This window comes from Squalius cephalus (assembly GCF_949319135.1).
Source record: "Squalius cephalus genome assembly, chromosome: 5".
In the NCBI taxonomy this organism is placed as follows: domain Eukaryota; kingdom Metazoa; phylum Chordata; class Actinopteri; order Cypriniformes; family Leuciscidae; genus Squalius; species Squalius cephalus.
Window position 1 is genome coordinate 17,880,730 of NC_137126.1, and position 244,726 is coordinate 18,125,455.

Sequence of the window (244,726 nt, forward strand, 5' to 3'; positions counted from 1 at the left end):
ACTATTTTCTCAGACAATCTGGTATTATCATGATAAGCAATTATCTCTGTGGTTAAAACATTTAAACACAGCACGCTACAGGAAACGTGTTCAAAAACATCGCATCCACAACAAATATTTCTATTGATTGAATTTGAATATAAAAAATGTTGTAACTTCTCAGTAATGATTTCATGTTTAAGTGTTCTCCATTAATTTGAATGGCATATTTAATCTAAATGTTTATATCATAAGTAAAACATAGTTTATATCAGAAGTATTTTATTTATTTAAGCTGTTATTTGCATCAGTTTCACTAAACGGCCCAACGCGCTCGCTGGCGCAGACATTTAAGAAGGGATGGATATTTGCTTCAAGTGACAGGTTGGTGAGCGAAATTATATTTGTATTATCTTGTAGGCTATTTCTTTAGATTTTCTGTCTAAAAGTTATCTTCTGCAAGACACCAGTGCAGAGCTATAATGAAATAGAGTCTAAATTTTATTAAAATCAATGAATCCATCAAACTCCATCATAATCATATCATAATGATAATTCAGGTTGATGCAATTTGATTTATTGGGTGATGTAATAGGATAATTTAAAAGTTTTTCATTTTAAATAGTTATTGCTATTTGGGCCAGTTGGTGTCGCCAAAACACATACTCTTCTAAAAGAGTGCGTACGCACGGTCAAGAGCATCCTTAAGGCCTCATTATACTTCTGCGTCGGACCTACGCCGGAGCCTATACGCCGTAGGCAACGTGTTGGTTTTAATTTATACTTCTGTGTCGTTGTCCGCGTTGACGCGCACCTAGGGAGCATGTGAAACCCCGAGGGAGGGGTTCTGGCAGACCAATCACCGCGCTTGTGTCCGCGTAGAATTGACGCGTTGTTACATTTTTGGAGAGGTGCACGTCAGGGTACGCCATAGGGTACGCGCGCTACACACAGCCTACGACGTAGCTACGGCGGCAGTTCGACGCAGAAGTATAAAACAGGCTTTACGGTGCGCACTTATCTACGCCTAGTTTATTTTTTATAAATCCCGATATGTGCGTGGAAAATTGCGTACGCATATTTCTATGCCCATTTTGTGCGTACGCAACGTTTATACATCAGGCCCCTGGACTGGGCTTGCTTGTTTGTTTTTTAATAACTAAAAAATGGCAGATGTAAAGGCCTCGGGCTGAAGGAAATGCAAAGTCACAACTGTACTGTAGAGGGCGCAGCTCAAACAAACCTTTCAGCTGGCTGCCATTCTGGGTCACAGAAGAATAGGATGCAAGATCAACACTGGCCCTGGCCCAAATGACACACTTCATATGCTCTTAGGGTCTTGTGGACTTACAATGGCTGCCATGTGCATGTGTCCGTTAAATCCATGGTTGTCCCATTTGTCATGTTAGGTTTCAAAAGGGTGCTCGCGAGCGCCCCCTTTGCGGTCGATATGCGCCCTCGATGTGCACTTTTTCCACACCTGCACTGAAGCGAGCTCCACAGCATGCTTATTCCTTACTCCATGAAAGTGTGGACTCGTAAGACCGCAAGTGTTTAGGTTGCCATTTGGGACAGAGCCAGCCTCAGCAATAAAAACAAAAAGATGATGGTTATTTTTGCTCATTGGTTCATGATTAAGTTGGATCATCAAAGGTCAGCAGCAAAGACATTGGTTAATAAAGTGAGGTTAAATATACATACAAAATTTTGTGTTATTATTTCACATTAATTATTGCAGGTTTGCGTAATATTTTGAGTTTGCATTTCACTGTTTGTTATTCATTTTGAGAAACATTGAATCTGTTTTTGTGTCAGTGAGATGAGTAAATTCCTGCTCACATTTAGTCTAGAACATGGGTATAGCCAACCCTGCTCCTGGGGGGTGGTATTCCAGAAAGCAAGGTTAACTTACCTTCACAAATACTCTGAACTCTCAGTTGATTAACCTAAACCATGCTTACTCTGGGCATGTTGGTTCCAAAAACGCATCTGGGAGTAACTTCAGTCAACCCAGAGTATGTTAACGGTGAACACACAAGACTTTCTCAGCAGATCGATGAATCAACTGTTCACCATGGAAACGGACGCTAAGAAAAAGTGCTCAAAATTCCTTTTTTCTTCTGTTGTTTATCACCACCTAATTGATAGTTTTTCAGCCTTTTCATTTAATCTTTAATAACTGTGAATAAGAATTAGGCCTACATTGTTTGTTTGATGCCAATTATATAATTAAAAAAAGACATGGCTGTTTAAGTTTTTTTTTATGTTTAGAAATTTTGCTTCCACATTGCTTGAAAGGTAAGATATCACATAATGTATTTTTATTATAGAAATTCATTATAGCATAACTTTGCATCCCGAAAAAAAAAAAAAAATTTGAATGTAGATCCATGATGTCAGATGAGAATAAAATAAATATAATAAATTATAAAATATAATAAACTTTTACCACCTGCACTGAAAAGCGAGCTCTGCAGCAAACTACTTCCTTACTCCACGAAAGTGTGGATTCGTTTAGAAAATAAATTTAGAAAATAGGACTTAGAAAATAAAACAAGTTTAGAAAATGTAGAAAATAAAAAAAGCAAATAAACTTAACTAAACATACACTGTAAAATAATCCTTTAAATTTACGGTAAAAAAAGGCAGCTGTGGTTGACAGAAATTACGGTATATATATATCACAAGCACTTTTCCTCATGCTGAGAAGGAAAATACTTGAAGGTGCAGTGTCATTCGCACAAATACTAAACACCATCATGGTGACACACATGACATTAAAAAAAGCAATAAACATTAATTTAACAACATTAGATGTAACATTAAACTCTAATGTACATAACTGATTAGAAAAAAACTAAGAAGAAACAGTTATTTAAATGAAAATACAATGTGAAGTGGCATGCATGAAATTCTTCGAATGTCAAATTACGGTTTTTCACTGTAAATAATACAATGACTATCAAATGTACGATTAGATCTATTACATTTCTTCATCGTACGTAAACTTTCTGTTAACCAATTAACAGGGGTTTTTTTCTTTCACTGTTAAAATCACAAACTTTTACAGTGTAATATAAAAATAAAATAAACATTAGCTTGTTAAAATCATGCTGTATAATATAATATAATATAATATAATATAATATAATATATATTCATATACAGTTGTAATCTCAACACAACAAATGTTTCAAGTGGTTTCCCCAAATTCAACTAAAAATGCAACTTTTAATGACTTCTGCAGTCTAAGAATTATTCATCCCCTTCATGGCAAGCATCTTTAGAACTTAGCAGAACACCCTTTTGCTGTTATGACCTGCTGCAAATGAGACGCCATAACCAGACATAACCAGACATCATGGTGGAATTTGAGGTACGCTTGGGATCATTGTCCTGTTGGAAGGTCCAATGGATTTCCTGATACTTCAATGAATCCATCTTGCCTTCCACACGCTGCAGTTTTCCAGTGTCAGAGGATGCAAAGCAGCCCCAGAGCATCACCGAGCTCCACCATGCTTAACTGTAGACAGTGTGTTCTTTTCAGCATATTCTTCCTCCTCCAGACATACCACTGATCCATAGGGCCGAAAAGTTACAGTTTTGTTTCACCCCACAGAACATAATCACAAAACTTCTGTGACTTATTTATATGATTTTGAGCAAATTGGAGCTGACTTTTCTTGTGCTTTTGGGTCAGTATTTGTGTATGTCTTGGAGTTCTGGCATGCGTTTAGTACGCGCCATACTGTGCAGCTGAAACCTCAGTGCCTGTTGCCATCAAGTCTTGCTGCAGGTCTTTTGCAGTCACTCGAGGGTTTTTCTGACCCTGCCTTCTCAGAAATCTGGTTTCAGCCGTTTATAACTTTTCTGCCCTGTCCAGGTAGTGTAACCACTGTTCCTTTAACTTTGAACTTGTGAACTTTGCTTCCAACTGTGTCTCTAGGAACATTTATCTTTTTATATCCTGTTCCTTGTTTGTGAAGGATGATGATATCTTCTCTTTACTTTTTGGACAATTCTTTTGACTTAGTCATATTTCTAACATGCAGTCAAACGTGACTCAACAAACCTAGCCAGTTCAGATATTTCATGTGTTCTAGCTCAAGCACACCTGGTGCAACTAATGAAGCCCTTGATTAGTTGCATAAGGTGTGCTTGAGATAACACCTGTTTTGCAGATTTGTGCTTTTGTGAGGGATCCTACTCAAGGGGTTGAATAATTTTGAGACTGCAGAAGTCATTAAATCTACATCTAGAACTACAAAAACCATCATGTTTACACAGTGCACACAACAGCTCTGCACATTACTCCTGATTACTCTCAAATTGTGGACAAGAAAGGAGTCAGTCAACAAAATAACTTGCTTGTTACTTATTTGAAAAGGTTACTGGAAGGTAATGGATTAAATCACTTAATCAATTAACTCAATCTATTGCATCTGACTTTGCACTGACTGCTTGACACTAATTATGAATCCATTTTTTTTCAGGTAGACAGTAAATGGTGAGTAAATCTCTTTCACCAAGGATCTTGTACATTTTTCAAAGAACACAATGTTTCAACATTTTAACAGTTTTCATTGATATTGAAACTAAACAAAAAATATCCTTTTCATAGCTGTAAACAGTTATTTTAGTTGTATATACTGTCAAAAATTCTGTTAATTGTATGATGTATTTGCATGTCAATATTTGTATATCCACATGAAAAATGATTACATTCACACCAAGTGGAGGCTTCATATGTATTGAATCATTGAAAACTAGTCTATTGATGCTTGTACACAGCATTGTACAAAATTAAAAAGAAATTTCAAAAATGGAACTATATAAGCCTATATAATTATTTCAACTGTCGAACCAGGGATATGTTGGAATTCTGTCATTTTATGTTGAGTAGAAAAACGTCTGTGTTGTTAATTGGTGCATACCGTATGTTTGCTTTTTGCATATATGTTTAAGAATTGTACAACGCATTGGTCAACTAAATGTTGTTTTTAATTGTGCTTAATAAATAAATTGCCTCGCCTTTAACAATTGCAAAAATACTGTACTTACCCATGCAGAAGTGTTCCTCAGTGCCTCAGTGCAGCATCTCTGTCAGTGAATGCTTGCCAATATGTGTCTTCTGGTTCATCAATGCAACAGGCTTGATCTAATGATGGAGCAGCAGACACACATACACACAGATGGGCTGTGTCACGTAACCTGGAGAGCAGAGCACCACCCCTCCACAGCCAGGAACAATACGAGAGGACTAAGCACCACTCTGCATGTGTTCAGACACTGTGCAAAATGAATGAGGCCACAAATATAAAACTAAAACATGCAGTTTGAGAAAAATGAGAACAATTGTGTTTCAATTCCCTCATAATGGTTATTCATAAAAGGTGTCCACAAGTCTAATAGCGTTTGTTGTACACATTGGCATAAATCATTTCACACCTGTATGTGTGTTTGGTTGCATGTGGTATGATTAATTATATTGTACCATAGGCTATATTTAAAGCCGTAAAATATATATTGCTTTAAATACCAATAACTTAAAAATAATGATTTGTCACATTCACATATATGTTTTATTTCTGATATGCTTCAAAGTTGGCTTATTCAAACATACTTTTACACTTCATATTAGAGCTGGTTAAAAAAAATCACAGAAAGCAGAAAAAAACTACATTTTAAATGTTAACTTAATGAGTTTCAGTATAAACCATTACATTTACTTTTAATTTACATTAATTAACATTTACATGTTCAACTGCAATGAATTAATCTGAATCTGATCTTAAGTTTTAATGTAAACAGTCAGGTAGCAGAAACAAACATTGATTTTACAATATGGCATTTTAGAAATATACATAGAAAGTTATCAACTACCATGGGTTTCAGTCTTTGCAAATGTAAATCAACTTCATTTCTTTTATCAATTCGGCACAATCAGATGTAAATTAAAGTACAAATAGCCTGATTTCTAATCTATGCAAGAGGGTGATTTTAATTAACTGAACAAAGGCCAATTCTGTTGGCTACTGTGATATTTGCAGTGTGGAACATCAAACACACAAAGTCTGCTCTAAATCATTTCATGTTGCTACAGTAATTATCAGCGAGAAGCTATCTCTTCATGTGCAGAACAGAAACAGAATCAACAGAGAAAACATCTTTGGCAGGACCACAAGCTGTGGTGTCATTCTTTATTTACATTTTCAATCAGAAGGACTTGTCATGGACGATCTTTAATCCACATAGGCCTATGTCTGACAAATCAGCTAATAAAGATGACAAGACAGCAAATTCATCACATAATCAAGTGTTATATTTAGTCATTGTTCACAGTGTAACGCTGTGGGCTGTGTCTGGATTCCTGACACACTCAGCTCAATACAGGCCTGGTTTCACAGACAGGGCTTTGATTAAACCAGGTTTAGGCTTTAGTTCAAAGGGCATTTAAGTAGCTTTTTTTTTTTACCATGGTAAAATTTAATCAAAATCTGAAAAGTGACTTCCGGTCTGGAATGGCGTCTTTTTCTGATGACGTAGGTTTGACGGCTTGGTTTGAAAACACTTAACCACTCCCCTCAAACCGTTAGTCTGCTATGAGCGATAGATTGAGAGGAGGAGCGCTAAGTAAAACCCTGCCCTCTGTTCCGTTTCACTTGGAAATACGTCATAACACTGGAGAAAAGTCGTTTGCAGCTTCCGGTTCACGGGGACTTTAAAAAAAGCATTACTGGTGTGCATCTTGAGACAAAATATCTCACGGCAATTCGTACGAATTCTACGAGGTGGCTAATTCGTACGAATTCATACGACCTCACTCGTACGAATTCGTACGATTTTTGCTAAATCGTACATATTTTACGAATTGCCCAATTCGTATGAATTCATAATGACCTACCCCTGACCCCGCCCCTAAACCTACCCAACACGTGGGTTTAGACAAATCGTACAAATTCGTACGAGTGAGGTCGTACGAATTCGTACGAATTAGCCACTTTTTTATCACTCGTACGAATTTGTACGAATTGGTCGTGAGATAGCGTTGCAATGGCACTGACATATTTTAATATACGTCAAGTTGTGCAGAATGTGCAAAACTTGCAAAATGTGCCAGTTTCTTTCAGTTAAAAACAGCTCAAACATGCATTTTAGTCTGGGACTGGTCTGTGAAACCGGGGATAAAGTGTTTGTGTGTGCAGGTCTCTCACAAGTGAATCTCATTTATTCACCCTTGTTAAACATGATTTTATAACCAAGCTTCATGAGTATTAATAATCAAGTAAGCTATTGATTCTTTCTCAAAGTTCTGTGACATCGGCCAAATGTAAAATGTTGATATTAAAGTAAGTTAACATTAGGTAACGCATTCGTTAACATATAACATTAATAAAACAAATTTGTTCTTGCTCACAGTGCATTAATAATTGTTAACAAATACAACTTTTTTCAGATGTATGAAAGTGTTGTTTTATTTGTGTTACTTAGTGTTAACAAATGAAATCTTACTATTAACATTAATATTTACAAATCTGAATGAGCTTTCCTGATGGATTTGAATATTATATCCATCTACATGAGAAGAATCCAAATCCAAATGAGACCCGACAGAACCAGAGGAATTTCCTGTGGGAAATATAAATTAGCACTGGCATGAAGATGAGGCAAGCAGAAAGCTTGTTCTAACATGAGATGAGTCTCTGCGCTGAGACCTGAAAAACATAATTCAATATCTCAGATTGTATCATTTAAGGGCCAGTCTAAACATTTATACAGACTATAACATAGCATGGACTCAAGTGTTGGGCAGTAGGCCTAATGCGTTTTACTAACGGAAAAGTAATATAACTAGTGTAACGAATTACTGTTGCCAGGAAGTAATAAGTAAAGTAATATTACTTTTGAAATGAGTAATAAATAAAACATGTGAGTGGAGCCATACACTGCTTGTTTGTAAGCCCATATTCATGTTAACAATGCACATTATAACTATACTGCACTGATTCACTACACATATGTCAGTTGACAGCAGCAAATACAATTCATCACACAACGTGAGAAAGCTTTTCAGATTAATAGTGCCGAAGAGGTGCATCTTACCATTCTTAATCCATTCATTCCATGCATGTATCTGGTCACTATCATGATCCACAGTAGATGCTGTGTGGACATAAACTCTTTTAATAAAGTGCTGAAAAAAGTCTTTAAACAAAATATAAAATTGCATACAAACACCTACTCATGCTTTCATATTTATTATCAAAAGTCGCTCATTAGACATTATATTCTCACCATGCGAGTGATCCAGAAGCAGTTTCCTCAGTTCTCTCAGTGTCTGCGTGAGGTTTTTCAGTCTGTGATGCAGGTTCGCATTCTCCTCCCTCAGAGTGTGAATTGTATCTTGAAGCTCATATGAAAAGTTAATTCGTGGTATAAAAGACATGGTCAACAAAATAAGACCCAGATGCACTGAAAACATCCTTCATTAAATGTAGAAGCTGTTGCACACTTCTTTCAGTCAACTGATTCTTGTGTGGCCCGCACATGCATGACAAAAAGCACTATAGAGCTAATGCGGGCATTTAGAAATCAATCCAATTCTCATGCACCATTTATTTTGGTCTCAATACAAGCTGTAAGGACACACTGCTCTATATGCAAATATCTTTTTAGGTTAACTAGTGTGAAAGAAAAGTGTGAAAGCCTTTCAATGTAATGTGGTTTACTTAATGTCAGGCATAAATCTAATATTGGTTTATATTCTTTAGTAGCTTTTTTGAACAATATCCCTTACATAGGAAGACTGGGGCTATTTTTTTTTTTAATCCAAGGAATATATATATATTTTTTATTCTTCAGTTTTGTGTGTGTGTGTGTGTGTGTGTGTGTGTGTGTGTGTGTGTGTGTGTGTGTGTGTGTGTGTGTTAATATACCTCAAAACCCAAAAAAACTTTTATTGCTCAGGAGAAATCATACAGCTTATTTAGCGCACATGCTTTTGGGGGCATGTTGTCATAATTTGACCTTGCCATTCATCTGTTTAAGGCTATTTAACCCCTTAATTGTCACCGTCCCGCTAGCTGGATGCTTGGCGCTCTTTTTATTTGTCGCCTTTTTCATACCACATATTTTAGTAATCATCATTAATTAGGTAGCTATCATTTGAAAGCTTATACATAGGCCTACTCAAAATTCATCCTATGAAAACCATTTTTAAATTGGACGTTGCATTATGTAAACTGTGCTCCAAATTACAGTGTCAGGTTTCATATTACAAAATGTATTTTAACTACTTTATAATCAGAACCTTGTCTAATCTTGACACAACACATGTCATCAGAAAGGTCTGAGTCTCAAGGTTCCATGTTTTGTGAGAAGTGATATTTGGACAGACATTTATTAATTTATTACAAGAGAATGCATAAAAAATACAATGGAATGTGGGTGACACCTGGTGGATATTTTTGATACAGCGCCTTAACAAAATCTCATAGTAACTTTAATTTTTGTGATATCAACTTTTGGAAAATTTGGAACACAACTTGATTGGCTTTGATTTTATAGTAATTTTTAAGGAAAAATGAGTTTGTAAAATATGTATTTTATACATTTGATTTAGAGTAAATGTATACTTCCATAGCCCCAAAAAGACCAAACTACTATATTCCAAAGCATTCTTCAATTACAACCATAAGTTTGGATAGTACATTTTCATGTCTTCTCAAAAAGGGGGTTGACAGTTAAAAGTTGAATGGCTTTTCAGCAAAATATAAACAGCTACATATTGTGAAACGCATAATGATTCATAAGAAAGCAAATCATTAAATGTATCTGTTTGGTAATTCATAATTATAATTAATTACAACAAGTAGAACAACCCTAGGAAAACATTTGTGTAGACTTATGAAATATCTTTAGTATAAATCTTTAGCATAGTGGGCTATCTTTAGTGAAAACTAGCCCCAGTCTTTCTTACATGTTAAGTATGTAGGCCTAGTACAGTAAGTAGGCATCATAATACATACTGTGCAAATACCAGGTTTTTATGTTTTCCATCACAGTAAATGTAAATATACTTTGTTTTCTAAATATGTCCTGAATTTACATATGGCGTATGTGGGCAGCCTTTTATTTATTTATTTATTTATTTATTTATTTATTTATTTATTTATTTATTTATTTATTTATTTATTTCGTGGGCAGCATTTAGATAACGTTTTTTAACTTTTTTTTTCTTTGCAACATTGCTACCAGCAACCATAGCAACATTTCACAGAAAGAAGAGTAGGAAGTGTTTAATAATCATTTCCGGGTATGGTTCATGGTCAAATAGAATCCAACATGGCTGCTCACATGTCCAGATTGAGGGGCTGGAGCCGAGCGCAGAGGTTTGGTCTAATGTATTAGTTATTTACGCACTGTAATGAAGTGTGTCGTATGTATAGAGCCGTAGCCACATGTTTGTTCTGAATTTATAAATTAATATATATTAGGTATTCTGTCTACTTTATAAAATCGTTATAGCGGTATGTGCATGTGATAAACTTCGAAATCTCGCGTGCTTTCCCTCGCGCTTCGGTTATTAAACTGAATTGACAGCAAACATTAGCCTACAATAGCCAGTGTGGAGTTGTTGTTGTTATTATTTGTGCTCATGATTTAACTGTCTTAGTTGTCAAATGTTGAGATGCCTGCAAAAGCAAAGTACAAGTTATTACTGTCAGTATTTTCAATTCAATTCTGTTCACATTTATTTCTATAGCGCTTTTCACAATACACATCATTTCAAAGCAGCTTCACAGAAAGTGCGCGAGTCCATATTACAATTTAAAGTGTTCTGTTATCAGAGGTAACTAAGTTATGTATTTCAGAAATTTACATATACAAAATCACAGATAGCTACACATATTTTAATTTAAACAATGTAATAATTTCATTCAGAAACAATGAGCTCATTGAAGTAATGAATACTTGTTTGTTAACAAAAAGCGTTGGTGCATGTTGATTCAGAGTTTGTGTCATCTGAAGTCTTTGCAGGAGTTGGCGCCATCTCTTCATAGGTGTTGGGCATCTGAAATATATGATTATTGCTAAGTGTCTGTGTGCTGCAGGTATGGCATCGCAGTATGTAGACCGTACAGCAGTGGCAGTGCGTATCCAAACGTGTCCCTGTCCACACCGCTGCCCGGGATTCCCAAACCTGTCTTTGCTTCTGTGGACGGCCATGAGAAACACGAGACTAAAATCACCACCTTAGAAAACGGACTCAAAGTTGCATCGCAGAACAAATTTGGTCAATTCTGTACTGTTGGAAGTAAGTAAAATGTGTAGCAGATACTCTGATGTTGTTTGATTCTAATGAGCTGAACCAGATACCAAGTGTTTTTATTTCACCTGTTTGTTTTTAGTTTTAGTAAATTCAGGCTCGCGTCATGAAGCAAAATATCCCAGTGGAATTGCACACTTTTTGGAAAAGCTTTCCTTTTCTGTAAGTCTGTCAATGATTATGAGTTGGACTACTAAATAGCTTTGACGCTGTTTTGATTTTTAGTGCACAAACCAACTCATTCTTCTTTACTGTAAGTCTACAGCCCAGTTTGGAAGTAAAGATGAAATTCTCCTAACACTTGAGAAACATGGAGGCATATGTGACTGCCAAACATCCAGGTCTTGCATTTCTTTTTTTCTTTTAGTCCAAAGTGAATTGTTTTTCAATGCTGTTATGATTCTTTTCTGTTTACCTCATGCTTTATTTCTTTCTGTCATTTAAAGAGACACAACGATGTATGCGGTTTCAGCTGAGGTGAAGGGTCTAGAAACTGTGGTGAACCTTCTGTCAGATGCAGTTCTACAGCCTCGTTTATTAGGTGAGCATCTGAAAAACAACTGATTATTTGAATCTTTGAAAGGGTTAAAGAGACTCTACCAGTCAAAAGATGACTGAAAGATGTCTCTTATGATCAAAAATACAGTAAAAAACAGTAAATCGGAAAATATTATTACACATTAAAGTGCCCCTATTATTCTTTTTCAGATAATACCTTTTATGCATTGCGTAATATAGCTGTTTGTGAATGTGAAAGGTCTGTAAAGTTTTAAAGTGCATGATAAATATTGTCTCTCCCAAAAAAATAATAGATTCTGAACTGCAAAAACGAGTCGTCAGCAATTCCAGTCTCACTTCTGTAACCTACATGCCTGCAAATTTGCATAATGCGTGATTATGCAATTGTCAGAAAATGAATGATGAATTGTCAGAAAATGAACGACAATAATAATGAACTTCAGCTCCAGCCAGTGTTGCCAGATTGGACTGGTTTCAAACGCAATTTGTGTTGCGCTTTTACTTCAAACAGAACCAATATGTCTTTCTTGAAGATTTCTTGAACATAATGCAATTCTTAGCACATTCAAAACTGATTAATCCTGAATCCAAACCTCTTTTCAGCAGCTGCCAGGGACAAAGAGAGTGTAGTTTGGACGGTTTAAAAATTGCTCATGTCCTGATCAGGCCAGTGCGCACATGACGATGGACAGGAGTGGTCCCATATTCGATTTCAATTAAGTCATTCAACTGTGCTCTCAGAGTTATGTATTTATAAAGAGCCTTCGAGTCATTGCTCATCACTGCTGTAATCCACGTTTTAAGAGTTGTGCCTCTCCCCCACTCTTTACTGTAGATACACCTTACTGTATATGTATGCTACTTTGGCATAGCAATCACTTGAATATACAGCCGCTGAACTGACCCCAAACCAGCCCAAATTTTGTCCACCCGCCCAAACCAATTTTTACCTGCACAATCAAATTCAAAACCACCCAATCTGGCAACACTGTCCTGAGCTGAAGTTCAGTAATGGTAACAGACATTTCGTTTCCGACATGCGGCTGCACCGTCTGACCAATCAGAGCAGAGTAGGCTCTTGGAAAGGAAAATATTCAGAAACTATTTTCTGAATAGTTTCTATAGTTTCTGAACAAATGAATCCAGAATCCTTAAAAAAATGTATCACGGTTTCCACAAAAGTATGAAGCAGCACAACTGTTTTCAACATTAATAACTATTATTAAAAATTGAGCATCAATTATAATTGATAACTGCACCAAATCAGCATATTAGAATGATTTCTAAAGGATCAGTCGACAGTCGTGGCCTAATGGTGAGAGAGAGTCAGACTGGTGACCTGAAGGTTGCGGGTTTTATTCCTTAATCCTGGCAGGAAATGATTGAGGTGCCCTTGAGCAAGGCATTTAACCCCCAATCACTCCCTGAGTGCCACAGCAAAAATGGCTGCCCACTGCGCCGTGTGTGTGTGTGTGTGTGTGTGTGTGTGTGTGTGTTCACTACTCCTAATGTGTGTGGACTTATTTGGATGGGTTAAATGCAGAGGACAATTTCCAGGGTATGGGTTAAACACACATGGGTTGGCTTTCACATATCACTTTCATTCATCATGTGACACTGAACACTTATTCAGCTTTGGCATCACAGGAATAAATTACATCTTAAAATATGTTAAAATAGAAAAGTTCTTTTAAATTGTAATCATATTTCAGAATATTATAGGTTTTTACTGTATTTTTGTAAAAAAAAAAAAAGGGACTTCTTTCAAAAACATAAAAATTATTAGTTATTAATATATAGTTATTCCAAACTTTTGACTGGTAATGTAACTTTATGATATTTTCTTCAGATGAGGAGATTGAGATGACCAGAATGGCTGTTCGGTTTGAGTTGGAGGATCTGAACATGAGACCTGACCCGGAGCCTTTACTAACAGAAATGATTCATGCAGTATGACCACTTCTACAAATATCAATACTTTGCTGTAGATCATTGAATTGAGTTTGTACGTCTTATTTTATTGTCTCTTCAATGTTTAGGCAGCATACAGGGGCAACACCGTGGGCCTGCCTCGCTTCTGCCCTGCCAACAACGTTGAGAAGATCGACAAGAGGCTGCTTCATAAGTACCTTCAGAGCTATTACTGCCCGGAGCGCATGGTGCTGGCCGGGGTTGGGATTGAACATGAGCAGCTTGTTCAGTGTGCCAGGAAGTATCTCCTAAATGTTAAACCTGTATGGGGCGTGAGCACACCTACCAACGTCGACCTGTCAGTAGCACAATACACGGGCGGCATTGTTAAGGTGAGCACCTTTTTAAAGGCTGTGACACACCTAGCCGACGTCAAAGAACTAACAGTGACGAAAAGCCGACTGTTTTGTCACCCCGCGGTGCCTAAAAGCTGCACCTGAAGACACCAAAAGAACTTCAGGCCACTGCCAACTAGCATGTGCGTTCATAAAATTAGAACAGACTCTGTGCTATGTGCTGTTTACTTTTATCCTCATGCACTGACACTTTCACTAACCTGAACAGCCAATCAGAGCGATCTCTCTTACCGACGGCCCTGACGGAGACGCTAACATGCTGAAACCACAAAAACGAACCCATTGCCGACCGTCGGCATGGTGTGTCACGGCCCAAAGACCAGCAGAATTTGAAAGATTCCCGAATTACTTGAGCTAAGCTTTTTGTCTCATATCAGATGGAGAAGGACATGTCCGATGTGAGTTTGGGTCCGACGCCCATTCCTGAACTAACGCACATCATGATTGGGCTGGAGAGCTGCTCCTTTTTGGTTTGTTACACATTAAATCAAATCATTTCAATTTCACACTTGCTGAAATTGGTTGTGTGCTTATATAAGTCTTTCTTGTGACTGACTGATAGGAGGATGACTTCATCCCCTTTGCGGTCCTCAATATGATGATGGGAGGCGGAGGGTCCTTCTCTGCCGGAGGGCCAGGAAAAGGCATGTTCACCCGTCTCTACCTTAATGTGCTCAACAGGTGTGGCATCATCTCTTTATGCTCTGAATCTGCTGTTATATGGTGAGCCGTTTTTAGCAATCTGTTGTCGTTTGGACAGGCATCACTGGATGTACAATGCTACTTCATACCACCACAGCTATGAAGATAGTGGTCTTCTGTGTATCCATGCAAGTGCAGACCCTAGACAGGTACTGTCATTTGGTTTACGTGATAAATATTACTACAATACACCGTATTTTTTTTAAACTAATCATCTTTTTAGGTGCGAGAAATGGTGGAGATCATTACAAGGGAGTTTATTCAGATGACTGGGACAGCAGGAGAAGTAAGACCTTTTGTTAATTGTTTCTCATTCTGAATTTGTTGCAATTTTTTGCATTGCATTGTTGCAAATCTCTCACTTGTGCAGATGGAGCTAGAGAGAGCCAAGACACAACTGAAATCCATGCTCATGATGAACCTGGAGTCTCGACCCGTCATCTTTGAAGACGTAGGTCGTCAAGTACTCGCGACGGGCAAGAGGAAGCTGCCGCATGAGCTGTGTGAGCTCATCAGTAAGTGTTGATGAGACTGCAGAGTAAAGCCTAGATCAACTCTTAATTTAGCTTGTAAATGTATGTTTAATACTTAAAATACCTTTCAAAACTTTGGGGTCAGTGAAATATTATTTATTTATTTATTTAAGAAATTCAGCAAGGATGCAGTGAATTGATTAAAAGTAACAGTAAAGACATTTATAATGTTTAAAAAGATTTCCATTTCAAATGAATGAAAAGAACAGCATTTGTGAAAGAATCCTTAAAAAAAGAAATGTCTCTCGAACACCAAATCAGTATATTAGAATGATTTCTGAAGGATCATGTGACACTGAAGACTGGAGTAATGATGCTGAAAATTCAGCTTTGCCAACACAGGAATAAATTACATTTTAAATGGTTATTTAAATTATTATATTTCTTAATATTACTGTTTTGTAATATTTTTATCAAATAAATTCAGACTTGGTAATCACCAATGACTTCTTTCAAAAAAACTACTTTTGAAGGGTTGTCTGCCTTCTTGACTCAATAGATTACTTGGCTTGAATGTGTCAAACTATTCACTTGTTCTTTACTGGAGAACAATTTCTTTGTTTTAGGTAATGTTACGGCCAGTGACATCAAGAGAGTTACGGCGAAGATGCTGCGTAGTAAGCCTGCGGTAGCGGCGCTGGGAGATCTGACAGAGCTGCCCTCGTACGAGGACATTCAGGCCGCTCTCTCGAGTAAAGATGGACGTCTGCCTCGCATATACCGCCTGTTCCGATAGAGGACCGACGGCTGACAACATCTAGAGACAAATAGGAGCACTGACCCAACAAATATTATTCTTGACTGGAATTTAAGTGCAATGCTTAGAAGGACTGTCTGTGGTTGCATTTTATCTATATAGTGATTAAAAGGTGTCTTTAAAGAGATAGTTCAGCATTTACTGAACTAAAATTCTGTCATTTATTCACCTTCATGTCATTCCAAAACAGTAGACTTTCCTCTGTGGAACATAAAAGATGATAAAGGTCTCAAGTTTGCTGTCTATACAATGTGTTTGGTTCCCAACATTTTTCAAAATATCACATTTTCTGTTACGCAGAAGAAAGAGGGTCAAACAGGTTTTGAATGACATGAGAGTGAGTAAATGAGCATTTTCATTTTTGCGTGCATTTTTGCCTTTACATTTTAAATTCTGATTTGATGGCTGTTCAATTCCACACACCCCACATTGCATGATTTTGTTTTAACCCATCATGTGTTTAAAGTGAATGTGCTCATTTTTCATATTTCTATCTTATTTGGTTCAATAAGTGGACTTTCCCATGCCATTTGTTCACATGTCTGCATTGCTGTCAATAAGCTGTGCTCTTCTGTGTAAAACTGGGCAAACCAGAAAGATATTCCTCACATTGCGTAGCATTTTTTCACAAAGCTCTATAAAACTCTTCTTTTAGTTAGTGTTAGATATTAAAATATTTAATCAGAATGACAGAGACTGTGCACTTACCATAGCAGTGAAAACCGACCCATAGACGAATGGTTTAAAGCACAGGTGTCAAACTCAGTTCCTGGAGGGCCACAGCCCTACACAGTTTTGTTCCAACCCTGCTTCAACACACACACACCTGCAGTTTTCAAATAAGCCTGAAGGACTTGATTACCTGATCAGGTGTGTTTAATTAGGGTTGAAGCTAAATTCTGCAGGGCTGTGGCTGTTAATATGATCCTCCCAACCCAATCATTGTCATTATCCCTTTATGTTGGTTTGCCCTAAAATAACATATTTATTCCCTTGCACTTCTTCAGTTTACGGTTATATTTTTCCATTGCTGCTCATTGTGATGGCAATGGGTGAATCTGACATCCCTTGGAAAAAAATTAAAGTTTGATCTTTTCTATTTTTTGGCTTTCAATATTTTTTTGTCTCTGTGCATTTTGAATATTCAGCAATATGTCTCTCGGTTTGTGTTTAAATAACCTTTTTGCTGCCAAATGTGCGCTTGAAACAAAGTCATAAGAAATAACACCAAATACAAGTCAGTTTTTGTATTACTTTACATTGTAAACAAATATTTGTAATAGGCTATTATTTGGTTTTAAACAGCAGAATGTATTTGAAGTCACTGAGGCAATCATGAGCAAGATCGCAGGCACTTTCAGTACAAATAGAACTGAAATTCATGATGTGAATGCGTGACTTAGTATTACATCACAGTCACTGAGATCCATGCGCAAGCAATGCCAATACTATGGTCGTTCCCAATATCGCACTTTACATCAAGTAAGCTGAATTTTGTTGTTAGTTAACAGTTAAGGCAGTAAACTCAAGTATAGTCTGTGCCTCCTCACTTAGATTTTGCACACATTTTAACCAAAGGTCAAATTCTCAACATTGACACACCACGTTCACCTATCGATGACAATCAATGAATAAACAGCTGCTAACACCAATATTCCCTCATTTTGCTGGTAATGATGCTACAGTACAGTTTCCTTTTTAAAAGCAGTACCACTGTTAGCACATTGTTAAGAAACAGTTCAAAAGAAACCCAGAAGCCAATGAAACCAGGCCGATCAGCGACCCGGTACAGGTATGAGGTGTTTACATTATCAGTAAAAGATTAGAAGTTGAGCTAATGGTTTAACAAGGCCATGAAACACTATCAGTTGAAACCATACATAGAACAGACTGTTACAGCTTGCAAGTTAAATAGCAGAATATGAAACAATACAAAAAAACCTAATTAGGAATAATGGATGTACAGTACAGTTAACTTAATTTACTCTGGTCAGTATAATTTATAGATTTAAAAAGTCATATTTTACAGTTCCAACACTAGCTGCTAAAAGTCCAGCTGCAGTCTTTTGGTCCCTGGACTGTGCACTTCAGAGTTATCCTTTGGTCCTGAAAGTCCAGCTTTCCAAGTCAGTAGCTCAGTGTTGATCAGTTTTAGCACCCTATGGCTCTCGCACATCGGTAGATCAGGATATGGTGCAAACTGTACTGTTATTCTGGTTTTTCATGGCTGCCTCTCTCTTCTTCAACTCCCGTGTGATTCTCCTTCGGATTCCTTCTAGGTACAGGCTCCTGTCGAACTGGCCAGCGCCCAAGGGAATGCTGGGGAGGATAACAGACTGAGTTAGTGGTTTATCAAACCTGCATGAAAAATGTCTTATGACAAACACACACAGATACCATAAACAGACCTCAAAACATTCCATTAATCGATGAAAAGCTTGAGTTGACTAGATCACATGGCTTGTTTTGAAGGGAGACAATAGCCACTGCTTTTGATTGCCATTATCTTTTTTAAGGTAACTCGTAACAGCAAAATATTTAGAATGACATGAATGTGAAGAAGTCAAACTGGAGAGTCATGTAACTACTAGTTAGTGCAACCAAAAATTCGGTCATCATTTACTCAAAATATCGTTCCAAATCCATAAGACTTCTGTTTATTTTCGAAACAGAAATGCAGATTCTGAGCTTCAGTTGACCATATTAAAGGGTTAGTTCACCCAAAAATGAAAATTCTGTCAGTAATTACTCACCCTCATGTTGTTCCAACCCCGTAAGACCTTCGTTCATCTTCGGAACACAAATTAAGATATTTTTGATTAAATCTGAGAGCTGATCACTCCTCCATAGGCTTCTAAGGGACTGAAACTTGCCGGCCCAGAAAAGTTATTAAAGAGATCGTTAATGTAGTCCAAGTGACTACAGTGGCTCAATCATAAGTTTATCAAGCGACGAGAATACTTTTTGTGTGCAAAAAAACAACAAAAATAACAACTTTATTCCACTATTCATTTCCTTCTCTCTGGGCCTCGAGTTAGTTCACGTATTGTTTTAGCGCAGCGCTTCTGTGTTGTACGTCACACACATCACACACATGACCAGCGTCGGCCAATAGTGAGCCTACGTGTTTCAAAGATGAATGAAAGTCTTTGTTTGGAACAACAGGAGGGTGAATAAATGGTGACAGAATTTTCATTTTACGGGTGAATTATTTCTTTTATGATTACCACTCAATAAGTAGAAATGAGTGCAAGTGCTGCTTACTTGTCTCTACCCGGACGAAGTTTGACCTGAAACATGCCGATGACTGGCCGGTGATCTGATGTCTTAATGGACGAGCAAGATGTATACTTGATCACTTTAATGTCATCTACTTGTCTGTTTCGATAAAGAATTCGATCCTGTCAACACAAGAGGAAAAATGAACTACGGTACTAGTATAGGGTATATAGTGACATATTAGCATATAATTAGCAAAAAACTGTTTACGGTATATGAGGGTGTTCTCTGCTTTGTGGTGGAGTCATAGACGTCACAACCAATGTCATACTTGTAAGTAGGAGGAAAGTGAATAGATGCTTCCTGAAACCCTTTAAAAATGGAACCTGCAAATGCACAAAGAGATTCTTCCAGTTAAATCAGTCAAAGAACAAAATATTCCTTAAAAGGAACATAAAACCTTTATAAATTACACAGAACTGAAATTTTACATCTTTCTGCACTTGCCTTCCTTCATTTCTTTCAACAGCTGGTCATGTTGTAATAGTGGGCTCATATCTGTGCCTACACCCTGATTCAAAATGGCCTCCACCTCTGCTCTGGCTTTATTTAGGCGGAAGTTAAAATCTCCAAACCAGAAGACTTCATCAAAACGGGTTGTGACATCACCTGAGAATGAAAAATTTTTTGTTAATAAAATTCAAATAATAAAATAAATAATACACAATAAAATCTTTAAATATGACAAATGCAGTAACACTCACAGGTGGTGGAGCGGTAAGGGTTGGTATCAGGAAGGTTTCTAGGAAGAGCCAACGCTTCTATTATCTTGTTATAGTCTAAAATCCTCTCATATACTTTAGAATCTCCAGCTGAAACAAACACAAAGACTGGGTTGGGTTTATTCCTAGCTGGGCTTAAAGGGATAGTAACCCAAAAATGAAAAATCTGTCAGTAATCACTCACCCTCATGTTGTTCCAACCCCGTAAGGCTTTCGTTCATCTTCGGAACACAAATTAAGATATTTTTGATGAAATCTGAGAGCTGGCTCACTCCTCCATAGGCTTGTAAGGGATCGAAACTTGCCGGCCCAGAAAATGTATTAAAGACATTGTTAAAATAGTCCAAGTGACTACAGTGGCTCAACCACAAGTTTATCAAGCGACGAGAATACTTTTTGTGCGCAATTATTCATATACTTTTATTCAACTATTCATTTTCATCTGTGTGGGCCTTGCTTCTGTGTTGTACGTCACACGCATCACACACATGACCAGTGTTGGCTAATCGTGAGCCTACGTTCTGACGTACAACCTAGACGCGCTGCGCTGTTACACTACGTGAATGCATTCAGGCCCACACAGAAGAAAATGAATAGTGGAATAAAGTAGTTATTTTTGTTGTTTTTTGCGCACAAAAAGTATTCTCATCGCTTGATAAACTTATGGTTGAGCCACTGTAGTCACTTGGACTATTTTAACGATGTCTTTACTAACTTTTCTGGGCCGGCAAGTTTCGATCCCTTAGAAGCCTATGGAGTAGTGAGCCAGCTCTCAAATTTAATCAAAAATATCTTAATTTGTGTTCCGAAGATGAACGAAAGTCTTACAGGGTTGGAACAACATGAGGGTGAGTGATTACTGACCAAATTTTCATTTTTTGGTGAACTATCCCTTTAAACCTAATGCCATAGTCTTTATAAACATTCATTAAAACATATAGCAGGGTTGTTTGCCCTTGGGTTAAATTTCCATAAAATATTCCACTTACAGGTAAAATGGGATGTAATAAAGAGGAAGGATGTCCCAAAAAAAGTGAAGCCGATACCCACAGCTCCTTTAGTCTTAATCTGAGATATAATTCGGGTTGTGACAGTAGCATGTTCCACCTCTGTAGTGACAGGAAAAGACAAAATTTGATATATGATATAATATTATATCATATCATTCAAACATTTGAGGTCTATAAGTTTATACAAGAAATTAATACTTGTATTCAGTAAGGATACGTTAAATTAGGAAAATATTGTATTTGAATATTTGGACTCATCAAAAAGGAATAGGCTACTTGATTATTCGTTAATTTAAATTAAGTTTAATCATTTATTTTAATCATCAAGTTCGGATTTCGTGTGATTTCTCATTGTCTCATTTGACAATGTTTACACATGACATGTCGATTCATTTGATCCAAAGGTAATTCAACTGGCACAATCTTGTTTACACGCTCCACAGCGCCACTCAATGCATTTAGTTATAATAGTGAGTTTTAGTTCGCGTACTTTGGATTTATCATGGCCAGCAAAGCAACATGTAGCAAAATTCAAATAGTATGTTTATTTGTTTGAATAATTACAGTTATAAGAAAACAGTTATTTTTAAATGGTAATAATATTTCACAACATTACTGTTTTACCGTATTTTTGAACAAATAAATGCCATGGTGAACATAAGAGATTTCTTACAAAAATATGACAGACATCAAGATTCAAGACCCCAAACATTTGAATGGTACTGCATAATATACTATATCATATAAACAAATAAGAATAAAACAAGCTTTACCTGAACAAAACCATATGAGATCTCTCCTGACAAATATAGTGAGATAGAGAACTCCATGGGCTGCTGCGTACAGCATCACGTAATACGGCCCAAGAGTTTCCTGCAAGCGGATCTCCCACTCCCTCCTGTGGACAAACATGAAGAGGGTAAACATGCTGAGCATCAGGAAAAGACAAAAAAAATACAAAATAATAGCAAAATCTTACCTATCTGGACAACCTTCCTGAACTCCTATAACGTAGACGTCCTGTGCAAAGTCTGTGTCGGTTGGGAGCAGAAGATCATCTAGGTTGTATGGAAGCACCTGAGACCAAGAGTGAGAGCTTAGGCTACAGCTGCTATGCACTTCAAACTAAACAAACAAAACATGAGAAATGACATATTGTTCCACACCTTCTGTCCCTGCATGTTCCATGTGGCGACGTAGATACCGAGTCGTCTCTCTGGGAAGTAGCGGTCTAGCTCTTCTGCCCCCAGCAAGGCACCGCTACCCAAAACACTGCCCTCCAGAAAGCTCCTAAAAACACATGCAGGCACATTTTCAGAAAAACAAAAAACAAGAACAAAAACCTTGAGAAATTCTCCTTCTATCATACATCGCATAATATATTCAAATAAACTACATTATGTTGAATGGTCATGCTGCCCTTTTCCACACAATGAATCCATACAGTGACCAGGATTTACTTTTTTTAAATCTAAAAAGTAAAAAAAGTATGAGCCATCTTTTGATAATGTATATGTACTGCCCAATATTGGATAGGAAGGATAAAGGAGTCGATACGGACTGGATATTTAATTATATATGCATCACATTAATAATTTAAGACTGTTAAATGTAATCTTTAAGAAATCTCAAAATAAATATCAATTTTTCATATCGCATATTTTTATTATGTTATGCCTAAAATTTACTTGTAGCGTTGTTTGTTCAGCTTTTAAGTGTTTTACTTTTTATTTATTTAGTCAAAACAGTATACACTTTCAATATCAGCCATAACTTAAAAGTAATTATCGATAACGGCCAACTTTTGAACCCCTGGTGACAATATGATCTAACTGTGTGGAAAAGAACAGCGAGAAAATTCTTAGAAACCCACAGAAAAAATGTCCCACAGAAATGAATCACAAAAGGGTAAGTTAAATGACAATAGAATTTCATTTCTGGGTGAACCATCAATTTAATCAACAATAATATTGTCTAATAGTTAGATATTGTATTTCATGTTGTCCTTGTATAGTCGTTTCACTTTCAAGCAGAACATGAGTGAATGCGCTGATGGAGTTTGACAGTTACAGAAGGTGCTGAACAAGCATCTCACTGATCCATTAATCTCCTTTGCATTCTTCAGCACGTGATCATGTGATCTTAAAGTGGAGGATGTGCTGAGCGATAACTTCAAACAGGCTGCAGAAAAGAAGAAACGATTGAAAAGACACAAGCTTCTCACCTGTTCCTCACATCCCGGGGTCTGATGGGGTTCAGAACACTATAGGTGGACTTCATGGAATGGACAGAGGCATTGTCCGACACCATGGTGTCCGACAGCCGGCTATCGCTCAGATTCCTCTGAAGCCTCTCCGACCGCCCCCTTCTCCCCACCACACTGTAATCCAAGCAATCCCTGTCAATCCGATTAGTTGTCCTTAAGGACGCGGAGGCTGCGCTGTTATCCAGAGGAGGATATGTGCTGGTGAGCTGCAGTGGGGACAGAATAATTCTGGACGGTTTCATTCGCTCTTTATTCAGATCAAAATCCTCACGGGGGGACTCGTCGTTCTCGGAGAAGCTCCCGGTCCTTATCATAAACGGTGGTGTCTCCATGGGTGGGAGATCGAGTGGACGTCCGGATGCAAGGCCCTGGCCATTCACTGAGGCGGCGTCCTTAAGCGAATCGGTGGAAGAGCCCGTCTCACCCGGGTCCGTGAGGCTCTCCTGGCTGTTCCTCAATCTTCTCCCCCTCAGCTTCTCATCAAATGAGATGTTTTTACCCTCCATGCCCAATCCCACGGGCTTCGGAAGAGAGGGAGGTCGAGGCTGATATGGACTAAGCTTGGCGTCCTTGTTAAGCTCATCCTGAAGCAGTTTGGTCCCATCATATGGCTTCTTGATGTCTTTGAGCTCCTCCTTGTTGCTCTTCTCTTTCCTCAGGTCTACACGCAGTACATTAATATCTGTTTTACAAGCTGGTTCTCCTGACCGGAGTTCAGCGGGGTTAAACGGGACGATGCTGTCTCCATGCTCACTCATCCTATTGGCAAACTTGGTTTTAGATGTAAACAAGCCCCATGGTACTCAACTGATTACATCCTGTGGAGAATGTGAGAAATTATTATATAGATAACTTATTATTCTGTCAATTATTTCTTTTGATTTAGTGATATTCCAAATCTTGCCCAATGTGGAATTTTATATTACATGCAGGTCTATATTATGAATGAAGAATTGTGTGATAAATAAATCTAAATAATTTTATAGGGATAGTTCACCCAAAAATGAAAATTTGCTGTTAATTTACTCACCCTCACACTATGCAAGATGTTTTTTTTTCTTCTTCAGTAAAACAGTAAAGAAGATTTATAGCTGAAACTGTGGTCCTGAGTGATTCGTATAATGGAGGTTAATGGGTGCCATCACTTTGAGATTCAAAAAAACATATACAGACAAAACAAAATGAATACCCGCGGCTCCTGACGATACATTGAGGTCTTAAGAAGAGAAACGATCGTTTGGAGCGCAGGCTTCCTGTCGCATAATGAGGGGAAAGATGAGTGTGTTGTATATGGTTCATCAAAATGGTAATTGTGCTGTTCCTGGATGCCGCAACCTATATAAAAAATTAAGACCACGTTCAATTGCACAATCTCAATTGGGAAAATTGACTTTTCACAGATTCCCAACGTTTCAGCTTGCACGGACCGATCACTTCGCTTCTTAGGACCTCAATGTATCGTCAGGAGCCGCAGGTTTTAATTTTGTTTTGTCTGAATATGTTTTTTTGAATCTCAAAGTGATGGCACTCAGTGATTTCCATTATATGAATCACAGAGGACCACAGTTTCAGCTAAAAATCTTATTTACTGTTCTAATGAAGTCACCTACATCTCAGGTGGCCTGAGGGTGAGAAATTCAAGAACAAATTTTCATTTTCGGGTTTTCACAAAGGTTTTTTGTACTTTGTATGTTTAAAGAAATATGTATATTGCAAGCTATAGCTATACATTTTCATGTATAAAGTCAAGTCACCTTTATTTATATGGCGCTTTTTACAATACAGATTGTTACAAAGCAGCTTTACAGTGATAACAGGAAAATAATGTAACAAAGTTTGTTTCTAGAAGAAAATAGCATCATAGTCCAGCTTAGGTAAGTTCAGTGATAGTTAATTTTTGTTGTAAAAAAGTTATTAATTTAGTTCATAATATACATACATTATATATATATATATATATATATATATATATATATATATATATATATATATATATATAGCCGCTCTGGAGAAACCCGTGATCGTCCAGCTCAGTTCGGTTCTCATATAATGGTGTCAATGTAGGCAGATCAATAATATTGTTGAATATTTAATGTCCTCAAATATTCAAAGACCCATAGCTTTTTTCTTTTTTCAAAATTAAATAATTGTGCCTTTATTTAAAAATCCAAAATTTTCGGTGACAAAAATTCGTATACTCCTCCATTGTAAGTAGCTTTGGATAAAAGGGTCTTCTAAATGAAAATTGAATTTTCTCCACTAAATAACAGCTTTGTTGTACCCAATATTAGAGAAAACTTTTGACGTCAATAAATGTTTAATGTTTTAATAAAGTTGTTCGTTTTTAGTTGAAACAGGTGTCGTGTAAACGGTCTATAACAGCTAACGTTAACGTTAAGAGATGGTGGCAAGAGTAACGTTAAGAATGTTTTGCACTATTAACGTTACACAATCCATAAACATTTAGTTGTTGCAGCCCTACGTACGACTGTATGATAAACGACAACAGAATAATACACATTAATAATCTACTAAAATGTTTATTTAGCAAAAGAGTTCTACGTATATTAAACGGACGTCGTAAATTATAAACACAAATCGTCAGGGTACGTTAACGTTACAAATAATAACAACAACAACAGTCAGCAGCAACATAAAAACATTATTATTGGCGTCCAACTTTTAATTAATGCTTAACTAAGACTGAATGACATCAATAATGAACTGTTATGATCAGTGATTACAGCTGACTGAAAACTCTCTCCCTCACAGCGATGTAAAACTCACTGATGCCACACGATGGTCACTCACACATCTGGAAGATCGACGTAGCGTTTTATCTTTCCAAAATATGAATAATGCAATGGAATTAAATCTATATTAAAACACATTTGTGTGAGGAATAAAATGACGCATTTTGAGTATGAAACAGCTCCCCGTTACCTCCAGTTCGCTGAAGAGGCAAACTTAATGGACTTCCTTAACAACCAAAGCAACCAACAACTTCTCAAGAGGGTGTGCTGACAGTCTGCAGCAGTGTATTATGGAACAGCGCCATCGTGTGTTTATTATTCATCGAGTTGGTTTTATTTTCACAAACAACTGGCCAATTTACAAAACTATCCACTTATTATTACTCAGGAATATGGGAACCAAATGTAGTTTTAAGTAACGTTATCTAACACTGAAAATTCCATATTGATTACTGTGAAAGAGGAGTGTATGCGTTGCGTTTATAGCGGTAAATGTTATGTAGGCTAATTACACTGATCTGTGTAGACTATATCTTTATTAAAAGTCAGTGGATCATTAATATTATTTTCCCAATTGTTTCCCATTTTTCCCCCAAATTTGAACAATTGAATGGACAATAAATTACAAAGTAGTCAAAAGCATATAAACACATCCCTATAGGTTTTCGCACTGATAAGTTAATGATAATCTGCTCCCACTGTCTATGTCTGCTCCCCTCTTGTGTTTGGATTCAAATTTTTAGTCTGAAGGGTCATTCTTGTTATTAGTTTGAAAAGTAATAGACTACCAGTGAGTTAACTATTCTTGCTGTCGCTTTACCGCTATAGACATTTGATTGATTGGTGCGTTAAAGACAGCAAAATAATAGAGTTTTGATTTAGAATTATGTTTTTATTTTTATTCTGAATTTTATTAAGATCATGTAGGTCATTTACAAATATATAATTGTGCTTTGTACAGTTTAAATTAAACTGTTTATTGTGACAAAGTACCAGCACATATTGTTGCATTATTCCTGTGATGTATGGGATTACACTTTTAAGAATCTGCTGATCCGTCCTGACAGAACATCACTAAGGGGAAAACTAAGGGGAAGTACATTGTATTTAGCATTTAAGGTAAATCATCTTTTGTTTTAAATTACTTTTGGTACCCCTGCCCCGTTCTTTGAATAGTTATGCTGATTGGATTAGGACTGGTATAATGCTGGAGTCTGCATACTTCATTTGCATTAAGGTCGTCTTCCAGGTGCTTTGACTCTATCTCTAAGCAATGCCACCTAAAATGTATAAAGCTATGTACCTCAGTTAGACTTGATGACTGCAGCATGTTCTCAGTGAAGAATCCTGCTGAAAATACACAGAGTCTCCTGGTTCACTTCTGAGTTTCACACAGATGGCAAGAGCTCTACATTAAAATATTGGAATCAAATTGCAGTATCGCTGTAGTGTGACTATGATGGTGTACTTTCCAGCATGATAGCAGGTCCCTCTAAAGCAGGGCTGGGGAACATTGATCCTGGAGGGCCGCTGTCCTGCAGAGTTTAGCTCCAACCCTGAAAAAAAAACTCCCCTGATTGTAGGGTTAGGGTTAGGGTTACCCTAACCTATCCTGAAGACATTGATTAGCTTGTTCAAGTGTGTTTGATTAGAACTAAACTCTGCAGGACAGTGGCCCTCCAGGATCAGCGTTCCCCACCCCTGCTCTAAAGGGTCAATGTGTGTTCAGTTATTTTAGTCTGAGAGTTGAATTTTAACACTTTAACAAAATGTAACACTTTCGTCTTCGGATATTTTTTTTTCTCACAAATTTATGACTTGACTTGAAGAAAGACAGTAACAGCACACGCTCAGTCGATGTCTCTCTCTCTCAATAGCTCGCTGTCTGTTTAGGCTTGTTTAGTGCAAATCTACGGAGCCTATGTATAAATCACAAACACAGTCTTAAGTTAAAAAAAGAGCCAATTGACCTTTCGCCGAGCCCCGCCCCCCTTAGTTACTGTTGCTACGTCCGACAAACAAATGGTCAAACACGACCAGCGCGACAGATTGCCATGACGGGAAGAGGTATATCCGTGCGTGTCAGTGACCTTTTTTGGAGCAATACTTCCGCGATATCCTCCAGATTGAGGCAAAAAGGGTTACAGTATGCAGTGGAGGGATATATTCAAAATATAAAAATACGCAATGAAGGAGACACGACAACTATCTACGTCTCTATCGAGGCTAATGCTTAACGTTACCGGTGTTCATACACATCATTTGTGATTATGACAAAGAACAAGGAAACAAGTGTTTAAAAAGCATTGAAAGACACTTACTGTTGTGTTTTTGTGTGAAAGAAAAAACTGTCTCTGAAAATAAAAGTGCTGTCAGCAACAATTTCTTATGTGTGTTTTTTCGCATAACACTATGACTAACGTTACCGCTGCAAAACACATGAGTTAACGTTATATTCTCGATGCTGTAGTTTATTTTATCAGTCACAGTATATCATTAATCAAGCTTAATTTGACTTTTCAACTACAATCAGGCAGGGTGAACTGAAAGCTTTTACAATCTTTTAGCTAAAGTATGTGGTGCATTTTCTTCCAAAAATGATTTTCTTTCTCAAATTCATGCTTCAAGTTGACAAAGCACAATAAACGAAATCACACAATAACTGTTTAACCAGACATAGCCTTAATTTGCATCTAAATAACTTTCATTGATTGTCTTTCATAATGCACTTACCATAATATTTATTAGGGGGACAACAGATCACAAAAATCGCGGTTCAGACCATAATATTTATTAGTGGGGCAACGGATCATAAAACTCGCGGTTCAGACAATATTATGTTTTTTGAGTTACAGATAGGATAGTTTTTCAGATCAGAAAAAAAAAAAAAAAAAAAAAAAAAAACAACTTTAAGTAGCCATCGATACCACAGCCAGCAGACGTATTTATGCTTCGTAATGTTCGACACATTTAACTGGGAGTGGGGCCGTCCACACTGTTTTATCCATTGTAGGCACCGCTCACGTTGTGTTTTCGGCTTTGGGAATGGAAAGAACACAACTCCTCCAGACAATCTCTAGTGTCCGATTTACAAACAACGTGGGCGCACCGCTTCACCATCTTGCTTGGAGTCAATGCTTGTCGGACCTGCTCACATAGTAACGGTTGCTATGATGTGTGATTGGACAATGGCCGTTTTGGGGGAGGGGCCGGCGAAAGGTCAATTGGCAGTTAAATATATATTCTTCTACACTCTTGTTAATAATACCTTGTTATTATTAATTTATCTAACATTCAATACACATGTATGAAGTATAAAACAAGAAGGGCCTTATGAAAAAACATGAACATTGCGGTCGGTATTACAATATTGCGGTTATTGCGACAGCCCTATAGTGTAACTTAAAGCAATATGCTGCAGATTCAAAAGTTCAACTGAATATATAATATATAATCTATAAAAAGTATTAAGCCTTGATTCTTCCCTTACATGGTATCTTCCCGTATTATTCTCTTATTTCTTTCAGTATACTCTGTAGAAGTAAATACAAACTAAGTTAATACAGAGATACTCTGAATTCACCTTTCGAATAATAAATTCACTCTGGAAATAATCATGGAATATAAATGAATTCATTCAAATTATTTCATAAATTCACATATGATTCCCTTCACATAAATTTGAGTTTCAGTTTTCAAAATGAGTTATTTGAGTCAGTGTTTGAAGTTATATTCACAATTTTGGATATAATATAAATATAAAATGGCTGAAACCATTGAACAACTGTATTGTCATTCACTCAGTCTTTCGTCTTTGATTGAATTTCTCCAAAAGAAACAGAGAAATACAGGTGTCCTATGTGCTTTTGGTACAGTTTCCTACCGTCCAACTCTGCAACGTCTGCAAAGTCCCTATGTGGTGAAAATCAAGCTTTTAAATGTTGTTTATGTCTATGTGGTGTTTTTACTAGTTTGACTAGTAACCAAAAGTCCAAATTACAGTCTCTGCTGCACCAATTTATTTGATATAAACACTAGTGTAGAACATTGCAACTGTGTCTATTCCTCGTTTAGTGTCAGTGAGATCAAATAATAAATCTACTGCAGGATCTAGGAAAAATCGAATTGTTATTAAAACAGAAAATCTCACTATTAGTGAACAAAAACAATTTCTAAAGCTAGGTCTTCTAAACATTAGATCACTCACACCTAAGGCGGTTATTGTAAATGAAATAGTCACAGATAATAGCATCGATGTACTTTGCCTTACTGAATTTCGGACGCAGCGAAAGTCACACCTGAGCCCCTGTGCATCTCCGTTGATGAATGAACTAACATTAACAAAAATTAATAAACAATGTAACAAATGTTTTGTTCAGTTTTGTTAGTTCATGTTAAAAAGGGTTACCAATTATTTTTATAGACTCACTGAAATATTTGGACATTTAACACTTAATTTAACATGTAATTACATTAAGATTATTGTGAATAATCGGTATGCTGTACATTGCTGGAGGTTTCAGTTTCATCTAAAAATATATGCAGAAAAGTGTTATTTCATTTTTTTTATTTCATATTTCTATATTAATAATTTTACATTTAAAACACTAATTTCATAACATTATTCCTGCAACTGTAATTGCAGCGTAAATGCATATAGCCTATAATAAAAGAAATTGTGATTTCTGTCAGTAATGCACAATATATCAATTCCAGCATAATGCCAACAAAATGCCGTTTATTTATTTAAATAAATAATATGAAAGTAGTCTAATTTAAAAGTATGTATGCCTAACTACATTTTTTTATGTGTTTTTTTTTTTTTTTTTAATGAGAAGACTGACCTTTTTTTCTAACTTAAGCACCTGCGCCCCAAACATCCTGTGCACGACCCTGAAAATGTTACAATGTTTAAATGTTCACAGAAAGCAGACAGAGGCGCGTGCACTCAGTCTGGCACGTGCCGCTAATTGATACAACACAATAAACCAAAGCGCGAGCTTGAACCAGTGACCTTGTGAGGACCTCGGTCAAGCAAGCCTTCCAGAGGTCACGAAAATTGGACAGGTGATCAGAGCCCCAGACAGACCAGACATTCCTGTCTGGAGTCTATAGACGATTCCCCTATAAATACTGATCAGGGGTCATGGGTGACACACACCTGACTGAACACTGGACATGATGCAGCCCTCCTCTCTCACCGATCGCGAGAACACCCTCCCCGCAGCTGACGGGTGTTTCCTCATGTGGCGGGACTACATGGATCTCCGCAAGACTCTGTCGCAGCTGCTGGAGGAGCATCGCGAGGAAAGGCAAGCCGTGACTGCGCGTGTGACCCCCGGGGAGCGATTCCTGAGCACCGGCTCATCCAGCAGCGCCTCCAGCACTACTTTCTCCTTCTCCAGCCGGGACCACCGGCGTGACACCTGCGGCTTCTGCCTAAAAAACGGAGAGAGCGAGGAGGTGTACATGAGCCATAGACTGAAAGCCCGTGACGGACGGATCCTTTGCCCGATCCTGCGGAGTTATGTGTGTCCTTTCTGCGCGGCCACCGGAGACTGGGCGCACACGCGCCAATACTGCCCTCGGAGAAACGCTTCGAAGACGAGCAGGATGTAAACCAATGGACTCTCTCTCACACTTTCTTGTTCATGTGAAACTGAAAGTCTCTTTTGTATGTTGCATGCTGTGAAAATCTGTTCAGAAACGTTGTTTGCATATTGCTGGTTGAAAAGTGTGTTCCATGGTTCCTTTCAAAATAAAGATATTTTTCTAGTTTATCTAAACCCCGTTTTAATTCTTGTTATTGCTTTGCATTTAAATACGTTCCCCATTGTTATGGTTTGGAATTTAGTTAGACAGGTATCAGATAATAATCTGATTTTACAATTTTCAGTTTATCATCTGGTGGTGTCCTAGGGGTTGCTAAAAGCAGTTATGATAAAAACCTCCTGATTTCATCTGTCAATTTCACAAGCTAAGAGCATTTATTAATCTTTGTTAATGTTAATTTCAACATTTACTAATACTTTATTAAAATCTTGTTAACGTATTTTTAATAACTAACGTTAACAAATATTAACAAATAACACATGTATTGCTCATGGTTAGTCCATGTAAGTCAATACATTAACTATAACGTTAACTAATGAATCTTATTGTAAAGTGTTACCAAAACATTTACCAAGTATAGCTATTTGATAAAAACGTAAAACATATTTAAAGCAACACAATGGTTATTGATTATGATAAATGCGAACACATGATTGCACACTGAACAGTTAACACTTGTCTTAATGCTTAATAAACAGTCTATTCAGAATCTCATTTTTCTCATCAGTTACATCAATTATTGTAAATGAGTTCTTGAATGGTAGGGACTCGTTAGGCCTGAAATATTCACTATAAACACGATTTGGAAGATGGATTCATGATGTACTCGCTCATTATGTAACTTTTTAATCTTTGTTAAAAAAAAAAAAGGTTAGTGTACCTTTGTTATAAATGCTTTAAAGTATTGTAAGTTATAATGTCAACAAATGAAACCTTATCATAACGTGTTACTGACTTAACGAAAAAGGCAGATCTGAACATATCCATCCATAAAGGCTTGTGCTTATGTTTCCAGTTACAGCAGGGATGGTGTAAATAAGGGACACTCTCTATTTCTTGCCATTTGAGATTTGACTAAGCCATTAGAATAGCAGATAGCAAGTCGCAATGGATGCCTGCAGGCTATGGCCAAATAAACCCACCTAAAAATGCATGAATGTCTTTGCATTATAGCCTATAAACACAATATTAAAGTAGGGTTAGGGTTAGGTTATAACACAATATTAAAGTAGGGTTAGGGTTAGGTTATAACACAATATTAAAGAGGGTTAGGGTTAGGTTAGGTAACACAATATAGGGTTAGGGTTAGGTTAGGTAACCCTAACCCTAACCCTAACCCAAGTAGAATTTATTGTTAAGTTTTTTATCAATCTAAACTATCAATCAGAGGACAAAGGGCATTTAATAGATTGTGTAGTACAACAGGTTTTTCAGCTAAGTTTTGATCATGCTGTTAATTTAGAAGCCTTTTGATAATGTAGGCTTTATGGGGTTAAGTTTTCTTTTTCCCAAACTTTGAACGTGTTTGGAGATGTGTCTCTGATACTGTTTTTTCCATCTCTCCACATGGCACTGTCTGAGTGAGCACTGCCAAAGGTTACTCTCCACCATCACGATAGGTGGCGCTGTGGGGCTGTGAGGACTAATAAACTCCTTCGCTTCTCTGAGGTCAGACAACCTCGCGTTGCCAAATATAGAAAATACACGTATAAAAATGTACGCATTAATTTACTAAACTGTTCAAAACACAGACTGTTATCCCAGCTTCATCATTTCAGTTTCACATATGTCAAGTAGTTCTGGGACGGACCGAGATAAATGTTATACTTCGCCGGAGGTCACCCTGATGGTTTGCTCCGTTAGGGGGGATTTTACAGTTGAAATCTGGCAATCTTGCAATGCACGTTGACAGCAGAACGTGTGGATCCCTATTTTTCACAGTCTATGGTGGATCCATGTCGGTAAAGACCTCTGATCCACGTGAATGAATCGCAAACAAAGCGTCTTCTAATCAATTCATATGTCCTACCGATTATGCTTTTATATAAGGTGTAGTTGCTATGTTTTGGAGTCACGATTATATCCGTAATATTTACGTTCACCAGCAATCGAGATGTGTCTGATGAAAGTCGCATCGAAACTGTGTTATAGACCGGTTTGGTAAACTTTAAACTTACCATGACTCATAATGAGTAACACCACAGTTCGAGGCAAAGTCTGGACGGCTGTGACTCAAGCTTTCAAACTGCCAATGGCTCTCATAATGCGGATGATAACGAAGTTGATTAACCGAGTGTTGATGAGCACGAGCGCGCTGCCATCGCCGAAGATGATGAATGGCCAAGCGGCAGTTGACTGTAACAGAAGGAAAATGGTACGTTATCGAAGAAGTCTTTTATTTGGCATTATTATAATTATTATAGGTTGTGACAAACCGTTTTTTCTCAAAAATAGATACTAAAGTTACCAGTGTCTTATTTGTAGTTACTGTTTATTAATCCTCTCTGGTTTTTTTTTCAACACCACTAGTTTTACTGCTGTTCTTAAAGTACTTATCAGTTGGTTACAAGTACTCGTTACAAACTAGTAATTTTTTCTTTGCTAATAGTCTCTTTCCCAATAGTGACAAGTATCTACAGTAACAAATATCAATTTCTATCTACTTCAATAACCCATTTATTTAACACTAGTGTGTATTTCATTTGTTGATAGTATATGTGTGTATATATATATATATATATATATATGTGTGTATATGTATATGTATTACAAGTAGCGTTTAGTCATTTAGTATTTTTAAATTTAAATTAGGGATGAACCGATATAAAAATGTTGGCCGATACCGATAACCGCTAATTCTTTATGCTTGAAAGTCGATAACCGATATATTAGCTGATAAATCTAAATCCAAATTTTTCTATAATTTTTGAGAGCCTGATTACAAAAACAAAAGTCTCACCAGTAAAATCCATGTCCCAAACACACAATTATAATGTTCTCATGATAATTTTATGTAGCCGATATGACAGACTTGCGCTGCACATGTTACACTGAAGTGATTTCAGTCATATTTGAAGTTATTCAAAACCATCATGTTGAACAGTGCGCATCTGAAGTGTCTCAGCTGAAGGAAATAATTCATTATTTATCAGCTTTAATATATCGGCCAAATTTTCTTATCGGGCCGATAACGATAACATTAAAAATGAACATATTTCGTCTGATACTGATATGGTGGTCGATATATCGTGCATCACTAAATTAAATTAAGCTATAAAGTGGCCATTCTGACTAATTGTTCTATATGGCAAGTAAAAACGGAATTAACTAATGAGATAAGGCTTACTAATAACAGCCGAGGTGTCTATTAAATATTAAAACCTATGTACTAGTTTAATCAGGACCTTTATAAACCTATGACTGAATCACTTTGTACATTTTTTGTTGTGTTTCAGGTTGTCGGGCTGGGAAACCCTGGCATGAATGGCTCTCGACATAGTGTTGGTATGGCTGTGCTTACAACGCTATCAGAACGTTTGGGAACGCCAGACAGCTGGAGATCTGACCGACAAGTCTCAGGAGAGGTTTTTGTAACACACCTTCAAGACATCCAGTTGGTTCTTCTTCGACCCAAGTTGCTCATGAACATCAATGGTGTGAGTGTGGCAAAAGCAGGTGAGATGCATTGTATTATCCTATAAAAGAATAACTCACCTCAGGTGGATGATTACAGGAATCTTGGGCTGGGCGGTACGACAACATATATTGTGCGATCCCAAATTCGGTTCTCTTTTGCAGCTTATTGTGCTTGAATGGTCAAATACAAACTCATTTTACTGTCAAAATGCCCATCGGGTGGATTATTCACATACACGTGAACAGTTGGGTGAAAATCAGATGTGGATCGTTATATTAGATCCGAGCATGAGGTCTTAAAGTGACAGCAGCCTAATATACCTGTGTCATTAATGTTAATCAAACAACAAAAGACAAAGAGAAAATCATTCACTGCTCTTGACTGAATAACATTTGTATCTTTAAAAATAATAACCAGTTCATAATCAATTCATAGTATAAAGACTATGCAGTCTTTGATTTATTATAATATTAATAGTGTAATATAATATTACCTTTTTATTCAATGTCTTTACTATTACTTAAATAAACCTACTGTACCTGAAAAACTATACTAGGCTATATTTAATTTGTATTGTATTTGTATACTTTATTTAAACTTACTTTATTTATACTTATTTAAACTTTAAAATTACTTTATTTAAATTGAATTTGTCTAATAAATCTTTGTTCTTATTTTAAGTTATAACAAATATATTGTGATGTATTTCATTATCAAAATAAGATTTTGGTCATATCACCCACCCTTGTTTCCATCAATGAAAATCTGAATTTATTTCTTCTTTATTTTATTTTTTTGTTTTTCCAGCCAGCAAATTCTCAATTCCGCCTGAACATATTCTCTTGATTCACGATGAGCTTGACAAACCGCTTGGGAAGTTCGGCATTAAACACGGCGGAAGTGCAAGGTGAGTGAAAAATTTGTTTTGATAACATTGGTTTAAGTTTCTCTCTAATATGTTATATTGACTTCGGTTCCTTGCCACTGTTGCCTTTGGCTTGCTCAGTTGGGGATACTTAATTTAATCAATCAATCAACAATACTATTGATCAGCATTACCAAACGTGGACGTTTTACACTAGAAACAAACACTGATGTACTATTTTATTTAATACTGTGAAGCTGCTTTGATACAATCTGCATTGTGAAAAGCGCTATATAAATAAAGTTGACTTGACTTGACTTGACTTCATTGGTCACTGGATCATGTCTCTTCCTCTCAGGGGTCACAATGGTGTGAGATCATGTGTGGACTGCCTTCATACTGATGTAAGTTAGCAAATATTTCATAGAGCAAAACATTAAATATAGTGACTTGCTGTACAAGTTCATTATAACCCACGCTGATTGTGTCCGCAGGTGATGCCACGGTTGCGCATTGGTATTGGGCGACCGTCAGGCAAAACGCCTGTCGACCGTTACGTTTTGGGACGTTTTTCACAAGAGGAACAACATGTTTTAGACTCTGTCATGAAGCAGAGTGTAGATGTTCTGCTGACATTTCTCACAGACTCGCAACCCCAGACTTCTCCAGCAGAGGGAAGGAGAGCGTCACGCAATAAAGCAAGGACGCTTTCACCGCCTCAGGACACCACAGAAGAGCACAAACAGAACTGACCTGTTACAGGAGCTCAGTTTGGTTATGATGCCATGGTTAGATCCCCAGCAAAGCTAAGGACATGGAGGGCAAAACCAAAACTGACATCAGTACATATAGTAATTTTGATTACTCTGTTCTGAAGGAGTTCAGCTTTGTTAGAATTCACTGTGTCTGCCATATTTTAAAGTCCAGTAGACTTATTAGGATACAGCAGCCTGCATTACATGCTCTTTTGTAGTTTCTATAACAGGATTTTCCAAAATTGGGGTTTGCAAACCCCTAGAGGTTCCTGAGGGAACTGCGGAAGGTTCATGGCACTGAAATAGAAATGCCAATGCTGTTTTAAATAAATAAATAAAAAATTACATGTCAAAAGGTTGATTAAAACATAAGCATGAGAAAATAAACAACAGAAATTTTTGAACATGTAAAGAAGAATTCAATATATTTTTGAAAGGTTAACAGTACTTCAAATATATCAGCATGTTTATCAGATAAATAACTTTATTCATAGGTGTTGATGTGAAAGAACAGCTTGGAAACCCCTGATTTAAAACCCAGATGACACGACTTCATCGTCAAGATAATCTTAATAGTATCATTACATGTTACTGGGTGATTTTAAATGTGTTCATTTCACTGTATTGTGGCGTTTTTGCCCATTACTATGTTCAGCTATAGGTTAACAAACTTTAAACATTTCTGACATTCAGAGAACTGTGTAACTTAATAAATGTATACTGCAAAAAAGTGTTCAAATTTTTTAAATAAACATGATGTAAAAAAAAAAAAATTAGAAAGTGATGTAAAAGAAATATTTCAGATTATAGGTCACAAATAAATTATGTCATTGATCCAATTATAGTGTGCTGCAAGGGTCTGTTTCAGGTCCTCTGCTATTTCCAATATACATGCTGCCTCTTGGTAATATTATTAGAAGACTTGGAATCAGTTTCCACTGTTTAGTTTTATATTTCATCACAACCAGATGACATCTCTAAATTATCCAAGTTGACAGAGTGTGTTAAAGATAAAATTGGATGACCAGTAATTTTCTTCTATTAAATTCTGATAAGACTGAGGTATTACTTATTGGACCAAAAACCTGTACACAGAACCTATTATTATACAATTTGCATCTAGAAGGATCTACTGTTACTTCATCCTCTAGTTAAAGACCTGGGGCCGTATGTATAAAACTTCTAAGAAATGCTCTTAAGAATAGTCTTAAGCCTTGACTTAAGTGTCAGAAAATACTTAGTAAAGAGTAGGACTTTTCTAAGAGTAGGAGACTTTTATAAAGCAGCTAAAAGTAACTTTCAGTAAAGTATAAGACTGATTCTTAAGTGCTGACTGAAGTGGGACTTAAGTGCTGTGAACTAAGGACTACAATGATGTCAACCCAAAATGGCCGCCCTCAACCACTGAATCAGCCAATAGTGAAGCCTGCAAGGGTGAGGTCACTGTAGCATGACACCAATCATTTAATGTATTAAAATAAAATAATTTAATTAAGACACTGAAACTTTAATATTTAAAAAAAAAATTTTTAAATTGCTCTGCATTGTGTAAAATTATCACAAATTAGTATTGATGCTGTGGAATCCCCTGTGGAAAGGTGAGGCAAAGGAAAATTGTCAGATTCACCCTTTATTTAAATAATACGCTTACAAAAATGAACACATTTTTAATACTGTGTAGTTGTGCCTGGAGTCAAATGTTTATTTGTGATAACACAAACATTCCAATTTGTACAGACATCATTTTTAGCCAGGCTGTCATACAAAAAAATTATGAACACAAGTAGACAATAAAATATTAATATATGACTATGTTGACAATGTATGGTTTTTTTCCCTCCTGTGAGCGTTTTACTTTTCCTAAAATCTGTAGCTGTAGTTTGCCCTTTTTTGTCACTTTATATTTAACAATATTATTGATCTGCCTGCATTGAGACTATTATTTGAGAACTGAACTGGGCTGGACGATGACATCACTGTTTTTTATAAATATATAACTAATGATTTTTACAATGGAAATGAATCAACACTGAACCTACTTAAGTTGGACAATGACACTATTTTCTTCTAGTGCTGCTGTACAGCCAAAACTAACTTTGTTGCATTATTTTCCTGTAATCAATGTAAATCTGCTGTGAAACAATCTGTATTGTAAAAAGCACTGTAGAAATATAGGTGACTTGAATTGAAACAATTTTGTCAGATAAATATCTTCACCAAGTTTAGTGTTTTGTTCTTACCTCATATTTTAAAATATTTAAAATATATAATGTAATGTAAAAATTTTTACAAAAATAAAATAAAAAACCCTCTGCACATCACTTTTGAACACTACTGTATGTTTGGTGTTGTCAGTGTCACAATAGTGCTGTTTCAGACCCTGATACTGTGAAATGATAATGAGCTCAAGTCATCACCGGTGCACTGCTGCATTCTTCTAGTCGACAAAAATGTATTCTTACTTTCATTTCATTTTATTGCTATAAAATGGCTTAAAGGCTAGTTACAAAAAGAATTCCTTGATGATCAAACTTGTATCCATCATTTAACTCCAGTACATCATATTTCAGTTGAAAAGTGTGTGGCCCCCTCCTCTCTGCTACCATCTTTTTACTCTTAAGGTTAGGAGACCTCTCCAGCACTTTTAAATAATTTAGGAGCTGAGACCAAGTCTTGACACTTAGGAACCTTTATGAATCACACTTATTCTTAAGTTTAGGAATGAGAGTAAAATGATGTCATTCTTAGAATTTTTACAGACTTAAGACTAAAATTGTACTCTGAGTGGCTTTATACATACGGCCCCTGGGTGTTATTTTAGAAACTTTCAAACAGCTTTGTTCCAGCTCAGAAACATACCTTACAGAACGTTATCTGATACTGATGCAGAAAAGCTATCTATTTAGGACCTCTAGACTGGATTACTGTCATGCATTATTAGGGGGTTGTCCTGATCCTCAATAAAACTACAGTTAATCCAAAATACAGCTGCTAGAATTCTTACCAGAATAGTGTATGATCATATAACCCCAATTTTATAATTTCTACACTGGTTATCTATTAAGTTCCATATCAAGTTCCAATCAAAAGTCCACTAAATTGAGAGTGTTTTTGTATTTGGCTCCTAAACTCTAGCCTTCCTGATAATGTTTGAAGCTCAGACACTGTCCCAGTTTAAATCTAGCTTAAATACGTATCTCTTTAGCCAATGACTCACATAATACACCCTATAAGCTTGTACTCTGGTTATATCAGAAGAAATGCACATGATTATCTTTTGCTTAAATTGTTATGAACAGCAGCTACGCTAATTATTTTCCATTTGCTTTTCTGCTTCTACCTTGGGATGCCCATAAGAGTACGCCAGCTCCAGTTTGATTCCAGCCTCTTATGAAGATTTATAACACATGTGAAGAGATGAGATGACGCCAAACCCTGCGAGCACTCAAAAAAATAAGCTGTTGAACGAACTTGATTAAATTAAGGAAAACTTTTCCACGAAAATGAATTACATTTTTCCAACAAAATCTAATTTGTTGGAAATTATTTGTTGTAATCTTGTTATGAACTTAAATTCATTTGTCATTCCTGCTAGTTTTGTCAGGTTAACTACAAATAATCTTTGCTCGGTCTAAAATCACCAACATTATAATTTTAGCTGATTTGACTTTACAATTATTTCCAATGATAGATACTAGTGTTCAATTTAATTAAAACCTCTTTTTAATATTGAATATTACTTATGTAAGTCTATGAGTGAGGTTTAAAGTATAAGCTGAGTGCCCACAGCCCTAAACTAAACACAGTCGCCACTCTCCTGCATAATGGTAACCACAAAATTCAAAAACATTACAGAAAGTCCTCTAAGTTTCTAACATAACTGAATATTAAACACTAACATTAACTATAACAACATCTTTCCATTTACAGAAAAACACATAAAATAACACTTTAATCCCTAAATTCCTAATGCAGTCCCTTGCAAAGCATGCTGGGAACTACAGAGCCACTGCCCACTTAGTTGTCAACAAAAATGATTCATGTAGTTTTCACACAAATTAATTAAGTAAACTTCAGTTTTAAATATATTAGGTTGATTGAACACAATGAAATTAAGTTGTGACAAAATATTAAACAATCGTGTTACTTTTGCTTATTTTAATTAATTGGATTTAACAAGAGGCAAAAATTCATTTTTTGAGTGAGGACTTCAGATAACTCCAACTCTGAATCAACATGCACCACTGACACATTTTCTATATAATCATTATGATCACAACTTGTAGTAATTGCATTAATGGGATCATTGTTTCTGCCTAAACTATTATATGATATTAGCTATCTTACAACTGTACATTTCTGACATATGGACATCACTCAGTCACCTCTGATATTACTCTAAAATGTAATGTAGAAGCATGAATTTTTCTGTAAAGGTGCTTTGAAACTTTATGTATTGTTAAAAGGGCTATATAAATGTGAATTGAGTTGAATTGAATCATGCGACTTTATACGGGCGTTCAGATGTTCTTCCATTGAACCCCAAGATGCTCTTTGGATCATCTTAAATCATGCTGGAGAAAATGATCAGATCTGACACAAACATGTGGAGTTTAAATCATTATTAGAACAATTAGAACTGTCATTAAAGCAACATTAGAACAAAAAGTGTGCTACAATATTTTGAAACTCAATGTAAAATAATAAGAGTTTGAAAAAATGCTGTATAAAAAAGAATTCTAAAAAATAATAGAATAATTATATATAAATAATTTCATCAGGTCATATAAATACAATAAAGAAAGTTGTGAATGAATTCCATTGTTAAAATGGAGCATTTTATTGCTCTGACATGAACAAGTGTTTTGAAGGTCTAAGAGAGAATCACTTGTTTCGTCACTGAATTAACAAATGCTGAATGAACACTGAATCGACAAAACACAATCAATGCAACTCTAATATGTACAACAATGAATATTGCAGGAGCCGGTTTAATGTCTTTCTGCCAGCTCTTTGCTTGTCGGCTTTAAGTCATGAACTCGTAATTAACACCATAACTGATTAAAAAAAGAAATACGGACAGAAGGATAAAATGTTAATAATCAGTGATCTGAATCAGTGCTGTGCTGAGATTTCTGACAGATGTGGAGCGTCCATCCTAGAGGACTACAAAGAGTTCCATCAATACCACAGCATTAGAGAACTATTGAAAAATACTTCAAAGACAATATCACTTGTGGCAGATTTTCAACATTCCAGCTACATTGACAAATAGGCTTTCCCTGAGCAATCCTTTACAATGGACCATTCCCAGCTCATCTGAATGGTCAGGATTGCTTGGTCCACTCTTAGCACTAACAATAGCTAAGGTCAGAGGTTACTGGCACGGCTGGACACAGCTAATACAAAAGTGCAAATTTATTCAGGGTAATGTTCTGAGCCTCATAGGGGGTCTTCCCTGTTTTACAAAAATATTTAAAGTAATACCACCCAATACACAATGCCTAAACTATATCTCAGTAACTAAAAGTCATTAAAAGAGTATTTTCTCTAGATTTCTCAATTTCTAAATATATATTTTTTGTGAATTGTGTCTTTAAAAAAAAAAAAAAAAAAAAATCATAAATTAACACAATTTACTAATCACAAGAATATTTTTTGGCCAAAAAAGTTTTCTTTTTCATTTAAAAATGTTGTGTTAATTGTTTTACTGTTTCAATTTTGCTTTAAAGCCTAATATGCTGCTTAGTGGCAGTTTACATTGTAAATGTTTACCCTATTTACATTGTTACAACATGTGTTCAATGAACTGTATTTTTTTTTTTTTTTCTGAGCAATAACGATGTAAATGTTCAATGGCATTTTTGTAGTCAGGATTTTATGTTCCTATACAAAAAAATGGGGGAAAGTGACCCTAATAACCCTCATCTCTCCAATACGTTTTAAATTAAAGTAGAAAAAAGGCTTTAGTAACACGTTATATAAATGAAAGCATTATTATGAAGGTTCTAATTTTTACATGCAATTCATATTTGACTAGGCTATAGGCTACTTCAGTGTTTACATAAACACTGTATTATGTGCCTGTTAAAAAACACTTTACTTATGAAGTGTTAATGAACGATTCCTTTGTGGTAAAGTGCCAGGTAATCCCTTGCACGAGTAGCTTTTGAGAGATAGGAAACGTCATCGAGGACACAAAGCGTAATGGCACTGTAGACACTGTTGGATTGTAATTGCAATGGCCAAAAAATGGAGTGTTGTTTCTTTAAGAGGTTTCTGGTCCCAGCGCAGCTGCTGGTCAGTACGCCGATTGAGACAGTGGATACTCATCCCCTTTCTCACCACAATGGCCATTTATCACTCACTGGTGTGTTATTCAAATCTCGTACCAAGCGGCCACCGACCCCACTCTCGCCCTCGCCGTTTATTTAGAAAGCTGCGCAGTTGTCACGCGAGCCTCAACGCATCCTTTAGCCAGAAACGCTGCCAGTGTGTGTGGGTCGTTATTTTACAACAGTCCTCTGGACGGGAGTGATAAAAAGCTAATGTATAAATGAACTCGTGCCTTTTGACTAACATACATTGCGAGGGTCACGCGCATCGCGTCTTGAACACGCTAAAGAACTTTATTTTATTCTGCGCATTGAAGTTGGAGACTCAGCGCCGCGGAACGACACCTCTGGAGGAATTTGACGCACATCAGGAGGTTTCTCCTTTTTTTTTGCTCGTTTTTGGTCTTCCATACTTGATCAGAAACATCTCACAGGTGCAGACATGGCGAATCGCTGCCTCAGTGCCTTCTGAAGAAAGTGTATCGTGATGGTGCAGCACAGCCTGAGCCTCCTAAAGATCACCGACCGCATCGACAGAGAAGCTCCGCCAGCACATTCCTCGAGCATTTCAGAGGGAAATTTAGATTTTTGTGTGTTACAATTGGTCATTTATTTATTGCACTTGAACGAATTAATTGATAAAATCTTTGATTCGTTTGGTTAATCTGAGCCTTATTTACCCGGTAGGCTAAGACACGGTCTTATTTTGCGGTTATAATTTTAATAACCCACCCCCCCAAAAAAAGGTCTGTGGAAATATGCTATTATTTTTTTGGGTAAAATAACAACATTAGAGTCTTAAAGCAACATTACAGGCTTAAGACGGACAGTAGGATTTTGAGTGTCAATTTCGTCTCGTGCTATTGTGGCATTTCTGTAGATAACGAAAAGTGGACCGAACAAATATTAGGATGTAATTTCACTGCCAAGGAATTTGTGAAATACAGCCGATATAATGAAAGGCAGCACGCCTGAATTATGTAAAGAAAGAAAAAAAAAAAAAAAAAAACAATGTGCTTGAAGGCCTTTTTCCACTGAGGAGCAGAAAACACACGAGGACCCAAACGCATGGATCCTACAGTAAATATTCACACAGTTGTGCTGTTTGTGGAAATATGAGCTCAAGCAGTTGATTGTCCAAACGCAATTCTTGTGAAATGTCAAGCGATCAGTCGAGAATTGTGCCTGGACATCTGTTGCTGGAGGCTCCCACGCGTCTCCAATCAGCTCTGATCATCAGCTCTGTTGGGATTCATGCGTATTTTATTTTAAATAACGAAGAACTCTAACGATTATTTAAAATGCAAGTGTTGAAGAAAACAGATTAGCTGACTTTGTCTAAATGTCTAATGCCTAATTTTAATAACCAAGATTGCATTTGTTGTATTTTTCGTTATGTGTTGGTAATGTTTTGAATTAACAATAGAAAATAGTTCATCTTGAACGTAAACACTGCATGTATAAGATTTATTGTTTTATTATAGCTATGGTTTTATTTCACATCATCAGATGTTGGTTTGTTTTTATTTGATTTGGTACATTACCATAACCTAAAATAATGTAAATTCAGCACTATCAGATGTTTTTAAGTAATAGCCTGTAATAAAATAAATCCACATTTGTATATCACGAAAACAGATTTTGCCTGCATTGTTGTTTAGTAAAGCAGAACGAAAAATGTTTATCAAATGAATTTTAAGTTAAATGGTCTGTCGATTAACTTTAATAAAGCTTTCATTTGTGATATTTTTTACTCGTTTAAAATGATCTGACAGGATTTTACGATTTTGTCACATTTGAGGTGTCTGCTACAGACTTTAGGATAACAAAGAAATGGCATGTTAATCCAATAGGATTAAACAAGATTAGTTTTACACACAGGTCAGATCTTTTGATCTTTTTGAAATCAGCACGAGCAGCATTAAACGAATACATAGTTATCCATTTGCATTAGACCTTTTAATATTTTTTTTCTAGCCTACATATATTAGGTTAATTATGCTGGAATTTATTTAAAGGCGAGTTTATACGGTAGCCTAATTATTTAATGGTATCATAATTTAAATAGTTGTCTTAGATTTAAACCACATAAAAAAAAGGATTTGGTTCCATCCAACGATACAATAAAGAATTTATAAATCATAGCAATATTTTCTACTTGAATTTAAAAGTGAAATTAAAAAAAATATTATCTAAATATAATTTAAAGAATTATAATATAATTCTGTTTATAACAATTCACTTCGAAGAACCTTGGACTCTTCTGTTCATATGTGTCATAATTTAGAAGATCCTTTATTATTAGCCTATTATTATTATTAGCCTGTTTTAGCGCCATTTTAAATGTTTATTTGGCTAATTCAGGGCAAATTTTACTGTAGGCTATATTCAAAATGTGTTTATTTCAGGCATTCTACTAAAATGATTCACATTCCTCTGCTAGGCTATGTAATGCTAATATACTTTAATTTAAATGGTTACACAATTATAAACAATTTCCTCTAAAAATGAACTGCACTGGTCTTATAGAAGACTAACTCTCCATGCACTGCTGTCCGAGCTTCACGTCCCCAGCAGAATAGAGTCACTGAGCTGATATGAAAGACTAGGCTATAGGCTATGCTGTGTTAGTGGATTTTACTTATCATTGCAACTATCTCACATGGAAGCAAACGAGGCCATACATCATGTAGAGGGAAGACGTGTCACGTGACAGTGTCAGCATCTGTAAGAGTCTTAGTAAGTTAGAGGATTATCAATCATTTCATGCTTGCAAAGAGGGACAGATTTCGGACAGACATCTTCCAGAGGCCCATGTCCCCCACTGACCACACAGAGGCCAAGGGCATCCCCGGTGCCCCCTCCACCCCTCTCCCAGCATTCCCCCTCCTCTCGCCCTTTGTTCACCTGTTGTCCTGGAGACTCCATTGCCGCGGTAACCACCCTATTGTTTGATTGAGAACAGAGATGAAGAGACACAGTCCACAAGTAATCTCACAATGAATCAGCATAATATGAAGCAATGTCTTGACTTTTGAAATCGGAATGACAGAAAGTGATGGGATAGGATGAAATATCTTAAAAGTTTAGTAGGCCCTAAACGGTAGCCTACCCTAAAAAGAAATTCAGGACACACATTACCACAACTTAACAAATGCACGATTACAATTTTTATTCCGATTTATTGATTAAATTAAACCTTTTTAACTCTCTCCCCGCCATTGGCGGAATTTTCCGGCTTTCCGTGTTTTCACTGTTAGCCTACGGTAGGCTATGGGGAGCTATTTGGCATCTTCTGTAAGAGTACAGAATCTCCACATCAAAACACACGTGAAGAAGCAGAAACAAGCAGTAGCAGATGCACATTTCAAATAACGCGATTATCAACATTAAACAGCATATAAATCAAAACTGCCTAACGTTACCGAATGAAACGTCGAACCAGGACATGCAGCATTAAGGTGTGTCGATGGACTCGATCTACTCCATCTATGTTTTGATAATCGTTCTGTATCAGATCCAGACGTACAAAACACGATTTTCTCAGCTTTTTGCTCAAAATTTGGCTTTTTTTAATGAAACTTACCCACATTCAAGTGTTTGTTTGTTTAAAAGCAGATGGTCTCTTTTTTCTTTTGATAAATTGCACATTCAGAGATTCATACAACAAAATATTCTGGGCGCCATTCAACTTTTGTAAAAATGAGCAAAAATGCTGGCAGAGGCTTGCAACTTTAAAAAAAAAAAAAATGATAGAATTAGTTCTGTTGACATATAATGCTGATCATTTCATCAACTTAATATTGTGTGTATTGTGTGTATTGCCTATTGTTTTTGAAGTTGCAATAACTAGTCATGGGACCAGGGTAGCACCATCAGGGCAGGACTTAGGGGACTGGGGGCCCCTGGGCTTGAGTTTATGTTTGGGCCTATACGTACGCTACAAACATCATTATGGGGTAGCACAAATTACACAAAAATTAAAATATGCTTTGAGGTTCCAAGAACAATTAATATGCAACATGCAGTCAAATTTAGTGGTAGGCTACTATTAAATAGCCATTATAATACAATATAATTAAGGATGTGCTCTCTCGGTTGAGAAAAGATCAAGACTCTAATAATAAAGCCAAGAGAAAACAGTATTTTTAAATTCATTGTCATAGCTATCAGTCCTCTTATGTCAGATTCTTAAATTTAGTCAACAAATTCAATCAGAGTGCAAAAACACGGTTGTATGGCGATTATGACCAAATAAAAGGAAGTCGGTATCAATAAAATCCATTTTTAGATTGACACAGGCTGTTTAGACATGGCATGTATGGATTTACACAGCAAATTATAATTGTATAAATTATGTTAAGAGATTAATGTTTTACATTTTTTTAATGTAGAAATATGAAATGATTGAAAAAAAAATGAAATAAAATTATACAACTAACACTGCCAGTAGGTGGTGGCAAGTCTCCATCTTAATGAGGGAGTTGAATCCTTTATTCAACTGATTTGTTCAAAAATCCTAATTCATTTAACCTAGCAAACGACTGTATTTATGAATAGGTATAGCCTAATTGAATCATTTACTTGTCTGATTCTGTCTTTCTGATTCTCGTCTGATTCTGACTCTTGGCTTTGGGTGCTCGAGCCCCTGCCCTTTTTTCAAAATTAATCAAAAGTGCCCTTCTCAAAAAATATCAATGATAATATTGTGGTCAATAAAACAAAATGCATTTGATTATAATTAACATGACAATGTGTACAAAACTAAAGTAGCCTAAATTCACGTTTATTTTTACGTTTCTGTCAGTCTGTCTTGCCGGTGTGATAACTCACATAGGCTCGTGTTATGTAAGGGATGTAGAGCGAGCGAGGCGGTTGTTATAGCGAATACAACCCCGACAGGCTGATCAGGACCCCGACGCGAAGCCATTATCCCGCTTATTACATGGGTACCTAACAAATAAATCAATAATTTGACACAAAATATTGATTTTAAAAGGAGTTTATTTATTTAAAAACTATTGTATTGCTTCCGCTAAAGAAAATAGTCCGTTCCGTCTCTATGGTTAGAATCCTGCATCCATAGCAACGCTCTGTTTTTCATGGCAACAGTGTGTTATACTTAGCAGCGGTCTGTTATCAAGAATTATACCATGGTCTAGGTGAATACTCGATTCTGATTGGCTGCAGGGTGTCCATTAAAAAGTGATAGAGGACACCTAGTAAATAAACCGTCAGGCGTAACCAGGGAAACCAAGTTATTGTTTGTAAAAACTTTAGATTTCAATTGTAAAACTAATTAAAATATAAACTAATGTTTTAAAAATGTGTTATTTGGCAAGTGACCATGGTATAAGCGGGTTAACACTAGAACTCCCAAGGCGGTCATTTTGACCGTTTTTAAATTTTACAATGTAATAACTTTGTTAAAATAAAATAAATGTGGCTGTAGGACTCTGACTTTTCCTAAATATGTGTATATTTTATTCTGACACTGTTATTTTATTAAAATCATAAAACACACAACAGTTCTGACTATTTCTACCTAGAACTACCATAACGGTCATTTTGACCGCACGCGTTATAGATATCATAAGTCCGCTATATTGCAAGTTTCGCAGAGGAACTTCATCATACGACTGGCGAGCGAACTTCACTCCGACCACATGGAATCAAAAGCCATACAACTGGAGGAACTGCAAACAAAATAAAACCAAGGAGATGTATCAAATGTCACAACGTGTGTGGGAGCTGCACGCGAAAGGCGGTGTTTACCTGTGTGGAATGTGCGTAAGCGTCAATGATGCGGTATGTTTGCGCCGTTCAAATGGGCAGTTAACCTGATTTTGTTCGTTAATATTTTTTGTTCACTGAAACTAATCGTTCTGAAGCAGTTCGTTTTCTTGTTTAGCTAATGTTCATGTTTTTTTCTTAGCCTGTTTGTGTGTGTACATTTTCACATTCATTTGAATTAAAATTGTGTGTCCTGTTTATCATTAGGCTACCTATCATTGTAGATCCATTTATTTTTAAATTTTGTATTGATTATTGAACTTATTTACAAACAGGGCTGTACTAATTGTATGAAGCTTTGACGTTTCCTAACTTTTGTGCGTGTCTATTCACGTGGTGACTGCGGTGAAAAAAAATATTATTTTGATGCAAAATGTTCCTCAAATAGAGGCAGCACCTGTCGGGGCAATCTTTCTTTTGTGCTTGTTTTAAGGGCTATGACGACAGGAATTAAAAGCTTCATTGGAAAAGAGAAGGTTAACATGTACAATAGATATTACATGACGAAAATGACGTTCAGTACGGCCATATGAACGTCAAAGTATGAACGGTCAGAATGACCGCTATGGTCGTTCTAGTAGTTATGGAATTCCGGTAGTTCTAGTGTTAATGCCCTTCGAGGTGTCCATTGTCAGGTATTAATGGACTTCGCCGTCGTCCATTAATACCTGACAATGGACACCTCGTCGGGCATTAACCTTTACATAACAGACCGCATTCTACATTAGAATTCAACCAAGCCATGTAATAAATATATATTATTTTCCTTCACATCACTTCACTAACCTGACTAAGGGGCCATTTACATGACTTTTTATGCATTTTGGCCATTCATTTACATGACAACATCGTTTTGGGGGCCTAAAAACTTTAAAAAAGGGGATTGAAAGTGCAAGTTTTTGAAAACGATACCGTTATCTCTGTGTAAACTATAAAAACGCGAATTTGTGAAAACGGTGACGTCATGCACATGCGTATTACAAGTTCAGTCTAAAGCCACATAGTTTTTCTTTACAAAGTGACATCACCAACTAGTTGCCTGGCATGTCATGCATAATACAGCGCTTTTAATCGCTTTCGCGGATCTGTGTGAATGGGAATCGTTTTGACAACGTTGTCTACGCGAAAAACGCAAAGGAAAAACTTTTCCAGTTTTAGTTGCCTACATTGCTGTCGTGTAAACGTACCCTATGGTCTATAATAGGTCACATACATTTACGTAATAAACAAGTTACATTTAGCATGTGCTATGCTATCTGTTGAGTTTAACTGAGATAGATCAGATTAATTGGTTTCAGAGCCACCCCTCAGTTATGCCCTGGAGAAGAAAAAAAAAGAAGCTAAGTATACTTGCAGCCAGACTAATTATCAGTAGTGTGTTAATGATTAGTTAACTTGAAGTGTGCTATTTTGAAACAACTAATGTTGTACTAAGTATATTTTAGGTGTAATTAAATTGTAGTAAAGCATAACTTTAAGTGTATTTAGTAGGGGTGTAACGATACCCTCATGTCACGATTCGAAACATATCAAGATACTGAACTCACGATACAATATTATTGCGATACTCCAAGACATAAAGTAAAAGCCGGTTAACAAAAAATGTACTGTTGATTAAAATGCTAAATTTGATATTACATTGTGGGTGTAAATGAAAAGGCTTGGACTTGGTGCTGATAACCCAATGCACAGGACAATGGTAACACCAGAATAAAAATATTCATGATTCTGAAGATGAAAATACTGAATTATTTTAAACGAATTGAGCTTGAACTGTCATTGACTAAATATATTTAAAATAATGTAGGCCACTTTTTACTGGTAACATAAGACATTTGGCATTATCAGGACCCCCCCTTATACAAAATACATATTGTCACTATCCACGATACATATTGTTGCAGTTTTGTATTGCGATATATTGTGACACGATATATTGTTACACCCCTAGTATTTAGTGTACTTTTGTGTACTACATTGGACCAACTTCAAATATACTTAGTATACTTTAAGTAAACGCAAGCAAAACTAATTACATGCTTGATTAGTGATATTAAAGTGTACTTTATTTGTGTTAGAAGTACATTACAAATTCATTACGAGTGTCTTCGAAACATACAAGCAATACACCATAAGTATAATGTTAATAATGACACTACTGAGTCTCACAAATACACAAACCAAATAACCGATGCAGAAAGAGGCAAAAGTTGGTTTAGCCGAGCGTCTCAGCTGAATGCACCTCAAAAGGACTTTGCTCAGTGTGCTGATTGTTTTTCATCTCTGGGCCACACAAGGCCCGCTCCATCCTCCGTCCCACCCCTCCGCCGGCCGCTAACTCCGGCCTGACCTCATCAGCGCTGTGGCTGGGCACATTTACAAGTGAAAGACGACCAATAATGGGGTGGTTAGGGAGAAAATGAGGAGACAGAGGGGTGCTCACAGATGTTGAGGGGGGTGGGGGGGCATTGTAGCCAGGCCAGGGGGGACCGGCGGAGGGGGTGATGTCGTGCCTTTTTAGACCTGATTTGGGACAGAATGGAGAGGTGTCCGATTGAAGGGGCCAGCGGCCAGGCGAGGGCAGCCGCCTTGGAGAGCGTGTGAACGGGAGCACAGGGGTCAAGCTAAGAGCAGAGGTTTGGAGGAGGGAGGGGGTCAGTCTGCTATTATCTTGCTTTTTGTAACAGTCCAGCAACGTTTGAAAATCCTTCCTTTGACGCCACCCAAGGTGAGGGCCTTGTCGCTACACTTCCTCTTGGTATTTTGGGATGGGGCAGATGAAGTCATCAAAGTGGGTATTAGTGCTTTGTTTGCAGGTGAAATGGTAGGGAAAGCTTTAAGAGCTTATCCACTAAAATTCAACATGTTTTCAAAGGGCTTAATGTCCAGCTCACAGTCACGGTGTCGCTTTCGCGGACCTTCAACAGACCACCTAACACCTGCTAACATTTCCTGCTGAGAAACATTTAATATCCTTTGGTAAGTGGTGGGAGAAGGACTGTCAGAGGGAGCTGGGAGGCTTTGTGTCATTCGGTCTGTATTCAACGTTCACACAGCAAGGGACTAGGAATGGTCATATATGGGGTTTGGAAATATATGAAAAGCTCAATTTATACTAATGATGCTCAAAGCATTGTGAAAAATGATCTTGTGGATTAAAATGATCCAATACACAAGTTTAAAAAAAATGAAAGTTGATTTTATTGCCTTGCTTCTTCTTTTCATTTTGTATTCATGTACATGTTTCAAATAGAACTAAAATGAAAAACAAAATAACAACATGGCACATTGCTGGAAAAAGATGGATATGGTTGATCAATGAATAGAAAAGTGCATGAAGAAAATAGTTTATTCTTTAAAACATATTTACATCTCATTGCAGAGTATTCTAAATGAATGTGCAGAATAACTGTACAACGTAAACGATAATGAATAACACTGCAATTGGATATGGAGAGCATTCCACTGAATTTCAGGGCACTTCATGTTTACATCTTTTATTTTCCCTTTAGTGTTTAGAATTAAATAAAGGAACTTAATGTTGTTTTGTGTTCTAAACATTCTGTGAGTTTTATATAGTACGGAGAACAAAAAAAAAAAAAAATTAAGTAATATTTAAAATCTGGCAATTTGTCTCAAATTAATAAAAGTAGACAACATGGCTTTTAAAGACAAGAGAACAAAATTGATCTATTGACTTTTGTGCAATTTTGATATGATACCACAAAATTCTCAAGAGGCAAAATATCGTATTTTATGTTCCACTTCCACATAAAAAAATAAAGTCATACAGGTTTGGAATGAGGAATGAGGGTTAGTAAATGATGACAATTTTAAATTTTGGGTAAACTATCAAATTCAGACATCGTTATTCCATTTTCTGATTAAAGTAAATCTGTTTAAATAATAAAAGAAAGCTTTTACAAATTTAATATGATTTTTTTTTTTTAAATGGGAAAAAACAACAACAAAAGGTATTGTGGGACAAAAAACCCAGCTTCAAGTAGGCACTGCTGCCACCCTGTGGTCAGCATCAGAAATACAGCACTTAGTTTCATTGTCACCCCATGATGAAATAAATAATCACTGAAGTTTAGAGACCTCATTTGCAATGATCTCCACACTGGACATTTGTGTTTTGTAGATTGTTTCAGAGTCCCAGAGAACTCTGAAGTATAAAAGAGGTCAGCTCTGAATTTGCCTTTGTATTAAATAGCAACTGGCTTATTCTTGCTTGATTAAAAACTGCAAAAACCAGAGATGTTTCTCAAACCCTGTTCATTCTTCATCAGAACTCATCCACATGGCGGAAACATACTGAAAGAATGTCCCAAAATCATGTTGCTTCACTGTAGTTCAACCACCCAAAAAAGGCTTTGTGCTGTGAAGATCCTAAAGAGGATCCTCAAAGGAACAGGTTAACTTTAGCCGGTACCAATTTGCAGCCGGTGCTGGAGAAATATTGTCCGTCATTTGGTGTGTAAATCATGGCGCCCCCTACCGATGATGCCACATCTGCACGCTGACACTCCCCGCGCTGGCAGAGCTCCCGCTGGGCACATCGCTCCACGTGGCGCCGAAGCAAGGGAAGGAAAGGCACAAAACGAGTGATAAGCTTTTCCGTAATTATTCTGGAGTGGTAGAACCCACCTGGGAAACAAAGTTCATCCACAGATTAGATTGAAAATTGTGCAACAGGCACGTGAAGCACTGTAACTAGCAGCTATCATTAACAGGATTGAGCTGAAAGACCCACGACACTCACTGTTCTTGTTGTTGTACACGGCGTCAGCGATACTGTCCTCCAGCTCATCGGGGCGAATGTCCTCTCGATCTCTTCCTGCCTGTCGACTCTCCAACGCAAGTTTGTTAACTACCTCCTGGCCTACAGTACTGGGAAAAAAATATTGAAGATTGAAAGATGAAAGCCTGTTCATAATAAGCATATCAAATATGACTCAAGTCATTCAGACTTACCTGATAAATATATAAATCGCCTTCCGGTAGTTTGTCTGGAACAGAATATGAAAGGGGCCTAAATGCGGTTCTAGAACATCAATCACACCAGGAGGCATTTTCTCCATCTCATCGAAGATAAAGATTGAGCGAGCGCAAGCGGTGAGGTTTCTCTCGACCCAGAGTTTTAGATCTGACTGCGCACAAAGCAAGAAAAGAACAAATAAATCTGTATTCATCTCTTGACAGGATATAAATATTACAGTGTACAACAAATATCCAGAGTTGCCAAGTCTGCGGTTCTTTTAAATGGTTGCCACGGGTTAAAAGGTTTGACATATTGCAAAAATTGCAAATTGTATTTCAATATTTTGCCCATTTCTACATTTGTGTACTAGATGATGAGTTTTGTGAGGGGAGGAGACTGGTAGGAAGCCTATTGAGGTCCTTTATGAAAACAAAATGCATTTACGATTCCTATTATATAGTGAATTTCAAGTTTATTTCATTGTTTATAAACACATAACTGTAAAATATGTATTTTAGGTATTGAGTTCTGATATTTGGGATAGGGTCATTATAGCCTGGTTAAAACCAGACCATTCTCAGTAGTAACTGAGTTATGGTCTGGCAAAGCTTCATTAATAACTCATTTCCAAAGGGGCGTCACCAACGGACGTCGCTCAAATGCCTCTGGGTGCAATTGGATAGACCTAAAACCAATCAGAGCAATCGTCATTGTGTAAAGCCCGCCCCAACGTTTCTGATTGGTGCCGCGATTTCGACAGATTAGAAATGGGCTCGAATGAGCTCTTTGCCAGACTACTTGCAGAGCAAATCTAAATTTGCCGGAAGTTGTCTGGGTTTTTCCAGGCTAGGGTCAGTTTGGGATATTTTTTACTGGCCATTGGGCTAGTATTTTTACGCAAACCTGGCAACTCTGTAATGCATCAAGAAATATACACGACACGTACCCTGTATTGTTGCACCCGGTTGGCTAAAGGAAAGTGTAATGTGGGAACAAACTGATGGATGTACGGACTGCCCATAGCCGTTCCATAGATATATCGTCCAATCATAGAGCTAACCAGACTTTTTCCAGTCCCGGATGCTCCATGGAAAGACAGCACTAGTGGTCTGTCTGGGTTTTCATTCTGTAAAAAATTCATCACTGCTTCTGAGACAATGTCTTGAGCCATATGCTGACCATAAAGGTTTTTATAAAGGTCCCACTCTAAACCTGTAAAAACACAAGACACAGTTGAGGTGATTGAAGGGGTCTGTAAATAAAAGCTTTTACTCACAGCTGTTACACTGGAGCGTGAACATATGTCACAAGATCTTCATTTGACAGATATATTGAATGACATCATTACAAAGCAATTCAGTAAGGTCTGCAAAATAATATTGACTGCCGTTAAAATGAAGAGGAATGCTACTATTCATCAGAATGTCAGTCATAAAGAATGTTTCATTTTCATTTTATTGGTCCACATTTTCAATGAATTTACTGTTATATGAGAATGTCATTTGTGTTACTATTTGAAATATTTATATGGTCACACTTCCAGCTAAATTGACGTATATAATGTGTAACACTTTTAGTGTGGCTTAAAACATTTTTTTAGCAAGTTGTAAGTAAGCTAACATCAAATGGATTGTATCTCAAATGCATTTTCGCTCATCCAGTCAAGCAGTGATGTGTTTTATACACATTAAAGATGCGTGCACACTGTAAACTATGTAGCATTTTGTTTATGTTTACAGTGACATTAACTTAGCTGTCACCTACCATCACCATCCCCACCAATGGTGTATTCGGTATATTAAGAAATGGATCCCATATTTATTTTGAAAGAAATCCCCTAGTTTCCTCTGCTGAAGCTGGCAACTCTACTGAGTAGTACTACACAAGCTAACGCTAACTGTTTATATGCTGAAGAGACAGCTGTTAATATCATACACACCTTACCTTTTATGTCTGGTTTGTAGTCACATTCGCAGCTCTCGGATATTGAACAAAAAATAGACTTTATCTCGAAACCGGTACCTAAGGGAGTACAATAAATTAAGAACAGTATAAATATCATGGTGGCTATAGCCTCGGAGCACAGCTCCAAGATGAGTTGGATGGCGGAAGCGCGACTACAGTTCCACACAGACACTAGAGGGCAACAACAACTGATGTCACACATTTCCGCGAATCGGTTCTTTCGAGCAGTTCATTCAAAGGACAATTCACTGATTCTTTTACGTCATGACGTAATTGCGTCATTATGTGACCCCAAACTTCCGGCGTTTAATAATAATAATAATAATAATAATAATAATAATAATAATAATAATAATACAATTTAAAATAATAAAACTGTAAGTATTTATGCTTATACTTGTGAATTTTGTGGAAGAAAAAAAAAAATTTGCTTCCGTTTTATCACTGTATCTACGTATCTTGGAAATAATTAGAAATTTATATTGATAGAAAGCTGGGGTGTATGATAGAAATGTATGAACATTTGATGTGTTTTTTATTATCAGCATGATAACTGAATGTAAAGAACAATATATTATGCAGTTTTATTTTATTAGGAAAATATACATAATAAAAGTGGGCTCTTTAATTGCAAACCAAAATTTTCACATTGTATAAATGATTGAAATTATACATAAACATTTATGAACAAAATAAAAACAAAATGCACTGAAAACATGTAATGTTTTAAAAGCACCTAAATTTATGTAGACGAACTTCTTTCCTCTGTCCCCCTTGGTATTGCGTTTTCTTTTCAATAGGTCTAAATTTTATTAATAAAGGTATTAACTGCAATTTTACGTGTTCCAGTTCAATTTGCAGCCATGATTAATCTCATAAAAACATAATTTAGAAGCTATAAAATATCATTTGCATTTACACAATTTATTTAGGCCTACATCACCTTGCATAATTTTGCACGTTTAAAATAAAACGCTATCGAATACAAACATTTTTCGTATGTGTGATACATCAAATCGTAGCCTAAACATTTCCAATATGGAATTTCTTTTTACCATTTGAAGTGTAGGCAGCTGAGCTCACTCTTTTCGTCTCGTTACGCATCAGACATGTTCGAACGAGACGTTCTCGGCTCAGTGACTCGTGAACCGCATGGACTGATAGTTCGTGAACGAATTGTTCAGCCAAGCTTTATTAAAACAATCCATTCAAAATAACGATATTAAGAATTACTACTAGTAGGCTACCGACGAGGTCGACCAGTATAAAAGTACTAACTAAAGTTCTAATACACTGTTTGTATTGTTACACTATAGGCCTATTTTTCACATAAACAACTGTGTTCGGTGTTGCCATCATGATCATTAGCACATTAAATAAATTATCTTAACCTATTACCTATGCAAGAATTATACATTGGTCTTTATGAGTAAAATATGACTCTGAATCTGTTATATAAATTAGGCATAAGATTCACTTGACCCAAGTTTTATTTGACTATATGATGTGGCGACTGGTATCAAAGTACATACAACAATTTCAAACAAGTAGGCTGAAAATCAGATAAACAAACATTCCACTTGAATATAGTACCACAGTAAATTGAAATAACTAAATTAATTTATAAATGATGTGTTAATGAGCGTTAAATGTATACAATTAAAATCTCCAAAAAGTTTACCAACGAGTAAATATTACCCATTATTTGGTCATTGATTATATAACCAATAACAAGTGCAATTAAATACATACTTCAAAGATCAAAGCTAACAATATTAGCACAGTTAAAGTTATTTCCTCTTGAAATAATGACACATTACATAAAACAAAAGAACAAAAACCCAATAACAACCAAAATCAAATAAGTTAAAATTGCAGAATGTGTTCAGATTATGTACAGTGGCAGACATACATGCCCTCCTTATTCCTGTGTGTGTGTGTGTGTGTGTGTGGGGGGGGGGGCTGTAAATACATTCACAAAACAGTGTATACAGTATATTGTAAATAATATGTGAATAGCTATCATCCCTTCTGTCATTTTGGTGAGTGAGAAAGCTCAAGCCTGTTAGACAAAGCTGTTAGCACTTCATAAAATTTTGCATAACGTTCATCTTTAATTCTTTCCACTCCACGGCTTCCCCACAGGAGACGCATCTGAAACTCTGTGAGGAAGACCTCCCGAACATCCGCTTCCTCCTGAAACCCTGCAAATAAAAAATCAGAAACAAGCAACATTATTTGCACATGACCTTAAACACATTCACTGGGCATATTGAATTAATTAAATCACTTTTTTTTATTAATAGCATGCAAATTGTATGTTTTACAATACTTATTAACTTTGGACTTGTTCAATTACAATGTTTTTACATTAATATATGTGACTTTAAAGTCATAAGGTAGCCTACAAGAAATATAAATGCAACCATTTATTGTCTTTATAAAAGTGTAGCTAATAGCCCTAAAATTCAGAAACCATTACAAGCATTACCCTGCAGTTTGGCCTCTGCATTAGCACTGAAGATCCTGCCATTGCACGCAATCGTACGTGCGGCATTCAGATGGCTCAAGACCATGGCCACTCCAGTGTCTGCACTTTCCCATGACTCGGATTCATCAAGAGTCACAACACTCCTTTCAAGAAGAGACAGCAGGGGAAGCACATGGGGAAACGTTGTCTCTGTGGGTTCACTTATCTCTGAAAGAGAGTTTGAGGTTGTCACTGGAGGATTTGAAATGGTAAGCACAGAGAATCTTTAAAGGGCTCCTAGTATGCTTTTTCATTTGTGTGTAATGTAGCTGTTTGAACATAAAAAAGATCTGCAAGGTTACAAAGCTCAAAGTCCACTCCAAAGGGAGATCTTTTATTTAACAGAATCCACTGTCCAAGAACTACAACGAACTGCTCATTTGGACCACAGCGCGATTTTTCCGGATCTTACGAAGTCACAATGTTACCCATTTAAATATCTGTGTCCACGGCATACACACAAAAGGGGACGAGGCCTGGTTGAGCTGCATTAGAGAAGGCAGTGTTGTCATTACGTCAAAGAGACGCTGTTTTTTCCACCCCGTTTACAAAACTCATTTGTTTGACCTTCCTAAGGTTGATGAGAGTGGTTACAATTCATTTTAAACACTGTTCCTGAACATTATAACCTCAACGTTTGTCTGTGTGCTGCACATTTTACGGAGAACATCTTCCAGAGCCACAATGCAGGCTAAGCACCTGTGAAATCCATGCACCTGGAAACAAGAGGATACTCTAAACATACTCATCAGTATTACTGCGCCTCTGTGTCTGTGTGTTGCAGCGTCTAAGTTCTTTCTGAAGAACTACATTAATATTTTTTCCGCTCCGCTTCATGCCTAACAATGAGCTTAGCAACTTAGCTGATCTAAATTCACTGTAAACCATGGCTTTTTGGGGCTTATTGTTTTAATTTGTTTAAAAATGTTTAGAGAACATTCAAAAGTAACATTCCTTTAATTCCAGTCCTTGAATTAAAAATAGAATGTTCCCATAACGTTATTATCTTATTTAGTTTTCATAACTTAATGGGAACATCAGCTGAGAACATAGCTGGGTCAGTCCATGAACTTTGTGTAACAGATTATGAATGCCATTAGATGATTAGTATGTGTGAATGTATACCTTCTCCATCATTCATCATCCTCATTGAGGGTCTAAGGGTTTTCTCATAAAGAACAGCACTTTCTGTATACTTCTGACGTAAAACCGTCCATGTCTCATCCAATCGAGCAATCTGAAAAAAGCAGAAGACTGACTTATTAGAACATTATAAAAGGTCACCGTGATTTTCCAAGTAAGACCTATTTTGTTGATCCTGGAACAACATTCCTGTCTGAAAATTCAGTATTAACCCTATCCCCTAAACCTAACCCTACCCATTACATATCCCTAAAATCAGAGGGAAATTATAAGCGAATAACACTGAGGTAGAAGCACCTGGTTGTAAGCTTAAACTTGATATAAACTGTAAACTTGCCCCTCAAATCTGATTGGTTGATTGGAATGTTGTTCCAGGATCAACAAAGATGTTGATGTTGTACTTTAGGTCCATCATATTGCTTTATTATTATACATTTTTATTTATTAAGTTATTTACTTTTTTATTAATTGAAAAAAATCAATTCTTTATTGATAAACTTTCCCTCATGGTTCAAGACAAATGCTTTCATTAGTCTTCTAACCTGTGGTAATTCGAGGCATTTCATAACTGTGGCAAAACCAAACAAATTGGCCAAATTGCTCTTGAGTTCAGAGGCCAGGCAGATGAATCTCTGCAGGAGGGTGGCTCTCTCATCAGCACTGCCAGTGCAGCCCAGCAGCTCTACAGCCAACATTATGGACATGGTGTGGAACCTGAGGGGACATGGAAGAGTTATTTGGTTATTTTAATTTAATGTAGAGGCTGTCATCTCAAAGGAAGAATTTATTGGACACAGTGGGGGTAACCAACCTTTCAAGCAGATCTTGGCGGAGTTGATGTCCGTGTGGGAGGGTGAGTAGCTCCATTCCCGAACTCACCCCCATCCCTTTCATCATATCATCAGACATATTCAGAATTCGAGCAACCTGCAGAGTGAAGATGAGAAATCTTGTTAAGAGCACAGTGCAGTGCAACTATAACAAACAGGATAATATATATACAGTATATACAGTGCTATGCATAAGTTTAGACACCCATGCTAAAGTTGACTAAAAAGAGGAATAAAAAATCATCTTTTGGAAATTGGGAAAAAAGGGAACTTTATCAGGATGCATAGTATCCTGGATCCATGAAGTAACTGGCCTTTAAAAATAAATATCTGCCTGCCTCTATGGGAATTTAACATAGGGGTGTCCAAACTTATGCACCCTGTATTTTAAGGAAGAACATTTATTTATTTACGATACATTATTTATTCACAAAGAAAATTGGTGTCCTTAAAGGTTGGATTTTTCCTAATATTTTTAATTAAGGCATTAAGTTCAATTTCCAAAAGATGATTTTTTATTCCTCTTTTTAGTCAACTTTAGCATGGGTGTCTAAACTTATGCATAGCACTATATATATATATATATATATATATATATATATATATAATTATTATGGTTTTTGCTGTGGTTATATATATTAGGGCAGCATGATTTGGGGAATTTTTTTTTAAATCAAGTTTTTATTTCTGATAAAAATTGTGATTTACAATGTGAATAAAAAAACAAATAAAAAAAAACCTTTTTTAATAGAAAAAATATCATATTAAAACAATCAGAATGTCCAACAAGAACAGCAACAAGAAAAGACAATAATAATAACAATATATCAGGGATGATATATATCTGATATATTTGATATATTTATTTGGGGAAATTTTTTATACATCAAATTTATTTCTGGTAAAAATTGTGATTGTGATTTAAAATGCGATTTTTTTTTTTTAGTTCCAGTTTTACTGTGCTTATTTGTAGGGCTGTACAATTTGGCCAAAAAGTTGGTAAATATGTATGACTATCGAATAATAATAATAAACAAAAAATTGCTATTGTAATATTTCATTGTAAAATAAAAAAATTCAGTATTTCAGAAACAATAATGATAAACTAAAACACTGAATTATGAGCTGCCTGTGTGTAAATGCAGCATTGATCATCTCCATAAAAGCCATATTGCAATTTTGGTTTTATTTTGATAAATCGTGAATGTCAGTTATTTTAATCCATGAAAAGTAATCTAATCTAAAATGATTAATAGTTTATAAAATCAAACCTACCATGCAGTCAGCTTTGGTAATATACATTGCCATTGTCTTTATGTCAACTTTAAACAGGACATCCTTCACTCTTTTTAGCATGTTGGTCTCCAGAGGTTTATTTTCTGGGGACAGCAGTGGTGACTGGTACATACAAGGCCTGAAACAGGAAACTGTGTCTATGGTGAAAGGCACTAAATAATCCTCATCATACTCCTCTCTGCGATCCAAAGCCTGTATCTCATGTCTTACAAAGGGATGATTTGTAGTAACAGGGTCAGTTGGAGAAATCGCTGGGTCATTTTGTGGATGGTTCGCTTCTCTGTTGTTTTGATGGGAATGTGTCAAGGAGGACAGAAGATGTAGTGTTGGTTCCAAATAAATGAGAGTGTTTTCAGGGGGGGATGAACAAAGCCGTATTTCACTGGAATTTTGCAGAACAGGTGATGAAGGGACTACAACAAACTTCCTGTTTTCGGAGGGGCTCCGTCGCCGCCTGGCCACTAGAGGAAAAAGCAGGTGCACAGTCACAATGCTATTCTCTGATTGTCTGGTTTTACTTGATTTGATGGGAACTGAATCTTACATGTGCTCATTAATATGGGGGAAGTCGACATTACAAGGCGCTGCTCTACAGTGCCATCAAAACTCCTCACCACATCACTGTGGAATACAGTACAGGACAATCAATTATTATTAAAACAAAACCTAATCATTTACAGGATGAGATTTATGTATATCCCTTAAAGATGAAATGTGTGATATTAAAGGGATAGTTCACCCAAAAAATGAAAATGAGTTACTCACCCTCATGTTGTTCCAAATCCCTAAGACTTTCATTCATCTTCGGAAAAGAAATGAATATATTTTTAATGAAATCTGAGTGATTTATGTCCCTCCATTGACAGCTAGGCAACTACTACTTTGATGCTTCAAAAAGTTCATAAAGAAATTGTAAAACTAATTAAGCGGTTTAGTCAAAATTTCCAAAGAGTCATGATCGCTTTATACGGATAACAGATTGAAATATATGCTTTTTATTCACATATAAACAATGATCAGCGAACATTAACAGAAGCTCAACCGAACCTGCTTGACGTGCGAGAAGCTCATTGGTTCTGAAGCTCAAACGTGCTGCGTAACACAAGAACGAACCTACGTCAAGCGAACATGCTTGAGCATTCTGTTTACCAGATATAGAGCAATCGTGTCTCTTCAGAAAATCTGTAATAAACCACTCAATTAATATGGATTAGTTTTACAATCTCTTTTGAACTTCTTAAAGCGTCAAAGTGTTAGTTGCAGTCAGAGACATTCAGTCTTTTGTTCATTAAGTTTCACTGTCATGGACTTTTGGTTTGAAATTCTTAATTTCCTGTGTTCTTCGTTCATGTTTCCCTCTCTCTTTTGTTATTATGTCGCATCTGCTAGTCGTTTTAGTTCATTATCTGTGTACAGTTTTAGTTCTGCCTGAGTTGTCAGTTATTACTTGTGTTACGAGTTTGTACGAGGACGCACTGTTATTGTCACGATCACCAGTGAGAGTGGCCCGTGATTACCACTCCACCCCGGACAAGCACCACACTATCACGGACTCCATTCCCCACAATCCTTTGCCCAGACTAATCAGCCATGATTATATTCACCTGTGTGTAATTACCTTGTTTATCTCACCCTTTATAAGCCTGGTTTTTCTAATTCATTCACTGTGAAGTCTTGCCTAGTGTCACTCTGCATCACTTGAGCATTCTCCCTGGTTTCATGTCTCTTGGTTCTTGGATTTTTGCCTGTTTCTCGGATTCCGCTTTTGACTGTGTCCCCTGCCTGCCAAAATTTTTTTTTTTTTTTTTTTGACTTCCTTCCTGTGCTTGACCCTTTGCCTGTGTTTGGGTTACGATTAAGGATTGCTAAATAAAAGCTGCGTTTGGATCTCAACCTTTGTGTCTCAGAGCAGTTTGTAACAGTTCTGTCACCTGTGGATTTGTTTGATTAAATACTTTAATTTTTTTAATTCATTTTCATCTGACCTTCTTCTGTGGACTTATACACTGAGATCGTGACAGTTGCATAACTGTCAATGGAGGGCAGAAATCTCTCAGATTTCATAAAAAAATATCTTAATTTGTGTTCCAAAGATGAACGAAAGTCTTACAATTTGGAACGATGTGAGGATGAGTAAATTATGTCAGAATTTTCATTTCATTCAACTAACCCTTTCAATAGGCGTGGATATGTGTTTGACTGACCAATGGCAGATAAGGGGACTAATAGGGACTAATCATTATTTCTGCAGATCTGTTTGTTGTTGTTTAAAGGGAAAATTCTCTCATCATTTACTCACCTTCATGTTGTCCCAGATGTTTATGACTTTCTTTCTTCAGATGAACACAAAGATAATTAGAAAAATAATAATCCATCTCTGTGATAATGCAAGTATACTGGACCTCCAAATCTGAAGCTTCAATAACCACACAAAGAGAACACAACAGTAATCCATACTGTATGTACTTTTTGAAGTGAAACGATAGGTGTGTGTGTAAGAAAAATACTAGGCTAATATTTAACAATAAACTATTGCTTCTGGCCAACTGTCATATGATTGTGAAACTCACATGCTTCACCATCACTTCCCACTTGAGTCAACCCATTTGACAGTTAGCTGGAAGCATTGGTTTATAAGTCTTGCATTATCTGGACTCACAGAGAGTGAGTTTAAAAAATCTTTGTGTTCATCTGAATTAAGAAAGTTATACACATATGGGCCGGCATGAGGGTGAGTAAATGATAAGAGAATTTTCATTTTTTGGGATAAATATCCTATTAAGGCTGAGAAATGAAACACTTCACCTCAAATACAAACAATTTCTATCACACAACTCACCTCTGCGGTCTTATTAGCTCAATTTCCAAAGCCTCTGTCACAGTTATGCTCTCCCTCTTCTTTAGGCTTCCTTTCTGCCTGGTTGGTGAGTTCACTGGGCTGCTCTCCATACTTGGTAGCCCAAACATGGTTTCTAGGTATCTTAGTGGAAGTGTCCTGTAAACTGGTGAGTAAATCAATGCACCACTTTTCTTTGTCAGAGGCCTTTTATTTCCAACATAGGAATGGACCAACGTCAGCACAGAATCAAAGGTTTCCTCCTCCAGAATATACTGCGCTCGTGTAGATGCGTCATAAGATCTGATCAGAACCTTGCTGATGAGGAAATGAAGAGCATTCTGGTTCCAGCGGCAGGTTAAGACAAAGTCTCCAATGCTACTGAGGGAGTCACGGACTAGAAAGTCCCCGTTCTGTTGCACGAGAGACTCAGACACCTGTGCGAAACAAATATTAAGTCATATGGTTTATTATATCAATGTGTATTTTGAGATGAAATACTAGTCAAAGCAAGAACTTGCAAAAAATGTAAGGATATAACATATTATACTTTCTTTCTTTTTTTTTTTTTTTTTTTTACAATCTCACCTCCCAAGGTATACGACCATGGTACCAGCCATGACTTGATAAGTTACTGCTGCTCAATTTCAGCTCTTTCTCCAACTCCTGCTTTAGTTTGTCTGATGGGGAATTCAGTTGGCATGTCTCTTTAGAAAACTAAAGGAAATAAAGCAATGATGAAAAACCATAAGAATAAAGAAATCATTAGCCACTTCCTATGAAACCAATGACTCAGGTGGATCACGTCTAGAGCAGTTTTGGTCGGTTGTTAAGGTGACGTAACTGTGTTTACAGTTTGTAATAGGCCAATATATTATCGCTAATAACAGTGTGAAGTCTTACGAGCATCAACTAGCCCTATTATCCAATATATTTATGTGTATCTGGAGCAATAAAACTGATATAGGTGAACTTAAATGATGGGAAAATGTCCTGAATGTTAAATAAACATTGTGCAAAAGACAAACGACAGTAATGGTGAAAAGACTGCCTTTGTTCTAGGGGCTACAACAGAACTACCAGTGGTATAATGTGAAGCATCTCTATTTAAATGTGAGCCCATTTTCAGTTGCCCTAAAATAAACAGCAACATTTGGCACAGTTGGTTGCCTACAGTAACCCTGTTTGTCCTCAACCATTCTGAAGACATGGGCAGCAGTCCAAGCCCTTTTGTATCACCCGTCTTAATTCAATTAGAGTTCTTCTTTCAGAAGAAAGAAAGTCATACAGGTTTAAAACAACATGAGGGTGACTAAATTATGACAGAACTTTCATTTTTGGGTGGAATATCCATTTAAATGATCTGCATGACAGAAAGCCGTGCAGCCAAGTTTCCCTTAACAATGTCACAATGTCACCCTGGAATTTGTCAAAGTTAATATATTACATGTATCATGCAGTAGCCTACCTTTACATAAACACCACCATTTTCCATGGGACCCGAATGCCTGTAAATGCAGGAAAATTTTCAATTTTTTGTAATGTAACTTCACATTTGAGTATAAAGTGGCTCCAAGGCAGGAAACTGTCAGAGGAAAAACACATGCTGCTCTTTCCCATGACCACTATATCCTCTGTGTATTATGGGGATGCCGTTACACAGTTCAGAACATTAACTGTTGGACCACAGACACATCCGACAACACCCAGTAACAGCCTGCAACGTCCATTCCCAAACAAAAAGCCTCCATGCCAGACAGCCTAAATATCTTAGAGATTACAACACCAGTTCCCTCTCAAGGTTTCACAATAAAAAATGTAACGCTCTGTACGGAATGTAGCCTTATGGGTTGAAAAAACAGCACATAAAAAAAACATTCCTCAACACATGGTGTTCACAGTCAGACACATAACGTTGAAGACTTATAAATGTAACCTGAAACCTGAATTTCTTAAGCATTGTTTTTGTGTGTGTGTATATATATATATATATAGAGAGAGAGAGAGAGAGAGAGAGAGAGAGAGAGAGAGAGAGATAGAGTTGGCAAACTGCTTTGTATTTATAGTTTCTTTATGGTATATATATATATATATATACACTATAAAACAAGTCAAAATACTAATTAAGAAGTACAAATACAACATGCGATATGACAGGATGAGGATGAGCACGTACTGTGTTTTGGTGTTTTCCTCTGTGAAATCATTACGAAAATTAAACATTTTTTGCAGTAGGCCTATATGAAAACACATAGTTAAACATATCAGAAGACATTTTAACATCTTACTCCAATCATTTAATTTGTTTACATTATAAAGGAGTCCCAAAAACATCCTTTTACGAACCATAAAATCACCTCCTACCAGAAAGGGATTCTCACCAAAGTCATCCTCCTCTATACTTCTCAGACACTTCACTTGTTCTAACCTGGGTTCGACACGACAGGATGAGGATGAACACGTACTCTACGCACGCTGTCTCTCTGTTTTCTTCTGTGATCTGTTCTCGCTGTGATGTTTATAACGGAATCCCAATGGAACTGTAGGAATGTCAGACTCAAAAAGCGGAGCGCGAAAACACATTTCCAAACAGCAGTTACATAATGAGCAGACTGAGTCCCCTCCCCGGACCGAGAAACCTCTCTCCTCTCAGACACACATAAACAAGCACCATCTATCACTATAAACACAAACATTTACAGACACTGTAACTTTTACCCTATCATGATGTGACAATACACAGTGGTCACTCTGTAGACAGAATGCAAATGATACGATTATCCAAAATCAGAAGACCCGATCAGTTCAACATTTAAAATAATTTAACAACGTTTAAAATATCTCACCTCAGCGCTCAGTGAATAACTCATTGCTATATAATTTCTCATAAAAGTTTTAAAAGTAACTTCAACTGTCATTTACTACTAACAGGGTCGTGAGATTTGGTCCAGCTGAGGAAGTCCATCACTGTCACGGTATATTGACACGCAACGCGTCTATTATTCTTTGCTACAATGTTGCAGTGTCTGTCTCATGATGACGTCGTTTTTTTCTGTATCTTTCTCACCCCTCCCCCTCCAACTTGGCAACATCATACTCACAAAATGCCTGTTATTTTACGCAACAAGCTTTTGTTTAGACAGTTCAGTAAAACCAACTTGAAGTTCGCAGATGCCCATGGTGTCATTCAGGTCATTGTTTTATGAGCCAGTCTCTGACTGGCACGGCTTGCAGATAAAACACAGAAACTTTGTGGGTCAAACTATTTTTTGTGAAACATTAAAGTGAATTTAACGGTGAGGTTTTAAAAATGCCCAAAATAAATAAATAAATAAATAAATAAATAAATAAAAACGTAATACCCAAAACGGTTATAAACCTTATTTACTATGAAAATGTCAAGCCACATGCACCAACCTCAGAAATGTATAGAGATTTAAAGAATAAGGTAGGGTCATAATTTATATTAGGCGTTCATGTTTATGTTGCATTGTAATTTGCAAAACACTTTTGCTGCTGGTGGGATAGGCTACGAGTATTGTTAGGGCAGGTTTCATAGTATGCTTACACTGTAAAAAAATCACAATTTTTAATAACTAAATAATGTAAAATAACTAAAAAATATGGCAGTCCTTTACCTTTATTTTAAAATGTAGGTTACTCACAACTCTGTAAAATTAAAAACAATATCCATAAAATTATCACTTTCTGATGCAGGAAAAATAGGAAATTTTTTTTTCTTCTTCTTAAATGACACATATCTCCAAAAATAATGGAGATAATAATTCGTGAAATCACCACCAGATGGCGCAAAGAGACAGTTGGCATTATAGCGTTCACCAAAAAAAAAAACTTTGTGTTTGCTTGCAAAGATCTTTTGACTGGTTCATCTCTTATGATTGTGCCAATGTAGTTTAGAAACAGTAATAAAACACTTTGAATTAAATATAATATTTTTACAGCTGTTTGGGGATTATTTAATTGCGCCAAATTCTCTTTTTTACTTTACAGTAGGCTACCGAAAGGCTTAATACAGTATGTAGCCTAATGTCTACTTCTAATGTATTACTTTAACAGTTAAACTAATCAAAAGCAAAATAAAAATATGAGTGTCTGTGTATATTACATGATACAAATGTTGTATTTTTGACCAATTTTAAAGTTTTACTACATTTTCTTCCTGGAATCCACCTTTTTTTGTCTTGAGAAAAATGAATGCCTATCTTGTGTAGCCTACCTAATATTTATCCAAATGAGTCAATATTGAATCAAATCACAAGCACTGAACTGAATTGAAATCATATGTGTCAAGCAATAAAAAAAAGTAGCTTATCAGAAATTGTACCATGTAAACAATATAAATTGTTGTTACTAAACCTAATACAATTCTGCTTAGTTACTAAAATGTTCAAATTTTTTTACACCAATTTGATATTTAAAAATAAAATATTTAAAAAGTATATAATTATCTAACATCTGACTAATTCAAAATTAACCTCAAAACATTAAATGCTCAATGGTGGTTATATATAGGCCTATCTAGCATTACAAATTTTTTTTTTGTCATTTTTAATGATGACCACTGTAAATAAGGGCTCCCCCTCCCTACAAAAGCCAATTTAACCACTGTATATATATATATATGTGTGTGTGTGAGCAATGGTGCCAAGTGTCGCTTTGCGCCATCTGGCCATATATCCGCCATATACATACATATATATATATATAGGCCTATATATATATATATATATATATGATATGTATGTATATGACTAGCTGTAATTTTAACACATGGATTATAGCCTTTGTTATTAAAAAAGGGGAATTCTTCAACATTGCAGCATACAAGAGGGCTTAGTGCAAATTCTCAGTAATATGTAAAATAACTTGTGGGATACAACTTGTGGGGTAAAAAGTATCCCTTTTCCCGAAAAACATTGTGCATTATTGAACATCTTTTGTGCTAATTTCTGTTCAACGGTGTAAATATTAGAGCTACAATACTAATGTGTATTACACAAAATAAATATCCAATTGTGAGCAGTCGATATGAACACTTTACACAACCGCACAACAAATTGTCCTCCTCAATATGCAAAAGAATTGGTTTCAGTATTACAGGTGTTTAGGAAAGTGCTGTAGTGATTTTTATTGCAAATTACATTTAAATACTAGTACATGTTAGTAAATGTAAAATATTCTGAGGCCAACAGGTAAAAAAAAAAAAAAAAAAAAAAAAAAGGAAATAGGCTACCTAATAAAACATTGAATGAGTCCATCGGCCGAATTGGGAGTGGTACAGCTCGACTTTTAATCAGAAATGAAAGTGAAACTGTTGTTTAATATGGCCAGACCTGTTAGTATAATATTTTCAACAATTCCAGGTTTTAAAAGTAGGCTTTGCGAAAAAGCACAACATTGTGGCTAATCTCTGCGCATGACACACAACTCGAACCTCACGTCCATGGCAACAAGAAACAATTGCATTTGTTTAGGTTTTTACTTCTCAGACTGTTTAGTTTAAAGCACGTAAAAGTTCAATGCCTCCCAAAAAGAATGGAAAGGGGAGCGGAGATGGGCTATCAAATAAAAAGGAAAGTAAATTTGAACCTGTGCAGAAAAACGGCGAAGAATTAACAGAGAGTGACAAAAACTTTTTTCGGGCTCAAATACGTGATTTGGAGGAGCGACTGGAAAGGTGAGAGTTCTGGCAAGTTATCACGACCACTGACATTGCTGTTTATTTTTATTACATAAGAGTTTTTTAAAGTTTACACGACATTCAAACTACCTCGGAGATTGGAGAAAAACAACAACCCAAAAACAAAAACGCATTTGCACATTCTTGTGGCCTAACTTACAGTAAAAACCTAAAGCAATGGAGGAAACACTCACCTAATGACGAAACAGATTTGACCACTTGATTGAAGTTTCAGTACGTTTACACTTAAAGTTATAAGATTATAATCGCATCTCCAGAAATCAGTTAGTTGGCCAATTGTTTAATTCGTTTAGCTCATGTCTCTGCCTTAGAGGGAAATAAAATGGAGTAGACTTTGGTTTATAATGAATAATGTTAATAATTAACCTGACAAAATACTTCACCAAATATGTCATATCTCAACAGGAAGTACTTGCCTCATATGTGCTATTAAGAACTGTGACCTTATCTTTTTTTTCTTGCAGATACCAGCTTAAATGTGATGAATTGGAGGTTAAAGAAAAGGACTTATCCTCTAAGATTAATAATGTAGAGAAAGGGAAGAAAGACATAGTTCTCTACATGAAACGCACACTGGCTCAAAAAGAGGATGAACTGAATGATCTGGCTGAGACTTTATCAAGACACCAGCAAGCCCAAGAGGCCGAGAGAGAGTCCTTTGAGTTACAGCTGAGCATGCTTAGACATGAACTTCAGGAAAATAAGGAAAAATTCACATCTGAGAACATGACGCTTGGTACAAGCTTCTGAGCAGTCACATATTTGCATATATACAAAACAAATTTCAAATAAAATGAAAACAAATTTGTCACTAAGTGTGTGATACACTCTTAAAAATAAAGGTTCCTTATGATGGTTCCATGAAGAACTTTTAACATCCATGGAACCTTTCCATTGCGCAAAAGGTTCTTTGTATTGGGAAAAGGTTCTTCACACTAAGAAAAAAATAGAAATGTTTTTTTGGGTCTTAGCTGTACTGCTATGTGAGAGTGTGCACTCTCAGAGTGAAATGCACCTTTCTACCTATCAAGATTACCAGTGTCCATAATTAAAATATGTTTACCTTTTTGTGTCTAGCTGGTAAGCTGGCGTCTTTGGAGGACTTTTCTATGCAGAGAGAGAAGCTTATGGCTGAACGCAGGTCGTTGGAACAGCAGCTTCAAAATCAAAAAGAGGAGCATCAAGCACAAATCTATAATCTGGAGAAAAAAGCTGTACTGGACAATGACAGGTGAGCATGTTCATACTCATCGTTCAGAGTGCCTTCTTAATCAACAATAACTCCCATTTATAAATATTGTGCATTATTTGATGTCTGAAACCATCAGCATAGAACGGGAGATTGTTTCATCTTACACTCATCATCTATTTTCACTGAATGATTGCAATGTAAAGGATTACAAAGAGGCATTTGTTCAGTAAACAAGTGGATCTGTTGCTTGGTATATATGTATAGTACTGCATTCAAAAGACACTAAGGTTCTTTCAAATCCTTCAACTCACTATGTTGCAGAGATTTTTCAACTTCTCAGTTCTCACACAAAAAATAATTAAATCAATTATAAAATTAATAGTTTTAAAAATATGTGTACATTTCTGCAATAAATAGTCTTTAATAAATATTATGGTAATACTTTACAATAAGGTCCCATTAGTTAATATTAGTTTATCCATTAACAAACATTAAAGTCAGCATGAAACAGAAGTTGTAATTTAGTCTTTTCTTCCATATTGCAACACATATTTTTCTCGCACAAGAAAAAAATGTAGGCTGGGACTTGATCTTGATTGGATTGTTGGATCATTGTGGTTTGTAACTTATTGGTGTGATGTCACATGAGTGACAGGTTCCCACGCCCTCACGCCAGTAAACGCATCATCAGAGAAAAGAAATAAGTTGCTGCAAGAGGGAGGGAAAGTTATTTTAATTAAAGATTACGAGGGCATATGAATAATTAAAAAAAGATGTGTATGAATAAATCATTTATAATAAATACTGAAAAACATTAAACAGAATGACCCATTTTGATTGTATGGTGACAGGCTAAAGAAAGAAATGCTGCAACACGTTGCTGCCGTAGCGGCTGAATTCCGGCGGGTGTCAGACCAAAAGATGCCTGAGACGACAATGAGGGCCATGCAAGAGAACCTCTCTGTGACGGCACAACTTCAGCTGCTCTCAGACAAGACCCAGGAGCTGCTGAAGGAGAATGATGCTCTACGAGCAAGAGAAAGGCAACTCAAAATAGAGAATGGCATTACAGAACCGCTGCTGCATGAAATAACCAAGAAGAATGTTGCTAATCAAAAGGTTGCCAATTTAGCCAAAAAATACCCAGCTAACAGGGAATGTTCTTAGAACTTTTGGTAACGTTCTGGCAAGGTTATCTCAAAGCTATAAACAAATGTTCTTCCAGAACATTCTTTCAAAGTTATCTGTGTTTAATAATGTTCTCAAAACATACAGTACTGTGCAAAAGTCTTAGGCATGTTAATAACCACCCCCCCACACCTTTGAAGGTTAATACCCCCCCCCCCCCACACACACACACACACAATTTAATTGGAATGCTAGCAAAACATTCTTGGAACATAGTGTATTTTTTGTTAGCTGGGTACTTTCATGCATTTAAGTGATTTTTTTCTTTGCTTTTTTGAAACGTGTATTTTATATAGCCTAATGCTCGGATTGAACATAACTCTTTCTCAAGGTGGTCCATCAGTTGACAGAAAAGTGCAAGCAAATGCAGTCTGAATTTGAGAAATGTGCCAAACTTAAACTGGAGCACCAAGAGCTGCTGGACAGTCATACTGCAGTATCCACAGAGCTTGATGCTCTCAGGTAGGACTCCTGAAGTCACTTATGAGTTAAGTAAATGACTTGAAATACTCTATTACATGTATTTTAATAGTATTACCACCACTTACAGAAAGAAACATGCAACAGTTATAGAAGTGCTGAACCAAACAAAAGCTGAAGCCAAGACACACAGGAGAGAGCTTGAGGAGGAAAGGACGCTGACGGGACAGATAAAGACAGTTCTTGAAGAAGCAGCTGTAGCGCTAAAAGAGGCCTTAACAGTAAGAGTGAATGTAAAGATACATTATCATTCTGTGCTTTAGAAAAGTAAATAAACAGTAGTCTTACTCTGCTTTGGTTACAGGAGGTCCCTAAAGAGCAAGACTCGGAACTGAAGGTTATTGTGAGACGAAATCAGATGATGCAAAAGCTGCTGGCTGTGCTGGACAGTGCTGCAGCTTTAGGAAAAGGTCCTGCTCTTACTGAATTGGCTTGCAGAAGTGATCTTAAAAAAGCCTCTGACATGAAAAGGTACAAAATGTATTTTACTTCAATGACATGGAAAACATAACCATAATATAGTATGAAGAATTGATTATGGCAATGTGATTTAATGACTCTCATACTTGCTTTCAACTCCAGACCAAGTGAACTCCAACAGAAATCTACTAATCTTTCTCACTTCGAAAATGGAGACCTGGGTTTGGTCCCTCGCAAAACACACAGCACATCATCAAAGATGAGAAATCTCTCTAGGAGTGCTTATACCTCTCCACATAAGTGAATATATGTTATGGCACCATCAACAGTACAGACAGCATGTGACAATGTAATAATGTGAAATATTGTTTATATTGCAGCTGATGAATTTTGGAGGATGAGATTCATTAGTGTACGTTTAATTATTTTTTAGGAAGTTATCAGTGAAAAATGACTGACTTCATAGTCATAGATCATCACAAGCTTTTCTTTTCTTTTTTCAATAATTACAAATTTCATTGTTGTTTTCATGTCTTGCCATTAGGTGGCAGTGTTGTATTATTATATGGATAGATAAGTGAACTTGGCTTGAAATAGCAATAAAGTGTCTTTTGTAAAAGAAAAAGTCTGGTTCATCAAGTGTTATAACAAGTGTAATTTTACTTTATTTACTATCTACTAAAATAGCTTTGTATTTAAACAGGAAAAACGATTTCAAAGATTATAGTACTGATTAGTATTGCCCCCTGCTGGTGATGTCGTAAATACACCGTCTGGTTCTAAAACTATCTTTCTCCATTGACAACTTTTCAAAAATACTTTTGGGGGGTTCTGAGCCAGTCGAGCACGTTCTTTTGAGATGAATGATAGCTAATGCTGATGAATATCTTTAATGTAGGCTTTGTGTGTGTCCCTGTGGTTGGGTCAGTGAGGGCCCTACAGTCACGTTGGCTGTATCTCAAATGTTTACACAGGCCTATAAATGACTCATTGAGATTTTGAGACCTTATCAAGGGTTACTCGAAATTATGACAAACTATTAGGAAATGTGTTTCTGTTGACTTCTCAGAAAAACTCTGGCAGTAACAAAAGCAGTGTTGAGTAAGTTTAGCAGAGATAGAACTGTTGAACATCAATATTTGACGTGTTATTTAGTTATTAATTTTGTACATACGTCTGTGGTTAACATTAGGCCTACTTACCTTTACCAATACATACAGTCATTCATATTGCAAATATTTTTATTGGCTGCCGCTTTTAGTTTGTGCTTGCTGTTTAATAATTATTTGAAACAGCAAACTGGCAGCTCCAGTAGTCAAGTCACCTTCATTTATATAGTGCTTTTAACAATATACAGTACTGTGCAAAAGTCTTAGGCATGTTAATATACCCCCCCCCCCCCCCCCCCCCCCCCCCAAAAAAGTCTAATAAGACTTTTGCACAGTAGCCATACTGTAGTTTGTTTCAAAGCAGCTTTACAGTGATAATAGGAAAGTAAAGTAGCCTTAAAAGAGATTGTTTTGGCTTTACAGCAGCTCTAGAATAAAGTTATTGTCCAGTAGGCTAAGTAAAGATTTATCTTGGAAACTATAAACTTTAAATAATCATTTTAATAATAATTAAATTAATCAAGAATTTATACCTGTTTGGAAAATGGATGGATGTTTTAGCTATGGGCGACATCTTCTGGTCAGACGTGGGCGACTCTCACAGTGGATTATAGGTATTCTCTAGCGCTTGAGCACAAAGCCTTTTAATGGATGTCAATGGGGTGAGTAGTAGCCTAACTATGCTGAATAAACCACTTTTGTGAGGAAAATTAGCTTATCATTTAATGAATCAACAGCCCATCGGTTAATCTTCAACATGTTTGCTCTTAAAGGGGTCATTAATTGAGAAATCAAATTGAGCATTATTTATTTGTCTTATTTTTGTATTATTTTTGTATTATTTTTTATTTATTTATATAGCACAATAAAACAACAGTCGCTGACCATTGTGCTGTACAAACATTGAAAACAACAACAACAATATAGGCCTAAACAATATAAAAACACCAATCAAAACAATAAAATAACATACAAAGACATTTTACATACAGCGAAACAAGCTCAGAGAGACTCACATATTATGAGCCTTCTCTAAAGGTTTTACGTTTTGCTTTAAACAGAGATTCTGTTGCGATTACCCTAATAGATAACGGTTACACTTTATTTCGATAGTCCACTTTAGACATTCCACTAACTATAAGTAACTTTTCAACTACATGTCAACTAACTCTCATTAGAGTATTAGTAGGCTGTAGTAGACTGTTAGATTATGGTTAGGTGTTAGGGTTGGGGTTAGGAGAATAAGTTGACTTGTAGTTTCCAAGTTACTAATAGTCAGTAGAAAGTCTGTTGGGGTACCAACAAAATAAAGTGTTAGCAGATATTAAGCAGACAGTCTACTAATACTCTAATGAGTTGACATGTAGCTGCAAAGTTACTTATAGTTAGTAGAATGTCTAAGTGGACTATCAAAATAAAGTCTTACCTAGATAACTGTAGGCTATTCCACAATTTGGAGCAGGCTATGGCAAAAAACCTGTGGTCTCTCTTTCTTTTTAACCGTGATCTGGGAACCCTCAAACATATTCTGATTTGATGACCTTAAACATCTAGCAGATATGGTAACAGTCACAAGTTCAGATAAGAAGGTGCCAGCCCATTTAAGACCTTAAAAACAAAGAGTAAAATCTTAAACTCTAGTCTAAAACATACCAGAAACCAATGCAGAGAGAGCAAAACGGGGGTAATGTCTCATATTTACGTGTGCTAGTGAGAAGTCTTGCAGCTGCATTTCGGACTATTTACAAACGGTTCATATAGGACTGACTACCTATATAAATTGAATTGCAATAGTCTTAGACCAGTGATTTATGATATGTAATTATTCATGTACAGTCAGATGTTCATTGTCTCAAAATTGTTCATTGCTGTTTATGTGTCAGTAAATCAAACCAGTGACTAAATGGTCAACTTCACACTGTTTCTCTTAGTAGGATGAAAATAATCTGTTAATTAAACTGTGATTAAATTAAATTATTTAAAAAGCCGAGTTTATCAGTGACTGAGTTCCGGACTCTCGCTAAAACTCCCGTTATAATCGACGAATCTCTTATTTATATCGTGTTTGCACTGTTAGTTACGATGAAAGCATTCGTGAGAGTGCAGAAATAGAGTTGCAATGAGAGATCACTGCATTCATGTGATCAGCATGTCTGTGATTGGCCACAATGCTCATTACTGCAATCTTTATCTAAATAATGCTATAGATCTAAATATAATGCCATCAACACTTTTCACGATCAGTTGACCTTGACAGCTGTAATAGTAAAAATTGTTTTTTGAGAGAGCTCCACATGTAATACTTAGCTATTTCATATGCAAAGATGTTAGCCAATCACAGCAGTGGGCGTTTACATTGAAGTCAGCAGCCATGCCCCTTAAAACAGAGCGTTCAAATCAGAGGCTAAAATCAGGGTAAGAAAAATGCCTTTTATTTTTTAAATTCTGACCATTTTTGAGTGCACCTCAGGAAACATTTACAACAATAAAACAATGCAGTTCACGACCCCTTTAAACATTCCTTTTGGATTGATCTATTTGTAGTGTTTACACCTAGAAAAAACCCAGCTGTTTTATAAGAGAAGTCACAGAAAATTGCACGACAGGTCTGATTCAGTTTACGGCACTTCTCATTCATTTATATGGTATCCACAAACAATGACTGGCTGCATCCGAAATCTTAAAAATACTGCCTTCGGTGGTAAGAAGCATTCCAAGGCATCAATGCACGTCCGGATCCAATATTAGCTTCACTTCCTGTCTCCTGAGATACCTTCATCTGATGACATTTTTAAGGTGTTCCATTCGGTGACAGTTAAGCTAGAAAAAGAAAGATGGCGTCTGAAAGTTGCGATTGCTGGTCAGTTTGTGTATATGAACGTTTTTGACCAATGTTTTCCACTACATTTTTGTTTAGTTTTCACCAAAGCTCGCTCTATTTAGCTGTAGATCATTAAACTGTTAAGCTGCCTCGGAAGTCTGTCCGAAATCAGTTACGTGAGGTACCTTCATGCGCAAACACTGCCTGCAAAGTCATTGCTTGATAGGGCAGCGAGGCAACAAGTCAGCTAATAACGTCAAGGTTGTAGTGTGATTGGTTATCAAGGCACACGTGATCCTAGTTAGCCGCTATGCTTTCTCCAATGGTAGAGTCAGCCACGGACCTTCGTATCTCCCAATAATAAGACCATCTCTGGTTGAGCGTACCTCAGTTGGACAGTGGTTATTGCAGTCCATTGTGGCTTTCCCTTCAATTAGTGGCTATTTAATGCTAAATGGGGTGATTTCAGACACAGCCACACCACAGTCTAGTAAATGCGCATGGCTTCGTCAAACATGTTCCCGCCCCCATGGTCATGGAAAATACTATTAAAACTTAATTTAGGAAAAATACTTTGTATTAAAAATCTTTTTATCACCTGGCTTTCTATTAATGCTATATCGTGAATGACAACTGTCTGTGGTCTCCTAGTGGCTTAATTTGCAGCAAAACAAAAGAATGCCTTCATAATAAACTCAGACAAGCTCAGTGCCAACTCATTTTTCATCAATTTTTTTTCATGAATTGGTATGTGTGCAAAGTATTGTGAAAGATTGAAGGCATAAGGATACACTTGATGCATCCTTCAAAATGAGCCGAAAGAAGGACGCGAAGTGAAGGCTGCCCTCCAAGGATCCTTCAAATTAAGACGTCCTTTGACGGAGCTTGATGACTTGGCAGCTGAGATATGCAGACTTCCAATTGAGAAGCACCACCAACGGCGTGGTGTGTCCATTGCCCAATGAATCTACTGTAGTGTAAATCCGTTTTTTTTTTAATTGGTTCACGGTCAATCTGAACTGTCGTCATATGGTCAAGAGTGTCGTAAAGAACATTGTCAGCATGTTTTCATTATTCTTTATTTATTCAAACGGCCAAAACAACTTCAGACAGACAAATATAAGGACTGCTGTCCTCCATACTCATATTTCCGTGGTATCAATGTGATTTAATTTACACAAAACTGAAATCTTTGTTCTTTGGTTTTTTGGAGGTAATGTAAAAATATTCATTATAAGAATATCCACCTCTTTCTTTGCTCTGAAATCACAACATGCATTACAATGAGACCTCAAATTTACACATACAAAGAACAGATATTTAACAACCTCTTGTGGCAAGATAAGATGGCTCCTGACAGTTTTGATCAAGACAGAAATATTTCACAAGAATTCCATACTCTTTTTGGTCACAGATATTGAAATAATTAGCTCACCATGATGTCAAAGCTGTTGACAAACCTAATATAGTGGAATATTCTAGTGCTCTCATTTTGATCAGCAACAGCAATATTACAACTCAGGTTTGTAATTTGTACACACACCTCAACAAAGACACAAAAATCAGTAATTTTGACGCAGCAGAGCATATTTTCCATGTCAAACAATTACTTCTGCAGTCAGATAGGGCTTATTCAATTGCATATACGTACTTAATGATGGAAAGGCCTACAGCTGAGGGATATAAAGCATAATGCTTTATGACAACACCATGTCTGCTATAATAAAATAGTTCTTGTGCCTTTAAAGTTCAAATATTTGTACAAATAAGGCATAATAGGGGATTAAAAGTATTTTTGGCTGGAAAAATAGATAATTTTAACCTTCCTTTAAAAAAAAATATACAAAAATATTCCCTTTTAAGGTATAAAAGGCACTTCAGTTAAAAACAGAAATCTAACCACAGGAGTTAAATGCATGTGAATCCATTTCTTTAAAACGTACTGTCCCAAAACACCCAAAAAAATAGAGATGGGAGGTAGCTGTTTACATGTTACTTTTCAAGTCTGGATTCACCTTGACTCATATTCTGGCTATGAATGAATGCATATGTGTGTTGGTATCTGAGGCTTTTACAACAGACGCGCAGATATACACAAGTACGCATGACAATAAACCTGAATTTATGATATGAGTGACAGTAAACCTCACTAGAAAACCAAACAGAGATTCATCTTTTAAAAACAATCTGTTCATTCTCTATTGCACTTTACATAAAATATACATACACACACATGTATACCTATAGAATACAAAATAAGTACTTCATTTCAAATAAATGTTAAGCTCATTATAGCTTGTCCAAAATGGATCATGTGCGAAAAACACAACGGTGAATAAATTAAGACTTCTAACAGCATATAATAATCACCTCTACCACCTCTAACATATCCAGGCCTCGTTTTGCTCTGAAAAGACAGCATCTCTCATCTGGAGCTGCTCGCATAAGAAGTCTTGTTTCCTCCAAAGCTGCTCTCGATTCCTCTTTCCTCATGTTTAAAGGCTGAGGTCCATGCTTGAGAGGAGAGGAGAGGTACAACACAGAGGTACCAGTTTTGTTGGCCTCTAGGCTAACAGAGACTCTGTAATCCTGTTGATCAGGGTTTTTTTTGGCTTCCATTGTTGCTTTCTTTATAAAAAGCATACAGGGCCCACCTCCAGGTGGTAATGTGAGCCAGGTTTAGAGCTGGGCAAATTGTAGACCTCCACAATGGGCAGTAAGTTTGGGTCCTGTGTCCGGAAAATGAACTGTGTCTGATGCCATCGTCCATCTGTGATCTGAGAGGATAAAACATGGAAGGATCAGCTGCAATAATGAGGCATCCTAACAATGACATGTGTAAAATAGTAGTTTTTACATTGCCAAAAAGGCTGAACCCCTTAAGACGTAAAATATTTACTCGAAGGACCCCCTGAGATTTTAAGTTAATATTTAAATTATATAACAATAAAAGCTGTTTTTGGACTAATAAGGAAGTTTTCAGTTCTGAAACTTACAGGATATTCTTATAGTATGATGACCTCTTGTATGTCAAAAGCTCAAGGAAAACACACATTCGACAACATTGCTTTATTTTGACTTTAAAGTGGACTAAAATCTCTTTTTAGTGTCTCAGTCCACATTAAGAACATTATCAAATTGAATGATACTAATAATAATTGCTGTGTAATTATTAAAATGAAGACAGAAATATATTACTGTTGTAAATTACAGTTAAAAATAAATATGAGAATAATTAGAATAATGTTATATTACATTGTAAGTTACAATACAAATACTATTACAAAACATTCAAACCGTAGAGCTTTTAACATTTCAAATTCTCCAGTTTTTATGTTGGCGGAATACTGATGAAATGCTGTAAACGTTAGAAATGTACGCAATGTTGGAATTTATGCGAATGTGTAAATAAAGTAAACAATGGCACATGTTTCTTTCCCAAATGCATGTTAAAATCGCAGCACATGCAGAGAAGAGTTTGTGCATTTACTGTGAACTGAGACGCTCTGAGACACCGGATCATAAAACAGTACCGCACTCTGAAACACGCAATGCATCAGACTATATCGATTTTTAATCAAATTGCAGCCTTTGATTTGATAATCACACAAAGCTATATCGCGATTATATACTTTAATTTGAGCTTTTCATCAGCTCACAAACTCCCTGCTGTTTCCTCACAAACCCTTGTTTGGGAAACCCTGTATTACTTTATGCATACCCAGCACTCATCCTTTATCAGATCCGGCTCGATGAATCCCCCAGACTCGATTATCTGTCCGTTCCAGGCTTTAAAGTACACTGCACTAGACGAAGGAGTTTTGGAATCCCCCGCTGCCCAAACAGAGACGTTCAGGCAGTGGATGGTGATGATCTGCACAGACTCTGAGCTCAGGAGGTGGATGAAGTTCATCTGGATCAGACTCACTCCAGTCTCCAACTTAAGAAAATAAATAACAATATAATTGATAAATTAGAACAATGGAACAACATGAAGGGGAAGAAATGCTGACAGATTTTGAACCATTCTGTAGAGAAATGGACACAATGCAGAGCTTCCTGAAATAGGGCCATTTAAATTCAGCGTAATCCTGCTCATAATGTTCTACGGTTGGTTGCCGGATTTAAAGACCTTGGACACAGCGACTGGCTTGAGGCAGGTTTGACCTCCATTGGTGAAGTTACACGTCACTTCAATATTGTCAGAGGAGCAGCCCAGGTTAGGATCTATCCAATAAGTGCCTTTAGTAAAGAAAAGATACAAATTAAATGAATGAGTCCATTCCTAACCTATTCATTCCTATCATACATGACAAACTACAACTGCAAATGGCTATTAGCTATCTTAATTATTTTACATATTTGGTTGTATTAATGTAGCTAAAGCGAACGCCAATGAAATTTACAATGAATATAACGTACTCACCATCATTCAACTTCTGCTCGCATTCAAACAGATCTCTGCACATTCTGGCTGGATTCTCCTGGGTGCCCAGCGGGTTCTTGATGCTGTGGATCAGGGTGCTGAGGTAGTGGAGAGTCTTAAAGATCTCGGTCCCCTGGTCCAGCATTGGAAGGTCAGTATCCTGATACATCTGTGGAATGGAATGAAACAAAGTCAAAATGGTCTGATGTTTGCAGATTACCTGTGACTAGGGGATTTCACACTGGGCATCTATGCTGAGGTCTGAATCCGAGTACGATTGTTCCCAGTGTCCCCGGCAGCGATGGTCTGGTTTCACACTCATTTGATTCAATCGTTACCTGGCGCATTTGTGTCCATTTTTCGTCATCACTAACGTGAATGGCGCATGACAGAAAACAGAACGCGTGTCAATATGTATTTTTTTTAATCTGTGCTATTATGAGCAGCAGAGTGAACGACACTTGTGTCTACTATATGTGCGTGATGAGCTAAGCATTCATTTGCTGCTCAGATTTCACTCATCCTGCACGATTACACTGCACGCTTACTCTCGCTCGTATCCAATGTAAATCATCACTACTGTCAACCCCACATTGTATTTTGTTGAACTAATGACGTTGTCATTAAAACGCATGCGCAGGCTACTTTACTTCATGAAAAAGTTGTGAGTATGTGAGACTACAGTTTGAATTACTTCCTTTTCTTTGCACACTACATTGACATTACAGAACAGAATAGCTCTTTCGGCATTATCCTGAACATTGTATAAGCATTCATTTCATGTGTTATTGAATGGAAGCAAGGCTCTTGGGAGCTCACATAAACGTCACATCTGTCACGCTTTGGTTCACGTTCATGTTTTTATGTCTTTTATTTTGTAGTTTTCATAGTCATTGTTCCTGTTTGTCATGTATTCACTTATCCCAACATCATGTCATGTGCTTCCCTAGTCTTATGTGTATATTCCTATTGGTTCATTGACTGATTGTTCACAGGTGTTTCTTGTTAGTCATTAGTATTTGTATGTATATAGCTCTCATGTTCCCATTGTCTCTTGTCTAGTTTTGTTGGTTGTAACACGCTTTTGGTGAGTCTAGTCAGTCCAAGTTATGTTCTAAGCCAAGCCAAGCCAAGCCAAGCCAAGCCAAGCCAAGTTCTAGTCATCTTCTTGTTTTGTTTATCTGTGTTTTGTTTAATAAACTGCACTTGGGTTCTCACTGCAACTATCCTCCGTAGACTATACTTTACAACATCCTTTTGATTTTCCTGGCAAAAACGTCCAAATTCTTTCACATAAAAATCAGTCTACAGGCTTTCATAGACAAACTAGGAAATCAGGGAAGGTCTTTTTTTAAGTTTCGTTACAAGTTGTTCCTACATTGGCAATAAAAAGCAATTAATACATGAAAATTCGTACCTATAGCCCCTTTAACAGTACATGATTAGGTTAAGTGAAGATGCCACAGAACCGACAGACTTCACTGCTTTGCAGTCAAGTTAATTTGCTAAGGTCAATGATATTGCAAACTAAAACTAGGCTCTGACACAGAAGCTCTTGAAAATTTTGAACACTATTTGGCACCTACAGGAATCAAAAACATGTGAAGGAGCACCAAGAGCTTCATTTTCCTAAGAGAAAACAAAGTAGAGTACGACAATGAAGGAAGGTAAACAGTACAATGATTAAAGAAGAAAATTCTTTCCTATATTCAAACACAATATGTGGTGTATCGGCTATCATGTAAGTGTGAGTGCTTTTATGTTTAGGAGAACAAAGCAGCATTTGAAGGAAGGATAGGTACTATACTATTGTGAGACATTTTCAGGTAGCTCATAACAGCAATCTTCTTATAATGGAAGCAATAGAAACAGGAAAAAAAATGTGGTGGTGGTTGGGGTTGACTTTAGTCCTTTCTTTGAAATTGTTTTTGTTTTTCTTTGGTAATGAAAATACAGTGACCGTGAGGGGACATGTTCGGTTCACTTAGTTTTGTCGTGGCCACAACATATAAACTCGTGGGAACGTGATAATATGTAGTTGCCATGAGATATTAATTCGTGGGAACGTGATGATAAATCGTGACCATGAGATCATTTTGTTGAGGTAACGACATCATTATGTCATGGCCACGTGATGTAAAGTCGTGGCCTCGATATCATATGTTGAGGGAACGATATATTTTTCTTGTGGCCACGACTTCATATTTTGAGAGAACGACATCTATTTCTCGTAGCCACGAGTTAAATTGAGGGAACCACATCGGTCAATACTGTAACCATATACAGGAGTCGGAGATGGAGATGACTGATGAAATAACATTTTACATTGAATTAGGAATGTCATATAAAGATATAGTGCGGTCTCTGGCATTAAGACATGGGTACGTAAGTGAAAGACACCTGAAGCGCATTCTTAAGTTGAATGGGCTTTTTCGTCGGAAATTTGCTGGCTTGAATGAAATACTCGGGTCACGAATAAAGTTCCTTTTAAGGCAATAAACAAAAACAAATTATGAGAAACTTAAATGAACAAATAAAGTAAATTATGACCGGGTAAAAGGAGGAGCCCATATCGCGTGTGAAGATTCGGTTCCCACGTGTTATAAAACTGGTAGCCACGAGAAACGGATGTCGTTCCCTCAACATATTAAGTCGTGGCCACGAGAAACGGATGTTGTTCGCTCAGCATAGGATCTCGTGCCCACGAGATATTATGACGTTCCCACGACTTAATATCACGTTCCCACGAGTTTATATGTTGTGGCTACGACAAAACTAAGTGAACCGAACATGTCCCCTCCCGGTCACCGTATGAAAATGCTTATTTTTTTGTGTACATGCTTTTCTATCCGTTATGTATTATCAATTTCCCTCCCTTAATGTAACGGATTCTAGTGGTGTCTTAGTGGTTTTCTTGACAATTATTACTTTCGTTTGTAATTTCATCTGAGCAGGTGTGTTTAATTAGGCTGCTTTGGGTGAGAACCTTTTTCTTGAGACGGTGGGCCTGCCCCAATACCTACACTTGAGGTATTTTCCTGTATTTGGCCCAAGTGTTCAAGAGGGCGTATAACCTTTGATTAGCCAATGGGACACATTTACATCATAGTGTTGTAAAAACACATAAAAAAATACAGAGCTTTATTTACCCAATTTTGTTTTAAATACTTTTGTATTTAAACTTTTAAATGTCTGTTCAGTAGTCCCTATGTAACAGATGACAATTGAATTGCTTCTAATTAAGTGATAAAAGGAGTTGCAAATACAAACTGCAAAATACTCATCTCTGTACCAATAAAATGTGCAACACATAAATAAGTTATATTTAATTTCTAATTAATTTAACTTAGACTGGAAGGTTTTTTGCAAAATTTCGGGGCACACAAGTTTCTGAACATGATGAATGATGGGATATGCTTAGCCTCAAATGCTGCTCAGAAGCAGTATTAGAGATAGTGTGGATTTAGTGTGCATTAAGGGCACTGAGCTTTGGCATTTATAGTCTTCTGCTCTTACCTCCTGTCGCATACATGTACTCTCAAGTGGCCAAGACTGACAAAGATACCTTAATATATTCTAGGCATACTTACATGAGCATAAGATACACCAGGAAGCCCCTATAAACCAATGAGAGATAAAGAAACAGAAAGCACTGATTACTATGAGCTTCAGCTAAATGCAATTCAAGCATGACACATACTGTACTATTCATTTGTTTGTTAAAATGCATTAAGACTACTTACTGGAGGTCCAGGTGGTCCACGAGGACCTGGATGTCCCTAAAGGTTGGTGAAAAAAAACATTTTTATGTTGGTTAAATAGTACTACTTAATTTAAATGAATATACATGGGTAGTAACAATGAAGGGCATTGGGGAAACATACCCTTGGTCCCTGAACACCCTATTTAAAATAAAAGAAGAAACACAAAATTATTTTCAGTGGCGAACCCTTTTCAAACATGAATTCACTTGGAAATTGACTAGAAATGGTTCTCCCTACTAATCTGAATGTAGCTTGAAAGTGTTATAGGCTAAAAGTCTCATTCCACTCTCTAGTTTCACATGCTGTGAATCAGTTCATGAATATAAATGATTCAATTACCTGCAACACAAGTTCCCAGTTACAAGATTCCCAGTGTATTCAGTGAACTTGTAGAGTGAATGTTTGAGTGCACTTGGAACAATTTTGAGTTGACAATGCGACAGCCTTAGAAATGGTTTAATCCCTGGGAAGTGCACTTGAGTGGATTGAGACACACCCTTAAGGCCCCGATATACTTCAAGCGAAATTGAAGAACAAACTAGTGTGATATCATTTCGAACAAAATTAGGCCACAACTAAGCGTTTCAGGAGTTCTAAACATCTTGCCTTAGTGATCTTTCCAGAAACCTTACACTGGTAAACACCTTTGAACTACGTAATTACGTTGTGATTACATAATACGTAGCTGTGCTCTTTCATTTCTTCTGTTATGTCAGTCAAGGTCAGACACAAGAAAAATTAAATAAAAATAACCTAAAAACACACTGGAGAGCTGCTTTATATTGAAAGTGACACTGACACTGTTTTTAATACTGTAAAGCTGCTTGCTTTGCTATGAAGTGCTATAAATAAACATGACATGACTCAAATGGACTGCCAAATTGCAGAGGTCATGCAAATATATCCACATCCCTATGCTTAGATGCTTTCTTAACTGCTGTTTTCTCACTACTATCATTTGTGTTGTATGTTTAATTTGTTATTGAGAGAAAAGCGGCCAGCACATATTCATATATTAGTCTACCCAGCAGCGTGAGCGGCGTCGGAATGTTAGCTAACATTATACCGCTGCAAGAATATTTCAACTTCTTTTTACCCCTTAGCAAAGAATGAAAAAGAACTTTGCTGCAAGTATATCGGGGCCCTCAGACTCCCATCTCAGTAATGTCACTGAACGGAGATGATAAGGCAGGAAGTGAGCTTATGCCAAAATCAATGCCAGTCTAAAACAGGATTATACAGGGACCATACGTATTAGAAGTTCAGCATTTCAAAAGGATTCTTACCATTTCCCCTTTATTTCCTTTATCTCCTTGTGGTCCCTAGTAAAAAGAGGATCTTTTTAGATTATGCACCCAATTAGAAGCCACCTGTGAAACATCTTGAGTGATTCAGATCATACATACTGGGTTACCACTAGGCCCAATGATACCAACGGGTCCGATGGCTCCTTGCATCCCCTTAAAAGAAGAAACACCTACAGTAGCTGCTGATCAAGAACTCTTCATCCAACTCATTGGTGTTTTAACAACAGTTCTCACAGTGGTACTTACCATTAAACCCAGAGGACCCTTTGGGCCCTGGATACCCACAGAGCCAAGGTCTCCGGGTGGCCCCTGTAAATGACAGAAACACTTTAGAGGTCAAAACTGTTTGGCCTTAAACTGAAACAAATGTCATCACAAAGCTTTTGGTTATACTGCAAGAATAGATCTCTCAAAGCTGCTTAAAGCAGCTATTTTTCATCTTACGCTACAGTGCTTCTACAGCTGTAATGAAATGCTACAGTAGATTGCATTGTTTGCTTGAAGGCTTAGCATTTAAATGAGAAGGAAACAATTACTGCTTGCCTGATTAATTGGATTCTGACGAATCACATAAATGTGCTCTTTCTTTTCAGTTTAGACTGTTCATTAATCACAAGACTAGTCACTGGTTTTATGTAAGCATCATTAAACATTATTAAACACCTAGCAGCTTTACTTTGTGTAATAGATTTTATCTGTGGTGAAATCTACCCTTTTTTAGCCTCTGGTAAAACAGGAAATCATTTCAGATACTCAGAATAAAGAGGACATTTCCATGTGAAACAGGGTATTCAAGGAAGGGACTTGATTGGTTCTCATCTTCTCAGTTCTCGTGCATGCGTCATGGCGCTCTCGTGAACTCACATCAGAGGCCCACACAGAAGAAAATGAATAGTTGAATAAAGTCGTTATTTTTGTGTGTTTTTTTGCGCAAAAAAGTATTCTCGTCACTTGATAAACTTAAGGTTGAGCCACTGTAGTCACTTGGACTATTTTAACAATGTCTTTACTAACTTTTCTGGGCCGGCAGATGCAATTACCTAGCAGCCTATGAAGGAGTTGAGCCAGCTCTCAGATTTCATCAAAAAAAATTTCCGAAGATGAACGGGGTTGGACCAACATGAGGGTGAGTAATAACTGACAGAATATTCATTTTTGGGTGAACTAACCATTTAAAAAGGATGTGGAGGAAATGATTACATTTGGATGAAAGATTATGAAGACAAGCTTTTTTTTTATTTGTAACATGCACAGATCATTTACAATAAGACCAGCAACACATATTAAAGTAAACAGGGCAATTGTTATGAACATTTTTATTTATATGATAACAGTAGTGCAATAAGTGTGTTTACCTGTGGTCCAAACATTCCAAGAACTCCAGGAAATCCCTGTTCACCAGTATCACCCTAAAGAGAAAATCAAACAGAACAGTGTCCAAAACAGTTTGTGACAATTAGTGTTAAAGAAATGTCACTGTCATTCATTCATTAACTAATAAATAGACTGAAAACATGTATACACACTACCTTTCAAAAGTTTAGGGCCAGTAAGATTTTAATTATTATTTTAAATTAACACTTGGATGCATTAAATAGATCAAATGTGAAAGTAAAGAAAATGTTAAAATAAATGTTAAAATATTTCAATGCTGCCCTTTTGCCCCTCTTTTTCTATTCATCAAAGAATCCTGAAAGAATGTATCTCAGTTTCCACAAAAATATTAAGTAGCACAACCATTTTCAACAGTGATAATAATAAAATAATAATGTTTCTTGAGCAGCAAATCTAATATTTCATAATATTAGTTTTTGTCCTGTATTTTTTATCAAATAAATGCAGCCTAGGTGAACATTAGAGACTTATTTAAAAAAAATGTGTTGAATGGTAGGGTACAGTATATCATCTAGGCAGGTGCACTGTGTCATTGTTAAAAAGTCAAAATGCTGTAATTGTCTAGTCAGAATCAAGTAAAGAGTTGTGTAAGAGGTTACTGCCTGATTGCAGCAATTATGTTTGATTTTTAGAGGTTCATCATTTAAGCAATCTGACATCATTGATGTGTTTGTCCTATTTGCAATGGATCGATAATGGACAAGTGATACTCACAGGTTGTCCTTTGACCCCTTGGTCACCTTGTTTTCCAGGAAATCCCATTCCTCCATTAAATCCTCTTTTTCCTGGGGGACCAGTTTGGCCAGGGATGCCCCTGTCACCCTAAATCACAACATAGTGGAATGTTTAAGCTAACACTAGCATATATTGTGAAAGATGCAGATAGTAGTGACACACAAACACAAAGAGCAGGTCACTATCCATATAAGCAAGTTACCTTTGGGCCAAAAGAGCCTTGAATTCCTGGCAAACCTGGTACACCTGCATTTCCTTGAGGACCTGGTTTTCCAGGAAGACCAAACTCCCCATCACTTCCATGCTCACCCTAACGCACATAACAGAGGAGGAAAAACAAACCAAAACATCACAAACCACAAAAAGCACCTGGGCCATATAAAGTGTTACATTGAGAGCATTGAGAATTACATTCATTGTCTTACTGGCATTCCTTTAGCTCCATCTTTCCCGAGGGCTCCATCAACCCCAGGATCACCCTCAAGACCCTCACGACCAACAACTCCTCTGGGACCAGGAAGACCAACAGGACCCTGTGGAAGAATCACAACTGTTGTAGGTTTATCATGATGTCAGTGAACTCAGTTCAGAGTGTAAGAAACGTACTTACAGGGGACCCTCGATTTCCAGATTCACCACGAGGACCGTTTTTGCCTTTTGGACCCTGAATAAAATCGGTTATTCAGTTGAGATGGATATTATGGCCTGGTTTCACAATCAGGGCTTAGATTAAGCCAGGATTAGACTTTAGTTCAGTTAGGACATTTAAGTAGATTTAATAAACATGCCTTAGAAAAAAAAAACATTACTAGTGTGCATCTTGAGACAAAACAATGGCACTAACATATTTTAAGATATCTCAGTGCAAGTTGCTTTCAGTTAAAACAGCTCAAACATGCATTTTAGTCTGGGAATAATCGTAAGCATTGTGTGTGACACCGGCGGTATATGATTTAAAATAGAGGCCATGTGTGTGCATTATAGACAAAACAAAATCCACATTATGTTTGTGTTCACATGGTAAATTACTTTATTGCCTTTGGATCCTTTAGGCCCTGGAAACCCTCTTGGCCCTGCATTTCCCTGTGGTTATAGACAAGGAAAGTAAAATGAAGAAAAGTATGAAAATTTATATTTGATATAATTCGTTAACTAAAACCATAAATATTATGGTTAGGGTTAGGGTTAGGGTTAGGTTAGGGTTAGGGTTAGGGTTAGGGCTAACCCTAACCCTAACCCTAACATTTACTGAAATAAAATAAAATTATAAAAACCTTAAACATACTTTTTTTATTTCAGTTAGTTGCCATAGTTGCCAATGCTAGTTGCCAGTGGCTAGTTGCCATTTCTCATTTTCATTTAGTTTAAGTTGAAGTACTAAAATAACTAAAACTAAATAAACTAAAACTAAAAACCATTAAATAAAAAGTATACAGAGGTATTTTTTTTTTTAAAAAGACTAAATAAATTACTTTAACTATAATAAAAGTTTATTTAAAATATGAACAAAACTATAATAGCATATCAAAGATATTAAATAACACTGGTTTAAAGATGTAATTATTGGTAGATTTACTCACAGGGAGTCCAGGAGCCCCCGGGTTTCCTCTTTCTCCATGAACACCTTCATGACCCTTTAGATTTAAAAATTGAAATTCAAAAATTGACATATAAAGTATATTTAATTAGTGATCTATATATTCAAAAACATATGTGTATAAAATAAAAAGCAAAAAACTTACTGGGTATCCAGGGTCACCTGGCTCTCCCCTTTCTCCTCTGTTGCCGACAGTTCCCTGAATCCCAATGAAAACCAAACACATTGATCAGTTTAGCATCCAGAATTCTTCCAAAACAAGACATAAATGTGTAGTAAATCTAGCGGACTGACTCACGATGTCACCTGAAGGACCAGGTGGACCTTCAACCTTCCCGTCATCTCCTTGCTCTCCCTGAAAATAATAAAAATTTATTTAAGCATTCATTTCTGAATTTTTCTACCTAAAATATTGTATATAGTTGGCCATGCGCTGTGTATGTCCTAAGGTAAAACAACATCAATAAATTAGAGTTTATAAAAATCTGGAAGGTGATTTAAAAGAAGGTTATCCTCCAAAGTCCGTTTAAATTTTCGGAAAATACAATGTTGGTTTTTGTTATGCAAAAACAAAGAAATCATCTGTAGATTTCTTGGGCTTCTGAAACTAGTTTCTAGTTATAAGCAATCTTTTTAGATTTTTCTTACCTTTTCACCTTTTGGTCCTGGGGATCCCATTGGACCTTGTGGTCCTTGATGACCCTAAAGTTAACATTAAAGAAAAGAAGTGGAGTATGGAACTATTTGAGCACTCAAAGACAAGTCAACTAGCTCTAACAAGCCCTATTAACTCAGAACTTCACATGATGCAGAGCAGATGTTTTGACTTTGTACCACTTTATGCTGAGGTAAAATTAAGTTTTATAAGGCATGTCTATGTTAAATAACTCTTACTTCATATCCCACTAAACCCGGTTCTCCTTGCTGACCCATTTTTCCCGGAGCACCCTGAAAATGATAGCCATGGAATCTGAGTTAGTTTCAGATAGCAAAATCAGACATTGCATTCTTGCCAAAAAAACACACAAATATCAGCATTTTCTGTGGTATGTTGATGTAATATGAGATGTTTAAAATCAAACAATATATCTCTGGCAAGGCTTTTTCAGAGAAAAGCATTTGTAATTATTTCTCTCTTCCTCTCTTAATGCCGTTTCGGTTGACGGCATTGACGTAGCACATTAAAATATTAAAATAAAATAGATTTAGCAGAAGACAGCCCTTTGAAAACAACAAAGTATGTACCATAAATCCAGTAGTTCCTCTGCTTCCTTTTGGCCCGATGAAACCCATGGCACCTTGCTCTCCCATTGGTCCAGTCTCGCCAAGGTGACCCTGGTGACCTTTGCTGCCCTGAAATGAATTTAAGCATCACTTATTCTCTACATTTGGAAGAACACACACTGATATCTAATGATATGTACTGAAAATGTTGATGGGTAACCATGAAATGCCAACATAAAATACCTTCTCTCCAGGTTTTCCCCTCTCACCAATTTTTCCAGGTTTACCCTCAGGGCCCTGAAATTAACATGACAGAGTTGACAGACTGCAAAAATGAATAGAGTGATATCTCTGAATGAACACATTCAGTAATGACTTATGAGTTTGATCATTCAGCACAACCACAAGGATGTGCAGTTTGTCTTTGCTGTCATCCAACATCACTCAATCTTCAATAAAACTTTAAAGCATGTGGTACAGCAATATAAAGTGACCTAGAGTGAAATGATTTATACCAGTCCTGCTGAGAAACTGCTGAAACCAGCCTAAGGTGATTAACCCTAACCTAACCCTAACCCAGCCTGACCAGCTATAAGTGACCAAAACTTCTCTAAAACCTGCAAACTGAAAACAATCAAAAAATTTTTTTTAGCAGGCCTAGATTTGCTTAATTTTTTCAAATTAAGTTTTTCTCGATTGCTAACACGCTGCTATTGCTAAACTATAAACACAATCTCAAGAATACACCAACTAACAAACCTCAAACTTTCCGGTCAAAATCAAATATTTTAGTCAAAATGATATTCTCTTTTGACACACAATCTAACAAATACACAGACTATCTTCCTGCCTAGCGAACACTAGTGAGATCAATTCATAACACTGTAACAAAAACATCTTATTGGGATTCAGGAATAATTTTGCAGATCAGTGACTATTTACACTACAGTAAAGTGATCTTAGAGTAGATGAAAGCCACCAGAGAAGAAAAGTTTAAATGCCAATGAAACATAATACAGTATACTGCCAATTACAGTACAGTACTAAATAAATAAATTCAGCATCCTCTTTGGCCAAATTTAATTACAGTATACAGTACTATAGCAGTTTTGCTACTTCATGTTTATTCATGGATAAATGTGTGCTATTTGAGTTCACATTGTGACACTTGAGTTATTTATATTATGTGTTTGTTTTATGAATGAGAACATGGTTAAACCTGTGTAAAATTAGGGCATTCTTAAGTAGTTTTTCAGAAATCATTAATACAATTTGAATGTGTGTGAAAGCAGGTGAAATGTGTTGAGCGTTTTGAGAAATATTTATTTGTTTTGAGAACTGAATGAACGGTTTGGGAAATTGTAACTGGAATAACAAGCAAAATACCACAATCAATCACTTTTTTCTTACTGCTAAATATGCAAAAACAATAGCACTGTAATGCGCACATGAATATCTCAACAAAATGATCAGCTATTTCCAAATAGAAAAGAGCGAGCACCTTGATGCCTATTAAGCCAGGATCTCCAGGACGCCCTTCCGTTCCTTTAAATCCGATGGCTCCTTTTTCACCTGTTTCACCCTCCATTCCAATATCCCCCTTTTCACCCTAGAGAAAACAACACTTGTTGAGACTTAGGGTCAAAAAAATATTATCTATCCAAGCAAAGGACTAAACAATGTTTACGGACATTTTCTTAATTAAAGTGATCATGCGAAAATAAAAAAAAGTTTTGTCAGTTTTCTGACCTTAGCTCCATCAGGACCGCTCAGACCAGCCTCTCCATCAAGTCCAGGGTCACCCTAAACGAGAGCTTTGTTTGAATAAATTCACTGTGCTACTTTAAAGAGACAGATATGGACTTTCATCTGGGTAGATGCCATATTTAACTTGACACAAATGAAAACAATGCTGTGAGGGACAAACATGTAGTTTCAAGGTTGCATCTAATAAACCATCCCTTGTGAAAAACAAGTACACTTTATCCGACTTTTAAAAAGAGTACGTGTTAATTAAATAATATACCTTAAAAAAATACTTAAGTATGAACTGAATGTAAAGTTGTTGTTTTTTTACACTTAATTGCATGTTAATTGAAATTAAATGCAATATGAATTTGACCCACTAAAGTAGGACTTAATTACATATTTATATATTATTTTATAATTCTGTTGTCTTTGAAATATGGTTAAAGTGTACTGCTGTATACATATACTGACATGCATTCATGGTAAACTAAAATATAAGTGTCTTAAGTATACTTAAGTGTATAAGTGTAATTTCTATTGAAACTTCACGTATTTAAATACATTTAATTACAATAATTAATACAATAAGTACCTTACATGTGCTTTAGTATGTCAACACATCAAAATGAGTGTACAGTAAAAATTTTATTTAACATTATTACAAAGTGCACATTTTAACAGTGTACTCTCTTTAAATACATTTTTGAAGTATACTGCAAGTGCACATTCAATATAATTAAGCACAAATTACTATAATGTTTTGTGTAGGGGTTGGCTGGTTATAGCCACTCCCACTGGTTACTCAACATGTTTTGATGATCCACTCATTGCTAATAGTTTAAAGACTGTTTGTGTGAACAATGGATGTGCATTCTGAAGAAGGATGAAGTGCATTCTGATCAACATTTTTGCCCCCGGTTAAGGACTTAAGCCTAGTCCCAGACTAAAATGCATGTTTGAGCTGTTTTAACTGAAAGCAATTTGCACTGACATATCTTACATCTTTACACCTAACAACGTGAATGCCTTGGAATTTTGGTTGTTTCATAATTAAGCACACTTCTTTTTCATAAAGAATGTTTTTTATTCTGTCCATTGTAATTTTTTTGGAAATATGTATGTATTGTGTTATTAAATTTAATATGGCATCTCTCCTGAATAAAGCCATTTGCAGCTAAAATGAAGAAACCTACTCGAGGTCCAATCAAGCCTTGCTCGCCAATATTCCCAGGAGATCCAACTGCACCCTAGAAAGTGTGGAAAAAAGTTACTCCATTTTGTGACCAAGTACTGAAATTTCAATTAATTCATTCATTAATTTTATAACAATACTGGGAGATTATTGTGAAAGAAATTTCATCAGTATACGTTTTATTGTGCTTATTGAACATTTTGCATTTTCTCTATGTTTAACTTTTCTCTGCTGATAAAAAAAGAACAGTTATAACAGAACAAAGAACAGTTATTGATCTTATGGGTGTATATGACCATCGTATGTGTGCGTGACAAGAGAGCCTCTGAACAAAGTCTAAACAATGGTCCATGTATGGTTGAAAATACTTTGATTGGCCTAGAGCGATAACATTCGGGGAGTCAAGAATTATAAAAGAGAAAGGATGCCCTCCCTTCACTGCCCCACTTCTGCAGCCACTCTGTATGACTGTATTATTGCTGGCCTTTCCTTGCAAGGGAATAAATAATCTTTAAAGACAATTGGTAAATGTTTGTCTCTTATTCAGTGATATAATTGTGTTTGTCACCACATTCTCAAATAGCCCAAGATAATTAAGTATATCCAGATAGGCTTTGTATAGAACATCTGCATATGATCACAGTAACCTCACTATGGTAAATGTTGGACATGACATCATTGCACAGCGGCCACAGCACACTAATCAGCATTTGGTACCATGTATGGGAAAACGGGATTTTACCTTCTCTCCTGATTCACCTGGTAAGCCCCGCTCTCCAACCTTCCCAGGTAAACCCTGTCACGCAAACCAGGAAACTAATGAACGTTTAGCTTTCTGAATCTTGCTACAGTCTATGGTCCCTCACAGCTAACAAAACATGTGGGAATAATGGATAGGTAATTAGAAACAAAGCGAATATGTGGGACAAAATCTGTTTCTTATTGCTCGTAAAGTATTTTAATTAGCAAAGCCAAGCTAAGTGTTGTCTAATGCCACTCAAGGACATTGTAATTGTTTACAGGAACAAAAACTAATTTGGCATTGGCTAAATTTAGGCATAATGATAATTGTTTGTTTTAAAAAAAAACATAAAGAGAGTAGGGCAGAGGGTCATAATGGGAAATAGCACAGCTGGAGAAGTAAATAACAAACTGACTTAACACTGCTGGAAGTACAATATAAAAGCAACACGTTATCACACACAACTCGTCACATATTGACGCTTGGTCAGGACCCCTCTGCGTCACAAGGTCTCCCTTTAGCATAGTTTTTCCGACGCACAGGGTACTCCATTCCTTTCCGTTGTTTGCCTTATGCGTCAGATCAAGATGCATATTTCTTTGCATTTGTAAAAGTAGACATGGTTTTATAAATACTTATAAGCCACTTTTACAGTCAAACCAAAAATTATTCAGATACCAGGTATAATTTTTTATATTATTTTATTAGTGGATGAAGGACACTATAGTTAATTTATGTAAGTGAGGATAGCAGGGTGTATGAATACATTTTGGTTTGACTGCATATTGTGGAGCAACTAACCCCACTCCTACCCTAAACCTGAAGAAGGAACTGAAGGTGTGAGAATAAACACGAAACACGTGATCACTGTCATGCAGTGAATCCGGCCAATCGTGGAACAGCTGTATCGTCATCAGAGCTCGTGCAGCCACTCTTGAGAAGCTGTGCAGAATGAAACAGCCGGCTGCTCTCGAATCGCTCTTGCGGTACTTAGATGGCATACGTCACAGTCACGTAGCGTCGGCGCTGTCTCAAGTCGGACAAAATTTCTTAAAAAATTGAATTTTTATTGTAGCAAACTGCATTTTTATATTTTATACCACCCCACCCCACCCCACCCCACCCACAACCAACAACCCTACCCAGCCCCAACAAAGCAATCTCCAATCTGAACAACAAGACACCTGAAGATAAAATTTTTTAATAAAAATTAAATAAATAAATAAATGAATTACATACATGCAAACATATATACACCTACATACAAGAAAAGATACATACATAATTGAGATAATATTAGTAAAAAAAAGGCCAAATCTTTGAGCCAAAACTATTTTAGAGAAAGAATTCCTAAAGTTTTGTAACTTGGAACAAAAGTTTATCACACAAATCTGAAACATTGGGATATATTTTAGAAAGTTTTGTCTTCGAGAGATGAGCTCTATGAATAGTTTTAAATTGTAAAAAGCTAAGTCTAGCACACAAAGTGGTGGTACGTACATTGTCTAATACTCTACTCCAGTAGTCATCCTCAAACTCTAAGTCAAGTTCCTCTTCACAAGCACTGATAGTTTTTAATGTTGTGAGCATTATCCTTTGACAAGATAATTGCAATATCTTTGAGATAATCCCACCCATATGAGGATTCAGTTTAATGTAGCCTTTGTAGGCAAAGAGGGAAACAAGGAGAACAGAGAGGAGGCACAGTGCCTAATTTGAAAATAACTTAGATAGGTGAGAGGGGAGCAGATTAAATGATGAGGACAATTCAGAAAAACTTGCAAACACATTATTAATGAAAAGATCTTCAAAGCATTTCAGACCTTTCTTTTCCCAAAAAGAGAATGATTAGATGATTATTACGTATAGGAGCCATGGTTGAGTCGGACAAAATTTCTAACCGGCATGCACTGCTTCAGCATGAAGTTGAACAAGCCTAATGCCATTTTACAATCAAAACTGACGTGATTGGTCACAAGACAAACGAGAGCCAATGAAATTTTACTATCAAAGCTGACGTAACGATTCTTCGGGCGGCAATTTTTTAATCTGTGGCTGTGTATAACATCTATGGCAGAAGGTTTCTCATTGAAAACAATTGAGTACCCTGCGCGTCAAATAGTGACGCCGAAGGGTCTTGACCAAGCATCAATATGTGACAAATTGGGAGTGAGAATGTGTTAAAACACCATAAAACACATCAACACAAATCTGAAGATAATATAAAGAATCTTACCACTGCTCCAGTCTCACCCAATGGACCTAATACTCCAGGTGACCCTTGAGGACCCTATTAGGAGACAGAAGACATTAAAAAACTGCCGTTCAAAAGTTTGGGGTCAGTAAGATTTTGCATTAATTGATAAAAAATTACATTTATAATGTTACAAAAGTTTTAGATTTCAAATAAATGCCATTCTTTTTGAATTTCTATTCAAAAAGAATGGCATTTATTTGAAATCTAAAACAAAAGCATCACGGTTTCCACAAACTGCATCACGGTTTCCACAAACTGTTTTCCACAATGATAATAAGAAGAATAATTTCTTGAGCAACAAATCAGCATATTAGAATGATTTCTGAAGGATCATGTGACTCTGAAGTAATGGCTGCTGAAAATACATAAAATAAAATATATTTAAATAGAAAATGGTTATTTTAAATTCTATTACTTTACAATATTACAGTTGTTTACTGTAATTTTGATCATATAAATGCAGTCTTGGTGAGGATAAGAGATGGAAATAGATTTTCAATTGTTCTTTCTTTAACAGCCAAATAGCTTTTCAGCCATTGTTATAGCCAACTCTTGTCCAAAACTGGCTCCATTATGGTATGGAACAATCACTTATCACAAATTCCAGATGGATAAAATCAAGTTCTTTTCTAAAAAAATGTCTTGTTGAAAATCCTGTTTCACTTGAGAATAGAATACATGACGTAATCAAACCTGACATGTCATACAGCATGTGAAGGCACCATTCGTAAATTGATCTGAACAGCGAAGGGGAACATGTTCAGTTTCTTACACAAAGTTACTGTATAGCTTTAGAAGACTTGCAATTGATTGACTGTTTTATGATGCTTTTTTTGGTGTTTTGGAGCTTGACAACCCAAGTCTCAATTCATTATATGGAAAAGAGCAACCAGTACATTTTTCAGCATTTCTTCTTTTGTGTTTCACAAAAAAATAAAAATTATGACAGAATTACTCCTTTTTGCAAATGTACTTACAGGTTCTCCTAAGACGCCCTTTGCTCCAGGAGGTCCAGTTCGTCCTTGAATACCCTAGAAATGGATGAGTTTTGTGAACATTTAACAAAGTTTATGCTAATAAGGATGTCAGTTACTTCATTTACTTACTATAAATCCAGTTGGTCCTGTTTCACCAGTTTCACCAATTTTACCCTAATACACAAGAGAGAATCTCAGTGCTCCACTTAAACATTATACCGCCTGCATGACCATCTTTCCTATAAAAACATTGTCAGCAAAAGTAGATCTTCTGTGCAATGTTTTATTGGTCTTTCATGATCTGTTTTGCTTTCTGAAGACCTAAGCATCAGCTAACCTTAAACTCTGTCCAGTATGCAATGATATCAAACTGATAGTTTCAAAATAAAACAAATAAAACCTGTAATTTTACCATTTGTCCATTGAAACCTTGTTTTCCTGGTGGGCCCTCAGGACCCTGCAGAAAAGGGACAGAATCCGAAAAAACAGTCACCAACTATTTTCCATTGCAACACACTGAGAAATAAATAAAATGATCCTTTATTCTGTTTGATTAAACCAAAACCACATATTTTGGAACATTTTTGCATAATCCTTCAATGCACACTGTTTCCATCATTGAAAGGTTGATAAAAATGTTGTGCTGACGATTTAGATGTGTTTCATATGTTGTTTTGTTCTGTGGTAGGGAAAATGCAGTGCATGCCAGCATGGCGGAAGTCAGTTTCTTCATCTTGAAACAGCATAGCATCACAATGCTGCTTTCAACATGCACTATTTTACTTCGTACAGCTGTATCATGCACAGCCAGATATACTTTTTGAAGTTAACATAAAGTATGACAAACCCATGAGAATAAGATTGCTAACAATTACTAAGCCAAATGTTCCAAAATCTAGAAATTAAGTTGCCAGTGAAGATCAATATCATAATAATCATATGCAGCTTCTAATTGTGTTTATAAAGAATTGTGAAAACAAGGAAACAGTCATGCAATAATATAAAATTTGGAGTTAGTCAGTTTTTGAATTGTGCACCTCCATGTCCGTGGACCAAAAAGAAGGTGTCTAATAATAACAATAATTTAAGAATATGTTCTAATCAAACTCATCCGTGTGAGATATTACACAGTAACTAAGCTCTATAAGATCCATTGCTGAACATTTCACCTTCATTCCCATTACTCCTTTTTCTCCAACTGGTCCATCTGGTCCCCTCTCGCCCTGCATAGATTATATCGAGGTGGGAATGGCATTTAGTAGCAGACACATATGGGTGTAAGAAAATAATTAGTTGAACAGCAGAGGGCACATTTGTACAAACAAAGTTATTCTGAGATATCAGAGGTGATATACACGGCCCTGGGTCAAGGGAAGAAGTTACTATTACTATATCTAGCAGATGTACATTATGGCATTTTGTCAAAGGTTGACAAACCCATATAACAAGAAGACAACTCATTCAAAGTAATTTGTATGACTTATGGTCTTGAACGAGTCAAATCTCCGACTCACCAGGGGCAAAAACCTGAATGAATGCAGCTTTAAAGACCGCTGTGAAACATTAGCCTTTTACATCATGGAAGTTCAGTTACAGCAGCCATTATATTTCCATTGTGATGATTCATAAGCTTTATGAAAAATGTAGAGCCACAGCTGGGTGATCTCTGACTTTGAGGGATTTCTTTGTCTGGGAGGTGGAAACAGTGATCAATGGGGATATTATTATGGCTGCAACCACTGTGGCTCCTGCCGAAGAACAGACGCATGGTGCTCCTGACAGCACTGGTTTTGAGGGCCAACACAACACTGTTACCTCTGTTCTCCTGATCTGATGTCATTTAGGAAACCTTTGACCTTTCAGGGGCTAATAACAATATTTGAACTGATGGGAATCAGGCCTGGACCAAAACTTCATCATAAAATATTTACAGGGATAGTTCACCCAAAAATGAAAATTCTGTCATTCTGTTGAATCATTTACTCACCCTCATGTTGTTTCAAACCTGTATGAGTTTCTTTCTTTTGCTAAAGAAAAAAAAAAGATATTTTGAAGAATGTTGGTAACCACCAGACATTTGACGGTAGCCATTGACTTCCATAGTAAGTTTTTTTCCTACTATGAAAGTCAATGGCTACCGTCAACTGTCTGGTTGTGTTCAACAGAAGAAAGAAACTCATACTGGTTTGGAACAACTTGAAGGTGAGTAAATTATGATAACATTTTCATTTTTGGGTGAACTATCCCTTTAAGGGTATTTCTGAATCCAAATTCTAAAAGACTGCTTTTCCTAGTTTCAACGGCAATTGTAGATTTTCAACAACAAAGAAACAACAACAAAAAAACACTTTATTTTAATTTAAATAGCATACTTCGAAACAGATATACCCAAACTTAAAAAAAAAAAAAACTACTACAAAAAACGTACATAAGGGCATCACATACAGTGACCAATTAATTCTATAATCAGTATTTATCAAATTATTTTTAATTTGTCCGAGAGATGAAATGACTTTCTATTCCTCAATAAATTACATGAATATTATCCTCTGAAGAGCAGAGAGATAAATGCACATGTCTATGGGAACTAACAGCACTGAGCCTTTAGAAAATGAGGCTCAAATCCCAGCGTTCTCCATCATTGGTAATTCAGTCCATACAGCCGTTCATTTTTTGATTGTTGAAGGAGTAATGTTTCATTTGTAATGGTTAATTTGGTTTAAAAATATGTTTTTGTGATGTGAGGAAAGACTGCTATGAGTGCTGAAATTTCTGATGGGAAGCCAACAAGCTATTAGAGAGGATATTAACAGATTATGAGTATGAAATTAATTTAAGTGTGAAGCCTCAGTGAAAAAGTCCTCATGTAGGCCGTGCAGGCTATTAGATAAGTTTAGTCAATAAGCCAGTTAGCTAATAGAATAGCAGCTTTTTACAATCGATCAATTCCCGAAAAATAAAATCAACCCATCCTGCAATTTTTCTCATGAAATATCGTGTTTCATTTTAAAATACGCCAAACTACAAAGTAAAATGGGTTGCAAATGGCAACTCATTGTGACTTGAAGAGTTTTTCCACTCAATGTTCTTGTCTGCTGAGAATCATCATTAATCCGACATCATTGACATAATCCAATCATCAGGCTTGGGACTTTCCCAACTCTTAAGCAACCCAAGAGGTTCACATTACCCATAACACCCACCAGCACGACACACATCCAAAAGACTAAAATTTGACTTTCACAGTTATTGTAAATGACCAAGCTGCTCATGAGTGCTGTCACTTCTCTCCTGCTGACGCAAGTCTGTCCTCTGTTTGCCCACAACTCCTGTTTGCCCACAACTCCCGTTGCTCGCTTTGATTCGGAACAGATCCCTGTGGGTGGCGTTGACTCCTCCATTGTGATAGTATGGTTTCACATCTAAAGAATGCCTAGTCCAACTGCAGCTGGACTTATTTTTTACTTAATGTAAAGTAATACTTTCCCCAATCAGTGATAGATTTGTCTTAATGTGTTGTGGATAAAGTTGTGCGTAAAAGTGGTGTGTAATTTTATCATTTTGATTAGTTTTTAATGGGAATGTAATAAGAGCTGATGTAAAGACACCATCTGTCAAGGTCTTCTACCATGATACTGTCATTGACTGAATATTCAGGAAATAAAGCCCAATTTAGCTTCCAGCAACCACTGCATCAGCATGATGCTAAACTATCCAAAGATGACAGAACTATAAGCCAATAAAAAACTCATTACAGGCCTTGTGAACTTGAATAGCTTCCATTGAGAATCTTGAGTATACAGTACAGTGATAATTATCTAGAGAGGTTACAAAAATACATTAATGGATAAAGTTGTGAAATTAAATCTTCTGCAGATGAGCGTGGCTTGAACACTTTACTGCTTTACTTATTAAAACTGTCTAACTTTTAATTGAGCATTATGACTTTCCAAAGCACGTTTATGCACGAATCATCATTGCTGTTAATAATAACTAGTGCAAAATTAGTTTTTGTGTGTGTTTTTAGTAATTATTGGTTTGGTGTGTTTGAGTGCTCATTGTTACAATTACACAGCAAAAGTTCAGTGACATTTTTATTTGTGCATGGTAGAAAGCACACAGTGAACTCTGAGAAAACGCTATGCTTGAGCAAACAGTTTGTGAATAGGCAACTACAAATGATGCCCGTGAAAGAGACTGTGAACGCATTGAATAGGATATGTTTAGTTGGTGAATAGCATAGGCTACTATTACACAGTAGCGATAACGTTAAGCGCACCAGAATTAAATATAATATTCAGAAGTAAACAGCAGAGCTGACTTACAGATTCAGTTAATATCCACAAATGAATAAGCGCGTCGATTCAGGGAGCAGTGCAAAGTGCCCGTGCAAAATCAGTTTGTTTTTAGTAATTGTTGGTTTGGTGTATTTGAGTGCTCATTGTTACAATTACACAGCAAAAGTTCAGTGACATTTTTATTTGTGCATGGTAGAAAGCAAATACTGATACTGACATAATGACATACAATAAATGTGGAAAATTGAACTACACGATTCAGGGAGCAGGCTACACAGTGAACTCCGAGAAAACGCTACTTAAGCTCCGCTGCTTTCTTCAACCCTCTCTGTCTCTGGGCCTGGGCTGTGCTCACTCAGTGTCAGTGTGAGAGGGGGAGTGCACAGCGGCAAGAGCGGCAAAAGCCAGTGTGTGCTTCTTTTACCGATATATATTTAACAATATCTTTTGCTTTTCTAATCCAAACAACGTCAAACTTGGCACTGCACTTACTCATGCCCGTAGCAAGACACCTGTCAAGTTTGTAATCCATCAGACTAACAGTTCGAGAAATATGCAAATAACAGACACACACACACACAGACACACAGACACACTGACAGACAGACAGACGTTTCTGTAATTTATAGATAGATAGATGTCAGTTCTTACCCTTCTGCCTTTGGGTCCCCTGGTGCCGCTGAGGCCCCTAGAACCGGGAGGCCCCTAGAGAACACAGAACAGAGGACAAGAACAGAGTCCTGAATCAGGCAGCAAGAGAATGTTCCCTCAGAAAACTCAGCTAGAGCTGGCAAGAGTCTCCCTCAGGCAAACAAACATCACTTGACCCGATTACAACTGCAAGGTGAAAGCTCTGTCCTTCAAAGGCTGGTGTTTATGTTTGTACTTCGCTGCACTCTGCCCTCTTCACAGGGTCATCTGAGTGCCTCTAAAAGGCATTTCCTGCCAAATGCTTGTATGACGTGATGTGAGTAGAGCAAAGAAAAGAGACGAGTTGTCGGGTTTCATTTAGTAGGACAGCAATTTCGTTATTGTCTGTGTCTATCACCAATGTGCATGGACAGCTCTAATGAGTAAACGGTGCTATGCAGAGGTAAAATGTTAATTTGATTATTGCACAAAATGAGACAGACTTGGCTTTTTAAGATGCTTCTGTACTTTGGGTTTACCTAGAAAGATTCATACCAGATGATTGCACGGAACCTGGAAGTTACAACAGCAAAGTAAGACACAAAACAGAGCTGCGATCTGTGCTGCTGTTACTTTTTGAAGAGACTCTTGGCCAGGCATAAATAAATTCAGTTTATATATATATAAAATACATAACATTGACTTACTGGTGTACCTGCTGATCCAGATGGGCCTCTTTCACCCGGAACCCCTGGGTGTCCCTAAAAAACAATCAAAGACACAGACATCATTATAGAATAATCTCTAAAATAAGCAATCATTTCTGATACCTTAACATTTTTATAGTGTGATTCTATTTATTCAGTTGTAATTATTTCATTGTACCATTTCAGACTGAGTGCTGAATTGCATTAATGCAGTAAACTTGGTGGTGTGGCAATACAACATTTTTCATACTGTCATGTCATTTAGTAATTGAACTAATTAAACTAATTTGGCTAAATACACTGCAAAAATCCTACTATTAATGGGTATTTTGTCCATTTAAATATTTAAAAATCCTTTCAAGATACATTTACTAGAGAAAAACTAAATATGTACTCGGTTTCTTGCTTTCAGAGAATATATATTTGTCTTGCTGCAAATGACAGATTTTTTCATTTATTGAGACTATAAACAAGTTAAAAACAAGTAAAAAAATCTGCCAGTGCAGTAAGAAAAAATACATCAACCTATGAAAACCTTGATATCTTATGCAGTGTTGCAAGTGTTGTAAGGACTTTTAGATATTTTTGCAGTGTAGAAGAAAGGGCTCTCATAAGCATGATGAAATTCTGATGTAAACCTACACGGAGGAAAACTCCCATGTTGTTTGCTGGCAAGTGCACAAAAGTTAACAATTAATATTTTTTTGGATTGCCATGGGCACCAAATACATGCAGACAGTTTAAAGTGTTATAGGAACCGCTGAAACATTGAAATGATGACAAAGCTTCTTGGAAAGGCAGGAAGGTTGCTCTTGGATTTCTTTGGAGTGGCCCAAACCACTTTACACAGCAAATGGCCACGGTTTCCTTATGTCATTGAAAGGGAAATGACTCTTGCAGTGGTCTAGCTGATTATCTCATGAATGGAAAATGGCTGATGAGGCATTTTTTCACATACTGCTACTTTCCAACCATTGTAGCTGTTATAGTTCTAGTGACTGCTCAAGGTTAAGTGGGTATTAGAGTTCCCCTGAGAGCAGAGACGAGATCCAGACTTACTCCTTACCATCGCTCCCTTTTCTCCAGGTGGCCCGGGCAGACCCATCTCACCACGATCTCCCTGACAGCACAAGAAACACATCTAAGCCAAACAATACAGTACAAGATAATACTAACATCAAGGAAAGACAACATTGACCATCATATAAAACCAACATAAATGTCTGACGTTTGATTTAAAACACATGCCACAGAAACAGGAACCAAGATTAATTGGAATTTAACATGATTATGACCTACTGACCTTTTCTCCAGCAAGCCCCACCTCACCAAAAGGTCCGATGAAACCATTAAGACCCTTTTGTACACAATAAAAAAGGACAAAAACAATCAAAGAATATTAACACTGGTTTAAAACATGTTTATTAACGTACCAGAAATTTATACAAAAATGTCTTTACCCTCTCACCAAGCATCCCAGGATTTCCAGTGATTCCAGGCTCTCCCTAGAGCAAAGGGCCAAGATTTACAATACAAAAACTCTCTTAGTTGTTCATTTTAATCATTAACAACATAATAACATTTAGTTAAAAGAGGACTTATTTATGCTTTATTGGGAACAAAAAAAGTAAAAGGTGTTTCTTCAAATATGACCCTATATATTGCTGCTAAACTGCTGGTCAATGTCAAAATGTTTGAGATGACCAATAAAATCAAGATAGGTGGGATTTATGTTAACACAAGCTGCTGACAAGAAACAAACAAAACACCCCAAACCTACCAGCAAGCTCAATTATGGAACCCATTTATTTAGAAAACCCTGAGTACGGCCCTGTTTGTGAGTTTTCAAAATATAGAAAAAGCTAGATGTGAAATTAGCCTTAAAGGCCCACTGAAGTGCCTTACAACAATCAGTGTTATTCAAGTGTTGATGTAATTTCCACTGAAATAGGAAAACAGGACAGGACATATTGAGCAGCTCCTCCCCTTTTAAAAATAACCAATAGCTTTTCATTTATATCACAGCTTGCCCAGAGCCGTTGAGCTTGGTAAAGCTGCATTTGACAGCCCTTATGACAGCCACAATCTAATGTATTCCCTTTTTAGATTTAGGGCCCTATCTTACTCCCGGCGCAATGCAGTGCCAGGCGCGATTCAAGTGTTTCTTGCTAGTTTCAGTCCGACACAGTTATAATTTTCTCGTCCTGCGCCATGTTGTTTAAATAGCAAATGCATTTGCGCCCATTTGTGCGCCCATGGGCGTGCTGGTCTGAAAACGAGGTGTGTTCTGACGCATTGTTGGCACGTTGCTATTTTGAGGCAACAGAAATAGACTGTGCCATCGACCAACTGAAACCTGGTCAATGGCGCAATATATATTTTTTTGTTATTTAAAGAGCGCGTTAGTAATGTGCGCCTATAGGCGGGTCCACAACATGAGTACACTCTGCTTATTAAACACACAGGGACGCATGTACAGCAGCACACAGACATGCCAAATATTTAAAATAAAAGGATTACAATGTAAAAGATTATTATTGTGTACATAAAGATATGGTGGAATCCGGCTTGTCCCGTAGATGGTCTGCTTGCGCACTTTTACCTCGCGCACGAGCAGTTTTGTTTGCGCTCTGGAGATGACTTCGGTCTTTCCACTATCAAATTCCTTCATGTAAATAGCGAATCTGCCATGGCGCGAACACAACTGGCATTTAAAGGGAATGGAAGATGAGACTCTGATTGGTTTAACGCACGTAAATCCCAAAACACACCCATTACACATTAAGAAAATAGGAACAACCCTTTTAGACCATGCGACGGGCGCGCCGACCATTTTTCCCATGGTTAAACTAGCCAAAGTGGATTCGGACACGATCTAAGTGAACTTGCGCCCTGCGCTTTAGACCATGCGCTTAGATCGTTAAAATAGGGCCCTTAATATGAAACTGTTACTAAAGCAAAACAGTGAATGTAATCAAACTGAGGATGCTTAGATTGAAAAGTGTGTAATTTATTGTTGGTGCAGGGAACCGGTGTTCTCTTCTATGTCAGTGCTGTTTCTAATGCCGAGTCTGTCTAACCGTTTTTCCTCCTAATTTCCTCCATATCGCTTTAAAATATGGCATTCTGTAGCCTTTAAATCTAGACGCACCCTAGCGGCAGCAAAATTTATTTTGCAGCCAGTGTGGTCTAGCAACTCTCCGTTGACTTTCGAGCTGGAAAAACCAAACTCAGGTCAGACCAATCACATCGTGTATAGAGTAGGTGGGGTGGGCTTAACATAATGACGACAGAGTTGCGACAGTTCCCTGCTACTCGAAAACAAAGAATGGCTGCTGCTGCTGGCGAACAGCGGTCTTTTCGAATCGGCTTTGGTCGCGACTCTGGAGGACTTGGAGTTAAGCTTTTCTTTGAGAAAAGAGCAAAGAACGGCACTTAAGTCATTTTTAAAAAAGGAAGATGTGTTCGGAGTTTTGCCGACTGGATACGGCAAAAGTTTAATATACCAACTAGCCTTCTTCGTTGCTCTGATTGGTCGTAGCGCTATCCTATTGCGTGCAGAGGGATTTTGAGAGACAACCGTTTATCCTGCCCCTTGGATTGAGCCGTGCCAATGGTGAGTTGCCAGACCTAACATCTTGATGTAGGTCTGGCTTGCCAGGCTAGGCATTCTGTGTACTATTGAAGAATGAACAAAAAGGGTGGCTAACCGCACACTGATCCACTCAAGACTGGAAAATGCTCAGCACTGAAGATAGCAATGTGCTGAAACGTTTGCTTGCTGGTGTCTATTTGTTTATAACTCACATGCACTTTGCACTTTTTGCACGATGCAATTTATAAAATAAAAGAAAACATTTTGTAGACTTTTCCAGTCTTGAGTGGATCAGTGTGCGGTTAGCCACCCTTTTTGTTCATTCTTCAAAATACCATTGGCTCTACGCACCTGTAGTACAAGGACCTGCAGTACCAGGACTTTTTTCCTGTTTGGAGCACTACATATTTTTTCTAGTTTCTTTATATGTACTTTTTATTCTTCTGTGTACTATTTAAAAGGGTCCGATACGTTTTGCGGTCTGCTCAGACTTGCGCATATGATCCGCTCTGAGCTATTGTGTCTCTGGCTCGGAGCAGACTTTGTGTGCACTGCAGCGGTTCGCGTGACACTAACCCAAATCCAGACTTCCTTTACCCCAAAGAAAAGCATATTTACACTGTCTGAATCGTTCCCTATCCCCTATATAGTGCACTATGTGCCATTCACCATGTAGAAAATAGTAAATGTGTAAACAATTGAAAGATTTCAGCCAGAGCTTCAGTGTATATCTATAGTGTAGGGGGCGGGACGCTTCAGCTTCTAGAGAGCATTTGATTGGACAGAAAATCTGATGAGAAGCAAAAGTGCAGAGTGATGTCATTAAAATTGTTAATCCATATTGGTGGAAGTGAGAAACTGTAAGTTTTGAACCCTTATATCTTCTAAATGTGAATTGTGTCATTGTTTTGGAGCACACCAGCTTATAGATAACAGTAAGGCCAACATATTCATACTAAAAGCCAAACAACTTACATTTTGATTTCATGAGGACTCTAAAGTTTTCAATAAATGTATTACAAAATAGTATAACAAAAATACAGAATGCTGTTAAACATGATACACTATTGTGATGATGAAATAACTAAGTGGAAGGAATAAACAATGAGTGAATGTACTGTACGTGGTTTAACAAATTAAATCAAGTAGTCAGAGTATGCAGAATTTGAAGATTTTCCATAGGGTCATAGGCCATAGTTGAAGAAACACATTTAAGAGGAAAATTGGACTCTAAATTATAGTGGTCATTTGGCTGTCATGAATTCTTACCTTCATTCCATCATCCCCTGGATTTCCAGGGAAACCCTTCCTCCCAGGTCTGCCCTGAACAGAAAGCAGAAATGACCCATAGTACTGGACTCCCAATCCTCTAAATCTACTCCCTGACATCTCATTATCTCCTGTTCCTGGGACCAATCTCCTCCACTCACCAACATATCAGCTCTCCCAGTGAGAGCAGCTTCATGAAATAACTCAGAAACAGAAGCATCAGTCACACAAAGAAGTGTTTATGTTGGAGACGGGATGGATTTTCTCTGGTCATCTATTAGCTAATGTCTTACCCCTGTTGTCTTATTAGCTAAATTATCCATACTGCCCCAACTGTAGGCTCTTTGGCAAGGTCTGTACGTGAAAAACTGGGTTAAATGCAATGAACTGTTCATTTGGATTCATCTCTTGCTGCTAGGTACAGGCAGCTGTTTGTACATCAGGCTTTGGCATGAGGACTATTCTTCACTATAATTTATACTATCATTGCTGAATCTGGGTCAAGTCCGGATGCAGCGTTCAAAGCAGCGAACTCTTGTGAAATTGTTTTGGGAGAGAGGAAAATTGTTATATTTGGAGGGTATGAAACTCACACATTATAAAAGTCTTTGGAGAGTGACATAAACCAACAGGAGTGTGTGAAGCCTATTATTTATCACCAATGCTCAACTGTAACATAACAAAATTATATAATTACAAGAAAAAGAGCCAACCGATACTACAATCGCAATATGAACAGGCTGGAATAGACTGGTCACAAATACTGTAAGCACCATAAGCAATCATACCACATTTCAAATGTGAAGATGTACATACGGATATGTACATATGTACATCCGTTTGTACATACATATGTACAAACGGAGCTTATCATTATAACAAAACATGAACCAGCGTTTATAGCTTTAAAGGAAAGTCTCTGGTCATGAGCCATGGAGTACCTTACAGTGTCAGTAGGTTATAAGGCTAATGTGGTGATAGCTAAGATGTCTAATTCAAGTTTAACTTATCTAGTGGGTATCTCAAGAGAGCACTCACCTCTACTCCTGAAGCCCCTGCTGGTCCTACTGGGCCCTGATCCCCCTGTGGTTTAAAACAGGATCATTATTATTTTAGAAATAATAAGCATCTACAAAATTATATTGATGAGGATGTTAATCTTTTTATCTTTGTTTCGATATGTATATGCGCAAAAGTGTTCTGAAAACATCTTGGATTCTAATTAGCAGAGATATGTTTAATATACACTATATGGACAAAAGTATTGCGACACACCTCTTTATTCTTGAATTCAGGTGTTTCAATCAGACCCTTTACCACAGCTGTATAAAATCAAGCACCTAGCCATGCAGTCTGCATTTACAAACATTTGTGGGAGAAAAATAGGTCCTTCGGAAGAGCTCAGTGAATTCAAGCATGGTACTGTGATAGGATGCCACATTTGTAATAAGTCAGTTCATGAAATTTCATCCCTGCTAGATATTCCATGGTCAGCTGTAAGTAGTATTATTGTAAAGTTGAAGCATTTAGAAACAGCAGCAAGCAACTCAGCCACAAAGCGGAAGACCATGTAAAGTCACAGAGCGGGGTCACCGAGCGCTGGGTTGCAAGGTGTGAAAAGTTGACTATGCTCTGCTGATTCCACAGCTGAAGAGTTTCAAACTTCCACTTGCATTAATGTCAGCACAAAAACTGTATGGCGAGAGCTTCATGGAATGGGTTTCCATGGCCGAGCAGTTGCATGCAAGCCTCACATCACCAAGTACAATGCCAAACGTCGGATGGAGTGGGGTAAAGCACGCCGCCAATGGACTCTGGAGATGTGGAAATGTGTTCTGTGGAGTGATGAATCACGCTTCTTTGTTTGGCAGTCTGACAGGCGAGTCTGGGTTTGGCGGATGCCAGGAGAACGTTACCTGCCTGACTGCAATTTGCCAACTGTCAAGCTTGGTGGAGGAGGGATAGTGGTATGGGGCTGTTTTTCAGGGGTTGGAATCAGTGAAGGGAAAACTTATTGCTTCAGCATACCAAGACATTTTGTAAAATGCTATGCTTCCAACTCTGTAGGAACAGTTCGGAGGTAACACTTTATTTTACGGTGCCCTTGATACAGAGTAATTACTTAATTAATTACTTAGTAATAGACTTTGTAATAACGTGTAACAAAATGTACTTAACATGTAACTAAGTTATGGAACAGCCTGTACTTACAGATTGTAATTACGCACATGTAATAGGCAGCTACTGTTACACATGTGTAACAAGCCGAGTCTGTTACATACGTGTTACGGACTTGGTACACTGTAATTATGTAAGAAAGTACTTAGTATAACACAATGTAACAACAAGTACTTAAATATGTTAGACTATAAGGTCTGCAGTTACACATGGTAAATGTGTATGTTCTGTAGCATTACTTGTATGTAACATAAAATAAAGTGTATCAAGATTGTACTTAAGTGCACTTCCTGTGTATCTACATATGTTATCCATCTGAATTAACCCACTAGTTCATAGCTTAAATACATGCATTAGCTTCCTAATTACATTGCAATTACAAAATATTACACAGGTATAAGCTACGTAAAATAAAGTGTATCAAGAATGTACTTAAGTGTACTTTGTGTATACATACCTTATCCATCTCTGCCTTACTTTGATTTAACTCACTAGTTCACAGCTTAAATGCATGCAGTAGCTTCTTAATTACATTGCAATTACATTGCAATTACACAGGTATAAGCTACGTAAAATAAAGTGCATCAAGAATGTACTTAAGTGTGCTTTGTGTATACATACCTTATCCATCTCTGCCTTAGTTTGATTTAACTTACTAGTTCACAGCTTAAATGCATGCAGTAGTTTCCTAATTACATAATATTACACAGGTATAAGCTACGTAAAATAAAGTGTATCAAGAATGTACTTAAGTGTACTTTGTGTATACATACCTTATCCATCTCTGCCTTAGTTTGATTTTACTCACTAGTTCACAGCTTAAATGCATGCAGTAGTTTCCTAATTACATTGTAATTACATAATATTACACAGGGATGAGCTACGTAAAATAAAGTGTATCAAGAATGTACTTAAGTGTACTTTGTGTATACATACCTTATCCATCTCTGCCTTAGTTTGATTTAACTTACTAGTTCACAGCTTAAATGCATGCAGTAGTTTCCTAATTACATAATATTAAACAGGTATAAGCTACGTAAAATAAAGTGTATCAAGAATGTACTTAAATGTACTTTGTGTATACATACCTTATCCATCTCTGCCTTAGTTTGATTTAACTCACTAGTTCACAGCTTAAATGCATGCAGTAGTTTCCTAATTACATTGTAATTACATAATATTACATAGGTATAAGCTACGTAAAATAAAGTGTATCAAGAATGTACTTAAGTGTACTTCATGTGTATCTATAAACCTTATCCAACTCGGCTTGTTACACATGTGTAACAGTAGCTGCCTATTACATGTGTGTAATTACAATCTGTAAGTACAGGCTGTTCCATAACTTAGTTACATGTTAAGTACATTTTGTTACATGTTATTACAACATCTATTACTAAGTACCTAATTAAGTAATTACTCTGTATCAAGGGCACCGTAAAATAAAGTGTTACCGCCCTTTTCTATTCCAGCAATGACTGTGCCCCAGTGTACAAAGCAAGGTCCATAAAGACATGGTTGGAAAGTTTGGTGTGGAAGAACTTGACAGGCCCGCACAGAGCCTTGAACTCAACCCCATCGAACACCTTTGGGATGAACTGGAAGGCCGAGCCAGGCCCTCTTGTCCAAAATCAGAGCCTGACCTCACAAATGCTCTACTGGATTAATGGGCAACAATTCCCACAGAAACACTCCAAAATATTGGGGAAAGCCTTTCCAGAAGAGTAGAAGCTTTTAGTTGCAAAGGGGCGACCAACTCCATTTTAATGTCTTTGTATTTAGAATTACATTACAGTCCCTGTGGGTGCAATGGTCCCAATACCTTCGTCCATTTAGTGTACATTCATTTGAGTGTTAAAACAGAAAGGATCCATATAAAATGTGGTGTTGTTTCTGAGACATTTAAACATTATATTCTTGGCCATACACAGTAAAAAATTAACAAGTTTAAAGGTAAAAGCCTGTTAATTAGTTAAAGCTGCAGTCCGCAGTTTTTCTTCTTTGTTGCCATCTCTGTTCGAAATCTGCAATTGCAGTTATTCGCGGAATTATCAACTTTACGTGCGTTGTGCCTCGGCACGGCACTGCGTGGATGAATCCAATGTTTTGAGGAGAATGTACGGCTGTCAATCACCGCGCTGGTGGTGTGGATTAGGGCTGTCACTTTACGTTCGAAAATCGATTGCACAATCGATCGGACCAACCAACACAAGTTTCGAAAACGAAAATAGGGAATCGATTTTAACGGTCTTTTCTCGGAACGCGTCCAGCTCGTCACGATACGCCCGCAGCGAACGCGCATCACACAGCAACTCTGACAAACACACATTATACTTCTGCATAATGTTTCTATTTTTACTACAAAAATGTGAATTCTGCCGGTATTCAGACAGTCTCATGCATACAGATACAGATTCAGGCTACGGTCAACAATCGCCTACGTAGGCAACATTTGTTTGACTTTTCTAACCGTAAACACAGGCATGTTGAAGACTGCAGTAATGTTTTTCATTGATGTTATGGTAGTCCATTCTGCTTATTGCTTTTCGAGAATGTTGCACTCCTGTTTGTCATTGTGCACGAAACTTCACGCCAATAAATCAACAGGAATATTGCTGACTTGTGCGCGTCTCAAGCGCCCTCTTTACGTTCGTCCTAATGCCTGTTAGTTGTCCGTGGATTTGCCCATATTTGCCGTTTACAATGGAAACGTCTTTAGACATGGAAAATCGATTTTACAATCGATTCAATGAACACATATGTCTCAAAAATCGAACAGGATTTTTTCACAAAAGTGACAGCCCTAGTGTGGATACTGTCATTCGCATCACAGATTCTACTTTTTGGAAGTATGACCAACATGAGAATTTTCACCGGAAAATGTGGTCTGAACAAGTAACATCCACTTTTGTTCTGACCAACTAAGGGGAAAAAAGCATTGCAGTAAATCGCGCCGATTAAATCGAACGATCGCTTATCATATCACGTCAAACCATGCAAATTATACTTTGTTCTCAAATTGTTAATGTTAACAACATCAGCATTGCGTGACTACATTTAATGCCCTTCAGATATTTTTCCTTGTTTTGCATGGGCCCGGTTGCAGTCTCTTTTTTCTCCGAAGTCTTTCGCGTTTTACAACTGTTGAATCTCCATTTGTCACTGGTGATTGTCATTTGAACCTTTCTGGGTCCGCCATCAAATTGATAAGTTTAATCATATCAAGTGCTGTGAGAAAAGGCTGTAAATCTCCACCTCCAACACTCTCACACGCAACATAGCCTACTAGCCGAGACCCCTTATTTATGTGCACAGACGTAATGATGCAAAGACATGCTCGAATTTCTCGCGGAAATCCACCAGTACCACTGGAATTAAAAACATTATTACAAGCTTACCATTCTGAATCGAGCTAAAGTAAGCAGATAGTTTTGAACACTGGCTGGTTATGTACTTGCTCAAAAATTATTTTGGATCATTTTTTACCCAAAAAAGCTACAGACTGCAGCTTTAACGGTACGTTCTTTTACTCTATACGGTGAAAAACTGTAATATATCTAATGTTATATTTAATGTAATTTTACAGTAAAATACTACTAAATGTACAGTTTTTGGAAGAGAAAAAGAACAAGTAATCTTATAATTTACAGTGAAAAAACGTAAATTGACATTAACCAATGTTTGTCATAAGAAGAAAAACATTTTTTTAGATATCAATCTGCATATGCAACGGACATCGGTTGTGCTCATCTTTGCCTGCTCCTGAAGGTATCATGAGTAAAACGGCTTTATATTTAATGAAGCACATACAAAAGACCTGAACCGGAAGCGATGCAACTTTTTCTTTTTCTTTACTGTAAATTTAAGTTAATCTGTAAAGCGTATAATGTTACTACTATATTGTTCTGGCAACCAGAGTTGATGTTTTTTTTTTTTTTACCGTAAAAAAAATTACAGTGAAATGTCATTTTCCACACCAAGTAATGCATCATTTCTCTAAATTGGTCTCGTTCACTTGATTTAATTTTGTGAAAGCTGTGCTTCAGTGTTCTGTTAAAGTAGCAACAGGCACAGCTTGCAAACAGATGTTTCTTTTTAACAACAATCTAAACAGTTAATTTATTGATTGATGTCATATTTTTTCTTTAGAAAAATTATTTACCTAAAACATTATAGAGTCCAGAGCATGCTAATGCCATTTCAAGGATGTATATTGGTAAAAACTAGTTTACAACTAGGCTGCATAAAAATCCTGCTTTTTACAGAAAAGAATGTGTCTTGTTTTGATATGTCGCCAAACATGAATAAATTTGCCTTCACCCAAAAGCAAATATTTATTAATTCTACTTAATTATACAACTGGTCCTATTACATATTCTTATTTTAACTATAAATTGCTCCCTTGTACATGCTAATAGACTTACAAATGGGGATGTATTGAGCTTATTTTCATGAAATTACTTTTTATGTTTTTAAATGACACAAACAGTAATACTTCTAGGATAATTATTACTTTTTCCTTTTTACATTGTACAACAGTTGTACAATAAGATTTACAGCTATAAAGTCAGGATTTATATGCAGTTTTCCTTGTAAGGCCCTTCACTGGTTTAGGAATGAGCAGGTCCTACCTCAAGTCCATTAACTCCTCTAGGGCCTGGATTCCCTCTCCCTCCTGCATTTCCCTGGAAAGTATCTAAAAATTAGCATATCTGCCACAATTTTACAATATGGGACACAATTAAACATTTTGGGAACCTTTAAAGAAGAAGAGAGATGCACACCTTTGGGCCCTCAAAGCCATTATGTCCTGGTGGTCCAATATCCCCTGGAAAACCCTGAGAAAAAGTAGCAACATTAGACAATAAGAGAAAGTCTTCTCTATACTTGATCTAAAAAGACTCACTTGTCACAGCTACTCTATTCTCCCTCCCTCCCTCTCTCACAACTACTACTTCTCACTCTGAAAGTTATTGCAGGACTGTGTGAGCAAATTAATGGCTATTTCTTTGTAGTGACTTCAAATGAACACAAAATGAAGGAACTACTAAAGGCAAAGTGCTCAACAAGCACAGTTTTATGTAGTAAGTCTATGACTTTGCAGTTTTTGGTGCAGACTTAAAACATGAAAGCGCACTTGTTGAACAGCTGAAAGACATGTCTCCAAAGCCTTTCTCATCCATATATATATATATATATATATATATATATATATATATATATATATATATCATTTAGTGCATTAATTAGTGTGAGTTAGTGCATTAATTTGTGTGAGAAGTTAATTAAACTTGGGGAGGAATATGATCCAATAATAGACACAGATGGATACTGCAGTGTGCAGCTGCAGAGAAGGCGATGACCATAGAATACACTTGTCCTAAAGTGACAGCACAATTACCTCAGGGCCAGGTGGGCCTGGCAAACCATCTGGGCCTTGATCTCCAGGCTTACCCTAAAAGACAAAAGAGCTTGGTATAATTTGGCTTTTTGTCAAATCAACACTAAAGATTTTAGATAAATAAACATGGTAAAACACAATTAAATGTAAGCCTACGAATTAACCTGTGGTCCCGGCTTTCCTCGAATTCCTGGTAAACCTGGTGAGCCTTGAATACCCTGGAAAATCAGCACATAGTCATTCAAATAAAAAACTCTATTTGGGGTGTCTGAATGCACAAAAAATACAAATGCATGCACATACATATACACATACACTCTGTGTGGATAAATCAAAAGAAAAGCCGTTAGCTGAAATACCTTGTCACCTTGAAATCCGGGTTCCCCCGGTTCTCCGGTCAACCCGACATCACCCTGTCAACAGAGACAACGAAATGTCACTCTATGGCCTTTAAAGTCACCATGAAATCAAAATGGACTATTCTTGTTTTTTTTATAGAAAAAAAAATTGTGCCCTCATAATCAAAACAACTTAAAGCGGCAGATGACATAACAGCAGCACGTTCTTATAATAAACAGAACGCTAATATAGTGATCGCTATAGTTATCTTTTTTGGCATGAATGGGCCTTAACACAACTTCCATTTCACGTCCATTTTATGTCTGGATGTCCCAATAGTTCAATCACAGCATTAGTCAAGTTCAACTATATCTTTAGTCATGTTACAATGTGCCTGAAGTTCAGCACCTGGCCACAAAAATGAGGAGCAGCAGGACAGAGGCTAAACTGTTGACACCTTGACCAGCCTGCACTGAACCTCAAATAAATCCATGCCTCAATAACAATATCATTGCTTTATTGTTTATCAATATCGCTGAACTATTTATAGAGTAATTTAGTCATCAGGAATAGTGAGTAGGACCTACATCCAAAAAATCTGATATGTTAAATCTGTCTTTTTATTTTAAAGTAATGTTTTTTTTTTAATTCAGTAAGTATTTTAAATGAAAAGTCGCAAATATCTCCAAATCTATTTATTTATTTGTTTGTTTATTTACAAATCACAGACAGAGAGAGAACTCTACTGAGCATGTGCAGAGTAAGTATAATAGAAATTAATTAATATTACTCAGTACTTAAATGTATAATTACACTGTAACAAGGACACTTGTTTACTTTATTTTATAAGTTTTATAAGTTTTCTATTTTATAATATTTTAAAATGTAATTTCTTCCTGTGATAGCAAAGCTGAATTTTCAGCATCGTTGCTCCAGTCTTCAGTGTCACATGATCCTTCAGAAATCATTCTAATATGCTGATTTGCTGCTTAAGAAACAACTATTACTGTCATTATTAACCATGTTAAAAATGTTTTGCTGCTTCATTTTTTTGTAGTATTTTTTTTTCAAGATTCTTCAAAAGCACTTTTTTGAAATAGAAATCTTTTGTAACATTATAAATGTCCTTATAGTCACTTTTTATCAATTTAATGCATCCTTGCTAAATAAAAGTATTAATTATCTTTAAAAACATCTTACTGAACCCAAACTTTTTTTGAACTTTTTGTATCTGTGACTGATGACTTGTGGTATGTTACAGCTGACCTCAGTTTCCCTCAAAAGTGGCTCTGTGCAATCAAATACAGAAGAAGCAAAAGCTAATAAAGGGCATTCAGATCACCTTATCACCTTTCAGTCCAGACTCCCCTGGGTTTCCTGGCACACCCTGCAAGACACCCAAGAGACAAATGTTATTAAGAAGAACTTGTACAATAGGCCATTGTTTTATGAATTGATGCCCAGGGGAGGCAAATGGAATTTATACTTAAATCCATATTAATATCCTAGTTGGAAAAGAAAGTCACAGTATTATGTAACACTGTCCGTGCTGAAAAATCCAGCATTAATTCACTGTTGGTCCAGGCTGGTTTATACTATTAGAGCTGGTATAGTGCTAGTCTAGCTGGTGGACCGGCATATTCATGCTGTTCTCAAGCAAAACTGAGATGGTGTGGTTAGTCCACCACCAGCGACCTGCATCCCACGCTGGTCCCAGCATGCAAAACATACCTTATGCTGGTGATCAGTAAGGTATTTTTTTTAATGTATGACCTAGTATTTATTCTATCCTAATATTGATATCTGTTAACTTTCTTGAAAGTTAAAATTTTGAAAGTTAAAGAGTTAATATGTGTCATTTGTATGTTAAAATAATCATGTTAAAATTCTTTTTGTTATTCCAATGTAGTATGTGAAGATTTCCTTTGATTTCTCACAGCCTGGCCAAACTGGTTTGTTTTTCTGGGTACTTATCAGGCTGGGGGACTAGCCAAACCATCTTAAATCAGCTAAGATTAGCAAATCCCTTTAGGCTAGTTTGAAACAGACTTTTCAGCATGGATATTCATAATAATTTCAATGCAATCACCTTTGGCCCTATTAGTCCAGGAAGACCCAAAATTCCAAAAGGACCCATATCACCCTGCCAAAAAAACAAACAAACATAAAAAGCATAAACAAGCATAAAAATGTACACTGCATTATTTTTTACATGCCAACAGAAATCACTGTCAGCAAGGTAAGTACCATAGCAATGAGGTTAGATGTTAATAACTTAATGTTGGTTCACTTACAATAAAACCAGGGATGCCAACAGGACCTGAGGCACCCATCTCTCCCTGTGAGAAACAGAGAACAGATACTGAGCGTTACTGGCAGGACGCTGGGGAAGGGGGGGGTGAAACCTCTGTTCCCTGATAGCAAGCTAATCTGTGGCTTGCATCTACCCCTCAGTGAGCCAATGAAAGAGACACGCTGTGGAGTACAGAGAGGGGCTTGTTGTGTGGCGTGACTGGCCGGCTGCTACCTGCCATACCAACTTCCTCCCTCAGCAACAGGCCAAAAAAAATCCCCTGTGTATTTTCGCTCTCCTTGTTCTTTGAAACAGAGCAGATAGATGTTACGGGTCTGCTGCTCTTGCCGAGTGACTGCTGATGAAGGAAAAGGATTGAAGTGAAGGCGTGCATGTCTTGTCCGTTTTGTGATATGGTTAGGGTTACAGTGCAGCAGCGTTGACAGGGTCAGCCGCTCAGGTTAGCGATAAGCTAAGCTACTGTTTGCTCAGCTACAGACAGCTAAAGTGGGTTAGAGAGGACAATACAAAGTTAGTTCACACGAGTGTGTATTTGAAATGAGTAGTTTTTAGAATGTTTCCACATTGTTGCTAGGGAGATGTGAATAATTTCTAGGATGTTGCTAGGTGGCTTGTAATTAGTTCGAGTAAACTGACCTCACCAGAAAGTCTTAATGCTATTCTGCATTACAAAAACTTTAAAAGTCGCAATGTAACGGAGGTAGTGACAGATCTTTTATACCGTATTGTGACGTTCATCTGAGTGAAATGGATTATCGAAAAGAGAAATGTAGGACGGTGACTTGATTCTTGATTATATTATTTTAATGCTATTTAAAGAACATAATTATAAATACTTTGCTTGTTACATATACCTACAACATTTCAGCCATAAATAAATAATAAATGTTAGCTAGATTATGTTCATTACCTGTCTAGCGACGTATGTTTATGCTGACATATAATTAAATAATGGTTTGCATTTAAAAAAAAACATCTATTACGTGTCATTATGCCTATGTCAGCAGAGAGAAGTCTGATGTTTCAGCGAAAGCTATGACATTGTAACTACATTATGGTTAAAAAAGGGGTAAAAAAACATATGCATGCACAAATTATTCACAATAAGACCTATGACATTAATTTATAATTAATTATATGTCAGGATGACTTTAGATTAGGAACACTTACAATTATTACTCATAATAAGAATTTTCTTAACTTTGAGGGGACAGTTCATCCAAAAACTAAACTTCATTTACTCATTCCCATGACTTACTTTCTTTTGCAGAACACAAAAGGAAATCATTTAATACATATTCAGTGGAGTGAACTCAGTAAATCAAACCTCATACAAAAAAAGCTATGCAGCTTTGCTGATCTGACCAGATATTTAAGCAATTTTAAAAGGTAAAATGAAAGGTGAAATGCATCAATTATGTTGGTGGGCAGAAACAGCAGAAGCAGCAGGAGAACATTTTCACCACTTATTGGATTGGAGGCTACTATTTTACTGATACTTTGGGGGAGTAGTTACAACATGGCTCCCATCCCCATTTGGGGATCATCCGCCAGGTAAATGTTTGATCGCGCATATACTGAATCCTCAACAAGTCACAAGACTGAAATGGTGTGAGACGAATTATGTGCTGAAGTCTAATACTTGAGGTTAGAGGTAAGTAATTGTGATGATTGGCTTAGGAAATAACATTAACAATCTGGTGAAATGTGGTTTTGTGGTCTTTCCTGCAGAATCATTTTTGACAATACACAACTATACATTACTAAAATATTGCACTTACGTCTTAGAACAATTCATAATATGCAAATAAGTGACAGGAAAAAAAAAATACTTTTTATAATATTATGGTACATGGAAACATGAATAACAAGGATGAAATATTAGGTAAAGAATATGGTAAAACGATCAGAAGTGAAGCAACCCCTGTAATGACAAAAACAGATTTCTGCTGTAGACTCCAGTAGTGACAGCTGATTTCCTCATTACCAGTATTATTCAACGCTGAGTGGCACACACTGGACGCCCCACTGGCTTGTGTGTGTTATTGTGGTGGCATAAATCAAAGGTATTTATTAGAGTGTAGCGGTTGAAGTGGCCCGGTCATCTTGTATAATGGTATGTCCATAACAGTGTATGACCGGCAGAAAAAGGGCATGCAGAGGCTAGGAGACTATGGGATGACTTTTTTGGTGAACTTTTCACCAACTGTGTGGTAATATTCTGATACACTAAACTTGATAATACATATAACCTCAAACATCAATGGTTAAAACTCTCTGAGCATTAGAAAACTGGAGTTGCCCTACATGGCAGTCGACCAAATGGTTGATGTAGCACTACTTACTGGGTTTCCATCAGGTCCTGGTGGTCCTCGCTCCCCAAAATCTCCTGGAAAGCCCTGAGCACACAAATGTGAGAGACAGCAGAGTTTAGCAGAGCAAGACGTGGAAAAAAACGCTCTTAGACTCAGGGCAGATACCATTTGTGCATTGCTGTTTCCAGTTTCCCACATGGTAAACATTGTCCTTTCGCTTTAATCCTGCACAAACCTCTGTAACACCAGAACCATTCCATAATCATGGGATATTGAAAAACTGGATCTCAAAAAGCAGCCACAGGAAAGAAGCAATTGGATAGAATAAGTTCTAACCACCAACAATATTTCATATACGGCCTAGAAAAGGGATATGTCAGTGGCCAGAATTTTTTCTACCAATATTTGAGTATGTGACTAAAACAAATTAAAATGAATGTTTTTGTATTATTATTACTGTGGTTAGGTTGGTGAGTTAGGACAAATATCAGATTTTTCTTTTTCATTTGCACCAGTCATGCCACCCATATAGCAATGATTAATAATAAATACTGACCAGAAATTTAAATATCTCAATTGTTGTAATGCATAAATAAACTGCTCTATACCGAATATAGGTATAAAAAAATTCAACAAATCAAAAGTAAATAATTATATATATACAGTGTGTGTGTGTGTGTGTGTGTGTGTGTGTGTGTGTGTGTGTGTGTGTGTGTGTGTGTGTGTGTGTGTGTGTGTGTGTGTACATGTGCATGCGACACTTATTCAGTTGTGGTCAGAATTAATGGCACCCCTGGTAAATATGATCAAAAATGGCTGTAAAAAATAAATCTGCATTGTTTATCCTTTTGATCTTTCATTTTAAAAAAATTAGCAAAAATCTAACCTTTCATTGAAGTAAAAGAATTAAGAGTGGGGGGGAAATCACATTATGAAATAAATGTTTTTCTCCAAAATAATGTTGGCCACAATTATTGGCACCCCTGGAATTTTTTAAGAGTAAAATATCTCTGAAGTATATTCCCATTAATATATACATCTTTGTTTTTTAACACACCAGGGTGACGACAAGGAACATGAAATTGTCTAGCTATGACTTTCTGTTTCACAGGAGTTTAAATATGAGGAAACACAAAGGCCAAATTCCCTTAATCATCCATCACAATGAGTAAAACCAAAGAATATAGTTCTGATGTGCTGCATCAAAATATTGTTGAGCATCACAAAATAGAAAGTGGCAGTAAGAAAATTAAATAATTGAAAATCCCCATTTTGACCATCAGGGCAATAATTAAGAAGTTCCAATCAACTAAAGAAGTTACGAATCTGCCAGGAAGAGGACGTGTGTCTATATTGTCTTACTGCACGGTGAGGAGGAAAGTTTGAGTGGCCAAAGACTCTTCAAGGATCACAGATGGAGAATTGCAGAGATTAGTTGAGTCTTGGGGTCAGAAGCCTACCAAAAAAATCAAACAACCCCTACATCCCCACATGTTGTTTGGGAGGGTTTCAAGAAAAATCCTCCTCATTCATCCAAAAACAAACTCCAGCAAATTCAGTTGTCAGACACGACTGGAACTTCAAACGGCACAGGGTTCTGTGGTCAGGTGAAACTAAAAAAAGAGCTTTCTGGCAGCGAACACGCTAGATGGGTTTGGTGCACACAAGGATAAAAAGTACCCCATGTGTACAATTTAATATACAATTGGATCTTTAATGTTGTGGGCATATTTTCCTGCAGGAGGTCTTGGACATCTTATTCAGATACATGGCATTGTGGATTCTATCAAATATCAACAGATAAAAATCAAAACCTGACGGCTTCTGCTAGAAATCTTATAATGGGCCGTGGTTGGATTTTCCATCAGGGCAACGATCCAAAACAAACATCAAAATCAACACAAAAATGTGTCACTGAGCACAAAATGAAGCTTCTGCCATGGCCATCCCAGTTCCCTGACCTGATGAGTGGAGTGAACTGAAGAGAAGATTCACCAACATGGATCTGGGAATCAGAAGGATCTGGAGAGATTCTGTATGGAGGAATGGTCTCTGATCTCTCGTCAGGTGTTCTCCAAACTCATCAGGCATTATAGGAGAAAACTCAGAGCTGTTATCTTGGCAAAAGGAGATTGCAAAAAGTATTTATAAAAGTGTGCCAATTGTGGCCAACGTGTTTTGTAGAAAAACATTTATTTCATAATGTGATTTCCCCCCCACTTTCAATTGTTTTACTTCCAAGTTACATTTTTGCAAATTCTTTGAATGAAAGATCAAAAGGATAAACAATGCAGATTTATTTTGTACAGCCATTTTGATCATATTTTCCAGGGGTGCCATTAATTCTGACCACAACTGTAGTCATATTAGTTAAGACATTTATAATGTTACAATATATATATATATATATATATATATTTATTTATTTATTTATTTATTTTTTAAGGGGGGAAAACTATCACTGTTTCCACAAAAATATATTAACCAGTACATCTGTATCAAACTTCGATAATTATATGAAATGTAAAAAAAAAAAAAAATACAAAATTCCCAACAGCATATCAAAAAGTACTAATAAAAAACCATATGGCTGCTGCACTGAATTTTGGTTTTGTGAAAACAGAGCCTGATGTCGAGTCACAGAAACAAGCTCAGTTCTCGTCTTTGTCAGCCCTGCAGGAAATTCCATGGCTGAGTGTTTCCTTGCACTGGCAACAGCCAGAAGAAGCAAGAGGAGGACCGGCAGGGATTCGCTGACAGCGCTGTTTCCCCTCTATCTACCGTTACGTTATATAAGAGGACAAGAGCTATGACAGCGCACTCCACTGTGTGCTAAACGTGTGCTTGTACGAAAGCCAAAGTCAACACTTGCACTGTGTGGAGATCTTTTTTTGGTCCTCCAACAAGGCAAACAGTAAGTTAAAGCCGAGGGGCATGTGCTGCCTATCAAACAGAACTGCAGAGTTAGAGAACTGCTTATTAAGAACAGATGAATCTGTGCTTGGCACCACGTTTGTGCTTTGAACTGCGCATAATTGGTAGTTGTTTTGGAAAAAGATGAGCTTGAATTCTTAATGTCTAGTTCTTTTGAAAATAAAATATGCAGACCAACATAATTTTGGTAAATAGAGAATGATTATGGGTGTACAGATGGTAAAGACCTTTGCTAATAATTAGTGGTAATTCAGTAGTATTTATCCAGACAGAATAAGATCTATCTATCTATCTATCTATCTATCTATCTATCTATCTATCTATCTATCTATCTATCTATCTATCTATCTATCTATCTATCTATCTATCTATCTATCTATCTATCTATCTATCTATCTATCTATCTATCTATCTATCTATCTATCTATCTATCTATCTATCTATCTATCTGTCTGTCTGTCTGTCTGTCTGTCTTTCTATCAAATTCTCTCAAACATTGCCTTTTTAATGGGTCACAAATCAATGAACACAGAGGCAAGTCATTCAGAGGTTGTCTAGAGAGGATGGTGAGAGAAAACTTTACCGGCCTACCCATCTTGCCCTTCTTCCCAGGAACACCAGGTAAACCCTAAGAGGAGACAGCAGAGAGAGGGAAAGCAAGGAAAGACAGGTAAAAAGAGACAGAAATGGCACAAAAAAAGCAATTAATCAATTCCCAATCCCAGTGTATGCAACAGTCTGTGTAAATGCTGAAATGTCTTTAGTTTCTATTCTTCTGAACACAAAAGGGTCTCTCAGATCTCTATGAACTCTGTCCCTCTAGGCTTGAAAATAGGAGACATGATCTGGCTAATCTGCAGCAAGCCATATTCCAGCTTCCGGGGGCTTATATTGCCAATTCCACAAAGTCGGAATTTACCAGCTTGAGGTTACTGAGCAAATATTGTGAGAACTGAGACTAACTACTGTTTTGAAGAGGGATTGCTGTGTTTTTAGTGCCCCTTTCACCAGGCTTGTTATTCAAAGCAAGTGCTTTTGATTTACAAGCCACCATTAGAAAGGAATAATGATACATGAATGGCATGTGTAATAGTGCAGGGTTTGTTCCAGTAATATTTCCTCTTGGGGCAACTAAAACCAAGACTATACATCTCCATCATGCCATACAATTTTACTAAAGACATCAGGGAACATCAATGGACTTTTAATGAAAAAAGTATTTTTTGGAAAGCGCTATTTAAAGTAAACATTTTTGACATGGCTAATCTCAATATGGCGGCGCCCATGAGGGGTTGACCCGCTCCATGTAAAATAAAACAGATATAAGACTGTTATGTTCAATATTTCTATTCTATTCAAATTCAAAAACTATTTGCTGTTCAATTCTGAACAGTGTACAACTTTCATAATTAGAAAAAAAAAATACTTAAGCGCAGAAACAACAGCAAAACTCACTCTTTCTCCATCAGGTCCAGGGAGACCGAAGACGCCTGGGATTCCAATGAAGCCCTAAACCAGGGGAGTGTAAGAAGACAAGAAACAAACAGAGAGACTTTAGAGTTATATGGTCCAAATATCCCTTGCTAAACAGCAGATTGACTTGCGAAGGTCTTTTGAGGACAGTGGTCGCTCGGTGAAGATCTAGGCCTTGAGGCAAGTGTATATGCCCATGGACTGCATGGTGCTGGCTTCCACGATGTAGTCCAAGGGCACATACCCTCACACCAGGGATCACGCTTGCCTTCAGCAGGATGGCTAAGGATGGGTCACAAGGTTAATACAAATGAACATACAATGAAATCATGAAGAGAAAAAGACAAAAGAAACATGAGATGATGCACATTATTATATAATAATAAATAAATCAACATAAAAAATCATTACAAAAATATAACAATGTTAAAACATTAACATAAAATCATGTCAAATCTAAAAAAAAAAACTAACCAACTTACACACAAATAAAATCTTTCTGGCACCAAGGCAGAGAATAAAAAGAATAACATGAGAGAAAAGACTTCGGATGTACACTGCGGCCATATACTTTACAAGACCAAATTGGTTTTAAAATTTTAGAGGAATTATAATGTAAAACCCATCTGACAAATCCCTGAAAGCAGTATACTTTCAGAGCTGATGTTCTGAGGTTTTATAATGAAAACAACTTCCAATAACTGATCCTTAAATGTCTACAACCATTTCCTTTTCTGGTGCCTTTCACAGTTTCCAAACTGGAAAAAAAGCTTTCAATACCAAATATGCAGAAGCCCTTACAAAACTTTCCGAACATAAATGCTCGATCACTTTAAAGCAAATTTATAAGTAGGAGTAAACATGGAATGCAAAACATCTTAACTGTACTCAGTGAATACATGATGATCAATTTATAGCCAAGACAGTCAAAATTATTTCTGATAAAAAACAAAACAAAACCCATCCCTTACCCGTGTGCCTTTTGGTCCCATATTTCCTATAGGCCCTGGTAAACCCTACAAAAACACAAACAATGCAATATTTCATGCCTGCAAATTGGATCAATAATAATGATGTGCCTACAGAATTGGAATCACAAAATGAAGACTTCCATTTTATGGAGGCCCAAACAGATTCATGCTGTTGAAATTTTGCAAATATGATCTAGTGCTCTAGTCTAACTTGGCCAAGTGATTAAAGATCCACACTTTAGTTTAGGGTCCAATTCTCACTAATTAACTATAGTTGCTTATTAGCATGCATATTACTAGGATATTGGCTGTTTATTAGTACTTATAAAGCACATATTAATGCCTTATTCTACATGACCATCTCTTAATCCTACCTAAATTAACAACTACCTTACTAAATAAGCAGTAATTAGGAGTTTATTGAGGTAAAAGTCATAGTTAATTGTTAGTTAATTGTGGGAATTGGACCCTAATCTAAAGTGTGACCATTTTTTTCTCCTAGGCTATTTACACAGCCATGACTAACACTTATTATCTAGCAAATATTAACAAAATAGTTTGTTTAGTTGTTGATTTAAATCTTTAACAGTGTCTGTCAGAGATCGCTTACTTCACCTTTAAGGAAACATTAAAGAGTTATATCAGATGAAAAACTAAATTCCAGTAGGATTTTCTAGAACATGCCTAATGGTAAAGGTATATAAGACTAGAAGCTACCAGAAACATTTATTAGGTTGTTGTAGTTGTTGTTGCTTCCCAGAAGAAGTAAATCTGGTAGTTCACAAAGAAAAGCTGGGGACGATCTAATAATTTCCACCAATTACATTTAAGCTCAGCAGTGGGAGAAAATCTATCAAAAAGGGGAGGATTTTCTTTTGCAAATGACTTTTCAAAATATCAGGTATCATTCATGCCTTTGGAACCCCAAAAGTGATTATTTTACTGCTAGCACATTAAGCTCAAAATATAAAATCCATTTTCAGTGCCTCTTAATTCCAAAAACAATTCTAATTTCTCAAAAATGATGTCAAAACGAGGGTCATATTGGCAGAGCAAGCTCTTTTAGTCTCCAATACAATCCCTGACACTTTGCTACTAGTCTCATTATACTCATATCTGTGAGTATTGTGCAAGCCAGCAGCACAACAGAAGATTTACTGCACCTGCCTGCCAGGATAACCTTTGGCACCCGGGCTTCCATCCGGTCCTCTTTCTCCCTGTGGTGAGAGAGAATAAAAAGTATAAAGAGGAAAAAATCCATTACTATAAATATGTCATTAGCACTGGAAGCTCTTCTTGTAGAGAGCCATAACAAACAAAAAGAAAGATAAAAAGCATAATGGAGAGAAGAGAGAGGAGTGAAAAGCATTTCTATTAAAACAACATGTTATTCTTATGCATGTCTGTCAATAGTTTCAGTCTTTTTTCATGTGTTGCCATTTATGTCAATATGACAAATACTCTGGTGTGTGGCCCACCACAGAATTATGAGATTATGAAACAATAATGAAAGCGTTTTAAATATTATTATACTACTATAACTCAACAACTCTAAATTACAGAAATTCATTCAATGCTAAAAATCGGAGGAAAGTCCAGACCGTCAGATCACGTGTCAAACAGACTGATGGAGCCAAAACTCAACTTTTAAAAAAAAATCATATCTTCAGTGTCTTTCTAGTTTTCTGTGTCCACTGCTTAAGTGTGTAATTTATGTATCCTAGAGTGGATGCTTTGGAGTGCATCTCAATTGAGCAGCAAAGAAAGACTGTCCTGATTAGATGAAAGATTTGTTGTTACATGCCGATTTTAATAGGAATGCCAATTTAATGTGTTAATTTAGTGTCATTAATTGTGTGACAAAATAATGTGATTTCTGGGCGAAAGAAAGTGTGACCATCACTGGATGTGACAAAATTCTGTGAATGAAATAATGTCTACTCTGGAATAATGACAATGAAAAAAAATTCTATTCTGCCAGCTAGCAAACTTGCAAACTTGAACCAGATGCAAAATTTACGTAGGGAAGTTTCTTTGCCACCAAAATGCTATTCGACAAAATACTTTGTCATGTTGATTCCCCTTGAAATTAATGGATTTGGGCTGTGAAAGTTTGCAGAGTTATGGAAAATGTGACTGCACCTTTATGATTTTTCTGTAATATGGCCCGTGGATTGTACGGTACTTTGGTAATGGATGTAAAAGTTATAGTTGTTAATTCCTCTAATTCTCCTCTTGTGGAAAGTAAAAAAAAAAATGGTGTGAATGGGAACTCACTTGATCTCCGGGGTGGCCAGAGGGACCAGGATGGCCTTTCTGTCCCTAAGCAGAGAGAAAGAGAGACTGAGTGTTGCGAAAGGATATGATAATTTATAGTTGGAGGTCAAACAAGAGGAGGTAAATTACAGCAAGGATAATGTGCCTTTAAGGGAGTCACTTCTCAAACATGTGCTTAATCATATCCTGGGGGGTTTCCACATAAAGAGGCAGCAGAAAATATATCATGATCTCTGAACTTTAGTCATTCTAAAGGAAGTGAATAATTTTCCGTGAATTGCTATTAAATGACCATAGGCTAACAGTTTGTTCTCATTACACAAGCAATTTCATTCTTTTTGGACATGATGTGATGAAAATTTGCCTTTGCATTTGATTTGTTTGCCAATGAGCTCAATCACAAGAACAAAGTGAAACCATGTACAATCCCAGCGGTTAACCAATGTCCCCAGGATGGAAGGATGGAAAAGTAATAAATGTAGAGAAACTTAGCAGGTCTCAAAGCGCACATCAACAGATTCTACACCAACAGCAAACCACTTCCAAACCAATACCAACTCATTAACAGCTGAGCAGATGGTTAAACTGTCTGGGGACAGGCCAATTAACTCTCATATCAGCCCATAATGAGAGGAAGACAGCGTTTTATGCTTATTTGGTAGCAATACCTCTCCAGGTATTATTTTTATGAGAGTTTACCGCATTACTGAAATATGTACTGCAACTGCTTCATTACATCTGCAACTGCTTCATTACAAATTTCTCGTAAGCGAAAAAGAAAATGTTGTGCAATTGGTGTCACGAGGGACGTCATGCACTTACTTTTATTTATTTCAAATTTTGAGGGGGCACCACAGCCATTGCTAGTGTTGTGGTCAAAACCGTTGAAACCAAGACATTTCATAGAAAATGTACTTTGTATTTAGGTTTGTAATGACTGGTGAGTATGTGAAAACAGACTTTTCTATTGAACAATTACTTTCAGAAGAACAAGAACCAATGAACAAAAATCTCCAAAACAAATCAGAATCAACCTATGGAACTCTTCTAAAGGACCAGTGGTTTAATGCAAGAGAAACATTCATGAAACTCAATCTTCAATGTGCAGAGGTACCACTTTAAGAACTTCTTCTATGAAAATTTATAGGGACTGTAAAAGTAATGAAGACATCATCGACACCTTCACAGTGAGTGAAAAGTCATGTGGTGTTATGTGTCTTGGCTAGGCAATTTGGAATCACAATAACAGAGAGGAAACTTCCAGTGACTAGAATTCAAGAAGAGTAATGGAAATTCTATCGTAAGATTCAGCTCTCTGAAATAAGATGTATATTGTGAGTATTACTCACACACACACACATTATATACATAAGGGGTAATACACGATATTACACATGAGCTCCTGCCCCTTTAATCACTAATAGTAAAGTGCCCTTTCGGTCGTATTGCGGTGTCCCCAGGAAAGCAATTTCACCCCTGCAACCCAGCAGAGGTCTGTGCATGCTACTGGTCCTAGAACACAAAAACATACGACCGTGACACAAGAATGTATTGAACTGATTAAAAGTGTTACAAAATATTTTTATTTTAAATAAATGCTGTTCTTTTGAACTGTCTAATCATCAAAAAATCCTGAAAAAAAATGTATCACATACAAAATGTTCCTTGAGCTCCAAATAGAGTAATGGCTGCTGAAAATTCACCATTTTAAAATTACATTTTAAAGTATATGCAAATAGAAATTGTTACATATTTAACCCCAGTTCCCTGAGAAAGAGAAAGAGATGCTGCATCAGCTGATGACGCTATGGGGATGCAGCCTCGCGGAACCCGGTGTCTGAGGAACTGGTACAAACACACCATAAAATGGCAGATGCAGTGAGAAAATATTGCAAGGTGCGCCCCAGCGAATAAGAAAGGTGCCTGAGAACACGTAATCAGATTCATATTGTCATGAGCGAAGCATGGAAGCGCAATGCAGCGTAACCCTAGAGGTCATTTATCCTTTTGACGGAACTTCTATGCTGCATCAGCTGCTGATGCTATGGGGATGCCAAACCAACTACACCATGCTAACAAACTACAGTGGGTGAGAGGGCCTTGCAACCAAAACAGCCTTCTCTTTTCGGACACAGTAAGAATTATAGCTCACACTTTGGGTGAGGAGTGGGCCTAACCTCCGTTTAGACGCCCTAGCCCTACTAATAGCCACAAGAGAAAGAGGGGGAGGGGAGACACTCGAAGAAAGACCGCCTTTTCCCACCACTCCTCGGAGGGGGAGGCCGGGCAGCCACACTCGTCTTCTGCTCTTATTCCTAAGAACTCATTCCTGGAAAGGGCGTAGACAACTTAGTAGGGGCCTGAACCCGGTGAGGGATATACTTCCCAAAGGGAACCACCTGCATTCTCGCCTCTCTAAACCTGTCCACCACCGTCTTAGTGGCAGTGCCAAACAGCCCCGATGGCTGAATTTTTCACTTGAAAGATTCACTTGAATTTTCTGCTTGCCATTATTCTGCTTATCTTCTATAATTTCTTCACACACTGCTATCTTTACACAGCACTCAAAAAGACAAAGATACTTCTTCCTGAAGACAAAGAAGCGGTTCTTAGGCGACGTCAAGGCTGGACTTACCATTGGGCTTGACTGGGCTGCAGCCCATGGGCCCCGCCCTGTAGGAGGCCCCACCTATACCTGTTTATGTTTATTTGATTTGTACAGTTACCATATATGCCAGTCAGAAATTATTAGCCGCATTTCCACTGTCGAGCCAGTACGCGCGAGGGTTATAAACGGGCCAGCCGGAGCTAATAGTTTACGACTGCGATCGAGGCCATAATCAAACTGCATAAACTGGTATTTATAATTATTTCACATAGAAGAAGGATACACTTATTGAATCGCATCTGCTCTGATTAATTTGTGATCACGTGGCTACTTTAAACAGCTCTATTAAGGCTACAGTCCAAAAGAGTGCACATCTAGAAAGATAACGATAAATTCTCATATGTTCACACCTTATTTCTTTACAGAGGATGACAATTTATATTAATGTTCCACTAAATTATGCGATCTGAAGAGTTTTGAGCGCTATCTCCCATCTCATTGCCATCACATCTCATTGCCGTTTTTTCTCCATCAAAAGCCGCTTTTCCACAGTCTGGCCAAACCGCTCTTTGCTTAACCATTCTATTCGGTGCTGATCCGGCCCAGCCAGTATGGATATGGTTTAATTTTCCACTGTGGCGCTGATAACGGAGCTCTTTGGAATGTAATACAAATGTGTCAGTCGTTGCCCTGGTAATACAAGAGTTTACAGATGCTATGAAATGTAAAGAGTGACTGCGTTATGGAGGATGATCAGATATTTCTTTAAATTTTATTATTAATTTGTGTTTACGTCACTCAAATAGCGCCCTTAGCCAAGATCAAGTAAAAAATACAACTGAAACCGTAACATTCGGCCCTACGAAAAGCGGCTAAAAAAATAGAACAAACAGCAGAACCGCTGCGTCTCCGAGCATCATAGTGTTTTGTTCCTCAGATTAGTATCCTAAATGATTCAATTAGGCTATAAATAAAGTATGAATCTGTAAGGATTCAACTCACTCATTTGCCACCACCTGGCGGGTTTAATTTAATTTCATAGTAGCCTATTATCATTATTTCATTTTTCCAATCATTTAATATTTCTAGCCTACAATAAAACATTATATTTATTTAATCTCTTAATAAAATTAATAGAAAATCTATATGGATTTTGTTGATAGTGATTTCATTTGATTGTAGACATACAGTGTATTTTTATTCGGATTTAATTTATTCATTGAATTTAAGAATCTAACACAGATATGACCATGCATTTTTATAATACTATCTCTGGCTTTATTGCTCAGTGTTATTTCAGGGTTTCGATCTTCTCTCAACTGAGAGAGAGCAGATCCTGTATTTTATTGTCTTATATAACGACTATTTCATATTACATCTATACTTTGATTATGATAGGCAAGTTGCATATTAATTGTTCTATGAACCTCAAGCATATTTAAATTTTTGTGTATTTTGTGATACTCAATATGATGTTCTTGAGGTCATTTGTAGTGTAGGTATATATAGGGCCCAAATGTCTTATATGCTGAGTTGCACCTTGCAACATCATCGCACTGCGTCGGCCATTGTATGGCGTGTTTGTACATGTGCCTCAGACACCGGGTTCCACGAAGGCACGTCACCATAGCGTCAGCAGCTGACGCAACGTAGAAGTTACCTCGAAAGGGAACTGTTATTTAAAATTGTAATAATATTTCACAATATTACAGTTTTTACTTTATTTTGAAATATGCAACCTTGCTGAGCATAAGAGACTTCTTTCAAAACCATTTAAAAAATCTTACCGACCCCAAACCTTTGAATGGAAGTGTTAAAGGGGACCTATTATGCCCCTTTTCACAAGATGTAAAATAAGTCTCTGATGTCCCCAGAGTGTGTATGTGAAGTTTTAGCTCAAAATACCCAACAGAATTTTATTTACAGCACGTTTAAATCATCATTTTTTTGGGTCTGTGAAAAACGCACTGTTTTAGTGCTTCTCCTTTAATGCTAATGAGCTGCTGGTTCACGGCACAGGGGGCGGAGCCTAAGGAGACGCGATCAGAGCCAGAACAGGGAAGATGATAATAATAAAACAGACAGTCACAGTAATGGTGTTCCTTTCGACCATAAAAATGCCTACAGAGTCAGAGAATATATGCTGTATGGAGTTGGAACAGGTATAGTTTAGTTTAATTACGATTATAACCTATTTGGCATTGCTTGTATACACTATTAATTAAAACACTATTAAAATACACTTATTAATACACTATTAAAAGTTAAAAGTTAAAAGTAAATCCTTTTTTAATCAGATGGTATCACTCCTTTTTGTCGAACAGTCCACAGCAGGTGAAGTTTAATTCCTCTCTGTCTGATACAGTGATGTGTAGCACTGGTGCCCCCCAAGGGTGTGTCAGTTCTCCTCTCCTGTTTACACTGTACACCAATGATTGTATCAGCTCTGAGCCAAACCAATATATAATAAAATTCTCGGATGATACTGTCCTTCTCAGTTTGCTTACTAAAGAAAGCAACACAAACATTCACCAATTTGCTGTGGACAAGTTTGTCAATTCTGCCGTGCAAAGGCAAAAGACCGTAACTTCGTTTTTGGTCGAAAATGAGTTATTTATATTTTTGGCACATTTAAGACCTTCTTTATCATGTGGATAAGTATCTTGAATCAAGTCCGGGTTTTTTTTCGAGAAAATAATGATTTGTCTTAACAGTAACTTCCAAAAGCCCATGAGAAACCAAGGCAGAACACCGTAACATCAGTTACCGCTCTTTGGCTTTGTTTTGGAACGCTCAAATCGGTGCTCTGCCTTTGTTTAGCCGCGCGTCAATATGAAGTTACTGTGCCGGTGTTCAATCAAATAATGCTACCTACCAGATTGTACGGTTATCTGCCTTTGTTTTAATGTCCATTAAAATTTAAATTACGGTGTAGCCTGTGTACTTTGTACAGCTGCCATCAGTCGCTCTAACTTCTGATGTCCTCAGAGCGGTCAGAACATTTAGTATGGTCTGCTCCATCGACAAACGTGCGATATCGATCGCGAAGGATTATGCAGAGTTGACAGAAAAACGTTACACATTGCCGTATCAGATGAATACAACCAAGAATTAAAGCTCGGCAAACTAGCTGGCAGAGTGCCAAAACTTCGCCTTCAGCCCCGCCCTAAACGCGGTCGAGTCAACGCTGGACTAATAGGAGATATTTTGTCATGTCAAATGTATTAATAATGCCATCAGAATGCAACCAAAGCACAGGATAGCAATAAGTAGATGGCTATAAATAATTGTAAATCATACAAAATAAATGCCATGATCACTAGATTTTATACAGGTGTGTACTATAATGATTTTGTTAATGGTGATCAGCAACTAAATATTGATAATGTGGAAGTTACTGCCTTTTGCCTTGGCATGACTTCTCACTTTTTGCTGACAATACAAAGGCAGAGTACAGTAACTTTAAAATAGTGGTCAAAAGTCAAGTTTGAGCTCAAGATTTTTTTATGTATATAATTTCCTTGAATGAATTTATTAATGTACTGTATATCTGTGATTAAATGTTATGTATAGACATGACATGATATTACTTTTCCACAAGCAGTTTTTAGTAATGGTGATTTGCAATTTGCACAGCTTTTTGAGTAGCCTTAATGTTTTATTTATTTTTTGTACTCTATATCTGTGATGGAATGTTATGTATGGACATGATATGATACCTTACCTTTGCACAAGGCAGATTTTTTGGAAAATGGTGATTTGCAATTTGCACAGCTCTTTGAGTAGCCTTTAATGACTTTTTTGTCTTTTAACCGTTTTAAACCTGTATCTGTTTTTGTCTTTGTTGTAAAACTTTTTGTAGCAATTTTCCTATATCCAAAACGAATTTCTCCTTGGGGAGACAAATAAAGATACTTTGACTTTGACTTTTAATGCAAGCCTGAATTGTCTGAATGATGACACAAAATATACTGATGAGTTTAATAAAGTTTACTGTATGTCACACAAAAGATGAAGCATCAGTTTTTCTTCAGAAAATCACTGTTAGAGCTGAGTAAACAGTATAAGAAGTGCATAAGTAATTTACATAAATTTCTGTAGAGTTGAGGGAGCATTTTCTTTAAAAAAACAAAATGAATCCACCTCGTCTTCATTGGCTAGCAGATTTCAAGAGTAAATAGAGTGAGCTATGTGAATGAATACATCCAGCTACAACACGATCAACGCTTGGGAGATGCTTCGACGCTTCTCGTGAGTGCATTGCTGCAGCAATGGCTGATGTGTACAACTCGCAGTGAACTCGATCAGGGCGGGTCTAAGTTATAACGGTATGTCAGTCAACACTTGTGGGCGGGGCCTGTGGCTTTAGTGATGTCACTAAAGCCACATTCTGAAAACGGGTCGTTTGGAGAGACGGCTTATGATTTATGGGGATTAAAAAAAAAGGAGTGAGTGGATTTTTATCACTGTAGGGTGGTTGTGTACACACACTGCCAACACACATTTATGTCCAAACACCATACAAAAGTGAATTTTGCATAATAGGTCCCCTTTAATATATATGTTTATTACATGGCTTGGTTGAATTCTAATGTAGAATGCGGCCTGTTATTTCTTGATAACAGACCGCTGCTAAGTATAACACACCAGTGTTTCCCCTACCATTATATAAGGGGGGCGCCCCGCCCTCCTAACGGCTCCCCCCGCCCCCCTTGAAGGTCAATTAAATTTGATTTGATTTTCTTTATAGCGCCAGATTACAATTTGTTATTTTATTAAACAAACTAAATAGCCCTTAAGTAATATGTTATTTATCTTATTTCCACGATGGCATGTCTTTTCTGTCTGTGTTTGCGCATTTACAATTATCCCAACGAGTTCGCACGCGCGCACACTCACACACAAACACTTGCGTCACATACAGATGAGCACTAGCGGACAGAGAGCGCGCGGCAGGAAATATGTCGCGTCAACCAGATGAAAACCAGACAAAAATATTTGCGTTTTTTAAACGGTCACAGGGAACTGAGGCCCCGTCCACACTACTGCGTTTTTGTTTAGAAACGGAGAATTAAAACGAATACGATCTCCGTCCACACCAGCGTTTTTAGCTGCGTATTAGAATTGATCTCCGTCCACATTAAAACGACTGAAAACGCGGATCACGTGACCATTCACCAACACTGGGCATGCGCGTGCCGGTGTAAACAGGAAACGGATTGACTATTCCTCAGCTTTGATGAAGAAGAAAGCAGCTAACATTACCGCTGCACACGAGAATTGTCAAACATCGATCGAATTGGCCGTTATAGCATTGTAAAATGCAGAATTTAGGGAAGGAAGGGAAGGATACGCCATGACCAATGACACTCAATCATAGAGCCGAGCGTGAGCTTCTGCGTCATCGTTTCTAAAGTCCTCCGTTTTGACCCGTCCACACTAAAACGCCCTCCGGAGATTCAAAACGAAAAACGGGTCGGCAGCGTTTCTAAACTTCTCCGTTTTGGGTCTCCGTTTTTACCGTTTTAGTGTGGACGGGAGGTGCAAACGTAGCAAAAGTTCTCCGTTTTTAAACGAAAACGCAGTAGTGTGGACGGGGCCTGAAGATGGCAACACTCGCTCTACTGCGAGTAGCAGCCGAAGTAGCTTTTTCGGCGTGCATGTTAATCAATGAGTGCATTCACACCGCGAGCAGGAGCGTCGCGTGAGCAGCAGTGAAGGGTTTCGGCGCCGAGTCTATTTTTGCTGCTGCTCACGCTCAATTAAAGTGAAAGCACACTTTTGATGGACAAAATAATTATTATTTCACACAAAAAGTGCCCAAAATGCATGTCTAGTGTGTTTTAATAAGAACTGGAGTAGGCTATGTCAGAAAATAATATTTATAGAAAATGTACCCATTTAAACTTGTTTTTATTATTCAGTTTGGGTAAAAGTACTATATGGTGTTTTATAAAAAATGTAAAATAAAATTGTAAACTAGTCAGAATATACAGTATAAGCTTTCTTTTAGTTTAATTTTAGTTAACTTAATTTCCCACACCAGGAGTAATTTATATAGTTCCATTTTATAGCGATTATCTGTTAAAAAAAAAAAATTATGTTCTAAATGTCCTATTAAAGAAATAAATATTTGTGTGTGCTGTAAAGTGGCTAGAAAAAATGAAATCGGAATCGGCTAAAATCGGTATCGGCAGGTCAAACTCAATGAAAAATCGGAAATCGGAATGGCCAAGAAAATTGTAATCGGTGCATCTCTAATAAAAATAAATGTTCCAAATGTCATGTGGTTTCAGTATCCAAATACATTTTGAGGCTACTGTAAGTGATTAAGAGCAAACGTTCCATCCACAGCTTCTGTGACAGTGCCAAGTCTGCCAACTCTTCCATCAACAGTTTTCTGTGTTTATCTGTGCCTGCTGGGGCAAGTCTCTTTACAAAAAGCTGCTCACAGAAACCTAATTAGCAAGGACTCTTCAAAGTAAACAAAACAAATCATAGGCTGGCACAAGCGATCAAAGACAGGTTAAATGCATACACACGGGCTTGTGATCTCCACACTGGAACTGAGTGCTCTGCTGCGGCGGACAATGAACAATGCCCTTCCTCCCCCTAAACTATGGAAATAGATTACATAAGGATAGGGAAGTCCCTAGCGTAGAGCTAAAGAGCCAGAGAAGGAAGCAGGACCAGTCTCCATTGCCATGAATAAAGGAATGTGTCTTGCCATTGGTGCTTATGCTTGTGCCATGCATAAACAGAGAACAAATAAATCCCAGATGTGTGAGCTAAAGAGAAAGTAATAAAAGGAAGCAATTATTTCTAGCCAGAGCACATGTATGATGGTGTATGCATGCGGTAGACTTTTAGAAGGTAAAATCTCCCTTCTACTGTATGTTTGCACTTTTTTGTCCAATGTATTTCATGCCATCATGTTTACATTTTCATACGGTTAGAGGTTTGTGAAACACCATTACACCTATTACACTATCACCACTACACATTTACACTATCACCAATAGTTTTGTATGATCTGTTTCTGTTTACCTTATTTATTCACAATTTACAACATAATGAATGCCATGTACAGTAGTTCAGTGAGTGAGTAAACATGAGTGAATGTGGGCACAGCTGTATGGCACATTGTGCATGACATGCCAAATTCCAAACGGCCTGAAATCGAAAAATCAGAGATCAAGACATGCAAATTTGATTTGTAAAAATCCAATTTCATGCAGACAACAAAAAAATACAAAGCCCAAAAGATGGTGAAATTGAGCAGCAGACAGACTTAACACAATATCTCAGCAGCACTAAGAAGATTTCCCCACTGGGAAACTGATTCTATTAGTTAGAAATACAAAAATAGAATAGAAACAGGGTTGTTTGCCAGGGATGCATCAGGAACGATCCAGAGAGAAAAATGAAAAAAATGTGACCCAAATTGCCTTGGAACAGTATATGGAACTGTGATTTTGGAGTATACTTTGCAGTTTCATCACACAGAGGCCAAGCTGTGTTGTTCAAAGATCGCCGCCTCCATTTCTGCAATAACTTCAGGTGAGTTTGAACCGTGATTAAGATATGGCAGACAAATTTAGTAACTTGATCGGTAACCTGAACAGTCCTGAAACAAATAGTGAGACAGAAGAGAGAAAACGCTGTAAGCAGTTGTGCTCTGAAGCTCTGACTTTCAAAAAACAAATTTGGAGAAATTATTAAGAAAATGGGTAGTCAGGATTTTGATTACGATTGGCAAGATAAACAACAACTTGACTGGCTGCAAACAAAGAAAGAAACTGAAAAAGTAAAAAAACAAAAAAACAATTGCCTCGTATTACTTCCGATGATTACAAAAAGCAAGTAAATGAAATTATGGGTCGGGATCATTTACTTGGACAAGTGTGACTAAAGATAAACAGAAACTCTGTGAAAACCCCTTAGAATATTTTGAGCATTTCTGTGCAGCTTATGAAAATTAATAGCCTGACTTCGTCATACTCATATTCTAGTCAGAATGTGAGTCTGAGACTGCTCCATAGAGATTTGATTATGGGGCGTGTCTCAACCGAACCAGGAAAAAAAAAAAACTCTGCACTCAATTGGATAGACCTACAACCAGTCAGAGCAACGGAGTAAATGACGCATGTTCTTCATTCATATTTTCAACCAACAAAATGTCGCGGCTCTCTGTTCCTCTTTTAAAATGAATGCGCTGTGGATATCTTCTATAACAGACGCGATGGCGGAATCTACACATGATGTTTCATAAACAAAGTTCGGGAGAAGCACGTACAAATAATCAATCCAATCAACTTGTCATCAAACAATACCATGTCTAACGTTACCCTATATCAGCATGAGGAAGCATATTCACTCTGTCAACTTACCTAACACTCCTTGACAGTTTTTCAGCATCCCTCCACCACCCCGAATCCTCACTCTTGTCTTGTTCTCTCACAACCAGGAACACGGGGGAGTATGGCTACCGAGCCCACAGCCCTCGGACAGCACGTCATATACGCATTTAGTCTATCTGACTTATTTGTGTGAAATCTTATAGGCTATAAGCATTTATTCTATCTGACTTATTTGTAAATGTGAACTCGTGAAATCTCAATTCTCCAGCTGCACTCGTCTTTGTTGTAAACTAATTCAAATCAAGCACTCTTTGGTGACGTAGGTGATTACGTTACCGTTGCTCATCTGTCCATCATCGTATAAAGCCCGCCCTGACAATTTGATTGGTCCGAACAATTCAACTTCCCGACCAAAAAATATTGTGGGCGGGGTTCGGGCTGGCACCCAGGCTAGAAAATTAATGTTCTGCCAATGATAATGATGAAGATTATGATTAGGCTATTGTGATTGAATCCACCACTGTTGGACTGTAAAAAGAATACAGAGAACTTCTTATCAGTGTCTCTGTTTACATTCCTGATTGGGACACACTGCTTCAAGGGTGTGCAGTAAGTTGGAGCCGTTAGGAAGCTCACAATGATCAAAATGTAGGCAAGGTGTGTGTTGCTGTAGTTGAGGCTGACACACAGCCACCAGATGACAGAGAGTGTTTTACTGTAAATGGCCACTCAGAAGGTGAGAAAATGTGAAAGTGACAGAAATTTCTGGTGTTAATGTGGGTTTGAAAGTAGATCAGTGTTTAATATGACGATATTAAAGTTTTCGTCTGAGAAAGAACAAGAAATAAAAACCAGGTCAAAAGATTGAAATCTTAAGGGAATCCTTTTGAAGGAAATATCTATAATAATATTTTATTATAAGTGAATTGATGAATACAGGTTGATGTAAAATTAATGACTCCAACAAATGTGAGTTGCAAAAATAGATATAAATTATGTTTATTTGAAAACGCATGTCATTTCTGGCAAAGATGCCTTAAGCTGGGCTAGAGTTAAAAGATGGTAGATAAATTTTGATGTTAGAAGTTTATGAGAGTGCAGTGTACCAGTCCTGAATGCCTCAGAGTCTCTCTTATTCAATGTCAGCTAAAAGCTGTTATCTGAGCCTGTGTCATAAGTGATATAAGCTATTTATAGTAAAGCACAGTGTTTCAGTTGAAAATCATAAACATGGAGATGTTAAAAGAAATCATGTTACAGGCAGTTCAGATTTTATACATTTAGAGGGCAATTTGTAAATGTTTTAAAAGTAAAACTGAATGACTTTAAAGAAGTATTTAAAATAATAATACAGATCTTAAACGATAGAAGTGACGTGTTTTTTTTTTTTTTTTGACTACTTTATTTTAGGACCATTAACTTCTTTGTCTCATTTTAGTCTTCACCATACAGGGCCGATGGCTCCGGCCACAGATGTAACAGTACACTGAATAGACGGTTGTGATAACTAAATTCACTGAGTATATTCTCAGCATTGCAATTTGGCTGATTATGATCAAATTTGTGAGCAAGTTGTGAGTGCTCACCTTTTTCAATTGAGGTGAAAATTGATCTCTCAAGAAACGTCTAGAGTTATATAGGCGCGCCGAGGGAAAAAACACAGAAAAGACTGACCATCATGTGAAAATCTCAGAGTATCCACTGTACGTCCGACTGACAGCACTGTATTCTTCCTTTTGATTCTAAACTGAACTCAAATGGCACTGAGAATTGAGTAAGAGAGAAACATACTATAAACCACTTAAAGGTGCTTTAAGCGATGTTGGGTGACGTCTAGTCTCGATGTTGGGTGAGGCTAGCTCGACCCTCCCTCCTCCTCATTCCGTCCCCTCCCCCTCCCTTCCTGAAACAGTCATGTGTCGGCCATATAAAAAATTCAAGAGAATCTAATTCTAACGTTAGTCGTTGTCTAGGACATCTCTCCTCTAGCTAACTTCCCTCTTCATGCTTCTCTCTCCTCCACTCCCCACACCCCCCTTCATGTGCATGCACACTAACCCCCCAACCCCCACCCCCATTCTTGTCGGTTATTGGCTGAAACACTGTTTGTTATGTTTCGTGGTCCAGGTTGGCCCAGTTTGTTTTTGTTGCCATTTGTGGAGCCTGAGCTGTCTACAGAGACTGCGGTTTTTTACAGTGTGTTCAGGGGACAGGCAGCTAGTGGATAGAGAGGAGATGTTTGCTGTGTGTGACAAAAATTGGGGAAATTGAAAAATGTTAAATAAGATACACAGATGTTTTGCCAGATGAGAAGTTTATTCTATGTACCTCTAATTCATTCCTTTTCTAACTGTTTTAATTTCCCTTGCTTTTATTTTGTGTTTATTTTCTATGCAAAGCACTTTGAATTGCCATAGTGTAAAATTTGTATTCCTTTCTATGTAAAGCATTTTGAATAACTGTTTGAATTTTTCTCGCTTTTATTTTGTGATTATTTTTATTCCTTTCTATGTAAAGCACTTTGAATTGCCATAGTGTATGAAATGTGCTATATAAATAAACTTGCCTTGCCTTGATTAATAAATGTAATCACTAACTTCTTGTGATTGCTGTTGATATCGAGCGCTACTAAATTAGCCAAGATAGCTTAGCACTTACTCAATTTAGACTTGATATATTTCATCTCTAGAAACATCTGACAGTTCTAATTTTGGTCCAAAACAAACATAGTCTAAGATAGCCTGTGGTATCTGTCTCCTTTTGACTGTTTTGTACTATTTTTCTTATGTAAACCTTAGCTACAGAAAAAAAGATCATATTTTTTTCCCTCTCTTGACCCGAGAGTGTCTTTTTTTTAAACTATTGCAGACACAGATCCTCTTCCAGGTAACTATGAATGGATGCCTCCAATTCCAAAAAACGCAGCTTGTTCTAGTTCCATTTCACAGTCGATGCCAAAGGACAGTCTTGCTCCCAAATGGTCATTCACCTCTAGATGAGTAAAAGCAAAAGTTTTTTTTTTTTCCTGCAGAAGCTGGCCCTTTTTTCTCTCATTCAGTAAATCTGTAACAGGGATTAGCAAAGAATGAATCTTAGCAAAGAATTATGCTATTACAACCAAGGACATCTATGGGACTGATATTCACTAACAGATGTGGTTGAAAGTCTTGAGTTTGTTGATGTTGAACAAACATATTACTATTGCCCAGACAGGGGGCAGGGAATGGCGTGTTCAAAAACCCAGTTAAAAAGGAAAGAAAAATAACACATTTTTTTAGTTGAGAGAATGTGATGTTAACTGTTTTATAGCAGTCTTATCGCTGTCTGAGATTTATTTTCTGCCAATTCCTAAGGCTAAAAATTCCTAAGGCTAATTTCCTTTCAATTCTGCAAGGTTTTTAGCTTAAACCATGCCACATAATGACAGCACATGGTGAAGGAGTAGCAGTTCTTCTTGTCTCCAGTACTGTACTGGTTTAATTATGGTTTACCCATTTTCAGAAAAAGCACCAGGTGTTTTTAGTCCCAGACTTCTTATTGGCCTTAATGTCAATATTTTCATATTTCATAAACGCAAGTGGTGTTTGCCCATACAAAGTTTATTTTGCAAAACATAATGCTAGGATTTTGTGGATGGTTGCTAGGGTGTTGCCATGCAGTTGCTAAGGTGTTTAATGCTTAAAAGAGACACCTCAAACCAGCCTCAAAACCAGACTAAACTTGTCTTCAGTTGATATAGATGAAATTCCAGCCTGACCAGCTTCAAAGCCAGCAAACTAGACCAAAGAATATGGGATTTTTTGCCCATTTTATAGTCCAGCAAGCAAGATCGTTGAGTCTGATCACAAACAAAAGCATTTGCTCACCTCTACTCAAAAAGCCACACAATTTGAGGTCATTCACTTCTGTAGCACAAACGTTTAATGGTGACCCTTTGCATTCCATTTGTTAACATTAACTATATTAGTTAACATGAACTAACAATTAATAATACTTCTATAGCATGTATAAATCTTAATTAATGTTAATTTCAACATTTAATAATACATTACTAAAATAAAAAGTTGTGTTTGTTACTCATTTTGTTACTCATTTTGACCTGAGCTAACATGAAGTAACAATGAACTAACATTAACAAAGATCAGTTAATTGGGAAAAAATGTATTGTTCATTGTTAATTAATGTTAGCTGATGCATTAACTAACGTAACTACTGGGACCTTATTGTAAAGTGTTACCAGTTTAATACTTAGGGTAAGGAGTTTCCCGATTAATACCTGATTAGGAGCAAGAATCATGAGCCCCTTTCACACAGCGCGATGATCCCGGCAAATTGCCGGGAAATTGCCAGAAAGCCTTCTGTGTGAACACAAACACGACCCGGGATTGATGCCGGCATCGATGCCGGGTTGGGGACTTAGTAAAATTACCGTGTTCAGTCCTGGAACGCGTGCTGTGTGAACAAAAGCCGTAATAATGCCGTGTTGTAGTGATGACGCTGAAGCCGGGATCGTTTGCCAGCTAGTGAAACGGTACGTAATGCGCAAGTTTATGATCGAATCAGAGAAAAAAATGCACAAGCGTGGTTTCTCGAGAGAGAAATCGCAGCTCATAAGCAAACTTAAGACGCAGCTGAGACATTACAAGTCACATCGATGTCACGTGTCTTTACAGGATTTTTATGGGTTGTGTGTGAACAATTCTGATTGTGATTGAGATTGTGAAATTGTGAAAAAATTGTGCAATTGTGAAACTCTGATTCCGGAAAATCACTGGCAGTGTGAATGAATCAAAATCAAACGAACCCGGGTCAAATTCCGGGTCATTTTATCCGTGTATTTTTCGGACTCTCTGTGTGAAAGGGGCTATGGTGATGCTTGCCTTAGATGCTTTGCTTCGAAAACAAAAACTGGTTCAACAATGTCTGAGAACTTTGATAAGTAAGGGCAACTGAGCATAGAGCAGCTGAGTGTGGGAATATGAGTAATAAGAAAGGAATCTGGAGCTTGTAATGACGAATGAAGTGGAGTCAGCTCTACAGGAATCATTTCAGGACACATCACAGAAACAAATTTCTAACATATACACTGCGTGCAGCAGTTCACCATTCACAGCTTGGGTCTATGAAATAGTTACACACACCAAATGACAAATACGGTGTATAAACGACCATTGCCAACAGGGTCCCAGTGAACCTCAGTGAGAAATAGAAGGGGTGGAGCAGCACAATCTCCAAGCAGACGTTAGTAGCCTACGCTTGTCCTATTACAACACAATGTCCAAATGTGCCAGAGTCCACATCTGCTGATCCCTAGTTTGGAAGGACTGAAAGACTGTACATCGCTCACTACTTTGGAATTAAAAGCCTAACTCAATCCCGACCAATTGTTACCTGCTCATATGACCAAATGTGTCAGTGCTACTAACTGTACATGTGTTACTTTACAGTACATTTGAGTATTACTTTTTTTCATTTGTTTTATTGTTACAAGATTTTGTCTCTGGCCAAGACCCATGGATGGAATAACTTTCTGGTGTGCTGCCAGCAGTAATTCAGCACAAGTAGTGTCTGCAGCTATTTTCCACCAGCTTTTAATTTTTTTTCTGTGGCTGTGTGATTGGAAACACATGGAGGCAGAGAAAATGCCAGGTAATTCCATTATTTTACAATGTTTCAGAGAGCCGTTTGATCCAAACGTTTAAACAAACACTTTTAAACGCCATTGATTCTGAATATATGTAAAACTGCTGATGTAATATGATGTGCATGTGTGGGTCTCTTTGTGTGTGTTGTTTGACTGCACGTGCAACTCAACAGAACATTCAATTACTTCTTAGAATCATGCCAGTGTACTGTATGCCAAATTCTTAAACCCAATAGAAAATGTCACTCTGCCTCATCTGTGAAAGTTTCTTAAAAGCTTAATAGCACATTTTCCCATTTGGAGTAAGTGAGTATGGACGTCTTTGCAATTTGCCATTAGACAGATTGTAGCAGAATGGCTGTAAGTGTTAGTAAGGGGACCTGGCAGAGTCAACTTCATTTCAACGGTGTAGACTGAGCAGTTTAGACTGAGCGGTGTAGACTGTGTACATGTTCACTGGAAATATGACTGTTTTGAAGCAGGCCTTCTGCCCTGGCCAAAGTGCTGTCGGTTCATTTGATTTGCTATCCATTTACCTCTTTTGCTGCACTATAATTACACCTATTTGGTCCTGTTCAGTAAAGCACATTTTAAAATAAAATACACATACTACATGGAGGTAAACCACAGTATTTTACAAGGAATTTTCCACAGACTTCCCTTGGAATTGGAATACAATGAGGTCATGCGCTGGCTATCCCATTCACAGCAGTGTTTGAGGACATCAAGGTCAGCTGGACATGTCTGAAACAAATTGGGTTTCTCTCCAGAAAAGCAGGGGGAATTTTTTCTAACCTTTTCCAATGGGATTTCACACAACTGATTTTAGTTCACAGTTCGAGAACCTGTTTCACATTTACTGAGTTGGACTGATGTACTGCCATCCAGAATATGCCGTGATATGATTTCATGTGAGGGATTACTTTAAGCATCGGCTGATAAAGCAATAATGTTTCCTGGAAAACATAATGATTTGCTGTTGCAAATTAAGTGTGCTGAACAATTCCAAACATCTGGGTTGGGAACTACTCTTGGATCCGTTCTGTGACATGACCTTGGTGGAGTCTCCCTATAGTAGATGAATCAAAGAATGCCACTTACCTTCCGACCAGGTTGACCAGGTAGTCCGGGTAGCCCTAATATCCCAGGGTCCCCCTATAAAGGAAGACGCTGAAAATTACTTCTGGTATGATAAATTTGGCAATGTTAACATTTCACCACACAATTCATAATGCTTGTTTGCTCATTGATTCTTGAGTACTGGTACCCTGGTAATCCAGAGTTCTCGCAAGAGCACAAGTTGAATTTGCTCAGTGAGTTACTCTCTGCTGCACCAATCACATCGGGTTATCTGATATAGGCGGGCCAGAGGCGAGCTAAACAGATGACGACAGCGCTGTGACGTCCAAGTCATTAGTAAACATTGCAAGATGGTTATGGATGAATACCAGTTGTTTGAAACGGCTTTGGCCGCTACAATGAACAAGTTAGACTTGGCTTTTTATCTAAAACAGGAACAGAAGACGCCGCTCGAATCGTTCCTTTGCAAGAAGCACGTTTTTGCTGTTTTGCCGACTGGATACGGTAAGAGTCTAATCCATACCTGTCAACATTTGGTTTTCAAAATCCGGGAGATTTGTGCAGGGACCGTTCGGCGCAATAGTTGGCGAATAGCAAGAGGTAGGCCCATACTGTTAAGTGTACTGCGGGGACACCGCCTTCACCTGCCATGTCTATCGGCTCGCTTTCGGGGGGTTAAACTTTCCGCGACTGCGTAACTGGGTTATAGGTTGCCAGGTTGAGGTGACAAACGGGTTGAAATTGTATATGGTGTGTGGATTGTGTGAATATAAACCATTTAATACAAGATCTGGCAAATGGTCAGCATTAGACAAACATATTGGTCCGATTACTCATTAAGCAGTTTGGGTCATGCAAATTACGTGAGTTTCCTGGGAGAAATAACAAACCGGGAGGGGTCCGGGAGATAGGGCTAAAAAACGGGAGAAACCCGGGAAAAACGGGAGTGTTGACAGGTATGGTCTAATCTACCAGTTAGCTCCGCTGGTAGCTAAGCGTATGGGGTTTATTTTTGTGATTGGTCGTTGTGTTATCCAATTGCATGCAGTGAGATTTTCAAATGCATGCTTGGTGCCGCCCCTCGAGCTGGCCGATTTTCATTAGTCGATGCCAGACCATTAATCTTTTAGATTTAGGTCTGGATTTCCAGGCTAGAGTACTGGGACAGAACAGGCTACAAAACTTATAAGAGAGGAATATCGTTTTTATTAACATCTTCCACCTGTCAGGACATAAACACATTGATATACTGCACACTACTTTTCAAAAGTTTAGGGTCAGTAAGATTTCCTTTGGAAAGGATATAATGCTTTCATTCAGTAAAGGATGCATTAAATTGATCAAATGTGACAGTAAATAACATTTAGAATGTTACAAAGGGTACAAATAAATGCTGTTCTAATGAACTTTCTATTTATCAGAGAATAAAGGAAAAAAACATTTCAGAAAAAAATAACAAAAGGTAAGGTTCTGTCCCATTTCTCAAGAAATCAGTGTGCTGAAAAATGCATAAACATACATAATTTTATCTATACTGAAAAGTGTTTGCAAACAACACAATTTTTTTTTTTTTTTTTTTTTTGCAACCACTTAAACACGTACATAGGCTAAAGAACATTATGATGAACATTATTAACAATACTTGTAATAAATAAAATGTTTAAATAATGAATAATGGGGGATATGGTAACACATACCTTTATTCCATTTGGTGCTCTGCCAGGTGAGTTTCCAGGGTCTCCCTTTTTTCCCTGTAACGCACAGAAGACAAACAACTAATACAACAAACAACTACAACTAACATAGAATATGTATGAGGGATCCAAACTTATACTTGTGGAAAAAATGTAAAATATTACAAAGAGGTGTGTTTAGATTAACCAAAGCTTTCATAAATGTTAAACAGAGAGTGTTGTTTTAAAAGGCTTTTTCAATGAAAAGACTTTACAAACTGCCTACATTGACACACCACTCACCCTTGTTTTGCCAATTGTAAATAAAGTATACATCACAAAGGAAATGAGGAGGTTACTGGGGAGTTACTGTGACCCCTGTTTGGAACCCATTCCAAACAGAAGACTGTAACATGATTCCTCTCTGAATTTTTCTATATAGTCTACATGGATAAGAGTAATGAAGGCTTGCAAAGGAAAGGAGTGTTGTTTACACAAGAGAGTGACCCATGTACACTTGAAGAATAAGTTTACAGTAAGTCTCTCCAATGACACTGGGGTTCACACACCACATTCTTCTGCCTTTTCAGGCAATGGGATGAAGCCATGCTTTATGGCTGTGTTTTAAACACATCTATAACTGTTAATATATATTTTCTCCAATTAAAGGGGGGGTGAAATGCTATTTCATGCATACTGAGTTTTTTACACTGGTAAAGAGTTGGATTCCCATGCTAAACATGGACAAAGTTTCAAAAACTAAGTTGTACGTTTGAAGGAGTATTTTTGTTCCAAAAATACTCCTTCCGGTTTGTCACAAGTTTCGGAAAGTTTTTTTCGAGTATGGCTCTGTCTTACGTAAGATAGAGCGGAATTTCCTTATATGGGTCCTAAGGGCACTTCTCCGGTAAGATCGCGGGCGTGCGCGCACTCGCAGACCAGAGAAAGAGAGCGAAAGCAGTTCACCATCAAAGCGCCCTGCCCGGCTTTTGGGAAGTCAATGTCACCAAAGAAGTGTGTTTTTGGTTGCCAGGGCAAGACAACCCTGCACAGATTCCCAAAGAACCCAGCGTTAAGGAACCAGTGGATGGAGTTTGTTTTCCTGAGCATAAACGGAGTTGTGTAAGACTGTTGTTCCCTGCATTTCGACGATGATTGTTTTATAAACAAAGCCCAGATCGTCGGATTTGCAGATCGTCTAATGCTTAAGGATCGAGCAGTCACAATGATAACGCGGTCGTGCGTTGGAACGGTGAGTAAAACTGTTGAACAAATGTCTCTGTGTGTTGTTAGCTTGGCGGGTAAGCACAGCTAAGCTTCGCCCACACGGCCCGCCCCCAGCCGCTCGTTTTTTTCCGGAAAGACTCGGTACACCCTATCTTTCAATTAAAAATATAATAAAACAAAAGACTTTTTGGAGATATGAAGGATGCAATATTACTCTATAGGTACTCAAGATTAACAGGAGATTGAGTGAAAATGAGCATTTCACCCCCCCTTTAATCTAAGTAGGATAATTTTGCAATGAATACATTTTTTTTCAATGCTTCATACATTTTTTTGCAGCCGTTTTACAAAATTATGCAAACCAAGTAACAGTGTAAACATGCCCATGACATCGGTACCAGTAACTCTACCATCTACATTTGGCTGTTGTAAATTAAAAGAGAAACAATAATAGCATGAGTAGCTGAATTCTGATGAACAGTCTCAAGTCTCTCAATCACACTCTTATACATCATTTGATGAACTACTGCTCAATGAAGGGAATTTGCATGGCATAATCTTGCGAGTCAGTTTTCAATTTGGTTGTAGAAAACTCAGGAGACCAATACTTTGCAGAGACTGTACAATATCATTCCAACACTGCGATTCAGACACCTCGGCTCTTAAAAGCCAAAAGCGTGCTAGTCTACACCATGTGTCTGGATGTGCCAGTTATCACACCCTTATACATCAGTTGATGAATTACTGCTCAATGAATGACAAATTCATATTTCAGAGAGAAACGCCTGCTTGGAATCCCACAACAAATACACTGCAACTAAGTGTTAATTCTGTGGGTCTCATTCAGTCATTTTTGTCTCATCTTTGTCCCATTTGGCAGTAATAACAGTAAAAAGCAGTAAATAGTAAAAAGAGGGAAATTTTAACTTGGGCTCGCCTTCATATGGCTAAGAAAGATCTTTGTTCTCCTGGTCTATCGTAAGACTGCCACAAGAAGCCAGATGTGGTAAAATGAACAACTGTGAAAAACATGAATGAAAATAAACAGGTCCAATAATGTCGTCAAACTCATACATCATCCTATATTTCTTGCCAGTGTTCATCAGAATTCAGCTACTCATGATTTTATTGTTTCTCTTTTAATTTACAACTGCTAAATGTAGATGGAAGAGTGACTGGTTTTCTCTTGGGTCCCAAAGTAGCCATATTTTTATTGTAGTACTGTGGTAGTATGATTTTTTTTGTTTCGGTTTTTCTAGGTATTATAAAATAATACATAAACTATCTTGTGATATCACTGTTGTAAAATAAAATAAAAAAAAATAAAATAAATAAATGCACTTATTAAAGTGCTAATTAAAAAGCACATGTAGCTTATAAATTGAAGCCATTTGGTAGATCAAATCTCATGTATAGAGGTTGGACAAGGAAAGTGAAACACTGGCCAATTTACTGTTGGAGCTTTAACGCCTATATTTCACTGATTTTACATTCCATTAGTAAAAGCAGAGTGTGAAGGTTGAATTAGCAGAGCAATAGCACATCTGCACATATTGCAATCCACTACATAATGGGATATACAGGTGCTGGTCATATAATTAGAATATAATCAAAAAGTTTATTTATTTCAGTTATTCCATTCAAAAAGTGAAACTTGTATATTATATAGACTTATTACATGCAAAGTGAGATATTTCAAGCCTTTATTTGTTATAATTTTGATGATTATGGCTTACAGCTTGTGAAAACCACAAAATCAAAATCTCAGAAAATTTGAATATTACATGAAATCACACAGTAATTACACAGTGATACCATGGTCATTGAACCAGGTTTTGGTTATTTTGGCAGTGTGGGCCGGTGCAAATCCTGCTGGAAAATGAAGGAAGCATCTCCATAAAGCTTGTCTGCTGAAGGAAGCATGAAGTGCTCTGGAAATGTCCTGGTAGACGGCTGCGTTGAGTGGACAGCACAGTGGACCAACACCAGCCAATGACATGGCTCCCCAAACCAACACAGACTGTGGAAACTTCACACTGGACTTCAAGCATCTTGGATTGTGTGCCTCTCCATTCTTCCTCCAGACTCTGGGACATTGGTTTCCAAATGAGATGCAAAATTTGCTCTCATCAGAAAAGAGGACTTTGGTCCACTGTGCTTTATTAAATCCAGAGTCAACGCAGCCGTCTACCAGGACATTTTCTGAGCACTTCATGCTGACTTCATTTTCCAGCAGGATTTGCACCTGCCCACACTGCCAAAAGAACCAAAACCTGGTTCAATGACCATGGTATCACTGTGTAATTACTGTGTGATTTCATGTAATATTCTAATTTTCTGAGATTTTGATTTTGTGGTTTTCACAAGCTGTAATCCATAATCATCAAAATTATAACAAATAAAGGCTTGAGATATCTCACTTTGCATGTAATGAGTCTATATAATATACAAGTTTCACTTTTTTAACGGAATTACTGAAATAAATCAACTTTTTGATGATATTCTAATTATATGACCAGCACCTGTATATCAGAGTTCAAAAGAGGACAAATTGTTGCTACGTGTCTTGCTGGCTTACTGTGACCAGGACAAGGTGTATCAAGAGCCACGGTATTCAGGGTAATGCCAGCATACCACTATGTAGGACGAGGAGTAACTGTCAACGCAAGAGAAAGCTGTCTGAAAGGGATGTCCATGTACTAACCCAGATTGTATCCAAAAAACATAAAACCACAGCTGCCCAAATCACTGCAGAATTAAATGCGCACCTCGAACACCTCACTCATGCCAGTGCTAAATGTTGGTTTCACTGGGGACAGCAGTGTAAATCAGTGCAAAAATGTGAAGCATGCATTGTTCTCTGGTGAGTCCACCTTCACTGTCTTTCCACATCCGTGGGAGTTACAGTGCCTTAAAGAGGCTTAGCATGCCCAGAGTGAAGCACGGGGGTGGATCAGTAATGGTTTGGGCTGCAATATCATGGCATTCCCTACTGTGCTTGATGGGCGCAACACTGCCAAGGACTACCGAACCATTCTGGAGGACCATGTGCACGTACTGTAATGGTTCAAACGTACTCTTGACTTGTATCTGTCATTCCCAAGACGAACTGATACTGTATTGGCAGCAAAAGGAGGCCCTACACCTACTGATAAATTATTGTGGTCGAAAACCAGGTGTTTCAGATTCATTTTTCAAACCCTATATGCTTAATGATCTTCTTTAAGTTTGTGGAATTCACTAATACGTTTAATATTTGCATTTTACGAGGACAGCTTTTTTATGGTATGTCAAAACAAACTATGTAATTTTTTTTGCAAAGCAACAAATTGATCAAAGCAAAACAAAATGCAAAACTAAACTAAATAAAACAAGGAAATGGTCCCATAGATCCAAACACACAAGTCTAGGTTGATTGCATCTACAAAAGCCACACAGTACAGTATTCAGTGGTACATACCTTGGGCCCGGGGGACCCTGGACGGCCTGGGTTTCCATACGGACCAAGGGGACCCTACAAAACAACACATGTTCACTTGTATTTGTGTGCTTTCTTCTCTATAGTTACTGTGAAATCACTGCAAGACACTTAGGTTGGGTCACAGGCCTTGACCCATATTACTGTTTTTCCTTTTGCCAAAATAAATGGCCAGTAAAAAGACTAGAATCAAAAGGAGAGGGGCATACAAGAAAATTAGATTTACACAGAGAGAGAGAGAGAGAGAGAGAGAGAGAGAGAGAGAGAGAGAGAGAGAGAGAGAGAGAGAGAGAGAGAGAGAGAGAGAGAGAGAGAGAGAGAGAGAGAGAGAGAGAGAGAGAGAGAGAGAGAGAGAGAGAGAGAGAGAGAGAGAGAAAGAGTCAGTGAAATGAATACTCATGTAGTGGACTGTTTTATGTGGACATGACCATCACTTCTGTCAGTTCAATCACTGTTATCAGGGTCTCAAATTAACACTCATAAAGTGTCAATGTGAGTTGAAATTGACTTTGGCAGGTAAAATGAGTAACTGCCCAGTTAGGAATTGCAACATGATTTAAATGACATTGTAAAATCGTAATTTTACCCCCGCTGATGTAAGCGGCACAAGCTAATTAAATCAAAGACAACCGCCTATTAAAGAAAACATCTGTTACAACTCATCTGTATTCAAATTACTTTCTCCTTAGCGGAAATTATATTGTCAGACATTTAGTTTGGAAGCCTTAAAAGTTTTTTTTTCCCCTCTATGTGGTGACACATTATTTTCTCAAATTGTGTCTTCTCTAAAACTCCCGGTTTTCAATTGGAAAGATAAATAAATGTATTCTTTTTTAAGAGAATTACATCTCCGTGCCAGTGGCTGCATAAACAGGAGCAGAATCTGGTTTCATTTAGGTTAGCAATTTATTTCACTGATATAATCATGCAGTCCTAGGTGAAACTGAAAAACTGTTCAAGAAGAACATTATTTACTATAGATATAAAGTAGAATTTAATTGAAATATTTTTAAAATAACAATGCATTAAAAAATATGTTTTTTTTTAAATAATTGACTTCAGTACAGTAAAAATAAAAAGGTGACTCCAGAGCGGAAGTTCTGTAAATTCCTCAAAAAACTTGGGTGCCTTTATAAAATTTCAAACAGAAAGTCGTAAAGAATTAAATAAACATCAAATTATGTCAGGGCAATAAATCAGCAGACCATTCAGGAGATCAAGACCTCTCAGCCCTCCACCTTAAACTCAAACACTTGGGAAAAAAAAGGTTTTTAAACAAGAATCTGAACGTTTACTTCAGTCCCTTAACTAACCCTGTCGGAATCTAAAGGGGAGCAGCTTAGTCCAAGTTAGGGAATGGAGAATGTTTAAATATCTCATACATTTTTTTTAATTATTCTGGCCCTCATGATAAGTGCTGTACATAAGTAGCACAGTTTGCCCAAGGCATGCATTCAGAAAATTGCCCTCCACTTAACAAGAAAGTGTTGTGTTTTAAAAGGTACTTCTGGCATATGCTTTTGGCATATAACATATGGACATGATTTTCTTCATTAGCTGACTTTCCAGCAGCGAACAGGGGGCTTGAATAGAGAAAGAGTGCAAGAAAGCTTCCCAGACACTGATTTACACACTCTGCTAGCAAAGCAGGCAAAATGGAAGCGATCTTAAACAACAAACTGGAAAAGCCACAATACAAATGTCGTCACTTTGGAGGATAAGACGTGCTAACTGAAACTAAAGGCCATAATAATGCAAAAAAAAAAAGAAGAAGAAAAAAAAAAAAAAGATTACAACAAAAAACCAGTGGGGAAATTGATTTGTCCTTGCTGATATTGTCGTTTATTTGCTCAGGCTTTCTGCATTGTTTTAGCACACAATTCACTAAAGGCAAAAGCAAATCAGGTAAAAAAGCAAAAAATATGTGCTGAAAGCAATTTGCATGATGCAATTCCCTATCTTTAGGGTGTTGTGAAGGATGCAGCAGACTACAATCTGATAAATATCCACCACTGTGGTCTAGACACCTCAATCAGCTCTTTAAAATGCAGTAAGTGTGTTTGACTACATTTCATGTCTGTATATATACAGGTTATAACTTTTCTCTATCATTTAATTATCATTTGATAAATTACAAGCAATATTCAATTAGTTAAAAAGAAGGAAATGGGATTTATTGATGATAAATAAATAAATAAATAAATCAGGTTATTGTGTATCTGAAACACATTCAGGTCATTTGTACTTTTAAATATGACCTGTTTTATTGAAGTATGACAAATATGCTAAACTGTGCACTGTTAAAACTGTGTAATCCAAATGGATGGAACTTTTATATGCAATTCAAATACATAAATATTTATAAATATTTTTGATTGATAGCTGACAACCATCAGTGAAGTTATATTGTAGAGCAAATAACATGCAATGGTGAAATTCAAAGACTTAGCGAGTGCCGAGAGGTAATGCTAAGTCTACTTGTCAAGGCAGCGCTATTATTTATGTATGATCCACCTGGGGTTAGTCATGAGTGGGGCTCTTATTCTTTGCCTTTCCTGCTGAGTGCACACAAACTGGCCATATGGAGATACTTACAAGAAGCTCATGTACAGATTTCCACCTCGTTTTTTATGTTTGGTCAGGTTCTGAACATGTGGCCGTGGTCAGTGATCAGAGGAGACTGAGAGAGGAGTATCAAGAAAGCCTATCAAGTTACATATTGGTTAATCTCTCTTGCTCACTTTCAGCTCTCCAACAGGCACTCGTGTGGGAAGACGCGCATGGTGGTTGTCACTTTCCACCTCATATATTTGAGAATGGCTGACTTATGACAAAGCTCCCTGACCTGGCTCAAAGAAGGCCCCTGCTAATGTTTACCAGTGCACTTGAGAACATATATTTGTCTGATCTGGCCTCTTGACCAAGTTAAGCTATGTTTAAAGTGAACTTTGTAGTGTTGGCATTGTAAAGAGTTTAGCAGTGCCAACAATAGAGACAAACTGTATGCCAGAGAATTTTACTGTGTTGATACAGTATGTCCAACACTTATGTCTGTCATCTATGAGGCATTGATTCACACCAGACAACCCTTACAGATCACATGACCCAGCACATGGTGACACAGAAGGGAATGGTTTACAGTTCTGTGCAGTCGTGAGAGACCTGAGGGATGAATTACTACATAAACACTACCATACTTGGTGTAGTCACTAAAGTAGAATGGAAATTGTCGAAAATTGCTTTGTTTGTTTTCAAAAAAGTGCATGTGACAATGAGGAAGTGACAATGCACCAGACTAAATAAACTAGCCTGACTAAGTTTTGAAGAAAAGCTAACACAGAACAAAAAAATTCAGATGATAGAAGATTTTTTTTTTCTCAGAGGACTGTTTAATTTGCTAGTATAATGCTAGTATAATGAATGTGAAAGAATGAGCAAATTCACTAACATGGATTTGTTCATGACCTCTGACCCTCACATTTATAATTTTTTTTAGCCTGCCGATGTTCTTTGCCATTCAACATTTCTTGAGCAGTGTTGGGGAACTTTACTTTTAAAAGTTATATTATTATAAAAAGCAACTAATTATGTCACACTGTTGCTTTTTATGGGCAGCAAGTTAGTACTTTTGCATTACGTTTACATTCATATTTAGATATTTAGTAGAAGCATTTATTCAAAGTGACTTATAAGGAATACAAGAAGTGATTTATCCCAAAGGTGCAATCACATTTACTATTGTTAAGAATTTTTGAAGGCAAAATATGGTCATTCCAGTAGGAAACGTACTCGGTTACTAATGTAACCTCGGTTCTCTCTAGAAGAGGGAACGAGTATTGCGTAAGGTTAGCTTACGCATCGGGAAAGTCTTCTTTCTTCGAGATCTGAAGCCAAAAAATTATCCTTAATTTTGTATACATTGTCAACGCAGTGCAGCAGCCGACAGACCTAGGCAGGCTGTATAAGCGTGCTCATTGGCTGCTCGGCGGCAACTGCTTAAGCCTATCGGTGAGCGCTCTGAACGCGGCAACCAATGAGGGCGCTTCGCGCCCTCCGCACCCTTCTAACCGTCAGAATGGGTGTGGCCAGCGTGTATATATTCAGCGCTCATAGGCTAAAATTCTGGTTTTCGCAGTCTGAAGCGCAAAAGCTCGTGGCGCGACACGGCAGGTTACGCAATACTCGTTCCCTCTTCTAGAGAGAACCGAGGTTACATTAGTAACCGAGTACGTTCTCTTACGAGAGGTCTCTCGTATTGCGTAAGGTTAGCTTACGCATCGGGAACCCTTTGTCAACGCCGTGTGCGCCGAGCATCCAGCCCATGAATCCCAGGGAAACCGGGGAAAACACTCTGCTGGGAAATGTGGCCGGTCGGAGAGACGGGCCAGCGCAGTACAGGCACTTCATGCAGCATATGAAATAGAGCGGCGCGGCCGGTCTATAAACATATAACAGTACAAACAGTAGGGCCGGCAGAGCGAGCCCATACAGTACATAAGCACTCATAAGGGTAGGAGAAAAACGACATAGTCGGTCTCACATGAAGGGAAAAATTCCCGCGCGACAGAGAATAATACGGGCGGCCAGCAGCGCGGGCCAGCACCGACAACAGCGCGTAACGGGAAATAGGAAACAGAGCGGATCAGCCGGTCTGAGTCAAACACTTCACCCTGAGTATAGTACCAGAATAGCGCCAGCATATGAACGTAGTCTGCACACGAGAAATGGGCAGAGCATACATGTCACTTATGCTGACAGTCTTTTTGCCTGTAGGGCAGGAACTTCCAGGTTATAAAACCTCACGAATGTTGATGGGGAGGCCCAGCCCGCCGCCATACAAATACCGTGATTAGAAATTCCGCTGGACCAGGCCCACGACGAGGCCATGCCTCTAGTGGAGTGGGCTCTGATGCCCAGAGGGCACTGCAGGTGTCTGGAGGCATAAGCTGCTGCTATCGCGTCCACTATCCACCTGGACAAGCTCTGTTTCGAGGCGGCAAGACCCTTGGTGCGTCCGCCGAAGGAAACAAAGAGCTGCTCTGAACGCCTGAAAGCGGCGGAGCGCGTGATGTAAACTCTCAGCGCCCGGAGGGCATAGGAGGTTATCACTGTCCCCACTGTCGGATGCTGGCAGAGCCGAGAGGGACATAACTTGTGCCTTAAACGGGGTTCCAATCGCTTTGGGGATGTAACCGTGTCTCGGTCTGAGAATGACTTTCGAGTCATTCGGCCCGAACTCAAGACATGCAGGGCTAACAGATAGCGCGTGCAAATCACCCACTCGTTTGACTGAAGACAGAGCTATCAGAAAAACGGTTTTAAGCGACAGATACTTTAGATCCGCGGATTCAAGCGGTTCAAAGGGAAAAGCCTCTAGGGCCGCTAGGACCAAGGACAGATCCCACGAGGGAACCGAGGGGGGCCGCGGGGGATTCATCCGTCTAGCTCCTCTGAGGAAGCGGATAATGAGCTCATTCCTTCCCATTGCCCGGCCGCGCGTCGTCTCAGCGAACGCTGCAATAGCGGCCACATATACTTTGAGCGTGGAAGGGGATCTGCCCTTTTCCAACAGCTCTTGTAAGAAGGAGAGCACCCGCGGGACCCCGCATGCGCGCGGATCCAAGTTTTTAGTAGCGCACCATTTTAGAAAACACCGACCATTTAGACGCGTAGAGCCGTCTCGTGGAGGGGGCTCTCGACTGTGTGATCGTGTTCACGACCCCTTCTGACAGGTCAACGGGTATCCGTTGATCACCCATGCATGCAGCGACCAGCGCTCTGGATGGGGATGCCAGATCGATCCACCGGCTTGGGAGAGGAGATCCTTTCTCACCGGGATCGGCCATGGGGGTGAGTGCGACAGCCTCACTAGCTCTGGGTACCAAGTTTGGTTTTCCCATCGCGGGGCTATAAGCAGCACTGAGTGGTGCGTTTCTCTGATCCTCGAAATGACCTGTGGCAACAGGGAGATCGGAGGAAAAGCATACAGCGGGAGGCTGGGCCATGTCTGGGACAGCGCGTCCTCGCTCTTCGAATAAAACTTCGGGCATTGAGCATTGTCTTTCGACGCAAAGAGGTCGATTTACGCTCTGCCGAATAGGCGCCAGAGAAACTGGACTGTCTGGGGGTGCAGAGACCATTCTCCCGGGGGAATGTTGTCCCTGGACAGTCTGTCTGGACCGACATTCAGGTGGCCCGGCACGTGCGCGGCTCTCAGCGAGCGCAGCGAGCGGTAAGCCCACACGAGAAGGCGTTCTGTCAGCCTGCACAGATTCCTGGATCTGACACTGCCCTGTCGGTTCACATAGGATACCACGGACGTGTTGTCCGAGCGGACTAGCACATGGTGATCCCGTATGAATGGGAGGAAGCGCCTGAGCGCGTTCTCGACCGCTATCATCTCCAAACAGTTTATGTGGAGGCATTTTTCCCGGTCTGACCACAGGCCAAAAGCCGGTTTGCCCTCGAACAGAGCGCCCCAGCCTGAGGTGGAAGCGTCCGTCGAGATAACTTTGCGGTGTGAGATAGCTCCCATTGTCACTCCCCGCTGGTACCAGTCGGCCGCTAACCAGGGCTTCAGAGCTGAAACGCAGCTCTGAGTCACTCTGATGCGGATACCGCCGGAAGCCCATGCTCTGTGAGGCACTCGGGCATTCAGCCAGCGTTGTAGCGGGCGCATTCGTAAAAGACCCAGCCGAAGCACTGCTGCGGCTGAGGCCATACAACCTAGTAACCTCTGAAATGTTTTGAGAGGTACGGTGCTGCCCGGCCGGAGGGACGCGGCCAGGCGTCGAATGCAGCGCGCGCGCTGTGTCGACAGGCGGGCCGTGTACTGGTATACCTGACCGTCGAAGGCGAATCTCAAGAATGGCCTGTGACGGGGTATTATCAGGATCTGAAAAGCACGCGTCTTTTAGATCGAGAGATATAAACCAGTCCCTCAGGCGAATTTGCGCGAGAATTTGTCTGGTTGTGAGCATTTTGAACGGTCTTCTCATAAGAGCCTTGTTCAAACGTCTCAGATCCAAAATTGGTCTGAGAGCTCCGTCCTTCTTGGGAACGAGGAAATAACGGCTGTAAAAGCCCGACTCGCTCATGGAAGGGGAAACCGGTTCTATAGCCCTTCTGCACAGAAGTGTAGCTATTTCTGCTCGAAGTAGATGTGCTACTTCCCCATTCACTCTGGTCTCGATACGCGCTTTAAAGCGCGGAGGGCGGCGAGCGAACTGCAGAGTATAGCCCTGTTTTACTGTGCTTAGCACCCGTTCTGATGCGCCTGGAATAGTTTCCCACGCTTTTGCGTGTGCAGCCAGGGGCAGAATGGCCTCCGGGCTCCGATCGCCGCGCATCGCGGGCTCGAGAGCTCGAAACGGAGGGGCGGGCGCGGCGCGCGCGCTCTTGGTGCTTAGATACGGCGGATCGCACGCAGCGATAGCTGGCCGTTTTACACACAGTGTCCCGGTGGCTTTAGACGGGGAACATAAAGTGTGAGGCGCGACGCGCGATGGCGGCGTCGGGGGCGAAAATGTTCGTTAGTATGTGTGAGCGCTCGAGGGCGGGCACAGGACTTACATTCAGGGGCGGGCGCGGCGCGCGCGCTCTTGGTGGTTAGATACGGCGGATCGCACGTAGCGATAGCTGGCCGTTTTACACACAGTGTCCCGGTGGCTTTGGACGGGGAACATATAGTGTGAGGCGCGACGCGCGATGTCGGCGTCGGGGCGAAAATGTAGTTAGTATGTGTGAGCGCTCGAGGGCGGGCACAGGACTTACATTTAAAACATGACCGGTCGTGCGAGGCCGTGTGACAGAGCGGGCAGTGAGTAGGTGTGGGCACGGAGAAGTGGACACGTGACCTACTTTTAACACTAAAGCGGCTTTTGCCTGCTTCATGAGAGTGGGCTCTGTGAGAGACACGGGATGTATAGTGCTTGTGTACAGGGGTGAGCACAGAACGTGGGCACATTCACTGTACTAGAAACACATACGGCGTCAGCCGTGCAACCAGACATATGCTCTTTTGAAATTTTTCTGGGTTGCCGTGAGAACGGCGGATGCGCGCAGGCGAGCGGGTAGATACCGGCTCGTTGACTGCGGGGTAAACAACTGCAGTAGCCGTGGCAACGGGGACTGACAGCGTTAAGCTTCGACGGTGGTCCAGCCGCAGGGCTGCGGGATTTAACCGTCTTTTCTTCTCTCGTGTTTAGACGCTCAAAAATACTCGAGCACCCTGAGAAGGTGTGGTGCGAGAGGCGGGTTCGCTTTCTGTAAGTAAGAAAGACTGGCCGCGAGCTCGGAGAAGCAAGCAGCATAAATGTTTATCTTCCCCGCGAGCTGGGATCGAACGCGGATCTCTCGCATGAAAGCGTATGATTCTGCCACTGAGCCACAGGGGAAAACACATAAGCTTTCAGTTAGCGCGAGCATATAAAAAGCGACCTCATGTGTCGCGTCGGCGTTTGTTTGCAGGCGTGCGTGTGTTTAAAACAGGCTCGTTTACTGCAATAGTAATATTTCCAGTCGCCTGAACTTAAGAGGGGACTGAGAAATGTGTGAGGATTGGCGGTTGTCCAGCCGTAGCGAGACTAACACACTCTCTTCTCTTTTCGCCGGCGAGTGAGGCGCGCACGCTGAACGCTGCTCGTGACCGTCCGCTTTGTCATCCCTTGAACGGCGCAATCTGCGCGGCCCAACGAGGGAGAGAGCGGGCTTGTTTTCTGTATGTAAGAAAAACTGGCCGCGAGCTCGGAGAAGCGAACAGCATAAACTTTAACTGCCGCAAGAGCGGGGATCGAACCCCGGTCTCCAGCTTGACAGTCTAGGATTCCGCCACTGAGCCACAGGGGAGAATACATTAGTACTCGGTTAGCGTCATCATGTCTTGTGACGGCGTTTGCTTGCAGGCGAGCGTGTATTTATAACAGGCTCGTATACTGCAATAGTAACAATTCCAGTCGCCTGAACTTAAGAGGGGACTGAGAAATGTGTGAGAATGGAGGTTATAGTCCAGGCCACGGCGGGACGAAAACACTCTGTTCCCCTTTCACCGGTGAGTGACGCGCGAGGACGGAGTAGCTTTCTTGTAACGTAAAGAGAGCTCCAAGACCGTCCGCTCCTGCCATCCCTTGTGAGCGGCGCAGTTTGCGCGGCTCGAACAGAGGGAGAGGAAACTCGCTCCGAGACCGTCCGCTCCTGCCATCCCTCGTGAGCGGCTCAGTTTGCGCGGCTCGAACAGAGGGAGAGGAAACTCGCTCCGAGACCGTCCGCTTCTGCCATCCCTTGTGAGCGGCGTAGTTGCACGGCTCGAACAGAGGGAGAGTACGGGTATCTATCACATTCGCCTCATCTCCTGACGCGGCGGCGGCGCGGGCAGAGCCGGCGGTTGAGCGGCCGGGAGGGAGAGGGCGAGAGAGAGCTCGAGGGAGAGGTTCCGGCGAGCTCCTCAGTCACAACAGTCTCCGGTGGTCGCTGCGAGCGGCGCTTCTTATTGCGCGGCCCGGCAGGGACAGGCGGAGCGACAGCTTGGTCGAAAGCTTCAAGTCGAGCCCGCAGGGTCGACATTGAAAGCTCTTCGCACTCGGAGAGTGCGGTGGCGGCGTGCCCGCGGCCCAGGTGGAGAGCGCAGAGAGGTGGCGGTCTCCGTTGCTGAGCGGGGCGCGGCACGAGCCGCAAAAACGAGGCGTTTTTACAAAAACGCCTCGTGCTCTTTTAGAGTACACACAGAAACAGTAATAATGTAAAGGATATGTCGCCGGATAGCGTAGCAGGCACGGATGGCTGAAGGCGGCGAAGACGGCCGGCTTCTTCAGGCGCTGTCCTAAGCTTGCTGGTCGCTGGTTTCAACGGCGGCGGCTCTCAAGATCCAGCGATGCGAAGAGCGTCGCTGAAGACAAGAAAATCAGAATTTTAGCCTATGAGCGCTGAATATATACACGCTGGCCACACCCATTCTGACGGTTAGAAGGGTGCGGAGGGCGCGAAGCGCCCTCATTGGTTGCCGCGTTCAGAGCGCTCACCGATAGGCTTAAGCAGTTGCCGCCGAGCAGCCAATGAGCACGCTTATACAGCCTGCCTAGGTCTGTCGGCTGCTGCACTGCGTTGACAATGTATACAAAATTAAGGATAATTTTTTGGCTTCAGATCTCGAAGAAAGAAGACTTTCCCGATGCGTAAGCTAACCTTACGCAATACGAGAGACCTCTCGTAAGAGAACCCCATTATCAGAAATTTTGCGTGAGGGAAAAAGATTTCCACCCACAGATTTCACAACTGGTTCAAGTTGGTCACATTGTGCCATGTCGCTTGGTTTGAAAGTGACTTGTATGTAAGATGTCCTTCATACATTGCTACACTCTTAACAATTTTGACACAATTTCACAAATGTGGCCACACCTCTCTCCTCCAGACTGACATAGTATGCTTGACTTGGATTAATTTTTAAATTGAAAATGCATTTGTTACATTGAAAATGCAAGTTCAAACATATATTTTGTTCTCTTCATTTAAATTTGATCAAATAAATGAAGAATGAAAATGAAACCCTCTGTAATTAAAAACATCCTAAGGATATGCTCTATTACCATTGTGCCCTTCAGTAAGATTAGAGTAATGTTTAGAGATTGTCCCTGTATATGAATCTTAAGCTCTCTAGTGCCATTTTATACACTTTTCCTAGGTTCAGATTGTTAAATTGGGATTGATTTGTATACAGTATACAGTTTAACAAATTAAACTCAGATTACATTTACAAATGGCATATTTAGTATGTCAAAATAGAGACTTACTTTGGAAAAGCTATATAGCCTATTAACTATCACTATCACTGACACGGTCATGTTTAGTTACTGTCTTGTTTTGTTTTCAGTTTTCACAGTCACCATTTGCCAGAGTTCTAGTCATTGATTTGTTGTCATGGTTTCTGATTAGTTACACACCTGTTCCCTGTTTAAGCCCTCAATTGATTGTTGTCTATTTTTGTGTTCATTAAACGTATTAAAGTATCTTCTTTCATTCTGCATCTTCCTTGGATTTGCCACAAAGATTGAGCCAGAGCGATCGCCAGAGGCTGTTTTCGTCCTGGAGATCAAGCCAAATGTGGAATTGGTCCAGGTGTGTAAGCCGGCAACAGCGTCCATCGTCGAGGTATTATTGGAGGAGTTTGTTGTGATTGCAGCTCTGCACACACTCCTGCTGCTGAGGTACATAAACAATGCTGGGTGAAGTAAGTATTGTGTAATGAGCTTGAGGAGGAGATTTTTGCTATGCTACAATCACCGCTGGTCCCATTCAGTTCCAAATCGTCCAAGTCATCGTTAGATAAGCCCAGCTCCAAGTCATCGCTGGTTAACCCAACACTAAGTTCAGCACCAAGTCTCCTTCGTTGTAGATGGTCCTGCCCAGCCTCCCTCCTCCACTGTCAAAGCCATACAGTTCATCTGCCTCATCTCCACTGTCTCCCTTTAGCCCCTCAGCTCCTCCAGTGGTTCCACTCAGCTGCACGGATCCGCCTGGGGCATCCCAGTCATCAGCTCCGCCTTGGCTCATCCCTTGGCTCCACCTCAAGCCTCCAAGCCCCAGACTCCACATTTGCCCTCCTACCCATTGGCTCTACCTTGGCTCAACGCTCCCTCGGCTTCAACATGAAATGTCATCACTCAGGCTCCGTCAGGCTAACTCGTCACTCTGGCTCCACCTTGGTCCATTGTCAATCTGGCTCCACCTCAGACATCAAAGTCAGCAGCTGCGCCTCAACCATCCACACCACTGGCTCCGTCGGACTCCTCCTTCCCCCAGTTTCTCCACTGTCCTCACTCACAACGTCTCTGCCCTGGTCTGCCAAGCCTATGACTCCACCATCGGTCATGCCTATCTGCAGCTCCACTGTGGCTCTCCAGGTCTTTGCCGCCACCCTGGCTCTTCGGCTCTGCCTTGGTCTCAACCTCCACCAGCTCCACCTCAGTCAGTCGTCTCCCTGGTTCCACCCAGCCTCTCCTCCAAGGCTCCACCATGGCTCCTCCCTCCATCGGCTCCACTGTGGACCTTCATGTCTATGCTTGGGGTCATCATCCTGCTCCTCTCGTCTCTACTCTGGTTTCTTCTATCTCTGCATTGGCTCCACCCACCTTCATCTCCTCCCTGGTTGTCGTCCCTTGCCTGTTCCTCGTCCTCCTCCAGAGCCCCCACTCTCCCTCTCTCCTCAGTTTGGGCTATGTTTTGCAGAGCGAGGATGCGCTTTCAGGGGAGGGGGAGTTATGATATGGTCATGTTTAGTTTCTGTCTTGTTTTGTTTTCAGTCTTAGGGTACGTTTACATGACAACAATATGCTTTAAACTAAGACCAACCTCATGTCTGTATTCTAAAAGCATTCATGAATTACAATCGGATCTATGCTTAAAAAGGGGGATGACAGTTAGCAGGTTAAAGGTGTAGTATGCAATTTCTGCAAAACTAGTGGCACCTACCGGTAAAAATACCAAAAATAAAGCATATTTTCAAACAACCTTGCAAACACCCATTCGTGTGCCACAATTCCCCCAACTCAATCATCACAAATACATCTCTTACGGGTTTCTGTGAAGTCATGTCTCAAAAGGTACTTTTAATATAGGTCCAACATATTAGAAATACATTTTGATGTTGAAGACTAAAATTTCATCTTTTAATATAATTTCATTATTTATAATTATGTATCTATTATTATTCTTTATTAGTATTCATAATCAGTTGTATTATCTTATGAAGTTTAAAATGCATAAGTAAGACTATAGATTGCATGGACACGTGTTTAAGGATCATATTTTAGACACAAGGAGGGGAGCTGGGAGAGTTATATATTTTGCTCAGAGGTATGTGTGCAATGCAACGTTCACTGAGCAGAGATGTTCCAATGATGATGATACATTAAATGTGTACAATTGGCATGTTCTTTACAAGGAAAGGAATGCTTTTCAACTGATGCAAATGTACCACAAATGTATGCACCGAGGATAGTTTCTTAATTTGGATAGTGGATTGTACCATGTGTAAACATGAGGTATATGTTCCATTTTTAAACATAAGCAACATGTTTTTCTACCTTACAAGGAAGTTGAAAGTCTCTCAGTGGTGTATATAAGCTCAATCTTACTGTACTACGGCAGAGAAACATCGGGAACACATAGACCTGGCACAAATACAACATCTTCTCAAGTTTCTCTCCTATGCTGACGAATAAAGACTTTTCTTGGCAAGATAACTGGTGTCCGTTTCAGTGAATCAAATAATAACGGAGAAAAAGGCTTAATTCCAAGTCTACAATTTTCTCAAGAATCTCAAGAGTCTCAAGAATTCATGCCTCATGTTGAACACCAGAAAAACCGTGTGCATGTACTTCTCAAAACGTCACGTCGAAGTAAGCAGGTCAAATGTCTTTTTGAATGGAGAGGAACTTCACCTGGTCTCAGAATTCAAATACCTTGGGGTAGTCCTTGATTCAACACTTTGCTTCAAAAATCATGTAAAAAAGTAGCAAAGGTCATCAAATTTAATCTTCAAAATTTTTGTCACATTCAAAATAATTTAACTATGGGTGCTGCTAAAACATATTTTTATTCGATGATTATTTCTCATTTTGATTACTGTCTGACTACCTGGTCTCTTGCTTGTCCCACAACACTTAAAACCATAGAAAGTCTATATAAAAAGGCATTAAAAACATTAGATAAAAAACCGCTATCACACCACCACTGTCAAGTGCTAAAAAAACATAGATTACTAGATTTTCAAAATATGATTAATTTGAAAATGGCCTGTCTGATATATAAGGTCCTTCACTCCCTCGCTTCGCCACCTCTGAAGGACTTTATTAAATCCAAAGAAAATTCTCTGAGGACCACACGAGCCTCTACTAGAGGAGACTTGATAATACCTCACAGGCGTACCACCTTCGGTCAGACGGTCCTGTCTGTCCGGGGTGGGAACCTGTGGAATAGTCTTCCTCTAACACTAAGAGAATGTACTACATATAGCTCGTTTAAAGTCCAGCTGAAAAAATGGCTATGGGCAAATCAAAGCTGTACACATTAGTATGTATGTTTTATCCTTTTTTAAATTGTTTTACGTTGTAATGTGTATATGGATGAGTGTTTGTGAAGTTGAATGTAGTCTTGTTTGAATATTGTATATAGGACTTAGCTAATTTATGAATTGACTGTAGATGTAAATTTTATTTTACAATGTTTTTGTGAGCTGTGTGATCCTAGCACGTGGGACTACGGATGGAAATTAGCCTTTGGCTATAATCTGGCATTTTTACATGCATGTACTCCATGTTATGTTCATTAAAATGCACTGTCCCAATCAAATAAAATAAAAAAAAACAAAAAACAATTTAGCATCACGAACAAGGATTGCATCTTCGGGTAAGAATTTTTCTTTCTAAAATAATTCTAATTCTGCCTGATGATTAGAGACATTGACTGAAACTGCTTAAAATAACAGTGTTATTTAAAGTACCAGTTGTGTTGCCAATGAATATATGTGTCAGACATAGTAAAAAAAAAAAAAAAATTAAAGACAAAAATATATAGATTTAAATTAAGTCATTTGAATTTGATGTGGCTTGTTTAAGTTGCTCTGATCAGTAAACCTCTAAAAATATTTGAACGATGCTGGGGTAAAAGTGGATATTTTTTTAGAAAGAAGACCATTTAGACGACATGATCACAGTTGATAAGATCGGTCCTGAATTTTCTTCACCTGCGATTAAAGGGGAAGAATCTAAAATTATGACAGAAGAGAGACCATTCACACCAGGAGAACGTCAATTCATTCTCACAGCCTTGCCTCCTCTGAAGAGACAAGATCCAAACACAGAGTTTTAGCGAGAATTAGACTCATTAGTTGACGCACATCAAATGACATTAAGAGATATACACACCATTGTGAAAGCTAAAATCCCAAGAGACAGATGGGAAAGCTTGCCAGCTTCGATAACAACAGCCCAATGGATAAACTTGTGGGTTGATGGCCAGGGACGACCCCTGGGTCTTTGGCAAGCATTAGATGAGTTCCGAAAAGAAATACAAGAAATCTTGGGCAGCGGTAAAATTCCTTTCACATTAGTGACATTGATTAAGCAAAAGGATGATGAATCTCCAGATGAAGTGGAATGCTTATGAGAGATGGGCCCTCTGTGCTAAGAAACAACCTGACAGAGATGATGTATAGTTCACTGACACACTTGTGGATAGCTTCAGCACAAAATACCAACAAGCCTTTTCACTTGGAGTCAATCCAGGCGAGGCATTTGACCAAATTATGCAATGGGCTGGCCGCTTAGAGATGGCTATGAGATAAAACAAGGAAGAAGGAAACAAACCATATCGAAGAGGAGTGACAACAGCTCAATACAACATGGACATAAAGAAGAGGATGATTGTTTGCCTCAATTGTGGAAAGCCTGGCGACATTAGAAAAGATTGTTGAGCTAAAAGAGGTGGAGCAGAAGGTCAAGGTCCATTATTTAAACAGGTCAGTGTGAAAAACCATAATGAAATCTCTCAAGGGAAGACGTGGACCGAAAAACAAGTCTGTCAGCTCATTGGGGGAATTAGCCTATGCGTCCGCAATAGGAATCAGCGTCCCCCTGTATTAGTAAGAAAAGAGACAATCGCCTTTTCATCAATGCATTAATAGGGGGCCATCCATGTGACTTTTTGGTCGACTCAGGAGCAGTCATTTCAATAACGGATCTGAACCTACCTACAACAGATGAAACTCTGGAAGTTGAAGGAGTTGGAGGAGGCATCACAAAATTTTGCAAAAGTATACAAGTTCCTCTGCAAATATATGATGATGAAGTCTTATGGACATCTTTCTGGGTGGGGCCGAATTCACAAGGAAGCCTTATTGGCATGGACATTCTTCCATTGTTGAACATGATCATATTCACTGACAGTCATCAAATCACTACAACAGCTGGCATAATACCACACGAAGATCGCACATGTAATCTAAGGTCTGTTGGTACAGCAAAACCAATCATCAGAGACTGGGAAAAAGACAGTATGTGGGGTCTTCTGTGCAGTTTATATCCAGATGTTTGGGCTAAACACAAATTGGATTGTGGCAAAGCCAACATTGATCCCATTGTTATTGAGGGACCAATACATGCACCTCATAAACAATACCCCATCCGACCTGAAGCAAGACAAGCCGTGGAAGAGATAGTGGCAGACTTGGAAGCTGAAGGAATCATCAGACAAATTTCATCTACCACTAATAGTCCTGACTGGCCCCCGACTGAGCCTGGGTTCTCCCCAGATTTTTTTTTTCTCCATCAGGTCACCTGATGGAGTTTTTTCGGTTCCTTGCCACTGTTGCCTTTGGCTTGCTCAGTTGGGGATATTTAATTTAATTAATCAATCAACAATACTATTGATCAGCATTACCAAACGTGGACGTTTTCCACTAGAAACAAACATTGATGTATTATTTTAATTTAATACTGTGAAGCTGCTTTGATACAATCTGTATAGTGAAAAGCGCTATATAAATAAACTTGACTTGACTTGACTTGACTGTCTGGCCTGTCAAGAAATCAGATAACTCATGGCGATTAACCATCGATTACACAAGACTTAACAGTGTAAGGCCCCGATCACACCTGATGCGTTTTTTGCAGCGAGAGATGCCTTTTTTCAATTGGTTTCCTATGGCAGTGAGCGTTCTGTGCGCTGTTTATGTGCCTGCTGCGCCACACGTTTTACCGCCTGCTGCGCCTCGCGTTTTTGCAGTTGAAAAAAAAGCAACCCCGAGCGGAAAAAGCGCCCGACGTCATCGCGTTTTTTTCCACTGTCCAATCGAATGAATGGAGAGGCGGGCCTTTCGTTTTAGAGATGAAAGCTACAGTTGCTTTAAAGCCGGAGTGCGATGGAAGATAAACTTGTTGTGCTCTCGCGGGTTACCAGGAGCTTAACGACTTCACGAACCGTAACTACCACAATGTTAACAGAAAGTAAATAAAGGTAATAAAAGGCTGATTTGACGTTTACTTGACTGACAGGACAGCTGTTTCAGTGGTTGCCTAGCAACATAAAAAACGCAGCGCACTGCTCGTTCTGTGTGATGGTTAAGTGCTGTGCACCTCGCGTTTTCGAACCTGAAAAACGCGTTAGGTGTGATGGGGCCCTAACACCAAAATCGCATCCTATTGTGGCCAGTCCTGCCACCAATCTGAATGATATTCCAGGAAAAGCAAGAATTTTTACGGTACTAGATGTACTGTCTGCTTTCTGGTCTATACCTATTGATGAAAGATCTCAAGAGAAATTGGCCTTCACAGTGGGTGCAAAACAGTATATTTGGAACAGACTCCCACAAGGTATTAATCTTTCTCCTGTTTTGGACCAGTTCTTAGTGGAGCTAAAATCTGAAATTGAGAGTTCAGGAAGTGTTTGCCTCCAATATGTTGATGACTTGTTGATTACAAGCCCAGATGAAAACAGTCATGTATTTGCTCTGAATGTTGTCCTACAAGCCCTTAGGAAAGGGGGATTTCAAAGTCAACCCCGAAAAAAGCACAGCTGGCCAAAACCAAGGTCATCTATTTGGGCCAAGAATTATCTGTGGAAGAAAGGAGAATGACAACAGAGCGTGTAGAGGCATTACGGCAACTTCCAAAACCTCTAACAGTTACAGGAATGCGGCAGGTTATGGGACTTTTCAACTATTGTCATCAGTATATACCTGATTTTGCCAGCATCACTAGCCCTTTCATTGACCTGTACAAGGGAGGAAAGCCTGGAGTGGAACAGATAAACTGGACACCGGAAGCTGAGGAAGCGTTTACTTCTATGAAAGAGAAACTGACTTCAGCCCCAGCCTTGGGTATCCTGATGGACGATTGCCATTTAATTTGTAGACCAGAGTGCGAGATGAGACCTACTCAGCAGTACTGTGTTAAAAAACCAGGTGATCAGTACAGACCCGTTGGATACTTTTCTACAAAGATTCCTGTCACTATGATTGGTCAACCACAATGTATACAAGCCCTTGATGGTGCCACATGGGCAGTGGATGCTGTTGAAAATCTGATAGGAGCACAAACGATCATACTGCACACTCCACACAGTATAGTGACGCTGTTGAACAACACAAACATCAAGACCATAACTGATGCAAGGAGAGCAAGATGGGAAGCAACTTTGCTGAACAAGGATTTGAGAGTGGAAATCATCAAGGACACTTCTCATAACCCTGCAACAATGATGCTGGAACCACGTGAGGGAATACCACATGAGTGTGAAAAACAGGTAGAAGAAGAAAGTCTTGGTCCTGTTAATCCAATCCCTCTTGAAAAACCAGACAAAGAGTTATGGGTCGATGGATCCAGTTACTAAGTTGATGGAAAACGACATACTGGATGGGCTGTAGTGGAAGCTGATGGAACTGTTGTGAAGAAGAGAGCTCTTTCTAGGCAATTTTCAGCGCAAGTAGCTGAGCTCATAGCACTTACAAAAGCTTTTGAACTATCGGAAGGAGATTAAGTCAACATCTATACAGATAGTCGTTATGCTTTTGGGGTGGTCCATGACTACCTGGCTCTGTGGAAAAGACGTGGACTTATCACTAGCAGTGGGAGCAAAATACAACATGCTTCCATAATTCGTTGCTTGATTACAGCATGCCACTTACCCAGAGAAGCAGCTGTGATCAAAGTAAAATCACATCAATCTGACAAATCCAAACAAAGTCAAGGAAACACGGCAGCAGATGCAGCAGCTAGAGAAGCACATAAATGTATACATAAGATGTATAAAATACATCTATTTTTTTTTTTTTTGGACTTATACAGTTGTTCGTCGCATGGAACGAACGGTTGAAGTCCAAAGTAGTCGATTGCCGAGTTCACGCGCATAGGTTTAGTTAACTATGATCACGCGCGTGAACTCGGCAATCGACTACTTTGGACTTCAACCGAAAACAGGATGTAAATACAGGTATTTGCGCTGGCTTAAATAACATCATTTTTATCCATTTCTTTCACATCTACTGCAGTCAGATTCACTCGTGTTCACTCTGAAGGAATCACTCACATGACCTGTGCACTTGTAATGACACATCAAGGATGTTAAGAGGCTAAAAGCAGGTTTAAATATTGCCCCATTGAAGTCGACAGGGTGCAAATTTTAAAAAGAGGATAACACGGTGTAGGCAACACCGATTTTTGTCGTTGTTCTCTGTATTGACAGCACTCCAAATTGACAAAAAAATGAGCTCAATGTTAAAATTGACCGGAGTTCTCCTTTAAAGGGAAGGGTGTAGGAACAGATAGATGGTATCATTGGTCACAAGTTAAACCTTGCTTAGTGAATGAACAAAATGATAATGACGGCTTTTGGCCTGATAGAGCACTGTTCATCCATTAGCTTTAAAGATTGGGAAGAAAAAAGTGATGCTTAATTATTTCTCTGCTTCCATTTCAGGAATCAATTCCATTGACATTGATTAGAGATGGTTGCAAGTTATTCTCAAAACCCAACGACAATGGTATGTTTATTTTAAATTTTACTTGGCATTTACCAAGGAAGCCAAGCTTTATGGACTCCTCAAGTTCAAGGAATCACTTGGAATGCAACTCTGAAATCTGGCCAACATTTTACTCTACCCTTTATTTCCATATGGGGATTATGGGATTGGGTGCCACGTAATGATAAAGACCTTGATATATATCGTGAGGACATCTACGGTGGATGTAACTTTTACCATCAGTGTTACAAAAGCAGAGTAATTTGGCCTGTGAAAGATAGATCATCACATGCTTACAATATGGGACTCATTGGCCCAAGGGTGTATTTATCCCATACTGTTGCCATGTTAAGGGTTTCTGAGGGATACTTCCTCAGGGACAACAAGATTGAATGGAAATTACGTATGAGTATGGCATTCAGAAGATGAGAATAAATATTGTGAGACTGAACTAGAAACTGGGGATATTGGAAGGTGTTTTTATCTTTCTGCGGAAAAGACAAACAAAGCTAAAACATGCCCAAATATAACTATGCACCAGCTCATGGTATTTTGTTAGCAAAAGAAACCAAACCTTGATAAATGAAGCTCACATGGTGCAACAACGCATTAATTATAACCTGAAATCCCTTCTTACTGTTTTTGATCAGTCTTATTGTGGTATAAGGAGTTGGTTGGAAAAAGAAGTTAAATATTATACCTCTAGAGATCCTCTGAGTAGTCAAAATCATAAACCTTGAAGTTTATGGGGAGACATAGCGGGGGTATTTGGTTCTGTCAATTCAATTAGTAATACTGCTCAAATTAATCAACTAAGTGAGTACACTCAGTGGGTGGGAACAATGACTGGGAATTGGCAGATGCATAAACACAATCGTCAGATTTTGAGACGCATTGTGCGGCGTGTTTATTTTTAACTTAGTATTTAAAGGATCAAATGGTAGAGGATATTCAAGTTATTCGAATGGGTCAAGTTCCTGAGCGAATAGTGGAATCTTTGTTATTGGTTTTCGGTAATCAACTTAATTTGACTACTGCTAAATCGCAGAGCAGAGATGTTCCAATGATGATGATACATTAAATGTGTACAATTGGCATGTTCTTTACAAGGAAAGGAATGTTTTTCAACTGATGAAAATGTACCACAAATGTATACACCGTGGATAGTTTCTTAATATGGATAGTGGATTGTACCACGTGTAAACATGAGGTATACATTCCATTTTTAAACACAAGCAACATGTTTTTCTACCTTACAAGGAAGTTGAAAGTCTCTCAGTGGTGTATATAAGCTCAATCTTACTGTACTACAGCAGAGAAACATCGGGAACACATAGACCTGGCATGAATACAACATCTTCTCAAGTTTCTCTCCTATGCTGACGAATAAAGATTTTTCTTGGCAAGATAACTGGTGTCCGGTTCCGTGAATCAAATAATAAAGGGGAAAAAGGCTTAATTCCAAGTCTACAATGTGTTGCTAAGTGTTATGAATACTGTAAATCTTCAAATAATAGCCCGGGCTTTTATTTTCCCAAATCGCCGAACTGCATCGGCTTGTATTTGAGACAGATGTCTATATGAGACAGGCCTTTAATTTAGTGTTGAGATTAGCATGACAGTAGGAGGTTACCATATCTGTGTTTGTGTTTAACTAATCAGATGGTTTGCGTCTGGTTTGCGATACCTCGAGTTGTCATAGACGCGACGCGGCGCTGCGCTTCTCGTACGGTGTGCGAGTGCTACCCCCTTTAGATTATTGGCAGCATAAAAAAATTAAACGATGTGACAGCCATGGGCTGAACAATACAAGTTACCGGTAATATTCATCGAGCCTATGAACTAGTTGCCAGAAACACATCAACAAGAAAGAATGAAGGCTACCCTGTAAAACAACTGCAATCATGTGATACAAAAGGACCCTATATTCATCACTATCATCATCACCGCGATCCTAAACTACAAGTTCATTGGCAAATTCCTCCTCCTCGTCACTCTCCTCCACTTCACCCTCTCTGGCCTCCGCTAATTCTGCCTGCCTTGCTTGCGCTAACAGCTCCCGCCCAGATGCGCAGGGCTCTCTTGCGTGCGCTATCTGCTCCATAGAACTGGCTTAAACAGACGATCTGATGGGTTTTAGAAGATTAAATACAACCCGAAACTAAAAAACAGACCGGGCCTCTATTTGAGACCGGCCTTTATTTATCCAAACCTGTAGCCACACCAGGCGTGTAAAAGAGACTATTTGGGACTCGGCTATTATTTGAAGTTTTACGGTAAGCAACTGAGGCTAACACTATGTAGAGCGAATGCAAGCATTTTGCTAATAATAAGCCCATCTAACGTATGGCACCGGTCGCATTTTTTAAAAATGTTTGAGGCCTCTTACAACGGACACATGAAAGTAAATATTACAAATTGGTGCATGATGATGCTGTATGGTATTGAAGCGTCCATTGTAGCTCGCTGCATTGCAATGCCCAGTTTGCTCTGATGTGTCCATGACCCTTTAATTTTTGATGGTCTAAATGCAGCGAATTTTGGCTTGCACTTCTGTAACCAAAGCTGAATGTCTTTTCCCATGTAACAAATTGTATCATGCATATGAATTGCTATGAATGAAAACTGACAAATAACAAACATTACAGAAATTAAAAAAACTTTAATATTACAAAATAAATATCAGCAATTTATTTTATATATATCAAGAGTTACGTGAAATATTCTTAGTACCTTAAGGTACTGACTGGTGGTGTAGGATCCCAGTCACTCTGGAGAGCTTAAGAGCCGGTGAGCACCAGTGAGGCTTTAAATGCCTTTAATAAGACTGCTACAAAGAGCCCTTTATTTAGCTCAACAGATTGGTTTCCCACAGTCTAGCCCTCAGGGGCCTCTCTAAAGGGCAGTCTCATAGGCCAGGGCAGGTATCTCACACACAAAACATCTAGACTTCCACCAAGAGAAGTCTCTTTGAATCACTGACTAACTGATATCTCATTGTCTCACTCTTTCTTCCACTCTTGATTACAATCTTACTGAGCAAAAAGTAATTTCTACAAGGTACTTACTCACCCTGATGACAAACTCTCAGTTTGTAACAAAGAAAGACTTCAATGAGATTAAATAAATTGAGGAAAACTTTTCACAAAATAAAATCAAGCCTTAACAACAACAACAAAAATGTATTGTAATGTGAACTAATAATTTCATTAAAGATTTTAAATACATTTAAATATATGCAACAAGAAATATAGAAATAACTTTTTTTTTAATTTAGTGGTTCAATTTTTAATATGTCTGTGTTGGTCTGGATGTGAATTTGCATACATCTGATTATGGCCAGTGAAAATTATTCATATAGTCCCAATGCAAATGGACTAAGCAATTTAAAATAATAATCCAATTTAAACAAATTATTTCACAGAAACTGGAATTTACATGGAAATTGAACAAGCAGCAAAAATCTATTTTTGAGTGCAGGGCAGGCCATCGGAAATGCAAAGTTGATCTTGGTTTTATACAAACATATGGTGAATTGGGGTTTAATTGGAACTAGCCTTCCTCGACCATAAATAAAATAACGCACCTCAGTTCAAAGACCCCCCCCCCCCCCCGCCCCCACCCCACCTCAATAATGAATGGCATAGTTAGGCGTAATATGTTTGCAATATTTACATCAGATGCATTTCTAAAATGCTAATTTACTTTACAATGTTGTTACCCCTTCTAACACCTTTCAAAAAGAACATGTTGTTCCAGTGTCCTTGAGTAACAATTGGAGTGTGATTGAAACTGGAGCATGGTAGTGTGGCTGATGGTGAAACTGCCAGTGTGAGTCATGCCAAACGCCAATTTCATTACCTTTTAATGCAACTTTGGAAAACAAAATTACTTAATGTAACATGCAGGGAAATATTAGGTTGACTTGGATGAAGTAAAAACATATAGATCTCCTATGCTTGGGCTAGGCAATAGAGACATGAGAAAATAAGTGAAGTATTTTAACAGGCTTACCCTTGGCCCTCTCTTTCCTGGTAATCCTGGCTTGCCAGGAGGTCCTGGAGGTCCCTGAAAGAGGAGGGAGGGAAATCGTGACAAAAAGGGTCATTTAGTGTTAAATATCTACCTGCTGACATTGAATTAACTCACAAACAAGGCAGTAATCCCCCTATTGGATGGAGGCAGTGACAAGCAACTGAGAATTTTTAGTTGACGTAACACATTGCTGCAAAAATAAATGTAGCCTACTGTAAAAATGCAAATGTTCATTTTATTTTTGTGTTGACTTTTCCAAGTAAATTTTTACCTACTCTCTGAATCTGTATTTACACAGACAAAACTGATATTCTTGTACAGAATAGAAAGCAGTTAGAGTCAACAAAAAAGTAGAAAAGAAAAACATGAAATTGGTATAACAAATATTTTCATGGTGAAAAAGACTTTTTAATTTGGTGGCATTGGCCAATTTACTGACACAATAACTAGGTTTTGGAACATGAACGCCTGAATTTATAAAGCTGTATATAAAAAAAAAAAATCTGTGTGTTTTTGACTTTAAGTAGATGGTAAATAATGTTGAGATTATCAATTTCACTTTTGCACAACAAATAAATAGAAATTTTGGTATGTTGCAAATTTGCGACAACAGGCATTTAGGGTCATTTTGGTATGTTGCAAATTTGCGACAGTGGGCATTTAGGGTATTTTTTTACAAAATGGAAAAATTAATAAAATACATTTTCCCATCTCAGGAATGTAGATTTTATTCATGGCACAAAGTTGTTAGAACTTATAAACTTTATACTTATAAACTTTGACAAATTAATGAATCTTGACAACAGCAAGAAACAAAACACTCTCCTACTCCCTAACATTGACAGTAGTTTTTATACATTCCATGTTACACTCTGTTTAACTCTTTCCTTGTTTCTCCAGTGCATACATTATATATTCTTATAGTGTTATATCCTAACATGCTATTTTTTGTGGGGAAAAAAAAAATAATTTTTTTGGGCTGAAACCATCTAAATACAGCATTATTATAATATGTAGCCATTAGCCCAATCCAGCCGTTATGGACCAATGTCGCAAATTTGCTACAAACAGAAATCTACAAAGTACGTAAAAAATATTCGTCACATGAAGTCTATATGAATAACATAGCTATAGAAGCAATCAATAAGCTGGTACATATTTTTATCTTAGCACAACTTAACTCATTTTGGGAAATTTCTCCACATTTGCGCACTTGATATGCGGATTTTGCAAAACAAAATATTAGCTTCGGTGAACCGGATGTAGTTCCCACTCCGACCGCTCCTACGATAAACCAGTGCGTGCAAAATGTTCCTAGGTATGTATCGAATGTGCACAAACAGGCATTGGGGGAAAACACACGCTATCTCGCCTGCAGTCTGAATGGAAGGGGTTTGTTGCAAATTCGCGACAGTGGGCGTTAAGGGGTTAAATGTTTTGGGTGAGTTACAAAGTTTTGCAGAGATGCCATAGAGTTCTGATGTTCCAGCAGCAAACGGTTGTGACAACTGAGCTTACAGTTTAGAGAATGTTAAGGCTGCTTCGAAAAATGTGCCAAAGCGATTGAGAAAAACTGCAAAATGTTTTAGGTTGAAAACAGGCATAGAACAGAGAGGACTTTTTTAAAAACGTCTAAACTGAAGTTATTTGAAAAATAAATCAAAATTGGACTGCTGTTGTTTTCAATAAACTGTCCATAAAAACAGCTCGTTTTACTGGCAAATGACTGGTTTCAGTCATAGGCGCCCTTGTTAATTTTGCACATCATCTAGCTTTAAATCAATTACACACATGAATCAACTGAGCTTGCATTTAAGAGGTCAGTGTTTTCCTTTTACTTAGTCAAGGGAGATAAAAAAAGAGCACATACAGGTCTGATATTATGATCCAGCAATTCATGTACATCTGGCTCGTAGAGAATGCACTAACACGAAAGTAAACTTTATGAAAGTAGACTTTCATACTTAATTACATATAAGGAGTATTACACTAGTAAGAATTTGAGTAAATAATTAGTTTCTGTACTTAAGTATCTTTTTGGCTACTTTTTTTATTTTATTAGTATCAAAAATATTAGCAACTTTTACTCTCTACTTCACAACATTTTTAAATAAGTACTCCAAAACATTTGAGATGAGTAATGCAGTTACTCGTTACATTTAGCATGGCACCTAACTTTTTCTGCAGAAGTTTATTTCTGCTAAAAAGAAGTGATTTCGCCATCTACAGGGCATTGAAGGTACTATATCTTTACTCTTTACTCATCCAAATTAGTTAACAAGGCTATACATTACATGAATGTGAGTGCATCAGCAGGTAGTTGTGAAAAGCAGGTGCTTCATGAGAGGACATGAATGCAGCCAGTGATGAGGCCAAAACCTGCATATCAAGTGCAAGTAGGCTTTGACTATTTCATTTCTTAACAGTTAATTTGTTATATTGAGGAGACCTCTTTGAAGAATATTTGGAATTGGTGACCTGTAACTTGTAATGGAGTCATTTTTGCTGTAAGATATCTGTACTTTTACTCAAGTGCTTTACAGGTACTCCTTACACCTCTGCATATAAGCTTATTATGTTGACCTTCATTCTTTAACATACAGGTGCTGAATTACATAAAGTATTAAATGAAAAGTCTTTCTGTTCCTAGTAAATGCCTAAAACATCCTTTTATTTGACAAATGCTGACAAATACATCTAACCAACTTCATTTGCAATAAAGACAGCAAACACTGTATAAGAGTCACTATGGGAAGCAGAACTTTAGTGCTCCATTTTCATATTTTTCCTCAATTTCCTCAAAAGCGGCAAATCTCACCAAGTAGGCGGCTGCAGTCATCCTCTAACTGTATTTGTGGCAGTGGCAGATATACAAATATTGGGTGTAATCCATTCAAGTGCTGCTAGTATTCCACTTTCACTATACTGAGGCAAGTAAGAATACACAAAACAGACGTTGCGTGGCGTCATGTGAAAAGGGCCTATTAAGCCAAAAAACATTTAGTTGTTATATTATTATATATTCTCTTTCTATCAAGTTCACAAAAATCTGGCAATGTCAATGAAGAACATTATTCGAACGAATGTTATTTTTATATAATTTACCTGCAATCTGCTTTGGAATTTGCATTGTGTTAGTGACAAATGTGTCAGCAGCAATCCAAGTTGCATACACATCTGATGGCAACTTTGAACTAATGAAAATCACTGTTTGCAAATAAATTATACGAGACAATTTCTGGCAATGTTTCGTAACACCTGCAGACCTGGCAAGATCCCATATACTCATACTGAGCGATGCTGCCAGAACTCCACAATGTTTAATTGCAAGCTTCCTGTTTCTAATCATTTTGAAAGCAACACACTAATAAAAGATTATTCAAAGGTGTACGCTATTAATGTGTTCAGGAAATCTACATTAAAACTACTTTTAATAAACATGAACTGCATTTACTCTGCCTTTAGTTTTTATGCAATAAACTTCCTTGCTCAAGTAAAATGAGCTTCTATGGAGTAAGATCAAACATAATAGACCAAGAGACATTGTGCGCACAGTGTCTGCTTGATATGAATTACATTAATATGGTAATTCTGATTTCCAGAGAGAAAGAAAGACAGAAGAGCCCATTTGAGCCCCCTACTCTCTCTTCCACGTGGCAAATTTCCTGAATAAAAGCAATCTCTCTTTCTCTCTCTGCCTCCAAGAAGGAATGAAAAGATTAGAAAAGGAGGAAACAAGACATTTTATAGTAATTGCTAAAGGGGATATCTCCCGAAAATGCACAGTGCTATCTGTGTGACAGCCATACTGAACAGCACATCTGGTTGTTGTTTGTTGTTGGAAAAGAGTTCAGAACTTCACTGTGACTGTATATACAGCACCATAATACACTGCATAATAGTGCAGACTTTATAGCAAATATCAGCTCACTTTCAGTAGAGCACAGTTCCGCTCCCACACAAGCCTGTAGTAAAAATCTTATGCACAAGAAATGGAAACTTATCCAGGAAGACTTATAGTTGTAAGTCTGTTACAAGACTGATTGATTCATTCTCATGCAATCACAGTGCAACCTTTATTTAAAAAATAACTTTCCTTCAGGTTGTCAGCTAAAGGACATTATTCCTTAGTTTTTATAAGCATTTTTGTCTAGTTTTCCAGTACAAATATCTAAACATTTGTGAACCAAGATAAATTTACTTGACAAAAATATGCACATATGCTTTGTTTAAGCATAAAGGTACATTTAGTAAGGTTTAGTTTTAAAGTAATAATAAAAAGATATGACAATAGGTTAAAGAACAAGAAATAATTCAAGATATATATTCTCTGAAAACCAGTCCCATAATGTACACAATTTTGCTGCTCAAGTGAATTTTTCTTGCTTTTAAGTTTCAAGGATGTTTAGATATGTTTAGCGGAAAACAAGTCAAACTGCTGATTAAGTTTTTTTTTGTTTTGCAGTGTGTGTCCTCTCACCCGCTGGCTTGTGACCTCATTATTTAACTACAAGGAAAAAGTGTGTAAGCATTACACATTAGCGGCCTGTAATGCCCTTTCAAAGGATTTTAAAAACTAGGCTTAAGACCAAGACCACCAAAAACTCAAAGGCAACAATGATGACACCATTTTCCAGCCTTAAACCAGCATTTTGCACCCAGAGAAGTTGTTTAACTGGTAAAAGATGTAGTTTTGTAGTGTGTGGTATGTTATGTATTGAACTCCTCAAGAAGTTGGAAACCAGCTGACAAAGAATCCATACTACTATGCAATATGTATAGTATGCAATACTACTACAGTCAGCACTTAACTCTTTCCCAGCGATTGACGGAAATTCGATCATTTATGAAACAACGTTTCCTACCCATTGATTGAATTTTCCGGCTTTCCGTGTTTTCACTGTTATACAAGCAGATGCATCTGTAAAATAATGCGTTCGTCAACATTAAACAGCATAGAAATCAAATCTGCCTAACATTACCAAATGAAATGTCGACCCAGGACGATGAGTAGGACTGTGCAAGCTTTGTTGGTGTTGATGGACTCCATCTACTCCATCTATATTTTGATCATCGTACTGAATCTGATCCAGAGTCTTTGACAAAAAACATGATTTTCTCAGCTTTTTGCTGAAAATGTAGATTTTTTTTAAGAAACTTACTCACATTCAAGTGTTGATAAGTTGCATTAAGCAATAATAAAGCAGGTTGTTTTTGATTAAAAGCAGAGTCTCTTCTTTCTTTTGATATATTGCATTTACAACAAAATATTCTAGAGGTCATGAAACTTTTATGAAAATGATCAAAAATGCTGTCGCTGGCTGGCAACTTTTTTCTAAAAAGCTGGCGAGGAAAGAGTTAAAATATAACATATGGAGGCAGATGACAAGGCCAATGCACACACACAAAAAAAAAACATGGCCATAGCCAATAATTCACATTTCACCATTCTTCAAAATAAGCAAAGCAGCACTAGCCATCTGGCCACCATAAGACACTGTTTAAAAAAGAAAGAAAATGGTCTTCAGACTACAAAGTTCTAGTGTAGAATCTGTTGAAAGCTGAAGACCTTGTTGTTATGGTTCTGTATCCTGACTTAGCTTTGAGTATTTCAGCAAGCAAGTCCCCACCTTCAGTAAAAATCATCAGGGAAAATCCTGCAATAATAACATTTTACTGTAAAATAAATGGATAATTTTGCTAGCCTGACAGACAAATTACTTGAAGTTTTTTTTACAACCTGAACTAACCGTGCCAAAAAAAGATAAAAATTTCAGATATTTTAAGAGGCTTACTGACCTTGACTATTACACACAGTCATAAGGTGTGCAGGGGTCATCTCTATAGGTTTTATGTTTTTTGCATGTTTTCTTGCATGTTTCTGCAAGTTGATTTGACCACATGACTGAGTTAGTGACTACATGACTTTCATTAGATTTGGCAGACAAACGTTTTTTGAATATTAGTAAGTAGTCAAGAAGTTCAAATATTTATAATATGACTTTGATTTGGAATACAAAAGGTTTTTTTGTGTATAAGCAGTGAAGGAGTTAAAATATTTATAATGTTGTTAAAATATTTTTTTTTCTAGGATATAATAAAAAAACATTGTGAATCTACTAAATAAGGTTTTCTTGCTCTTATTGAGGAGAGCAAGAAAACTTTTTTTATTCATTATGATATCCGGACAGTTATATCAACCCAACCTTTTATACCTTACAATATGTTACAAACCCAGTTACAGGTTGAGACCACAATCGTTCATTATTTATATATATATATATATATATATATATATATATATATATTTTTTTTTTTTTTTTTTTTTTTTTTTAAACCCTCAACCGAATCTTAACTACTACTTAATTTTTCATGAACTCACTCATCATGTATTTCAAACAAATCTATGAACAAGTTGTCAATACCTCAGCACCAATGAGAAAATAATGATTAAGACCTTCTAGGTCATGTTAGCAGAACATTTTACCAATTTCAATCCATACAAATGTGAAAAATACAAAGAGCATGGTTACAAAAAATATTAAAGAACATCCTACCGGTGGTCCAGGTTCTCCTTTCAGTCCCGGTGACCCTGCCAAGAGGGAGTATTGGGTTGGTTCATAGTCAAAGGTTTGGAAACCATCTGTGGCCGCAGGGGTGACAGGCTCAAAAGAGGTGGATTTGGTTCTGAAAAAGGAGGTCTCCTTTTGTAGAGGTCTCCGTGATGCTAATGTTGTAATCTCAGACATCGTGAATGTGCTAGAAGTTTTAGGGTGTGTTGTGGCAGGGGTCTGGATATCCAATTTGTTCTTCTGTTGGCCTGTTGGTCCGGCAGTGTCAGCCATCCTGTCCTCTTTTAATATCTGCGGCCTTATAGTAGCCCTTACAAGGTTCTTCCTGGGGTTGCTTTGTTGAGTTGGCTTTGGAGATATTTGTGATGTCCTACTCCCAAAGGAGGCCATGGCAGTTTGTGCTGTGACCTGTAGGGGGGGTTGTAATGTGGGCTGGGCTATCGTTGGTGGCACTGTGCTTTGTACTGACTGAGATGTCATTAAAGTAGACATGTTCAGGCATTGTGAGGTTTCATGATTGTGTGTCTTGTCTTGTGTTAGTGAAGATTTAGAGCTAAAATGTCTGTCATTCATCTCTGTTACAATGTTTGGGGTCTGAATGGTGACAGACATATTGAGGTCCAGGGGTAATAGTGGTAAAAGAGGAGGGAGGTTAGGCCGATAAGTGTCAGCTTCCCTGCACTGTTTTTTAATGTACTTACAATAATTGTGAGCTGCCTTAGCAGAGGGATGAATATCAAACTGGCAGATGGCTCCTTCAAACTGCACAGAGCTCTGGCTCATTTTTCCCAAGCGAAAGGAGCCCTCTGGATCCAGCGTTTCTTCATTTTTAAAATGCAAATCTGCATGCATACTTGTCTTCCCACAAGAAGTATATAACGTAACCCTTTGGGCTTGGATGTCCAAAGCCAGGTTGTGCCACTGGCCATTGTGAACATCATAATCAAAATTTACAGTGTTCATTTGGCCCAAGTAAACTAAGATCTTCCCAGGGATGAACTGCACCCCTAGTTGCAGTCTTTTCCTCTTTGTCACAACGGTGAAGAGGAAAGCATTGTTTATGCGATGCGAACATACACTAAGGATGAGAGTGAACGCAGAGCCCAGTGATGGAGGGATGACAGAGCTCACTGGGATGTCAATTCTCGCCCTCTGGGTTAGGATGACTCCAGATTTGAATGGGATGACACCTTGAGGTGTGGAGCGTGTCCCAGGCAGTCTTTTCCCAACCAATCCCAGTCTTTGTAGCACGTCCACATCTACAAAAAGGAAAACCACAAATAATTGCAGGAATAATTAATATACATAATAAAAAAAAAAATTAAAAAAAACCCATTTAGATCAAAATGGATCTCGTCGCAGTCGACTGAAGGCTTGCAGCTGTTTCTCACACACTGAGACACTGAGCTCATTATAGGAACATATCATTAACAAAAGCATGTGTAGAACATATGCGGCAAAGGTAATGTTTCATCTGGGGCAATGCTTCAGTTTTCCATTAAATGCTCTACTGATATTGTTACAAGTAGAAAAATAGCACTGTGTGGGCTTATGTTTTACAGATTCATCAACTGTACTACAAATTCATTAGATCGTTAGAGGTCTGCAATAAATTAGGTCAAGTGAAGTGAGTGGGAGTGCATCTCAAACGTCCCTGTAAAATTTATATGTCGATTTGGGTATAAGATGGCAAAAAAAAAAAAAAAAAAATGTACATAGTATACTGTAGATCCATTCTTCTAAATCTGTATTTTTGTCTTGTTTCCCAATAAAGAAAAACAAGCATGAGCCTCACTATTTATTTTAATTTTTTCATCAAAGCAGTGGGGTAAGAAAAAATTACTTCTATTAAGTTTTATAACAATTTTGCTACTTTTGCAAAATTATAATTTTACTGGAAATCAAGACAATAATATTGACTATACATAAGATTTTTTTTCTTTGGCTGTAAAACAACTGCTATAACCAATATCAATAATGCCTTATGCGATCCCTTTGCTAGCAAGTAGATATGATGCATTAAGTGGTAAAAGAAACAGTCAATGCCATCTATCTTAGGGCTGTCACTTCTAAACAGTCAGTAATGAGTTTAGAATAAAAATAAATGAGTGTATGCATTACAAAACCAAATCTAACCCAAACACATCCCGACTAAACAAAATCCAGCTCAACATTTGCGGTTATAAAATATACCCAATGAGCACTAAATGAAAAGCACATGTAAATGGAATAATCCCCCCCCCCCCCCCCCCCCCCCCCCCCCCAGATGATGATCAGCAGATTGGACGGGATTGTTGAAAGAGAGCACTATGTCTGCAGTAGTATTGTAAGCAAATCTAAACAGATTTACTAACATAATGGCCACTTCATTATCAAGCATGTCAGAAAGAGGTGACAGATCATCTCCTGACAAACAGCAGGAAAACAACTGCTCTGAATTTAGAAAATTAATGATGTGAATAATTTCACATTAATCACATGAGATCCTGACATAAAACTCGAACAAAAACAAGACTCCTGCGATGCACCTCAAAAGAACACATGAAGAACAGCCGCTGGTTCTACTCACAAATCACAGTAAGGAGTCTGAAACAGCATGAAATAAACTTCTTTAAAGCAGGGCTCAGCGATAAGCATGACCCACTGACCTAGGGCCAGTGTGAGCGAGTTTAGGACCAGTTGACACAATTGATCTTGCCACATCAAACCATTGATGCATTGCCATTACATCTTACACTTTTTTTCAACATATACAATGAATAGGGACACTATAATCTTCCATTCTCGTTATATAAAGCCTCTTTGGCCTCGTTTACACTGTCAGTGAAATGTGACCCAATTCCGATTTTTTGCTCATATGTGACACAGATCCGATGTGTTCTATGACAGTGTAAACAGGAAAAAAAAATATTTCGAGATCGCTTTCAGGCCTCATTCATATGTGGAAATAAATCGGATATGTGCCAATGCGACTGTCATGTACACAGGCAGATCGGATTTTCTGAGGCATTAGGCAACGTCTCCGCGGTTTAATGGCGAGAGAAACCCCGACGTGCATCTGCAAAGATGGCCCGACGAAACGTTGTGTTGTGGTAGGAGAGGAATATGAAAAAACGTTGACACAACATATTGTTGTACACAACAAAATTTCGGACCCACTGCTCCTCGTTAAAGCCAATTTTTAAGCACAATATGCTCCCACCAGTCCTGAGATCTCTCTCACTCACAATAACTGAAGCATATGTGCCATATCACCCTGTAGCCCAAGACTGGTTGCCCACTGAAGCTAAGCAGGGCTGAGCCTGGTTAGTACCTGGATGGGAGACCTCCTGAGAAAAACCAGGTTGCTGCTGGAGGTGTTAGTGAGGCTAGCAGGGGGTGCTCACCCTGTGGTCTTTGTGGGTCCTAATGCCCCAGTGTAGTGACAGGGACACTATACTGTCAAAAGAGCACCGTCCTTCGGATGAGACGTAAAACCGAGGTCCTGACTCTCTGCGGTCATTAAAAATCCCAGGATGTCCTTCGAAAAAGAGTAGGGGTGTAACCCCGGCATCCTGGCCAAATTTGCCCCTTGGCCTTTGTCCATCATGGCGTCCTAATCATCCCCATATACTGATTGGCTTCATCACGGTCTCCTTTCCACCAGTAAGCTGGTGTGTGGTGGGCGTTCTGGCGCAATATGGCTGCCGTCGCATCATCCAGGTGGATGCTGCACATTGGTGGTGGTTGAGGAGATTCCCCCATCTATGTAAAGCGCTTTGAGGTCTCAGAAAAAGCGCTATATAAATGTAACGAATTATTATTATTATTATGTGCAACAATGGCACTTTTCGTCCTCCTTCGCCTCAAAATCAAGGTGATGTTTGGCAAACTTCGCATATATCGCAGAGCTAGCATCAAGCATATTTTGCGTCCGCCCATCTGTGCAAGAGAATTTAACCCTTTAAGCATGCGCGATGTTTCAGATAGTATGGCAAGTGTAAACACATGAATCAGATATGGGTCACAGTTGAAAGAACGTGTAAACGGACGGTCAAAATAATCGGATAATATTGTGGCATATCAAGATGCTGATTAGACAGCATGATTATTGCACAGGTGTGCTTTAGGCTGGCCACAATAAAAGGCCAATCTAAAATGTGCAGTTTTATCACATAGCACAATGCCACAGATGTCGAAAGTTTTGAGGGAGCATGCAATTGGCATGCTGACAGCAGTAATGTCCACCAGAGCTGTTGCCTGTGACTTGAATGTTAATTTCTCATTACATCCAACTGGCCTCACAACCACAGACCACGTGTGACCACACCAGCCCAGGACCTCCACATCCAGCATCTTCACCTCCAAGATCGTCTGAGACCAGCCACCCGGACAGCTGCTGCAACAATCGGTTTGCATAAGTAAAGAATTTCTGCACAAACCGTCTCAGGGAAGCTCATCTGCATGCTCGCCATCCTCATCTGGGTATCGACCTGACTGCAATTCATCATCGTAACCGACTTGAGTGGGCAAATGCTCACATTCAATGGCGTCTGGCACTTTGGAGAGGTGTTCTCTTCATGGATGAATCCCGGTTTTCACTGTACAGGGCAGATGGCAGACAGCATGTATAGCGTCATGTGGGTGAGCGGTTTGCTGATGTCAATGTTGTGGATCGAGTGGCCCATGGTGGGGTTATGGAATGGGCAGGCGTATGTTATGGACAACGAACACAGGTGCATTTTATTGATGACATTTTGAATGCACAGAGATACCGTGACGTGATCCTGAAGCCCATTGTTGTGCCATTCATCCACGACCATCACCTCATGTTGCAGCATGATAATGCATGGCCCCATGTTGCAAGGCTCTGTACACAATTCATGGAAGCTGAAAACATCCCTGTTCTTTCATGGCCAGCATACTCACCGGACATGTCACCCATTGAGCATGTTTGGGATGCCCTGGATCAGCGTATACGACAGCATGTTCCAGGTCCTGCCAATATCCAGCAACTTCGCACAGCCATTGAAGAGGAGTGGACCAACATTCCACAGGCCACAATCAACAACCTGATCAACTCTATGCGAAGGAAATGTGTTGCACTGCGTGATGCAAATGGTGGTCACACCAGATACTGATACTGCTTTATATATAAAGCTTGCCACAGCACACCGGCAAAAGTAATGATTATGAATGTGTTGGAAAAAACAGCAAGGAGACTACCTGAAAATGTTAACAATTTATTAATAAACTAGTGATTTCTGAGTCTGTGTCGGTTGAAAAGATGAACGATGTCAGAATGAAATGTCAGTGGAAATTGGAATGTCATACCCTGGAAATCATACTTACCACTAAAAGCAACAGCTAGAGAAGTATTCCAATAACTCTCAAAGGTAAAGTTGACCACACAAACTCGTCATCTCCACAGTATAGTGGATGCGCATTTAGAGAGAAATGCACCTTAAGTTTAGCATGCAATACTAATTTATCTTCCACACTCTGCATGAACACTTGGATATGCGGCTAATAATAGCACACATTAATCTAGGTTAACGTTTGAGTAAGCAGCTATGTAAAGTGACTAACTAAGGCTACTACTTACATGTTTCAAATAATAAATAATAAAATGTTTGAGGTCAATAAATAAAAGTCAAGTGTTTGGATTTCCAGCCCGACATAATTACCACATCCGGACTAGCATTGTTAACGATCTGTCCATTACGGACTGTGTAACTTCGCCATTAATAGTCAACTAAACTAATGTTTAGTTGACTATTAGGTGGCAGCCATAGTCAGGATGCAATGTAAAAGTCAAAGTAAGAGCCCTGTTACAGACTCTAATGTTCCATGGAGTTAAGTCAAGTCAAGTCAAGCCACCTTTATTTATTTAGTGCTTTATACAATACAGTTTATTTCAAAGCACCGTTACAGGGATCAACTGGAAAATAATGAATCAATGATGCAAACAGTTTAATTCTGCTGTAAAGTATCTCTAAAAAGAAAATAGTGTCATTGTTCAGCTGAGGTCAGTTCAATGTTGATCCAGTTTTGTTCAATAACTGTGTAAAGATAATCAAATATGAAATGAGTTCAATTCAGCTATAAAGCAGCTCTGTAGATATCAGTGATGTCATCGTCCAGCTCTGTTCAGTTCCCTTCTCATCTAATAATGTCAGTTTGTTTAAGTCAGTAGATGCATTTGAAATGGGACAGTAAAATGTGTAGATCACTAGACCAGAAGCAAGGTGAAATCTATCATAATTTCAAGGGCAACAGGACGTTACGTCAGAATGAAATGTCAGTGGAAAGTGGAATGTCATACCCAGGAAATCATACTTTAAGATAAGAGCAAAGGCTAGAGAAGAATTCCAGAAACTATCCAGCAACGGCTCACAAAGATGACTTGATCATAAGTCATGCAGCGGATACCTGGATAAATCTCAGCCAGCAGAGGGAAAATGTGCTATATGGGCTTTCACATATGGTAAAAACATCAAACATACACTCAAGAACAAAGGCACCTTTCATGACTTGTTTAAAACATGATGGCTGTTGCATTTCATTAATGTCTGACACAGAAGCACCACATGTTATGTGTACTTGAATGAGTTAGACTGAATGTGACAGATGTTATGAACCACCCACCACATTAAATCTGGTCAAAGCAGATGTGGGAAATCTAGACACACCTTGAATGAGAATCCGTAAGTTTAGACCACTTGATTGAAACAAACATGTACATCTTAACATCTTAAAAAGTGCACATGCTAGTCCTTTATGTCATGCTCAGTGCTGTAATTTCAATGAATCTTTACAAAGCACAATACCACATTTGAATTGACAGTTGTATATTGCAGGAATAGACCACCAGCATTATTTATGCTAGAAGTAAATACAGGATCTGTCCAATATTCAAAACTACTACAGTAAGCAGACTCAGTCAGTGACAGGCACAATGCCATTCAAATGAGGTTGGAATCAAACACAAAGCATATAGAATCACAGAAGCAATGGCTTCTGATTTACTATAGAAAAATAAACAGACTCAGGCCAGTCATATGTTGTTGATCAAAGGCTGCTCCATATATCATCTGAATATTGTTAACACTGGCAAATACAGAGCATACTGCTTCTTAAAAACTAAGTACCTATAGCCTCTTTCACCTCTGACTCATGGAAAACTCCAATGGGTTGTAACATTAGAGGTCTATTTATCCAAGTCCTGTCAAGTATCCTCAAACTTTATTGCAAGGCAGTGTGAGGTCTTTGGATTTCAATGAACCCATGTGCTCATGTAACGTACAGGGTTATGACACAGATGTCAAGACCATGGTGAAAGTGAACATAAGCATAGTTTGCATGCTGATCAGGCACTAAAATTGTGTTAGAAAATATAGAGGTTTTAAAAAATATATGAATGAAAATCACTTACCTGCAGACTGTGCTTGTGAAAACCTCAGACAGCATGTACAGTAAAGAACCATGCAGAAAAAGACAGCTCTCCTGTTAAAAAAACATGAATTACAGTTACAAACTGACCAAATCAACATTTAGTTGAAATTGATTTGTGATTTTACAATGCCTCCTGGCAACATCACAGCTCAAGCATTAATCAACAGTAGATACAACTTAGTAATATTAATTAATTTCCAGTCATTTTTCTGCCAATATTAATGTTATGCCTTATCCACAAATTTGAACCACAGAAGAACTACCCAAGACAATGAATTTAAAATAAAACTGGTTTACACAATACCATTCAAAAGTTTTTTATTAATATTACTTTTTAAAGAAGACTTACGATCAATCACCAAGTCTGCATTTATTTGATCAATTTACAATAAAAACAGCAATAACGTGAAAAATTAAAATAACTGTTTTCTGTTTTAATATATTTTCAAATGTAATGTATTCCTGTGATTGCAAAGCTGAATTTTCAGCATCATTATTGCAGTTTTAGTGCCAGATGATCCTTCAGAAATTATTCTAATATGCAGATTTGGAGCTCAAGAAACATATCTTATTATTATCAATGTTGAGAACAGTTGTGCTGCTTAATACTGTTTTGTGAAAATGTATGCATTTTAGGATTCTTTAATGGATAGAAAGAACATGCTGTTTACGTGGATGTATCTTTAAATGCAAATGAGCTGCTGCTCCCCACCCTGCTTTCCAGAAAAGGGCGAAGCCTGTACCGCTCATTGGATTACTCTGCCAAAAACGAAAACATCTGTTTGGTTTTGATTATCATCTCTATCGCGGTCACGCTCACGTGACATTGCAGTGATTCATCATCATGAAAGTTTATTATCGGCATGCTTTTTAAAGCCTTATCAGTCTAAACTTCTGATATATGGTTTTCTGAGTGCGCACACCCGAAGCACCCGCACAGAAAGCTGGATGTCAGACAGAGCGTCCCGTGAGTATTAAACTAAGTTCTCTTTCTCGTCTTATTGTGCTAAAACTGTCAATAACACACACAAGGTTATGTAAAAAACACAAAGTTCACATGAACACAGTCGGTTATGTCTGTGAATGTAAATAGCAAGTAAATAAATTGCATGTGTATATTAGATCTGTGTATTAAAGTGAAAGCAGTGTAATATACAGTACCTTCTGCTATATATGACGTTAATATGAATAAAATAACAAAAGAAAAACAGAAAATCACTCACTGCTCTTGATTGAATTAACTTTAGTAGCTGTAAAATGCTCTGGCGATGAGATAAACATGGCAGACTGTGTACAGCTCACACAGAGCGGAGTCTATTCTAATAGGGCAGAGTCCATCAGCAGTTGTGGGCGGGGCCTAAGCATATGTGACATCACATTGCATAGAAACTGAAAACGGCTTATTCTGAGACACTGCTTATGAATTATAGGGATTAATAAAAATGAGTGGGTGGATTTTTACCATTATGTGGTTGCGTACACACATTGTTTGTATGTGGTTGCGTACACACATGCTGACACACATTTATGTTCAAACACCAAGTAAAAGTGAATTTTGCATAATAGGTCCCCTTTAATGCACCATTGCTGAATAAATATTATATTTATAAATAAAATATTATTTTATTTTTTTACATTTAAAAAGAAAATCTCACTGACCCAAAACTTTTGAATGGTAGTGTATATCCTAAGAGTTTAATAAAGTTCAAACATTTATTTCCCACATGCATACTGACTAGAAATCTGTTTTCAAAGTTTATTTTATGTGTCCAATCTCTCAAATGACAATGAGTGACAAGCAGCTTAAAGGTCCAAGAGTAGTGTATTGCAACACTGAGAAAACAACAAGGCCTCTGAGAGAGTTATTTAAAACCCATGAAAGGTCAAACCAAAGAACCAAAAACTCTTTGCCACTGATCTATTTTTCTCTCCGTTACTGAAAGAAAACAAAGTATTGGGATCACATTGTTCCATTCTACACTAAAGCATCATCACATCCATCTAAATTATCAGTCTAGTCAGTGTCCAAAAGCAACGCTCCATCTGCCTGTAGACCCAGTAACACTTGGCAGCAGCAGCAGTATTTACTGTAAAGCCCTAACAGCTGTTTCTGCTCAGTAGGCAGTCAAAGCTTATCATCTGCCTGGATACCAAAAATTTGCGATGCTCCATATAGAAAGTGAGTGTTTCCTCTCGGTATGCCAAGGCGAGGAAATTCTGAGAGCTTCATTCTAAAAGCTCTTAAATCAATCAAAAACCGATACACTAAAATGAGTGCATTGAATTATGGTCAATGATTCAATGCACTCATTGACTATAATTCATAATTCAATATTTAGGTTGGTGCAGATCCAATATGAGTTGATTCTTCTTAAATTCTTAAATTTGATCTATCACCCAAGAAACATGAAAGAAAAAATTGTGAATTAGGGGTGGTCTAGTTGGTCCTGCTGTGTCACTGAAATTCTAATGGAGACTCCAAGAAATGGATTGACGAGTGCAGATATATTGAGGTATTTATAATGAGTGTTGATCAATTTGCACTATGCAGCAAAAATGGTTTAGTCTATGACAATAAGCAAATGTGGATTTACATGACATCTTAAGACTCCCCCGTCACTCTGGTGTTCAGTTATATATTCTTTTTCTGCCCCCATGTGCTGACACTGTGGATGTGGGAATGCCATTCGTGACCAAATTTTGTATTTTACTTTAGTCAGCATTTTCTGTCATAGCCACAAGAACTAAACACTTGCCATGGACAATGATACAGTTCAGAGAGTGCAAGAGAGAGACAGCACTAATCTAAACACAAGATTTCACCCCTAATAAAGTATATAAAATGGAAATTGTATACAAATGCAATCAAGATCTGTAACAACTGATTACTCTATGCCAGTTATACAAATGAGAAAACTTAGGCTAGAGAAACACCAAACATGGATCTGGAGAAAAACACAATCAATCTATCAATAAACTAACTATATAATTTATAGGTAATTATACTCATAATATTTTTTTTTCTTAAATTATAGGCTACCTCACAAAATTCTGTCAGATATCTTTGCTTAAAATAAAGAAAAAAAAAGTTTGCCAAACGAGGTAAAAAATGTATTACAATTATTTTATTTTTTTACAGTTCACTGAAAAAGTGTGTTACGCATTTTAGCTTCTCAAGCGAACCGATCTTGTTTGATTTTAGATATTTTACTGGAAAACAATTGAAATACTAAGTAGCCTAAATAGCCTCCTGACAAAACAGCTGAGCAGGACACTAAAAAAACAAGTAAATAACTCCTAAACTAACCACTGGTTACAAAACACAATTTAAAGCATTAAATTATTAAAATTAATCTAAAACAAATAGGCATATTTTGCTCAAAACAATTCTTTACTTCTGGTTCTGATAGAATGCTGTTCAAAAAAGTTAAACACGTTTTCTCTGTCCCATTCATTCATCAAGTTTCCATAAACTTCAGAATGGACATCATAACGGACCTCCCTTCGCGAACTCATTCTTCCTTATGTAACCGAGCTGACAGCCAACAGGCTAATTTATGACCCATTTAACATTTGTGTGAAATCTATCTATCTATTGTCATGACGTTACTCACCCCCCGACTCCAGCTGCTTTGAGTCTGGAGTTCGGGGCATTGTCCGGCTCCATCGCGCTTACTTCATTCTTCCTCGGGAGTGTTTGCTGCAGTCAAGACATGACAGAGTTGCTGATTTACTTCCATATCACAACGTCCCTTAATAACTGCTGAAGGTCTTAATGCACCACTGTATTACAACACTACATGCCGTAGTCTTTCCCAATTGACAAATGTAGTGCTTTCCAAAGAGAGAAACCTGCGAGGCGCAATGCAGACTTTTCCATCTGACAGTAATAGATCCGATGATGCTGAAAACTAGAAAGTTAAGTCCAAAGAGGCACAGACATCGTTTGCTGAAGTGAAGTACAAGCGTTTAGTCAAGTCGCCGAATCTCAAGTACTTAGTAGGCATGCTGAAGATTTGAGACACTGGACGCATATTTCCCTCTGTCGCCCTCAACTGTCTTATGAGGAAGAAACACTTCGCTCTGGAAACTAGAAGGGATTCAATGGAAGGTGTGTCCTTCCAAACCCACGCGTTTATTTTCGCTTTCGTCGCAAAAAAAATAAAATAATAATAATTCAGCCAATATATGTATATTTAATTTATCACAGATGTGGATCATTAGTTCCCTCATCGCACTTTCATGCTGATTTGGGCATTTGTTCTTGTGAAAGTCTATCTTGTAAAGGTTATTTAACTTTCAACAAGAAGAAATAAAACTTTTTATGTATTTAAAGCAATTACAAAGTCCTTTCTTTCAGTGCATTAATAAGGACGTCCACAGTTAAAGAAGTCCCAGAAAATATATTGGGCTTTGCTGAATATTCTTAAGAGAATGAAAAGTGCTTTTATTTAATTTATTTACTTTTGTTTTGACCCAATTTCACATTCAATGCTGCTACTACATATTCCAACTTTATGGTTTTGCGGACTGAAGTATAGGCTGCACACAGCCAGTATAATTAGACTCTTTAAAAAAGAAAGCAGTCAAATCTTTAAACGTTTGTGGGCTTTAAAGCCTTTAATATTTATTTTTTTATGTTTTATACCTGATTGTACACTTACTCTTATTTTTATATTATTACCCTCACACCCACAACAAATTGATTTCAAATGACATGCAAAAATTGTTGTCATTAACGTAATCCATTACATTACACATTTAAAGTATCTGACTACTTTTCGATTACTTTTCGATTGCTTGTGAACTAACTCGTTTATCACATTGATTTGAATAGGAAATTCTTGTGCCATATCCCATATTGATATAAGAATACAAAGAGTGAGACAATATATTCCATTCTTTGTTATCAACAACATGAAGTGCATTATATATTACATTACGTCAGGGTTTCCAAGATTGGTGTTAGAGATGGAACTGCAGGGGTTTGTGAGTTTAAAGGTGCTCTAAGCGATGCTGGGTGACGTCACTTCTTGTTGACGTTCGTAGTATTGTCAAACAAAACAGAGGTTAGCTCGACCCTCCCTCCTCCTCATCCCGTGTGTGGGCGTGGCCGCTGATCACCTCTGATTAGCAGCGCCAGCTGTTACCACTTGTTTGTCCCTTTATATGTTCAGTAACTGGTGTCTCATGTTGTCAGATCGTTGTGGCTTCCCCGGTGTGTGTTCCCTGTTCCGTGCTCATCTCCTGGCTTCCTTGTTGTGGATTCTTCTTGTTCCTCGTCGTCTTCCTGGATTCCTGCATTGCTTCACCGATCACCGATCACCGATCACCATTCAACACCACTGGGTTGCCTGTCGAAGTCCCTGCGTCACCTGTCTTCATCTGTGTTTGTGTTCGCCTGACCTGTTGTTGTCTACATCAGCTAATAAAGCCTTTTACTTGCATCTTGCATCCAGTCCTCATTGTTCGTCACATAACGATCTGACCACATCATGGATGCAGCGAGTTCAGTGAGTTGGGGCGATTTCATTTCTCGCAGTATCGCACGGATGGACCAACAAGAGGAGAGCATCTCCAACACAGGTTGGGCGGTCCAAGCTCTGGTGACGCAGGTGTCCGAGCTCACCCAACAGCTCCAACATCTGAGGAGTCCTGCTGCGCCACCCACACCGCCCATTCAGCCCACCCTGCCAGCGCCGCATTTCCAGCACGAGCCACGCCTACCCACACCAGAGGGATATTCAGGTGAGCCTGATTATTGCAGAGCTTTCCTTTCCAGATGCTCAATGCATTTTTCATTACAGCCACAAACATTCAGCCAGGAACAGACGAAGGTAGCGTTTGTGCTCACGTTATTGTCGGGCAAGGCGGCTCTTTGGGGAATGGCAGTGTGGGAGAACAAGGATCCATGCTGCACCTCGTTCTAGGCACTCTCGGAGGAGATGAGGAGAGTTTTCAATCGTGCAGTGGCGGGTAGGGAGGCGGCCAGACTACTCGCCGATCTCCGCCAGGGAGATCGCTCGGTGTCGGAATATTCCATCCAGTTCCGCACCCTGGCCGCAGAGTGCCAATGGAACGAGGAGGCGCAGTGGGACAGGTTCCTGCATGGGCTGGCTGACCGTGTCCAGAAGGAAATATATATGATGGATCTTCCTCCCAGTTTAAACGGACTGGTGGAGCTGGCGCTGAGAGTTGACGCTCGGTTAAGCAGAATGGGTCGTTTTCGTCAGAGTCGTCAGTATGACGGAGCGGAGGACTCACGCTTCAGCAGCGGGGACACGGTCAGCCCCGTCTTCGATCACGAGCCCATGCAGGTGGGCAGAGCTCGGCTTTCCGGGGAGGAGAGAGAAAGGTGGAGATCCCAAGGACTTTGCTTGTACTGTGGTAAAGCGGGCCACTTCATCCACTCCTGCCCGGTAAAAGATCAAGCCCGGTAGTAACTATGAGGCTACTATCGGGTGGGATCTCCGCCGAGAAGACCTCATCATCTACACTCCTCCTGGTAAGACTGAGATGGGCAACCCACACCCAAGGCTTTACTGGACTCTGGGGCTGAAGGTAATTTCATTGACTCAAGACTCGCTCACCAACTTCAGATCCCTGTCACATCACTTACGTACAAGATATCCGTCAACGCTCTCAACGGCCAAGAACTTCCCAACATTTCACACACCACTGAATCCATCACACTCATCACATCTGGTAACCACACTGAGACTATAACCTTTCTTCTCATGGACTCACCACTTGCACCAGTGGTGCTCGGTCACCCCTGGCTCATTCAACACAACCCCAAAATCGACTGGGGTCACAATTCAGTATCTGCCTGGAGCAATATGTGTCATGAGTCATGTCTAGTGTCTGCTTGTTCGTCCGTGTCTGCTTCTGTGTTCCAGGAGGAGGCAGTGAATTTGTCTAACGTGCCCGAGGAGTACCTGGACCTGAGGGAAATGTTCAGTAAGTCCCGTGCTACTTCTCTCCCTCCGCATCGTCCCTATGACTGTGCCATAGACTTATTGCCAGGTGAGTCTCCGCCTAAGGGCAAGTTATATTCGCTTTCTGTTCCAGAAAGGGAGGCTATGGAGAAGTATATTTCTGATTCTCTAGCATCCGGGTTCATTCGTCCTTCCTCATCTCCAGCGGGGGCAGGGTTCTTTTTTGTGGGGAAGAAGGATGGGTCTCTGCGACCATGTATTGATTACCGGGGGTTGAACAACATCACGGTAAAGAATACTTATCCTTTGCCGTTGATGTCTTCAGCCTTTGAGCGGTTACAGGGAGCATCCGTCTTCACAAAGTTGGATTTACGTAACGCTTATCATTTGGTCCGCATAAGGAAGGGTGATGAATGGAAGACCGCTTTCAATACCCCCAGGGGGCACTTTGAATACTTGGTCATGCCTTTTGGGCTGTCCAACTCCCCAGCGGTCTTCCAGGCACTCGTCAATGACGTGCTGAGAGATATGGTTGATAAGTTCATATGTCTACCTGGATGACATATTGATTTTTTCGTCTTCTCTCCAGGAACACGTTCAGCACGTCAGACGAGTGCTTCAGAGGTTGCTAGAGAATGGGCTTTTTGTCAAGGCAGAGAAATGCGTTTTTCATGCACAGTCTGTTACTTTCTTAGGTTACATCGTCTCGTCTGAGGGAGTGCGTATGGATCCTGACAAGTTTAAGGCTGTGATAGACTGGCCAAGTCCAGAATCCCGTAAGGCCCTACAGAGGTTTCTGGGGTTCGCCAATTTCTATCTGCGTTTTATTCGCAACTTCAGCCAACTAGCCGCACCTCTGACTGCCTTGACCTCCCCCAGAATGAAGTTCAGGTGGTCCGATACAGCTGAGGCTGTATTCGCCAAACTAAAGAGCTGCTTTGTTTCAGCCCCATCCTCGTAGCCCCTGATCCATCACATCAGTTTGTGGTGGAGGTCGACGCGTCAGAAGTGGGGGTAGGAGCAGTTCTTTCCCAACGTTCTTCCACAGACGACAGGATGCATCCTTGCGTGTTTTTGTCCCATCGTTTATCACCTGCTGAGCGTAACTATGACATTGGTAAAAGAGAGTTGTTGGCAGTCAAGTTAGCTCTGGAGGAATGGCGTCACTGGTTAGAAGGGTCAGGGGTACCTTAGAAGGGGTAACGCCTCCGCCCGATTGCCCACCGTATCGTTTGTTCGTGCCAGAGGAGTATCGGTCCGATGTTATTCAGTGGGGGGATTGTTCCAGCATGGCGTGTCATCCAGGAGTTAACCGCACCAGTTTTTTGGTAAAGCAACGATTCTGGTGGCCATTAATGGCTCGTGACATTCACAGTTTTGTCTTGGCTTGCTCAGTTTGTGCCACTGGTAAGACCTCCAATCGACCCCCAGATGGGTTACTCCAACCGCTGTCTGTCCCTTCGAGACCCTGGTCCCACATTGCGCTAGATTTTATTACCTCCCTCCCGCCCTCCCAGGGCAAGACGGTCGTTTTGACGGTCGTGGACCGGTTCTCGAAGGCGGCTCATTTTATTCCCTTGCCCAAATTACCCTCCGCCAAGGAGACAGCGGTAACTGTTGTAGATCACGTCTTTCGCTTACATGGCCTCCCGATGGACGTGGTTTCCGACAGGGGGCCCCAATTTGTGTCCAAATTTTGGCAAGAGTTTTGTAAGTTACTGGGGGCGAGTGTCAGTCTATCATCGGGGTTTCATCCCCAAAGCGAGAGAGGCAACCAAGATTTGGAGAGAGTGTTGCAATGTTTGGTTTCCAAGAATCCTTCCTCCTGGAGTCAACAACTCTCAATGGTGGAGTACGCCCACAACTCGTTACCAGTGTTATCCACGGGCCTTACTCCATTTGAATGTAGCTTAGGTTACCAACCACCAATTTTTTCCAGTACGGAATCCGAAGTCGCGGTCCCCTCCGCTCACGCTTTCGTCCAGAGGTGCCACCACACTTGGAGCAGAGCCCGTGAGACTCTTCTCCAAGTGGGGGCGCGCACCAAGGCTAAGGCCGATCGCCACCGGCCGAAGCCTCCCGTATACATCGTTGGTCAAAAAGTGTGGCTTTCAACCAAGAACATTCTTCTCCGATCCGTATCTAACAAACTTGCTCCCAAATTTATCGGCCCGTTCACTGTCACCAAGATCATTAGTCCAGTTGCAGTCTGACTCAAACTTCCTCCTGCGTACAGGAGAATTCACCCCGCCTTTCATGTATCTAAAATAAAACCTGTTTCATGCACCCATTAATCCGCCGGTCCCAGGTCCCACCCCGCCGCGACTCATAGACGGGGAACCAACGTATTCGGTTAATCGTATTCTGGACTCGAGAAGGAGGGGACGTGGATTTCAGTACCTGGTGGACTGGGAGGGTTACGGTCTGGAGGAGAGAAGTTGGGTACCTGCAAGGGACATTCTTGATCACTCCCCGATCGATGATTACAATCGACAGGTAAGTCCGTCAGGGAACGCCAGGAGGCGTTCCTAGGAGGGAGGGTACTGTCACGGTTCATGAATTCACTGTCTCTCTCTAGTCTTGTAAGTGTTTGTGTGTGGGCGTGGCCGCTGATCACCACTGATTAGCAGCGCCAGCTGTTACCACTTGTTTGTCCCTTTATATGTTCAGTAACTGGCGTCTCATGTTGTCAGATCGTTGTGGCTTCCCCGGTATGTGTTCCCTGTTCCGTTCTCGTCTCCTGGCTTCCTTGTTGTGGATTCTTCTTGTTCCTCGTCATCTTCCTGGATTCCTGCATTGCTTCACTGAGATCACCGATCACCATTCACCAACACTGGGTTGCCTGTCGAAGTCCCTGCGTCACCTGTCTTCATCTGTGTTTGTGTTCGCCTGACCTGTTGTTGTCTACATCAACTAATAAAGCCTTATACTTGCATCTTGCATCCAGTCCTCATTGTTCGTCACACCTTCTCCTTTTCCCTATTCTTTGTTATTTGTTCATCGGAACGTTGTCTCTTTGGTCGTGTGTCGGCCATATAAAAATTCAAGAGAATATACAATTTTAACGTTAGTCATTGTTAGGACATCTCTCCTCTAACTAACTTCCCTCTTCATGCTTCTCTCTCCTCCACTCCCCACACCCCCTTCATGTGCATGCACACTAACCCCCCAACCCCCACCGACAACCCCAACCCCACCCCCAAATCATTCATGTCGGTTATTGGCTGGAACACTGTTATGTTTTTCGTGGCCAAGGCTGGACCAGTTTGTTTTTCTTGCTGTTTGTGGAGCCTGGACTGTCTACAGAGACCGTGTTTTTTTACAGTGTGTTCATGGGACAGGCAGCTAGCGGATAGTGAGGAGATGTTTGCTGGATGTGACAAAAAATGTTTTGGCCTAAAAAACACGTGACATTGCTTAGAGCACCTTTAATGAAAATCTATTAAGTAGGCCTCATCTGCCAGTAAATATTCTGCCTCGATCTTAATAGTTCTGCCTCTGCCATGTTTCCAACACCTTGCTCTGCCTTGATGCAATAACTGAAAGGGCAGGGCGGGGACATTATTGGCTTGGATTGCATTTTCAATTCCACATTGAATTTTGCTACATTTATTGCGGTACATTTAATGAAAATGCAATCGCAAGTGTCTTAACTGTGAGTGTAAATGCAATTAAGAAATATAACATTTAAATGTTTAAATGATCATTTTGCCACAATTTTTGCTTCAACATGTTAAACATATCTGATAATTTACGTACATTTTCATTTTGCAACTTACAAAACGTTAAAATATATGTTTAAATTATATGTTAAAACTAGTGTAGGAAATAGCAAATGTAAATTATATTATTGAATTTCAATTATAATTTTTCTCCAAACGTTGCACATTATGGTATGGAAAATGTACATTTAAATACAGAAATGCATTGTCATTTTACATATTGCATTGCCATTTTGCATATTACATTTCAAATTGAATTGAATATTTTTCCAAAATCAAAATAAAACTAAAGACCTAAATATTTAAATCAAGGTCGACACAACAGCCTCCTAAACATCTGCTAACTCTCAAGTCTCAGTTAAGCTCAAGTGCTCAACAAGGGCATAAGAAAACCAATATCCTTCAAAAAAAGTATCTTCAGTATAATGGATAAATAAAATAATTTTAAGTAAAATAAAATAATTTGAAGTAAAATGAAATAGTCAAAGCCTACTTGCACTGGACGTGCTGGTTTCGGCCTCATCTCATATATGAAACACGTGCGATTGAGCAACTACCTGCTAATGCACTCGCATTCAGTAAAGTAGCCTTGTTGACAAGTTGACAATAAACTGCTGCAGAAAAAGTTAGGTTCCATGCAATATGTAATGATTAATTGCATTACTCTTCACAAATGTATTGGAGTAAAGAGTACTTTTACTTGTTCAAAAATGTAGTCAAGTAGAAAGTAAAAGTTGCTAATATCTTTGATACTCAGTAAAACTACAAAGTAGCCTAAAAGATACTTCTTCCTTCAAGCATCCTTCAAGCAGGTCGTGGCATAGCAGCAAAACATGGCCATAAAATCACACTGACACCATCTAATTTTACTGTAATGTAGATGAAATTCTTACATTGGAATACTCTACTTCTTTACTCCAGATATAAGAAGACCTACTGTATATTCTAAAAAAAAAAGTTACATTTTGACTAATCGGTCCTTAGAATATTATCCTAAAAGTCTTTGACATCATCCAGGTGTTTCTTAGCAAGTATGCGAAGAGATTTGTTGTTCCCTTTCAAAAGCTACACTTAATGCTGTGCTTGATTCAGCACTTTTTGTATGACCAGCTGTGAAATATGTGTGTAACACTTCAATGGAATTAATGGAAGCTCTCTCTGTCTCTTTTCTTGGAGTTAGTTTCTTACTAGGCAGTGCGCAGAAAATTATATTTATCCTCTCACTCTGTCAAACAAGTGAAAAGGGAAAGAAAAAAAAAGCAAACGGTGTGTGCCTCCATGTTTACGGTCCATGTCTGAATGCGACACACACAGTATTGCTTTGTTTGTTTGGGGGAGGAGCATGCTGCCCTTGCGTTGGATCAGGGCAAGTGTGAGCATTGTAAATTATTCAGGGTTAAGATGATTCATGCTCGCTTTGCTTACTTCCAAGGCCAGCATGGGGCTCCCGTATGGATCTTGCTGAGGGGCGAGAGACGGGTCCGGTGCCTCTTCGGCTCGAGATTCGACGAATCTCTTGAATCCGGTATGGATTTGTTGCCTACGAGTTGCCTACCTCTGAGCGTTCCTCACGTGATTATAAAGGAGGTGGTTACTCGCGCGGTGGCCAGGTTACAGCTGAACAAGAGACTCCCAAACACTCTAAACTGGAAGATAGACAGGAGCGGTCTCTCCCCTTCTTTGGAGACCTCCATGATAAATTATCTCTTTCATGGGGGAAACCATATACTTCTTGTGTCTTTGCGCCTTCGACGTCGGCATATTTGACAATCGTGGGTGCAAAGGCACAGGGGAATTCGATAATGCCAAAGGGCGAAGAGACCATCTCTCACCTGGTTCGGCATCATCATTAAAGAAACCAACTCTCTCCACTAAGCCATGAAGAACCACCTCAATGCTAGTGGGGAAAGCGTTTCAAGCGGCAGGTCAGGCTGGTGCTGCGCTGCGCACCATGGTCTCTTTGGGCTCAGGACAAGCTCCTGTCACTGAAAGCAGTCTTTATCCCAGGACATCTGAAGGTGGTAGCAGATTTACTGTCCAGACAGAGAATACCAATGGGAGAGTGTAAACTCCACCCGGTAGTGAAACAAATCTGGGAAAGATTTTACAATGCAGAGGTGGACATCTTCACCTCTGAATAGACAGTGCAATGTCCCCTCTACTTCTCTCTGAGTCACCCAGCCTCCCTGGGTCTGGACGCAATGGCGCATACATGGCCCAACATGCGCCTGTATGCGTTTCTCCTGGTTTCTCTGCTACCGGGGGTTCTAGCCAGAGCTCGCCAGTAAGGGTCTTGCCTCAACCATACATCCGGTCACTTTTGAGGCCTTCTTTCCTCCGCCGTTCATAATGCCGGATCAGGAGAAACTTCACAGACTGTGTCCAGTCCATGCTCTTCATGCCTACGTCCACCACACTAGCCAGTGGGGTAAGTCCTAGCCATGTCCAAGGACTGCTCTTCAGACAAATTTATATCTGTCGATGCACCTGTGGCACATCTAATTATAGCCTCTGATGAGCGTGCATTCCGATGATGTCACTGTCCGAAGCTATAAAAGTTCGAAGTCCATTGACCTGTTACACACATTTCACAGCTGGTCACACAAAAATGTTCCCAGAGCGCTGAATCAAGCGCAGCATCTCGTTCCCGCTTTTTCAGGGAACAGGTTTACAGTGAAGTAAGTAACCCAAGACGTTCCAATTAGTGAGCAGTGGTTTCTTAAGCTTAAGTTACTAATATGGACCTTAGCCAATGCCAGAGAAACCTACAGTTTTGTTCAGTACAGTTTTGCCTTTGTTTGGAATTACTGTTTAATTAATTACAAATAACTTTGTTTTCCTTTCGTGTCCGGATTTCTGTTTTTGCCTTCATCTCGTGTTCCTGGATTTACTTTTGATATTATTTGTTAACAAATGTCATCTAACTACATTTGGATCCTTCTCTCTATTGTTTCTGAACCACTCTGCATTACAACCAGGCAGGTTAGAGTTTGTAATTGGATTTAGGAGATTAACACAGCAAGACTTGATTTCAACCTGTCATGTTGAGTTAAAGTTGCAAATATAGTGAACCTTTTTATCTGAGATAAGTCATCAGCACAAAGCTTCAACACATTAAAGCAACAACATGGAACTTTTCCTCTGCGGTCGCCCTACAGGTTGGAAGCGGAATTGTCCATTACCGCTGTCGTAAAATGATTTACGGTTACTGTATATGAAGCATGCAGGTTTTTTTCATATGGGCAATGATAATATTATTAATCTTCCCCCTTTCATAATTTATACATGTTTAGTAGACTAAACATTTTAACTCAAACATTTGCGATTTGCATGTCGATTGCAATGCTCAAATCTGAACGAGAATGATAGCGATAGCATCCTAACCATCTAAAACTACCATGTTAGTGTTTACTAGCTACCAGATTGATAATTCGCTCATCTACTAGCTGATTCATGAAGATAAATAAATGGAGGACCAGATAGTTTCCGTAACGTAGCCAGGCAGACAACAGATTAGAAAAACTAAAGATAGTATGCAAGCAATTTACAGTTACTTACTAGTTCAACAGCATGACGGCCAAGTCAGCATCGGTCTGGTAACTCTCCTCCTCCATAAGCTAACGCCAGCGAGCAAACGCTCGACCAATATTGATCCTCGTCCTGCCTTTCAGTTTATCACTCTCCCTTTTCCTCTTCTGACTCTACTCCGACAAAACCTTGGACTTCTTACGTTTCGCTGCTGCTTCAGCCATGACGAAAACAGACGTACGAATACAAACGCGCTGGTTGGCCACATTTGAGGAAGTGGTGGGCAAAGTGACGTATGCCGTAAAGCAGTCGAATTTTGTAGTTCTTTTTGAGCGCTGGTTACTACCCGCACCCCGAAGTTACATAGTGCCAGTAAAAGCGATACAGACCCCGTCAGGCTCTGGCAGACGTCTCATTCAACCTATTGTAAGTCGATGTACTATCACAAGGGTCTTGGAAATATATTATGAAGGTTGAAAAGTTACATGTTGTTACTTTAACACAATCAAAGAACATTCCAAAACAGATGAGGGAAAAAAGTTGTTCAGAAATATATACAACGCATTAAGGTTCTTTGACTCCTCTGGACTGCAGTGTGAGCCATTACTTCTAAATGGACAAGAATATTCCCAGAATAGGCAAATCTTTCAAATTTCTCCAAAGCCTTTCAAACGATATGGAAAAGAACGCACATAATACAACCATAACAGACAACACCAGATCAGGGGCCCGTTCTTTGTACGTCGCTAACTCAGTTAGCTGGATTTGATCGTTGGCGATTTGGCATGATCTTGGATTGTTTGGTTCTTCTACGCTCATCCTGGACTTGCTGTCATAGCAACAGGTGCGCAAGCTTAAACCTGCTCGGGAGCAGGCTTATTTCATGTTAACAGGATTAGATCCCGGCTTTATAAGCAGAGCTGATGCGTGAAGTCCAGCGCAGCGCGATAGTGCACTTTCTGAGATATATTTTTTCTCGTGACTCGTGAAATTGTCGTTTACATTATTAATTTGTTGGAAATGCACATTTATTTTCGACTTGTCGGAGTCGGGCTTTAACTACAGCACAAACTGTTTGCATTGCCCTAAGATTATTTGCGAGTGGCTCTTTCCTTTACACTATTGGAGATGTGGAGAACTTGATGGAATGTGCTGTCTGTCGTGTCATTCGGAGTTTACCTGGCGCTTTTAGGTTTAAAAAACAGTTTAAGGTTTTTTGTGGCATTTCCAAGCCACTTAAGACCCAATGTTGTAAAGCAGTTTTTTTAAAGCAGTTTTTTTTTTTTTTTTAGCCTATCATAATTTTTTATGAAGATCATGCTATCATGACCATGCCGATTACAGTAGCCTATATGTCACTCAGGCTTCACTAACGTGTTTGGTACCATAGACTATAGGCTACAAGGCCTCAATGAAGGGGATTATGTGACCAGAAAGGGGGTTCACAATGTAAATGTGCAGCCCAGTTACTATTGTGATTCTTAATATTCCAGATTATATCAAATTAAAAAAAGGCAGTTGACTAAAATCTTCCATATCACAAATGTGAAAGCAAAATAGCCAGGATCTGTGCATGACTTAAGAATTTTCAGAGATTCACATTTATGCACATTATTTGAAAGTGGTAAGGAAAGTTCCACAATTAAATATCAAGCTCACTGTACTATATAAATTTATGCTGATCCTAACAAAACTGCATAACTGCATTTTTTCATAGGTGATTATGACATGTTCCTGCCTGCAGACAGGTGTTTTATGACCCCATTCCCTGACCCAAACCAGTTACCAGCTCTAGCCAGGACAAGGGCACACAATGAAATGAACTTTGGCTAACTAAAGGGAAGATTTCAGTGTCTGAAAAGTCTGAGGGTTGCACACCTGACAGGGCCTGTGACATTGTTGCATGTGCCATATTACACAACATTGCCAAAAAAAAAAAAAAACACTTTTCATTAAATGTTTAATACTGTAAAAGACAAATATGCTTAGTTCATTGAGTATTATTTCAATTGTTCTTTGTAAAGAAAAGCCAGTGGTCAAGTGCCTGCAACAACAGATATTAGACACATGCCTCATGCAACAAATAAAAAGGAAAAGTTGGCTATACACTGCCCACCGTAGGCCTATGTCTCCTCTGTCTGTGCAGACTCTTCTGTAGGCCTTTCTGTAGATGTGGAATCCTGCAACTTATATTGCAGCCATAAAGCATACAAGTATAAATTAAGTAAAGTTATTTATGCACTTGCAGGTTATGTACTTCCTCCATATGACAGTTATCTGAGAGGGTTTATTCACTGTCCAGTGCAATGGAAACAAATGGACATTACAAAGTCTTATACTTTCTTTCCTTTGGAAAGTTAGAAAATGTCCACTTACTGCACTTATTTCAGCCACCACTTTCTTGGGAACAGATACAAGTGTTGGTGTATTATGTAAAAGTGCACAAAAGAGGAAAACACAATGTCATTATAATGAACTACACTCGGGAAAAATGTGATCAATAACGCATGGCAAAATATTTTTACTTTAACATAAGTTGATCAGTTTTCACTTTAACAAGTCAAAGCAATTCATCATTACTCAAGATTTAACAGCTGAAAGGACTATACGGCCTTAATTTAATGCAGCAAAAATTATTTTACAGTGTAGGCTACTAAGATCTTTTCTTCTTTTTTTCTCAGCCTTTTTCTTGGTTGCTTTTATAAACAGACAACCATTTATTTAACAGTGCCTTTTATAAAAGAGACTATAATATAACTAAAAATGACCATTATGTAGAATATTTTTGCACTTCACTTTTGTTCCCATGTTCTAGTATGGTGACTGACATTACAATGAACAAAGTAATTATGCAATTATTAAAATACAAAAATATAGGCTATTAAGTGATAAAAACATATAACATGGCCACTTCTAACGGATTTAAATTGTCTGCTACTTTTTGCCAGCCCTCTCTCCTGGCTTTTGCAGACTTTGAGGTGTTCCCTGGCGTTTTGATTAAACATTAAAATTCCGAATAAACTTCGACTATTAGTTCTTGCTCTGCTGAGGAGAAAAACTGAGCGTGCTCTTTGGCCACGCTGAACAGCCAATAGCAGCGTTGCTGATCAATGTTTCTACTATCGATACATATCCCCATTTAAAGGTCCCGTTTTTTTCATGTGTTTTTGAAGCTTTGATTGTGTTTACAGTGTGCAATATAACATGTGTTCATGTTTCGCGTGTAAAAAAACAGTATTTTTCACACAATTTACTTATCTGTATACCGCTGTTTTCACTGTCCTAAGAACGGGCTGATGACTTCCTTGTTCTATGAAGTCCCTCCTTTAGAAATACGTAACGAGTTCTGATTGTGCCAGCGGTTCCTGTGTTGTGATTCGACAGCAGCTTAGCGCACGTTGCCCGGAAAGGTCACGCCTCTTACCATAACGTGGAGATGCATGTGCTCAGGGAAGGCCAAACAAAGGTGATTGGACTCCGGGATGAAAATAACAGCGTCTCGACGACATGGCGACAAACACACTCTACAAACGCAACTCTTCCTCTTCTCCGTGGGAGCGCAACAAGACCACGCCCCCTTTTTTGTGTATTCCTGTGGGCGGAGGTTAGTCAAAAAACTGTACTACTGACATCATTAAAGAAGGAAGTAGAGGGATGTAGTCCAAACCGGCCGTTCACTGTAGGCGACTTCTGTTAAATAAAATATCTCGCTTGGCATTGAACTTTTAGCTTTATCATTTTACAGATATTATTTATACTCTAACAACAACATTACACAATAATTAAAGTTTGAAACATGGGATCACGAAGAACGGGATATCTCAGATAACTCAATCCACCGATACTAATCATATCCGGCAAGTGTGTTCGAAGAACCCAATTAGCCGGATCATGATTAGCACGATGATATCATCTTGGATGTCTCATTTGATCTCGGATGTTTTAAGCAACGTACGAAGAACGTTGAACGTCGAACGAAGAACGTCCACATTCTTCCTATGTGGATTACTCGGTTATCTGGATTTTACTGTTGACAATTTTATATGATCCAGGATTGTTAGGTTCTTCGAAGATCATGGACCTGTTGCTGTCATAGCAACAGGTCCATAAGCTCAAACCTGCTCGAACCTGCTTAAATACACACAGGTTAACGAGGGGCTGAGTAACCAGGAACATGTGTAAGTGATTAGTTATTATTGGAACTAACTAGGTTTGCTATGGGGACACACAAGGGTAACTATAGAAACTAACAAGGCAGGCAATGAGAAAAACACTTCAACATAAAACTTCTTAAACACAAGACAGGGGAACACAAGACCATAATCATTACACTGGTAAATCTTTTCAATTAAGTGGATTATAAAATGAGGTAACTGTATAAATAATTCAGGTATCAGCTGCTTTGGCATACTTGTGATTTTTAAACGTGATACAAATTTTAGACTTTCACTAGCTGTTATAGCAACATACAGATCTATGCGCAGGTGCCAAATAAGTTTTATTTTTTATTCTTTGCTGGAGGATAATAATGGAAGCCTGCTAGTTTTATGTCTTATCATATTGGATTTCATAAGGTTAACTTGTGCAAAAATCCAGTATGATTTTTGTAGACAGATATGATAGAGCCAAGAAACAAATGTTGTGCGTCAGTGATGTAAAATTTGCATTCATTTGCATTAATGTCTAGACAGCACATGAACATATTTATAGTTTGCACATTTATAGTTTGCACAAATAAATCTAGAAATTTGATTTACTAGTAAATTTTAATGTAATCACATCCCTGTAAGCAGATGAGTAAAATGGCATATAACAGTGATTATGATTAAGTAAACACTGTGAGACAAAATGAGTGTTACAAATGTTGCTATCAAACTCCACAAACCCTCTCTAATAGCAGTAATCACCTTTTAAGGAGACTAAGACTTGAACTGCTGCCTCTATAAAGATTTGATAAACCCCATGCACAGTACAGTACCACACAGCTAAAACATCTGTCTGTGGTATAGCTGTACTCAAGTCCACTTCTATTGGAGTATTTATCCTTTCCACATACGTAAACAGGACATTTGGGGGGAAGATTGTCTGCCTTCCTACTGAGGTAGATCTACAAAGGGCAGAATCCTAGCCCAGCAGTGTTGTTACTGTCTGAATTGTGAACGTACCAGCAGTGACTATTGACCTACTTCCATAACTTCAAGATTTTTAGACTACAAGTTGAGAATATTGAAATTCCTAATTATAAGGATAGGCATTTTGATCTTTAATACACAATATATTTTCACTCAAGGTTTGTGATTTTGAACTTTCGTCCTACACAAACCCTTACTGCCTTTCAAATATGTATCTTTTCCCGTTTACAGATTTACTTAACCTGATTAACGGACACTGGAAGCTTATGATGTCAGCTGGATCAGAAGGGTCTATGAAGGGTCTATTTGTCAAAGAGGCATTTCAGGCATCTAGGCCTGTAAGGTATTTGCATAGATCCTACTTGTGAGAAGGTGTAATGTTGGGCCAAAGTCAAAGAAAATGGGGTTAGTGTGAGGTCATTCCTCCTTTTGAGTCTTCAGAAATGTGTGCTGTTACTGACAGAAGCATAAATGGTACTCATTTTTACACATCTCTGTCTCAGAATTGATGAGAAGGTCAGTTTAAAATGCTCTTGAGAGCTTCTACAGCTATGGGAATTCTTTAAAAGCAGAATGAAAGTAAAAAATAAAATCCAAGCAGCTTAGTCCACCCAGTCAAAAATGGTCCTTTTCGCAATCTTTTTGTTATACTTGGGTCCTAGTTGTCTTATGATTAACTTATGATTAATTTAAAGAACAAGTTTGATATTTTACACTTAAAGCCCTGTTTACAGATCTTTTCTGATGAAATAGAACGGTTAACATAAAAATTTGGACACATGCTGCTGTCCCTAGAATTTTAGGTTTCTTTCACTTTCCCCCCCACCAGTAGACTGGGTGTATAGGTGCACTGGAACAATCCTTCCTAAAACGCATTAAACTTTCGTTTACAAAGACGTGAAACTCACCGAGTGGTCAGGGGTGTTCACTGATATGCTCACACAAAAATCGCTGCAAAAGCAGCATGTGTCCAAATTTTAATCTTAACCGTTCTATTTCATCAGAAACGATCTGTAAACAGGGCTTTAAGTGTAAAATACCGAACTTGTCCTTTAAGGTAACTAAACAAACTTGATGTTGATGATTTCTTTTTATTGAGGGCACTCTGATGTATTTAAGAGTTACAGTAAGTTGTACATGTAATGTATTAAGTACTTTGGCAATATGTTATTATGATCAGAGAAATTATAAAGTCATTTTAATTAATTTTTTATGGTTCATAATTTCTGACTACATTTTACAACAGTCCTCCTAGTACAATCATTAATGCGTACATGCATGTTCCTCTCATTACTGTAAATTTGAATTAAAATGATCCATTACAGTGGTCTGTCAAAAATGCCAGAACATTTCACAGAGAGATCAAGCAGCAACAGCAGGAGCAAATTAATAAAATGTAAAGTAGAATTTTTAGAAAATGGCTAACAACAGTTAAGACCGATGATGATACTTTGTTGCAGAATGAAACGTTCATCTTTCCATGGGTGCATCAAAGCAAAGTCTGTCAGTATTTTAACATTTGGGGGGGAGTTCTGATTCGGGAGTAGGCTATAGATAAAAGCCCGCCCGCACTTACAATTGATTGGTTGGGTCCTTACCATAGCACACTAGCACACACACGCAAGGTCTCTCGTTCCCTCTCTCTACACGTTCTTCCCCCGGTAGACGTAGAATCCACGGCTAGATCAATGAGAAGTCCTATTACAACGACCATCATTTGAAGTGTCACACAGTTCTGATTAACTTCTGAAATTATCGTACATTATAGGATTTTTTCCATTATTGATCGTACAACGTACAGAGGTCAAAATTATCGTACAAATACGATAATTATCGTACATCTGGCAACACTGACTTGAACTCATGCCAGTAACACCATGCTGATAAATCTCACTCTCTTATCTTAACCCAAACCCATGTTGAATCGGATTTGAATTCCACTCTTCAATAGGTGCCTGTCTATTGCTATACAGAAATATTTGATATAAAAACTTTCTCATTAATGAGTCTACAGAAAAGACAGCAATAAGTTCCTCAGTAAATATACAGGATAACATTGATCCCACTTGGGTTTATGAAAGTGAATATTCACTTGTTTTGTTACTTTTGTTATTCACTCAGTTAAGATTTGCCATTGACCATGCCCCAAACAACAAGTGTCTTGTTTGGATTTGGCTGCAGTGACATGCAGTTAACCACATACCTTGAAAATGTTCACAGAAACTCTTGTGAAACCACTTACTGTAGTCAGTAGATTGGCCTGTGCATTTTATTGACATACCAAAAGTGGAAGTGATAAAATGGAGCATTTAGAGGAAATATATGCTGCTTCATACAGTCCACAGAGGATTTTGACAGATGTTTGTGGTCAAATATTGCATAATTTTGTGCATTTATGAGACCAAATACTGTGAAATAAATTACTTATGAGCCTATGGAAAAAGTTTGCATGCAGTGCTGTAGACTCTTTAATTTGAAAAGGTTTAATTGAATCCTTTTTTATTTTCTCACCATCATTTCATTAATTTCTGACTGACTTTTGGCTGTGAAACACAAAATGAGAATTTTTGAAGAATTTTCGAAACAAAGAAAGGAAATGAGGACTGGAGCTGTAAAATTCTAAAATGTCAAAAAGCTCCATAAAAGTGGTCCATGACTTGTGCTTGATATTCTCGGTCAGTGATAGGTTAGGAAAGTTCTGTGTGAGGAACAAAACAATATTTAAGTAATCAATTATTCACTAAAAATCTTAAAATCTGCCCTAGCTATTCTTAGGTGTACAGTATACATGGATTCATGATAGAAGTACTGGTGTCTGATTCATAAATTAATCATTCTTTTATGTCAGATCTTTTCAATAGGAGGAGGGACGGAAGGAGGGACATAACGTCATTAGTAACCAAGACGTTACCATTGAGTCAGTCACGTTCAACGTTAAGTCGATACTGACGTATTGGGGTCCCTATGGAAAGCGCCACAGCCACTGAACTGTGTTACGAGTATCGGTGACACAGATGCTGGCAAGCTGTAGTGTGCCCTCTTGGCAACTGCCCTCACACAGTTGTTACCTTTCCAGTGCCCCATGTAAGCCTAAGGAGAGTTGTCCTCCATACCAAAGGGATGGAAGGTACGGGGCTTACTCTGGTGACTGTTGTAGCTGCTGTTCCTCTTATCATGACATTTCACGGTGAAGAGTGCTGCGGATCTTAATTCACATGTTTTTCAGCCATGAACAGTAACGCTGGGGAAGCGTGCCTAGTCCAATGGAGAGGGATGCTACGGAGGCCACACCCTGGCGAAAGGGAGCCGTGGGGCAGTACTACAGTACATATGAAAGATCTCTGAGGTATGGCTGGGACAATAAATCGATGCATTGCGATTCTTCAAATGATTCTGGATCAATTTTGAGATTTTCAGTATGCATCACAATTCTCTCCAATTGATTCTGAGCTTAGTTTATAACAGCAGATGATGCTGTTGATTTATCCGCATTTTAATATGCTCTCGTTCATAGAGATTTTTAGATTGTTACGAGACTTTTTAGGTTGTGTGGAATCTGCAATCTCTGACCAGTTTGTTTGCTCGTTTCCAAGGCTGCGATACGCTGTGTTTCCTGCCAACTGGCATCCCGGGGGGTCGAAATACTATTGGGTGAACAGGCAGATCACACAGACCAAAACAAAACCCGACTGACAAAACAGAACGTGTAAAATAATAAGTAAAATAACTGGCTGTAGAAGTGTTTTTCAGAGAAACGAGTATGTGAACTAAGCATGTTTCCTAAATATCTGCAAACATATTATGGTATTTTTATGCTTTAGTAGAGTAAAAAAGTTACATACAGCACCTTTAAGCCTTAGTAGCCAGGGCTGCTGTTGTCTTACAGGACTTGAATGAGAGGAGTGGACAATTCCGCCATGTGGCAGCACTTTGTGGGCATAAATGCACCGCAACTGTACGTTGCATGGTGGAATGTCCACGTAACCCTTGGCGGCTCTGCCATCAAGTGTAGTGAGACTAGAGGAGAGAACATAGTGGCTTCGGGCAGTAAAAGGTGACTTCCACGGCTTTTGAAACTTCTCATGCACTTCCGGGAAGATAGGCACTGGGGTGGATCGTGGCTGTGAACCTCGCACCACACCCAGGAACCAATCATCCAACCGCGAGTGCTCGGGGCAAGATGGAGGGTTCCACTCGAGCCTGATGCCCACAGCAGCCCAGGCAAGAATGACCATCAACTCTGAATCCAATTCAGCTTAAGCGGCCATCCTGGAGGGGGGCGGCTCAGCTTCATCATCCTCTCTAGGGGAAAATAGTCCTCTCTCCGATCCAGCGATTGACATCTGGTCCTCATCCAGAGCACCGAATGAGACACAAGCTGCACCATGAGAGGGTCCCGCACCATCACTCGGCACCCGACGGTACATGGCATGCTAGAGGAATGGGAAGTCAGTGGGAGCTGGCACAGCTCTGCTATGAGAAGCAGCGGAGGCCTGGGTAACAGCAGAGGGGACTTGTGCCTCTGTGAAGGAGAGTCAGGATGGGCAAACAAACTGAATTATTAATGCAGGACTGAATTTTGACTAATTATTAAATAACCATTTAACAGTGATAATAATGTATCATTACTGCTTAGCTAAAAATGGAAACTTCAGCATTATACAAAACATCTGTATTTTTGGGCTAAATGGCGATGTATAGTATAATCTCAGTATTTAAATTTTTTTCTATTTGAATTTTAAAAAATCTGTACTTAATTTAATTTTTTTTTTATTTCATATACTGATTAATATTGTCCTTCAAACAATGTTCATATTGAAGGCTATGAAAACAAACATATATGCAATATGAACATTGTTTGTAAGACATGCGAATGTGATTGAAAAAGTCCCTTTCGCACTTTGGTAGTCTGTCGCCCTAATAAAGAAACCACCCCTGCTTATAACCAACCTTAATCTACTATTTGGGAAATCATGTAAAAATGTAGTAGAATATTATTGATGTAAAATTGTAAATGTCTTTGTAATTTCTTGTAGAAAACTAATTTCTTTTTTCACTTATTGTGAGAATAACATCTTTCAGACAGACAGGTCTAAAGCATTGAGTAAACTCAGAGGAAGCAAACAGAGACTCTGCTGTCTGACCCACAATTTAGCAAACAAAAACACTTGCCAGCCGAATCTGCACAAACACCCTCCACACCAAGTCTCTGCTGTCTGCTACTGTCAAAAAAGTGCATTTATACTTGCCTTTCAGACAACTGTCCATTGAAAAGGGGTGGATCCACTTCCATGTACATCACTACAATGGAGAGGAATGATTCAAACAAACAGTTGCCAACATATTTTCTGTATCCTATACGGTACTCCTAAGGCTTTTTCTATATACAGTATATAGATCCATGAGGGAAAAACAATATCTCGGTGCTGCTCTTCACCTTTTTGGTTTCTAGGATTTCGTTTAACAAATGCGCATTTTGTTCTCTCATTTTGTTTTTGAGTCTCATGCCTAAACTAGTAGCAAAACCTTTTCGTAAGCTGCATACCCATGAAGGCCATGGATGAGCAGAGTGTACTGTCTCTTGGCACAGAAGTAGAAAAGGCTTTTCTCTTCAAAGCAGATTAATTGTTTAAGGCATTAGGATCAGAATCCAGGAATGCCTCAGAAGCTGGGATCTTATTTCATTTCTTTTAAAAGTGTTTTTTAAAAACAATTTCTGTAGTTGGTGATAATACAACATTTTTGACTGCCCCTCCCCTCGAACGCAGATGAGCCAATGGCAGTTGAGTATCAGTTTCACGGGGACCGGAACTCAGACTACTTTAGGTTTCAGCGCCATAGAGAAACATTGTAAGATCTGATGCTCTCATCGTTTTGATGGTGTTTGTGCTACAAAAATGGTAATACGATATACTTTACCTGGGGTACTTGTAACACTGATGTCATGCACAGTGTAGGTCAAAACACATACTGTAAATGAACATCTACATTCCAGTGCCTCCTCATATTAAACTGGTTAAGTGTAAATTAATTTAATCTTATCATGTGTTACATGAACAGTGGTGATGCTCGATGTTGTCACCTGCAATCATAACGACCGTAACATGAGGCTTCTCCCGCTTGCATTGTGATCTGTAAACCCTCGCTTCCAAATTAATCTTGTTACCCACCATATTTATTTTAGAATCTTTTATGTATCCCTCCATGGCATTTAAGTCCCACTTGAATGCTCCTTGAAGAGAGGTGGTTGTCCTGTGTCCAAAATGTATCAAAAACATCTTGGGACAAGGTTTTCACACTGACAGCTGTCACTGTAAGACGGTTAGCAATTATGTTTGTTTGTCTGATATAGCAACATTAACTAAGGGGGGTGGGGCTTACCAATAGGTCAATTGGATTATTTATACTTTAGCAGTACATTGGATTTTATTTCCGGATCACTGCACAAACGTTCCTTTTGCAAATCATTAGCTGTCACTTGATATGACTAAACATTCACACCTTGACCACAATTTCTATTAATCCTTTCTTTGCACAAATCAAGGGACAGGGCGGCAATGACAAAAACCATGAGTCTTATTATGGGAATGTTCAGACATACATGGATGTGCTTTTTCTTTTTCTATCATGTTTTAGAGGGAAATGCCTTTTATCAGTGATTCGAGCTTCTCCATCTCTCAGCTGAAGCTTTGAAGGAGATCTGACATGATACTCATCAGCAGATAAAGAGAAAATGAACTACCAGACAGAACACAAAGGGCACGCTAATGTTTCTTGCTGGCACAGCTACAACCTCCAGCAGAAATTTCTATTGTGAAATGCTTTGATCTAGGTTTATCCAAACGTCCTTGTTGATGGAACAATGTCATTCCACTGTAACGTGAATGTCTGAGACTCATTTAGTTGTCTATGAATCAAGGCATTGTACTCTAGTTTTCACCAAAAGACCCCAGCTTGCCTTGCTCATGAATTATATACTCAAGAACAATTTTCATTCCCATGAATATTGTTTCAGTTAACGGTGAAATCTCACTAGCGATAATCGGAAAAAAGGTTCCAAATTGTTCCGCCATGAATTCTCAGTATTTACATTGTGAATATTTGTCCCAAATAATAACACTTTTATACTGTTTTACTATTAGTTTTGGTGGATGTGGGTCAGGAGGTGAAACGTTCATAGATGAAAAAAAAAAAAAAAAAAACTCTTTTAAGTATTACAAGCAAGTTATTTTTTTACGTCCAAAGGAGGTAATCAACTTTAATTGTTTGTTTTTCTTTGTTCATAATATCATCATGCATAAATACAGTACAACATTTACAATCAGGTCTATATAATGAGAAAAGTTTTTGACATTGTGCATGGTCAGGCACTAAATTCCCAAAGTTTACTTTTATTATTTCCTTTGGTAGGATGGAAGCACAGAATGTGTGAAAATAACATCTGATATAGAGGTCTGCTCTTATCTTTTGAACCAGAGGCAACAGAAAAGTCAGCTTTTTATGATGTTAACCTAATAGATATAACAGACTTGAAGTCCACTGCAACAAGTTTCAATAATGTCTCGATTATTAAGGCAAATTCTTATCAAGAACTATATTTCTGCTTTCCAGGTACAGATGATTTTACTTGTCATCCAATAAATTGTGTATCTTATATTACCCAGAACCAAATTGAACGTCTCACCTTCCATTAGATGCACGGACAATTCACAAACTTCAAAGAAGTGAGTGGGAGAATCTGTTGGCTTGTGGTGTAAAGACCGGGTCAAGAGCCCAAGCAAATATTTCTTTGAAGTTTTGCCTTCACTGTTTAAACTCCCAAGTAGATGAATCACTGAATAAAGCATTTTTTTTTTATTTATTTTTTATTATTGGAAGCCACCCACATACTGGCCACAAAGTTCCTCTCCTCTGTCCTGTGCTAAAGATGTCAGTCTTATTTACATCCCACTTGCGGTTTGAGTAGTAAAGCAGAAATTAATTGATGATGCATCTCCATTTACAGAGCAGCTGGTCTGTTAGATTTGAGTTCCTGCTGTATGTTGGCCATAAGAGCAGTGCTGATGTAGTTCCCCTCCAGGGTGAGGTGCTCGAGGGAACATTTTCCCCCAGAGCGCAGAGCCTCCAGGAGGTAATGTCCTCCAACCTCACCAAAACCATTAGTATCTAAGTCCACCTTCCTTAGAGTCTCATTTGATCTCAGCACCTCAGAAAACAGCTTGATACCATTGTCCCCAAGGCTGCTTTCATCTAAGATGATGTGTGTCAGTGAAGTGTTCACTTTTAGGCTTTCAAACAAGACTGTCCAAGCCTCCATGTCTGAACATGATGTCTGTGCCAGGCCCAGATACTGAAGGTGGGAATGATACCTCATGAACGTGGCCAGCACCCTCAGGCCATGACTGCCAAAGCCATTTCCACCTATGTCTAACTCTTTGATCACAATGCTAACTGGAGAGAAGTAGATCTGGTCAGAGTTTCCATGCAGCGCTGCTGTTTTATTTTGAAGTTCAGCCAATCCACTAAGCAGGGTCTGCACTCCAAGATCGCCAAGTTGGTTTCCAAACAATCTAAAGAAGAAAGAAAAAGACCTTCATCATTCATAATGATTTATAACAACCTTCAAGAGTTTCTTTATCAGAGCTGTCCTGTAAAGTCAGCTTATTTTTAGACATATTTAGAATGTCTGCATGAAACGTACAGTAGTTCTTTGATCTGTGGTTTGGCTTGCAGAAGGTCTAGTAAAACAGTGATTCCAGGGGGTCCGATTTGGTTCAGATTAAGGTTAATCACCGTGACTTCAGATGGGCTTCTCTTGAGCGCTGTTGCCAAACTCTTGAGCAGTTCATCAGTCAGACCTGTGTTTCTCAGGATTAGCTGCTCCACTTCATCAGAATTGTTCAGCACTTCTGTCATGGCATCCATCTGAAGCAAAGAGCAGATTTTTCTAATAATATATTCTCAGTTTACAGAATATCTAAAATGTTCTCTTGCTCATAAAAGTAATGCCAGCCTTCTATTATTTCATGAAGTGTGTCAAGAATTAAATGTAAAAAAATTATTCAATAATGTGGTTTTCTGCTCAATAAATTTCAAATTAATATTTATTGTTAGTTAGATATAGTTATTGGAATATTAACATTGTAACAAGATTTAGTACATTATCTTGGAATTTACTGACTGTGAAGATATGTTTTATTGGAAGGCTATAAGATAATGTTCAGATACACTGTAGGAATGTTTGTGTGAAGCCAGATTGGTGTAGTGTAGACGTTTTCTCTCTTGGTAGGAAATCATGGGTTCCCTATCTGTCAGTCACTTCGACCTTGTGTCGATTTGATGACACTGCTGCAGTCTGGGCCATGCCCTAGCTGGAGCAGCTTTTGTGGATGGTACATGCACTCACTGGGAGAGCCTGGCCATGGGAATTTATCCGGCCATTTACAGTATCTGCTTTTCTACACAGAAAGTCACCTCAGTTGCTCCCCATCCTGGACCTTCTGCTACTATGCACAAGGCCTCGGCGACAAGCGCTGTGGACAACCTGAGGGTGCCAATGGAAGCATTTCCGCCTGGTGAGTTCCCATGGACCTTTCATTCCTCAGCATGCTTGTCTCTCCCGGTTGACTTCATGGATGAGTTGGGTCTCTTTTCGGAGGTGCACGAGGAGCTCAACTGTCGGTTTTACTGCGAGAACATACTTAGCAGGATCTTCCACCTTCACTACCCTCGACAGTGGGTCAGCCAGGGTTTACTCTGACATTCCTAGTTTGAGCGGGCGATTGCGGTGCTCCTGTGCCCATGAGACGCCGCCACCTGGAGAAAATGTCTGAGATTCCCATCCAAAGCAGGTAAGTTCACATCATCCATGACGTCAAGAGCTTACAGCGCTGCTGGACAGGCCACCTCCGCACTGCCTTCTGCAGAAAATGCTCTCGTGACCAATTTTGCAACCCTGTTGTGCCAGCTTATCAGAACAATCCGACTCGACTACACGATTCAGTTCACCAGGTGCCTACTCAGGTTCGACGGCGTCCTTTTTCCATCGATGTGAAGGTTGCAAATCTTAGGCCTATATTGAATCGGGCCCTACATTAGCTCCCGTTCAAGGTTAATGCAGAAACACATTTTCACATGTGTTCACCTTCAAGTTTGGTTCACTGTGATAGAACAGAAAAGACTCATACTCTCATGTCTCATTTCTCCCTCGATACAGACCGTCCCTATGGCTTGGCCTCGGGGGACGAGCATATCAGTACAAGATCCTCCCCTATGGGCTATCCCTGTTAACTTGCTTCTTCACAAAAGGCTCAGAGGCACAACACTGAACTACCCACTGAAGCTACACTATCTCAGCTCCTCAGCAAAAACCTGAATCCTTTTACCCATATATCTGGGGGAGTGGCATGCAAATTCCACTCGCCAATTCTCATTGGCCTTTTCTGAAGTATCAGAGGTGTTTGGGGCTCCCCATCAAATCGACACATCTTGTTCCCTCCATCAGGGAAAGGAGGTAACAATAGTAAACAAGGCAACTTCCTTTGCTAAACTGTTCATAACAAAAGCAGGGCCTAGTAAATCAGGGTTAATATTATAGCTGTATTTGGTTATCTGTAGAATAGGGCTGGGCGATATATCGGATGACATTGTTATGGCCATCTCGTCAGTAAAGCCGGTTCCTTGATTAGTAGTAAACCATCACCTGCCTTCAGATGGAGCGGCATTTACTACACAGAGCTGTAGTTCACTGACAAGCTGAGCCATATCGCATTAATTATCGCAGGCGATACATCCGTGATAATAAAGTGGAAATTGCCCCGGTTGTCAGTGAACTACGGCTCTGTGTAGTAAATGCCGCTCCATCTGAAGGCAGGTGATGGCGATTTACTACTAATCAAGGAACCGGCTTTACTGACGAGATGCCCATAACAATGTCATCCGATATATCGCCCAGCCCTACTGTAGAAATATCTGATGTATTATTTGGTTTGTAGACAAATTATTTTAGAAATTCATTTTTATAGTTAGGATTACCTGTTTTTGTAAGTCTTGCTGCTTCTCATCCTCTGGACCTTCAAAAGAATTTGAGAATGTCATAACGGTCATACATACTAGCCTTTACACACTGTGTATACTATGTGGCATGCAGTGATGTTCCCTTTCAAGGGAACTCGCGCTGCGTCAAAACGCTGTGGGAGCGCCCCTGTGTGATTGCGTTGTGAAGCACGTATGAAATCAGTCCAATGGCATGACAGACCATCATAGGCGAGTGACGTCATCGACTAGGAAACTATAAAGCGTACCCAAACCAAAGGTTAGCTTCTGTGCCTTCAGCAAGTACTCTCTGAGAAACTGTATGTTCCTGGTGTTTTTGTCTGTCTTAGTATTCTGTTAGGCAGAAGTTTTCGCCATATGGAAAAAAAACATATGGGGTTTGAAAATGGATCTGGCAGAGGGGTTAGAGACGGGCTTCACCCTTTCTCTGCCCTCAACTGCCAGGTCCAGTGTTTCATCTCAGGGTCAGGAAGCACGCTTTGCAGTTACTTCTACCCTGATTGAAGCTCTGGTACAACAACTATTCAGTTCTGAGAAGCTGGATGTTGTTAGTATCGAGACAGGAGATACTGAGTGCTCGTCACTTCAGTCTCCTGCGTGTGAGGAGCTAGTGGTTATTACTCGTGCCATGGCTAAACTAATAATTTACTGGCCGGCCGAGAAACAGGAGCTTTATCATAAAAGCAAGTTAGACGAATGCTTTCTGCCATCACAAAATAAACAACTTCCACATCTGGACTTGCCGTTCTTTCCTGACCTCCACCCTGAGGTGTCGACGTCATGGAAAAGACCGGTTTCTTATCATGTGTACTGTTTAGCCCACCAACATCTACATACTCTAACATCTTAGGGCCAAAACAACACGGTTATGGGGCGATGCCCAGGGCTGAAATGACGCTTGCGAGCCATCTCTCCCCTGACTTTACATCGTCCCTCAAAGCCCCGACACAGTCTCGAGAGACTGGTTCCCTTAGTAGATTTTATGGCAGAGTGGCTACGTCTGCCAAATATATCTCAATTGGTTCCTGCAGACAGTCGTAAAGGACTACACTATTCAGTTCAGGTCTCGCCCACCCTGGTTCAGCGGGGTCCTACAGTGGTGGGCCCTGAGCAGGCTCTGGTTATTGAACAGGAAGTAAAATCTTTTCTACGAAAGGAGGTTATAGAACAGGTTCCTCCTTCCAGCAGGGAGTCCGGGTTTTACAGCTGGTACTTTATTGTTCCGAAAAAGGATGCAGGGTTGCGTCCGATTCTAGATCTGCACCAACTAAATCGCTCCATGTGTAAGCTCAAATTTAAGATGCTTACTCTGAAGCAAATTGTGTCACAAATCAGGTCCGAGGACTGGTTTGTCACGCTAGATCTCAAGGACTCATACTTCCACGTATCCATCCTCTTACAACACAGGAAGTTTCTGAGGTTCACTTTCGGTGGCAAAGCGTACCAATACAGAGTTCTTACTTTTCCCCTAGCTTTGTCACCTCGCACTTTCACATAGTGTGTGGATGCAACTCTAGCTCCTCTGCGACTCCAGGGCATCTGCATACTAAATTACATCGACGATTGGTTGATTCTAGCTCAATCGGAGCAGCTGGCGGTTCGACGTGAGATGTCGTTCTCGCCCACATGAAGAAAGTTGGGGTTGAGGCTGAACACCAAGAAGAGTGTGCTTTCCCCAGCCCCTGTGGGAGAATTTCGGCCTAGCAAAAGTATATGTATTTGCATCTCTAGAGATGACACGTTGTCCACTGTGGTTCTCCCTCACTCATACAGCTCCTCTTGGACTGGACGCTATGGTACATGGCCAAGGCTACATCTGTATGCCTTTCCCCTGATCGTTCTGCTCCTAGGAGTTCTGGAGAGAGTTCGGCGAGGCCGGGGTCCATATTCTATTAGTAGCCCCGTTCTGGCCGGCCTGATTGTGTTTCTCGGACCAGGTGTCTCTCCTTGACGGCTCTCCGCTGGAGATTCTGCCTAGAAGGGACCTTCTTTCTCAGGCGAATGGGTTGATACTTCACCCCAGTCCAGAGTTGTGGAAGCTGTGGGCTTGGCCTCTGAGGGGTCCCAGCTCATCAGTTCAGGTAGCTCAACCAAGGTTGTTGAGACAAGAGCTCCGTCCATGAGGAAATGATATGCCTTGAAGTGGAGATTATTCACTTCATGGTGTAGAAGTCACCAGTTAGACCCAGTTAACTGCCCAGTGGATGCAGCGCTGGAGTTCCTGCTGGAGCGATTCTCCGCAGGGTTATCCCCCTCCACAATAAAGGTGTGTGTGGCAGCCTTAGCTGCTTACCACAATCCTTTGGGTGATGTGTCTTTGGGGAGACACCCTCTAGTCACCCATTTCCTTTGTGGCACCTTGAGGCTTAGACCTGCAGTCCGTACGAGGGTGCCAGCCTGGGACCTGGCCATAGTATTTAAGGCTTTTCTTTTGCTCCCTTCAAGCCTATTGAGGAAGTTTCTGAGAAGTTACGATTTCACATGGACGAGCACTTGCTCATATGGCGGCATGGGTGTAGCGTTCCCATAGCGTTTCGACGCAGCACGTTTTCCCTTGAAAGGGAATGTCTCGGTTACGAGCGAAACGCTATGTCACCCTGCCATACTCCCTGGAATGGCCATGAACAACTTGCTGCAGGTCTAACAGAAGCTAACACTCTTTGGTTTGGGTATGTTTTATAGTTTCCTGGTCGATGATGTCATATTCCTATAATGTTCCGTCATGCCATTGGACTGATTTCATACATGCTTCATGACGCAATCACGCAAAGGTGTTCCCACAGTGTCTCATTCCCTCTTCAGGGAACTAAGGTTACTTACATAACTGAGACGTTTTGAAATAGGGATAAAAAAAAATAAAAAAAATAACATTCATGTCCCATGCAGTTACACTTAATGTTGTAACATTTTCCTGTTTAAAAAAAACATTACATCAAAAAAGCGAGAAACCACATACAATTCTATTTTGTATTTTTACATTAACTATGCAATTAATGATCTATTTATTAAAACCAAGTACTTAAATCTCATCAATTTAGTTTAAGCATTTTTACATCTATTTCAAAATAATAACTAAAGGCAGTAACAATTTAAACAATATATTTTATTTGTGAAATAATGTTCAGCTGTGATGATGTTCAGCTGTTTTTCTTAATAGTCTTATTTTCATCATTCATCAAGCTCGGTAAACACTGGTCACAGACACGAAGATGTACCTTTAATTTCACCAAGCTGATTGCTCACAAAAAACCCCACAGTCATCATATGTCATGCCATTTCAAGTTTGATTTTGATGTGACATAAAGCGGTGATATCTAAGTGGCCGAGTTGTTTGTTTACTTTTTTAATTATTCTTCCCATTAATGCCATAATATCCAACAATAACCAATTATATCCAATCATAGCGCAATGGAGGCATTGCCTCCTCTCACATGACTTTCCCCCATTAATTCTGATGAAATCAAAGAACCAATTGATGTGACATCATTTCAATCGAAATCAGGCCAAAATGAAGTTCGTTTGCAGTTTGTTTTGAGAGTTCGAAAAGGGAACTTGCCAAAGGGAACTTTCCATAAAAGTTTGCTACAGCTGGTAAACACATTTGTACTAGTCCGTGGCGATTACATAATAGGTGGGTGTGCGCGTAGACTCCGCCTTCTTTGACGTGAAAATCTTTTCCGGTTAATTTCTCCTGTTCAGTCCTTCGAGGTCAGATGTCCGCGAGTGAAAATGTACACACTGGAGAGCTGCTTTATAGTAGAAAATGAAGTTGTTCTGATTAAAAGAAACACTGACACTGTTTTTCATGTTAAAGGCACCTATTATGCAAAATTCACTTTTACATTACGTTTGAACATAAATGTGTGTTGACAGTGTGTGTACAAAACCACCCTATAATGATAAAAATCCACCCAGTGCTTTTTTTAAAATCCCCATAAATCATAAGCACTGTCTCAGAACAAGCTGTTCTCAGATTCGGGGCAATGTAATGTACTTTTGCACAAGCCCCGCCCACGACTGTTGACTGACGACACTGCAGTTTTAGCGTAGACCCGCCCTGAGTGAGCTGTACACAGTCCGCCATTGTTTCGACGCCGGAGCAGCTTTAGACAAGAATGTCTCCTAAAGCGATTGAGGTGTTTCATTGTTGGATGTAAGAATGAACATAGCAGTCTTCATTTACTCTCGTTGTTATTCGAGGATGGATCAGTACCAACTGTTTATGATCCAGTTTACACTCTCCGGAGATAGGTCTAACGTTACTGACAGCTCATCGAGTCGTTTTACGGATATTAAGTTTACCAGTTTATTAAGCACCCACTGAAAAGGTGTTTATATATTTGTTTACTGTTAGTTGTAACAAGTAGCTTGTGTACTTCGCTGTGTATGATATGAAAGGGAGATTTATGGATAAGACTTTAATGCGCACTTCTTATACTGTGTTTATTCAGCTCTTACTGCGATTCTCTGGAGTAAAACTAACACTTCATTTTTTTGTGATGTACAATAAACTTAATCGAACTCATCAGTATATTTTTGGCCATCATTCAGACGCGGTCCGCTACAACAGGCTTGTACTAATAGTGGATAAAAGCAAGATGAAAAAAAAGTTATAACCGTAATTAAACTATACCTGTTATATTTCCATACAGCATTCTCTGACTCTGTGGGCATTATTGTCTGACTCGGAGTCGAAATGAACTCCGCTACTGAGAGTTTCTGTTCTGATATTATCATATGAGATGAGATTGTCCTCCTGACACTGAGCGCAAGCTCGCGAGGCTCCGCCCTCAGTGCCGGCAGCAACAGCTCATTTGCATTTAAACTAAAATGGTGGGTTTTTCTGAGCCCCAAAAAGTGACAATTTAAACATGCTGTAAAAAATTATCTGTTTCGTATTTTGAGCTAAAACTTAACATACACACTCTGGGGACATCAGAGACTTATTTTACATCTTGTGAAAAGGGGCATAATTTTTCTAATGCTTTATCATAAAAATGCTTGCTATTTGTTATTAAGATGAAAGTTCGCCGCACATATTTACATATTCATGTAAACGGCGCCCTCAGCAGAGTGGGTGGCGTTGGATGTTCGCTAACAGTAAGTATATCGCTGGTCATGTATTTCGAACTTTGTTTTACCCCTAAGCGAAGAACGTAAAAAAAAGAACTTTGCCGTGCGTTTATCGGGGCCTTAATTTTACCTGCTGTTGTCGCTGTTAAACAGTGTTACTTTAGAAAAAAGTAGAAAGTGATTTATACACAATTTTAATGTCACGTTTTGTAATGTTTGCATTGTTTTATTTTTTGTAATATGGATTATTAATTACAATGGAGGCACTGCCAAGGCTTCATTTATTTGATATGACACTGAAGACTGGAGTAATGGCTGCTGAAAATTCTGCTTTGCCATCACAGAAATAAATTACATTTTAAAATATATTAAAATAGAAAGCAGTTATTATAAATTGTAATCCTATTTTACAATATTACTGTTTTACTGTGTTTTTAATCAAATAAATGCAGCGTTTTTGAGCATAAGAGAATTCTTTCAGAAACATTTAAAATTCTGCAAACTTTTGAAGATAATGTATTAGATATTAGTCATAAAACAATGCCATATTGTAAAGTCTGATCTTCTTAGTTGTACCAACCTTGTTTGCTATAGATTTTAGGTTTCCTTGCTTCCGTGACACTGCTGTCACTTTCCTCACTAAGCTCCACCTCTGATGCCGAGCCATTGGCAGGGAGTCCTGAAGTGAGCTGCTCTTTGATTTTATTCCTCGCAAACTCTAGCAGATAATACAAACACAACTATTTCACTTTTCATCATACATTTCATCATGACAGGTTTTGAGAATTGTTTAGCCTATCCTTTCTTGACCGTGTCCGATTGGAAAAAGAAGTGTGTCTATATATTTTTGCCAATATGTCATCTATGTTATCTGGTACTCAATGAATAAAAATGGTGTGGGTCTTTTTAATGTGAAGCAGTTGTTTTTGCACTGATACCAGACTTATTCGGTTGTTATGAACGTATTTGTTATGATCTTATCTTTTGGTTTGTGTCCATCAAGTTCCAAATAAAAAAATAAGAAAATAGCGAAATAAGATAAATCATCTTTTAGTTGTTAAGTATGAGATTCACTGGATTATTAAGAAAATGTGCATTACTATATGCTTTTGTAATAGTATCTAAAAAAATTTAGGGCAATAATCTAATACTCTTCTCCTTTTTTTTTTTTTTACCTTAACCATAAATGAATTTATTCATTACCCTAATATAAGATTTTAGCCATACTGCTTAGTGCACATACAATACTCAACTCATTAATATAAGTAATCACTATACAAAATGAAGAGATCAGATCTTAAGTCTAAAGTGGTCTTTCTTTTTGGTCCTTGTCCCAAATTGAGTAGCCTGTCAGTAGAGTAATGGGACCAGTGCTCGTGGCCTTAAAACTTTACACTATCCTTAGTATATGTTTGAATTAGAAATCACTTTAGTCATAACCTTTATGGTAAAATGATTGACTCTCTCTAAATCAGGCTAAAAGTCTCAGGGGAAACCCTGTCTGTGAGCAGAGAGCCACAGTTCTTGACTCACTGTTTACTTTGAACCACCTCTGTTGGTCTAGGCCTGATTCCAGACCAGTGCTCATTTCAACACATTCTTCATAGAAGTCCCTCAGTCTTCCCCTGTTCCTGCTTTTTCCATTCGACTTCGAAGGATCCATAGTTTTCTCCTCATCACGCTTAGTCAGAGTTTTTCCTTCCTGCAATGAATCTTGAGAAATGCAACTGTCCTGAATCTTGATAGTGCTGTCTTTAAAATAAAATACAACCTAGTGATTTACAGCAAAGGCCTTTCGTGAGACAACTTCAAAGTATTACATTGTGCTGGCAAGCAACTCTATCCAACGGCCTTGTCCTCTCACAGGCACAATAAAGAGTAGAGAACCAAATTGCTGGAAAAAATTTGCACTCACCTGGCACTTTAATTTTATTTTTGGTCACTTTCACATTTTCTTTTGCTGATGTTTGCATTTGTTCTTTGGTGTTGGAAGGAGGTTTGTCTTCGAGTTCATTTCCATTTTTATGTGGTTGCGATTCCTCCAAACCTTGGCCCTCTCCCCACTGACTACTTGGTTTTTTAGGGCGTTTGTGATGTCTTCTTTCTTTCACGCTGCCATTCTTGTCTTCACTATCAGTTGACAAAGCACCTCCATCTTTTGAGAGCTTTCTGGTCTTCTGCACAGATCTTTCCATTCCAAGAGGGATGAACAAGGGGGAAGAAGGGCACAAATCCATAACACCTGCACAGAAGGCATGATTACAGCGAGGCATTCGGTAAATAATGCGCCCTGGATCATTACTTTGAAGAATGCCAGTGGGAAAATGTAACAGTAGCAGCATTAAGACCAACCTTCATTAGAATTGATGGCTCTTGTTAAGGTTGGAGCTGGACTATCGATCGCTGGGGTGCCAATACCGTGCCTTGAATTCACACATCTGTAAATGGAGAAAATGTTTACAATGGCAACCTATTTGGTCTTGCCAAAAAGTCCTGCATTAAATCGTTTCTTGATCTCACTTGTAGCAGGGTTTCCCTCCATTTAGACGGGTCAGTCTGAAGCAGCTCCTGCGGCCTTGCTGAAAGCCAGGGGCGTATCTGTATTCACAGCAGGAACTGATCCTGGCTGCCATGATTCCATTCACAAAGATAGTAGCACTGAAGGGGAAGCCCAGATGTCTCTGGGATGTGAACTGAATCTGCTCTAGTGGTAAAAAGTAATTCACATTACTTTTTTTAACTTTGTTAATATTAATTTGTTTAAACATTTCATTTAATATTTATTTAAATGTGTAATTTATTTCAGTAGTATAATAAATATTTCAGATCTATCCGGTAAAGTAAAAAAAAATATGAATACTTATGTTGTTTTTAGCTTACAGTACAAGTAATTGTACATAATTTGTGCTTTTTGTTACTCTATTATGATAGGTTTACTATATTTTATTACATAATTACATTATTCATATTTTGTATTTCAGTTACTTAGTTCAGCAAAATACAGTTTTTGATTATACATAGGGCTGAAATGCATAATGCTTTCTTTTTTTTTTTTTTTTTTAGTTGGGTAGAACAAGTAAAACAATTGCTTACTGTGTATGTGGTCAGAATTTAGATTTGAGAAAAAAATAGCTTCTTAGATTATAAATGTTTTTTTTTTTCTTTTTTTCTTGGCATAAGATCTCAAGCAGTGTATTCAGTGTGGTAACAGGATAATGAGCTTTACCTCCCGGTTGGACAAATCCTTTAAACACACAGATGTTCTCCCCTCCACAGATCTGCTGAAGCACTTTCATCTCATCCTGAGCGTTTCCAGGAAGCCCCTGCCCCAAGTACATCATCGTCACAATCACATTTGACTTCTTGGACTCCTTCTGTGCTTTGAGGTAACTCTGGAAGACAGAATTCAAATATTCTACACATCAAGTAACTCTTCCTGAAGTCAGTAAGGTGACAGGCATGTTTAACAAATACTGTGGTGAAGATGCCCTGAAAGTTTTTAGGAACTATTTTTTCCAAAGCAAAGAGACTGTCATACAGACTGGCCAACTGTAACTTATAACTCATCACTTATAACTGGTTCAAAGCTGCTGTGTCAAATCTCTCAACAAAGTCAGAGCCGGCTCACCTGCTTGAAGTCAGGAGCTCTTTGTGAGTTGATGGAGGAGGTGGAGCCGCGGCGTCTGCTAGTGCTGAGATAAGGACATGAGTGACTGAGTTTGGCCCTTGCTGCCAGCAGGTTTGACATCGTTCCTGTGATAGCAGGAAGGTACAAGTCACTCAACCGTCCTCTGATTCCTGGCTGGCTTGACTTGTTGGACTGCACAGATTAAAGCAAAGAATTTCAGCATGGGAGACAAAAAAGATTTCTTTTGTTCACTTGGTACTGTGAATCAACATGAAGGTGCTTTATCTGTTGAGTTACTTTGTAAATTTCCACAGCATTGTTTCCATCCAACAGAATGAGGCTGCCTTTACGTGTGAAAACGCTATCCAGAGAATTACGCCATGTGGGAGTCAGAGGTCTCTCGCCCCTACGACCTCGAGATCGAGTCTGCTGTCAAATACAAGAACAGTTTTAAAAGGATAGTTATGCCCAAGTTTGGTTTTTATTTGTAAGGATAAACAGAATAAAGACCATTTTGGTTTCTGGCCAAAATATATTTCAATTATATGCTAAATACTGTATGTTGTGAATAGTGCTGCCTAAGGGAACATATTTTTCAAATTTAAAATGCATTTAGTTTAAACCTTCAAATGCCCCCCAAAAAAAAAAAAAAAAAAATTTAAATGTACTTCAAGAACTAAAAATACAATGTACATAAAAGTACAATTAAAAGCATTGCAAAAAACATTTAGCATTGCTAAAGTGTCAGCAACAGGTGTTGTTTAGCACTATTCCATTTTTTCCCCACATTTAAAAATGTGGCAAAAGCTTCAACAAAGGCCTGTGGCAGCAACTAATCTTTTTATTTTTTTTATTTTTTTTTTACTTTATTTCAGCCAAAAGCCTGGTGTATCAGGGGCCCTTTTAATCCCTTTAATCAAACCCAGAGGAAAGTTTTATTTCTCATATGTTGTAGGGTTTTTTTCTTTCTTGAAGCTAAGGAATATATACATCTTACACAACAGCCCATTTATAGGCTAAATTATCATATTCTACAATACTTACAACTTTGACTTCGTCTTTGAACCCTTTGAGGTGCAGGTCTTGAAGGACACTCTGACTATGTCTGCGGATACGTTTCATGGACTCTTTCTGATATGTTTCCATCCTTGCTCTCTCTTAAATGCAAATACATTTATTTTAAATGATAATTTAGTTTATCCACACTTGGTAATAAAGTAAACATTTCATTAAAAAAAAAAAAAATCAGGTTCAACTCCTGTTCTACAGTAAAATGCATGCTTGAGCAATTTCATCAGGTGCTCAGTGTCAGTAGCAGATGGCAGGAAAACAGCCAAGGTGCAGACACATGCTTAAATCATGCATGAACAACTTGAATATCCTGATGAAAACTATACATGTATTTTAGAGAGATAACAGTCATCTGCTTTGAAAGACACTGAAATCTAGTTCGTTACTGTTGATTCACATCTGAAATTGAACACAAATATTATATTGATACATGTTTTTGTTGATTAATTTAAATTCTTGATTATTTGAAAAATACCTTCACTGTACAGTATGAAGATTACTTTGATAAGTAATTTGCATTAGATTTGAAGGTTATTTTGGAAAATAGGAAGCAGTCATCCATCTCAAACTAATTTAAAGGTTGGATGGAAATTTTTCAGACTAAAAAACACAACCAAGTACATATATTTTCAACTAGAATCACATCTATGGTACGATGACATGTTTAGTTTTAAATAAAGTTAGTCTAGTAAACTTACCAGATGTATTTTCTTCACAGCTTCATCTGGTTAAAGCAGCAATATTGTTGTCTTGTTTCTTTCTCTGTCGTCAAGGAGTCATCTGATACCTGGATGGGTTTGACGCCCAGGTCTTATACTCTACAATAGCATGTATTTTTAATAGGCTGTGACCTGCCGTCTTCAACTGGTACAAGGGTCATATGCAGGACAGAGAGGAAAGTAAGCTGCGTCTCAGGTGTTGCTTGGTTTTTGCTATTCCACTTTTTTCCACATTGAAAAGTTGAAAGCTTCATGAAGGCCTTTGGCAGCAACAAATCGAAAACAAAAGTGATATAATTGCTACTTTATTTCAGCCAAAAAAGCATCATGTACCATTAGAGGCACTTTTAATTGTTTTAATCAAACGCAGATGAAAATTTTATTGCTCAGATGGTTTTTGTTTTTTGTTTTTTTTAAGCTAAGGAAACTTGGAATGGAATTCTCAATTACATTTTGTTTACCTTTGTTTTAATTATTTTTTTTTCTAAGATTCCTGAATGGGGTAATTGTTGGCACATAGTAATAGTATCAAGCAGTGGTTCTCAACTTTTTTGACTTCAAGGCTCCCCATTGTCCACAACAATATTTAAAAGCCCTATATATGTATTTTTCAGTTGTTTGTGATGGATAAGGATTAAGGATAAGGATGTTTTTTGCAAACAAATTCTACCTGAAAAAATATTTAAGCTTTGTATGAGCTTTGTATGTTCATTAAAATGCAAAGAAAAATGTTAATATTTTATTACTGTACATTTTTTCCAGGTCTAGAAGTCTCACTTTTAAAAATCAGGCTTCCTCATATACAGTTTCCAGGTTTTTCAAGACCATGGGGGCCCAAACAGTTAATCACCAGAGGCAATGAGTCTGCCTACAGAGAGGAGGAACAGAGGCTGACGGAGTGGTTCACAGTAATCACTCATTATTTAGAAAGAAACAGGATGTTCACACAACACTGCACATCAACGAGGAGATGCTGGAGAGAGTGTCCAGCTTTAAATTTCTGGGCAAACACATCTCAGAGGACCTCTCATGAAGGATAAACATCACGGCGCTAGTCAAGAAGTCTCAAAAGCGGCTGTACTTCTTAAGAACGCTCAGGTAGGTAAGCCTGTCACAATGGCTCTCGGTGACATTCTACCGCTGCTCCATTGAGATTGTCCAAACACATGGCATGCTGGTGTGGTATGGAGGCAGCTCTGCAGCTGATAAAAAGACCCTGCAGAGAGTCATAAATACAACACCGAACATCACAAACCAACAGCTATCTGCCCTGGACGACATATTTAACTCCCGTTGCCTGCAGAAAAACACATAACATTCTGAAGGACTCGTGTCACCCTTCCCATCACCTTTTTGAAATGTTTCCATCTGGAAAACTCTACAGGTATATCAAAATATGCACCACACGATTCATGAACAGTTTATATTGTAAAGCGCAATATGGCCTTTGTTTGTAATATGCACTTTTAACTATTCATTAATGTATGCAGTGGCAAGTCCATAATTTCGTTGTATGTTTGTACAATGACAATAAAGAATCTAATCTTAAAATGCAAGATACATTATGAGCCTGGTCATTTAAAGCTTAATTTTTGCTTCATCAATACTCCGTTATCTGTTTTTGTACAGTCACCCCAGGCTCTCTCATGCAGTTGCTGTGAATGGAAAGGATCAGCTCTATTAGCCTCAGAGAGCCTCTGGAGCGGGCAGCTGCTGCCTCCCCGCTGCGCTCGTTATGTCCATAAACAGGCCCAGGTTTCGTGTTGTGCTTGGCAGATCTCGTCTCGCTCCCTGCCAGTCCCACTAAAGTGAGTTGTCAGTCACTGAAGGAGCTGGACTGTCCTTCATTACCTTGAGTAGTTATGCATTTTGGTTTGAAAATTTGTTTTGAGGTTCTGATTTCATCTCTTGCTTTAGGCAATGACATGTTTTGGAGCTGTCATAGGTAGTGTCAGGAGGTTTTGCTGATATCAGAACATTCACATGTGGTAGTCATTTTGTCTGAAGTACCATCAAACAGGCAGAAGTGTTGGCCGGTAGTGATGGCGATGAGGGATCCGTGCTTCTCGTTTGTTTAGAAATATAGCAATAACATATGTAACCACTAGAGTCTGCTAGAGAATCAACTCTCTGTGCTGTTGGCCATTACTGGCTCTTTCTGCTAATTTTCCTGGCGTGTGCTGTATCATATTTTCATTTCTGCTAAGGGAATGAAACAAGATCTGTTTAATGGGAACATCTTCAAAACAGAAAGGTCGGAAAGGCTTAAATGATGTGCAGTCCAGTCTGCGGTCATATCCAGTGTTTTTTTTTTTTTTTAAATCATCAACAATAGGTACTGGTTTTAACACACACACACAAAATGTTTCATAATGCGAAACAGCTCTTCCAGCCGACAAATCTGACTAATAGATCTCTTTGTGTTAACTGGCAGTGTACAGCTGATGGAGACCTCAGCAGAGAGCACAGTGAAAAGGGGAGGATCTGGCTGCCCTTCAGGCTTTCTTGTCTCCTGCTGCTCACAACACATGGCACATAGCTTATCTTTCTCACTTGCAGCACAAAGACAGGAGGTAATGAGTTATTCACAAGTCTTGACCTGAAATGTAGTCACTACTTTCTTTTCGAATGAGTGTTTTTTAACTGTTTCCCAACATTTTTGTCCTACTAACTCTCTCCCACCAAGTGCAGCTAAAGTACCCCATTCACTGACTCTAAACCAGACATGTGCTTTAATTCTAAACCAAAATGGCCATTATTACAATAAATCGCTTTTAAAGGGGTGGTATAATGCCCTTTTCACAATATGTAAAATAAGTCTTTGATGTCCCTAGAGTGTGTGTGTGAAGTTTTAGCTCAAAATACCCTTCAGATAATTTTTATATAGCATGTTAAAATTGTCACTTTTTGAGGGTGAGTAAAAACACAACGTTTTTGTGCCTGTCCCTTTAAATGCAAATGAGCTGCTGCTTCCAGTACAGAGGGCAGAACTACAACAGTTTATGTCCTTTTACCTCACACAGACATGCACTGTAGTGATGGTAAGTCTGGTTCTTTTCCGCGAACCGGTTCTTTCGGACAGTTTGTTTAAAAAAAACGGTTCACCAGTTCTTTTATGTCCTCACGTAATGATGTCAATTCTATCATCCCGCCGGAAAAAAATACATTCAAATAAAGACATTTAATCATAACTTCAGTTAAATAATAGTACTCATCGTCATAATCATCTTGGATAAGTTTCTTACATTTACGTTTTGCAAATGAACCCTGTAGCCTACAGGCGATGTGCAAACGCAGATGTTTTACATGTCTTAAAGATATAAAGTGAATAAATGGACTTCATAATTGTATTTGTTATTAAATAAACTTACATTTCGCCAAATTCAGCCCCTCATTTAAGTCCTCGGTTCACCCGTGCTCATGTATCAGCACAGCATGCAGTTGGCCGAAAGAAAGTTCGGTTCAGAGACTGTGCTATCATGCATGCGCAGTATCTCTAGCTCATCGGTTCTCCGTATCGAATGTGTCCGAAAGAAACAGTTGTCGCTTCTGTACTGGTGATTCGAGAACCGCTGCAGCAACCAGTTCTTGACTCGAGAACTACTGAAGCTGCATGTGTGTGCTGAGCTGAGAACTGCTGAAACCTATACCATATCGACAAAACTAAAAAGTCGATGCATGTCTCCAGAATGTTTAATACATTATGTTTTGATCAGCACCTTATAAACTTTTACTTTGCACCCTTAAAACCTTGGCAAGAGTTTACGTCAAAGATTTATATCAACTAACTCCAGTAGTAATTAAATATTTTATATTGAAATCTGTCATGGAAATTAGCTTGTATAAACATTAATGGCACCACTTTATACTTTTGTGAAGAAAAAGTACATACTTCTGAGTGTGTAGCAGAAGAGTCGACAAGCTTTGGGACATACTATTTTGTCATCTTTAACGGACAGCTCTGTCGCTTAGTGACGTGCATCCTGTCACCGTTAAAACTGCCCTGTCAATCATCTTGTCAGTTAAAATCATCCACATTCAATTTAATTTAATTTCCTACCGTTTCGGAGAGAAATGTAGTAGCACGTTGATCTGCCACTCGTGGGTCTTTCATGCGGAGAACTCTCCTCATGTGTTTGCAATTTGAATATAATAATGCATTTAAAAAGTTAATGGCTAAGCGTATCATTACAAAAGTTCACATTGCTGTTGCAGATTAAATATAATGTGGATAACATTTAATAAATATCTTTTCATCAGGTAAGATACTGATAGTTAATCACCCAAACCCCTTTATCTAAACCTCTCTACTTAACCGTCGGACTCGCACATCCGCCGTGTTTGTCGTTTTTTTAACACTTTATCTTTGTAGTTTGTATTTCTAATTGAATCATCGTCCAACTCGCAATGGATTGTGGGCAATATTAGCCGTTAGTGTGCATTGATCTGCACTTCGAATTCTAGAAATAGAATTCAGAAATAGTAGACCATCCGGGTATCTTTGGAATACTCGTTTCAACATACTATGATTTGGGACGCACTACTTCTATTTTCGAGTACTATTTAGGACGGATAGTATGCGAATTGGAATACACATGTGTCTTTAGAACAAGTATGATGACCAACTACAAGTTAACAAAAGGGGTAATCAGTCTGACTTTTCCAATTCAAATTAGACTGATCTACTGACTTAAAAAAGTTAGTCTTGAAGTCTTGAAGAAAACATTTAGATGACTAACTTTCTAAGAACTTTATGCCACTGGCCCCAGGGATGGGCAACATCACTCTTGGAGGGACACTTTCCTGCAGAGTTTAGCCTCAACTCTAATCAAACACACATTAGGACAATGATGGAGAAAAGAAAAATGGAGCGCAACTGGAAGAAAACAAAACTAGAGGTATTTCGCATTTCATGGAAGGAGAGCTCAATTACTTACAGAGAGGCTTTAAAAGCTGCTAGATCTGCTTATTTTTCAACCCTATTAGAAGAAAATAAACATAATCCTAGGTATTTATTTGAAACGGTGGCTAAACTAACGAAAAATAAAGCTTCAAGCCCAGAAGTTTCCAAGCAACACAGCAGTAATGATTTTATGAACTTCTTCACTTATAAGATTGATAATATCAGGGAGAAAATTATAACTATGCAACCGTCTACTACAGTATCGCATCAGGCAGTGCATTGTAGTCTCCCTAAGGAAAAATTTGATTCATTCGTTGCTATAGGAGAGGAAGAATTTACTAAACTCATTAAATCATCTAAATCGACAACATGTATGTTAGACCCTATACCGACTAAGCTACTGAAAGAGATGCTTCCAGAGGTCATAGATCCTCTTCTTAATATCATTAATTCATCTTTGTCTCTAGGATACGTACCAAAAAACTTTAAGCTGGCTATGATTAAACCGCTTGTTAAAAAACCGCAACTTGATCCTACAGAATTAGTCAATTACAGGCCGATCTCGAATCTACCTTTTCTGTCAAAGATATTAGAAAAGGCAGTATCCTCACAACTGTGTTCCTTTCTTGAAAGAAATGATATCTGCGAGGATTTCCAGTCCGGATTTAGACCGTACCATAGTACCGAGACAGCTCTCGTTAGAATCACAAATGATTTGCTCTTATCATCCGATCGTGGTTGTATCTCGCTATTAGTGTTACTCGATCTTAGTGCTGCATTTGACACCATTGACCACAACGTTCTTTTAAATAAATTAGAACATTATGTTGGCATTACGGGAAATGCACTAGCATGGTTTAAATCATACTTATCTGACCGTTATCAGTTTGTAGCAGTAAATGATGAGATGTCTCATCGATCACAAGTTCAGTATGGCGTACCACAAGGCTCAGTACTAGGACCGCTGCTGTTCACTCTGTACATGCTACCATTAGGAGATATCATTAGGAAACATGGAATTAGCTTTCACTGTTATGCTGACGATACTCAGCTGTATATTTCTTCAAAACCTAACGAAATTTATCAATTCACAAAATTAACGGAATGCATAGCGGATATAAAAAATTGGATGACTCGTAATTTCCTACTTCTAAATTCTGAAAAAACAGAGTTTCTAATTATTGGACAAAAAACGTCCTCACGTGATAACCTAGAATACTGTCTAACACTTGATGGCTGCTCTGTTAAGTCTTCGTCGTCGGTTAGGAACCTGGGTGTGCTCTTTGATACCAATCTTTCATTTGAAAGTCACGTGTCTAGTATCTGTAAAACTGCATTTTTCCATCTTAAAAATATATCTAAATTACGCCATATGCTCTCATTGACAAATGCGGAACAATTAGTTCATGCGTTCATGACCTCAAGGCTAGATTATTGTAATGCTCTACTGGGTGGTTGCCCTGCATGCTTAATAAACAAACTACAGCTGGTTCAAAACGCAGCAGCTCGAGTTCTTACCAGAACCAGGAAGTATGACCATATTAGCCCAGTTCTGTCAAAACTGCATTGGCTCCCTATTAAACATTGCATAAATTTTAAAATATTGCTGATTACTTACAAAGCACTAAATGGTTTAGCTCCGCAGTACTTGAGCGAGCTCTTAACGCATTATAGTCCGTCACGTCTATTGCGATCTCAAAATTCCGGCCAGTTACTAATACCTAGAATATCAAAATCGACTGCTGGCGGTAGATCCTTTTCCTATTTAGCACCAAAACTCTGGAACAGTCTTCCTACCATTGTCCGGGAAGCAGACACACTCTGTCATTTCAAAGCCAGATTAAAGACACATCTCTTTGACCTAGCTTTCACATAATACATTATAGACTTCTATAATTTAATGTTAGGCTGCATAGATTAGGTCAGCCGGAACCGGGAACACTTCCCATAAATCCTGATGTACTCGTTACATCATGAGAAGAATGGCATCTACGCTAATTTTAGTGTCTGTGTTTATCCCGAGGTTTTCCTGCAGCCTGCCGGATCCAGGCCGTATCCAGATCTGACGAAGGACCTTCGCCTGGACCGATGACTACGCAGTGCTGAAGTGCCAACTAGTCTCTCCCTATGGAGGATCCCTCTACCACTATACAGATAAGGCGTTGTCGGGAAAATTCGTTTCGCGTTCCTACCCCAAAGCAACAAAATAAAATAAAATTCTTTATCAAAATTTATAAGGAAAGACAAGTACTTTGTTTAGGCTTGGCTTGTAGGGAATTCCAAACCTGCGTATATTCAAACGAACATAACTATAGAACCCATTCTAAATGCGCATGTGAACGCCATCAGTGTTTCTCACAGGTTCGCGTTTAAAGTCTGTGTAGAGGGAATGGTGTCGTCTTAGCGGCCCCTAATTTAATAACAAATGATCGTTGCGACGGAAGCAAATCAATCAAAACTAACTTTAGATGGAAAATAACTTAACTCTGCTATAAAGCCAAAACAATCTCTGTTACCTTAAATTATACGCTTATCTCTGTAAAGCTGCTTTGAAACAATCTACATTGTTAAAAGCGCTATATAAATGAAGATGACTTGACAAGCTAATCAATGTCTTCAAGATTACTAGAAAGCTATAGGCAGGTGAGTTTTTATCAAGGTTGGAGCTAAACTCTGCAGGACAGTGGCCCTCCGTGACTGAAGTTGCCCATCCCTGATGTACACAATGGTTTTGGACGCCACTACAACTGGCTGTCCCCTCAAATAATGCACTAGGGTATAGAGGGCAATTATGGACATGGCTGATTAACAGTCACTGTTATGGACAATGAGTTGTGAAAGACTCAAGTCTGCAGTCTCGCTTACAGTGAGATAGTTGCTGTGGAACTGCAGGTCCGAGATCTAGTTTCATTGCCATCAGGTATCAAGATTTGAATGTAACACTGATTTTATTGTTTAATGATTTCCATTGTCTTTGTAATAACAATAATAATAATAATAATAATAATAATAATAATAATTTTTATTTTTTATAGCACGTTTCAAGAACCCAAGGTCACTTCACAAAATAATACAAACAGTTGACAAACAAAGAGACAAGCAATCTGTTTATTATAACAATCAAACAAGCAGAAAAGTAGACGGAGACAACAAATAACTAAAAATAATTAACATGAGAAGTTATAGAATCAGAGAAAACCCTACCACCCACAGTAGAGTGTTTATACTTGGGTAAAGCAAATTGTCATTGCTAGATCTCCGGGTCCGGGCAGGAACATAATAGCAAAATGCTAGTGTCATTTTGATGTTTTCACAGGGCAGTTATGGTTAAACCTATTAGTTTGAAGGTTCATTTAGATATTAAGGGACCAAATGCAGGTCCAGATGGATATCAGCAAAATAAATCTGACCAAATTAAATTTTAAAGTCTGTGGTTTTAATATAAAATATAGCATTGGTGTCAATATAACATATAATTGCCAATCATTTTGTATAAAATGTAGTTCTATGAATATGCAAATTAGCCCGCCTCCACTCACTCGTGACAATCACACGTTGACGTGATTGGTTACAAGGTAGTTTGACGTCAGCGATTTCAAACCGCGATTTTGAGACTGTCTTTGGTTCACTGCAGTTTTAAGGAGAAAATACTCCACAATGGCGCTGACTTATGAATTTGCACATGGTTTGTAACCACATAGACATATAAACAACATTTAAAAGCTTGATTTTCACCATGGGGGACTTTAAATAATTGGAGACTCTGGTCTGTATGATGTAGAAGACAGGAATAGGCTTACACAGTATATTGATTGATTGCCTGTTATTTAACCATATAGCTCAGAGTTTCCCAAGTGGGGGGTTACAAATCCCTAGGGATTCACAATTCAAGTTTTTTTTAGATTGTGAAAGAAATGCCAAATTATTGTGAAATGCGTTTATATAAATATAATGTATCAAATTAATTAAAATCAATTTACGCTAAAGCAGTTGAAGTTTTTATATGTATTAAAACCTTCTCTGAAACATTTTTAGAAATCTCATGGGGCAGATCTATTTCCAGAAAATAATTTAGGTCATCAAGGTTTACTTTGGCCGACTAAAATATTTGGGTAGCTGTCCTTGTTTTACTCTGATATCCTTGTTTCACTCTCTTTGGGGAGCTGGCCTGGGAATTGAAGGACGTATGACTGTAGATGTCATGTCATATGACTGTAGACCAAAATGGACTTTATGAGGTGAGGGATTCTCTTTCCCTAGAATAAAATTTAAGATGGAACATGGCAGAGCCTCCACATCAGTCTCATGCACATTTGTCCCATGTGACTGGGCAAGCATTTGCTGCAATTGCTGGTCATCATATTCAGGGAACCTGAATATAGATAGTGGCATAAATATGAGTGGTTTCTATTGCGTTCATGCACCTCATAAAATATATTCCTATCTATTATGTAACGTTTCAAGGCAAGGCCATTTTAATGTTGCTATCAAAGACCTTGAAACTGACAAAAATGTACTTCTGTCAATGTAAATTTAAATTAATCAGTTAAAAAGGGAATAACATTTTATCCAGCATAGGCATTTTGGGTCACAAATTCAAGTGTTTGACCAACAATATTTCTCCAAATGTTGTTTCAACTAGCCTAACAATGCTGTCTGAACATTTTCATATTGAGCATGTCAAGTCAAGTCAAATTTACGTATATAGTGCTTTACAGATTGTTTCAAAGGTGCTTTACAAAAATAACGATTCAATGATATAAACATAATTCAACTCTGCTGTAAAGCAGCTCTAAAAAGATAATAGTAAACAGTCAGTATTCAGTTGAAATCAGTTCAGTGTTGATTCATTTCGGCTCAATAACTGACAACAACAATCAGTTACGAGATGAGTTCAATTCAGCTATGTCATCATCCAGCTAAGTTGAGTTCTCATTCAATAATGTCAAAGCAGTCAAATCAGTAATATTGCTGAATGTTAAGCAGCCCAGGCTCATTAGAAAAACGTACCTGTGGCAATTTTTTTTGCAAAACGCAAAATACGTTGCGCCGTGCACATTTCGTGACAGCTTCAAAGTGAAATGTCCAGTGAGTGGAGCTAAAAACGTGTTTAGTTTTTTCAACAGATGAACATGAATATGGCAACGTTTTATTACGTTAGGTTTTTACGTATCAGCGCAGTTATGAATTGAAATGTCCTGTTGTTGAGTGGCGCTAACAGTTTAAAGCTCCATCACGTTTTAAAACAACGTAGGCTACACCTACACTAAACCCTAAACCTACCCGTACCCGATAATATTTACAAAATCAAATGCGACATAAAAACGCAATTGTAACCATGGCATTTTAGCTTGTTTTTGAACTCTTGTCTTGGAACTATTTTATCATGACCCATCTTTTACGGGATTCGTACCCTTGCCCTCCTTATCACAAGTTCAATTCTGCAACAGCTGAGCTACCGAGCATGCTAAATATATCAGTAAAACCAAACAAATGGAGCTGGTGAAGTGATGCAAACTCCAAAATATAGGCTATTCGTTTACAAATCATGAAACTATTATGGTAAAAAGTCATAACATAATTGTGCAAGGAGTCGTGTGAAAACGTCTTTATTAATCCGTAATCTGCCTCTGTAATCATAATTGTGTGTGACAACGATTTAAAGTGCTTGCTTGTTAAAGTGTTCATTTCTGTTAGATACTGCAGTGATATGTACGATATGGTACGTATTTTGCGTTTTGCAAAAATGTTGCCACACGCAGGTACATTTTTCCAATGAGCTTGTGTTAATATTAAGTGTCCCCAACTAAGCAAGCCAGAGGCGACAGTGGCAAGGAACCCAACTCCATCAGGTGACAGAAATGGAGAAAAAAAACCTTGGAAGGAACCAGGCTCAGTCGGTGGGCCAGTTCTCCTCTGGCCAACAAACGAACTGTTGTGAAAGGCTAATGGTTCTGAATTGATTATTTGTTTCAGTTGCCCTGGTAAAGGCCAATCACCAGATTACAGACCCAACAAACAAGTGCTGACCAATGACAACACATGCCGACAGGGGTCACACTCTTATTTGACAAAACCCGACAAATTGTCTGTCTGCCATTGGTCGCTATCTTTCGGTTCAGTGTGAATTGGTCTTAAGAATGTTTTGGTTGAATGGGACCTTTTGGATATAGCGAATAATCAAATTCAAATTGGAGTACTGAAGAAAGATATTTATTAAAAACCTTAGACTATGGTAGGAAATTTTACATTTACATTTTTATTTAAATGAGTTTATTTATCTTTTTTCTAAGATTTACTTATTAAGATGTATCAGTTAGATATGAAGCCCTGAATCTGTTCTGTCTGTATTGGTCTACTCTTCTTTAGCCTACAGTAAGCTTGACGATGGCCTTTTGATTATACTAATAAATTCAACAAATCTCACCAGTTGGTCTGTTTGACAGATTGACTGTGAAAATAGTTGCCTGTTGACATTTCCAGCCTCAGGTCTATTAGAAGGGCCAGCTGATGATTAATGTCTGGTTGACCTGATGGATGCGCTTGTATAAATCACTCTGTTATTATGACTCATGCGATCAGAGCAGTCGTCTCACAGACTAGCCTGTTTCTTGATACGGTCACTGCCTACTTCCAGTAATATTGTTTAAATCTGACTGTCACGACTCTGAATGTTGCAGCCTACTGTATGCTGAAGGATATTTCTTCAAGTCAATATGCTCAACTCAATAGGATGCATTCAGATAAATTGGGCTATTTTTTTAAAGCAAATCTCAATGTAAAAGTAAATAAATAAAAGCCTCCGTTTTATTTTTTTCTGATTTCATTCAAAAATATGTAATCCTTTTGCAACAAAAATGTGACCTTATCACCAGCTTCTTTATAAAATGTAGATCCAACAATAATAGTGAAGAGAATTCAGGCCCTATTACAGCTGCTCAGGGGGGTAGAAATCCTATTGCAGGGTCTTTTGGCAAGTCTTTGCATAATCTTCTGCCTGAGCTTTGATAGACTGAGACAGCTGCTCTGGTATTTCAGACGTCCCGCTTGGACGTTCCACCAAGACAAATTGCATTAGTCATCATAACATACAGTATCTTTTATGAAGATGCTGTGTTCTGGCATATGCTGTGAGATGCTACATTTTAAACCAGATTTTTACATGCAAAAGTTGTCACCATATGCTGGGATGCTGGGAGTCATTTTTAGATTGTTGTTATGCAGTTTCTTGGGTGATTACTTGCCCTAATCATTGATATGTTGTCTGTAGATATTGTGGTGCTAGGATCCCTCCTTTTTCCTGGTCTTGTAATGATTGTTTGGGTGGATGATTCAGTGACACACTCATAAAGACAGTCACTTTTTTTATTCCTGAATGAATCAGTGTTTTACATTGAATTAGTTGAATTAATAATTCAGTTTAGGGATTTACTCATAAAGGCAGTCACTTGTCACCCCCTACTTACTGACTATCTGGAACAAGTAAACAAGGACAACCGAAGTGATACAAACAGTAAAAATCCTATTGTTGTTGAACTGTATCAGTCTTGGTCAAACAAATTTGAGGGCCAGAACCAATT

General features: G+C 38.4%; 8 protein-coding genes and 1 long non-coding RNA gene across 27 annotated transcripts; 3 read left to right on the plus strand and 6 right to left on the minus strand.

Annotated features, from left to right (window-relative positions):
- Nucleotides 1-5,536: 5,536 nt before the first annotated feature.
- Nucleotides 5,537-8,528, minus strand: LOC307158278. Its single transcript, XR_013821209.1, has 3 exons — nucleotides 8,275-8,528; nucleotides 8,083-8,142; nucleotides 5,537-7,694 (listed from the first exon to the last, which is right to left on the minus strand). It is a non-coding gene; the product is annotated as an uncharacterized lncRNA (long non-coding RNA).
- A 1,745-nt stretch (nucleotides 8,529-10,273) lies between these two features.
- pmpca (peptidase, mitochondrial processing subunit alpha) lies at nucleotides 10,274-17,245 on the plus strand. 4 transcript variants are annotated; one of them, XR_013821197.1, is made up of 14 exons: nucleotides 10,274-10,370; nucleotides 11,094-11,296; nucleotides 11,391-11,470; nucleotides 11,567-11,649; nucleotides 11,755-11,849; nucleotides 13,677-13,777; nucleotides 13,867-14,130; nucleotides 14,532-14,624; nucleotides 14,717-14,835; nucleotides 14,915-15,005; nucleotides 15,080-15,142; nucleotides 15,227-15,371; nucleotides 15,956-16,943; nucleotides 17,052-17,245. XR_013821197.1 is itself a non-coding variant. In XM_079870616.1 (13 exons), the coding sequence occupies exons 1-13, from the start codon at nucleotides 10,297-10,299 to the stop codon at nucleotides 16,123-16,125; spliced, it is 1,581 nt and encodes a 526-aa protein (XP_079726742.1). In that variant the 5' UTR covers nucleotides 10,274-10,296; the 3' UTR covers nucleotides 16,126-17,245. The 4 variants fall into 4 exon arrangements, 1 of the variants encoding a protein (XP_079726742.1); XR_013821198.1 differs by having other exon boundaries at nucleotides 15,956-16,911; XR_013821199.1 differs by having other exon boundaries at nucleotides 15,956-16,899; nucleotides 16,998-17,245.
- A 133-nt stretch (nucleotides 17,246-17,378) lies between these two features.
- Nucleotides 17,379-26,441, minus strand: inpp5e (inositol polyphosphate-5-phosphatase E). Of its 3 annotated transcripts, none has more exons than XM_079870613.1 (11): nucleotides 26,367-26,441; nucleotides 23,382-24,241; nucleotides 22,324-22,447; nucleotides 22,137-22,234; nucleotides 21,931-22,055; nucleotides 21,137-21,256; nucleotides 20,130-20,237; nucleotides 19,873-20,034; nucleotides 19,636-19,751; nucleotides 19,411-19,547; nucleotides 17,379-18,465 (listed from the first exon to the last, which is right to left on the minus strand). In XM_079870613.1, exons 2-11 carry the CDS (start codon nucleotides 24,179-24,181, stop codon nucleotides 18,330-18,332), a joined length of 1,926 nt encoding a protein of 641 aa, XP_079726739.1. In that variant the 5' UTR covers nucleotides 24,182-24,241; nucleotides 26,367-26,441; the 3' UTR covers nucleotides 17,379-18,329. The 3 variants fall into 3 exon arrangements, with proteins under 3 accessions (XP_079726739.1, XP_079726740.1, XP_079726741.1); XM_079870614.1 differs by having other exon boundaries at nucleotides 26,211-26,378; XM_079870615.1 differs by having other exon boundaries at nucleotides 26,235-26,369.
- Nucleotides 26,442-33,684: 7,243 nt separating this feature from the next.
- Nucleotides 33,685-37,883, plus strand: ptrh1 (peptidyl-tRNA hydrolase 1 homolog). The gene is made up of 5 exons (XM_079871736.1): nucleotides 33,685-34,163; nucleotides 35,245-35,464; nucleotides 36,234-36,333; nucleotides 36,650-36,695; nucleotides 36,786-37,883. Exons 1-5 carry the CDS (start codon nucleotides 33,978-33,980, stop codon nucleotides 37,041-37,043), a joined length of 810 nt encoding a protein of 269 aa, XP_079727862.1. The 5' UTR covers nucleotides 33,685-33,977; the 3' UTR covers nucleotides 37,044-37,883.
- Nucleotides 37,884-52,354: 14,471 nt separating this feature from the next.
- tor2a (torsin family 2, member A) lies at nucleotides 52,355-57,253 on the minus strand. Of its 2 annotated transcripts, XM_079871709.1 has the most exons (6): nucleotides 57,179-57,253; nucleotides 56,103-56,180; nucleotides 55,105-55,370; nucleotides 54,152-54,327; nucleotides 53,940-54,067; nucleotides 52,355-53,824 (listed from the first exon to the last, which is right to left on the minus strand). In XM_079871709.1, exons 1-6 carry the CDS (start codon nucleotides 57,225-57,227, stop codon nucleotides 53,580-53,582), a joined length of 942 nt encoding a protein of 313 aa, XP_079727835.1. In that variant the 5' UTR covers nucleotides 57,228-57,253; the 3' UTR covers nucleotides 52,355-53,579. The 2 variants fall into 2 exon arrangements, with proteins under 2 accessions (XP_079727835.1, XP_079727836.1); XM_079871710.1 differs by lacking the exon at nucleotides 57,179-57,253 and having other exon boundaries at nucleotides 56,103-56,298.
- Nucleotides 57,254-57,576: 323 nt separating this feature from the next.
- Nucleotides 57,577-71,566, minus strand: sh2d3cb (SH2 domain containing 3Cb). 12 transcript variants are annotated; one of them, XM_079871696.1, is made up of 12 exons: nucleotides 67,123-67,774; nucleotides 66,935-66,995; nucleotides 66,227-66,266; nucleotides 65,347-65,475; nucleotides 64,762-65,195; nucleotides 62,467-62,543; nucleotides 61,902-62,383; nucleotides 60,608-60,723; nucleotides 60,339-60,510; nucleotides 59,779-59,890; nucleotides 58,615-58,821; nucleotides 57,577-58,327 (listed from the first exon to the last, which is right to left on the minus strand). In XM_079871696.1, the coding sequence occupies exons 2-12, from the start codon at nucleotides 66,979-66,981 to the stop codon at nucleotides 58,158-58,160; spliced, it is 1,986 nt and encodes a 661-aa protein (XP_079727822.1). In that variant the 5' UTR covers nucleotides 66,982-66,995; nucleotides 67,123-67,774; the 3' UTR covers nucleotides 57,577-58,157. The 12 variants fall into 12 exon arrangements, with proteins under 12 accessions (XP_079727822.1, XP_079727826.1, XP_079727827.1 ...); XM_079871700.1 differs by having other exon boundaries at nucleotides 67,105-67,259; XM_079871701.1 differs by having other exon boundaries at nucleotides 67,140-67,252.
- Nucleotides 70,171-74,375, plus strand: cfap157 (cilia and flagella associated protein 157). Its single transcript, XM_079871708.1, has 8 exons — nucleotides 70,171-70,456; nucleotides 70,945-71,216; nucleotides 71,558-71,711; nucleotides 72,524-72,791; nucleotides 73,192-73,322; nucleotides 73,411-73,561; nucleotides 73,645-73,811; nucleotides 73,923-74,375. The coding sequence occupies exons 1-8, from the start codon at nucleotides 70,299-70,301 to the stop codon at nucleotides 74,062-74,064; spliced, it is 1,443 nt and encodes a 480-aa protein (XP_079727834.1). The 5' UTR covers nucleotides 70,171-70,298; the 3' UTR covers nucleotides 74,065-74,375.
- Nucleotides 74,376-78,750: 4,375 nt separating this feature from the next.
- col27a1b (collagen, type XXVII, alpha 1b) lies at nucleotides 78,751-195,419 on the minus strand. 2 transcript variants are annotated; one of them, XM_079871394.1, is made up of 60 exons: nucleotides 194,992-195,419; nucleotides 191,358-191,428; nucleotides 183,929-185,202; nucleotides 177,351-177,404; nucleotides 153,809-153,862; nucleotides 149,146-149,199; nucleotides 147,470-147,523; nucleotides 129,757-129,801; nucleotides 128,643-128,696; nucleotides 127,480-127,524; nucleotides 126,491-126,544; nucleotides 125,619-125,663; nucleotides 122,132-122,185; nucleotides 119,767-119,811; nucleotides 119,562-119,615; nucleotides 118,815-118,859; nucleotides 117,493-117,546; nucleotides 117,298-117,351; nucleotides 117,134-117,187; nucleotides 116,517-116,570; nucleotides 116,364-116,417; nucleotides 110,593-110,637; nucleotides 109,555-109,608; nucleotides 106,151-106,195; nucleotides 105,994-106,047; nucleotides 105,757-105,810; nucleotides 104,691-104,744; nucleotides 104,005-104,058; nucleotides 100,225-100,278; nucleotides 99,468-99,512; nucleotides 99,185-99,229; nucleotides 99,056-99,109; nucleotides 98,058-98,111; nucleotides 95,822-95,875; nucleotides 95,081-95,134; nucleotides 93,888-93,941; nucleotides 93,640-93,747; nucleotides 92,382-92,435; nucleotides 92,160-92,267; nucleotides 91,809-91,862; nucleotides 91,563-91,616; nucleotides 91,213-91,269; nucleotides 91,060-91,113; nucleotides 90,898-90,951; nucleotides 90,347-90,400; nucleotides 89,928-89,981; nucleotides 89,743-89,850; nucleotides 89,520-89,627; nucleotides 89,297-89,404; nucleotides 88,543-88,596; nucleotides 87,434-87,496; nucleotides 87,287-87,340; nucleotides 87,167-87,202; nucleotides 86,001-86,018; nucleotides 85,860-85,895; nucleotides 85,707-85,733; nucleotides 82,117-82,285; nucleotides 81,823-81,932; nucleotides 81,412-81,630; nucleotides 78,751-80,467 (listed from the first exon to the last, which is right to left on the minus strand). In XM_079871394.1, the coding sequence occupies exons 1-60, from the start codon at nucleotides 195,042-195,044 to the stop codon at nucleotides 80,321-80,323; spliced, it is 5,007 nt and encodes a 1,668-aa protein (XP_079727520.1). In that variant the 5' UTR covers nucleotides 195,045-195,419; the 3' UTR covers nucleotides 78,751-80,320. The 2 variants fall into 2 exon arrangements, with proteins under 2 accessions (XP_079727520.1, XP_079727521.1); XM_079871395.1 differs by lacking the exon at nucleotides 153,809-153,862.
- Nucleotides 195,420-218,696: 23,277 nt separating this feature from the next.
- LOC307159121 (uncharacterized protein) lies at nucleotides 218,697-232,458 on the minus strand (the record flags this gene model as incomplete). The annotated part of the gene is made up of 13 exons (XM_079872334.1): nucleotides 232,223-232,458; nucleotides 231,498-231,604; nucleotides 230,751-230,882; nucleotides 230,454-230,645; nucleotides 230,052-230,217; nucleotides 229,346-229,529; nucleotides 229,178-229,263; nucleotides 228,741-229,067; nucleotides 228,359-228,538; nucleotides 227,406-227,543; nucleotides 221,732-221,769; nucleotides 219,399-219,622; nucleotides 218,697-219,267 (listed from the first exon to the last, which is right to left on the minus strand). The coding sequence occupies exons 2-13, from the start codon at nucleotides 231,597-231,599 to the stop codon at nucleotides 218,697-218,699; spliced, it is 2,340 nt and encodes a 779-aa protein (XP_079728460.1). The 5' UTR covers nucleotides 231,600-231,604; nucleotides 232,223-232,458.
- Between the last annotated feature and the right edge of the window lie 12,268 nt (nucleotides 232,459-244,726).

Excerpts from the sequence above, each read along its gene's own strand:
- sh2d3cb (XM_079871696.1), bottom strand. The coding sequence starts at position 66,981 with ATGTTTAATTTTCGTAATGATTTCACAGAGGAAAACACCAAAACACA. Across the intron at positions 62,384-62,466 it reads CCCCATATTAATGAGCACAT|TGGCCAGGCGGCGACGGAGC; the intron begins GTAAGATTCAGT and ends TTTTTCCTCTAG. Across the intron at positions 58,328-58,614 it reads TGCAGAGGCCAAACTGCAGG|GGTTTCAGGAGGAAGCGGAT; the intron begins GTAATGCTTGTA and ends TTTTATTTGCAG.
- pmpca (XM_079870616.1), top strand. The coding sequence starts at position 10,297 with ATGGTTCATGGTCAAATAGAATCCAACATGGCTGCTCACATGTCCAGA. Across the intron at positions 11,471-11,566 it reads TGGAAAAGCTTTCCTTTTCT|TCTACAGCCCAGTTTGGAAG; the intron begins GTAAGTCTGTCA and ends CTTTACTGTAAG. Across the intron at positions 11,850-13,676 it reads TCTACAGCCTCGTTTATTAG|ATGAGGAGATTGAGATGACC; the intron begins GTGAGCATCTGA and ends TATTTTCTTCAG.
- inpp5e (XM_079870613.1), bottom strand. The coding sequence starts at position 24,181 with ATGAGTGAGCATGGAGACAGCATCGTCCCGTTTAACCCCGCTGAACTC. Across the intron at positions 22,235-22,323 it reads GGAACATGCAGGGACAGAAG|GTGCTTCCATACAACCTAGA; the intron begins GTGTGGAACAAT and ends TCTTGGTCTCAG. Across the intron at positions 19,752-19,872 it reads GTTGAAAGAAATGAAGGAAG|GTTCCATTTTTAAAGGGTTT; the intron begins GCAAGTGCAGAA and ends GTGCATTTGCAG.
- cfap157 (XM_079871708.1), top strand. The coding sequence starts at position 70,299 with ATGCCTCCCAAAAAGAATGGAAAGGGGAGCGGAGATGGGCTATCAAAT. Across the intron at positions 71,712-72,523 it reads GCTGTACTGGACAATGACAG|GCTAAAGAAAGAAATGCTGC; the intron begins GTGAGCATGTTC and ends GTATGGTGACAG. Across the intron at positions 72,792-73,191 it reads AGAATGTTGCTAATCAAAAG|GTGGTCCATCAGTTGACAGA; the intron begins GTTGCCAATTTA and ends CTCTTTCTCAAG.
- col27a1b (XM_079871394.1), bottom strand. The coding sequence starts at position 195,044 with ATGGAGCCGGACAATGCCCCGAACTCCAGACTCAAAGCAGCTGGAGTC. Across the intron at positions 99,230-99,467 it reads AAGGTTTCAATGGACAAATG|GGTAAAATTGGTGAAACTGG; the intron begins GTAAAATTACAG and ends CTTGTGTATTAG. Across the intron at positions 89,405-89,519 it reads AAGGCTCTTTTGGCCCAAAG|GGTGACAGGGGCATCCCTGG; the intron begins GTAACTTGCTTA and ends GTTGTGATTTAG.
- ptrh1 (XM_079871736.1), top strand. The coding sequence starts at position 33,978 with ATGAGTAACACCACAGTTCGAGGCAAAGTCTGGACGGCTGTGACTCAA. Across the intron at positions 35,465-36,233 it reads TGTGAGTGTGGCAAAAGCAG|CCAGCAAATTCTCAATTCCG; the intron begins GTGAGATGCATT and ends TTGTTTTTCCAG. Across the intron at positions 36,696-36,785 it reads TGGACTGCCTTCATACTGAT|GTGATGCCACGGTTGCGCAT; the intron begins GTAAGTTAGCAA and ends TTGTGTCCGCAG.
- tor2a (XM_079871709.1), bottom strand. The coding sequence starts at position 57,227 with ATGCGTAACGAGACGAAAAGAGTGAGCTCAGCTGCCTACACTTCAAAT. Across the intron at positions 55,371-56,102 it reads CTACAAACCAGACATAAAAG|GTTTAGAGTGGGACCTTTAT; the intron begins GTAAGGTGTGTA and ends GTGTTTTTACAG. Across the intron at positions 54,328-55,104 it reads ACCGGGTGCAACAATACAGG|TCAGATCTAAAACTCTGGGT; the intron begins GTACGTGTCGTG and ends CTTTGTGCGCAG.